Below are 286,171 nucleotides of genomic sequence, written 5' to 3' on the forward strand. Positions count from 1 at the left end.
ACAAGTCAAGGTTGAGCTGAAAAGCACAAATGTTCAGAGCAGCAGAAACCCATGAATTGTCAGCAAGTTCCTGTTCTTTGCATCCACAACAGCTGCTGCAGCTTTAAAGTGAAGCGAGGCACCGATACGCTTCTGACTCGGGGCTTCGGCCTCATTCCTCCAGTTTATTCACTGCACAATCAGTCTTTAATCTTCACATCCTCCAGAAAATCAGCATCTCCAGTAGCAGAGTTTAAAAGGGCTGCATTCAGCATTAGTACATCTTACAGGGGTCGAGACTAGTATTTTACTTTCCTTTAAGTCAAAAAAATCAGACTGCTTTAAATGCAAAGAATGATTCAGTACAAAATGCATGATAGACATTTATTACATTGCAAAGTGTGATTACCATCAGTTTCATCAACACAAAACAGGCATGAAATAAAGTATTGATACATCAAATGTGTTGCATCCAAGGTGCCATTAGTGCACCTGCATATATGATGGCAGTGGGCTGAAGGCACCCCCACACACAGGAACATGTGCTGATGTGTTTCAGGGCAGAGTTCAGATGATGTATTTGAAGCTGAATGTGCTGTCGCAGGAGAGACGCTTGCCTTTGCATCTGCCGCACAAGTCCTGTCTGTGGGGTCGTTTGGGGTCAACGTGCCGTTGTGTTATTGCACAGGAACAGCGGGCTTTGTTGCAAGTCTGAGGGGAGAAAAACAAAAAGTTTAGTAGCTACACGAGCTGTTTGAAATTGACAGAGCAAAGAAGAAAAGAGCTTACATGACAGGTGATGTCCTCAACACGGTATGGGTTGAATTCCTTTTGGCATTTCCTGCAGTACTGTTTGAAGTAAACCTGGAACACGCACCACTGCAGTCAGGACAAAGGTCTCTATTGGAGCTTAAAAATGTGTCGTGGCTCACTCAAATCTTAATTTTGCCAGCACAATAATTTAACAGAAGGCTCCCCATCCGAACACTATCGGCACACAAGTTTAGATTAGATCCTTCTGTACTGATCCAGGTGTTAACGTGTCAACTTGCTGCTCACCTTGTTGGTGCCCTGAACACACCACACGTAGGCACTTTCCCATCGCAGATTGCATTCTCTGCAGTGATAGTATCCATACTTCTGTTCCAGAAACTGATGGACGAAGAGGAAGAAAAAAAATGTGTGGGTTTGTTCCAGCCCATTCAGTGTTAATACCATTAAAAAAAAAAAAATTATATCTATCTATATATATATATATATAGAGAGAGAGAGAGAGAGAGAGAGAGAGAGAGAGAGTCTGAGGATACTTGTTGGCAGTGAATTACAGACTGAATTTATGACCAAGGTTTGTTTTTAGGACATTATGCACATACATTATCAATATTAAAGAGTTTAATTTTAGGCAGAGCTTTGAATCAAGACACTGTCCATATTCCATTTAATTCCACTTCACTCATGAAGCCTAAGAGTTTTTCCTGTATTATGCACTTCAGAGCAGCTTCAGGAATCAGCAGGACAATTTTAAAAGAGGTTATGTCAAATTTAAAGTATCCGATTTTATAAAATAGCTATTGTCGGAACAACAAATTAACGAGGCTTCTTTATAGGATCAAATTTACATTTGAATTTTTTTTCTTGACGTGGCTAGTACTCCGACAGTGAAAAACTGGCCTAACACAAATCCAGGTCACTTACTGAGGATTTATTTAGGCCTACATGTAGTTTTTGTGTTTAAAGATCTATAAGAAAATCCATTGCACCTTATTCTCATGAGGAGGGTGACTGAGCAGTAAAGGGCCGTTTCACTTAAAAACAAACGTCGGGTATTAAAAACAGAAATTTTTTTTTTTTTTAAAGAGTTTATAAATCAGCAGGAAGTGGGGGTTTGCCAACTTTCCACAGTCTTGGATCGGGACTCCGTGCGTGCGTGATTTAACTCACCTGGAAGCGCACGCGCGCCTTGCCCATTGGCTCCTCCGCAGCTGGCTGCGTGTCGTCACTCTTCACCTGCAGTTTGGACCTGGGCTTCTTGTTCTGCTCCGGCAGCTTCGCGGTCTTTCCGTCCTCAGCTGCCTGGCTGTCCACGCCCTTCTTCCTAACGGTGTCCCCCGCGGACTCAGGCGGGTCACCGGGCGGCTCCACACCACGCGAGTCTTCATTATTGTTGTTATCGTCAACCAGGAAGGAGGTGACGCTTCTGTACGCTATGGGTGAGTACACGGCGAGGGTGCGCGGGTAACGCACCCCGCCTGCCGCCAAGGTGCTGCCTGCGCCTCCGCCGGGCGTCGCGGGCTCCTGCCGCCTCTTGCGCTGGAAGTCCCGCCTCATAGCCAGGAGGGACCGCGGGCCGATGGAGCACTGCACCGCGGCGTCCTTCTTCCGGTTGACCTGCACCGCCACGTCTTTGGTGTTTGCCTTCCTGAGCCTCGGGGTGAGTTTGGGGTTGATCTGAGATAAGATGGACTTCAGCTGGGCGCGCTGGTGGTTGTTGAAGGCATCCGAAGAGTCTCCGTAGTGGGAGAGGTAACTTTTATATTTCCACCCAGCGTCTTTAGGCCGGTGGTATCTGCCCATGTAAGGGTTGTAAGACGAATAGAAATAGCTGTCGACTGGCTCCTCACCGTACGTTGCCATTTTGTTCATCCAACCAAGGCCGCTTGTTGTAACTATTTAAATAGATTGGACGACAGGAGCGCGCCATTAGGCCTAATTAAGGCCAGGTGTGGGACTTGTCCCATCAAAGGAAGCAGGCACGTGACGCAGGTGCAGCTCCAGGTTCAGGGGTTCTCCTCGGTGTCTGTGCGGCTTACGGGCTTGTGGTAGCGGTGGGTGCTCGTCGGCAGTTATTTGACTAAAATATGCATTTTCACATGATTTTTTTTTTTCACTGTTATGATAAAAAAAATATTTGTTTTGTTTGCCAGAAAAAAATAATAGCCTCCCAACCAAACAGGAAGCTACAGGAAGCTGAGGTGCTGCACTGAGTGTTATAATGGTAGGAAAACCCTGCACGTTTAGTTTCCTCTCATGCCTTTAATTTTCTTGATACGGTTGTTTATAATGTACACGTATGACACACTGTGTTCAGACAGGTTCTCCACAGGAAATCTGAATAATTCTGATATGTTTATTTGGTCTCTCTTACGCACTTTCACACACACACACATGCACACACATCTTAAAGCACTGATGCTGTGTTGATTTGATGCTGTGATTTGCTGTTTAATGTAACATGATGTTTTCACATGTTTTTTTTTTTAATGACTATATTAGACATTAGTGGTTATGTTGAATGAATGAAGCGGATGACATAAAGCAACTCTTTTTTTTTTTTAACACTCATGTCAGTGATAAACATTCTGTGTTCCCTTGTGTCTCAAAGTGTCCCTGTTTTCCTGGTGTTTCTTTTATGAATGACAGCAATGGAGATGATAAATCCACCTGCAGGTCTTAACCTGCTCCTCTACATCAGTGGTAGGGAGCTGCTTTTGTTTTTTATTTGTGTGTTAAACAGGTGTTGGATCAGGAGGACAGGGGTCCAGCATGATGGTGTTTGGGTCACTCACTGTCACCGCGCCATAAGACGAGTCAAAGTCCTCATCGTGAAACCTTTGATATGTTATGTCCTCGCCGTCCGTCGTGGGATCTGGTTTATGCAGGACCTGCTTCCTGTACATCCTGTAGGCCAGGATGAAGATTCCGGCCTCGGCTGCTTGAAACAGGGCGTACAGCAGGGGGAACATGTACATCCCTCCCATCAGCTGAGGGGGGAAGGCCAACTTCAGGATGGCAGTGCACAGCTGCACGTTCTGGCACCCGGTCTCCATGGAGACGGCCCTGCGGCTGTTGGGGGGCAAGTCGAAGAGCACGGCCAGGCCGTAACCTGCAGCGTAGCCGCACAGAGGCATCAGGATGGCCACCATGTAGACAGACGGCGGGATGGTGGACAGCAGCTCCGGCCCCAGCATCGCTCCGGTCAGGATGAAGAGCAGCACAAGGGTGACCAGCAGAGACCACAGAGACGCCTGCAGACACAAGTCTGGATGACTTTCTGCACTTATGGCAGCCATAGACCTTTACATGTATCATTGCTCTTACTCTGCCTAAGATGTATTTCCTGTTAAAGTTTTTTTATTTTTTTATCTAAATTCTTCCTAATCTGAATCATAAATCTATGGGGATAAAGGGTATCATAAATTCATTTTCACCCTCCTATTCAGTTCTGATTAAATCTGCCTTGACTTTTCAAACCGGGCTGCAGTCTGCATCAATACATCTCTGCTGCCCAACGTTACTGTCTACTCCAACTGATGTGGCCCTCCCTCATAAGTGGCTTTTATCATAAATGACAGGGGAGGAGCTCTTCCTGACACAGAGCCTCTGATGTCACTCTCCCTGTGGTCAGCATCCCCCTCCGCTAATGACAGCCACCGAAAATACGCAGTGCGCTTTTGCGCAAAGGTGGTCCCTATAACCAAAAGTACAGCATCCAGCAGACACATAACGACTGAACTAATTAACTTTGATAAATTGCTCTTACCTTTAAAACGATGTCGGCCACACGCGTGTAGCGGTACCTCAGCATAACTCCCAAACCAATGGGGATCAGAGTGCTGCACAGGGTCAGGATTATGGCCCCGAAGGGCATGAGGTTCACCACAGGTGTGTTGATCCAGGCCCGGCTGTAGATCCACAGACAGAGCGGCATCAACACGAGCGCCAGCAAGGTGGAGGAAATGGTCATGATGATACTGGGGAGAGGAGAGCAAAGACGCGCCGTTACAGGAGGCGGACCGGCTCTAACCATGCACGTACAACTTTACAGTCATGCTTAAATTTCACTTATCGGCTGTTATTTTCGTGCGTAAATGTCAGAATAATAGGCACACAGCACTGTTCAAATGTATGACACATTTAGCACGTAACTCATGTATATTAAGTACAGTAGATCTACCTCAGATTCATCTCCCCGTTCACCAGCAGAGACATGATATTTGATAAGTTCCCTCCCGGACAGCAGCCACAGAGGAGAACGGCCATCGCTGCCACATCATCCAGAGAGAAGGCTAAAGCCAACAGAAAGGCCACCAAGGGCATAATAACAAACTGACACACAAGAGCCAGCAGCACCCCGATGGGTCTGCGGATATGTTCTCCGAGCTGGCTCACCTCCACCGTGCAGCCCAGCCCCAGCATGGTGAAGCACAGGACCAGTCCCACAAACACATTGATTCCGTGGTTGAGCGGGGAATCCCAAAAGGCAGGCATCAGGTGAGGGGATTCCGTCGGGGGAACGGCCATGAACTCAGCTCCAGCGACAGTCCTGAAAGCGCTGCCGTCCAGAAAGACTGCACCGCGGGCCACTCTTAATCCATCCATAACCCCGTCCCCCGGAGAATCCACAACTTGTTTCAAAGTGTCCGACGTGAGAATCAAGCTGCCGCCCAGCAGGCTGGAGTTCTCCATGGTGCAACAGGAGGAGAGGATCTCCACAGTTGGTCTGTGCCTGTGTCGGTGCTCGTGCGTAAAATGAGTCCCCTAGCGGCGCGCAGCCACTAATAAGACACTGCGGAGGATCCAGTGGCCGGGGGAGATGATGGTGCCATGGTACTGGTCTTAAAGCGACTCACTGAGGCAGACTGGTGCCACGGATTGGCTCCGCGTTAGACTGCTGGAGGGGAGTCTGCACACGGTCTTTAGCTTCAGCGAAAGTGGCTGGACCAATCAATTCCGCCCAGGCTTCTCTTTTTAAATGCGTTCCGCTCCGTGGAGGAAGAAAAGGTCCCCGAAATATCAATCTAATCATTTCCTATCGACAGTTTTCCATTTAGAAAATTACACTCGTCCAACTGGTAATTTGTTTCTCACATGTTCTGAGGATGAACGAGATCATTCAGATGCATGAAAAAGAGAAGCTGTACTGAAGACAGCTGTTTGTGTTGGTTGAGTAAACACCGCCTGCATGAATGAAAACTGTGCTGATCTTTATACTCGTGCAGCAAACTGTGAAAATCCGCGTGCTCTCTTCTTTTGTTGGCCTTGCTGTTTATTTCAGGAAGAGGGCGCATAACGCACGAGTTCCCATCTCAAACTTTATGTTTGGTTTATTGCTGATTATTTGCGTGAGTATTTATGTTTGAATAGTCTCAACAACATCCCTAGCAAATACAGACTTTATTCAATGTTTATAAAATCAACCAGAAATGAACCAGTGACTGCTGGGATTGAAAGTGTTCACATCCTGCTGTCACCTCTCATGTAAAAACATCCATCTGTGTGAGAGATTAGATGGGGAACACTTTTATATGAAACTCAAATGCTGTTGAAATTATTCAGCCTACTACAGTATGGGCAGTAAAAGGACTTTCAGAGTCATTCAGAATATGCACACAGAAAGTACTGAGGCTGAAGAGTAAACGTTGGGTCGATTAAATTCCGGTGATATTTTATGATGGTAAAATAAAATAAAATTTTCAGCCATTAAGATAAAAAGTAAAACATTCTCCTTTAGTGAGGTTGTGGAGGAAATATATCAAGTTTCACCAAAAACAAAACCCCAACAAAGTCAGAGACTTCAAATTACAGTAAATACAGGAGACGGTCATATTTACTTTACTTTCCATGCCTCCTCTTAGACAGTTTCTATGTCTCATTGAACTGAAGTCCATCAGTTTCTCAGAGTAACACCACAATTTGTGTTAGTCTTGTAAAGTTCGAACAACATGAGCAGTGTTGGTGAAATATTGTGGTCTGCTGCTGTGACAGTTTTCTCCCCATTATAATGCACCAGCTCATCATATCCAGCGTCACCGATGTGAGCTGTCTGTGTCCTGTGTGTCTGCAGCCCACAGGACGTGATCCTGAGGGAAACTCAAACACTGAGATGAGCGTCTGGATGAATTCATTCACTGACGTCACGTGACTTCAGGGCACCGAGGCTGAGGACGGGACAGTCTGCAGCATCAGTGACTCAGGCTCTCTGTCTCCTCCCCTTCTCAGAGACACCCCCCCCCCCCTCCTCTCAACCAGTGGGGGACTTCAGGTATGTTACACTGTGTCACTTTCTCCTGAGCACGTGGCAGCTGGACATTTGACACTGAAACAGGTGCAGTCCAGTACAAACAAGACTGTCCTTTTACAAGAAGCTGAACCTTTCAGTAAAGATGATTTACATGCAGCCTGGTAATGACACAATGGTTTTCGCGACTGCACTTGAGGATACATTCAAAGTTCTTGAACTTTTCTGGATTGACTGACCTTCCTGTCTTAAAGTAATGATGGACTGTCGTTTCTCCTTACTTAGTTGCGTTGTTCTTGTCATAATATGGATTAGAACTGTAGTCGAATAGGCCTCTTCACTGTATAGAACTGTACACCAACCCTGCCTCTGCACAACACAACTGATGGTCTCAAACACATTAAGAAGGCAAGAAATTCCACAAATGAACTCTTGACAAGGCTCACCTGTTAATTGAAAACCATTCCAGGTGACGATCTCATGAAGCTGATTGAAAGAATGCCAAAGCTGTCATCAAAGCAAAAGGTGGCTACTTTGAAGAATCTAAAATATAAAGCATATGCTGGTTTGTTGAGCATTTTTTTGTTTATCACATAATTCCATATGTGTTCCTTTATAGTTTGGATGTCTTCAATATTAATCTAAAATGTAGAAAAAAAATAAAAAAAAATAAATAAAAACCATTGAATGAGAAGGTGTGTCCAAACTTTTGACTGGTACTGTATGTTTTCAGTTTTTTGTTGTTTGCAGCAGAAGTATATTGAGTTGTTGAGCTTTTTTTTTAAGCTGTTCACCAGTAAGAGTTTGAATAGAGATACATGATGTCTAGTGGTGGTTTAGTTACACAGCACTTCATAGCATAGTTCCACCTAGTTTATAGTAGAAATTTCATGTTGATGTTTTTATGACTAAGAAAAATGTGTGGGACATTTCAAGACCTTGGTTCGCCTTGGTGACTATTTTGTGGTGTTACGGAATTGATCATTTTAGGACATTTTTTGTTATGTTTTATTGTTGAATTGTATTTTTCCTTGTTCTAGGCTATTTTAAAATACTTATAAATTCAATTCTAATCAAATTCTGCCTTTGTTGAAGTCTTTTTTTCTAACTCTGAATTAAAACTTTTATATTCTTTTTTTTACATCGATTTGAATTGTTTGTCAATAGTGTAGCAGGTACCATCATCTTGTGAAGGTTCTTGTCAGGAGATTTCTGCTGGTTCAACAGTAAACATTTCACAGGTAGCAAATAGGCTTAATAGTTGTTTAGCTTTTGAAGTCATGCTAAAATCACATATAATATCACTATATATATATATATCCATGTACTTTCAGACCACAAACAAACCTCATCAGACTTTGTTTGATATGATTGTTAGTGCAGTACTGTATTATTATCCCTGAATCCTCTTTTTCATCTATTACCACACCTTAACTTTGAGTTCTCTCATTTCTGAGGGAGCAGATATATCAGCATACAGTATGTGCAGTGATTTAATTCATTGAAGGAGAACTACTTCCTGCCTTAAAACTGTTTTAATGCAGAACAATGAGCATCACAATACTGCACCGACAATAATGCAGTTGTCCAAAATTCACTGGAATATATTTAATTTGAAGAATAGAGGGTGATGTGGATCAGAGCCGATGGAACAATTACTAATTTACCTGAAGCATATATTTCTGCTTTATGTTGTGTAAAAACAGGTTTTGATTTCTTACCATCTCAGCCACTATTATTTACCAACAAAGAACGTTGCATTCAACTGAATGAAAGCCAGATCAGATGTTTACATGCAACAGTGTCTATTGGAGTATTACAGGTAGCAAACCCAGGTTTTACAAATCTGGGATGAAACCTTGCCACGGTTTTAAAATTAGGATAAAATGTTCACATGCGCAACACATAACCAGGCAGCATTCGCCAGCTCAAGCAACAGCGCTGCAAATATCCTGTCTGCAGGCTTCAGCGTGCAGCGACCGTATCATCCCATCGCGGTCTTCAGGCAGGAGATTGCTTCCTTGCAGACTGTATCAGGTTCGAATGTGCTACTTCCACAACTTGATGGACATTTATAAATTTAAAAGAAGAGAAAATACTTGTTAAAACATTGGTTTAGTTATTAGAGTTGTGTTGAGTGTTGATTTTTTACAGCCCAATTGTTGTTCCTGCTTTACCAGTGGCATTGTTATGAACAGGCTGATCATGTGTCCCGCTTTGTGTGGGACTGCGCAGCATTTTTATTCCTTTTTCTGCGCCCGACATATTGACATAATGTCCTGCATTTTTGTTGGCTTCTCTAAAATCGGACTTTTATCCGATGGCTGTGGAGATAGCAGGGAGGGCTGTCATCACGGGGCTGTGACTGATGTCAATCAAACTGTGCTCGTGGGTCAAGTGCAGGTTAGTCTGTCCCCGCTGCGCCCGACGTGGAAAATAGCAAATCCAAAAATCACAAGCTATGCTAATTTCGTCAGACTATGATGGAAACTACCTCGAAGAAGGAGATGCAACTACAACAAAGACTGGAAACCAACTAGGTGAAGCCGTTGGAAGGTGATTCTCAGAACCTTTTTTGCCTTTTTTGTCAAACTTAATGACAAACGCAGGAGAGAATAGGACCTAAAGCGACACTATATGTGAGTCTCACAAGAGACGTGTGGCTCAAAAAGAGATGCTTCCATCTATGTATACATCCCTACTGAAACCAAAAGGTGACTGGCAGACAGATAAGGTAACAGCAGATGAAATAACCAGTGTTTACCACACTGTGCACCACTCCCAGTTGTACAGGTCAGCAGACTGCTCGTAAGCTGGAACCCGTCATTTAGCACAGTGGTTCTTACCAGGCTTCCTGCACCAGAGCCTTCAGTCTTCTCAGGGATCCACGTAAGTTCTTGGAGTGGAGCACGAGTTTCAAGACATTAATAGAACGGCGATGCACAAATCCAGCAGACAGGTTTTTCTACCTGCAGAAGTTCATCAGTGGTGAGGCACGATATGTATTAGAAGGAAGCATCTATAGAAACGATGACGAGGCACTAAATGCCCGTTACGGCCACCCTTTTCGAAATCCTTCGTGCATTTAGAGAAAAACTGAATAACTGGCCAAAGACGAGCTGAAGAGAGTCGGTTAAACTGAGACAATTCAGTCATTTTCTGATAGCCTGCAGCAATGTCATGCCACACATCAGAGGGCTTCAGGTTTTACATGACTGTAAAGGGAATCAAAAAAAGACTCCCTGACTAGGTGACCTCCTGCTGGAATCGTCACATCACAAAGTAGTTGAGACAGTCAGAGGAATACCCTCATTTCAATGAGTTTGCAGGAATTGTATGCAATACTACAACTTCCATTCAAGCCTCGAAGGCTACTGAAGAAAAGCCGAATAAAAAGCACCTGAAAAGCTGATGCGTTCATCTCAAGTGTGAAAGCATCTGATAAAACGGAGGAAAACATAATGCTGCAGGAAAAGCTCAAAAGATTCAAGCAGATCTAAGAAAGTAAACTCCTCATCTTCAGACCTTGTCACATGCATGTGCTGTGGAGAAAGCCACTTCATCCACAAATGCCAGACGTTCACTAATAAGCCTTTAGAAGAAAAGAGAAGGTTCATATTTGACAATGACCTGTGCTTTGGCTGCCTGAGGAGAGGACACAATTCAAGAGACTGCAAGAACAAAGCAACTTATGGCATCTGTAAGAAACATCATCCAACACCACGTCATGAAGACCGTCCATCTGCTGCTGCAGACTCATCTCCTTCTCACGCTATACAAGCAGATGAAAACACATCTCTCTCTTGCAGTGTAGACAGAGGAGATGGGGGGAGGACATCCATGAAAGTGCCTGTATGGATTCCTTCAACCACCACACCTGAAACAGAGACCTTAGTGCGTGCTCCTCGACAAGTCCTTATAGGAGGTGATGGAGAGCCATATGCTGCCAAACCCGACCGAGGTTGGACCATTGTTGGCAGCTCGTCGCTGCTCGTAAAGTCAACAGAAGTGACAGGTCTGCGTCATCGTGTATCAGTCAAGAAACTTCCACGAGTGACATCGGCCACTTTCATCAGAGTCCTAGAAGCAGACTTAAAATCTAATCCAGGGGAAAAGAGCTTATCACAAGATGATATACAGTTTCAGCAATTTCTGAATGAACGAACGCATCAGAATACAGATGGACATCTAGAAATGCAATTCTCCATTAAGAAACACCAACAACTGCCAGAAGGTATGCGTCTGCTTCGGGTGACGCTGAAGCACATGATCTTGACAAAAATCCCAACTTCTTGTGGGAAAGAGACATTACCGTAACAAACTCAACTCCAGAGCTTCTGGTCGGTGATTCTGAAGTCATAATGACACAAGTACTACAGACAGAGGTAGTAAAAGAGGACCGTTTTTTGGAGGGCTTTAAGAGGATCTCGAAATGGCAAAAAGCACTGAATGTTGTGTTGGACTTGGGCTCCTGCTAGTACAAAGCCAATATGTGTCAGCCCCCAGTCCTGCGTGTTCTTTAATGAGGCAACAGGAGAAGATGTCAGGCTTCAAGATATTTGTTGAACAGCCGCAGAATAATCAGTTTACAGAGCTCTGGGTCCAGACTATGTTTCCCTGACCGCAACAGAGTATGTGTCAGTTCTCCTGACTTTCCCTGACCCAGTCTTCTTATAGTACAGACACCAAAAAGTAATGTGTGGTGACGTGTCCTTTGTTGATTGGTCGAGGTGGTGGTTGTCTTCCTTCACACCCTGGAGTCCTCCAGACAGCAGTTTGTTCCTGTTTATGACTCAAAGAACAACAGTATGTGACCCCAAAGGTCACAGACCTCCCCCTGTGACCTTTTGGTTTGGCCCAGCAGTATCACTCTCATTCACAAACACAGCCTTTTGTCTACACTTTAGGATTAATAGTTGATAATACGACTTTATATATAAGTAATATGATATGGCATACATATATGTTGTATTATTGTAAACATAGCCTAGCACAGAATAGTACAGTTGTTGCTCGGATCCAGCGACCTGCAAAGAGAGTCAAAATAACACAACCCATAAATGTCAAAGACAGAAGAAAGGCCAGCCTGGTGCTTGTGAAACTGGCACAAGAGGATGCTTTTAAAGAGGAAATACAAATACTGAGTCATGACAAATTGCCACATAGTTGTTGTCCTCAGGGTGGGAGAGCGATTAAAGAACGCTTCCTTACCCCTTGATTTGAAACATCCAGTAATCCTACCCAGAGATGGTGTAATCACACATGCCTCAAGCAATGTGTGACATATGCAGGAGAGCTCACAAGCCAAACGACACAAAGGATGGCAGATCTACTGGCGAACCGTGTTGATTCCTAGCCACCATTCTCTTACTATGGGATGGATTGCTTTGGACCATTTCACACTAAGCAAGCTTGTAGAGACTGTAAGAGACATGGTCTAATATTCACCTGTCTGTCCTCAAGGGCAATCCATGTGGATTGTTGGAAGATCTAACAACTGACGCTTTCATAAATGCTTTGAGATGTTTTATAGCAATCCAGGGAGCTGTACGATAAATCAAATCGATCGAGGGATGATGTTGGGGCAAAAAGTAAACTGACAAAAGCCTTGAAGGAAGTAGACAAAGACATTATCTGCTTACCTCGCTGAAAAACAATGTGACTTCACAATGAACGTAGAAAGCGGAGAAAGCCGGTAAGTAACAGATAAGTAGATAAGGCAATAAAAGTCGAATTTTCAGGTAACTTTCACCAACCAGCGCCTGCTAGAAGTCTCTCTTTTTTTTTTTAAACCGCTGACAGATTCAGATTGTAATTATAAGTGTCTGAATGGCTACAGTAATATTTCTGTGTTCAAAGCCACCAGAATCTATTCATAAAAGTACAAATTTTACCTGCAGAGTTTGGCAGTTTCGTTCTAGTCTGGTGGCTTTGAACAGAAATATTACGACTGTTTCTGATTTTACATGATGTTTGACCAATCCAAAACTTAAAGGAAACTTGATCAAGTTTATCTTTAGGGATTCTCTCCATAATGTTGTCAGTCACTGAAAATAAAAATCTGAGCCTGTCAGTGGAAAGAAAAACGCCATTTTCGTGGATGTACTTTTGAGGCTGTTTGGGAAAATTATAAAGAAGTATTCAATGTACAGAAGTAACAGTTACCTAAACCGTTTCTACTGCCTCATCTACTAAACTATATCTACTCAGGTATCTGTTGCTGTCTGACAAAATACATTGCAGTCATTGCAAAACAATCCAACACCAGCAGAATGTTCAGTATATATAGAATAAATGATTATCAAGGTCAGTTATGGAGCCTCGGAGTGGCAATAGAGAGAACAAAATTAAATCGTGCGCACAAAATACTTAATCGAAGGCCAGGAGATACTAAATCGTGCCCGCGAATTACTAAATGGAGCCACGAAATAGCATTTCATTCACATGTTTTAATTCATCGTTATTTCCTTTTACTGACAATAATTCTTTGCATCCCGTGGATTACAGCTGTCCTTAGTTAACCGAGTTGTTGTTAGCGTTGTTAGCGTTGTTAGTGTTGCCATCACAGCCAGTCTGACGAGGTCTCCATTTAGTAATTGGTGCGCCGTTTTAATTGATTTTCTCTGTATGGCCCCTCCGGGGCTCCGTAGTCAGTCACTGCTGTTCCAGTAAAAAAGTGAAGTATGATCACAAGATTTCAGACAAATCAACAAAACAACAAAGCTTTTTAGTCCTTTGGATGCCCCCAGTGTTTATTCCATGGTTATGACATTGGTTTCGCTATCACTTACACAGAAATGTGTGCAACTGGAGTGCTGATGTTTTTTCAACGTAACGAGGTTTACATACTAAGGAAGCTCTTAGCTTCCCCTGCTCCGTGCACGTTACCGCGCTGTTGGGACGCAGCGGGAGCACCAGCAACTTATAGCACAGCTGCAGCTGTGAAAGGAAGCTCTGTGAATCAGCTCCTTCTCAAAGACCCGATGTGGAGGAAACAAACTGAAATTGAATTTCATAAACTGAAATTGAAACGTGAGAACTGAATTTAGAGAGTTGAATTGTCCGTGACATCAAATTTCAGAGCAAATTAATTCAAATACAGGATTAAGCATTCAGTTTCAAGTTGATTAAAATTGGATTTCAAACTAAAAATTCAACTTTAAATGATGCTAATCAAGTTCAGTTTGAAGTCGTGGTTCGGCTGTGAAGAAGCGATGAGGGAGGTGACAGGTTCAGGGTTTAGATGGTTTAGTGCTGTTGTTCAGGTGCAGGATGAATGACGGAGGAGTGTTGCGTGTATCTTTTCCTTCTTTCATGGTTTTGTGGAGGGCAGGTTGTTTGTGGCTGATTTCAGGTATTTTAGTGCTAACGTGTGTCAGTGTTTGGATGCCGGTTATTGCGTGTGTGTAATGACCGCTGATGAAGGACGGGAGTCTGTGGGCCAGTTTCAGGGCTTTGTTCTGGATGGTTTGCGGGCGTTGTCGTTGGTTGTCGGAGATGGGGATCCAGGCGGGTGCGGGGCATTCAAACAGTGGTCGGATGTGTGCCAGGTAGACTTAGATGACTGCGGAGGTTGAGGCGCTGTGTGCTTTCTGCAGAGGGCTTCGAGGTGTTTGAGTCTGTCGTTAGCTCTTATTTCCAGGTTGTTGCTGTGTTTGGAGCTCATGTTGCTTTGGAAGGTGATGCCGAGGAACGTTGCTTGTTTGCTATTGCTGACTGTTTGGTTGTAGAGTGTGAGGTTGGTGTTGATGTTGTTGGGCTGCAGGTGTGTGTTCCTTGTGAAGAGGACGCATTGTGTTTTGGTGGGGGTTGAGTTTTATTCTCCACATGTTTGACCAGGTTTCCATTTCGGTGATGCATGTTTGTCATTTCTTGGCTGCTATTGTTGGGGATTTGGAGATGGACCAAGCAGGGGGTCGTCGGCAAACTGTGAAACTTTGGCTGTGGTGTTGGTGGTGGTGGTGGTGGTGGGGCGGGGGGGGTAATAGATGTCAGAGATATACAGAAGGAAGAGAGTGGACTGAGGACCCTCGGGGGACTCCGGCTTGGGGGGTGAAGGGTGTGGAGATGGTGGAGGCAACTTCTCCGGGTGCTTTGTTTTTCATCTTTTTCAGGTGCAGTTGTATTTCATGAGTGGTGACAGGTTTTGTGAGTGGGTGGTTTTCTGGTGCGGGATTGGTTGTGTAATGTTTTGCTATTTCTGTGTCTACCAGGTGTTTCCACGTGCTGTCAAAATGTGGATCATTTGTGCATGAGTGGACATTATTTTTACGTGGTTTCGGAAGAGTGTGGCTTTTTCTTTATTGTCGTTTATGAATTTGCCAGAGGATTTGAGTGGTGGTGCGGTATTCCCTGCTGGAGCTCCATTTATGGTTATTTTTTGCCAGAAGGTGCAGGAGTTGGTGTCCTGATCCAGTTTTCTGTAGAAGGTGTTCCAGGTTTTCTGTTTGTGGAGGTTGCGTTGTAATTTGATGGTGACCTGTGTTTTGACGTGGGGTGCTCTGAACCGAATGAATTTTCTCCGTAGTGTCCTTTTGCATTTGATAAGTTTGATGAGATCAGGTGGGAGTGTGTGAGTAGGTGATTTGATGGAGGTGAGGGGGGCACCGCCCTCAAACACATCCTGGATAACACACACCTCTCCATCATCTTCTTTCGCTTCGGCTTCGGAGGGAATTTGTGGGATATGTATGGGAGTGGATGGGTGCCCAAACTCACACCGCTCCTTAGATTTGTCCTCAGAGCTGGACTGGGTCTTCTTTAACGTGAGTTTCCTCAGTTCATAAGTCACTCTCTGATTTTCCTCCTGCAGGGTTTGGATTTTGTCCCAATATGCCCTACTGAATGCTTGTTCTGCCGTTACCTTTGGGGGAGTGATGTGGAGAAACGATGGAGTTTTTGGGCCAGGTTGGGGGAGCAGAGGATCTGATCCAGGATGTCTGTGCAGCCTGTAACCGGAGGTATGCATGTGGGTTCGTTTGTATTGATGATGGAGAGGTGTGTTGTCCAGGATGTGTTTGAGTGCGGCGCCATTTGGATTTGTTTTCTTCCATTGAAAGTCGGGGTGTTTTGCATTAAAATCCATGATAAGAGAGTGACTGGGGGTTGCAGCAGCTGTGATGAGGGTTTCCGAGGGTTTTATTCCGGGGGGGCCAATAGATGCTGGTGACTGTGATGGGGTGATGTTTTCCAGTTTTCAGTTGTATTTCAATGTATTCATGATGATTTTTTGAATTATGATGGAAAAAAAGGATTTGTCCCTTCCTCTTGTTTGCATTGTGGCTCCGGAAAGTTTCTTGTCAAGAAGGCTCCGAAAAGTTTCCTTTGTTTTCTGTCTTATTTACAAGTGATTCTTTCCGCATCTAATTGACGACTCCCCGGTGTTCTTATCTTGTGACCTACAACCAACTCTGGAGTACCGTACGAAAGCAGATACAAAGGGAATGGGGGTGACTGTCAACTGTTTGTCAACTGTATCAAAGCTGCCCTAAGGAGAGGACTGCAAGAGAAAAAGAGGACTGCGGAGGGACTGCTGGGGGAAACCAGGCTGGGTAGAGCCCGGCTGGGGCGAGGACTGTTGGGGAGGACTGCTGGAGAGCCATGCTGGAGAACTGTTGGGGGGAGCACTGCTGGACACCTCTCTTTGAGGGTGCATGTAGTTGCTCCTTCTTGCAAGAATAAATGTCCGATGTGTTTGATTTTGAACCAAGCCTCTGAGTAATTTTTTTTCCAACAAATTACCAAAGAGGTCTCTTAACGAGTGGAGGGATGCAGACAGGGTGTTTCTGTATTTATTTTTGTTTGGCCTTGGTGGGCACTAGAGGGCCTTTTAGCATACTGGAGACACGGGACCGATGTCGAGATGAGTGTGGCCAGATTTTTGGCATACAAGGGGGTCTCGCAACAATGGGAAGGGACGGGACGGACTTTTTCTCTTTCTCTTCAGCCTTGGTGGGGAATAATGGGAAATGTGTGGGGCTTAATTGGAATGAAATAGAGGGTCTCTTTAGCCAATGAGAGACTCGGGATGTCGAGTGTGGCCTGATATTTGATCTGCCGCAAGGGAATGTCCGGACGGTGCTGAATGGAGGTGGAGAGGAGTATGAGCTGATATTTGATGTATCCCGAGGTTGTTTCGGGACGACGGGAGAACGGTGGTAGGGGATGGATATTCCCTCTTTCACTTCGGCCTCAGTGGGGATTTGTGAGAGATGTATGGGACTTGATGGGGTTCCCAAAACGGGTTTCCTTAGCATAAGAGAGCGGCGGGATGGGGGTGGAGTCGGGTATGGCCTGATTTCTGATGGACCACGAGGTTGTTTCAAATCGATAGGAGGGGGGTGGAAGGGGACGGACTTTCTCTCTTTCACGTTGGCCTCTGTGGAGATTCGTGGCACATGTGTGGAACTTGATGCGGGTTCTAAAAGGGAGCTCTTTAGCATAACAAAGCGGCGGGATGGGGGTGGAGTCGGGTGTTGCCTGATTTCTGATGTACTACGAGACTGTTCCTGACCGACGTGAGGGAGGCGGATGGGGATGGACTTTCTCTCGTTCGCTTTGGCTTCAGAGGGAATTTGTGGGATAAATATGGGACTTGATTGGTGCCCAAACTCAGATTTACTTAACTTAGATTTGTCCTCAGAGCTGGACTGGGTCTTCCTTAACATGAGTTTCCTCTGTTTATAAATCACTCTGTGGTTTTCCTCCTGCAGGGTTTGGATTTTGGCCCAATATGCCCTACTGAATGCTTGTTCTGCTGATAACTTTGTTTTTAATTCTCTGATATCCCATTTACACGTGTTGAGTTTCTGAATTACGTCAACTGGTTGCAGAGCTAAAATTCTTTGCAGTTCCAAAATTTTATCATCTTTTTCCTTCAGCAGCTGTGTAATTTTCTCGGGGTCACTCAAAAGTTTTTTTTTATTTGGACTCAGAATTTCACCAAACCTCTCCGACTCCTCGTGTAACTTCTCAGCACACTGCCTGCAGAGGATCTCATAGTTGTCCTTGGTCACCCTTACATCACAGAATTTACAAGTTTTGTCTACACACAGTTTGCACTGTGATTTAAACTCTATTTTCAGTTTGAAGTTTGCCAAAGTTATCTCGTCCTGTAGTCTCCTTAGCTCCAGGAGGAGAGACTCGATTTCCTTGTCTTGTAGTTTTAGTTTCTCTTTATCTGCAATTTTTTCATTCTCCTGGAGGTTTAGTCTTCGCTGCTGCTCCATCACGTGCTCTTTGAAGTCTGCCAGCTCTTTTTCCAACAGTTCTCTCTCTGCTTTTGCTGCCTTGGCCAGTTGTAATTCTGCCATTTGGGCCTTTTTAACAGAGGTTAAATCAGGGGATTTTTCTGTTTCTGCTGGAACCCTCATCCACTGCGCCTCCTTTGTTGGAGAACGAGACTTAATCCTTAATTTGTCCAGGAGTGTGGTCGCGTCAGCAAGTTTACAGGCCAGGTTCATTCTATCGTTTTCCAGTGCTTTGTTAAGTTTATTCACCTCCATGAACTCCGCTTGAGCCTTGGAACAGTTTTGAATGGCGACTTCTCTTTCCTCAAGCATGCGGTCCATATACGTAGATTCTTTTTTTTGTTCGTTCTCAAAATCCACGATAAGACCCCTCAGATATATGATCTCACTGTCATTTTCTGAAGAGCACCTGATTATTTCCCTGTCCCTCTGGTGAAGTTTACGTTTCAGGACTACGCTAGTTTTAACATCCTTTGACATGTTCTTCATGTTATCTTTCTGGTGTTGAAACTCTTTTATCAGCTGTTCCATCCTCAATTCTGTGCTTTTAAAATGTTTTTTTAATTTGTCCATCTCTGTAGTCTTTAACTTTAGTAACTCTGACAATTCCTTGTTCTTATCTGTCAGCATATTTTCGGCAGTTTTCAGCTCGTCAATTTGTTTTTTATTGTCGTGAATTTGTTTATTGCAATTATTAATTTTCTCTATAAAAACAACCTTCTCTTTTTCTAGTATTTGACAAGACACTTCACAACTGATTAACTTATTGTTCCTGTCAGAAAGATGATAGCTGGTTGTTCTAAATTTCTTTAACTCATCCTGTGTATGATTGTGTTTCTTGCACTCCTCATTTAACAGATCTTCGAGTATTGCTATTCTTTTGTTGGCAATGTTTTGTTTCCCTGTCAGATTGTCCACCTCTTGTCTCAGCATACACTTCTCTGAATTCACCTTTTTATGTTCTACTTTAATGGCGTTAAAATGTTCCAGCTCTTTTTCTCTCTGGTTCAGGAGGTCTGATTTAATTTTGTCTGTGTTGAGGAGGTCTCTGTGTTCTTTCATGATCAAAGTCATTTCCTTCCCATAGTTTAGCTTTTCGAATTCACGTATTTTTTTCAATTCATCTTGCTCACCTTTGATTTTTTGCAAATTAGTTCTTAGATGTTCAATGTGAACATCTTTTTCTTTCATATTTTTTTGAAGTCTCGTAACCTCACTGTTCGCTCTTTCCCAATCAGCTTTAAAATTATTAAGGGCTGACAGCTGTGTTTGCAGCTCCTTGGTTTTGTCCATGAGCCGTTTCTCATTTTTCTTTCCCGTGAGGAGGAGGTTCTGCATAACCTGATCCTGGGCCATTTTGTTATTATGTGTTTAAAATTCAAATTAAAAAATATATAAATAAAATAAATATGAAATCAACTAAAAACGTATTCAGTGAGACTGTACAATAACTCACCTCTGGCCAAATCAATCTCACAACAATAACACCGTTGTTTGTTTGTTTTCTTGTTTGTTTAAATCCTTGCACTATTGTTGAGTTAGTTTTAATTTAATTTAATTATTCTATTTTATTGAATATACTGTGGATTTTTTTAATATTTAATATTTTCACTCTGTTGTTTTATTGCTTTCCTGCACCTATGCTGTAGCGAAAACAAACCCCCCTTGTTGGATGAATAAAGTAACTCTATCTGTCCATCTGTCTCATCCTGTTGTGACACGCGAACTATGACGTCACTTTGACATTCCACGCGCGTCACAGAGCGGCTGTCAGGTGCGCGCGCACGCTCCCTAACGTGTCACGTGTTAGCGCACGTGGACGTCAGTGTGCGCTGTCAGACGCAGGTTGCTGGAAACGCTCTCTCCCCCTTGATGGCTGTCTCTTCACTTTCTGTGACGTTTCCACTTTGAAGTGAGGGTATAAAACTGCGCTGAAACTTGTCGCTGATAGTTACAACACGACTGACTGACTGCAACAACAAGCACCGAGTAGTCAACTGCAGCAACAAAGGTTGTCCCGATTATTCACGGAGTGAAATCTGTCCCGCAACGTTACAACAAACACTCATTTGATAGGAGATCAAGGAAAAACAACGTCGGTAAAGTGGGAAAGATACTTCGTTTTGAACGTCCTCGTATCAATAAGTCGTTAATTGAACGTGAAACACGAATCACGTTTCATTCCTCCCGCAGGAAGCAAGACAAACGAGCTGCAACCTAATTTTCAGGAGTACAGTCATATTTCTGTGAAAACTTGGATGACATAAAGTTTATCTGTTGGGATTCTCTCCGTAAGTCACTTAAAATCAAAATCTTAGCCTGTCAGTGGAAAGAAAAATGCCCTTTTTCAGTATATATAGAATAAATGATCATCAAGGTCAGTTATGGAGCCTCTGAGTGGCAATAGAGAGAACAAAATGAAATCGTGAGCACAAAATACTTAATGGAGCCACGAAATAGCATTTCATTCACGTTTTAATTCATTTGTGAGCACGAAATAAGTTTGAATATACAGAGACAGCAAAGCACAACAGGCTTTCTCCTCTAAGTATGAAGTGCACTGCACCTGCTTCAACTGTCAGTTGACCGACTATAAAGTCGACAGTATCCTCAAAGTTAGCATATTTGCCAATAATATAATCTACGAGCTCTAAACTTCATCGTTATTTCCTTTTACTGACAATAATTCTTCCTGTTACTGAATGTCGTTATCTCTGAAAGTCTCCCCTCTGACTCAAAAGAGTCACTTTCAAACCTACACTCACATTTCCTCTCCCCCAGTTTAACCTGCCTCCTTCACTCACCGCCCGAGATTGACATAGTTCAACAGATAACTCCACACAATGATGACATATTTATTATAGCTACAGAAACATATTCTTGGTTGTTTCCTGGAACAATTGTTCCATCAAGGTCGATGAAAAGAATACTTTCCATCGTTTGTTTGTTTTTGAGCTCAGCGATCGTTACCAAATGACCAAAGTGACCTTTTGGCATTAGTTGTGTCACTGAAAGTTAAGTTCTCATCACGTCGTAAAGTTTCTTTATAAAAATGGAAATCCTAAAGTGAAGATTGAGAGCACGCCATGACAGATTTATGCAATATGAATATAACTTATGTTCCAGAGCAAGTTTTGAAAGGACAGAAGTGTCCTTTGTGATCCGACACGAACCGAGAGCTGCAGGTTTCCCCTTTCATTTCATTCCTCTCTTAAATACTTTGGATTTAATCGTGACGTAAAGTGTCGTATTATCGGCACTCATCTTACCAGCGACGCCGGGTTACGTTGTAGTTTACAGACATCCTGGTACTGCAAAATAATTGAACTCTTAATACGTCTGGGTTCTCCGTTTGTCAGTAATAGTTGGCGTTGACGCGCCGTTGGTCGCTCAAATGTTCTGCAGGCACGATCTGCTCAAACATCTCCGCTCACACGGTCATTAAAACTTGAATTTGCTTCGCTCTCACGTTGGGAGTTTGTAACGATGACTTTCGTTGTGTCAAAGTCGTCCAAAAAGTAACCAAGAAAAAAAAAAAGAAAAGAAAAGAGAGAGAGAGAGAGAGAGACAGCAACTTTTCAGCTTTTATTTGAAATGTGACTTTACACAGGGAAACCGAATGTCATGTTTGTGGATATAAAAAAAAGTTGAATAACAAAAAGTTTCACACAAAAGGTGTGGCATATCTTTTTGCAACATTCGTCCGAGCTTCCCGCTGAATCTGATCTTTGACAGAGGCACCTCTCTCTTTAATAAATAGTTTCATTTACAGAACGAGTAATTAGTTATAAATATGAAGGCGCATAATAATAGTTTTTTTTTTTTTTAAAGCAAATATAAATGTGTTGATTTTAGTTACAAAAACAACCAGGCAAGCAAATCAGTTGAGCGGAAATGCAAACGATGAAGGCAAAATCAGAGATTGGCACAAAATGATGATACAAATACAAACAAAAACATGATGTTCAAACTCAAGTGAAACGTTAAATTATAGGCACTAGTTTAATTAAGAACACCCACCACACCAATTACCAGAACACCTTCCTGAACACTGGCATGCCTTTAGATTCATGGTCATAGCACAAGAGGTAAAGCCAGTCACTGATTTAACTTGTCATCTTATTCAAGACATTGTTGTTGTTATTTTCACGGTATGACTGATACACACGGACTAATCTGTAATGGGAATTTAATAAACCACATCATTCGTTTTCTTGGTTTCGTCGGCTGAACGGGTGAACGGGTGAACAACGAGCTCAGGCTTCTTTGTAAATGAAGTTAGCTTCAGACATCAGACTGAACTCCGACCTCATGTCGACCCACTCAAAGCACTTCAATGGAAAAGTATCGTCTCGGCAAACTGTGGTCGAGTCAGAACTGAGGCTTCGGCCGAGGGGCCGTTCATCACGGTCCTGATCTTACGCTTTGAAAACAACAACAAAAAAAGGCTTTGGAGCGTTAGCTTGCAGTTGAGGTTCAAAAATGTACATTTTTAAACGACTGAAATTCCAAAATAAAATACTGATATGGATGTTTGGACATATACTTCTTAAATAATTTGAATAAATAATTTCCAAAACAAACTTGTGCATACATTCTGGCTGATCTTACAAGAGGAAAGATTCTTTAATGTCATACCCACACAGAGGTGCTTTTACTGTTGTAAGACACGGACAGTTCTCGAACATTACGGGACAGTTCACCTGCACAGCATCATCATAGAGATCGCTCACCGACATCTGTTAAACACAGAGCATAAAGAGAGAAATGCGTGGCAACATTTCAACCTGAGGGAGGTGAAAAAGGAGCAAGGGGGGGGGGGGGGGGGTGGAGAGGAAAGCTGGGCACGGAGACACGTGGACAGTCTCACGGATGATTGCAGTCGAACCAAAGGCAGGCGGCGTGTCCTCTGTTGGAGCTGGAGTCGGGTTGTTTTCTTTGGCATCTTGCGGGCTGTCTGCACTACATGCCTGATCCCTCCAGAGCCAGACCCTCAGAGAGACACCATGGGAGGTTCTCTTTGACACCATGTGGACACTGTCCTCTTTTTTAGATTCTCAATTCTCTAGATTTTTGGGACTCAGTGTCTCTCTCTCTCTCTCTCTCTCTAATGTAAAAGTCACCTAAGGTAGATAAAGTGCCATATTGTAAAGTCTGCCTCCTCGTGTTGATAGTTTGACTGGAGAGCCCCCTGCTGGGCCGCCTCAGTAACAACCTTCCCTCCAGTTGTCACCTGCGCCGCCGTAGGTCCGAGGAGCAGGAAGAGATCTGAGAGGGACACGAGGGCAGAAAAAGACAAAACAAAATGGAAAACATTTTTAAAACATGTACGGTAATATCAGCCTGCTGTGGATTTATGGAAGTTAAAGCCAGTTTGTCTGTAGATGTACGTACCTGCGCACAGGTTGGGCCAGTTTGCTGCGGGGCAGAGGGATTCCTCCTCCTCCTCCTCCTCCTCCTCCACCTCCTCCTCCTCCCGCAGAAGCACTGGGCCGGGGCAGGCCGCTGCGTGGAGCAGCCAGGGAGCGGGTGGGGGTGGAGGTGGCAGAGTTGGGGGTGGATGTGGCCTTCACCGGCTGCCTCAGGGCCAGCGGGGACGGGGTGGCGGGAGTCCGCAGCTTACTGGGAGACGGGACTGAAGACAGCAGAGCAGGAACACAGTCAGGAGGACCTGGATCACGTTCACATGTCTTAATACACATTCAGAGGATTCAACTCAACAATGAAGTCATGATCAAGATCACAATGGTGTGAGGGAGATCTAAATATGATGGCACGCACAGTAAGTAGGTCTTTACTGGCCACATCACACCAAATTCACAAATGAGGTCAAATCTGCCAAAGAACTAGAAAATGAAGTTAAAAACAAACAGAAAATAAACAGAAACGTTTATCTAACAGCTGGCTACTGTGATTCTTAATGTGTTGACAGAATGAGGTGAGAGACGCACACAGCATGAACTGTAGTGAAAACCAGCAGCACAACATCAATACGACCACGGCGAGGAACCACAATCACAATAGTGAAAGGTGGAAGCCCTCAGTGAATACTCACTGAAATCCCCTTCTTCTCCAAAGCAACAGGAGAGTGGGACTAGACAAAGACGAAGACAACAGAGACAGAGGAAGGTGCTGAGGACGGGCTTGCATGTGGTGCCTCGTGCTGCCTCTTTACTAACTGACATGGCTCTTGACCAACAGGTGCAACAATCCTATTTATCATGTGGCAGGTACGATTTACCATCAGCTCGCCTGAAATAGCGAGTGAGAGCGTAGAGTATCTGTGAGCAGCGCAGGGAGTCGAGGACAGACAAATGTAATGTAGCCTTGACCCAGACAGTATAGAAAGTGACGGAGGTCTTATCAAACACATCGGGCTCTGTTTGCAGGCGCTGCTGAGAACTACCGCAGGTGTGAGGAGGTTGGATGAAGCCTTCGGAGGAAGCTGCACGAATGTCTGATAAACTCTCGTCGGTTCGGTCTGAAGACTTAAATCTGTAAACGGAACCGATCTGGAGGTGAAGAGTTGGCGAGCAGTGAGCTCACCGGACCTCTGCAGCTCCTCCTCAGGCTCAACGCTACGTTAACCCCTAACAGCGTAACACACACAAATCTCAGACTCAATTGTTGGCAGCAGAGTTGCATTGTGGGTATTAAAAGGTGCCAGGTTACGATCAGAAGTACACATGTAAATAAATTTAAAAAAAGACCGTCTTCCTGCCGCGTCGATTTGAATACAGATTGTTCAAAGCAAAATGTTGATAAATGCGGACGCTTGTTTCCTTCTCATGCAAACGAGCGTCTCATCCCTGCGGGACACAGCTGACCTCATGTCTGACAATGAAAGCAGTTTGCACAAATACTTTATGCTCAGTTTGGTGAAAACAAAATGAAAACCTCTAGTTATTGAATTCATCTTAACATATCAACAAGAGAAGGGAGTTTGTACTTTTATATTATACATTTATAATCAACTTAACAATGACAAAAGTTGTTGTGATGTAGTAAAGACAACAATGAGTGTATGAGGTTCGGCTGTTTGTAATGCCAGAAAAACAGGATGGACAAAAAAAAACAACCCGTGTACCAACATCCAAGTTAAGATGGTCGTCAACGATGAACAGATAAGTGATGTTTGTTTTTATGTAGCCGGACATATTTGAAGGATGAGAATCTGCACAAATCACGGTTTTAACACAACTGAACTCTGATCATTTTGTTTTCTTTTTACAGAAACAACAACATGATCCTCAGATGAAACAACTCTCCCTTTAAAATGTGAACATTAAATCCTCTCTGTTTGGTGGCACATCTGTGGGAGGTATTTTAACATCATGCTCATCCCAGCCAACAACCATCCTACTCCACCTACTTCTTTCACACAAAGCAACAAAAAGCCAAAACTGCACTCGGAGTTACCTCACAGTCCCAGAGTTATCCGGTGGATGTGGTCAACCCTCGAGGAGAAGCATGTGATAACATAGGACGTGTTTGTTCCTGTTGCCAATAGGTGGCGCTGTGACTATGGGCCAATACTGGCACAGATGTGTTCAGGCTGGGGAGTTAGCTCACAGTCTCGGAGTCCGTCTGTACATAGGCGGCTGAGTGTAGTGTTTTACAGACTGTAGACGTGTCTGTGTGAGATCAGTCTCAGCCTCCAGCAGGATGAGGAACAGGTTGTTACCTCGCAGGGCAGTCGGGCTTTGGAGATGCTGTTTGGGTTTCGGGGAGGAGCGAGAAGGGGTCGAGTATCTCGGGAGCTGAGCTGCTGCTGGAAAACAGGGACATGTCAGAACGGGAGTCCGACTTCACTCTGCCTGAGACTCCCAGCATTACTACCTCAGGGGGAAAAGGGCTGTTGAGGCAGTGAAGGCCATTCGAGCCCGCAGTGCAGTTTTGAGGCCACCAGAGGGCGCTGCAGACAAACATCCTGAGGCGAAGGAGCAGCAGACAGTCAGAGCAAAGTGTCACCAGCCAATCCACCAGTCTCAGCACAGACAGAGAAAAGGAGGCCGGTGCGGGTTACACATGCTTTACAGGTAGAGAAGTCAGTGATAGAGGCTCACATGCTCGGTACGCCCGGAGCTCAGATAGAAGAACACGTACTGTCCAACCGTCAGTCACCACAGTAAAATAATCTACAAAGACTCATGTGGAAACATAATTTCTGCTCATGTATAAAGACAAAAAGCTCAGCTGATCCACAGAGGGCTGTTTAATACAGGATAAAGGCATTCACTACATGTTAAAGCAGCTCAAACCCGCCCTTTGACCCCTCTCCTATCTGCCTGTAGTAACGGAGAGGGATTACTGCCGCTGGGTTTAGGACAACACCATTACCTTTATCCCCCATTACAGGATTACGTCAAACGGATAGTCGTAACTCACAGAGGTACGATTCTGAGCTCTGACAGAAGAGGAAACCTTTGGACATGAAATGTGAAGCGGTGTTAGTGTCGCAGAGAGCACGAGTTGCTCTGGATTCTCGGTGTTGCCGGTGTCATGCTTTCAGTCTGCAGGAGGAGTGCGCTTCTTTAAAGGGAAAGTTACACCAAGACAATAATGTGAGTGAATAAAACAAATATTACAACTAAAAGTGATCAAAGAGGATCCCCAAACACTAAAGCCATGTCACTACAAAGCAGCACAGTCGCTCCACTGGAGGTGCAGCCACAATGACTCAGGAAAATACAGCCTGTCGTGTGGCTAAACTCACAGAGCAAAACGGATATTGACACGACGTCAGCAGACAACAAAGTGATTTCAGCGATGACAGTCTGAAAGATTCATGTGCAGTGTTTGTTTGTCTCGCAGTCAAATGAAACCACGTACAACGGTGCCGTTTGTTTCTGTCACAATACTCACTTGCAGACTGGTTCTGGTGTCGGGGCGAGCCTCCGTTTGGCACTTGCAGGTTGGACTCGCAGCTGCGGCTGTTCTTGACGGGCTCCGGTGTTTGAGCCGCCGCCGCCGCCGAGGAGCGAGTGAGGTTGGGAAGACTGCGACGCAGCTTTTCTACAAGAGCAGCACAGCAGGGAATGAGCTCGAGCTGAGCGACACGTGACGAACCACCGAGACGTCCGTTAAACATCTGCGCTCGCCCCGGTTACCTTCGTTCTTCACCACGTTGGTCTGCAGGTCGTGCCCGTGGCCCTGCAGCGAGTGGCGGGGCTGCTGCAGGCGGCTGATGATGGGCTGAGGCGAGCTGCGGCTGTGGCTGTAGTCGATGGAGCGGGCGGGGGAGCGCGAGCGGGGGGAGTTCCTGGGGGAGGCGCGGGGAGAGTGGCGAGGGGAGGGGCTGAAGCGGCTGGAGGGCAGGTGGAAGGCCGGGTGCACCGCCTCCTCCTCGTCCTCCAGACTGTGCGCGTCGAGCTCCTGGTCGCTGAAGGTGCTGCGGCGCAACGAGTGGCAGGACGAACCCGAGCTGCGTCTGGACGCTGTCGCTGCGTAGTCCTGTCTCAGACCTGTGGACAAACAGTTACACTGTAAAAAAAACAAAAAACAGGAAACTAAAGTACAGTGCTGGAGATGAAAGTGATCCAGGTACTTACTCTCTTCCTGCATGCGAGCCAGTATCTGGACATCAGTGACGTCATTGAGTTTGTAGGTAGTCGAGGAGCCCACCGAGTCCTCGTCCATTTCCGAGGTGCTCAGCTCACTGTCCACGGACGACTGCGGGCTGATCGCCGGAGGATTCCTCTCTGCAGCTGAGTTTCGCTGGTGTGCTGCTGAGGAAATCGTGTGTGAACACTCCAATGGGTTTAGAAACAGATATTCTGTAACAGACAGTGAACTTTAAAGAGAGCCAAACCTGCGTTGGTGGGCATCAGCTGCTGTCTGACGATGGGCACTCTGCCCGGGGTGGAGGAGGGCGAGTTGAAGCCGCTGCTGTACGGGCTGTTGGCTGCGTTTGTGCTGTACGGGCTTCCGTAGGCCTGCTGGTTGTACGGACTCCCATACAGGCTCCTGCGCTTGTTGGCTGCAGAGTCCAAAACCAAAACAGAAAGATATCAGCGCACATTACAGGAGAAACTCTGTCTTAAAGACAACAGTCCCAGATGTTCACATATTATCAGCCAGGTGATTCTACAGTTTTGTGTCCCGGACTGAAAATGTTCAATCTTTGACATTAGTTTCCTGAGAAAAGAGAAACATGTTGTATAGTGTGAAGCTCCACAGCCACCTTCACACAAAGAGAGTTACACACTCGCTAATAAACAGCTGATTTTACATCTTGTTTAACAAGTTAGAAACTAAGAAGAAGTACAAACTGGTGGTTAGGATCAGTTTTCGTTCTTCATATGAGCAGTCGTCGTGTAAAACGACCAATAGCTCAACAGAATATTTCAACAGCTCACAAGTAATTACGTTAAAAGAAGCCAGAATAATAAGCGTGTTACTGACTGATGAGCGTAATAAAAAGCTCAGAGAGTCTAAAATGTCACTGGTAGAAGACCAATCTTGACATTCGTTGTTCCTCTGGTTCGGTGAGGTCAGACATCACCGTCTCGACACTGGAACCTCTTTAAGGCTCTGATGAAGCCTGTTGGTCCGTCCGGTGTTAGACTACAAACACCAGCAGTGTCCTCTCTGAAAGCGCTGCGCTGCGCTGCCGGGCTGGTCGAGTCTCTCACACCGTATGCTGAGTGTGGGCCTGATGGAGAGCTCCCACATAATCAGCTGGGAGAAACGCTTTAACAATACACGGCATTCAATCCATACGCACACAGCACAATGCAATGCTCTGTGAAGGCCAGCGGAGCAGCAGTGTACGGTTCTGGTCTGGAGTCGCTGGTCTCGGTCACGAGACCCGACGGGCTGCCGTTAGGATGGTTGGTGTCTCCGAGCTAGTCCTCCACCCCGTCCCTCTGTTTCTGTCCGTCTCTCTCGGACCGCATGTCCGGACACAGCTCGGCTGTAACCGGAGAGCAGCCTTTTAAGATCTCTCCACATCTCTCCCTTCACTTTCTGCCTCCATGTCCTCCTGCTCTGCACTCTGTCCTCCTGCATTATTTAGGAAATACCATCCAGTCCACACGGATCAGCTGCTGAGGAATGTCAACAACACGGCAACATGTAGGTCTGGAACGCTGCACACATTTAACCAAACGGATGCTTTGTTTTACATAAAAGCAGGTCAGCAGATGAGAAGCAGGTAAAACTCAAGACGGGTAAACGGAAGTACTCGGCAACAAATCTGTGAGACCGACTGGGTCATCTCGTGTCCAAAACATGTGCTTGCACGCACACAGAGCACAGACAGGGCACTACGATGGCGTATGTCTGAGAGCTTACAGTGCAAACAGGAATTATCTGTGTTTGAAGCAGAAGCGTCACAGTAGCTATTATTGAGAAGTCTGAGCTACAAATCATGAGACCCAGCTTGGATTCGGTGTCAGAGGTGGTTTGGTGACGAGTCCCATCAGACACACTCGCGGCTCTGAAGGGATCTGTAGCACAGAGACCAACAAAAATAGAGCGTCCTCAAATCCTCATGTCCTGAAACAAGACACACAAAGGGACAGACGTGCTGCTGCTGCTGCTGCTGCTGCTTCCTGCCGTTGATGTCATATTGATGTGATATGAAATGGAACCAGAGGACTTTCTGTCTTGGCTTTTCAGCCGTGGAAACTTCAGGGTTGTTTCCACAGACACAAAAAAAAAAAAAAAAAAAATAGAGGCAGCACACAGCAGAGTGCTTAAAGGCCTGGTGGGGAGGAAATAGAATACAAAGCTTGGCATTGATGTGTACTTGAAAAGTAAATAAAGAGTTAAACCAGCTGCAGAGAGCTTTAAGCATATCACAAGAACAGCAAACAGAAGAGCTTTTATAAATGTGAGATAAATACGACAAAGGAGAGAAAGGGATAAGAGGGAGGTGAGCTGACTGTACAGTAGGAGGAGGTCCCGGAAAACAGGGCAGGTCAGTCATGTGACTGTGGCCGGGACCTCTGGGGTCTTGTACTTGCTCTGTGGGACAGCTGTCAAAGCAGCGTGGTGGAAAAGAGTTTAATTGCTGAACTAAATGTTTTCAGTGCTTCTCAGGATTGTCTGACATGAATCAAAGTTGTGGTGTCTGAGTAGCACAATCAACTCAAGGAACTATCTCAGCCGGTTCCTCCCTGGTGGTGGTTATATAACCGAGACACGTCATCTGGGGATGATTTTAACAGGGTGTGCACATTCAAAAGGCTCGGCCACTACTCTCACACAAGACTGAAGGTCATGTTTAAAATATGTGAGCGCTTTATATGAGTGTGCAGTGGCAGCAGAGCATGTTGGGACAGACACAAACACCTCAGATCAATGTCAAGATCACGTTTTAGGACTACAGGAAGTCTTCGCTTTGACAAATCTGCCCCAAGTGAAGAGATTTGTTTTCTTCTTTGCTGACACAAACGCACCAACACCATGGCAACAGGGTTTCCCTGCTCCTACTAGAGATCGGGGGGGGTGAAGGAGAGTCGCTGGGAGCCATTAACGTTTGTCTGCCGAGTCTCAGACACAAATCAGAGTGAAGCGCTTGAGCTGGAGACACAACAAGGATCTTCACACTTACACAAAATCTTCACCACCACCACCCTGAACTTAGTGGTTCATTTATTTGATTTAAATATTTTACAACACGGTCAGCGAATCACACGACTCCACAGAGGATTTTAGTTGTTCTTTCTAGAGCCTGACTGATATGTCGGCTGGACAATTGTATTGGCCGATATTGGCCCATCACAGATATATCTGTATCACCATATTTGTTAGCCGATGTGTGCAAAACTTTTCCTCCACAACATAATGCAGAAAAAGATGCTTGGGGTAAATTAGAAATTCATCTATTTGTGTTTTTGTTTTTTTTAATAGTCATTTATGATAATTAAATTCTCAGTAAAGTTGTGTAAACTGTGTCAGTGTGGACAATAAACTGTAAAGTATCCCGTCTCCATTACATATCTTTATCACAAGTGTTCAAAGTGTTTGATAACCACATTTGAGGGATCAATGCAAGAAATGTGTGTTTATAAATACTTTATATATGTAAAGAATATTGGCCAGTATATCAATATCATAATTGTTGGTATTGTCCCCAAAAATCCAGCATCAGTGGAGCTGTAGTTCTTTCTCTTTCCATCAGTGTCAGCGGGGGGGAGAGGGGTGGGTGGTATCAGTGACAGGGAGGGGGGCTATTTTCAGGCCAAAGTAGGATGACGTTATCCTGCTTCCACACCTACAGTGATGATATCACCACTAATAGGCACAATGCCCTCAACCGCACTCATACTCATGTGGCGGCTCGACCGACAGCGTGCTCTGTTCACCGATGGTCACAGAGTCCAGCACAAACTGAGTGTAATGATGAGAGCTGAACTACACGCGCACAAGCCCAAATTCAACACACCAGAAACGATAACTTAGATCAGCTCTGTGTAACAACGTCTGAGAAACATAACGGCCACGTTGGTCATATTTCAGGAGCCGCTCTGAACAAATGTCGGCCTGTCTGAGTGTCCGGGTGCTGCGCCGAGTCTGTTGCACAATAGAGCAGAGAGGATCACATCCAGCCCAGTCAACGGCCTTCAGCGGCCTTTTGCTCAACATGATCCAACTGTCACATGGACATACCGCTGTCAAAATGGAAGTGCCCCCTCTCAGTTTAGCTGCCAGGATATCAGGCCTGTCCTCCTCACAGAGGGACGGACTATAATTAGTGGAAGTCAAAAGCTCAGAAAAGAGACATCGCACGAACACAACGGAGGAAAGATGAGGGAGACTTTTGGTTCAAATCAATGTAATGTTGTCTTTATGTCACGTTTTACAGTCTTGAGTGGGTCACAACGAGATAAATCTGACTAGTTTACATCCATCCGGGTGCCACAGTGCGACAGGTCATCATGGACCAATGTACAACTGGAGCTGCTGATTGAGGTGAAAGTGACACACCAGCAACATGAAACACTTTCACAGATGTAAATATAAATAAATAAATACCTCACATGCTCTAAACAGGTGAAATCACAACACACAAGGTGATAAATAATCCTGCCCCCCCCCCCCCCCCCCCCGTGGCACATTATAAATTAGCCATTATTCCTCATACAAACTGCTGTTCCCGTTACCGTCCTGCACATTAAAACAATCAATGACGAGCACTTTCCATGTCTAACTTTTGTTTCACACTCAGATGCAAATCTGTAAATCGCTGATCCGTGTCTGACAACTGCTCATAAAACTAAAACCTCTACCTCATAAAAGAGTCAACAGACGGGTGACGTGTACACTTCAGTTTCCAATACCAGAGAACATACGGGTGAATCACACTTGTTTTTGTGTTTGGCTTTTAGGTGTGTGTATTAGTAGTTGTGGGTTCCAGAACTGTGTGAAATACACAGAGACGTCTTTTGTCTGTTCTTGTGCTTCACTGTCAATAAAATGAAAAGATTATTCCAAGAATTAAAATGAATTAGTAATAAGAACAATCATCACGTTGACACTACCCTCATATCAAGAGATAGGACAGTTCAAATAAGTAGATAGATGTGCAAACTAACAAGAGACTAACTGAATATTCACTCCTGGTATTATCATGCAATCTGTATCCACTGAACTGAACTTGGATGTAAATGTGGTGAAAACACGTTGGGATGAGAACGCTCCTTCGTTCTGGAGGTCCAGCTCACATTGTGATCAGATTTCAGCAGGTGTGAAAGCAATCTGTGCAATGTGACCTCAGTCTGAAGGGAAAAAAAAATCTGACCAGCAAGTTGAAAGGTCACCTAACTCCACCTCTTAATGTCAACGCAAGCAAGCCTCACAGAAAATAGAGGCAACTTTATCGACAGCGGCTTTGCTTGTCTTCACCTGTGATGTGCCAGGTTAGTTGATACGTCATCATTCAGATGCAGCTGACTTCTAACGTGCCAAAATCAGCGCATCACTGTTTTTAGCTGCTGCTAACAGAGTTAAGGCCACATGTTTGTGTTTACCTGACATGGTGAGGTCCAGTCGGTGGATGAGGGAGCGCTTGGCTGACTCCATGTCAGGACTGGGGTTGTCCAGAGCTTGGCGGCACCACACGATCGGACTCAAGGTGTTTTGCACGGGACTGTTCAGCTTGGACTTGTACAACCTGCAAAAATATGAAGAGCACACGTCATCTTCCTCCTCTAATGATGACCGACTGGTACAGCTCACCAGCTCATATAGGATGTGACTCGACAGCTCCGAGAGGAACTTTGATGAAGGTGATAACAAGTGTTTGGACCTGGTTTTATCACAGTGCTGCACTACAGTGGAGGATGTGGACGGGCAGGAAGACACTCACGTTGTTCTTTGTACAAATCAGAGGAGAAAAGTTGTTATATTTTAGATCTATTTCATACATTCCTGTCAGAAATCCTAAAGCCTACAAGCTATTTTAAAATTGTAAAGTTTAAAACTTACAAAGTGGTGACTCTTCACACATCTTCTAGGCTTCTCAGAACAACTATATATTTTCCTTTCTCACATGTTGCACGAGTTGATTTAGTAGCTGGTGTTCTCTGTCTCTGGAGTCTCCATTAGCAACGAGGACAGAGCAACTCCAAGTCCCTGCTGCATCAAACTTTAAGAATGAACAGCATTGGATGAAAAAGACACCGAGTTCAGTGCTGAGTCAGCTGCATTGATTTAAACTGTCAAACCCTCTTAATAGTGAGAGGGCGACTCATCAAGGTATAAAATAAGGCTGTAAACTCACTGAACTGACTACGACTGTCTGTTTGTAAGGTATGTACAAGTAATACAAACGTTTATCATAACCATCGGCGGAGAGGAGAGGAGAGGAGAGGAGAGGAGAGGAGAGGAGAGAAGGGAAGAAGAGAAAGGAGAAAAAGAAGAGGAGAAATGAGAGGAAGAGGAAAAGAAGAAGAAAAGAGATCAAGAAGAGAAGACGAGAGGAAGTAGAGAAGGAGAGGAGAGCAGAAAAAAGAGAAAGAGGAAAAAGAAAAGAAGAGCGGAAGAACAACAAAAGAAAAAGAAGATAGGAAGAGAAGAGCAGAAGAAGAGGAGAGTAAAAGAAGAGAAGAGGAGTTTGTAGTCAGAGCAGAACTCTGAGTCAGCAGCTGTCAGCAGTGTTGCAGGAAGTCTTTCATGGTGAAAGCAGAAACATTACAGCCAAAGAAAAGCCAGCTCACAGAAATAACAAGCCTGAAATCAGGACAGCACATTTCCATTGTTTACCAACACGACGACCGCCATCCACATGTGTCGGTGCACAAGGCAGTGACAGGAGTCACTTTGATAGGCAGAGAGCGCCGCAGGCCTGGCAGCATTTCATCCACTCTGATGCTAATTCATGGGATTACAGGAGTCTGTGACAGGAGCTGGCGAGAGCGAGGCACTACGGGGTAATCCCAGATATCAATCTGATCCAGAGGGCAGACAAACAAACAGCCGGGGAATAATGAGACGGGCTCTGCTGGGCAGCGAGTGAGCAATGTCTGAAAGCAGTCGAGGGCTCAGTAGCTGGCAAGAGCTCGCTGCTGCAGGAAAGACCCAGACAGACAAACAAGAGCCAGGAAACAAGAGACATGCAGGTCGACAAGCAGATATGAGTCTCTGTGCCTGTCCTCTTTATGGCAAACATTAGATTGAGGGCTGCAAATAATGATTATTTTCTAGATTAGTTATTAAGCTGTTTGGTCAGAAAATGGTGAAAAATGTCAAACGGTGTTTCCCAGAGCTGCAGCCGACAGTCCACAACCAAACGATGATCAGTTTACTGTCCTGGAGGACCAAAGCAAGCAGAAAATATTCACATTTAAGGGGCTGGGATCAAAGGCTTTTAGCATTATTTCATTGGAACATGGCTCAAAATGATTGATCGATTAACTTTCTGTCGATCAACTAATCGACGAACCACCGTTTGGTGACAACAGTGTCAGTATGAGGCCCATCTTCTCGCTTTTAAAGACCACCGACCACGTTTACAACTTAAGACACAAACTGATTGATCATTAAGCTGCATCAAGAGCTACTGTCTTATGTTGCCCGTTACAGCATCATTATCCTGGCAGACTGCGATCAAACAAACCCTTCCTAACAAGACAGATAACATGGAGCATCTCCCGAGGACGGCTCGTCCTTACGTTCATGTCCACTCAGGAAATGTTGTCTTACAACTAACAACTCCCTTTTCAATCCAAGCAGATCCTCTGAAAACTACATGTCTGACATCAGCTGTGTAATAACGGTGGGTGAGTTGGGACATGAGGTTTTAGGATTTTTAAATGTATCCTTGTAAAGCCCTCTAACCCTGGAAACAGCTCAGCAATACGTCTTTATTGTGATGAGACGAGACATCGTCCTTTTGGAAATCGTAATATCCTAACATGGCATAAGTGGTTTCTTCCTGGTTTTAAAGGCTGCATTAGTTAAGTGATGTCATTTTCCTGAACTCACTTTCTGACTGTTGCAGGTATGCTGTCATCATTTTATTCAATAAATTCACATTACTGATGATAATTTACCAAAACTAATTGTGTAAATATTTAGTGAAAGCATCAGTAGTTATTCCTATGATAATGCCACAATAGTGAAAGCAATGTATTTAGTCAAAAATATCACAATACTTGATTTTGTCCACGTCACCCAGGACTGGATGCACTACAATCACAATGCAGTAGGAGAAGATGATTAAAATATATCAGAATGGACCTCTTGGGCTGATGACAAGCAGAACAACATGATGCCACGTTTATGTTGTATTAATAGCCATTGTTTGTGATCCCTGCAAATGCAATCAGCTTTATGACACTGTCATAGCTTTTATTCCTGCAGGATGACTTGACTCTCCTATTTCAGGTCTCTTGCCTCTCTGCAGCAGAGCACTTGTAGCTGGTGCCAACTGCTGCACTAAAGACAACTTGGAGGAGGACTATAACCATGGCGACCTCTCCCACATGGCTGCTGGGCAGGAAAACAACTTTGATTCTTACTGTACACTCTGATCTCCTGCCACCACTGTCAGTCATGACGAGCCCAGCGATCTGCCACATCACAACACCAACAAAAAAACAACAACAACAAACCCGGTCCAACAGATGATGTTGGTGTTTCAGGGGAACCCTGACAGCTGAGAGCCTGGGAGCCTCAGGGGCCTAATGATCTGTCCGAGACAAATACACATAATGGACAGCGAGCTGACAATGACTGTGTGACAAAGGGTTGTCTGTTATAGCCAGTCAGTCATGGAAGTGGCTCGGCATCGCCAAACAACATCCTTCAGTCGGTGATCCACAATGAGGCTCCTTCAGAGAGGATGACTTCAGATTTCAAGCTACCGAGACGATTGTTTATGCCAAGCGTTTGTCATGGCAGCTAATGTGTGGAGCAGCTGTGGCCAAGGCAATTAAAGCTGTCGCCAAGAAGACGCAAACACGGCAGATACCTCCGAAGACAAGCCTGTCACTCACCAGCTGTCCTCGTCTTCGAGGAGACAATCCATGTCCTCGAGATCTAAGATGTCCACTTCATCCAGGATCGAGGCTTCCCCTCCGTCCGTGAAGCCCACGGTGCCGTCTGAATAAAGTGAGTTCATGCTGGACACGGAGGTGGCGCCGGATGCCCCGTCACATTCATACGCCCTCCTGAAGCTGATGCCGTCGTAAGACAGCCTGGGGCTCCGGCAGCGGTTGTTCTCCAGCAGCCCGCCGTAGCCGCCCGTACCGACGAACCCCACCCCAGTGAAGCCGGCCAGACCGGCTGCCATCCCCGCCGACTCGTATCCGGCGCTGAGGGGTCTGTGGTTGCCTGACATTGCTCCGGACGAAGACAATATCGTAGACCGACTCCTGAGCTGCTCATTTTGCAGTTCGAGTTTCTTCACCAAGTCCTGGAGCTTCCGCACCTCCAAGTCCGCGTTGATGTTGGAGTTGATATCCTCCATACTGGCTCCTCAGCCCCACGGAAATATGCGGCGCTCTGGGGTATTTTTTTTTTTTTTTTAGCCGCGTCTTTGCCGAGAGTCTCTTTGTTTTCGTTTACTTCACTTCTACCTACGTGTTCAAAGAAGACACTTTGGTGTTCTGCTGACTTATAAATCTCAACATCGTCATCTTCTCCAGTTGTTCGTGCTTACGGGCAGGGTCGAGGCCATTTTCATAATACTCGTCACCAACTGTTAAAGACCAACAGGCGGCGGAAAATTACGTCACCACGTCGGGTCTCGGGAGCGAGCTCGTAACCAACACCTATTTGCGCGCGCACTCATTACTACAAACAGAAACCTCGTATTTACCCATGAACGGTAGCCTGAGGTAATTATTTGATTTTTTTTTTTTTTAAGTGGAAGGATTTTTAATTATTTAGCAATTATAAACTAACCTTCTGTCTCTACAGCAAAATTTATGTAAAATATATTAAAAAAAAAACAACTTTAAGATAATGAGACAAAATCATCATATAAAACAAGCTTTAACACAAAAATCTTTATTTTCATACACTAACTTTATGTACTGTAACTATGTTTCAGAATACTGCAGAATAAGTTTCGTGAAACACAAAAGACGGAGGAGAGTCCTCTATGTCTGGAAGTTGTTTCTGTGTCTCAGTCTCAGCAGAGTTCCAGGGCTTCTTCTGACTCCAGACGCTCCTCAGCTTTTGGAAACGCATCCCCTGCCTGCTCTCCGGCTTCACCTTCAGCCTGTAAGCTCTCCTCTCCCTGCCCCTGGCTGGTCATGCTGGTTCCCAGCCCATCCTGATCGGCACTGGCATTCTGCGAGTCAGCTCCCTCGTCATCCTCGTCTTCTACGTCCATCTCAAAAACACGTATGTGCCTCAGATTGGCACTCAGCTGCCGGGGAATGAAAAAAATAAACATTTGTCCACGACATTCAGGCAGGGACTTGTGAGAAGGCTGAAAATAAATAATCTGATCTTATTGATCACTGAAACGAATAGAGAAACAGTACAGTGCAATTCACTCACACGTAATATCACATTTATAAAACCCCATACACTAAATATAACGTGAAGTGTTAAGTATACATTGAACATACCACGCAGGCTACTTTGCGAATTCCATTGACAGCTACAAACTGAGCCTTCATGTTTTCCATGTCACGCCACTGATTCCCCAACACCAGACATTGGCACGGGATGGTATTGCTCTGCTGCTCCAACCTGATGACACCGGTGACACGCACCAAGTTAAAGTTATGCTTCAGTTCCACTGCCTTTACACAATGTACAAAACTTCCTTTTATGATATTTAATAATCTGTTCATATTACCGAGTCATATAAAAGTGATATCTACACATTTAAAGGTGCAGCACCATAAAAGTCCTATTTCCTAGATTTATCATTTCTGCTCTTAGCTAAGGGAACAGACACTGTATTTGTACCTCTGATGATCATGAGTTTATTGTCATAAACCATAAAATGAGAGATCATATTACAATGCCTCCTTAAACTACCTCCTCTTTTTTTCCTGACTGTGAAACAAATGTTATGTTAATGTTCTATATATCAGAAAAAGACTTATTAAATGAATATCAAATAATCTAAATGACTTATAAATACACACCTCAGGTTCAGTTCCCAGCTGAATTCAGTCTCACAGCTGAGGGTGGAAGTGAGAGGGAGTTGAGCCAGGACTCGCCTACTGTTCTGTTCTTCGGATCCTTGCAGGACCACAGTTAACATTTCATCGTCATAGAAACGAGCATCCAGGCAGCTGTAAACATAATGAGACCTGAAAAGGAAACTCATGGTAAATCGTGGTTCTAGCAACACTTTTAACAGCTGAGGCATTTCTTTGTATTAATGTCTGTACAATATATTCAGGTGAAGTAACAAAGTGAGCGTCACTCACTGGGCTGCAGCACTGTCATCGTCTGCATTGTCAAGATGGTGCCTGAGGTCAATCGACATGACGCTGTTTGGGATATGTCTGCGCAAGCAAAACACGTGGTTATATAAACACAAATAAAATATTTTAAAAAAAACCTCACACATACACCTACAGTCCCAGACACGTACCTGTTTGGATCGGTTCCTTTCCGTAACAGGTAGAGCTTGCAGGGTGAAATCTCTGGCATGCAGAACACAACATAGTGCATTTTGGCCTTTTTGTCATTCCACCTGTGAAACCACCAAAAAGCATCATTAATCCAAAACCCTATTCTTGCGGTCACAAGCACAAAACTCTATAATGTTTGTGTTTTACGTACAGAGATGGGAGTTCAAAAAGTCGTGGGGTGTTTTCAGAGCTAGAGAAATAAATAAATACAACTTTAATCACATTAATGGCATCATATTTAAAATAATATAGATTATTAGCAGACAGATGAGATTATACCTCTCAGGCACGGTGTACAGGGGCAAAAAGACGGCCTGTTTTACTGACTTCCCAATTACTTCCTGCACACAAGTAAAAAAAATAAGTCAATGTAATAAAGTGATGTGACCAGACTTTAATTGCTAAAGCCCCTGTCATTTGTAATAAATGCTTATTTGTAATGATGAGGAGGACAAAATCCACAGCACACAAAACTCACCGCAGGTTTCTCCAGGCAGTGCTGAATCACATTCTCCATCATCCTTTTGACAAAGTGCAAAGACTTCTGGGGATATGAAGGGAACAGCAAAGGGCTCTCTAAGGACAACAAGCAAATATTTCATCAGTTAGTTATGGCAGATGTATTCAGAGTAAATCAACATTCAAATAAATTGACGGCAAGTAATTTCTCACTAAAACAAACCATTTAACTTTCTTCCATAACACACAAATTACCTCTAATATAAAAAAAAAAAAAAAAGTCAGCACTTTTGAAGTCAGGGTCAAAGTTCACCTTTCAGGTGTGTGCTCTCCTGTAAAAACTTAAGCCACTGGTTTCCCTTTGTGTTGGGCGGAGACACGAGGTCCTCGTCCTCGTCCTTCAGGTACTGTAAATGTCCATATGAAAGACAAATCAGCATGTTGTAAGACAGGACTTCCGTTCAAAAGCACTTGAAGCTGTTCAGCATAAAACCACTTACCTGACCAACTCGTTCTACGTTGAAGTACTTCCCTTTACGATCGAAGAGCTCCTCGTTCTATTAAAGCACAAAGCAATTTCACTAAATTTTTAAAAACATGATAACACAATTAGAAAATTATTAAAGTGTCATTATGATGATCTCACCTCACTAAAATGCTCCGACAAGAAGTCAGCAACAAAGGCAATGTCCTTCTGAGTCATCTAAGGGATTTAATACATATATTAAAACAATTTCAGAAACACACACAACAACAAAAAATTACACATCTCTGGTAAAACTCACCTTGTTGAGTTCTGGTGGTACATGCTCCTCGCACATTCTTAGCATAGCTGAGGGAAAACAACAGAGTGAGTGCTATCAGCGGTGCAGGACCCAGAGGCTGTCAGGGGCCCAGATAGGATTTTCAGAGGAGACTCTCTCACACAGTCTTCAAAGTAACCATTCAACAACAAGGCCCAAGAAAAATATTTGCATTGGTGCCAAATCACAACTGTGTGAGCATATAAGCAGAAATGAAACTTTATTCTTGGGAACTCAGACTACTGCATGTCAAAGACATACACACTAATGATAACAAGTCAAATATGGCAAAGTAATTTGAAATCTTACCTACATACAGCCACCGGAAAAAGGCTTTAAAGTTTTTCATACTCTTGTCAATCACCCTAAATGACAAAATGAAAGAAGTGACGAAGAGGAAAACAAAAGAACATTCACAGTTTACATAGAAATCTTTCATGTTTATGGTCATGAACTTACTGCAGAAGTTCGTTGGCTTTGAGAGAAAAGGAACCCACAGCTGTGATGGCTCCTGAAAACACAAAACACACATGTAGGTATTCATGAAAAAAAGCTTTATTTCAGTTATTGTACATGTTTGAAAAGGTACCTTCTATAGCTGCTGAATCCAAACCAAGGGGCTCGAACTTTTGCTTCCACAGAGACATTCCTTTCACCTCACTGAGGTGATACAACAGAGCCTCAGAGCCACTGCAGCGAGCAAAAGAGAGGGGCAGGTTTTTAATTTTAGTTCATTTTAAATGAGAAACATTCAGGCAGCTGAGAGCATTCACAAGAATTAAAAGACTGAAATACCTCTGCAGGTGGCTGATCACTAGCTTCTGGATGCTGGAGTAAGAAGACTCAATGGACTGGCCAAGCTTCTTCAGGCCCTATGATGGAAATGTAAAGAAAACCCCACAAATAACATGTGATTTAAAACTATACCACCAAATGCATCTGGACTACAACATCAGAATTCTTCTAAAGAGAAAAGTTATAAGAAGGGAATTATGTCTGAACTCCTCTTGCTCTCACCTTGACAGTCAGCTGGTTCATGAGAAGAGCCTGCAGTTCAGGGCTGCATGAAAATAAAGAGCCAAAAAACATTATAAATGTATGATTCACCACAAAGTGACACCAAATGAAATCCTCTAACATCCATTTCACTGGCTGAAGATACGTTGCTACCATCTACAGGACACGCCATACATTGCAACATGCAAAATCCAAACATTAGAAATGCCCTCCTCCCCCTCTCACCTCGACTGCCCCCACAGCAGCAGCTCCAGAAACTCATCTTGAACTTGAGTGCTTGTGTTCTTCTCCTGCAAAGAAAGGAAACAAGACGTGTTGATACTCACTTGTTTTAACCAATATTTAGACAACAAACAGCAACTACAAACCTGAACAAACTTGGTGAGTCGCAGGTCCATCTGCATGAGGATGTCCTCCCACGCCTCGCACATACAGGTAAGTGAGAGGTGCAGGTACTGCAGCAGGGTGGAGATGTGGGTGAACTTGCGGGCCATCCTGGTGACCTCAGGCAGACAGTCTGACAGCAGACCCGTGTCCAGCTGGAAGACGGATACGACAGTGAGAATATACAGAGAAAAATGCAGGTCAGAGCAGGGAGGAGGTGCAGAAGAGGGAAATGAAGCCCAATGTCACCTGAACGTAGCAGATCTCCGGGTTGTTGTCGGCAGACCTGACCTCTGTGATGACGGACAGAGACTTGAGATCACTGGAGAGACTCAGGCTGCGACACATTCCTGAAACCTGTGGAGGGTTAATCCGATCAAAGTAACATCAGCTTAAGCACAATGTATTGTTGCGCACTTCAGACATGAGTCTTCAGCATCTACTTTTTCCTCATTTTTGTTTTACAGGTACAATTCTTCTGTGTTTATTATCTAAAATCATGGAATCCATTACAGCTGATGTGTGATTAAGATGTTTTTTTGTCTTACTTAAAAGTTTAAAGGGGATCATGAGATCCAGTTCAAGTTGAATTTTGCTGTTTATTATGACACATTTCACCACTTCAGATACATTTTCTATTGAATATAAATGAAGCAGTGATTGTTAATAATTTCTCAGTATAAACTAAGAATATTTAGCAGCCAACTGTTATGAATGAAATAAACATCCGTACCCCTCCTAGAGTGGCGATCTTGTACATCCCGTAGGCATACAGCTCCACAAAGCCAGCGTCTCCTCCAAGAACAAGTATGTTCAGTCTGCGTGGAAACAACATGAGGTGGCAAAATCATCTCCCATCCAACTTAAAAAGCATTACAAAGACTTAAACAGATGCTTAAACAATAAGCTCATTTACCTGATTTCTCCCAGGAGGTTGAGTATTTCATCAGACTTTTCCTCACTGTGATAGACAGATAAAACACACTCAGCTGCTGCCAGAAACAAACATGAAATCCTTGATATAAAACTGATGAATTAGTCATTAAACTGCTGCCCCACCTGAAGATCTTTGACGTCGTGCTATAGCTGAGAAAAAACAAAAGGTTGGCCAAATGTTATTCAGTCAACCAAAGAGTTGTCTTTTTAAAATGTGATGTAAAATTAATGGGACTGGTACCTCTTGGGGAGAGTTGGTAATTTGGGAAGAAAAAGTTTGGATTCATCCTCTGAGTTGTAAAATGAGCTCAGCGCACTGAAACACATCGAGACAGTGACTCGCATTATTCTTCAGAATTAGACAGTTTCTCTCAACCTGACAACCACGGTGGTCTGTTACACTAAACCATCTGATACGTTGTCCTTGAAAACTGTTTGGAGGAAAGAAGGCACTTTCAAAAAAATTGAACCATCACAGGCGGACTTCAACGAACCACATCACTGTTGTTTTCAAATGAACACTTGCTTCTAACTGTCGTCGCCTGCAGCTGCCAGTAGATCCTCACGGTACGCTGACTGAGAAACAACCGCTGTGGTTTGGAAGCAGGCACATAACCTGAAGCCTGACGAGATGGATTCTCACATGATCTCGTGAATCCAGCCGCCTCACTGGTTAAACTCTCTCTACCCTCAGTGTGACTCCTGAGCCTCATGCATACCTGCTCTCCTCCATCACCTCCATCCAGTGCATGCAGGTAACAGGACTCTGCATCGGGAACACGTGGAGGATCTCAGCCTTCTCGACACCACACAGGACCACCTGCTTTGTGTCTCCGAGGCTGAAGGCCAATACTGGAGATTAAAAAGAAATTAAAAGTACAATATCCTCATGATTACAACGTGCAGATGACTAATAAATGTGAAAGATGTACACACAGTCACCCCTTACTTTTTCCATCTGGTCTCCAGGCGAGTGCAGTAATCTCCTTCCCAGTGTACTCACTGGGTGGTAAACTCCAAACACGCTGGAAACTAGCCAAGCGATGTAGCAGCAACTATGAACGGACATAAGCCATAAACTTACAAAATACACAGAAGATACCACATCATGTTGTTTAAGAATGAGTAACTGGGTTTAAAGTCTATACCTCTCCAGTTGTGTTGGCCAGAGCAATCAGATCCCTTTTCGGAGACCATGCCATACAAAGCACAGGGTTAGGAAGCTGCTTCTCTCCCACTTGCCTGAAGGCAGGCATGTTGAGGGCTGTGAAATGTGAAAAGTAGAAATAAAGTTTATTTTAAACAAGTTATCGGCGCTTAAGAAAGAGTGAATCGTTGATCCATTTTTGTGCAGCTCTGCCTGCGTCTAAAATGCGGAGCTGGTGAATCAGTTATTTTTACTGTTTTATTACCGTTTTACTTTTGTTTATTTTATAGCTAAAATAATTATTCTGTTCATTAATTAAAAGTCCAAAAGAGAATTATTTAGCAACTATTTTGACGATTAATTAATCATTTCAATGACAATGACTACGTGTTGTTTTTTTTTAAATGACAAACATTTGCACTCCAACCGATCGAGGCAGAGGACCAGACACCTCCGGTTCTGGTTCACCTGTGGTTCTGGTTCACCTCTGGTTCTGGTTCAACTGTTTCTGGTTCAACTGGTTCTGGTTCACCTCTGGTTCTGGTTCACCTGGTTCTGGTTCACCTCCAGTTCTGGTTCAACTCCGGTTCTGGTTCACCTGGTTCTGGTTCACCTCCGGTTCTGGTTCACCTCTGGTTCTGGTTCACCTATGGTTCTGGTTCAACTCCGGTTCTGGTGCCCCTGGTTCTGGTTCACCTCCGGTTCTGGTACACCTCTGGTTCTGGTTCACCTGGTTCTGGTTCACCTCTGGTTCTGGTTCACCTCTGGTTCTGGTTCACCTCTGGTTTTCACCTTGTTAGAAAGTTGTTTTCATTCCAGCTGTGGCTCATGTTGAATTGTTGGGTTACTCTATAATCTCGTGAGGTTTGTTGTAAGGACTTTATTGTGTTCGGTGCCTTCAGATAACTCGTGTTGTGATTTGGTAATTTATGTAAACAGCATTGAAATCAATGGAATTGATGAGGTTTCTATGTTAAGTATGATGTTTGTCTCATTTCTTTACATTTCTAGAAAAAAATTATTAACTTTTAAAGGACAAAATGACATGAATCAATGATCAAATTGTTTCATTATATTGATAACAACCTTTTAATTAATATAATAAGTAAAATTAGATGCAAAGCATTAATTGGAGCAGACTCGGTGACTAAATATTAGATCAAATATTTCAGACGAGCGGTCCATGAAGGAAACCAAGCGAGGACCCGAGTCGGAGGACTCGGGTCGGAGGGACTCTGCGTGTCTTACCGTGAGTTGACCGACGAGTCCTCCAGTCCAACCAGATATTATGCTAGCAGTCTGTTAGCAGTCAGATCAAAGTAACGGAGAGAGAATCCCATGAATATATATTTTTTTTTTTTATTACGAGCGGTAATATAAGAAGTACAACAGGCTACACTAACTGCTTCTCTGCGCCAATTAAGTCATAATTTAAAGTTTTCTTACGGATATTTTCACAACTCGGCGGACACCGCCATATTTCCCATCCAACCAATCACAGTGGAGCTACGGGAGGCGCCAAGGGACAAAATTGCTCAGGCAGAAAACGCAATTTGTAAACAAACGGGTAAATTGGAAATAACACCGCTGTATGAGTAACTGGAGTTTTAGGGGTTTGAAAATGCTTCCAAGCTAATGGTTTTATAATGGGTTATTGTTTGGAAACCTTTGACGCTCAAACTTGTGTCTTATCTGCTGGCCAAGTTTTAGCATTGCATTTGTCGAAGACAGCAAGATGTTGAAAAATGTTTTATTGTGTCACTCTGAATGTGTTCACCGGAAGTTTAATATTTATTTCTGCTTCATATCTCTCACATAGTTCTTTATAGATTAATGTGAATTGACTCAAATTAGAGCTGAGACTTGACACTTTAACGTCATATCCATTATATTATTTTAAATGTAATGTGCTACTGACACAAGAGCATAAAGTACAAAATGGTATACATGTATTCCCGAAAAAGCTGTGAACTATAAATATTCCAGCAAAGTTTTGCTCACATGAAAAATAAGCAGACAGCTTCTTTAAAGCCCTTACTCTGCAGAAATGCATCACATCGTTGACACGCTTGTGACGTAAACGTGCACTTTCCAATATTTGACGTTTCTGTTTTTTTGCTGCAGTTCTTGCAATCAAAGACAGTAAAACAACCTCCATCTTTATGACTCTTAGGCAAGACATACTGTTTTTTGAAAGTACAGCCAAGGCTTTTAGTGTAAAGTTAAATTTTCTCCAAAAAGGGGTACATCAGATGCAGATTAACAATATTTAGTATGTTAATTCTGCAGTTTTATATATCTAGTGACCATAAAACAACTCTTTTATGCAACATTTCCTAAAACTAGTTCTGTTTACTTAATGCACACGATGTCCAGAAGCCTCTGGTCTTCACTGCTGAAATGATACAGACTCTATAATTATAATGATTACAAAATGATTCCTATACCCAACCATTCAAGCAAAAACACTGTAAACATAACCTACGATGGAAAGACTGTGTCGTGTTGTGGTGTGCACATATGGTTTAAAGGAACTCTGGAAATCTTCCAGTACTATTCTTACATGGACCACAAATAGATACACGAGTCTGTAGGTTATATGTGGAAGTCACCACTGAATAATGCAGTTATTTTTGAATGATACCTTACACAGAGTTACTGCTAACTGGAGCAGAGTGACAAGCAAGTAGAAATAAAGATTACTCATTAGTTGTGTGTGTATATAAACTAGATAGTTATTACTGTGGAAATTCCTCCTGGACTTATCACCACCACTTAACTGTAATCAGTAGATTGATGAAGAACCAGAATAGCTTTGAGAGCACTGAATGTGATAGTGGATAGAAATAGACCGAGTGAGGCTACATGGCCCTCAACTGTCTGGGTCTAGTCGGAGCCATGTAATACTCAATAAGATACCAGAACATGAAGAATATTGGAGCTGTCAGTCTCTGGCTGGGTAGAGAGTTGAAAGTACTCAGCGTCCATGCCATCCTCAGACCTCTGCTGTTATGTGTGCAGCATTGACCTTTACCAAATTATTGCCGAACCTTGATCTCAACACCAGTTTTTGCTAAATGCTTCCAGCACCATTTTCAGTTACCATAGCTACAGGTATACCAGATGAGTGGGTGGTCTGGGGTCATCGGGTCAACTCAGCTGGACACAGTGGCAGCACTGACAAACTGCTGTCCCCCCACTCTCATAATATATGTCTTAGCTAGACAAACTGTGACCTAGCCTGGATCAGTAGGAGGCATGTTGTACTGTATATCTTTATTACACAGATCTGTGGTTATGAGTTTGACCTCCGCAGATTGAGAGACTCTGAATGTTGTGACTTGTACCAGCCTATAAAAGCATAAAGTGGCCGTGTGGTTTTAAATATTCCAACAGCGTTGTGTTAACTGTGTGTGTTAATTAACAAACAGTGGTTTAGTATAAAACGTCCCCGCCACCTTCTGTTCCCCAGGACTACCTCAACACTCTCTCCTCTTGCCAGTATTCCTGCTGTGAAACCTGAGCCCGGGGCCAAATATAGCCCCACACAGTGAGCAGTTAGGGACCGGGACAGATGGGACAGCAGGCCACTGCAGAGACAGTACGCCATTGGACCCTGAAACCGAGAGATCCTGCGGACCGTCTGACCAATAAGGCGGCTCTTCTGGGAAGAGAAGCTTCTTTTTGGCTCATTCGTAATTAAACGAGACAAACCTGGAATCGCAAAACCAGGAGAGAGCATTCGTACAAGCAGACCACTTGAAGGTACGTTTGGCTCTGTTTTCATTGATTTGTGTTTTATAGTTTAGTTTGTAATTGTTTATCAAGAGTATTTATACAGTAATACTTATATATCAGTCAAACACAAGCAATTCACAATTCCTTTATATTGATTTGGAATAAATATGACAAATAGATAGTATCAACGTACATCTGAACGTACAAAATACTGTAATTATTAATTGACACAGTTTTAATGTATGAAATCTTGGAACAATAAGGTTGAGGACAATTTGACAGCCCTGTCAGTTATTAACATTTGTTAAGTGTGAGACACTGAGACGGACTCAGTGTCTCACATTTTCTACATTCATATTTAATCACCACTATGCTGTTGTTATTGTTCCCTTCAGACAAAAGAATCTTTCTAGGTTTATACCTGTGTGTGCGTGTGTGTGTGCGTGTGTGTGTGCGTGTGTGTGTGTGTGTGCGCGTGTGCGTGTGTGTGCGTGCGTGTGCGTGTGTGTGCGTGTTCGCTACTGTGAAACATAGCCAGGGGATTAAAAATAACAACAGCTGGTCTTCAGGACGACATGAGGCGCTGAGTGTCTCGCTGCATCGTTCATGTATCCACACCAACAGTTTCACAACACACTGTATACATCTAGTTTCAACTTGTGGGGAGATCAGAGCTCAAACAACAAAACCCCTTTTAAACTGCACGTAAAGTGATCTGTTTTGAGTGAGACTCCTGTTATGTCAGTAACTCAAAGAGAAGGATGCATCAGGTGACATAAATTAACTCGTGGACTAATGGGTGCATCCTTATTTTGGATTGTGGTTTAGCAAGACTGTCTACTGCTTGTTTCATCACTTGTTTACAAAAATATTTTATTTAACAATCTTTATTTGAATAATTTATGGTATGAGAATATGGGTATTCAAAATCCATAGTTGAATTCATACTTTTTAAGAATTAACTGAAAAATATATAGTTATTGATTATTGTTTTCAATGGTATTTTAGGATAACTTCCCTTGATTGATGCACCTGTTGCCCTATTCCTCTGATGCAATACTAACATCAGGCACAAAAGGATCGGTTGATTAATTCATTAGTTTTGATCGGTGATGACCTTTTCATTTATGGTGAAAAAATATATAAAACATTTTCTGATTTCAGCTCACAACAACTTTAAACGTAAATGAAAAAAATATTTTTATTACACTATTCATCAGACAAAATAGAAACTTGGAAACTGATAATATTGGTATATATTTTACCAATTTTTGTCTATCTTAAAAATTCTTAAGAAAATGAACCTAGTTTGAACTAATTGTTGCACAACTTTCATCTAATTTTCTGTGGAGTAAATCACGTGTGAGGAAAGGAGAACAAAGAACAGAGGGATTGAGGTAAAATGTCCTGACAGAAACAAGGCGAGTGAGAAATGCCAATCATGTTCAGTATGACCTCAGCTAAAGCCTTTACTAATACCCACCAACTGTGTGGAGACAACAGAAGGCCTGAGTCATCCTGCCAGCTATGGCTGTGACAGCAAATGATGCAGTATTGTAAAGTCTCTATTTCAAGCTCGACATGTCTCCTGTGTGCCTGTCATTTCCCTTTTTACAGATGGGTGTCTCTGTTACAGTGTGAATTGTTCTGTGTGTAATTGTCTGGTTAATGAGGTCTGATGTGTACTACAGAATGCAGGACGGGAGTTGGAACCAGCCACTCCCCATCTCGCTGCTGCTGAAGGACCCAGCAGCAGGCGGGACCTTGGAGGGCGATGCGGGCGTGTTTTCTGAGGCATCCTCTGATGGGGAACTCTGCCCGGACTCTGTGATAGAGCTGGTTTCTGGAGATGGAGACTTTGCAGATCTTACTACCTTCTTGAACGCAGAGGAGATTAATCGTAGTCTGGACCTGGCCCGGGAGGCCTTTGGTGACACGCGTGAATCTGAAGATCCAGTCCCCTCTAATCGTTCACAACAGGAGCAGGCTCCTCTTCAATCTGCCTCCTCCCTACCTGTGTCCTCACCGACTACTGAAAACCTCATCACAAGCCCAAACCTGTACCACCAGACCAGAGCTCCCTGCCCAGAAGACAATGCAGAAGTTAAAGTTTCCCTCAGCCAGAGTGCCCCCCTCAACCAACCTGCACACATGTCCAGTGAGGATGCGTCCTATGCTGAGAAGCCTGTCCGTCACAAACCTGTCCAGCCCGTCTATAAGCAGGACAAACCCCGGCTGCTTCACGAAGGCCTGGAGCTGAACGATCGGGTGGCTTCAGCCACAGAGTTCTGCAGCCGCGCTGCCACCTTCATCGAAGAGCTGTCCTCCATCTTCAAAGGTGCTGCTCATTTGGAGCAGCAGGTGGAGGAGGACTCCTCCTCTCCTGACAGCGGCTATCTGTCTCCCAGGAGCCAGCGGCCGGTCCCTCAGGGCTCTGCCTCTGCTCCGTCTCTGCCTCCTGGCCAGCAAGAGGACGCACAGTACAGCCAGCCAGACGTGGGCCCTCAGCCCATGGGCCCGGTGGGAGTGGCAGCCTCTGCAAGGTACCAACACTCTGGAGCTCCAACATCATCCGGACCCTTGTTGCCTCCTTGCTTCCTCCAGAAGCTGAAGAGTCAGGAGGTGGCAGAGGGGAGCCCCATTCAACTGGAGTGCCGAGTCACGGGAAACCCGGTGCCGCTCGTCAGGTAGGGGATGACTTAATATGACTTTATTGTTCAAGTTGGATTTGACAGGTGCCTGCTGTTTGATTTTATTACATATAATGATTACATTTTTTTATGATGATTTTTTTTTAATGGATAAGAAATACATGTCATATTTCAAATTTGGAGTAGGGAGTGATTTTATAGTAGCCTATCGTTATTTTCCAGTTTGATTTCTTGATTTCTTCTCTTCCCTTTTATTTATAAAAAGAACATTTTACATTACATTTCATTTAGCTGAGGCTTTTATCCAAAGCGACTTACAACATACCGATGGTACACCATCGGGAGCAATTTTTAGGGTTCAGTGTCCTGCTCAAGGACACTTGGGCATGTGGGCAGGTGCATGTTTTTTGGATGGTGGGAGGAAGCCGGAGCACCTGGAGAGAACCCACGCAAGCACAGGGAGAACATGCAAACTCTGCACAGAAAGGCCCAGGACTGGATTCGAACCCCGAACCTTTTTGCTGTGAGGCGACAATGCTAACCACTGCACCACTGTGCCACCCCAACATTTGTCAAAATGTATTTAGTTGTAACTCGACGTGTTACCATGTTAGAAAAAGAGAATCAGAACTGTAAGCATCAATCACTTTGTTCTGTTTTCTATTTATTTATTTTAAATAATCAATCATTGAATTTATTATTTTTTTCAATTGATAGATTTTTTTTCATAATCAAATTGATGCTATTTTTTTTTCTCTTTATCCATTAATCTGCACATTTCTTGAATCATGATTATTGACTCAAACATCAGTTTATTAAGTGGTCTCTTGTATTGATTAACACAAACCGGGCCACATACATTCCCCATCTGCCGATTAATGGCTGAGAAATTTCTCACTAGAGGATGCGTATTCACAGGAACTGACTTGTTCAATTGTCGACATTTGCACCATTTAATTTCCCAGAGTTTTTTTTTTATTGAAGGGTATCATCTTATTAAAGGTCGGTTGCTTTTTGTTAAACAATGAACAAGCAGGGAAATCCCAACAAAACCTGTTGAATAATTGTTCTGTTTTTCCATGAGATTTTTTTATACTTTGATAGAGCTGTTAACTTGGTTAGGTGGAGATGGCTGTGTGGTGTCCTGATGTCCTGCTGTGTCTGGGTGTAATATGCTGTATTATGCTCAGGAGTTCTTCAGTCTGTCCTGATACTGAAAAGCATTTATAGTATTTCAGCTGATTGTTAAAAAGAAGACAGAACTCAGTACTCCATTAAAGGGTCAGTTCACTTTGTTTAAAAAAACAATATTTTCTCATTTTTGAAGGTATCCAGCTAAACAGTAAGCTTTAGTTAAATTTTTCCCACCACTCAATACAATGGAAGTTAATGGGATTTAAATTTCTGTGCTCAAATCGTTGCCAACGACATAAGAATCTCAAAGGTGAAGATCTGAACAACAAATAAACCAAAATTGTTGGCATGTCCAGGTATCACTGCCAGGAGTGTTTTGAATTGACCCTTTAAGAAAAGTGATTTTTGAGGTATAATATGATGTTGAATGAATGCAGTGACCCACACTACATGAGCAGACCTTTATATCTCTGTGTCAGTGATGCTGAGCAGACCAGGTTGTCAGGATTCAGCCTCGCTGGTCTGGCCATTACAGATAAGCTGGGTGAGATGGGAGGTGAGAGTGACCCGAGTGTTGACAAGCAGAGCACCTGGCTTTGAGTTTGGGGGGGACTTCCACTCTGTGTAAGCACATTTTACCTCTGGTACCTATGCCAGCAGAATCAGGGAGGCTGTGTAATTTATGCCTGGATGAGTTGTTCTTCCTTCGGAGACGACAGCACCGCCTGCCTCCTCTTATTCACACCAGTTCATGAGAAAACTAAAAATACACTCCTCTCTTGTTTCGAGATATGTCAACCTCACAGCTCAGTCAACATGCTCGCTGTTTACTACTCAGACATACCTGAACCAATTACAGTTTCAATCTGTTGTGAACTTTAACCTCCTCCTGATGGTTGAGCTTCTCAGGCTGAATGTTAATGATCCTGCTCCACTAATCACATTCACGCTGACTCTTATTTGAACAATTAAACTCCAGTTTCTTCAAACTTCTGTTGCAACTACAGAATACAACTTTATCTACTTCCTGTAGTACTCCATTCATTCATATTATGTGAAGTCGAAACACCATTAAAGGTGCAGTTTTGCATAAAATGTAGTTTGGACACCTTGTGCATCAGATTCAACACATTTCTCAATACTTAAGTTTGACTTGTTTGGTATCTTTTTTAACTTTATGATCTCATTTATTATTTAAATTAATGTGGGTTTAACAAGTCCTTGTATTGTCTGAGTTAATAGACCATCCAAAGGGTCCCATGTTGACTAAAGAGTTTTAGTTTCGGGGAGTTTTTTTCACAGGTGATTTGCGCAGGCTGTGTATCTCCCCAGTAGGCTGCGAGGGGCCTCTGCTGCTGCTGTATAAATAGTCTGCAGGCCAATAGGAGCCAGGCACAGGAATGCAGGCTATGCAATGACAAGGCATTTTCAGTCACCAGGCTCTACATCTCCCCACACCTTCTTGGGGAATATGAAGGTAGGTTGGAGAGAAGCAGGAGAGGCCGGACACTGTGGCGACGCTGACATTATACAACACAACGAATGAACGGAAAGCTGAGAGATGAGATATGGAAAAAGTATAATTTTTAACAAAGTGGTTTACTGTCTCTCCCTAAATGTCCCAGAAAGGTTATGATATTTACACTGTAGAAACGTAAATGAGGTGGAAAGATTTGGAGCTGAGTGCAGATGTGTGCAGCAGGTTTGGTTGATGAATTGACTGTTTTCTTTCCATAACCATCATTCTGTATTGTCTGCTACAGAGGTGCTGTCACTTCCTGTGTTTCTACTGTTTGTGGGCACTAGATGGCAGCAAATTATTTACTATTCAAAACGTAGTTGTGCACCTCCTGGATGCAGCTTCTTCTGAGAGTGTAAAGATTCAAAATAGTAACTTAGAAGGCAAAATTACAAAGCCAAAGCTTTTTCAGTTGAACCCTTATTTGAATGTGATGACGGTACAGTAGAGTGTAGGATCACAGCTGAAGAGTGCGTCCATCTGCTCAGCTAAACAACAACACGAAACTAACATCTTCATTAATCACAAACCCTTTCTAACAGTTGATCTCTGAATGTTTGCCTGCTGCTATTTGTTTGTGTGCGACTACCTGTTTCACTTTTTAAAAACACAATTTTTCAACAGCCTTCCTTTCATTCAGTGATCATTTCCCATGCGCTGCGCCTTTGATGCAGCTGCCAGCACGAGCAGGTGATGCACCTCCTCACCTCATCGGCTAATGAGTTGGTGCTGAGCTGATGCCAGCGTTTTGCACGGCCAGTGAAAGAGGCATTCCTGGGCGCTGGGTGCTGGGCGCGGTCTCCCGTGGTCAACCACAATTTGTCTCAGCTGGAGAGTCTTATGGTGCTAAGCGCCTCGTATTCTTCAGTACGCTCATCTCACACAATGTTTTATGTAATGCTCTGTTTATAATGATGCATTTCTGGTCTTGGGATGTATGTGAGCTCCATCCTTGTTGGAAACCTGTGGATGTTTTCAGCCTGAGGTCATTTCGGTCTGTTTTTACTTCTTCACGGGGGCTAGTTTTGGGTTAAGATTAACTTTTGGCATAAAGGAGTGGGAATGTGTTTAGTCCGTGTGATACCTGTGTGCGTCTCTGTGTGTGTGTGTGTGTGTGTGTGTGTGTGTGCGTGCGTGCGTGCGTGTGCGTGCGTGTGTGTGCGCGCGCGTGTGTGTGTGTGAGTGTGAGAGTGTTGTTAAAGAGAGCATTTCTAAACAAAATGGATCGTGTGAGGTCTCATTGTACTGAATGCCAAACACGCTGCAGGTGTCTGTTGGCTGATATCGCACTATTTCAGTGCACCTACAAGGCAGTCAGAGAAAATCCAGTTGTGCCGTACCATTCTGTCTGATGCTCGTCCATGTCATTACACCGACTGCCTGCTGTGCAAACAAGGCGTTTCAGAACTGAACTTGGAGTTGAATGATGAGAAATGGGCAGTTATGGCTTCTTGGTTTTTAACCAAATACACAAAAACCACAAGGGAAACTTTTGGAGGTTCAGAGGCTGCTGAAGAATTTTTCTACGTAAGGCGGCGTCTCCTACATGAAGAGGAGATGACATTCCAGATGCTGACGATGGAATCTGTTGTCAAATATAGAGAATGATTCTCCTACAAACTTCAACAAACCTTCCTGTTTGAGCCAAGATTGATAAACAGGATCTCAGACACGCAGACATAAAAGAGAATATACACCACACACACACACACACACACACACACACACACACACACACACACACACACACAATTTTTGAAGTATTTATTTGGTTTTGTATAGTGTCAGCATCTTTATCCTCACTGAATTATTCCATTTTCTTCTCCTCTGTGACGTATCTAACGTCCTCTCCCTCTAACAGACAGAGTTCAGTCCTGGAGTCCCAACCACTTGATCAAATTGTGGAATAATTCATCCCTCTGCAGCCAGAGAGACGATCACTATCTAATCATAATGTCTGAGGCCTCAAGAAGCACCAACTGTTACCTCTTGGTACTTTCTCACAATCAAAAAAATTCCCCATGCATTTATATTGTGGTTTTATTTGTTTTTCTGAAGAAGCACACTGGCCTTTACACAGCTTGCTATTGAATACTCAGTATTAACTTGTCACATTGGGTATCGTCTAAAATGTCATAAATGCTAACAAAGCAATTGGTTTGTTAGCTTGGTTTAAGTAGAAGTTGATGGCGCACTTCATGATAACTTTAGGCCAAAAACATCTGAACAAAAAGTAACCAAAACCATGAATAAGGGACAAAACCAAACCAAATGGATGATCAAAAGTATGAACATAAAACTGCAGACAAAATTACAGATTTGGTGTGGTCATTAAATCAGTTGCCTTGATGTTATTATGTGAAACAGTAATGGCACTCTGTCCCTTGCTGGCTTGTACATGTGGATGTTTTTCAGTTACTCTAAAGTGGAAGCAAAGTAATTAAAGTCAACCTGTATGAATTGTAAAATTATGAGTGTCAATGGGAAATGTTCCTGTCGAGGAAGTACAAAGACATGTGAAAAAGTGATTATTATAATCAGTAAAAGTGGGTTTGGTTTCTGGTTAGGTTATATAGCAATTTTTTTTCCGTGCAGACTATTTAGTTTCTACATAATGGAAAGACCACCTTTTGCCACAGCAGCATGTTGTAACAGAAGTAGTCACCAAACCAGTGGGCAGTTACAGTAGCCCTTCCTCCTAATTCTTGTGAAACACACTTGGTATGAGGTCATAGCAGGTGACCCACTGCTGACTCATGACGTACCCCAACTGTAATGCTTGGCCTGATTCAGGAAGGCCGTAATTTTAAATTCTCCCTCATGGACTCATTTGATCTCTGCAGGAGGAGTGGAAAGGGAAAAAGAACTGGTATTTTTATACCTGACTTCTTAAAAAAAAAAAAAAAAAAATGTTTGCAAGCATGAGGTCATTTCATATTTAAGCTCCAAATAATGAGAGCGCCTGTGGGGCTCTAATTTAATACTACGCGGGGACTATCTGACAGAAACTTCACATTCCTGAAACGTGAAAACATTTAAGATGCTGGTACTTTAACTACTGATACTGTCTGGAGATGTTGCAGGTTCATGTGAGACAGTCAGTTTGACGTATTACTTAGTTCTCACCACGCTGATAACTGAACTGTTTTCACCACTCTGTGTACATTTGAGCTTGTTCACTGCAGGCTGTCAGAGTTTTGTGAGCTAACCATAAATAGACACTTTCATGTAATCTATATCTCCACATAAGCAGACTATGCACAACTTCTCCAGCACTATGCTCTAGCCCCTCTCAAACCTGGCCTAGTACAGATTATGTACATGGACACATTAAGGTGTCGCCCATAAAACACTCAGCTGGACGTGCGTCAGTGGTATTCTTCACTGCTACGTTAATGGCAGTTGTGACTGACGGAGCTCCCCTGTGTGAGCCTCCGTGGTGGCCCCGGCCCTCCGCTGGGCCTCCGCTGGCCTGGAGGCAGAGTGTGAAGAAGAGGTGAGACTTTTCCTGCTCACCTTCCAGCCTCATAGTCCTGACCTTCACTGCTTTATGACATGCAGTCCCTAAATTCACACTCATCTTCTTATCCAGTTACACATGCTTGCAGTCCACATATCTTCTATTGTGACGAGCTCTTTCATGTTTCTAGATTTTATGTTTTGCAGTCAAACACATAATAGACGTCTCATGTAAAAGCAGGAAATTAAATTTTTAAATCCCGTGGTTAAACATCTAATAATCTTAGCTCTGTGCATGGATCACACACACAGCCAAGAGGATTCAGGGCTCATCACATTTAATGCTTAATGGATGAGTCTTATAACACCATGAAAAAGGATTTCCTTTTAGTCTAACACAGTATAATTCGGTTTATAATTTATAATGTAGTTTGCTGACTATGAGAGAGAAGGATTTTATTCTGCGCTCAGCATGTGAGCATCCTAGACAGGGTCAGTAAATCACTCCTGAACTAAACTATTAGCTTGAAAGGGTTAAGTAAGAAATAAGAGTGGAGGCAAATGAGATTTGTAAGGGAGTTATATAAGTGGATCAGTGACAGTTGAAGAAGTGGAATACCAGCTTTAATATGAAGCATGTCTTTTGTGGACAAAGGCAGCAGTCATGCACGGCAGAAGGACGGTAATCCAAGACAAGTTCAACAGGAGGATGGGCAGCGGATACTCCATAAATCTTTACTCTTTGCTGAAGCCTGTCCTCCTCCTGTGTTCGTCGGCCTGTTTGACCTCATGTGTAAACATGCGCACACTTAGCGTGGCCATTAACCAAGTCGATCAAGCCTAACATGGTCAGTGATACGAAGAACAGCCATCAGTGAGATCACAGCCGCTCAGATTACTTTAAGCCTCACAACAAATGCCTGGCCAGGTAACAGGTTCAGGATTGGTTAAGGTATCACTGGATCTTGGGTCTGTTGTCAATCCGGTATCACGGCAGACAGTGAAATAGACACGCCGGTCCACTACAGCAAAACGTGAAATAGTCACGCTTCGTGCTGTCTAAGTGTGAAAGTTTCACGTTTTCCTGGACTGGAGGAAAATGACACCTACTGCATGCGTAGAGCCATGTGATTTACAGGAAAATGAAATTAACAGCTAAATTACCTGGTTGGGGTTACTAAATAAGCACATGGTTGGGATTAGGAAAAAATATAAAACATGGTTGGGGTTAGGAAACAAAATGTCAACTCCTGGATTCGAACCTCATCGTCCCTCATCGTCTGTGACTGAACCCACCTTGACGCCCAAAAAATAATTTTGTTGCCGGACCTTGGTCACATGATCCCATGTCACATGACATTTCCGTGCGTGTAAATTTCACACTTACAAAATGTGTAACTTCCACACGTCGACAGCCCAAAATGTGTCTATTTCACATATTGTGGACCGGTGTGTCTATTTCACACTTTGCTGTGATACTGGGCTGCTGTCATACACTTTAGTTTTCCTCTGAGACACTCAACTCGTCTGTCTCTGTTCAGGTTCGTAGTCTTGAGTCATCGGGACCTCAGGATCTTCTCCACAGTGGGGCTGTGAACAGTAAGCACCGCGCTGCATTCCTCTGTTCACCTGTTAAATGACTCGCTGCTATTCATCATGCTTGATAAGGCATTGCCATTAGATCCAGCTTACAGTAATCTGCCTTTTGATGAGATATTTTAGGCTGTTATTTTTCCTGGATGTTGGAATCCTGTGCGGCTGCCAAAGAGCTGCGTTTGAAGTCGAGCCTGATTCAATTATGTATCTCTGACAATATTGAAGTGGTAGAATTTAGAGTGTGTTTGTGTGTTTTGGTCTTTAAAGGAGCAGCAGCACACACAGTTTGTGCTTTAAACTGTAAAGTATGTGTACACGTATTGTCCACTCGGCTGAGTATTGTGCGAAAATCTGTGTCTGCGCAGCGATACTTGTTTTACAAGCAGCCGAGAGGTCAAATGGGACTCATAAAAACAAGCTCAAGTCTTCCTTCCCATGTACATGTGACAGGATAACAGCTGTGCGAATGTTAAACTGTCTTCCACAGAAACTCAAGATATGCATCTTCTTTCCTTCGTCTCCTCATGTTTGTCTTTTGCCCATCACTGGAATAAAATACCTCTGCCTGTCCACCTTGTTCAGTTTAGAGCTGCGTCTCCTGGTATCATGGGAAGGGACAGATGGAGTGGGGGGTCTGCAGGATTCGGTTTCAAGAGAGGAAGATGTTTAATGTCTGGCTCACGTGGGTCTGATCGGAGCTCAGATATGAGTCCATAAATCCAGAGGGAGGAGAGGAGGTCACAGAGTTCAACCCCTTGACTACAGCAACGTCAGCCTGCTGCCTCTCCTGGCATCCATCTCCTCCAGTAGCGTTTTGTTGGCAGGAAATTTGCTGTAATTTCTCTACTTTTTCAGTTTTCATTGCAGCAGAATTACAGGGTTATACTTTAGTGCTGAGTAAACGGCATTCAGTTTGTGAAGGATCTTATCAGTGTTACTCCACCCTTAAAAGTCTCTTACTTTAGAGCTGAACATTTTCAGTTTTCACCAGTGCTGAGTTGCATCGCTCACCCACAGAGGAGAGGTGGTCTGATTGTCATGAAAGCAGATGTTTTTGTATGTTTGTGGCGAGGTCGTGGGCGGCTGGTAACAGAGGGGTCATGCACATTTAGTTTTTGTCTTGGCCAGAAGTCTGCTGCTTCCTCTGCATTTAAACTCCTGAGTCAGAAACTGCACCTGGTTAACTTCAACAGGGGACAAAAACTCATTATAATGATAATCCCTCTTTGAAAGCTCCCGCTGCAGAGTAAAGGTGACTCAGAGTGTAACCACACATGTGACCACAGATCTGCTCGGTGTGCTTCAGCTATTGCATTAACTATATCTAATTGTTGTTCCCATAAGTCATGATACATACCTAAAACTGCCTGACGCAGACTGCTGTGTGGTTAGTCTTTAGCTGAAATTACTCAGTGGCAGGAAGATCGATGGTTGTGGTTATGGAGGAACTTAGAAATGTGTAAATTGAGGACATTTGTTGAGGCACAGGATCCTAATGGAAACACTCCTATATAGGTATGAGGACGTAGTTCATGTGAAAGCCGGCTGTAACTTGAATGTTTGAGAGTTTTTTTTTTAATTTTTTATCCCAGAACCACAGCAGTCACAATTAAAGTCACTTGTACCCACAGCTAGTTGCACAAAAATGCCCAAGTTACCTCAAAAACAGTGGGGCGAATTACAGGAGACATCCGATCTTGTTAGCCAGCAGTCCACTTCCTTCTACTAGAGGCCTCACGCTGCTGTTTAAATATGTGGGCTCATTTATTTCATACAGCTGATATGTTTAATTTTTGGGCTCTTCTGAATGTTGCTTTTGTTGCTTTTCATGCCGGTTTTATTTGACAGTTCGCAAGATATATCGTCCTCACAGTATGACATCATGAGAGGACATAGCCTCTGTTTTTGTTAGTGTCATTCGGTCTCCTTGGAGCAAAAAAATGAGAGTTGTCATGACAGCATGCCCACATTTTTTTGTGATGTCAACTGAACCTTGAAAGACCTTTTTTTTTATGTGTGATTTAATGAGCATGCATGTTTTGTTGTTAGTAGTGGGACTGGGACATGATTATGCATTTGTGAGTGTGTGCATGAGTGTGCGAGTGCTTTACTTATGTTTGCATGTTAATAAATACAGCATGTAGCTTCGAGGGTAAATTGTTGACTGGATCGTGGTAAGTTGGTATCATCTGCACATTTTGTTTCTTTTTTTTTGAGAGCAGGAAGACAAAGCTTTAAGTCTGAGAAGGCCGCTATCAGTCGCTCAGTAATTAATGGTAACATCCAGATACAATAAAAACCCTTCCTCTTATTAACCCAAGTTTTATAGTCACTTAGGGGAAGCCTGGTGCTTCTCATGTTATTATCGCTACAAGTGGGAGCAAGTTCCAGGAGAATTTGAATAAAAGAGCCGCATGATGACAGACTGTGCAGCTGGGACAGGACATTGTTAGATGTGTGCGCTTGTCATCGTAGATTTTCATGTCACACAGAGAGAGCACGCCCTCTTAGTAACAAGCACCCCAAATAATCCCACCTGCCACGTCCCAGCATGGGACTCCCAGGGTCCTCACTAACAGCGACCAAAATATCACGAGTTCTGCCTGCGTTGAAGCCCGAGTGGAGCCCCCCGCAGAGAACGAAGCACACACCACCCTTTCATTCTGCTGTGCACTGTACATCAACCATCAAACCCTCACGCTCCACAGCATGTAGCTTCGAGGGTAAATTGTTGACTGGATCGTGGTAAATTGGTATCATCTGCACATTTTGTTTCTTTTTTTGAGAGCAGAAAGACAAAGCTTTAAGTCTCAGAAGGCCGCTGTCAGTTGCTCAGTAATTAATGGTAACATCCAGATACAATAAAAACCCTTCCTCTTATTAACCCAAGTTACCACAAATACCAGATTCATGCCTGCTGACCTTGGTGAATCTGAAGTTTTGGTCCCAGTTTGTGTGTCTGCAGCGTGTGTGTATGTGTATACGAAGCATAACATATGCACTCTTCATGCAGTAGCTGCAGCCATCTGTCTTGTGCTTGCCAGGTGCTGCCCACTCAAAGTGGTCTATTTAGATCTTGACTTATCCAAGCTATTTTTGCTCAGGGCCTAACTGGGCTTTTTAAGTGGCCTGCTTAGTTCTGGCATGCGGGATTTATTAAGTAAGGGCTGGAATATTTAGTGCCCTCTCTTTTTTTGGGGTCATGCTGTAGTGCGTACTGTAGCACTGTCATCTTTTATTTTCATGATCTGCCTCTTCCTGCAGTCACACATCAGAGCTGCAGAGGTTTCCATGGTGACAGGGTCATTTGGCTGGAGCTCAGGGCTCAGGGCTCAGGGCTCAGGGCTTTTGATGGTCAGCAGACTGTGGCCAGGACATGTATGGGAGCAGAAAAAGGTTTTTTTGTTATTTAGGAAACAGATTGTACAAACAGAAAAGACAGTGGGTTGTACTTGTTAAAATGTTTGTAGCCCACAAAATGTATCACACCAGAGGAAGTTTACCTGCTTCCAGCTCTGAGGGGTTTCGAATTGCAGTGAGTTTGACTCGAACGGGAAGGGCTTATCCTTGTTGTAAGCAAGAGAAAAACATGGAGACATTTCAGCCGACCGCTGGAATTACATGAATGAATTCAGTGTGGGCAGCTCTGAATTTTTTTTTTTTTGTCTTTTTAAATGAGTCTTAAATGCATTTTTCTCTGCTCCTCTGTCTCGTGTGGAATTTGGCAGCTCTGGTCTGCTCCCTCCCTCTGAGCCCTCTGCTCAGTCTGAGCGTTGTGTGCGTGACTCAGTGTCTGTCCTGTTGTGAGGGTGTCAGTGGCTCAGTGTGTGTCATGCTGTCAGGAGGAGAAGCCCTGTGTGCAACCAGGAGATCAAGGGAATCACAAGTGACTTTGGTTTATCTAATCCGGGAACAGCACAGCACCTCAAGTAAGTTCCAGTTTGAAAAACCTCTTGGTTTCTGTTATTTAAATCAAGTAGAAATCAAGCTTCGATTATCTCTTTTATTTCATCTTCAGCATTCAGTCATACATCATCAGAATAAGGGTTACTGTCAAACTCATACTCACACTGAATGAAAGGAAGATGGTTGACATCTCACTGAGCCTGGCTCAGGATTTGGATCTTCAAGGCGAATATTTATTCGATTTTTTTTTTTTTTTTTTTTTTTTATTAGGAAAAATTTAGCGTTGGTCTCTGGAGCAACACCTAATAAACTGTGTATTTTGTATTTGAACGAATGTACCGGTTGGTTTTATTGTTATTTGTGAACAAAAAGAAAAAACCTGTTAGCCTAGTGTTGATTATTCTGGGACCTCTCGCATAACTAAATTAGATTACCGTAAGTGGAATACGTGTGAAAATATGTGTGTGTGTGTGTGTGTGTGTGTGTGTGTGTGTGTGTGTGTGTGTGTGTGTGTGTGTGTGTGTGTGGATGGGGACATCCCCCTGAGTGCCGAGGCGTGTGCATTTGTAGCTCAGCTGCTACACATGTCTATCACTATTTCAGTTGTGTCTCTCTCTCACGCACGCACGCACACCTAATGCTAAAAAGCCTATTATACCCCTGGGACCTCAGTTTTTGTCCCTACAGTGACACATGTCCACAAGAGTTTGTGTTTATTCAGGTTAGTACACACCGGGATTATGAAAACATGTAAACACAAACACACACACACACACACGCACACACAATTCCTCGGAGAGAAAAATATCCTTGCGCTGCTTCCGGTAGAAGCTTCGACTGTCATCTGCAGCTGTCCGCTGTCCGGAATATTCCAGTGACCTCTGACCCCTGATCCTGTGCCACGATTAACTGGGCTCCATCATCAGAGGCCTTCTGTTACTTTATTGAGATGAATTCCTGCATTAATCATCTTGTTCAAGACATTTGTGTTTGCATGTCCTTTGGTCACATTTAAACTGAGCTCAGTTTCATATCAGTTAATCTTCACTCAAACTACAATATTTGTACATTTATGGCTTTATCTCAATCATAAATATTCAATAATGAAGAATTTATGAACAAATTTAAGTGTTATTTCAGAATATTTAGCCCATGGCAGCTCAGATTATCTACCATCACCTCCTTTCAGCATGAAAACTGAATAAGTACAAAATTATTAACTTTTAACTACCATCTGCTACAACCTACCTCTGCAAATGTTTACTAATAGATGATAGATTAAAGATCAGATTTGCAGGCAGAGCTCCACAATCAGCTGAACATTTGACATGTGATGGCCTTGGCTAATGTTTAAGCAAACGGTGAATTCACACATTCAACACACTTAGAGCATCATTAGCGTTGAACTGGAGTGTTGTTGTGGTGACTCAATGACTGAGATCGGTGTTGGTCTTCACCAGCTCCTGACGAATCAACTGTATCTTAAGTGTGCTACATGTGTTGCTATGGTAACCGGCTATGACCAAGTCAAGTCAGATTTATTTATATAGTGCATTTAAACACAACAGAGGGTGACCAAAGTTCTGCATATAATAAAACAGAGTTTAAATGGCCAAATACAGTTGATCATAAGGAGTAATAAACAATAAAAACAATTAAATGAAGAATCAAAAGCAAAAGGAAGCGAACAGGAAGCGCATAAGAATGTAGGAGCAGTAAATAAGAAATTATATGCAGGTTATTGTGGATAAGCTAGTGAAAATAAAAAGGTTTTTAAATGGGTTTTGATCACTGGTATCGAGGTTGTCGACCTGGTATGGAGGCCGATGTTTTTCCAAAGCTTGGGAGTTGCAACCAACTACCTTTAACTTTTTAACGTTTAGTCCTCAGATGGTACACCAGGTTTATCAGAGCACTTTAGCTTCAAACAGCTGACTGATACATCTGGAAAAGATCCTGATGAGAGTGGTTACATTTGTGAGCCTTAAAATCAAAACAATTAGCTGAAAGATGCTAAAATGCTCTGTATAGATAAGGGGAACCTCTTTTACGTTTCCCTTAATCAAAACAGTAGCTTTGAGTTTTTTATGCGTATCGAGCCATGCTCACCACTCTGTAAGGCTTTCAGTTAGTCTTACTTAACTTGAGTATGCTAACTTTCTCACAGTAAGAATACAAAGATGTAAAGCAGGTATAAGACATGAACATCTGTAGGTAAGGTCATCATCAATCCATCAAATTGTTGTTGATGTTTAGTTCAAAGCTGAAGCTGTGTTGGAGGAAAATTATGGGATCACTGAAGTTAGTTGGATTCGTCCTCTGTGGCCTTTCTGTGCAGTGTTTCATGGTGAGATGTTTCAGTCTGCAGCAAGGTGGTGGACCAACCAACACAGGCTGGTCAGATCAGATAAAAGGTAGGAAATCAAGTGGATGTTAAGTTGGTGCAATTATGGGGATATTCTGTTAGACAGTGACACATTCATTGTTTCAGAGCTGCATTCATTGCTGGTTTCAGTCTGCATTCGTGGGAAAGAGGAAACCAATTATGCTTTCTGTTTCGGCGTTTTCTCTGCCGTGGATGATAAAACCAACATTGCTCGCTATAAAGTTTGAGCAGTTTCAGTTGACCTCTATTGTAGTTTGTAATTAGGGATAAAGACAGCCTCGATGCTGTTCTCCTTGTCCAGTTGAACTTTGGTTTCACTTCTGCGGTCCATAGGCTTGAAACTCAACACTGAGAGACAACATGGGAAGAAAAGGAAAGACAAACATGTCTCAGGAAGTCGTCCAGCTGTGCCTTATAGCCCATATTGATTGGTAAATGACTTGTGGGTGTGTTTTTTTCCAGCTGGTTCCTCCTACATCTTGTCAAGGTCATTTTGTGTGTGTGTGTGTGTGTGTGTGTGCGTGTGATCGAACCTCTCCTCCTCTCTTTTTCTCTTCCCTCTGCGCTCTGGCCTCCACTCGTTTGGGTTTGTGGTGAAACTGAGCTTGGCTTCATAAAATTTTCCATCAACAGCAGCAAATAACAACAGGGTCAGATGAGGAGAGTGCGGCCCTCAGCACGCACTGTCGAGGCCGGGGCAACGGGCGCTGGTTTGTCCTGTCCCAAGGAATGCTCTCTTCTTCTGTGAGGGACGATGTTAGCGTAACGAGCACCCAGTCATATCTGAGGCATCATCTGGTCTCAATTGTCTCAACTCAAATGTGTATAATTGCTTTCTGACATCCTATTATTGTTCGAGAGAGCTTGGGACAAGCTGTTTGATGGTGATGGTGGGATGTTTAATCACCACCTTGGCTGGGTGCCTTTTGGGTGGGGGGATGAATGAAGAGGTGAGGTGTTTACTCATGAAGCAGTTTCAGCTATTTTGTATGCATGCTTCAAATAGTTGGGTTTTGTAATGGCATTGTGTTTAGAGGAAATGGGTGGTAAAGCTACAAACTGCCAAGAAATTTTCGGCCTTCACTTTCTCAGAGCTGTAAATTAGTGCTTTTCTAACACACCCTGCTTCCTCTTACAAATCAGACTACCGATGGTTGAATTCCCTTTGTGCCGGCTGCGCCGCATCTGACTCAACAAAGTCCTCGTTTCACCCGCCGGCCAAAACACTCGGTGCTGTTCAGGCCCATCACCATGTTCAGCACATTCCAGAGAAATAGATAGGGGATTAAATAAACATTACCGTCTGTCTCTAAATGAGTTTACTCAGTAATTATGCATAATGGTGGATCATTAAGTTTGATTAATAAGGTTTTTTTTTTTTATTGTTGTGCTTGTTGGGAATGGTTTGTGCTTCCGAGTTTATGCTCAGTCGACCCTCAGAGGAGCTGATGAGTCGTGTCTGTGTTTCGTCAAATTGGGTGCCCAAAGAAATTTCCATTCCTTTTACTTCTTCTCTGTGTTTTACGTTCAAGGAGAGCCTGGCAGACCTCTGTGCCATAACCGGAATGGAAATCTACTGAAAACATTTAATAAAAAAACACTGATGAATGCTTAAATTCCAATTCCTTTTTAGTTCCATATGTTGCTGCCCAAGCGGCAACCGGCAGTGACGTCAGCCATTGGTTTGTGAACGGCCGGTATGAAGCCTCGAGTTCGGAATTTGGCCGTCACCATCTTGCTATTTCGGAGCGGTTTGGCGCCAGTAGTGACCATATTTGGGCGAGCTGGGGGGGATCGAGCAGGGGATCTGACGGATCTGATTGGAAACCCGCCGATACTACGTCCCGCCCACTGATAGCCGTAACCTGACTGCACCACCAGCCGTGTGCCTGTCAATCAAACAAACACACCCCCAAAAACACAGCTCTCATATTCTTATCTTATTTTCAGATGGAAGTCCAGAAAACGTATAAACAGGAGTGAATTTAGTTAGCAAAACTATTTACACTATTTTTATTTTTATGGCAGTAGTTGAATGTGAGCCGGAGTCAGAGGATTTTTGGAACCAACTTCCAGCAGCACCCCGCAAGTTTAAGGCACTTCCGCATCGGACTAATTTTTCAGACTCAGAAGCTACGTCCAGTTTTATATACAGTCAATGGTTGCGGCATGGAAAGAGTTATTTTTCTTTTCTTTTGGGGGGTTGAGAGGTGTGTGTGGGGGGTCCTGGATAGATAAAGGCCAGCCTTTGGAAAACATATCCCCCTGCAGTTTGCTGGATTCTGTTTACTATGGCTGCACACATGCACAAAACACTGCACTTACAGTACCTCCAACACAAAAAACATAGTCATTAGTTTCATGATGTCATGTGTTACATCAAGCCCTTTCCTGCATGTGTTTCATTTAACGGCACTCAAAAAAGGTTCCAAATGGTTTCCCTATATTGAAAGGAGGATTTGTGTTGTGCAGTCTTTCATCAAACTTAGAGCACATGGCTGCAAAGTCCATTTTGATTTATGCAGTTAAAAGAAAGCAATGAGGTTTAACCAACAGAAGAAACCTGACTTTCCCAGCAGACATGGCAGACAACCCAAGCGGGTCGTGTTCCCATTTTCTTGGCTTTGGTTATAATCCGGAAAAATGGATTTCAAAACCACACAGACATATCGGTTTGCTCAAACAATCAGCTTTTTTGCTGGCGGTCGCCGGCTGCTGTTAATTTGGCTTGCGTAATTTATAACAAAATCATGTTCCTGTGTTGTCCCAGTTCTTCCTCTGTCTGCTTTTTGATGCAGACGCAGCTGCTGGACTGTCTGATGACTCGTGGTCTTTGTTGCTTTGAGGGCTGACACACCAGGGGGTAACATCTCCCTGCTCGTGCCATGAGCAGCTCTTCATTACTCTCGTGTCACGATCTGTTTCTTATCATTTAATGCTACGGCGTCTGGCTGCATGGTACAACCTGCTCAGCTTCCTTTGTTTCCCTCCAACAAACGATAAGACAGAGAAAAATACTCTGAGGAGTGTACAGCAGAGAAACAGAGACACTGCTCCACCTGTCACTGATACTGATGGATTGCTCAGTGTGGTCTGTCTCAGTCATGAAAAAAGCCAATCATTTTTCCTGTCTGACCCGGCCTGACTCATGCTCCTTCCCCTCCTGTTCATTCATTCATTCACTTTCTCCGCCTCGCTCCCACACCCCCTCTGTCAGGTGTAAATCCTCCGGTATGAAGTGTTGTCTGGATGTTTCTGCTGATTGATTGCTGCCTAGAAGAGCAGTCAGTCTGCTGTTTGACTGGCACGCCAGAGCGTATGAAATCCTATAATGGCCGTGCAGCCCGGATGTCGGGAATTTTTATGCTGAGCTCTGAGTTAGCAGGAATGTCCTCAGGTCAGGGCTCTGGATGGACACAACAGCTGTTCTTCTGGTGTTTTGGGAATTCCTGCCCCTCCTCCTGTCAATGCATGGGGTCGAGAGGGGACTGGGACATACATACCTTCTCTTTTAATAGGGTGTTGATGCAGTGTGGGGTGTCACTGGAGTGTGGATGGATGCGTTATAATGTACTTTCAAAAGAGGATTAGTGCTGATAAAAGCAACAGACTGGGGACTTTCAAAGCCAGGACTTGTGTGTGTTTGGAGGAAATGGGTGAATTGACCCCCGTCGTTTGATGTGGTAACATGGTGCTGGGGGTGGGGTCTGTTTTAATCATAACCCTGTGAAGAGAGATGAGACAGATCAAGCTGGCTTGTGTTGTAGACTCTCTCTCTCATCCCTCTTGGGTCCCAGATCAGGAAACAAACCCCAGGGAGGAGGGGCCGGGGCGCCTGCCCGACACACAGGCCTCTGATTGGAAGGAGGGAAAAGGAGGTCTCTGCTTCCCGTAATCCGGCGTCTCGTCAGTGCCTCAGGGTGGCTGACATTTGGGAGATATGGAAACTCAGACATTCCCTGAGGGAGGCTGTGAATGACTAGTTATTAATGCCTTGATTGGCAGGCGTCCATCATATTTTGCAGAGGTGTATTTAAGTTTATGTTTTTGTCAAGAAGAATGATGGCTTTTGCTCGTGAGATAAGACTTTATTGAAAAAAGATATAAATCTCAATCGTGATTCCTGTTACCAGAGGTCTGAGAAACTTAGTCTGAGACTGTGCTCAGTAGCATAAAGCAGTTTTTATTATCGTCATGACATGTTAAAGTATTATTTTTACCTTGTCTGTCAGGTGGTTCTGTGAAGGCCGCGAGCTGCACACCTCTCCCGACATCCAGATCTGGAGGGATGGTGACCTGCACACGCTGGTGATCACTGAAGCCTTCGAGGACGACACGGGACGTTACACCTGCGTGGCCTCCAACAGTCTCGGAGCAGACAACACCTCTGCTGAGGTTTACATCGAAGGTCAGACATGAAATGTGACAATTCAATTATTAAACTTCCAATGCAAAGACTGATGTGCCTACTGACTTATATATCTAGTTAATGTAGGCTCGCTTGGTGGCTAATGCTCTGTAATGCTTGTATGGTTTGTTCTTCAAGTGCAAGTGAGCTCTTGATGTTAGTGGATAAAACTGGATATGATAAAAGGACAAAATATTTTTTTGAATGTTTTCAGAGAATCCTATGTGACCAAAAAAATACTTCCCCCTGAAAACATTACTAAAACATTTCATTTTCTCAAAACATTTTTAGAACAAAGAAATCCAAGCTGGGGAGCTACTTTTGGTGTATTGGGTAGCACTTTTAAAACCAGCAGAGCAGTTCTCCGAGGAATCTGTTCTTCATCTGTCTTGACGAAAATGGCCTGTATCACATAGCAGTAACTGGTTTTGTTTTTGTCCGGTTTCAGGGGCTTCATCATCAGACTCAGAAGGAGAAGGAGCACCGTCAAAATCCAGATCGGGAGCCATGCCTCAGTACGTGTGTTTCTGCATGACATCTCATGACCCCATGACCCAGTGAACCGTGAACCCCTGAACAGGTTAACTGAGCCCTGCAGCAGCTAATCAGCTCTGCTGCCTGCTCCTATTTAACTTGCCCCTTAAAAGGCCCTTAAAGAGCCATAACCCGACCCAGTACATCTAACACACAACAAAAACACCCTGTCAAAGTTGTCCTCTGCACTTATTTCCTAATGTTAAACTTTCACGTCACTTCCACACACTTCATTTATTCCTCTTCCAACTCTGATTTTGTTCTGCTTCAAAAAAAAGTTGTGTAAACGTAAATTTAAAGACAAGTTGGACCATGATCTTCAACTTTGTATGATTAAAATAATACTGTTTTTCACTCAATCTAACAGTCACCGCACTAAGTGCTCTCTTCTCCTCTAAATGTTTTGGATTATTATCTTTTGTATAAATCTGCCTCCATCTGGACGACTTCCTGATTTATCTTTCTGTTTCTCTTTCTGTTTACATCTTGAAGCCAAGATCACCGATATCATCTTAATTGCTGGGCAGACAATTTTCTTTCAATTATCATATTTTGACTAAAAAGCATTTAGAGATGAGAAAGTCCTCCTTTTTCTTTCTGCAAAGTTTTTTTTTTGCTCGCGTGCTGATTTATTCTTTCCTTGTTTTAGAGTGCAGAAGAAGACCACTTCAATGTCCCTGACGATACGCTCGTCATCACCCAAAACCTCCGAGGTGCTTCCTCATCGCTCGACCCTGGTGCAGTCCTTGTCTCAGCCCCCACTGCGGGTAAACACCAACATCACACATGAACTTCTACACATGATCAAAGACATGAAAATGTTCTTTCGCTGTCTGAAATGTCTCCACCTGTCCACAAAGCAAAGTTTGTGTTCTCTTCTAGATGCAGAGCCCAGTGTCGTCACTGTATGGTGGTGATGTGTCCGGCCCTCCTTATTTCACTAAGGTAAGTCTGCATACAACATAATACACATGGAAAATTAACAAACATTGTGCATATATGTGATTGCTGCAAGTCATTCCGGTACTATGATCATAATTATGCTGCTATATCAGCCTCGAGTCTTACCTGGCTGCAGGGATTTGCTTCCATTCAGCCTTAAAAGCATCAACCAGTTGGCTTTTCACCTCATCCTAAAGGTCTTAGATCTTTCCTAAGTCTGGTGGAGCAGCGAGTGCCTTCCCCAAACTGCTGCCACAAATATAGAAACCTACTATTGTCTAAAGTATTTTGTACGTTATACCCTTAAATGGAGCTGCGGGACTGAAGCTCAAACCATGAAAAACAGCCACAGATACGCACATACTTACATACGCTACATCATGCATGCAGTACATGCACGCATACATGCCCAGAACCTGATACACATGTCCTCAGACTCTCCGCCTTCCCATAATAACAGCGTGCGTTGCTGTGGCTTTCAGCAGTGGGGGTCAGATAAAAAATAAGACTTTGATGGGAGCTCCTCCTCCTCCGGCTTCACAACACCCTGCTCCAGCTCCAACTCTTCAATATTTCCCCCGGCAGACCCCCGACTCGCTCTCCCTCGGCGCTGTGTGTCTTGTGATGGCAGGGCTGAGACGGGCTGAGGCAGAGCTTCAAACGGGCCTGCCAAACCCATGAGGGTCAGGTCTCTTTCACTCTCATTCATTCAGTCAGGCCCGAAATCATTTTCCACTTCATTACAAAAATACATTTGTTTTTCTTCACCCCTCTCTGCACACCCACCTCCTTTAAAAAAAAACATCGCAGGCTTTAATCATCTCAATGAGAGGATGTTCGCCTCGAGTGAAGTCAGCACCATGATGTCACCCGCCAACACACCCACACACACACATACACGCACACACAATGTACAGTCCACCCTTAGTCTCTCCAAAATATACCAAAAAACACCCAGCGAGTGGCGCATTTATCCACACTGACACTGAGTGCTTCCTGCTGATGGAGACACCAGTCTATGTCGCTCCTCCGTCAGCTCCCATGTAGATGTTTTTTTTTAGTTAGGCAACACTGTAAGCTGTCATGGATTGATTGGACATGGGAGTTAACTTTGTAAGGAGGAGGTCTCAGGTTAGAGGTGGAGAGGGTGCTCCCTAAAACCAATATCAATGCCTAAAATCACACACTGACAGGTGAATTAAGAACAGTAGATGAAGGTGTAAATGCTAACAATAACCATACTGCAGAGTTTAATATATTTAGTCCATTATATTAACAGCTATTTACTATTAAGTAAATGAGTGTCTTTTTTTTTTTTTTTTTTTTTTTTTAGCTTTACACAACTTTTCCAGTCTTTTGTTGACCTTGTCCCAACTTTTTTGAGACGTGTTGCTGGCATCAAATTCAAATTAAGCATATTTTTTCATAAAACAATACAATTTCTATGTTTCAACATTTGATATGTTATCTCCGGTCTATTTTCAATTAAATGTGGGCTAGGTTGTTGTTTTTTAGGCTTCCAGACATTCACATCTGTCAATGATAATAAACACATGTTGAAAAGCACGACTTAAATTTAACAACCTGTCAAATACAACATGCACTTTCAGTTCATCATTGTCTAAATATTTAAGAAACTAATTAATCGATTTCATTAATTCATCAAGGTTTTTTTTTAAGTGTCCACTTTGTAACGGCTGTTTGGAACAAAACAGATGTTCAGTTTCGGCTGAGGTTAAAATAAATGGACTAAGTAAGTGAGATGCACAAAACTAATGCGAAAGATAGATCCAATCAAACATCAGCGGATTTCAGGTTCTCAGAGGAAAGCATCTTTGCATTCTGTAAAATTATCTGTAAAGTTGTAAAGAATCATGTTAGCCAAAACAAAACCAGCAAAAATGTATTGTATGATCTAAAGTGTACAAATAGGATGGTGATTCCTGATTGGAGAGGACACTGGAAGACACTTCCTTCACTGAAAAATGGTTTAATTCAACATACTGTCCTGTTTCCTGTCATTAGTGTCCGCTAGTATGTCAGTTTTTCAAACCTTCACCCCTCACTCGGTCTCCATGTCACCTGTCTCAAGAGGATTTATCCTTTTCATTACTGGTTTCAGTCTCCTCTCATGTCCTCATCATCTGTCACCGACTCACTCCTTCTTCTCATTGCCTCTCTCTTATTTTTTTATCGGCTCTCTGGCTCCTCGATCCTCCCTGTGTGCAGCTCCTGCACAATGCCCAGGCCTCTGAGGGCCAGGTGGTGGTCCTGGAGTGCCGGGTCCGGGGGGGCCCTCCTCTGCAGGTCCGATGGTACCGACAGGGAAACGAGATCCTGGACTCGCCTGATTTTCGAATTCTCCAGAAAAGTGAGACACACTCAAAAACATGTTGTGGCTTAATGATTTTTAAATTTGAACACACATACATGCTAATAAACAAAATATCTCTACTTTTGTCTTCCTGTGTGTCTGTGAATCAGAGCCTCGATCTGCAGCTGAGCCAGGTATGTCGCCTTGGTTCCTCCCAGGTCTATCACAGTCTGACTCTGCTTTCATGTTTCTAACCGCAGTCAGCAGTTCAAAGTAGTAATGGATTACAAGCTTTGTCTGGAGACTCAAAGTGAGCTGCAGCTTTGGTCATGACTACATCAGATCACATGTTAATAAGTGTGTGTCTCACAGTACACTCATTATCACATCTACTCCAGTCAGAGGGAGTCCCTGAGAAAGTCTGAGAGAAACCCCAACACATAAACACACAAAGTCACAGATAAACAATGACACGCATGCTGATTTCTGTCCAATATTTCCCACCTGCGTGAGTCAGGGGTCATTTCAGGTGTTTCTTTTGAGGCCGTGAGTGACTCAGACGTCGCTGAACATCTGCGCTGCAGTGTGTCTGTTCCTTCAAGAATAGTTACATTCACTAGTTCGTCTTCTCTCTGCTATCTGTAGTGCTGCTCTAAATAGTGACTCACCAGTCGACGTGACATATCCATCATCAGGCCTCAGCGTTCATGACTTGTCTATCTGATGTCTCTATTGAATTTTATTACAAGTGTCAACATGTCACTTCGTTCCGTACTTACAACTGTCTTAACTGCACCGATCATCATGACCTACGTCTGTCAACATATCTAACTTCTAGCATCATAAACTGTTTGTAAAGGTGCACTGATGTTTTTTTTTTTTTTTTTTAGAGGAGATCTGCACCCTGGTGATCTCCGAGGCCTTTCCAGAGGACGGAGGTCTGTTCTGCTGCACAGCGTCCAACCCCTACGGGTCCGTCAACAGCACGGCCCAGCTCAGCGTCACTCCAGGTGAGTCCCACACAGACTGCGAGAGACGGTCAGGTCAGCGTGCTCGATTGGTACGAGGCAGCGTCTGAGCTGAATGTTGGGCGTGCCTTGAAATGTTCTTTTCTTTTCCGTTTACAAAGTCTCAATAACTAATTTGGCACATATGTCATGGCAATTTTGATAACTTCCTGACAAGACTTTTTCTAAACCTTATTATGTTAACAGTTTTTGTTTTCAAGCTTTAGTTACAGATGATGGAGGCGAACATGTTGATGATGGTGGATTTCCAACTAATATCACACTAAAGCATGTAATGCACCCGTCAGTCCACTAGACCAGTGGTTCTCAACTGGTTTAGAATCAGGACCCACATGTGTCCTAGTCATTAAGTCATCGCCCAAATTTTTTTTGAAAAATAGTGCGTAATACTCAACAACTTGATTTACTGTTAAAAACATGAAATAAAGAAAAAAAATAGAAATGAAAAGACAACTTACCTAAATCTTCAGATATAAGTTTTTCAAACCTCTTGTTCATCAAGTTTCAAGAATCTAAATTGAACTGTGTGAAATATGAAATAAAAAGGCAGACTTATTGAATCATAACCTTGTTTATAAATGCTCGTATGAGAGCTAACTACTTTAGCTTCGATTGTTACCGTCAAACAGGTCTTTCATAAGCTTTTATTTTGAAGTCTGAAGACTTCAAAATACGTTTGTCTTTATTTTCTCCAACTTTTTGTTTCCCAGCACACACTTAAAGACCCACTCAAAATAGCCTCACAACCCACTTTTGGGTCTAAGCCCACCAGTTGAGAAGCACTGCACGAGATGATACTGTGCCAGTCTCATGTTTTGCATCACCCAGGTGTGAAAAGTAAAATCCTTAAGATTTAGGCACCAAAACCACCTGGTTAGGTTTAGGAAAAGATCACCGTTTGGGTTCAAATAAGTAATTTCCACAAGTAATGTTACATAAAGTACGCAATGTAAGTTCAATATGTAATGTAAGTTACTTACTTATGTTAGTAAAAAGAAATCCACATTGACTTTTGTTTTCTTATGGACTTGAACACCGTTTGTCTCGGTGAAAGTCCTGCACTTGTTGAATCCAACCACCTCCAACCTCCTCACTATGCAGACTTAATCACTGTACTGACCTCATGACCTCATTCTTTGATGCTGGTCATACATGTGTGTATTTTTCTCGCTTGACTAAACTTGACACTGACATGATATTGTCCAGTGGACTGCCGATTTTATTAATACAAGCTTTGGCATGATACCAGCTTTGAATTTGATTGGAAATCCAGTGGTGATGGCCCAGACTCTCCACTATAAAATTAAACCATTTTTATTTTTCCAGAACCAAAGTAATCTGGCAGATGAATCAGAGCTTGTTCATTACACCAACATCTGATAGTTCAGTAGTTTACTGGAAGTCCTGAAGTTTGGGGTCATTTATCAAAGTTTGTACGGTTTGTTGTAACAAGATGACCATCTTTTGTTTTGTGTTTTATTGTGTAGTCTGTACAAGAGGAAGGTGAGAGGTGTGAGTGCAGCAGGACACATATTTCTGTGTAATCTCACACACAGTATGGCCTCTGCACAGTTCAGGACTCACTGCACTGTTTAAAGGAAAGGCTGAATAAACAGGAACTGCATCAGCCTGACTGGATCCAGCTGCTGCTTCAGATCTGATCATCATGATACAGTGTGTGTGTGTGTGTGTGTGTGTGTGTGTGTGTGTGTGTGTGTGTGTGTGTGTGTGTGTGTGTGTGTGTGTGTGTGTGTGTGTGTGTGTGTGTGTGTGTATGTGTGTGTGTCAAGGTATGCGGTGACTACAAGAAAAACTAAACATTTCCCTCTCTCCTCTTGTTTGTTTCCCTCAGCAGCCGAGGACTCCTCCAGTAATGGCATGTCTGGTGATAGCTCAGGGTTTGAGGATGCGGCGGCCTTCCCTCCTCCTCCCCCACCCACTGAGATCAGCCTCCTGGAGCTGCCACCCAAGATGCTGCCTCAGCCCGGCACCGAGGCTTTCCATCTGAATAAGCTGGAGATCTGGCCCAGTGTGTCGACTCTGCCTCCGGTGCAGATGAGCTCAGAGGTGGAGGGCAAAGAGAGAGGGTCTGTGTGGAACGGCCGACCCCCGAGTCCTCCGTCACCTCCGAGGCTTCCTAAAGAGACACTCCCGCCCCCACCTCCGCCCCCACCTCCGCCTCCACCGCTGCCACAGTCCTACCCTGCCACAAATGTCCCAGTCACAGTCCCAAGTCCAGCCAACGTGCCACCAGACTCACCTCCTACCATAGGCAAGCTGTCTCCATCCCCGGGGAAGGATGGTCCTCCGCTGCCTACCAAGCCCAAACCAAAGCTGTGAGTACTTGTCGTGTCCCTGTGTGTCTGTGTCCCCTGGGGGCAGGCCAGTCGCTGGGGAGGGCTCGTGGGAGGGAAACAGACTGGGAGTTGTGTCTGAGGTGTGGTGGAAATGATAGTGTTGTGTCTCAGCTGTGTGAAAGCGTTAAAAGGGGGGAATCCCAGGCCTTTTTCAGAACAAAAACATTCCCCTGCCTTTATGTCGGCATCAGCGTGGCATCGTGTGTGCCAGGGCGAGTCTGCCGGCTGCTGTGTATCTCCGGCTGTAAACAGATCTGTGTGGCTTTTGCTGGATGGCTCCTATTGTCTGCGGCTGACCTTGGACAGCATGCCCGGCCCCGGACAGAGCCGCTGTGATTTTTCCTGAGCACCTTTCTGACAGCTCTGTAGGGATCAGGTAGGATGTCACTGTTATTAGATAAGAGCTCGGCAGTGAATGGCTTCGTTTTCAATAGTCCTGTGATGAGATGTCTGCAGTGAACAAGCCATGTGTGCATGGAGTTTATCTCGCTCTCTTTTTGCATTTTTTGGGGGGGAAAGATATAGCAGAGAAGAAATTATTCTTCTAACAAAAGAAATCTCTTTGAAAAAAAAACTGCACATTCAGATTCAAATCAGGGATGTTGTGATTACGTGGTTATCATCTGAATCCCCCAGACTTCCAGGAGGCCCCACATGCTCAAATATTTGTAGCATATTGTTTCAATAGTTTATTTTTCTTGTCTTAGTTTCTCTTTTTAACCATGCTAGCTATGCGGTTTTAGAGATGTCAGTGTTGGTCTGTTTGTCCACCACTTTGGTCCAAACTGAAATATCTTAAGAACTGTCAGATGAACAGTCAATACATTTTGTACAGACATTCATGATTCCCAGAGGATGAATCAAACTGACTTTAGTGATTGCCTGGATTTTCTTATAGCACCCCTGTGGGGTTGACATAGAGTAAACTATCTCAAAAACTATGATTTGGATTGACATTTAAGGTGCTATAGAAATCTATTCATGTTCCCCTCTGGATGAACCGAAAAAATATGGTGATCTTCTTGCTTCTAGCAGGTCACACTACTGTAGCAGCCAAACTATCCTGTAGATGTTAAATTAGAACCAAACGTTGTACAAACATTCATGGTTTCCAGATGATGAATCCTAAACTGACTTAAATTATCCCTTAAATTAATTTCGCGCAACCATGAGGCTGCAATATTTGGAGAGATTGCTGTCAAACTTGGTGCACATTCATGGTAGCCAGAGGATGGTTACGAGAACTTGAATCTGATCTGGAACCATCATCATGTTTACATGTTGATTGTTGCTTTATTGTGGACTGAAACACGCTGTCCTGGGTTTGTTCTGTCCAACCACCTCTGACCTCCACCCTCCCTTTGTTCTATGTCACAAGATTTTTTTTCAACCCACGCTGCATAACGCAGAGGGTACCATGTGCGAATCTCTCTGACGCCAACTCTTGTGACAACTCAGCAGTATTTGACACCCTAGGAATGAAGACAGGCTGGATTTTAAGTCTTTTTTTTTTACACTCCTAATTTGACCTTTTAGTTTGGGAAAATCTGCTCAGATTGGAATTTTTTTTGCTGAAGTTTCTCGGCAGTATGATGACTTTCTCTAAACAGAATGATCCAGTCAGTGTCCGAGCAGAATCAGATTAGCCAAGATGTTGCTGTTGCTTATGTCAGGCTGCATGCAGACCAGAGTTTTGTTCAGTTTGGTTTCAGTGCAGTGAAGCTCGGCTCTTGCATCGCACAGTCCGGCATGTCTACTGGATTTGATTCCTGCTCGTGGGTGCTGCTGTTGCATATCTGTTCATATAAACGTTATGACTTGTTAATTCTGTGCTTCCAGAGCTGCGAATTTAATGAAAATGGAGACAGAAAATAACAGGTAAATATTTGGCTGTTAGGGTGACGCTCTGGATTTAGTTTGAGCCGCATGTACTTGACCCTTTATTCATTAAAGGACCTGTGTGTAGGATTTACAAGAATCTACGGGCAAGACTGGAATATAATATCATTATTATGTTTTCATTCATGTATGATCACCTGAAACTAAGATTTGTTTTACTTTCATTACATTAGAATAAGCCCTGTAAGTCTACACAGGGAGTGGGTCTTCTTCCACGGAGGCTGCCATGTTGTTCCGCCATGTTTCTACAGTAGTCCTGAAGGGTCAAACATAACACTAGTTACAGAGAGGAAATTCTGCAATTTTTATTTGGAGTTATTTGTATGGTTGAAATGGCAGATTGAGGGATGTTCAGTCAGTAGCAATCGGCCACCTCACCACTAGATGCAATTAAATCCTACACACCGCTCATGACAAAAATGACAAAATGACTTAAAAATAAAAACAGAATTACAACGCAGGTTCATAATTCAGCAACGACAAACTAATTTAATTGTTTGTTTGTCGAAAGGATGCATACTTTTAATGGAACAAATGAAACTTAGTTACTCTTATTGTAGTTCACATTTAGCATTTTTCAAGATAAATTAATGCAAAGGAGAAATTTATGAATACTTTTTCTTTGTGGCATTTTAAAATATCTTTAAACTAGCTTATGGATTTCTCAAACAGACATGAGATCAGTCTTATGATATGACAAAGGATAAAAATAAGTACTGACCTTAATTTTCAAATCAGATATGCACAATTCTGTGTACTGTAGCTTAATGTATGAGGAACTCTGGGTTTTATTTCTTGCTTACATTTGGGCTTTCTCCGAGTCACAGGATAACACGAGAGCAGCTTCTCTCTGAATTTTCCCACAATAACAACATGAATATGAGACAAGAGACAATCAGCTCCCCGCTGTGAAGCAATTAGGAAGCGTGCCCCTCCATCCCCCCCTTTAAATTCTGTAATTACACAGTAAAAACAGCAGCCCTGCCATTAGCCAAAGGTCATGTCTCTGCCAGACAAGTAGCCTGTACGAACGGAGGCCGACCTCTCCCAGCCTGAAGCCCCCCGAGCTTCTCGTTCAGTTCGTGGCATCCTGTTTGTCGCGTGGCACATCCCGCACAGCCTCATTTATCGTTTCTTGTCTGGTGGCCACATGCAGCTGTGAAACCCCAACAGAGCACTTTGAGAAGTAATCCCATGTTTTACAGGAGTTCTTTTTAATAAGACCTTCTAACAAACTAGTGTGTTAAACTGCTATAAATTCAATGAACAGAGTGGAAACTATGACCCTAATGTGTTGTTCGTTTAAAATAAGGCGATATTATAGCTTTTACTTAATTGCATTTGCATAAAGGCAGCAGGGATCAGTATGGATTAATTTTATTATCGGAGGGGGCAGTTCATTTAGCTGCAGGGATAAGTGTCTAGACTTTAATACCTCTTTCTAGTCTGAGGTTTTTTTGGAGTGGTGTGCGTTTAAGCTTTTACTCCCGAGTGAAAAAGTACAATTACAACCATAACACGGGTGTTTATATTGATTGGAGAGATGTGCTCATGTTCACAAATCTAGAATAAATGGTTGTAAGTCACAGGAATAACACCCCGGGAGCCCATGTTAGGGGTGATTCTTTGCTTCCATAACACAGAGCTGATGAGGTGGAGGAAGTCGTTGTGTGACTTGGCAGGCAGGAGGGAGGGTCTCCTGCAGTAGGAGACCTGAGCTGTGAAAACAGACCTGCTGTTTTTCTGTGCTGGAGGAAGAGAGAGCAGGGCCGGTAGGTATTTGGGTTTGATGCCCGGCGTTGATGCCAGACATCAGCATAAGAATCAAAGGAAATTCTCAGGGGAGAGGCTTGGGTTGGATCTCAACCAAGGTCCGGGTGTGGAGAGAAGCAAAGCCTTTTTCCACAAGGTAGTGAGAAGCAAGCTGGGAGCTTTATCCCATCCAATGTTCATCTGGAATTGGGCTTTTTCAAAGTGTTTCTACACACAGACACAAACAATATTTAAGTTCTGTGCTGTATTTGGTGACTGTGATAGACGTGTTATTTTCAGACTACTATAAGCAGGATAAAATTAACTATGAGCCTGTGTTTTGGTTGCCCTCTCATAAACTGCTTCAAGGATTAAACACACAAAGCAAAAATGTTTTGCTAAAATGACCTATTGCTTGGAGCAGATGTGTTATGTAAGGCAGCCAGAAGTTATCTTGGCGTTGGAGCCCATTTGATTGTGTGAGCCGGTCGGGAAAATAAACCCGTGTTCCTGTGGAAGGGTCTAAATAAAGATTTTAAAGCTACTGTGTGGCAGTGAGACATGCTCGGAGAGGATACTTTGAGACGAGCAGTAACTCATGTTGTATCTCAGCATTAGGACACGGCCATGTTGGACTGAGTTATGTTCTGTGTTCCCGATGACATACTTCCCTTTGTAAACAAACAAATAGTGCTCTTACATGTTTGGATTCTTACTTGTGTAGTGCTGGAATTTTTACAGCGCAGTGTTGTTTCAAATCGTTCAGCATTGACCGGAAATAACCTCAGTATGTGAACACATCACCCGCCAAAATAACTGCAGCTTTAATTATTTTACCCAGAAATGAACGTGTTTTCGTGCCCTTTGTTTAATACACTCAATAAACACACTGATTCTTTCACCCAGCAGCAGTTGTGAAAATTAAACACTTTTGTGTGGCGTACAGGAACAGCGGCCCCTTCTTAATACGCCTCAATTTAAAAAAAATTATTTATGTCAGTGGCCCCGCCCCTTCCCCCACGTAGCCATGATGGCGGCCGTTTATGGGAGAAAGTGTTACAGTATTTCACACTTATTTTTTGGACCCTTTTGAGTGCATCATCTTGGTACATTCCATGATTCTGTACTTGACAGTGTGAACGCACTTATACACTCAAAATAGTGACTGTTAGTATGTAAGTACACTGTTTGTAACACAACAATGGTCTCTTGTGATTCAACAACACAACTGCCCTCTGTTCAGGGCTCTCTGGGGTTTAACCGTATATACACATATCGTGACAGAGCGATAACACCTGGAGTTTGTAAATCTGTGTGTGTGCACTTATTCAAATGTTTCTGTGTTGATGAATGAGGTGTCAGAGCTGCTGGTGTTCAGTTTCAGTTTTTTTTTTTACATTGATAAAGGTTCATGGTGGCCTAATATGACGCTGTTGTGATGAGGGACAAAAATTGTGGTGATGATTGATGCAATAAATATGACACAGCAACTAAAGCACGGTAGAGAACAACCGAAACAAGACAGAGCAGAAGACACTGCAGCACGATGAAGGTGTGACCACCGTGATAATGAGGGAAAAGCGATCTATTATAGGTTTGTATGTGTGGGTGGGCGTCACACCGAGCACGACTACCAGACGCAACAATTATCCTCGAACCGTTCCACAGCACTAATCTCTCCCTCATAAGCCAGGAATCAACTTGACAGATGAAATTGTTCTCTTGCACGGATTTCATTCCACAAAGTGCTTCTTCTTCTTCTTCTCACTGGTAACGTTTCTGTGGGATGTTTTTTTTTCATGTAGCTACTCAGTATTTTACATTTTTACTCAGTATGATGAAAAACAGGCACTTAGCAGGACCTCAATTTAGCATTTTCCCACCACACTGATCTTGAAGCTGGTCAAGAAGGATTCAGGCTTAAGTTGTTTCTTCTGTTAGTTTGTTAAAGAGATGCTGAAATAACAACCGACTGACTGACTGACTGACTGGGTGATTTACAGCACATTGCATGAAGAAGGAGGGTAAAAAAAAAAGAGGGAGATAATAGTTGTGCGTGTGAATTTAAGCAGGCCAAAGACCTACTGAACATTCAGTAAGCAGTCCCTGCACTTAATTATAAATAGTTATTGGGAGCAGATATTTTAAGTGCGAGCAGAAGTAGCCGGGGTAAAGAAAGTAGATCTGCTTGTGTTAAGGGAGGAAGTGGAAAGTTTGGGGCTCCGAGGGAATTACACGGATGACAGCGTGGCAACAATTTTCTTTTCTGTAGTTATAGATGAGATAGTATACACACACACACACATGCACATGCACACGCACACGCACACGCACACACACACACACACACACACACACACAGAGGGACACACATAAACACACACAGGTGTTGGGCATTATTGCTGTAATCAATATCCGGACATAAGGCAAGGCAAGTTTATTTGTATAGCACGTTTCCACAACAAGGCAATTCAACATGCTTTACATAAAAACATTAAAAGCATCAACACATCATACAAAAGAAAAAAGACATAAAAAAATAATAAAAACAGTGATTAAAACCTTAAAATAAAAGAAACAAAAACAAGCTAAAATAGGATAAAGGTTACATTGCAGCGTAAGACATGAAATACTGAAATAAATTGCAGTCTTGTACAAGAAATTATTCAAGATCCTCAAATCTAGTTCAGTGAAAGCCCAAAGAAAAGTCTTCAGTCTTGATTTAAAGGAGCTCAGGGTTGCAGCCAACCTGCAGGTTTCTGGGAGTTTGTTCCAGATATGTGGAGCTTGAAAACTGAACACAGCTTCTCCGTGTTTAGTTTTGACTCTGGGGACAGAAAGCAGACGTGTCGACCTGAGGGGTCTGGATGGTTAATAAGGTAGCATCATCATTAATAAGAGTGAATCTGCAACAGGGTTCTGTGAAATGAATTGCACTAAAGGGTGAGTAACCCCAAACACACTCACAGCTGCTTATTGCAACAGTGTGTACGTGACACCATGCGTGTCACAACGTAAATGTTTCCAGGATCTACATGCTTACATACTGCAGTGATAAAGAGTGGCCTAATCCACGTTAATGCGGCCTGTATTGCCTGCAGCTTGGCCTTCTGCCCCTCTCAATCCACGTCCGCTGACATGACTGCCATACTGCTGGGATTAAAACCATTTCGGCTGCAGCTCCAAACCTCTTTAACCTCCGTGAGGTTGTTGTCAGGGGAGCAGCACACAAACTGAAGGCAACAAACGGCCATTCAGTCTCACACACACACTGAACTTCTGCTTGTGTGAAGCCGCAGCAGGTGACTGGTCATTGCTGTCAGTCACTTTGTATTTTTTCTGGCCTGTTGTATGGCATTTATTTAAAGCAGAATCTACTGTATGAGCTCTGTGTGTGTTGTATTGCTGAGCAAGGGGCCGAAGCTGCCAGCATTTGTCGCATATCTACTCTGTGACTCAGAGCTTCCTCTTTGCAGTGTGTTTGTGTTTACGAGGTGCAAGTCATGAACTCTCTAATGAAGTATTAACAATCACTTTCTTGTCGAGGTGTTGCTTGCGGTTTTATGGAAAGCAGGAAACATGCGCGTTAAAGAACCGCATATGGCTCCGGCTGCACACTGAGAGCTTCGCTTGTGGTTCGTTGTCATCAAACGTCTAATTACAAATGAAAGTAAAACACTGACTTGGATCAGTTCTCTAATGGATACCTTTGCTTTGGTGAATGTAGGCCACAGGGAGGGTTGGATTACAAGCAAATGAAGAAAAAAAAAAAAAGGGTAGAGACATGATGTTGAGAAAGAGATTTGTGCAACAGTATAAAAAGTGAAATGAAGTCAGTGGAGACACAAGAGAGAGCAGGAAAAGCAGATAATTTCACATCGGGCCCCGGAGTCAGAGATGGGCAGTCCTTAAAAGGACATGGGAGACACAGGATTGGCTGAGACGCGAGACCAACAAACCACTGGATTGGTCGGTGGGGCTAGAGTGACCTGCATGGAATGGAGAAACTTTCCAAATAAGGAAGAGAGTTGTGGGAGCTGACCTTCATCACGCAGAGAGAGAGGGAGCCAGGGAGTGGAGGGGGGGGGGGGGGGGGGGGGGGGGACGATGAAGAGACGCCCATGGGGGATGAGGGGAGACCACGGCTGTGTGATTGGGAGTTGACAGCATGGAAACTAACCGGCTTCAGTGGATCCAGCTCATAGAAAGCAGACTTGTGTTTCCCAGGAAAGAACAGCCTGGTATGTTAAACACTGAGAAACACACAGATAAATATACACACACACACACACACACACACACACACACACACACACACACACACACACACACACACACACTCAGAGAAAGACATTGTTTCCGGATGAGGTCAATCAACCTGTGATTAGATCCTCTCTAGTGGATGAGTGGTGAGTGTGGATGCACGTGTGGTATCTTAGACACACACTCTGTTCGACTCCCACTTGTGTATGTTGATTAGAGGGTGTAGTAATGTGTTTACGCTACTGACTGTAAATAAAAGTGGACGTAGCTTGAAATGAGCTATAAATGAGGGCGATGCGAAAGTGCCTTAAACCGCGATACCACTGGGCGCCACTAGAGGTTGACACCAAAGACTCCTGTTCAACTGGTCTCATGAAATTCTAAGTCAATAAAAATTTATCCAAGAGATATTTTCGTTAGCTAAAGTCACCCCTTGTTAGTTTTCTGGCGATCCATCTGAAAATAATCCCATCATTGATTATAAAATAAATTTGAAAAAGCAGTATTTTGGGGGCGTGTCTTTTTGATTGACAGGCCTGTGGTGCAGTCTGGTAATTTACGGCTATCGGTGGGCGGGACGTAGCATCATTGGGTTTTCCAATCAGATTGAGTCAGACTTTCTCCCTGGATGTCTGACCTTTCCCCAATAATCACACACTCACCAAACACACCCCACCAGACTGGATCCCTGACATCCCACCTCTCAACACACTCATAAATCACTCTGCAGCTCTAAAAATAGAGCCATTACACACAAAAATAGAATTTCCACAAAAAAGATTTGTTTCATGCCACAAAAATGAAGACGAAAATTATCTTGTTGAGAAATTGGATTCTTGTGACCATATTTGAGTGAATGAAAGTAGATCTTTTTGTGGTTGTGATGGCAGCGTTTGCACACACACAGCGACATTTGGAGTTTGTCCATTACTGAAATTATCCCAAAGGTCTAAAACAGCGCATGTTACATAAAACTATTATGTTCCATAAGCTTGGCGTGAAGATAATAGTTTCCCTCTGTGCTCCGTTAACATTTGAAGGGTAGATAGTGTTTCTGTGTGGCCCTATAAAGAATGTGGATTGTTATTTCCAGTCATGACCTGGTTTCAAATGTTACCTTTAACAATGGACAAATGTCATGATAGTGTTACCTGAAGCTTGTTCAGATGATTAATTTCTTCAATCTGTCTTTGACGCTCTCTCCTCAATCATTCTGTCGAACAGAAAGGCATTTAGATGTGGCCGTATTCTTTATCTTCAACTATTTTTGGTTCCTAACTGTCAAAGCGAAGTGCCTTGGTCAGCATACATGCCTCAGCTTTTATTCTGAAAGGGGCCTGTCTTTGGCAGGCTTTTATTGTGAATAGGAGGAGCTCGCAGACAGACTGACTCATGCAGGGAGAGGGAGAGAGGGAGAGCGGCTGCGTCTGTCACTGTCTGGCTGCTCAGCGCCTATATATGCTCCTCATACCTGGCAGCGCAGCACTGAGACACACTTCACTCCTGCAGGGAAAATATCTGCACCAAAGACCGCAGCGCTGAAGGTAAAACGTCTCTCTTATTCTCTTGTGTAGATCGACATTTAAATGAAGCAAACTTTTGAGCAGAAACCAGAAAGATGCTCCTCTTTAACTTTGAGCTGTCATAACGGAAACATTTTAAAAGTTATTTCTTTTAATTCATATTTTGAATGAAAAAAAGTTTTGGAGCTAAACTTTCTGAATCAGGGAGTAGAAGAAGAAAGAGAAGACAAATGACTGAGGTTGAATGAAGACTTTTTTTACATGTTCTCTTGCTGTACTGACTCGGCATGTTAATGTTTAAATCATATGTTTTCAGAGTGGGTGTGTGGTTTTTCTGCGAGTGTGATACCCATTCATTTGCCTGAGGCTCCAGAAAGGTAGCGAGTGTAGAGAGGAAGAGAAGAGAAGAAGGAGAGCGGCATCACTGTGAGCAAAGCAGGGAGTTTTCTTTTCCAGTCTGTGTTACAAACTGTGTTTATGTGTCGGGCTTGTCTTGTTTGCAGAGCTCCTTGGTGGAGTCACATGGATTAGTTAAGACAATACGGTCTGTTAGGTGAGAAAGCTTGTGTCTTACTCACATAGAACTCACTTTCTGCCTCGCTCTCTTTCCGTCTCTGGCTCTTCCTCCTCCTCCTCCTCCTCCTCTTCGTCCTCCTCTCCCTCAGCTCCTGCTGCTAATCCCATTTGATGGCGATGTCTTTCCCACTCCAATCCAGAGAAGAATGTCTTCAGCATTCCAGCTATAGAGAAAGAAAAAAGAAAAAAAAAAAAAAAACACTCCGCGTCTGACTCGGACAGGCGGAGGAGTGAGGGCGAAGAGGGATGGATGGAGGTGTGCAAAGAAAAAACTCACTGATTTTGGAGAGCTCTCTTCACCTCTTCCACTTGGATATGAAATATGAGCCCAGATTGGTGGGGTGGGGGGGATAATAGTGAAAGAAAGAAAGTAGGGCAGAGAGAAAGTGGCTGATCGGAGCAGGCCTCTGAGCTGCTGGTGTGGCTGGAATAAGAAAAACGCTCTGTGCTACGCTCTAAAGAGGTGGTGGGGGGGTGAAAGGAAAACAGTCTGGTTCTGTTTTATGTGGTGTGTGTGCAATTAGAGCCAAAGAGAAGGAAGGGGGGAGGGGTACCCGGGGAGGAGTGGGGTTGAAAATAAAGTGGAGGACATGAGGAGAACAAAGGCTGAGGGGACGATAGATCATGTTGACATGGAGGGATGTGAGTGATGGACAGCGGGGAGTGTGTGTTCCCTGGTTTCAGACAGGCCTGTGAGATTGTATTGACATGTTCCTGGAAAATTGGAGCGGTTCCTTCACTGGTCGGCTTGTGAAAGCGGAGCAGGCAGACGTGAACGGGAGAGAAAGTTCTTCAGCCGAAGCCTGAATTATTTTGCATGATGTTTAAGTGTGAGTTTGTCTTGTGGTTTCACAATAGAGGGGTGAGTCCTGCTGTCTGAAGCTTCTCAGAAACGTCCAGCGTGACACATGACATGAGCGATGACACAAAAAAAGCGAAGGGAAGTTTGAGAAGACACTTCTGAAACAGACAGACAGTCTTACTAATCGTCTTCACTCAGACATCAGCTCAGTCCTGATGTCAGATCGGTGGTGTGTTCCTGCCTGAGGGCAACCAGACAACTTCACGTTGACGCAGTAAAGTGATGATGCAACGCTGGTGAATGAACACAAAAACGCTGCAGCCGTGAACCAGGTGTGTGTGTGTGGGAGGCAGATAAACAACACACACCCTGCTTTTTGTTGATTTAATCTCACATTTCTGTTGCTGTGAACTTCAAGTTGAAGTCACGCTTTGGGTCAAGTGCTGTTTGTAAAGATCTCTGATTTGATTTCCAGGCTGTGTTTGTGCTGTATGTGTGATACTGGAGCTCAGTTTCAGTAGAAATCATTTACAAACAGCGAGGTCATGCTGCCACAGGTGTTTGCAGGAACAAATGTACAAGAGGTGCAATGCAAACACACACGGGGTGTACAGCCTGAAAGCTTTTTCCTTGTTCATCTTGCTGCATAGCTGAACAGGCCGGGCCTCAATCCTCCTCATGTTGTTGTTTACAGAAGGAAACCCCTCATTACTGACGATGTACACTCAACAACTTCCTGCTCTCCCCGCTCGTATGCTTCCTGTCATCAGCTGGCGGAGTCTAATAAAGCAGCTCGACCTTTTATAGCCAGCTGCAGAGCTAATGAGCCGGGTGGCAGATAAAGCTGGCGGATGGCTCCCATATTTGTTGAACAGTGGACGGGTTTCTCACGCACCCCGGGCTGCTATTGTTCAGGAAGCACGAACAAGCAACCCGGACTAAACATGGCCTTTTAAATATCTTCATTTATTAAAGCAACATGCTGCCGGTAAAGACCCACTGTGTCTGGCACGTCTCAGCAAGCTGATACATCACAGGGCTGTAAAACACTGCTCCAGTGAAGTTACTGTCAGGCTGCTCTGGGGTCTGTTTATTGAGCTTTTAGAAACTGGAGAGACAAAAATCCTCCACACCAGATTCCTCCAGAAGGAAAAAGAAAAAGAGGGATTTACAGACAGGATCCAGCCCAAGGAAAGTATTTTTCAGGATGAAAATGGGAAGTCTTGATGGGCTCTGCCTATTTATACCAGCTAGTCGGGTCAGAATAAAAGAGAGGCACATTAAGAGTAATGCTGTGTTACAGTTGGAATGACAGACAGGAGGAGAGTTGCAGCGTTTTTGCTCGGTGCTTTGTGGGCCAGTTGGCTCAGACCGGAGCAGCAAAACACAGGGCCGTTGGCATGGCGACAGAGGAACACTTCCCTCCTAATTCAGCCCCACTCCACCGCAAGGACAAAGAGTGAGAGAGAGAGGCCTGCTTCTCCTTCTTCTTGTAGAGAGCTGACTTCCACACAAGGTGGAGGTCAGGAGGGATGGAGGAGCAGGACGTAGCGAGCATGAAAAGCGTAGTGTCAGCTGTCGTGCGGGTCAGAGAGTCCAACGACCTCTAGTCCCGCTTCACTTGATGTGAGTCCATAAGTGGGACCATTAAACTGTTCATGCAGCTGCAAATAACACAAGCTGACCTTTTCATGCTTTTTAAGATATGAAGCAAAAGTCCAAACAGGACAATCTAATGTGGCAAATTTAGTAGCCTGTTATGTTGAATGGTGCCATGTCAGGGCATTTAACTTTGATTTCTTTGTTTTTATGTCTGAATCATGGATTTCTTGACCATACTAGGAGATATTATGTTATGATACAATTTGGCTTTGCAGTGAATGAAGGTGCTTGTGTAGTTGTAGAGGAAGTAAATACTATCTTTCACAGCTGAGGGGGTGATGTGAGTCACAGCTGGATAATATCGACTCTCAGACAAATAAGAAACTTCTCAGACTATAGAAATACAATATTCTACATAGGAGGGTGTCGAGAACAAACGCTGAGAAGGTCTTTGAGGTCTCTCCTGCTGAGGCAGTAAAGCAGTGTGTCAAGGAGAGAGGAGAGGAGAGGAGAGGAGAGGAGAGGAGAGGAGAGGAGAGGAGAGGAGAGGAGAGGAGAGGAGAGGAGAGGGAGGGGATGAGCATGCGAGGAAATTAAGTGCGTTTCCTCTCGGCTGGAGCAGACGGGCAGGGTGCTTCTGCCGGCCGCTCCGAGAACACAGCCAAAAAAGGAATCAAACCGCTGCGAGCTTTGCGAGCTGCCAAACTATTCCTGTAAAAGAGGTCTTTTGGTGGAGGCCTGAACGGGAGACCTTCGGAGGATGGAGGGAGGGGGGAGGAAAATGTATACAAAAGAAGAGAGAAAGTGTGGTGGGTGTGGGTGGGTGTGTGTGGGGGGTGGGGGTGGGGGGCGGCAGGTGGGGGCGGGCTGGAATGATCGCTATGGCCTCTTCTGAATTTATGACTATTTATTTGGGCTCCTCTGGAGGGGAAGCATTTGACCGAAATAACCGACTGAGACAGACCGATCGGTCACGTTGCTGTCGGCCTGCGCGGCGGGTTCGTTACACGACGCTGCAACTGTCAGGTTTGTCAAATATCCAGTGGTGTCGTTTGCAGATGTGTGCTGGTCAGAGCTTACAGAGAGACAGAGAGGGAGGGATGGAGGGATGGAGGGAGGGAGGAGAAGGAGGGTCTCTGCATTGTCTCAGATGAAAAATAGTGGAAACACTCCGCTGATTATTCGACATCTGGAACAGATTTGGGCACGTGAACTTGGTGGACTCCTGACAACAGGCACCGCTGGGATGTACAGTATATTCTGAACAGGCTGCCTGTGAGGAACTCATCAGGTTCACACACACAAAGCAAGACAGTCTCAAGGTTTTTATGTTTTCAGACCCACGAGAGGTCACTTCTGTCCTCTTTAAAAACCCCTCGTAGTGCGTGTGAAGTTTGTGTCGGTGGTGTAACCTTTAGAGCCGATGACATTACAACATTTCTAGCCGCCCTCTCCTCCTCCGTGACACTGCAGTTAATCAGCCGACACTGCACAACCACACCTCTGATAAAAACACAATACTTCATCATCCAATGTCAACATTACATTTTTGTTTTTCTTTCATCACACATCCATTCAAATAAAAGAAGCCACACCTTCACAGTGTGGTTCACTTTTTTACAGATAGAAAAACATCTGGACCAGAATAAAGTCCTTCAGGGTGAACCGCTGCACTGTTAAACACAACAGGAACAGAGCTGTTTTCCTCACTGTTACTTATCTTATGATTCCTGCGCCACACTTGATGTATTGTCAACAGTCTGGCTGTTTAACAGGTCTTTGTTAAAGGCTGAGAGAGGCTGATAAACTATCAGTCCGTGCTGCTCGTGCAGCGGTTTCCTTCCCAGAATTCACTGCCCGGCTCAAAAACCTCTGGCATGATGAGCTGTCACCTCCGGAGCAGAGGAAGAGCAGTTCACACAGTTCAACTCCTACTGACACATGACTGACTGGCTGCTGATGTCATTCTCATAATGAACATCATCACGTCTCTCAACCCCTCCCCCCACACACACACACACTTTGACTGGCATTTTAACTCCATTGATTCTGTTCACATCTGGCCTCCAACCGCGCTGCCAGTTCTGTTCTGACTACAGTTGGATGGAGACCACACTATTGTGTCATCCATAAACTGGAAACAGATGCAGGATTTTGTAATTTTTTTACTGTTATTTTGTTACAGACCCCCTCCCTCCAATAAAAAGTGGAAGATTAGTTTGAATGAGATTCATAAAATGACTTAATTTTCTGATCTGATCGTGGTTCTTCTTCACAGGAACCCGTTGCAGCTGAAGCAGCTGCAGGACCAGATTCTGTTGGAGCAGCAGGAAGCAGCCAACTGGCAGCAGCAGAACCAGGAAGTCCCGCCTCCACCACAGCAGCCACTTCAGGAAGTACCTCCACCTGCTCCGCCGTCTCCGTCTCCACCTCTGCCCCCTCCTCCCTCCTTCCAGGAGTTGGAGAGCAGCGCAGCCATGCAGGCCAGCACATTCAACTATGCCCGGCCCAAGCAGTTCATTGCTGCTCAGAGCCCCGGGGGGGCAGGCTACGTCACCCAGTCCTCCGGCTCCTCCGGCTCCAGCCTTTCCTCCCCGCTGTCTCCTCCCACCTCACACAAGCCTTTCGGCCGGGTCACCGTGCCCCCCTTCACCAAGGCCGGCAGCGTCGAGTCTCCCAGCTCGCCTTCCTTCCCGCCTCCACCTCCACCCTTCCTCAGCTCCAGCAACCTGTCCTCTCCATCAGGCACCGCCCAAGACTTCCCCCCTCCCCCGCCTCCTCCCCCTCCACCCGTCCCCATGTCTCCGGCTTACTCGGACATGTCCTCGCCGTTCTCGTCCGTCCCTCCGTCTCCGGCCTCTAGCTTCCTGTCCTCCATGTTGCCCTCCACACCCACCACGCCCGGCAGCCCCACCGTCAACGCCCTGGGCCTCCCGAAAGGCAACGGGACTGTGTGAGTGTCCACACACACACACACACACACACACACACACACACACACACACACACACACACACACACACACACACACACAACTTTCTCTCCACAGAGTCTGTCAGGTTACATAATCTCTTTATGCTCCGCATCAGGCCGGTCCAGTGTGTCTGAGTGCAGCTCTCCTTCAGATAAACCTGCTGGATTGAAGATGACATGTTTACATTTTTATGCAGCATGTTTACAGGGAAATGCTGACTAGAGAGCCCACACAGACCCACACGCACACACACACGCACACGCACACACACACGCACACGCACACACACACACACACACACACACACACACGCGCGCACAACAGTGCTCCGACGGTGCGAGAGCCTCAGCTCAAATATGGCAAGAAAATATACAGGAGGACCTCACAGTGAAAGGTGTGTCAGAGTCAAATAAACACTGAAACCAAACAAACCAGCTGATACGGAGTGCAGGGTTTCAGGATTGTTCACTTTGAGCTCTGCATATTGAGCTAGCTGATAAAAATCTGTTGTGCAGATAATCCTCTTCGGATGGTTGGCCCGGTGGGAGAAATCTACTTTTCTGTTTTCTCCCCTCCACCATCAAGGACATTCCACCTTCATCTCTCTGCCAGTAATTTTTCATCAACCCTTCACTCACTGCTGCACACCCCCCTCTCATACTGGCATTCCTGCTGAGAGATAAGAAGACACATAGAGGAATGCTATAGCTGGACACGTCCAGATAAGGCTGGAAGTCAGAGAGCCAGAGAAGGAGTGCTCAGATAATGTGTGTTGCAGAGCTGAGGGGAACCACAACTCTTAGTATTGACTGAAGGTTTTATTTTGTTCTTTCTTCCTTTCAGCAAAGCGTTCCCCAGGAAGTCCTCGGTCACCAGGACGCCGCGCGCCACCTCGGACTCAGACATCCAGGGATCCAAGGATGCCGTCATCCAGGATCTGGAGAGGAAGCTGCGCTTTAAAGAGGAGCGCATAAGCAATGGTCAACAGGTGTGTGTGTGTGTGTGTGTGTGTGTGTGTGTGTGTGTGTGTGTGTGTGTGTGTGTGTGTGTGTGTGTGTATGTGTGTGTGTGTGTGTGTGTGTGTGCGTGTGTGTGTTCTAGTCAATTACTGAAACTGTGTGTTTGGAGTCGTTTTCAGTCATTAACACAGATTAACGAGTGTCCCAATAAATCATACAATCCTTGAAAGGAAACAGATGAAACGTTAAAAAGTGTATTTTAACAGGTTTTTGTGTCATGCGCCCCGCAATAAAGTCAAAATGCTTTTTTGTTTTTACATCTCATATTAACACAAAGCTGAGATACAGCATTTATAGCGATGGTGTGTAGAAGTGTTGTGTTGTGCGACTCACACACTAACCCGCGCTGACCCCATTAATCCCTGCTTCCAGAGGTTAACCTATGAGGAGAAGATGGCTCGCAGACTGCTGGGTGCTGACAACGCTGCCACAGTCTTAAACACACAGGACTCAGAGGAGGAGCCGGTCACACAGGTACGCTGGCTCTTTATCAGGATCCACACACCTGGATGGGGAATTCTCACACACACACACACACACACACACACACACACACACACACACACACACACACACACACACACACACACACACACACACACGAAATCACACGGGCCTGGATACTAACATCTCTACACCAGCTGTGTGTTTTTTTACACCCTCTGTTGCACGTTTCTGTTTTTGTCCACCGATACTTCACCGGTGTCATCCCTGTCTCCTGATCACGGCCTCTCCTTTATATCCTGTTGGATCAGACTGCACCTCCACCTCCACGGTCACTGTAAACACTGTAAAGTCCTCCAGAGCTCCGCCATAAAAAGCTCTGTTTATGGAAACTGGTAGAAACCAGTGTTGCTGCAAACACGCTGTGGAGTAACACCGTTGAAGGCTTTGGTGGACATTTGTCTGACTGTGAACCACCAAACAGTTCAGTAGGAGAGTTGTGTATTTCACAGAGGAGCTTTTTTTTTTTTTCAGTTCAAGTCAAGATAAAGACTTCAGGTGTTTGTTTTTAATAAAGCTATTTCAAGCTGGTCCAGGTTTGTTATAAACCTGATAATGGTGAACAGGCTCTGAATGATGCAGTATCACCTTTTAAGAGAAAGTACAGATAGCTGAGTGAAGTCATAGTAGAGTGAGTTTGTGTGGGACAATGTGGGACACACAATGTTAAGAGTTAGTCTAAAACTTTGATATGTCCATCGAATTTAGAACTTTAGGTTACAGGTTAGCATGTGAAGGACTAAACCCATATATATGATTTGAATGCAACTTTTCAAACTCCCATGCTGAGTACAGGAACCTTAAAGGAAGCTAAAGTTTCATAGTAAAGTCACAAGTAACATCTTTGTTGTAGCTGCATTTGCAGATTATAGAAAAGTGCCTGTCCTGCAGTGTTGACCTTTGAAAACTAGAGCCAATCAAAATGTGGGGCATTAAATCAAAATGCAGATCAGTCCCACATAAGTGGACACACAGTCACCCTAAGTCACAGTGAAGATCACAAGTAAACATCACCAGAGCACAAGTTGTGTCCACACTGACAGATAAAACCGAGCTCACACTTTGCTGATGCCTCTTAACAACAGCCCTGCATGTCTCTGAGCAGTGCACTTACACCTGGGAATGCAGCAGCACCGATGCATCGTGCTACACTGTACCATCGAGAGCTGTGTTTCCCACCTTGTGTGACCCACCGCGGGAACACAACACACAAACAAAACCTGTGTTTTTTCTCAACAGGAAGACAAGTCCTCCCACAGAGAATCTTGCCCTCAAAAGGTTATTGGAACCTTCTCCTTCTGACATCTGCTCTGTCTTTTATCATTCACTCTGTGTGAAATGTCTCTGTGTGTAGCCGTGTAAACAAAGTCACACTAAGATTTTAGGTGTGTATCAAGCCAGCAGGGTCATGTCTGATGTGGAGACATCCACTGGTCACCTCGTGTTGATCATTCACAGGCAGATATAAAAAGTAATGTAAACAGTATGCGTGTCTAAATCTGCACCCTTTACTGTTCCTTGCTGTTCAGTATGTGCAATACGAACGTCACATACTGAAGCATGTTTACCAGCACGTTTGGTTTGACCAGGATTGTTGGTCGTCACTCTGCTGCTGTCACACGATGCATGCTGCAGCGTTGCTCTGCCTTTATAATCAAAGCAGGGATCCAACCATATCTTTACTGTTTTTAAAGCAGTGAGCGCAACCTTTACTTTGACAGACTGTAGACAGGAAGCAGCCGCCTCAGTGCTATTCCAGGATAAAACCGCAGCAGATCAGGATTTCTGTGATGGCTGTCGTTCGGAGCGGCAGAGTGAGTCCAGGAGGATAAACGCTGGCTCTGCAGCTGTGCCCCGAGGCCTGTCATTATCTGCGGGATGTGTCATCAGACCGGGCCGCTCTGCAGATGTTCCTCCGCAAAGCTGCGGTGATGAGAGATTGATGGAGGCGGTGGGAAGGAGGAGTGGCTCATCTGGGCAAAGAGGGTTAGGAAAATGGAGGAAAGTTGGTAGTTTGGGTGACAATGAAGACAGGTTAATGAGTGTGTAAAGAAACCTGAAATAGGGCAGGCTGGGTTTTACTGATTTCCCTCTGCACGCTTTTAAATGTGCCTGGCATCACTGTGATCATACAAACCACTCTCTTTCTCTCTAGTCTAGTGTTTCTTTCTCTGAATCTCCGTGTCTCTGTCTGGCATTTAGGAGTACAAAGTGTCCAGCTTTGAGCAGCGCCTCATCAGTGAGATTGAGTTCCGTCTGGAGCGCTCTCCGATGGAGGAGTCGGACGACGACGTGCAGCACGACGAGGACTCCGCCGGTCAGGGGGTGACGCCGTCCTTCGACCAGAAGCTCAAACACTACAAAGTCTTTGAGGGGATGCCGGTCACTTTCTCCTGCAAGGTCAACGGAGACCCCAAACCAAAGGTGGGACGCTGTCCGAATGTCAACACCCTGAGTGATTAAACATCACTGTGGTTTGTTGTTATTAGATATTCTAGCCTGTAATTTTGAAGCATTTATGATGGCTTGGCTTCCTGACTTGGGGAGTTGCTGATGTGTGATGTTGATGATGGAGGGTGTAGATATTGAACATGTGCTCTCTGCGTGTGATAAGAAGAGGCCCTGTGCAGGAACACACACACACTGGCCTGGGCTGGCTTCCTGGCTCTGTGAGCACTAATGACACGGTGATGACAGGCGTCACGATAAAAAAAAAGGAGAGCGACAGAGGCAAAAGAGTCAGAGGGCATCACATTAAACAGCTTAAACAGTAAAATGTTCCCGAAACTAAAGATGTATCTTGCTTGTACGCAGTTTTTACAGAGATAGAAAGTGCCCCCTGATTTAGGCATCTAAATCTGTTCAGTCATAATTTGTCTGGTGGTTTTAATGGGTTTTTTTTTTCCTTATCTCGTGCCGCAGGTCTACTGGTTTAAAGACGGCAAGCAGATCTCCAAGAGGAGCGAGCACTACAGGATCAGCCGAGACCCTGACGGGACCTGCTCTCTGCACACTGCTGCAGCCTCGCTGGATGATGACGGCAACTACACCATCTTGGCAGGCAACCCTGAGGTGAGCCGACGAGACAGGAAAACACAGCATGAAATATTATAGAACGCACACACACACACACACACACACACACACGCGCACACACGCACACACACACACACACACACACACACACACACACACGCACACGCACACGCACACGCACGTCTGGCTGCCTGTAGATGTCAGGGCACATTAACGGGAGAATAATGCCTATTAAGATAATGTTCTCCAGCCTGAAGCGGAAGAGGGCGTTGAATGAGACAGGAAATCACTAAAACGCTCCTCAGGGTCAAACGTTCATGTTGTACAGGCTTTCTAACACTCACATCTAATTTCCTCCTCTCAGTCTGACTGCTGCTGGTGGTGTGTCATCACCTAATAATCTCTCTCCGTCTCTTCCCCTCCCAGGGCCGGGTGAGCTGCACCGGCAGGATGATGGTGCAGGCGGTGAACCAGCGGGGCCGCAGCCAGCGCTCGGCGCCCGGACACATGCGCAGGTGAGGCTTCATCGACTGACAGGAGACGGAGAGAAGACAAACTACGCTGGTGTTTTTTATTCATGACCTCGAAGCTGCTGGCTGGCACATGTGTTGCAGGCTCGTTCACCATCTGCACGGCTTCTGTGCTCGCTCGCACACTTCCGCACAGTAAAACGTTCCAAGAAGCTCGAGCTGAATCGCACTTTGCTTTGCTTTGCTCAACTGCAGGAAAGAAAAAGCGCTGTGTTAATGAGCGGGAACACCTGTTTGCTCTGCTCTGTTTTTCATTGCTCTAATGACCTTGTATATACAGTGTGCCTTCATGCACGACCAGATATAGAAATATGTACAGATGATCACAGACGCTCACAGTGCAGTACAACCACCTGTGAGCTGCAGATGAAGCCTCCCTGATTAGATAAGAGCTGAGGGATGTTTGGAGAGAGAGATCCAGATAACAAGCAGTGTCTCCCGCTCTCTTTATTTCTCTGCTTCGCTGATGTGCAGGCACGGTGGTGATGTCACTGTTGTTACAGGGCAGAATCACAGAAACAACACCCGAGGGTCCTGACCTGCTGCACAGGGCTTAAAGAAAATTCTCATAGGTCACAACAGAGCAAGTTGAAGGTTGATATTATGTCTGTGAAAGGTGAAATAAGTAGAGAATTAGGCTTTAAAAGAGTATTGCACCATTTCCAAAAGGAGCCTTACTGCATATAAAATGATAGGCCTGTGTTATTATGTGATGTCATAAAAAGCATTTAAGTTTCATGCTTCAATGAAAGTTTAATGTCTTGCCCTTTTTTTTGACAAAAATTAAAATCCTACCATTTTATACAAATTTTAAATTCCAGGAAAAAAACAACAACACATGAATCCAGAGGTGGAATTTTAATCCCAGATACTCAGATTTGTGTATCTCCGTCAGGCCCAGGTCCAGGTCCAGAGACAGCGGCGACGAGAACGATAACATCCAGGAGCGTCACTTCCGCCCCCACTTCCTGCAGGCGCCCGGTGACCTCATCGTGCAGGAAGGCCGTCTGTGCCGGATGGACTGCAAGGTGAGCGCACACACACACACACACACACACACACACCTCTGAGTGCAACCTGCAGCAACACAGGCTGTATGTGGTGATAAAGGAGGGAAAGGGAGATGGATGCGTTGCTGCCTATGACTGTATATAAAAGTGGATGTAGCTTCCGGGTCTGAAAAATCAGGCTGAAAGTGCTTTAAGCTGCAATACCAATTTATGCCACTAGAGGTTGGCTCCATAGACTCCCATTCAACCACTCCCAGCAAATTCTAAATCAATACATTTTTTTACACTAGTTATTTCGGTGCTGTTAGCTAAAATTCCCTTTTTGGCCGTCCATCTGAAAATCTTCCCGTAAAATTAGAAAATGCACTCCAAAAAGCCGTGTTTTGGGGGGGGGGGGTCTGTTTGATTGACAGGCCTGGGGCTCCCGCTGTCTGTGGGCGGGACGTAGTATCGCCGGGTTTCCAATCAGATCAGATTTTTAATAAACAGTTGTGGATGAAGGAATTCTGAACGCGTTTTATTACACCAAGCAGCTTCCGCTGGTAATAGACCGATGTCGTGGTTTTGTTCAGCTCCAACGAGAGACAGTGATGCATCCTGAACGGCATTATTAAAAAAAGAAGAGACAAATTACAGACAGTTTTTTGATCTCATATGCTATCTCTAGCAATGAACTCGGCCAGTTTTCACTTCAACCCTGTGCCTGCTTACTTAAAGTTGAATCTATTGGAACAACAGTTTGAACACTAACCAAAACTCCTGCTTTGATTAAACCTCCTGTGTTTACCGTCTAGCCTTGGAGGTGAACACATTATCTCACCGTGCTGCTATTCTGTGATAGAGAGAGAGAAGAGAATGAGATGGTCTAAAATAACACGACTGGAAAGAAAAATGCCTGCACCAAAGAGAATATGTTAATCATAGTAATAGAGAAAGCCATTTCAGATCTGCCCTTTAATTCAGCGTCTGTATTGCTCTCTGGGAGGCTCCGTGTCATCGCTGCCAAAGAAACGTTTCCCTTTCCGTGCATTCCCGTTTCTTTCAGGAGATCTAAAAACACCAGCGGAGACGCAATGTTTCATCACTTCCTCGTGTTATGAATGGCTCGCAGAGCAGACAGGGAGAATACGGAGGTGTCGTTTTTCAGGGATTAAGTGGGATCAGGTTTTTCTACAATTATTTCCCCCTCGCGCCACTCCCACCGCCTGTGCTCGGTTATTTTTTTGTCTTCATCCGCTGTCTTCACCTTACCTTCCTGCAGCCTGGAGCACTTTGAAACTCTTTGAAAGCCGGTACACGTAATAGAATAAATCAGACCCACAATTAACCTGCTCTAAAAAGACTGTTGTTTTTTTTAAGCAACAAACGGAGAGTTTCCATTCCTGAATGTTAAGGATATTTACAGCAGATATTTATTTACAGGTCATTTAGAGTCTTGCTGGACTTTCCACTCTCAAAATGTCCCAACTTCTAAATGTGTATTGGGCCTCTTCCAGAACTACTTACTGCTTAGTCTACTCTCCTTTGTGATTTCTGTGATACTGCTGATCATATGGGTGTCCACAGTGGCTCATTTTCCAGGTGCGGTGGAGCAGGTGTTGGGTTTCTCTGGTCTTTTCTGGCTAGGGTTTATTCCCATGACAAAGCATGCAGGCGACCGGGCTCCTCCAGACCAACACAACACAGACACATTAAGCAAACACTGCTGTTTTTTCATACTCGCAGTAAACACACACAGACCACATGCAGCTAATATACTCATTTCCTCCAACAAAAACAAGCACGGAGAGCAGAAACTCAAAGCAACCCGTCGCTGCACAGTCCCACCAACAAGGACTCGCACACTCACCGAAGTGTAATGTTTCCTGTGCAGGTGAGCGGCCTCCCCACTCCCGACCTCATCTGGCAGCTGAACGGACAGACCATCCGCCCCGACTCGGCCCACAAGATGCTGGTGAGGGAGAACGGCGTGCACTCGCTGGTCATCGAGCCGGTGACGAGCCGCGACGCAGGCATCTACACCTGCATCGCCAGCAACAGAGCCGGCCAGAACTCCTTCAACCTGGAACTGATCGTGGCAGGTGAACAGGAAACACTGGCCTGCGCACAGAGCATACGGGATAGTTACAGAGCACCTCAGTGACACGACTCTCTCCACAGCCAAAGAGATGCACAAGGCCCCGTCGTTCTTCGAGAAGCTGCAGAACACGAGTGTTGCAGAGGGTCATCCTGTGAGACTGGAGTGCCGCGTCGCGGGCGTTCCCTACCCGCAGATCTTCTGGAAGAGGGAGAACGAGTCCTTCACTCACAACACCGACAGAATCAGGTAGATAATATATCAAATACACAAACTACAGAGAACATTTTTGTAATACTTTTTCATGCTTATATCAGACCGCTTTTGCACCGGATGGATGTAACGCCAAAAAAGGACAAGTCAATACTTAAAATACATGTCACTGCTCTTTCCCAGCATGCACCAGGACAACTGTGGCTACCTGTGTATGATCATCCAGCCCGCTATGAAAGAAGATGCCGGCTGGTACACCGTGTCAGCCAAGAATGACGCCGGCATCGTATCCAGCACGGCACGGCTTGATGTCCACAGTACGTTCAGACCGTAACGCACACGCTGCTCTCTGAATAAAACACTTCCTGTGTCGCTTTATATCAAATTTGATCTCTGCTGTCTCCTCAGCTCAGTGGCAGCAGCCTAACCTCCCCAAGCCCAAGAAGGTGCGTCCCTCCACCAGCCGCTACGCCGCGCTGACGGAGAGGGGGCTGGACGTGAAGGCGGCCTTCTTTCCCGACTCCAGCCCGCTGCCGCCCGGTGGCCTGGTGGAGAGCGACGACCTGTAGAGACCACAGGGAGGCACGAAGATCTGCGACGTCACCCCCAGGAAAAAAAACAAAACATGAAAAGCTGCCCTGGATCTCAGCACTCCTGAGACACCGGGGGAGGGCAGAGTGTAATGATGTCCACCACCACTGAACTGCAGATACAGGAGGAGAGCGTGGGAGGGCAGAGCGAGACGGTTTTCACACGTTTTTATACATTCACACAACCTGTTACATATTACAGAATTCATCAAGTTGCTTCCCCAAAGTTTAATTTGATCAACTGGACCTGGAAAATGATTGAAGACAAAAAAAAAAAAAAACTCCTTAAAGTGCCTCTCATTTCTGTGAAGACACAAAACAGGTGTAGAGATGAAACTGAGTTACTATGCATGTTCAAGTGGTGCCATTTGAAATATAAATACAGTATCTATAAATACTCACCAGCTTTGTGCGGAGGAGAAACGATGAGTTTGAAGAGACTGAATGATTCAAAGCAAACGTAGCTTTGACGAAGGAGATCACGAGACTTTTACTAAGTGGGCTTGTGTAGCACAGATATCTACAGTATCTGATTGTAGCCAGAGTGTCATTCAGTGTTGTCAGGTTGTAGATTAGCTAACAAGGTATTGGACGAGGCCGGGCCTTACAAACTGTATGTTATTTTTTTTTTAGCGGAAGAAATGAGGTTTGGTTAAAAGAAGGCTTGTGTGCGGCAGAACGTAAGAAAGGTTTGGAGTTAACGTGAGGAGACGACTACGGAGGGAGAAGAAGGTTGAATTAGAGACATGAGACTGACTGGTTGTAAAAGATTCATGACACTGACAAATGGAAAACATGAAAAAGTTCAGCGACGGCAGATCATTTTGGTGATTTTTCTTTCTTCTTTGATGGGTTTATTTTTAGAGGCGTGGATTGAAATGTTCTCACTGGAGAGAGGGTGCTGTGAAAGGTTTCAGTGTATTCGTCACACACACACACATCACAGATTGTCCATTTTATTTTTGTATGAAAAAAACGATTTACTTGCCCAAAAGATCTTGACATAAATTATATCTGCAGCCTTCCGTTCACTGATAAACCAACCTCTCTGTATCATGACATTTTATAAATATATTTACTGCCTTAAATCACTTAATGCAACTGCATGTTACTTTTTTGGACACTTGTACGGTGCCAAACAACTTTTACCAGGATGTATAAAAACACAACTTAGTTTTTTTTTTCTCCAGTGTTCAGGGGTAGAAAACACTCGAACATAAAAAAAAAAAATAATAATTAAAAATGAAACAAGGTATATTTATATCTTCTATGTACTTTACAAAATGGACATCTTCTGTGTCTGTTCAGAGCTTGCATTAGCTGACTGTTACTGTGTTTGCACATTTCTATGCCAATCAATGCCTGTATATGGATTGTTCTCCTGATATTATTTTAGATTATGAAAGTTAATAAAAATCAAACTCTTCAGAGACAGCGTGAAATGTTTTTACAGACTGGCAGACTCCTCCTAAAACAATGAGAGGAAGCCAAAAGACACATCAGCAGTCCCCATTGGAAATACCGTTCCTGCTAAGAAAGCTAATCGGGGTATTAAAGCGATGCAGAGCTTCAGTTGAACGTCAACACGATCGAGGTTGGTTCATGTAAAGTCCTGCTTTTGATTCTTATCAACGCTAACGGCTTGTTTTAGTCAAAGCTGCATAGCTTTTTAAATCTCATCATGATGGTCACCTCCAACCCAGGCCGTCCTCACTGCAGGTCCACAGCTGTAACCAGACACTCAAAACATTCCCACAGCTAAAAATACCCCAAAACACACACACACACACACACACACACACACACACACACACACACACACACACACACACACACACACACACACACCTCCACTACCTCTAATTTCCTCCAGCTGCAATATGCCGGGCCCCTCAGCAGATCCCTCCAGAGGTGGGCTCAGGGGCCGCTGGGGAGGGAGAGGGGCTGTGAGGGGGTCTCCCGGGGAGGTGTGTGTTTGTGTGTGCGTGGAGGGGGAGGGACAAAACACGAGCTTTAGGATCAGCTTCACAGTCATGGAAAAGAAAATAAAAAAAACCAAACAACAGCGTTAAATCTACTGATCACATTCAGGACCCCGGGGCATCGAGGTCTGGACCGGGCCAGACACTCTGGAGTCAGCAGCGTTAGTCATGATTGACTGTCACAAGCATCAGGCCACGCCCCCTGTAGCTGGACAAAGTGACTCAGCAGAAAGGCAGAGCTACAAGACAGTGATCTGAAGGCAGACGTGGGTTTGTCTCCTCTGTCACTGGCAAGAAAACTGCCTTTTAACGACATATTTTGTTTACTCTGAAGGCAGTCCTGTTGATACAGATAAGACAGTCTTGAGTTTAATGTGGCCACAGAAAAAAACATTTAACTTCAGCTGTGAAGCTTTAAGTGCAAGAGTTTTTTCTGATTACATCCATTTAGATGCTGCTCAGTCAGTGTCCCCGTCCCTTCATGCTCCTTTATGTCTCAAATCAGACATTCAATATTCCAAAAAGAGCAGAGCGCATCTTCCACCTGCCTTGCTGATATCGTTCTGAGTTCTGCGATAGAAGCCCCCGACTCCCTACATGGCCAGCTGCAGCCCTCCATCGACCACCAGCACCTGTCCTGTGATGTAGGGAGACTCCAGGAGGAAGAGGACAGCCTGGGCCACCTCCTCCGGCTCGCCGAATCTCCCCAGGGGGATGGAGCGCACCGTGTCCTCCTCCTTCAGCCCTGCCGTCATGTCGGTGCGGATGAAACCTGGAGAGGAGAGAGCAGTAAGATGACTGAAATCAGAAAAGTGCTGAGCGAGCAGAGAGAGAAAGGTGTTGTGCTGTACCTGGAGCCAGCAGGTTAACCCTGATATTGCGTGAAGCTACTTCTTTAGCCAAGGAGCGAGTGAAGCCTTCTAGACCTGCTTTAGTGGCACTGTAGACACACTGGCCGGCGTTCCCTTTCAGACCCACAACAGAGCCTGCAAGCACGAGACACAAGTCCATTAAGACTACGTAGTACTAGGAGCAGGACCCAACCGATATACCAGCCGGCTGAATTTATCGATTGATATTGGCCAGTCAAAGATACATTAGTGTCGGCGTATACGTAGGACGATATGAAACCTTTTTTTCAGAACATAAAGATGCTCGGGGTTCATTAGAAACTGTTCTACTTGTGTTATTTTTTAGTTATTTATAATTAATAAATTCACAGTGCACTAGTGTCAGTGTGGACAATAAACTGTGTTTATACTGTCAAATATATCAATATCCAATTTTTTTTTTTTTACTTCCTTACATCGGCCCCAAAAATCCTGTATCAGTCGGGGCCCATTAAGGGGTGTGCCATATTGTATTGTAATGATAATTTTGATCAAATTTTTAATAGGTTAAATTAATCTAATATCGGGATAATGGCAATATTCTGATATATTGACAGTACGTTACGTGTGCAACTTACACACAACAACAAGCCTGGCCTAAACTGTGGAAGGGATTTCTTTACAAAAGATCAGACGTACAAAAAAACATGTTTTTTTACTGAATATTTGAAGGTCAACTTTCACTTTTACACAGAAATATAAAACTATAAATAGAATTGCTTTTGAAATGAATAATAAAATGTTTTTCAGTATTTTGATCATATCTCAAGACTATTGTTATTAAAGAAATATTGTGAAATTATTTTAGGGCCACCCCTACCTGGTATGACAGAAATAAATGACTCCTTATCTGATGGATGAGTCTGACAAAGGTTTTAATATATGCCTAATGATACAGTTCACATACTTGACCCGTTTATGGTTTCACATCCCGGTGTGATTTTCCTGATATACACTGCCCCCTAGTGGCCATACTGGAGAAACACCGCTGTTCGTGCGCTGCAGCAGTCAGTACCTATGTTAACGATCGCTGCTCCCTGGGTGTGCAGCATGCTGCGCAGCGCTGCCCTGCAGGTCAACATGGAGCCCAGCAGGTTGGTGTGAAGCAGAGCCACCATGTCTTCTGGCCCGGTCCTCAGTAACAGAGCATCTCTGAGGACACAGACAGGCAGAGTCCTCTTATGATATGAACATGATATTCATTTATATAGAGGGTGAAATACTTCTGCAAACGGGGCGAAGCATCAGGAGAGGCTCACCTGTTGATGCCAGCTGCGTTCACAAGATACGAGATGTTTCCGCAGGTCTTCTGGATCCTTTCAAAGGTTTTCTGCACCTCCTGCTCTTTGGAGACGTCACAGCCGAAAGCCACGTGGTCGGCTAGAGCGCACGCGCACGCACGCGCACCCACAGTTGTTTTAAAAAGTGTTTTTTGTTTTGTTTTTTTGTTTTTTTCCCCATGTGGTACATTTAGTGAATGAATCCCTGAACACGGACTCCTCCCTCTTCTTGTCTGACATTTGAAGTCTGTTAAAACAACCGGAGGACCTGAAGGTGACGCGATTGCGCTTGAACGACGTGAGGGATTAAGATCATGGATTATCTCGTGCTTCTCCTCGAGGCAACATCATCCAGACTGAGTGTTCACCCTGACTCACAACACACCGACAGCTCAAATAAATCAACGACGTTGGGAAACGCAGAAAGTAAACAGGTGACTGCGCACTTTTCGTTTTATTTAGAGGTATATGCTGCACGTCTGTGTGTGCGTGTGTGTGTGCGTGCGTGTGTGTGTACATCTGAGTCTCTGCGTGTCCTTTACCTCCGTGTAGAGATGCCACGGCGGCCCGGGCAGCTTCTTCGTTCCTGGAAACAACAGCTAACCTGCAGCCGCGCCGAGCCAGCAGGCGGGACGCGGCGCCGCCGACGCCCCTGGAGCCCCCACACACCACCGCCAGCCGGGACATGACGTGCTGCTGCGCCGCAGGGACCAAATACAGATAAACAGTTCCCTTCAAATCAAACGACGCGGTCCGGTGACCTCACGCAGGACACGCAGGACACGCGTGCGTGTTGAAAAGGTTTGACTGAGTGGATCGAGAGCGAGCGTGAGAGCAGCGGGTGCTCGCGGGCGCGCCCCCGTGTTTTGTTGTCATTGTTATTGCGTCGCTCGTCTTCGGTCGGTAGGTGGCGCAGTGAGCACGCGGAACTTCACCCGCTCTGGTTTTTCGTCTCAAGGTTTGTCTTTGGGTTTTGTTGTTTGCGTAAAACACCTGTAGCAGGGATTTAATGCAAAACATGTCAATGATCAAAATTAAAAAAAAAAAAATAAAAAAAAAAGTTTTGTCATGATTTTATCGTAGTTTATTCGACTCCTGATTTTCCTACGACGTCTCATCAATATCGAGGCCGATATTTACAGAAATCTTCGTGTTAAAGTATGCTATTTCTTTTACAGGAATAATTACAGTTATCTCCAATTTGTACTAATATTTATCCATGCCGATGCATGTACTGTGAAATAACATTTCATTGCAGTCATTCCTTTTCCTCTGTGCTCCATACGTCATCGTTCCCTCTGGAAATATATTTCACCAAGAAAAGCAAAACTGTCACCGGTGCACACGCACACAATAAGAGTGATGTAGAGAGTGGGTGTCCTTGGCCTCCACCTGGACAGTCCATCACACTGAGACCTTCTGCCACATTAATTTGATGATGTTAAATCACACTGACAACCGCATCATACCCTCAGTGCAGCAGAAAAACAACCACTCACGGTGTGATCTGCTTTAAATCTGTTCACTGATTTCAGCATTGAGAGAGAAATTGAACTCGATTTGTATTCATATCACCTTCCTGAACACATTGTTTCCCTCTTTCACAGCTTAGTGATCTAATGATACTTACCGGCAGAGCTGCATTTGGCCCTCATACACACAAGATATGGCTCTGTGACCCCTGTACATCCACATCCACACACACACACACACACACATTCCTGCTTGTGCACATATTTACTATTCAGTACTGAGGATTGGTTCAGACCTGCATGACAAAAAAACCTTCATGTTTTTCTGGATTTCCTGGAACTATTTTCTTTTAATTTGGAGGTATACATGTCCTGTACAAATACACCTGGACTATTGTGACTTCGGTACATAGAAATCTATTCAAGGAAGCCCAACACGTGCCTCAAGTCTGTGTTCCTCACACAGTAAAGGGTTCAAGGAGGACTTGACTGACACTCCTTTCACTGAAGTGACTTGAAATGGCTCACCTGCCAAGAGCTTAGCCATTATCAACAATTCTTGACCTTGAGGCTCAATTCCTGAATTCAGCCCTCGGAGATATACATATTTGACCAACTCTCTGTAGCTCATGTCCTCTATTCAAACACTTCCTACTTGACCTGCAACTCGCAATTAAGTCTGATAGCAGTGTTCCTGCAACCAATTCTGCATGTGAATAATCTGCTAACAAAACAAGCCAGACAACATGAAACCAAGTCAGACAAAATCATTTTGAATACACATGTTCTTTGCGAACAAATGCACTTGTTTTCATTATTCCTACACAGCGCAGTCTCATTCTCATATATCGGAATAACTTATTTCCATGGTAACCCATCCTCTGCAGGGAACGGAGCACAGCACAATGACCTCTCTGGGTGCTTGTCAGTTCCTGTCAGTGTTTCCCAGCTGAACACACTGGGCAGGCTCACCTCTCCCCAAAACGCTCAGCTCTGTCACAGAGCCTCCTCTGCAGCGAGAACCTTTTATTCCCGCAGACACTAATGACCACATGTACCACGACTTCCCCCGAATACATTTAATTAGAAACAACCGTCTGTGCTGCCGATTGTTATGCCGATGTACACTTACTTACTTATAAAGGCAGAGCCTGTGCACTTGTAGGTTTACGAACACCATCCATTGCTTGTAATGGGCCATTTAGTAATTTCAGCAGCGCTTTAGTCAGACAGTTCTGCTCTGGCTGCAACACCAACATTTATTATTAATTTCAAAAACATATAATTCAAGAGAGTAATCCTGATAGTTTTATATTTCTGTGTAAACGTGATAGTTGACCTTCAAATATTCAGTAAAAAAACATGTTATTGTGGATTTTGTACATCTGATCTCTTGTAAAGAAACCCCTTCCACAGTTTAGGCCAGGCTTGTTGTTGTCGTGTGCAAGTTGCACACGTAAGGTACTGTCCCGATATTAAATTCATTTAACATACTAAAAAAGAAAAGGTCAGTGGAGGGAACACAAAATCACATTATTGTCACAAAATTACGACATCACCTTGAGGAAATTATGGAAACCATTAGCTTTTATTGTTATAGAGATTTTTACAAAATGTGCGATTCCCTCAAATACTTCAGAATGTTTTTCACATAATAGATTTGTGCCAAATAGGTTGATTTCAGTTTCACCATTTTCAGACATAAAACAGAATAACTACAGACAAAAAAAAAAAATTAAAAAAATCAAGTAAGTCACCTTGGCATATAGAAAATCTGTTAAACTGGATCGAGCAAACTTAAGTTGCCGTGTGTTCTGATAAATCAATAGACTAGTAATTATAAAAAAAAAGAAGAAAAAAAAAGCTTAATGTTTTGAGACTGTGCAGCGTATGCATGAAAAATCTGGAGAAGTCATTTGGATTAGAGATGGTGTGATAGTGCATGTCGGTACAAATGTGTGCATCTGTGTCGGAGGAAGTCTGACGTGGATTTTTAAACGCTTACCAGTGACATGAAAAGACACTCATGGGGAAGAGTTTTTTTTTTTTTTTATCAGAGCCTGAGGTTGGTGTGGTGACTGCCAAGACAACGAAGCAACATCAGGTGACGTCTAAGTACCAAATCAGAAAAAAAATAAAGAAAAAAATAAAAGGCCCCTAACAGTGATTTGTACCATCCTTTTCCACTCTCTCCAAATTTCAAACAAACTACAACATATTCCAGCAGTCAGTTACACAGTGGTCCCCTCGATTAACAACTAAACACTACAAAGAAACACGCACTTTAAACTCTGGGTCTAATTCAGTCAGTAAATTCATTCTCTAAAGCCAAATTTGGCACGATTCAGTGATTACCTCGACTCCCAACTTGTTTAAAATACCCCCGAGGACCTTGTAGGACTTCCTGAACATCAGATGAATAAGCCACAATATATTAAGTGTTGTGAGGTCCTCTAAGGCAGGAAGGGGGCCGGTCTGTAATGATTCCTAATAATACCTCTACTTTGTAGGATTTCCTTGATTTTATTCCAATAAAAAACAAAGGAGGAATTACTTGCCGACATATTTGTTTTGATGACGCACTTTTCATTTTCTTACATATTCGTCCAAAAACTACTCATTCTTTTCCTTTTATGTTTAACAAGCACCAAAACTACGAGCGAATCCCCTCCAATCACAAAGAACTCGTACAGTAATTCAAGTCAGTACAACACTTAACATTAAAAACACTTACCCACAAAAACAAAAAAATAAAAATAAACAAGGGCTCAAAGTGATTGATTTCAATACAAATTTGAGATTCAATAGAGTTACACTACACACCTCTTCCTGCGGAGTGATGCAATAAAATGCTACTTCAGGCAAACATTCTGTGCTTTAGCTCGCAGTGTTTTTATTGCCACAAGTCACATTAGGAATGAGTTATAGTGTCCAAAAAACTGAGAGCCCGCCAAAGGGTCGCTGTGTTGGGTTAGTGAAACGACACTCTCCGAGAGCAGCAGGTGTCGGCCTCTGAAATGTGTAACTAACGTAAATATACACCGAAAAGAATCTGCGCACTGTTACGGAAATGTTCTGTCGCTCCGGTGACGTAGAGCTCCGTCTGGGTTCGGCTGTTGCCGGGTGGAGGAGGGGTTAGGAGAGCAGCTACTCTGGTCAGTAAATATAAAGAAAAAATAAGGTACAAAGTATGCAATACTTGACGTCAAAGTCCATTTTGGAGTGTTTTTTTCTTCTTTTCTTCGCATATTAAAACAGTCCCCGGCATCTTTCACCGCTTCGGCTCCTGCTTTGCTAATCACTTGCAAATATTTGATGACTGCAGGTGAAAGCCCTGAACTCTGCGACCTCGACCACACCAGGAGAGAAACAAAGTGGACATCTGCCTGTGAATGGCACACAGAGACATCTCGTCAGTGTTCACCAGGCTGTGAACTGTAGCTACTGGGAGTACTCGAATGTGCAATACAGCAGATCTCTCTCACGATCCTCTGGTTCAGGTAATGTCTTCAGAGCAGGGGAAGCATCTTTCTTCCTACTATGCAGCACAAGTGATTTGTTCTGATCCGTTCCACCCGATACACCGTCTCCTGTCTGCTGACGGTTTGAAATATAACGGCAGAACTTTTATCAGCAGTCCGGTAGAGAAAAGTAGAACTGATGAGGGGGAATACGGCATAAGGCATGTGCTTTACTTAACCCCTTAATGTGTGGCACTACAAAAAGGTCAACCTATGAAATAAGTTAAAATGTGTAACATACTGATATCAACAGTTCATATTGGTTGTTTTAGGACTAATCATATTTGTGTCCTTATGTACAATAAAGTGAGGAACAGTACAAGGCACACATTTAACAGCTGAATTGTTACAAAGATATAAATAACCAACAACAAAAAAAGAGAAGTTCATGAGTAGTGTGCTCTCCTCTAACTGTCCTCTGTGCTTTCGTTGATGACATATCCTGGTTTTCTCGGCAGCTCTTCCTCACGTTCTCTCGCAGGAAATGTCGATACGATGGTGCCGCACCAGCAGCCTTGCGAGTGCTGACCCGTTTGGTTTCTACGGTGACAGTAAAACGAGGCCAGCAGCTCTCAGCGTAATGGCGGTTCACTGTAGAGTGTGTGTGTGTGTGTGTGTGTGTGTTAGATGCTGTCTACAAAGCTGCCGGGGAACAGTCCGGTCCTGCCGTTCCTCTGCAGTGTGCCTTTGAACCAGCCGTCCTCCCTCTTCCTGTGAACAAACACAATGTCGCCCTCCTTAAGTTCCAGCTCAGCATCGCTCTGGGGAGGATATGATACCACCACCCTGTACCTGGGGAGGACAGCCACAAACACAGTGAGTGACTGATACACACGGCAACAATGACAACCGATAAGTCCTGATACCTGTGATATGGTGTTACGCTTTCTGTGTACAGAACAGATAAGCGGGACGACCTGAAACAATGCTACGAAACTGCAGAGCCGCGTACCTCTCACATATGATGGGACGTGCGTCATGCTGTTGGGATAAAAGAGAGGAGCAGGGCTGGCGAGGAGGGGGGGCAATAGGAGCGCATCCATCAAGGGGACTGCTCTTCCGATGGGACTCTGGGAGTGAGGAGGATGAGGAGGATGAGGAGGCAGCAGCAACAGCAGCAGGTTCGGGCTCCAGGCAGCTGACTGAAGCGGAGGGGGGGGAGGTGTCCGGGCCCACGGCGCCCTGCAGAACCTCTCCAGCAGCAGCCTGCTCCGCCTCCAGGGTGGGAGAGGAAGGAGGCGAAGGACGAGACTTCTTCTTATTGGAGGACAACAGCTTCAGAAGACTTTTCTTTTCTCTCTGGAAGAAGAAGACGGCATCATTTTTTTATGTTGGAGAACTGGAGCGACTGCTGAGGCAATGAGAAGTAATTTTCACAGGCGGGTATATTTCTAGTGCCTGAAACACTGTTTCTCTACTGCTGACAGAAAAAACTAGTCGGATAAATTCCTATTCTTTGCAGAAAGGTTTGATGTGTGAAAAATCATGGGTGCTGTTTTCTAACAAAGACAGATCAAACGGAAAGAAAGAGAAACGCTGTGCATCGTCACAACCTCTCCTTGTTGCTGCCGACGGTGAATCCTGTCTGTGATTTGCATTTTAATGAGACACTCTGAAGGCATTTCAATTATCTTCTCTCCACCATGATAAAACATACAGACATCTACTAGAAATAGAAACAGCGACAGATAATTGGATTCATCGCAGAGATTCTGTGAATAACATTGAGAATATTTGGACATATCCCACCTTGACATCTTTGTCCAGTCGGCAGGCGAGAGCTGCGTTGTTAGACGTGGGATTGAGAGCTGAGCTGTTCCCGACAGGCACAGCGAGGACAGTTAAGGGTCTCAGGGCATCGCCCTCCAAAGATGCCGCGCTGACATTGGGGGGAGTCAGAGAGGTGGCAGCGCAGCCCATAGCCCGGGTGCAGCCCTGGGCGGGGCCGGAGCTGGGCTGCGAACACACTGCGAGGTGTGGCAGGTAGGTCACGGGAGTTGCAGACTGGATGGGTGTCACTGCTGCTGTGGGCCTGTCCTGACTGTGACATGCAGCTGCGAGTGGGACATAAAACAATATTAGACATTTAAATTCCCTTTCAGACAATGAGGCAACGTCCAGTAGCCGTTTTCCAGCGAGTGCACCTGTACCTGTCCGGACCGCGTTGCGAGCCTGATTCACCGTCATCTGGGAGCTGACGTGCAGCGGGACTTTGGGCTGTTGGCCTGTGGCTGTCTGAGCTGCCGGTACCACCGCTGCAGGGTGGGAGCTGGCAGGTACCGCGTTAGAGCACACGGTCAGGGGTTTGTTGAAATCAGGTCCGGGAACGATGGCCCCGAGGGGAGCAGAGGAGGGGCTGACGATGGTGACTCCTCTGCCGGCCTGAGTGCACAGACTCATGGGAACTTTGGGCTGGGTGCTCCCAGACGCTGTCCTGAGGGGAGAGCATGAGAAGACAGGGGAACATTACACATTTACTTTTTTTATATCATAAAATTATTCCCGCGTTCATGTTTAAAAAGGCTCAGTTGATCCTTCTACTTATTTCAACTTTAAAACAACATGGGAGCCTTGTTGGGCACTAACAAACTTATAGGATTTGCAAAAATGAATGAAATAAGTTTTGTTTTGATGGAAACCATCAATGCTGACAGATTCTGAGAGCTGAACTCTGAGCTGATTTTTTTTTTTTTTGCAAAGCTGGAATGTGTCTGAGCGCCAAAAACCTCCTCAGCTGAAACTATCTGTGTAAAAGAAAAGTAAACAAGCAGCTGTGGCTTTACCAATACAACATTACAGATATATTGTTTATTTTATACACACTCAAAACCAGCAAACTAGAGGAATGATGAAGTCATGACTATGCATGACAGTCACACGTACTGCCAGGTTTCACATCCATTTGTCTGAGTGTGCAGAATGTCGACAAGCATGAAAGGCTGACAGTGAATAAAGGACCGACCTGCTGACTGGGCTCATGTAGTTCCCGGGGAAGACTCCAATCTTGCCCGTGTGCATGGAGGTGCCCTTGAACCAGCCGTCCTGACAGCGTTCCAGCACCAGAAACATCTCTCCCTTCCTCAGCTCCAGCTCGTCCTCCTTACGAGGAGTATACGGGAACATTGCCACATAGCTAGATTTAAAAAAAAACAAACAACAACAACGGTAAACATAGATGAGATGTTTAACAAACACAAATACAGACACAACTGTCATGGCTGATTTCCCCCCCTGATGGAAGTATTTTGTACAGCGTGCCATTTGTTGTTTGCTGTCTAGCTGTACATCTGTCATCATCTCCTCAGAGACCCTCCAGCAGAGACGGCGCCCTCTGACCCAGAGAAAATCAGCACTGGAGGACAAAACAATTTGCAGGTCATCTCTCTACAGCAGCGCAAAAATAACAAACAGGCGTGGACGGGCAGGCAGCGACACCAGAGACTCAACTGGGATGTTTTCAGTCAGACTTCGGTGTTGTCAGGGGGGGAGGGAACACAGTCTGACCTGTGTGCACCGGCAGACCCAGATGACGGCGGGGAGGGCAGGCATGAGTGCATCTAATTCTTATCAGGTGTGTGGGGTTTCTTTGGGGGGGGAGTAATGAGGCTAAAGGTGAGGGGGTCAAAGGTCAGGGGGTGACAGAGAGGATCTTCCAATGGGACCCAGGAGACTGTCACACACAGGTTTTGACCCTTTCACCTGTGCACAAGCTCACACTCTGCAGGCTCACTTTGACAGCTGGGGGGAGGAGGCGGGTTGGGGGTTGGGAGGGGCGGGGTGGGTGGAGGGGGTGGGGGTGGGGGGGTGTCCTCCCTCTGAACTGAGCATGTGCGCTTCAAGGCCCCGGGCCATCGGTGTACAAACCGCTTGTGACATTTCACTGCACATTTAAGAAGACTGCATATTTTGGTGTGGGACTGTTTTTATAACTCACACTGTGGGTCTTTGTCTCCCACTTTGGTCGCTTATGCTGGGGGAGGGTCTCTGTCCGGCAGCCAGCGAGTACGCCGCTCCGCCGACGGAGGACTGCGGGGGAGGAGGAGGGGGCGGTGGGAGAACATCCTGTAAAACAAGAATGTAAAAAATAAAAATAAAATCAGATTTACGTTTAAGTACAATTTCGCCACAATTCATTACTTATTTCCTCTCGTTTAGGAAGTGGAGACAAAAAAGTAAAACGAGCCTTAAGAAAAACAGAGAACACGTTACGTAAGCAAAGAGACCAGTTTGTTTATGAGCAACAAAAGGAGAGAAGGAGAATGAGAGATCATCTGTCATTTGGGTTATTCCCTCCGGTTTGCTGACACCAGGGGAGAGCGGTTTGGCAGACACCATACAGCCTTGTCCCCGACTTCCCCTTCGCAGCGCAAGGATCTCCTATTCTGCTTGTTTGTTTGTTGCTAGGAGACCACATAGCAAGATGTCAAATCCATTGCAGTATTTAATTGGGACCATATGAAATGAAAAACATGTCTGTAGGCACACTTCAGAGCAACCCTCAAACCAACCACGAGTGGATTCATCTTGACTCACTTGTTTTCCCTTGTTGAACGTCTGCGAGGTCAAAAGAGACTCAGGTTTTTTGACTTGACGCTGATGATCGCAGCGTGTTTTTAGATTTTCTGTGTGCTTTTTGTGCTTCTAGGATTAAAATGGAAGTCCCCAACATGCTATGTCAACATAAGTCACATAATAACACCACTTTAAAATTATATATTTTTTTTAGAAAAAGCCCAAATGAGCTTTCAGTGTGTGGGAATGTCAGGACAACTCCTACCCAGGAGCGAGACGAGTCTTCCCAAGCTCAACATTGGCAGCGCGGAGCAGCAGAGTAATAGCTTCCATGACACACTTGGGGGGAGGAGAGTGGCACAGACGGTCCTGTGGTATGTGTACAGGCCTATGTGCATGTCTGTGGCAATGTGCGTCTCGGTTCGCTGCTGACGCTGGAGCTGAGATAATTAGGTTGCCCGCAGGCTAGAGAAATCATCTGTACAAAAACATCATGTTGGGTTTCCAAGTGAAGCGGAGAGCTCAACCTTTTGTGTACACATTCCTGCTCATTCAGAAACTCCACATGGCAGAGCATACACACAGACAGACGGGAAGTGTGCGTGCTGTTTTGTGTGGGCTGAAGGGAGTTCTTGACACTTTTTTAGTTGTACCGACTTTTTTTTTTTTCCCCCCTTCTGCACAAACGTGTCAAAAACTTGTTAGGAAGGGACTTTTTTTGCTAAAAAGATTTCTCGGTGATGCCGTCTTTATGGAGTCTGTTCACAAATTTGGGAATATTAAAACTCCTGTGTCTCATTTGACAAGAGAATCTAGATGAACACAGTTTCACATCCAAACAGCCTGATGCAAGTGTGAGATGAGGACGGTCTATTCCAGGCTAACATTACTGTGTGCGTTAGCTCAGTGCTTGCAGACAGAATGTACATTACAGTGTGTACATTTATCCCTTTTATGCACACATGTTCAACCTGCATAATGTTATCATGCAACCTTGAAGTGTATTAAATAGATACAAATAATACCACCAAATGCCACATAAACACACACACAGATAAAGTCAGCTGTTTAATCTGTTTGAATAAAACACTCCGACAATGATTCACTGTTTTGGTTGCTTAAGCCTCGTGTTTGCAAGATTTATAAAAACCTGCACATGATTCCACCTACCACAGGGATGGATGTGTAGCTGGTCTCCGAGGGAAATGTGAAGACCGTTGCTGTAGTAACAGGACTACTAGGGGGCGGGGTCACGATTAGTCCAGTTGTGCAAATATGTACCTGTCAACACAAAGGAAATGTGGACCATTAAATAGACCATACCGAATCCCAATGTAGTGGACATGCTTACCTCACACATGTAGGGTTCTAGCACATGACTGCAACCAGTCGTATTCTTATCAATTTGACCTACAGTATAAGACACTACATCATTATACAGGAAGTGTGATCACATGCAGTATTTTAAAGCACACTGTAGTTTCATATGAAACTCTTTCCTGTAACATAATGTACAAATGACTCTCTGAACAGTAATGCACACAAGAGGCTTTGTACCCTGCTCATAACCACAATGTGGACGCGGTGATCTGATTGGCCGATAGAAATCAGGTGACCACACAGCAGGACATTTCATTGGGCGTGTAAAGAAAGGTGGGTTCCCTAATAAGTCATCCCCGTGAGTCATAGCGGTGTCCTGGCAACGAGGCCAAACTGTTGGACACACAATATCTCCCTGTAGCCTGCAGGCTCGCCCTCCATGGATGAGTGCTCCAGGTGGAGCCGCCTCTTACAGGTGAACCTGACAGAAGGCAGGGCAACTCAAACGTAACCGTGTGCTCAGGAGTCACGCTGTCTGCCTGAGATAAATAACACCGAAGTACAGGGCAGGTATGACATGCCAAATTAAATTAATGCATCTCCTTTAGAGTTTACAGAGAATGCTATAAATGACAGCCTGTTTTGTTTTCCTGACAATCCTTCCTCATCATCTAGTTCTTTTGGAGACATGTTCATTTCCAAGACAGACTGCTCAGCCCTCCAGGCAACTGAGGCTTACCTTTGTTGTTTTTTTTTTGTCTGGGAATTGGAAAGAGAGAAGACGAGCAGAGTTGAAGCAGAGAGAAGAGACAACAGAGGCCGTGCATACAGCGCCTGGAGTCTTTTATTGTGTTTTTATTTAACAGTGATCAGTAAATCAAACATATTGTTAGCCCTGCTGCCACGGGGGAGGATCACTTTACAGGGGACAATACATGTTTCCTTTATTCTTGACGCATCCTGATAATGGTTAGTGGGCAAAAAAAACGTTTTCATTAAACCATGATTACACCCTCTGTGTGAATACAAGTCTTTGATGCATAACTCATATTTACATGAAACGGTTTTACTTAAAAAATAAATCAAAATAAGATGGCAGCTCTTCAAGATCCACTCTCCTTGTCTTTCACATAAACACACTATAGATAAACGATTGATGATAGAGCTTAATAGGGGGGTTTGGAGCAGAGCATCTCAGAAATTCTGCAGTAACCAGACGACACACAAAGTATTTTCAGGAGCAAAATAAAATTGCACAAAAAGGCAGACAGTGATAGAAAAACCGAGTTAGCTGCAATTTGGTTTATAACCACAAACTCTTAAAAACAAACTTTTACGTGGTTTTAATAACAAGCTCTCGTGAACATCTAAGTCGATGCTCATAATAAATAAGGCCAATCTTCTGAGGAGAATAAAACTCCTAAATAAAGTCTCTAGAATCGTCAACAAATGGTGAATGATGGATTCATTAATGTTTAATAGCTCTGATTTACCATATGATGGGCAACACCTATTTGACTATATTTCAGACTGTTTACTTGGCATTAGCTGCACATAGTTTGAGTCACAGAGAGCGTCAGACGAAGATAAATCAACAAGACTAGCACTGAGTCAAAGCTCGATCTCAAGCAGCTGGCAACCACAAAGCAGCTGTGAGCTGCTGTCATGTCGGGATTGGTGTGGAAACCTTTGGGGCTAAGCTGGAGTCGTTTTTGTGGATGACTGGAGTCACGCATCCATGATTTCAAACGCTTGGATGGAGCAATGGCCTGTTCGGTATGACAGGGGGGGGGAAGGGAAGGGAAGTCAGCCTAATTGCTGACAGAAGGAGAGCGAAGCCTTCGAAAAGCAACAAACATCTTGTGAAAACAGAAAGAGCTGAAGCTGGATGCCGTTTCCCAGATGCATGATTGTGTCTTTTTTTTTTTTTTTTACAGTTATGCAATCAGACACCGCTGAACAGGAAATTAACAAGTCAGCTGGTGAAGATAGTCACTTCAACCACAACGCTGGATTAAAGAGCTCCACTCATAATGTACATTTCACAGCTGTGTTAAAGGGCCACATCTGTCTAGATGCAGCTGTAAACTGTGGAAAACAAAAACATCAGGGCAAAGACAACATCTATAAATAGCTAAATGGCACCCTTTCGTATTGCTGTACTTTTTTTTTGCACACTTTTTGCGCTCTGTATTAAGTCGGCACACTGAGTACGAGAAAGGAACCCGAGATGCATCTGCCTGCCTGTGGAGAATCTTACCTGTGAAGGTGCGCTGCAGGAAAGCCCCCCGCTGATCTCTCCGATGCGAGCGGCTGCTGTGGGGTTGCTGGAGCTGATGAGGACCGGCCCGCTGATCTCCATGGAGTGGCGCTGGGGGGGAGGAGCTAGCACGGGTTTGTGGGACATGGTGAGAGAGGTGAAGGAATGTCGTTTCTTGCTGTTCTTCTTCTCCCCTGCCCGCTGGGCACCGTTGCTCTGGGGTCCTGAGGAGGCCCCCTCACCAGAGTCTCCACTGGAGTCTGATGGCTTGTCCAACTCTATAAGCTGCCGAGCTGCCGAATTGAACTACGAGAGGGGAGGAGAGGCACGGGGAGAGATGATGAGGAGAGGAGTTGGAAATGAGCGATAAAGATGAAGAAATGATGTTAAGAGAGAATTAAAATGATCAGGAAAACTGTCACGCTCTGTGATAAAGCTAATGTCATGGAAGAACTGGTGAGCAGAAGAATGGTCTATCATATCTTAAAGCTGAACATATTGCAGCGTGTTTACACGTTCCAGTTGCATTTCAATCATCTGACGGAACAAATATGTTCCTATTTTAATCAATTCAGCTGTCAGCACAGTCGGCATAACTCGTAGTCGCCCGTAAACACGAGCCAAAGCATATTTTTCACACTTAAAGTTCATTTCCTGCATTTTACGCTTGCAACCACATTGACTCTGAGGGCGTCTAAACCATGGCTGACCTGCAGCTCAGTGCTGCACAGACACAGATGGAGCTGCTGCTGCTCTGCCCAGGTGCTGCTCACGCTATGCCCGCCATGCAGACATGGGTTTAGTCTGGGGGACTTGATGGTTCTAAGCCAGCTACGACACTGCAGGCTTTGTAACCCCTTCAGGCACCGTAATGTGGGACTGACTGTAAGGTAAAAAAAAATAAAAAAAATCAAAGAGGTTCCAGTTAATCACAGGGTGCGCTTGCTTGCAGTCACACGTTGCCCCAAGCAGCTTCTACTTAGGACATAAAAGCGTTTCTCTCCAATCCAGCAGTGAAGCTGTGCAGGTTCATCGTCACATGTCAGCACATTAAGGTAGACATGCAGGATTAAGAGCAGGTGAGGGCCATTTACTTTAACAAATTAAAGACTGATTTTAAAGCAAAAGCAGTTTACTTTATATATACACACATGCAGCTAAAAAGGACACAATAGCTCCAAAGGCCACGAATACACTTTGACCTAGATATTCACTAGTGATGCAAACAAAAAGAACATTTTGGGTCATGCTATATGTTTGTGATGGTACTGCATTTGTTTATGAAATCTAAAGAAGTGACAGGACAACAAAATGTTCCATTCTTCCATTCGGTGGCTTTGGCTGTGCCAAAACAAAATGATGCATAGAAATATTCTGCATTCAGTTTCTGCAAAACCCTCACTCAGTGTAAACAAATCTGAATATAAAAAAGAAAATGCACAGGAAAAGGATCAAAGATGACTGTCACAGGTTTGAGTAAATATTCCTCCAGAGACAAACTTCAACACAGTCCTGCAATGCCTCACTGCTGTATCTTATTCAAGACAAACACTATTCAGAAACACTATTCTTGGCCAAATAGATTTTTTTTTTTTTTTTTTTTTTTTATATAATATTAATAACAATGCACACAGTCACTGACAGTGAAATGAGAATGATCTTTAAAGGGCAAAGATTTGCTTCTTTCTGTCTGGATTATTCCCAAAGCTTTTATGTGAGCCCTGCGGAGAGACTGTGGCTGTCTAAATCTTCAAAGACATGTTTAGGGGCTCTATGAAACATATAAGCATTTCAAAAGGAAGAGGAGCATCATACACACTCTGCGAGCTGTATAAGTCTAGTTCAAAAGTTCAAAAGATCCTGAGACTTTGCCAATCACTGTCAGGCACACTTGCTCCACCCATGATAGGTGACATTAAATAATCTATTTCATTTTCTTACCTCCACATATGAGATGGGAAAAATTCCAATTTTATCTCCCAGCATTCCCTCTGCCCAGTTTTCATCCACTCTTCGGATCACAGTCAGGATATCATCCTAAAATTCAAGACAGAGAGGGCAATGTGTGAGGAAAAACCTAATTAAGAATAGTGCTAACTAAGAGTGCTGTTCATCCTGGAGGAGCAAACACTGAACAGAACTAATGTTTTATTGAATGGAACAACATACCCAAGAGGAAAAACTCTGGGGTTTAAGGCATGGCATTTTGTTTGGAAAACTACTTCGTAAGCGCGTTTCTGTTTTTGCTCATGTGGCACATAAACTGATGACAGAATACAAAAACATCAAAGTATGACCCAACAGCTGGACAGACATAACAGCTTAATTATTGTAGTTAAGCAGTGTCTTGCTGTATGTGGCATTCATTCTCTCCAGCCTAATTACAGCTGTTCATCAAGAAAGCTGGCTCACAATACAAACGGTTTCTCTGGGCGTCTCGGTTCACAACCCTGACATTCTAACACACACATAACTTGAGAAAATGAATGCTTAGTGTCACTGTAATGAGAGGTATTTTTGTTTTACTACACTGACCATGTGGCAGAAGTGTGGATGTTGCAGTACTACCTTGGAAAAGGGCAGGCAGTCCTTGTCCGCCTCTTTGTCTTTGAGCTCAAAGTCGTACAGAGCCTTGCACTGAGGTGGCGGCTGCGGCAGCGACTTGATGACCTGGACAAAGTTGGTGGGGAAGAAGCCGTGGACTCCACCCATCTCCCCGTGGTACCAGTTCTCGTCCACTTGCCGGCGCAGGATGACAATGTCTCCCTTGCTGAACTTGAGGTCTCCTGGTTCCTTGCCATCGTAGTTGTAGAGCGCCTTGGCACAAGGGAGCTGGGGTACACCCTGAAAACAGAGATTAAGAGTAAACACAAATGTCAAGTCCAATGCTGCATCCCCATTCTGCAGATACTAATCTTCAAGTGGATATGCAGTGACAAAGTGGCACATTTTTCAAAAAGTAGTACGAGTTGTGTTAGTTTTGGTGTACATTGTGGGACTGGAACATGAGCTTATGTCAAAGCTGCAGGCTCCAAACCGAAGAACATTTTCAGAAAGGTACTGCGGCAGCGCCAGACAACAGTGCAATGGAAAATAGTCAAAAGAAGGCTCAGCACGCTAACAGGCTTGTCAGAAGTCCATATAAAAGTCGTAGCCATCAAATTTTAAAACGGTGTTCACAGTCAGGGTTGCCACTCTTGATTCAAAGAGAAACCAGGTCCCATTATGAAATGCAACAAGTATGTTTTTACACTATAAAATATACTATGTGTTCACAGTTGCAAGTAGCTGCCTAGCAGAAGCAGAAGGCCCAGGGTCCAATCCCTTTATCTTCCAGAGGAAGGTTTTGTATCTCAGCCTGCAAGCCTGAAGTCCTGAAAGGCTCATTCAGGGAGCCACAATCCAGGGAAAGAGGGACACCAAGTGAGGGGGGAGTAGCAGGATAGAGAGGCATCAATGTTCTCCATTCAGGGTGGGTGTCCATGAGGAAGGCTTCAGTCCAAACAACCCCCCACCATTTATCCCACTGCTGTTGGACACCGTTTGCAGTGATCAGAATCACAAACACCACTAACTGACGGGATATGAACACTGAAACTGCACAATCAATAAAGAATATAGAGTGTGATCAGGAAAACATCTACAACTGTAGTTGAAAGTGGCTGAGTGAGAGAGCGAGCCAGAGAGAGAGGGGTTAACGGCGAGTTTGGAACCGGCTCCGCAGTCTTGTTAAAGGCTAATGAACCGTTTAAAGGCTCAGAGGAGAATAAAAGTACAGAATGAGCCGTGATGGTGAGCCAGGGTGACATTACCCTGCTGCAGAGAATCACACAGCCTGAAGCACAGAGCCAATCGCTCTCTGGCTCTGCTGGTCTAGCCTGCGGGGAGGGGGGAGGGGGGGGGGGGAACCGCAGACCCCTGCTTGCACACTGCACTGGAACTGGGCCTCCTTTCAGTGGAAAACAGGGCTTTTGAGCCCACCCAGGCCTGGCAGGGAGTTTCGTGATGAAAATGCAAATCAAAGTGGAAGCGCTGCCATTTTTGTTTCCAATGACTGAACAGGTTCAAGCTACACAAAAGCAAGAGGATCTAATTACATGGTAAATATGAAATACTTGTCCCACTGAAACCGTGACATTTGGAAGCACTTGTTTGTACACTGAGGCCAAGACTTAATAAAACCTCTGGTAGTAGCACAGTGTTCAAAGTCAGCATTGTTACGCAATTACTTTAGCGTATGGGAAAAGGGATTAGAGCCATTAATTGTGTTGGTAAACAAAGTCTTTTATGTGCAAAATACTATACTAGAACAGTATGTCCTGTTTATTAGGTGGAGTGGAAAGGTGAGAGTGGTTTAAAGTCTAGATTTCCCTACTGACTCCTACTAAATTAGTTTAACAGTGAATGGTTGTTTTTTTTTTTTTTTATAAAGGGTTTTGTACTGGCCAACAAAGAACAAACTCACTCCTGACAGGGTTTTAGTCCCACCCTCCTACTGCCCATTTCTCAGCTGGTTTTTGATCTCCCTGTCCCAGCCTCATAAAAGAGAGGTTGTCAGCAATGTTACATTTCCATGTTTCACTCGGCGTAACGTAGTGAGAGAGTGAAAATCAAGAGCCTGACTGCAGGGGCCTCTGGATGCAGGAGCTGGTGAGGGTGTGTGTAGGACGGAGTAAAACTGGGGCTGGGTGATGGCTGTGGGGGGAGGAGGGGGTTTAATATCAGGTGTGAATCCATGGAGACAGGGCTGTTGTGTCTGCAGTGGACCTCCATAAAGGAGCACCATCAGTGCAGGCCAAACATCCCCCTGGAGAACATAGAAAGCCTCTAATAGGAACATACAGAGTAGAGCTAAAGAGCTCCTTTCACATGAATGCTATAAAAAAAAAAGTCCCCGCACACAAGTGCACACAGATTGTTTTTTTTTTTATCTTTATTGCTTTTAACCCGTCCCCAGGAGCAGGATGAGACTCCAATAGTGTCCATCTCTGGATGAATCTCTGCCACAGATAAAGCTCCACAGCCAGAGAGACACGAGAAAAGACAACACCATCAGATAGAATTTTTTATGTTCCAACACACGGCGAGCACGTTTTTTGTTTAGTTTTTTCGTCACCCCACCTTAATTGTTCTCAACATCTGCAGAGAAAGTTTATGGAAGTAATTATACAGCAGCATAAGCCACTGTTAGGTTGCCGTATCAGACCGTTGCTACCCTAATGAGCACATGCAGGCAGCATCTAATGACTTCTAGCCTCTTTAAAGATTTATAATACATGATTACCCACAGCGGCAACATCCCACTTCAACCCCAGGAAACCAAAACACAGACAAGAGGCTCATGGTTCTTGCATGAACATAAATCCTCTGACTGCAAAGTAACCTCTTTTTTTTTTTTTTTTTTACAAGGTGTTAAAAAAAACGCTTAAAGGCCATCAAATAGACAAATGTTGTCAAACTGATGTGAAGAATTAGACAAAATAACAATTTGTGTTTTGGTAAAATATGTGGCAACCAACAGAGACGTACCTATTGTTTTGTAAGATGTTTTAAAGCCTCGAGTTTGGATTTTGGCCGTCGCCAAGAAGCTACTTTGGAGCCAGACGTGACCATATTTGGACGAACTGGGGAGGAGTGAGCTGTGGCTCTGAACGGGAATCAGAGAACACTACACCCCGCCCACCGACAGCAGAAACCTGACTGCACTCAGGCCTGTCAATCAAACAAACAAGCCCCCCAAAAATGCAACTTTTTGAGGCCTAACATCTAATTAATGATGGGATTATATTCGGATGGACCACCAGAAAACATATAAGAAGGAGTGACTTTAGTCAGTGATGTCATAATGACTTCATGTATTAACTTTTTATTTCATGAGAGAAGTTGAATGCGGGTCTATGGAGCCTTTCTGGAGCCAACCCCTATTGGCACTCAGTGGTATTGCAGCTGAACGCTCTTCCACATTGGCCTGAATTCTTTAGACCAGGAAGCTATGTCCACTTTTATATACAGTCTATGAATAAGACACAACAAGTCAGCAGCACCAGAGAGCTGCTTTTACAACCACATCAGGCCACATTATGAGTTAATAGTTGTAGTAGCTGTAACAAGGCAAACCTAATAATAATTTATTTTTACCCAAGACATTTATATCTGATGACCAAAGTAAACTTGATTCGCCTTAACAAACCTTAGGTATTAAAGAAGATACGTTTTATTTACCACTGCAGCATTAGAATATAACAGGGAACAGAGTCACTATTCAAAAATTCCCTTTCATTATTACATTTTGACTCAGTCTTGAGCGTGAAAGATGTTAATTTACCTGCGTGTGTGTGCGTGCGTGTGCGTGCGTGTGTGTGTACGACAGTCCCAAACAGATAAACAAAGAGAGACTAGGCCCAATGTGTAGAGCATCAGCTGGTGTGAGCAATTACTCTTGTACAGCAGATAATGCAATTAGACCTGTGTGCTAAAGGGATTTAGCTGTTATAGTGTGCTCTTCCACAGCACTGGATTATAACAGAATTACCCAAGTGTTCAGCTCTACGGCACATCCGAATGTCAACAACCAGTGAGCAGACAGGCATAAACAAACAATGGACGCATGTATGTGGTGCTACGGAGGTAAGACGAGGTCAGATGGGGATAATTGCGCTAACAGCTTGCCTTAAAACATATCACGTTCGCAAAGAGACATTTTAAAGACAAAAAGGCCATATGTAGGGAGTGTTACACACATTTTCAACACTGCTAAACTGTTGTTCGGACAATTAACCAGCTCAACAAAGTCACATTAAGCTGTGAAGCTGCAGTGCACCAAACATTCACGTAATGTGAAGTAACTGCCTCCCTTGTACACCAGCTGGTCTTTACAGCTACATGGAGGATAAAGGTAACTTTTGCTCCATCAGCAGTTCAAGGGTTGTGTGCAACCACAGCAGACAGAAACCTTTACCCCCTGTGTGTAAGTGCCAGACAAGACTCCACTCCCATATGGACACCTCCACGTTGTCAGCAGGGGGTGGAGAATGAGCAGGGGGCACCACTGCCAAAACAGAGTGTGTGTGCGCGGGGGGGGGGGGGGGGGGGGGGGGGGGGGGGGGTGTTTAGTCCGTCTGGTTCGCCCTACAAACATTTCCAGGCCAAGACACGTCAGACATTCTACAAGAGGGAGCTGCATCTGCTACACAGACCAGGTGCTGGTCAGTGGACATTTGTTGTTCATTACCAAGTTTCTGCTCACAGAGGGTCTTGCCACCGACACTGTAGAACAACCAAGGACACATGATGGGAGTGAAAAACTCCCAGGACAGGGACCATCTTGAATCCATTAGCGCTGCATTACGTGAAATTGATTCCTAATGGCCTTTTTAATGACCACTGGAGAGAAGACTTCTTCTACCACTTCCCTGCACTGCCTACAAATCTGAGAGACTCCTGGTGGAAAATCCAACAAGGAGACAAAGAGTGGCAGAAAAAAAGGCAGTGATATCAAGCTTATGAAAGCCAGCAGCTTGATCGAGAACATTTTAAATGTCATCAGCAAAATTAACAAAGTATACCATATACAAAGTATACTATTGTAAAGAAAATGTTCCATTTCTGTAATAATTTTTGTGTTCCTCCAGTTCTTTTCCAAATATCACTGTAATTGTGTTATTGTTTTTTTTTTTTTTTTTTTACTACACTTCAAAACAAACAAGTCTATATATTCTGCAGAGGAAGATCTTTATATTGAGCTGGAATTTCCTCGTCGTCGGGGAAAATAGTGATCCTATCAGAACTAAATGGGATGCATTCAGTATAAAAGGCATAAACATTGGATCGTCAAGAATAAGACTGATCAAGGAAAAGGGGAAGTAGAAAGTAGGACATGCCAAACGTTCACGTTAGAATAATGCTGTCACACAGGGACCTTCAGATGAGCACTTGTCACAGCACAACCTCATGACGCAGATTACTCATTTGGAGCTGTTGTCTCCCTCTCAGTCTGAGACAAAAGAAAAACTTCCATTCTCTGGTTTCTATGGAAACTCCACACAGGAGCACTTTTTTTTTTTTGGCTATTTATGGGTCTCTTGACAGTGCAGTGAATCTTTTGAAAGGGAGTCATTTAAAATCCGGCCAGTGTCTGGGAGACTGGGCCCACAGAAATGGGGAAGGAAATCACCTCAAAGAAATACTTTGACAGTTTGGGAAAATGCACTTGTTTTGTTTTCTTGCCAAGATTTAAATGAAAAGATCAATGCCGCTCTCATATCTGTACACTAAATGCAAGACTACAGCCAGCAGCTGGTTATCTTAGCTTAACATAAAGACTGGAGACAGGAAAAAAAAAAAAAAAAAAGCTTGCCTGCCTCTGTAAGGAGGTAACACAAGCCATCTTCCACCACCACCTCTAAAGCTCACTAATCAGGCAGAAATCCTTCTGAAATGATGAAACCTTTGATGCAGAACTATACAGTAAGCAACACTAGTCATCGAGCTGTGTTTATCCACTGTGAGATTTTGCATATCAATGACAAGATTTTTTTTTTTTTTTTTTTTGTAGTGATACTAAATTCACAAGACTTATGAATCAGTGTGATACATGAAGGTAATTTTTCAGGTAGTGATTTCACTAAATTAGCCAAACAAGTAAACAAGCAGAAATCAGAATTCATTAAATTCAAGTGTTATTCAGCCTCCAGCGAAGTGGGAATCCTTCATCGGCTTGACTACATTTTCTAAAGCGGGAAAGAGGCAATAAACCATTCAAGCGTTCCAAAGCTTTACTCTATGACAACTCACTGTGCTGGTTTGTTTCCCTCGCTACATATCAAATGTGGTCCAACACATTAGTCTACAGGCACGAAAACACTCAGAGCAGTCTGGAGTCCAGATGGAAGCTCGGATCACATGTGAGAAGAACAGGAAGTATTTAAAAGCCCTTGAAACTCTCCTGCTGTTCCTCTATGTTCCTTCTCATGTTCCTCTATGTTCCTCTATGTTCCTTCTCATGTTCCTCTATGTTCCTTCTCATGTTCCTTCTCATGTTCCTCTATGTTCCTCTATGTTCTTCTATGTTCCTTCTCATGTTCCTTCTCATGTTCCTCTATGTTCCTTCTCATGTTCCTTCTCATGTTCCTCTATGTTCCTCTATGTTCCTCTATGTTCCTTCTCATGTTCCTTCTCATGTTCCTCTATGTTCCTCTATGTTCCTCTATGTTCCTTCTCATGTTCCTTCTCATGTTCCTCTATGTTCCTCTATGTTCTTCTATGTTCCTAGGTCAGGGAAGGCATCTGCCAGTTATCCTCATACGTGTTTATGGACAACGACGATGTCTCCTACTTCCCTGAGTGTAAGTTCCAAAACACATCTCAGGAGTAACCACCCATTGACCCCAACAATCTCCAGTTTACTGCCAGTTCCTGACCTTCAGCTGTACCCTGGGGCTTCAGGGAAATCTGGGCGATAAGCTATGATCAAAGTCACCCTTTCTGGAGGCGGGTTTCAGGCCCCATATGACCACCATGTGCAGAACCAGGAAGTAAATTGAGATTTCTGTATTATAGTGGTGATTGTGGCAGGGTCTATAAAAACATTCAGCACATGGACACACAATCAAGATGTTGCTGTGCCAAGTGCACTTTGTAAGCTATAGATTAGTCATCAGAGAGAAAGCATTTCAACAGGAAGGGAGTATGGATTTATGGGACAGCATATGCACACAGAGTAGAGCTGTCACGCATGCGGTTTTCATGAAGCTCTCGTGCGTTTGGGTGTGAGTGTAGACTCTACTGTGAAAACGCAATTACACGAAAACCACTGGCACGTCCCTTTGTGCTGCCTTATGTGTACGGGCCGCTTTCTTTACCTGGCTGGCCTCAGATGAGGGGTACCGGCTGGTTCTGGGTGGCCCGGGGATCACCCAGTCTGCTTGTCTGACGAAAAACCGAAAGAACAGAACTGTTTAACACTGCGCCAGTTCATACGCCGGGCTTAGCAGCTGCTCTCACAGGAACCCACTCACATTTCAGAGCACACTGAGCAAGTGAGGAAGCACAATGCACGCTAGAAAGAAATGTGCACAGAAACAGTGTGAGATCAAAGACTGAATAGAAAATTAGGCAGGGAGAGGAAGCAAGGCTTACCGTCCTGAACCTATAAGATGGTTCTGTGGCACAGACACACATTTGGTCAGTAGCCCTGGCTAATTTAGTAAAGCAAGAATAACTGGGAAAACAAAGTACTGCTGACAATCTGATAAGCATTTTAAATATAAAATGATTTATAGACCAGATCAAGAAATCAGTCAAACAATCGCTAAATTAATGAGCATGTTAGTGGATATTGTGCACATAATGTAATTAAGCAACCACTAATTACACTATCTAAATGCACTGCATTGAAAAACAGTTAACATTGCCTCATGTAAATGCAATGAAAACATCTTCAGGCACAAACAGCAGCAACAGCTGAGTAAACATTTCTCTAATCAATACAATACTTGGATAGAAAACATGAATTCGATCAGCAATGGGATTGTTAGCTCAGAGGCATCTTTTGTCATGTATTTAATGATCACAATTAATAATCTGGATTACCACGATCACATTTGTTGCACGCAGGAAGTTAATTTGTATCCAAGCTACGGAGGGATTAGTTCACAGATGTCACAGTATCTGTGTATTGGGTACAAGTCAATATGAGCTGAATACTAAGCATTTCCTCACATTACTCTCCACTGTGCTGGTGAAAGCATGCAGTGTCTGTGGCCTTTTGTTCCTCATACTCATTCAGGGCGAGCCACCTGCTCCGCTCCGCTATGCTCAGCCTGACTTCGATTTACGCAGGCGAGGAACTGGACAGCTACCTTCTCTGTAAGTCGCTGAATTTGAAGTCAAACCTGCTATCGCCGCAGCGATGTTCGCTCGCAGTTATCTTTGTTAAATGTTTCTGATTTGCCTGCTTATCTTCCAATTGTGCTGTCATATGTCAGACTAGTGGGCAACTGAAGTACATTTGTTTGCATTGGCTGGTATTTGAACGCCTCTTCAGTGGACAAACAAAGCCAGGATATTGACACTGTCCTGGCAAAAGGCCAAGGCACAAACACTGCATCTTTTCTCTGATTGAAGAAGCAGACCGGCGCTGACCATTTGTCACTTTCTTAAGAAAGTGTGTGAGTGTGTTTGTCCATTCCAGCCATGACTCAGTCCAGATGTAACATGTAACTGCTAGCTTTCTTTTAGCTCCACCGAATGCTATGTGAGGCGTCATATACTGAAGCACAGAGAGCAAATCTGAGGAACTCTAAAACAATTAAAAAAAACATTCAAAAAAATCCGTGGGGTCCTCACTAGTTGCTACACTGAGGCTTCAGACCTATGGATTTCCTTTTTGTTTGTACTTGAGAAATGTAAGCGGTCACATTATATTTTCAGCAGTACAGAAGGATATTAATTTGTGCTTTTCATGAGTATCTTCATATTTGACTCATTTTTGGCCATTAAGAGACTAAAACATTGGACACTTGACAGCGAGACAGTGCTGTTGGCACGGACTCACATTTCAAAACTCTCCCAGGTTGCTTTGGTAACTCAGCCCACATTAGTACCATGAAGCACTGAGACGAAAGGAGAGGCAGATGCTGGTACTTCTAAAACTAATCGGCATGTTCAGATATATGCGAGCGAATTGGCCTCCTTGAGAACCTCAGCATGGTCTACCATAAAGAACAGAAATGCAGGCAGGTTGGCTCAAACTCTTGCTGACATTTCAACACAGCGTTGTCACATGACTGCCAGTGTACTCACTACACACCTGTGTTTTTGTGGGTGTGCGCTGTATAATGGGCCCTCATGGATCTAAAATCAGTCTGTGACTCATTAAAACAAACATTGACCTGGTTTTGTCAGACCAAAGTCAGAGTGGAGGTGTGTGCGTGTCTGTGTAAAACAAATGGGCTCAAAGTGCATGTGTCTCCAATCAGAACAGTTATGATGAGATACGAGTGTGAATGCAGTTTTCTAGTCAGTGAATACATATCATGGCTGAAAGCTCCCTCACCACAACCCAAGTCTTTGTCTGTGCTCTGTCCTATTCAAGTGCCCTTTAATAATTAATCAGACGCTGTCAGAAGGAGAGACCTCACATGTGGAGCAACCGAGAACACACACTTCCAGTAGCACAGTTTTTAAGAGTATGTGACACATTCTTCCAAAATGTAAAAATGCAGATTTTTTTTTTAACTATCTGTATTAGAAAAGAGATATCTCTTCACAGCTCAAATAATTTATTGAGTATTCAATCGACTGAAGATTAATCAGCAACTATTCTGATTGTCAAATAATATACTCAGTAATTTTCTTCTACCAAAAATTTTGAAGTCCACATATTTTCTGCAATAATGAAGATGTGTCATTGTTAATCAAATCTCGTTGGCTTCTGGATTGTTGGTCGAACATTTTTAAGTTGTCACTTGGGGCTTTAGGCATCCACATTTTTTGTCATTTCATAGACCAAATACCTACTCGATTAGTGGATATTGAAAATATCTGTTTGATCCAGATCTATCAGGATGGAGTGACATGAAATGTTCACAAATCAATATTTCAGGATGAGGAATCTAGATTAAAAAAAGATTCTCTTCAAAATATTCCCAAACCTGCAATTCAGTTTCCCACATCAGTTCTGTTTTACTCTCACAACAAACAATAAACTAAAGAGTAGTCTTATAAGCCTTTTCTAATTACAACTACTGTTGTGGCAACAAATAAATGTGCTATGGCAATCAGTGGTGCACAAGATGTGGTTGGACAGTATTATTAATACCAACCTTCCTTTTGAGAGCTTAAAACAAATGAATCATCACTTTGAGTTGAAGGATGTAGCACTTCATCTTCTGGACTCAATACTGGACAGCTGTTTTACAGCTGAGACAAAGATGTCCCTCAGGGGACAAATGCAGATTAACTGTACCTCTGGGCCTCAAAGAAAAACACAAAACATTTTCAGCACAGAGCAGAACAGCAACTTACAGAAAGAAGGCCAGAGATGTGAAGAAAACTTTCATTCTTTTCCTCATCACAGAAGGAGGTCTGAGACCACACATCTGTCATGCAGCAGCAAGGTGAGCCACAGGTGGTCGCTGCTGCTTGAAGGTGTATCGAGATCCAGTATCCGGGTCAGAGGTCAAACAACTGAAAACGAAACTCGAACCAAATCATGATTTTGCCTCAGGGACGGGAACTAAACACTTAACATGCCAGCAGTGAAACGGTCCATGGATGACCAATCCTGGCCCACCAATCACAACACAGGGTGAGAGGTCAAACTGCTCTGTTAAGGCTAGGCAGGTATTAGAGGTACTTTGGGAATATGGGGGTGGTGGGGTGAGGAGGGGAGGGTGGGGCTGACTAAGGCTGTCAAACAGCTGACAAAACATCAAAAGGTTAAAATCTCCTGAAATTTTTTTTGTAAAACAACTTGGTGTAATTTGGCATGATGATATATTTAAGCACAACTTAAAGAGGTCTTTAAAACAAACAGTTGATAAGTTGTTGGTCCACAAAATATTTTTGTCAAGTAGCTTTGGCCAATGGACCACACACACATAACAGGATCTAAAGAAAGGCTTTTGTTGGCCCCCACAGGTGTGATAGGACTGTGGTCAGGAAGGTCATGGATGCTTCCCTCACTGTTGTCATGCTGACACACATGGCAGGAGATATGCCATGGAGGGGGGAGGGGATAGGGGATAGGGGGAAGGGGATTTGTGGCAAATGTGGCATTTGGTTGGTGGACCACCCAGAACTACTGTCCTGTTAAAACCACTGCAAAAAAGGCCATCTTATTTGTATTTTTTTTTTATAAAAACCTACACAATGAAGTTACATTTAATCTCCAGTTTACAGAGAGCTACAAACTGTCCAGAAAACGACGGGCAGTTGGCGAGCACTTTGTATGAATATGACATAGTGTCTAGCAACAAGATACAACTGTTACAGCCGAGCCTGCCTGGAGGCCTTACAGGTGCAGAGGCACATCACTGCATGCATGATTATGAGCAGAACTATATTTATTCATGTGGCAGACACACACCTGCAACCACAATCAACACATTAACCTTTAGTCAAAGACGTGCGTTCAATGTCTAACAGCAGCAACAGAAGACGCACATACATGTGTTGATGCGTAAAGCCTACTGAAGAGGGCGAGTGTGAGCAGGACGAGACTGGACAAGCCCAATGTTTAGAGGAGAAACGGTGACCTGCAACCGCTCCTGACATTCCTCTGACACACGTTCACAAAGCATCCTACTCTGTCTGGGAAATGACACTGAACAAAAGTGAGTTCCTCTATATGTCTGGGCTGGAAAATCTCCATAGCTCAAAAAGACATAAGCGGGAACACACCCTTCGCCAGGGGAGCCGTGAAACCCTACAATGAGGAGGCCACGGCTGCACCTTAATCACATGATTAGGTCTTTTGAACATCTCTTTGGGTATTACGTAAACCCATACGTGGAGAAGAGTTATTTCTCAGAGCGAAACCAACCACGTTCTTATTCACAGGATGTGCTCATTGTAAGCACGGTAAGGAATGTGAAAATGACAAATAGGTGTGAAAGTGAAGATGTGTTTGTCTATGATGTCAGTAATGTGATAAACTGGAAACCAGGCCAGGTGCACTGCCTCTTGCCCAATGCATGATGGGATAATCTTCATTCCTCTGTGAGTCTGTACAGGATGGATGATATAGAAAAGGAATAGATTTGCCACGCTCTGGGATCCACATTGTTACGTTCCATTTACAAGTTAGTAGGGTGAAAATCCCAGATTATCTACCTGCTTTCTAGACACCAGGCATTTAAGAAGGTTATTTACAATCTGGCACCAAAAGTCTGTGCTTGACAACAAGAAAAAAAAAACTAACTTAAGGTGTATTATATAACTTTGTGACGTCCAAAGTCGCCACCGGAGATGCAGACACACAGGTTGCTTCACTAAATAGCAAGTGTTTTGTTTCCTCTGAATGAGAGTCAGCAGCCAGTAGTAAGAGGAGAGCGGGGAGCAGTGCCGACTCACTGTCTAATAAACTCTAATCTCATTAGACCTTTAACAGGCTCCAGACTGGATTTAGACAGCAAGGAGGGAGGAGGTACATGGCAAGAAATATGAGGGGAAGAAAATACAGCTTGTGTCAGTGGCTCATAACAGAAAATTACAGGTGGCTCCAAAAATCCCTGCATGCACTGTCCGGAAGGTCTCCGTGGGAAACACAGAGGAGGCAGGAGAAAAGCGTGAGCGTGTTGAAAGAGCAGGAGTGAATAGACCAAAGCCCTGTTGAAAAATTCCCAGTGGAAAGCAGTAAGTATGTGTTTGCCAGTATGTGGGCAGCGTGAGGGTGTAATGACGGGGTTCTGTCGCTCAGGCAGAGGTCAGCCAGCCGGCCAGGAGGAAAGGCTTCGACAACAATATGATGTCATCAAAGAGGGCCAGCGTGACTCATCGACCTCAGACGAGGGAGGTGCACAGGAATTTTAATGACATATCGCAACATAAGGAAGCCATAAACGACATTCTTCTGCTCTGAAGAAATGTTTCAACTACAAAAGAGAAGGAAAGCAGAATAACCGGGGAACAAAAAACATTTCGATGTTTTGAGACAACTTCCTTCAATCAGTTACTATCAAATTAAAGGGCTGTATTTTACTTCCTTTCTGTTTCAAATCAATTCATGGGATTTAAAGATAATGAGTAATAATGTCAAGAGGACAGAGGCCTACAATAAGGTCTATAAAAAGGAACAGGAAAAAAACCTTCCTCGTATAAAGCTCTCATTACCAAAGTAGAGACAATGACCTAATTACATCCCCAAAGGTTAGGAAAGAATAGTGTTTCATGTCACATCAACTAAACATGCAATGACCTGTACCAACACTCTTAATACCACATAAGTATTATTGTACATGTCATAAATGAAACCTCAACTCTAACAATTAAAAATGAACACTGAAGTTTTTATGAGAAAGGACACATCACCATGAAAGAAAGTCTATTTCTGTCCTGTGGTGATACAAAAGCTCAACTCTCCAGAGAACCCCAAAGATAACTGAAGACATCCACTGAAATCTCTCTCTGATTCTTCTCCCCTCTCTCTCGTTGGCTCCGACCCCATGGCTGCCATGACTCTCGGACCCTGACCTTTGACTTCCAGACAGCTCCAATGGCTTTACTCGCTCTCACGCAAAAAAATACCACTGAGCTATCTGTTCTCAAGCCGCAGGAACAAAATACTATGTTATGAGTCAACAAGGGCAAGGGGAAGACAAAACATCCATGTAATGGAGCACCACGGAGGTGAGTCATCAACCTGACTGTGAAGGGCCAGACAACCACAGCGCGTTACGAGCCTTTTCAGCCCCCTCATCAAAGAAATGCCGGGGAGCTGTGTCAAACAACTGCTGCAACCCTGGAGATGCTGAGAGGAGGGGCCGAGAGCCGACTGTGTAAGGATACTCGCTAAACATTTGTCCCTTTTGGTCCCGACACCTTCACTTAACACCCATCAGTTTCTGTTACTAGAGGCCCTCCACACACACACACACACACACACACACACACACACACACACACACACACACCCCTCCCCCCCCCTCTCTCACACACACACACACACACACACACACACACACACACACACACACACACACACACACACACAATCTCTCTTGGCCACTCTACAAGTGTCCGTCAGTCTGTGGGATCAGAGGGGACCCGAAACAAAACCCTGTTGTGCATCTGTCAGGCCGTCCTCGCCGCTCTCCCCTCCCAGCCCATTCTCTGGGCATATAAGAATTGGAGGTGGAGCTCTCCTTGAACAGCAGAGGAGCTGCTTCAAGCCTTAAAGATACCCCAAAATTCGAAGGACAGATGACGAACAAAAAAAGAGAAGTGGGACTGAGGGCATCGCCCCGGGGGCAGTGAAGCGCTCAGTCTCTGTGGAGCACTGGCCAGAGATCAGGCAGGCCAATCAGTGGGAGCTTTGATCTCTGCCTTTTATGTTCTGAAAATGTTACACCTGCACAACCATGTCTTGTCTTGCTCTGTCATCAGCAGAATGCCTTAGGACAGCAGAGTAGACTTGAGAGACAGTATTAGTCACTGACACGACAGCCTGCAAAATAGCTGGACATGCAACACAGCTACACAGCTCATTGATACATGGGGGGGGGGGGGGGGGGGGGGGCAGTGAACTCTCCACTCCGACACCGAGCGATTATAATCAACTTTCAACATTACAAAACACAAGAGAGGTGAAATAATGTGATAGTTATAAATGACCGCCTTTGTATTTCCAACAATCAGGCTCTTTTCAGAGTGGAGGGGAATTCCAAAAAGCACCAACAGCTTTGAAATGAGCACAAATCCTGTGAAGTGATACTTCGGCAAATGAGGTGGGTCCCCCAGTAGCAATTTACAGCAAGGTCTCTGATCTTCATACCTGCATGGTGAGGCAGATACATTATCAGCGCTTTGACATTCCAGTGATTCTACACAAGACCTTGACATCTTTTCATCTATCTTATCCTCCCTTCGTGGAGACCTGAGACGCTCAAAGAGGGGCCCACGGGTCTTACAATTTTCTTTTCTCTTTGCTCTCTTACATTTTTTGGAGGTGGCTTAACTGTGATTGGGAAATATTTATAGCTCGAAATGTTAAGAGCCTTGTTATTTCAAGGGTAAATATGACATAATTTACTCAATTTTAACACAATGTACATATTTTCAAACCAAAAACACTGAGCAGGCTCAGAGAAAATAGTCCATTTATAAACAGGTGTGACTGAGTTTTATAACTAATACACAGCATGAATAATATACTGGGTTTTGGCTTTCATGTTGTGGAAATAGCAATTTGTGTTATTTAGTGGGGTTTTTTGTGTCATTTTGTGTTTCCCCATAACCATAAGAACAACAAATTATTATCAACCCATCTTTCTTTAGGCTCAGAGAGAAATAAGTCTTCAGTGTTATTGTCCCTATTTCAGTGTCATATCTGCCTCATCAGTGCTATCTGGAAAAAAAAGTACTAAAACCCTTGTTGACTCCTAGCTTATCACAATTTTCTTCAGTTCATCTCAATATACTTTAAACGTCCTCTTGCAGATAAAACAACTCTTGTGTAGCCCCATCCTGCATTTCTCAAATACAGTCACAAGCAGGACTCTCAGGTGAAAGACAGACTTTGTCACACAGCAACTAAGAAAGAACTGAGAGCCCTTCTTACACGGAAAAAAAGATTTGTCTACACTCGGCACCGAGAGCAGAACCCATTTCATTGCTCAACTATTAACTGCTCTCAATCACTGCCTTCAGTAATGTTGGGCGGCTAGTCAACTGGCTGGCTTTAGGATCACCATGATAACCGTTAATCTGCAGTGAAGATTAGAGAGCCAGTAATGTAACATGCTGCTTTTTAATCCACACAGATTTTCCCTGTTTTGTTTCAGCTTGACCCTAACAACGGGAAACACAGATTCATGCTCACTGATCCATGTGCAGTCAGTTAGTGTACTAACCCGGACAAGGGGGCTCTTAGCCTGAGCTCGCTGGGGTTGTGCTCCTGGAGTGCCCTGGTCCCTCGTCCCACTTCCATGTCCTCTGGCCACGGCTCCAGACGTACCATTTGTGCAGACCGGTGCCCCGGGGGCGGCCCTTCGAGGCCTCTGCTTGATGCCATCCAACAGGCGCACGAGGAGAATGTTGCTGGGAAGCTCGTCGACGGCACACTCCACCAACGTCCGGCACTCCGGGCAGCGCAATTCTCCCCGTGAGCCTAGGATGCTTTGGAGACATCGGCGGCAGAAGGTGTGCTGACAGGGAAGAACCTTTGCCGAGGCGTCCAGCCGCTCCAGACAAACAGGGCACTCGAGCAAATCCAGCAGTACTGACTCGTCCATTCTCCGTGTTCTGCCTCTCCTTCAGCAGAAAAACATGATGCTCACAAGGTTTTTGTTCAGAAGCAGATCAAGTACTGTCACGTCACTCCCATACCTCGGCTATTGCCATGGCATCTGCATCAGCTATGAAAAAAAGGTCAAGACATGCAAATTAATCAGCTGTGTACGCAAGAAATAGGTCATGGTGTCCATACAACAGATACCACATATCAGTTTACTGATACATCAGTTTTTATAGCAAAATTTAGTAAAAGTACTAAAGTAAAAGTTTTTGTTTGGTCCCTCTGACTGATTTATTATTACATATAACATCATGAGATAATTAGTGGCAAAGTACCAGTGTGCATGTTACTGTTGTTGCCGCTGCAGGTGGAGCTAGTTTGAACTACTTTATATGCAGTTTTACAAAAAGGTAAATCTGAGGGGTCGTTAAGATTATTACTGGGAGAGAAAAGAAGAAACTAATCTTTGATTTTTGCTGAAATCTTAAGTCATTTGACCATTTCTTGAAATGAAACCATGGGAGAAGTATCAAGGGAAAGATCACTGTTTAGTGGAGCTGTTAACACCTCATAGACATGGAAAATGTGACCCGACTACACACTGCTGTTTTGTACATCAGAAGCCAGTTAAATTATCCACCGTGTCAAATCTTCATTTTAAAAGTAACTGAAGCTGTCAAATAAATTTAGTGCAGTAAAAAGTACTCTGAAATGTGGAGTGGAAACATAAAGTAGCATCAATTCGAGATACTCAGGTAAAGTACAGTATTTAAGTAAATGTACACAGCTACTTTCCACAAAAAGTGATGAGTTGATGGCATTTGCATAGAAAAAAACAAACATAGAAATAGTGCCTAATAGTGTATCATTAGATTACCGAATAAGGGATTAAAAACAAAGTTAATCTCATTTCCTCGGCAGCGGATGATCACACCTGATAACTGTGATCTTGGATCCTCGGACCCTTTAAATTGACTGTACGGTCACACATGCCGTGAGATGGACATAAATAAAAATAAATAAAATAAATAAATAAATAAATAGAAACGTAGAGTAGCGGCGCGCGAGTGAAACACTGTGATTTGTCTTTTCAGGGCGAAAACATGGATGAATTAATCATCTGATGAACAACACATAACCACAACGAGCCTATTTTGTAGAGATGCTGACGTCACGAGAAGATATTTACAGCAATATCGCAAAAACGTTACTCGGGAAAAAAAAAAATGTCAATATTACGTAACACTTAGCGGCAAGAAAAACGTGTACCGATACTTTTCTTTACGACGGCGGGACTCAGCGGAGTAGTTTCCTCAGACAGGCGAGAAATTAAAACCAATAAAAGTAAGTTTTCTCGCACATATCGCCTCGCTTAGTGGAGGAGGAGGAGGTGGAGGAGGTGGAGGTGCAGGGTGGAGGGGGGGGGACACTTTAGTGTTCCCACCTTTTAAATAAACAACAAATAGTTGAGTTTTTACACAACTTGAAAACATTTTGTGCAACTTTTAGGACATAAACCATCGTATGTGCAACACTTGCCAGTACTTTGAAGACTAAACGTGATTCCGCTCACCTCTTTAAATCACGACTCCTCCTCTTGTTGACTCCAGCTCACTATTTCTTTCTTTTTTTTTTTTTTTTTTTTTTGTGCCTCCTTGCTAACGTTACTAGCCACTTGTCTGCGAGTGTTCAGCAGACGAGCACCGTCGCCTTCCCTAAATTATTACTGTTTACGTGGAAAATGTAAAATAAACACATCTCTGTCAGACACTAAAGCAAAAACGTAACGCGAAAAAGGGACGCAGCCTGGCGAGACAACGGAAGTCCGAGCGCACCGCGCGCCATGCTAGTACTTGTGTTCTGCTGGACTGTTGCTGGAACAAGCGGAGGGGGAGGGAGCGCGTGGGCTTCACGTGCAGTCGGGAAATAGGTCAACTGCGGTGAGTGGATAAAACATCAGCGACGTAAGTTACCTGAGCTGCAACGTTTGGAAGTACAAAGTTGTGCACATTACAACTTACTAGGTTAGAAGTGTTTTTTTTTTTTTTGTTTTTGTTTTTTTTAACAGGTTAGTCAAACAACAATTACATCCTTTCACACTGTCCTCTTTATCGTGACAAAACAAGACTGGACCAGGGCTGTCATTAGCTATTAGTTTTGTTGTAATGGAAACTGCTACAAGTAGTTACTTTATGCCATCATATGCATTTTTTTTTTATTTCATATTTTGTGTCAAAAGTAGACTACCACACTGTAAAGTTATAATTTCCGAGGCGCCTCTGAAGGCAGCATCCTAGCGTTGTCAAAAGGGCGTGAACTGGATCGTCTAATGAAATGTAATGATGTGTCAAAAAGCAGCATCTTTTCTCAGACACAGACGAACTTATTTTTCATTTCACCATTTTGGCCCGGCCTGTGGGCATGTTCTGAGAGACAGTGCTCCGGATACCATTAATGGCTTTCCCCCCCTCTCAAATTAGCTCTGAAATATGCTTTATTTTCTGTTGCATTTTGTTAGAGTACTCTGTTGTAGTTCAAATTTTCCAACCCTCAGACACAGAAGAGAGGTACTGTTCTGTCTTGTGGACAAAATAAATACCAATACGTGGTGGAAATCCACTTTTACTCCTATTTTTTTTTTTTTTTTTTTGCGAGATCTGTAGCTAAATGAGCACCGGAGAGGTAAATAGGGACACCTGCTGGTCACATTTTCTAGTATTTTCCTGTGAAAAAAAATAATCAGATTTTCTATACCTTTCACTTTTCCTTCATGAATAACATAGCTTAAATTTATACATACAGGATGTTGGTGCATGATACTGGGATGATCCTGTGTCTTTTCTTGAGGCAAAAGCAAAAGGATGAACCTGCCACTGGCTGATATAAAGGCAAAAGGGAGAGGGGAGAGCACTTTTCCAAAGCTGCTGCTGCTGCTGCTTTTATTGCAAAATATAGATTTAAAATGGACCTTTGACTTCCAATAACCTTCACTGCACAGGCTCAAGCTCAGAGCTACACGAGGGAGAGGAGGAGAGCGAGGGAGACACATGCAGGCAATAAACATGTGATTTATTTTTATCTCATTCGGAGGACACTGCATACTGAGCAGGAGGGAAAGATGAAGTAGAGGAAGAAAAGAGCAATAGAGACGGGGATTTATTCGGAGGTGGTCCTTCTCTGTCACATGTGATCCCATGGGTGCTGGCAGGAGCCCTCAGGTCATATTTCCTCACTGTGAAGAGGCAGCACTCCGCCCCCTCCACCTCCACTGAGACAATGGCCCCTGCCCTCCTTTTCAGCCTGACCCCTATATGTATTACCACACACTCAGGTCCTGCACACATTCAGCGCTGTGTCTGAATTAGCAGCAATGATTTGTACACTCTGAAAGGCAATAATCATTCATAATAACTGCACCTGAGGGCAACCAAACAGATCACTCACACACACACACACGCACACACGCACACACACACACACTGACAGACCTGCATATGATGGAGGTGACAGCTGCGTTACTGCTTATAAATGGGAATGAGGAAAGCAGGAGAGGACATGACAAGACATATGCCCCAATTTCCACAAAAAGATGGACCATAACAGAATTATGGCTCTCCCTCGTACGGTCCATTACTGTAAATAGATGTTCAGGATACAAGGCATTGAAATAGCGTGAATGTCAAACAGGAAAACTATTCTTATAAAAGCAAAGGGCAGATTACACAGCTATGATATATGTATAGTGTTGTTTACAAGTTGACACTTCACTTTGCAAAGACAATTATGTCTTAATCTTTCAGACTTAATGTTCTCCTCAGATCAAGACACTTACATCCACTGATCTTCAAATGTATTGCTTTGATAAGGCTCCTAAACGTACTAACTGAGCCTGAGGCAACCTGCTTTCAAATTAGATTAGGGACCAGGACTGAATGTCAATGAAGGCTGTCTGATAACGGTTGAGTGCATATATTTCTCTGTGGGGTGATTTTCCCCTCTGAGTGCTCAGATCAACAGAAACACAGTCCAACCAGAAGTAAATTCATTACATCCCCAGCATAATGTCAGACATTGTGTGGGAGTGTGAGAGACGGTATTCTGAACTGTCATTTTGTTTTCCTCATAGTTAAATTTAAGTGCAGTTTGATGCAATTTTAACAGAATTGATACTCAACTTCAAAGTGCCGTTGTAATATTATTCCATCCTATTACTCCAAACTAAGCCGATAACATGCTTTTCTGACTATGTTTAAAAGAAAACCCGAAGCGTTTTGTCAAAACCCCTCATGCGCTTGTCATGGTATTTATAGTGACAGCTGCACACCTTCCTGTGCTGTGTATATACCTCTTAACATGTAAAATGTAAATTACTACAGAGATAAAAACGACCCGCCATGCATAATGCAAGCCACATGTGCTACTTAAAACAGAATTACTAAATCAGAAATGGAACAACAAAACAACATAATGCCACCATGCAGCATGAATATCGAATGAGGGCATATGATAGCCTGTAGAGCTGTGGATTTCTGGCCTTGGATGAACAGCCTGAAAAAATTGAGAGGTTCGTATGGAAGGTTAAACCTGGCCAGAACCCATAAACTGTAGGAGGGTGTTTGTTTATGACCAGAAATCTAAATTGATTCCTGCTTATGTAAATCTATCTTTTTTTTTTAAATTTAAAAGCCTTAAAGTGTAATCCATTACTGTGCACAAGTGAAAAATCCTACATGAAATCCAATGTATATTTGTCATTTGCATATTCAATATGGCATTCAATGGGCACCGCAACTTGAAAATACATGCTGGGTGATGACAAAACACTTTGGCCAGTTTGCGGTTTCATTTCAATAATGGCAGATTTACACTCAGGTTGGCGTTGGAAATCAATGTTGTCATTCATTACCTCGTAGGCAAAATTTAATTGTGTGTTGTGAGCACAGCACCTCGTAGACTAACTCCACAGCTGACTAGTTCACACTTGATGCATGTTACTTTCTAACCAAAGAAAAATTTGAAAATAAAGCCAAAATTTGGATGAATAAATTAGAAGAAAAGAAATTAACACTAAGTGTCCAGTGTCTGGACTTTCATATAAAATTCAAAGTCATGAGAAGCTGCAAAGCTCCATGACCAAAGTGCTTTGTTTATTATTACTGGAAGGATGCTACTGCTATTACTGCTGCTGAAGTCAACTCAGAGGAAACACACGCATCTCTCCTGTCACGCTAAATCACACATGGTGTTAGAACACTGAAGGCTCGTGTTATATTATACCGCAGGGAGTGCAACTACAAATAAATCTTGCGAGCTGACAGATGGATGAGTGTTCTATGGAAGGGCTGCGGATGAAAATAGTCTCGTGTGCTCAACAGTGCACCGCAGTCTGATGACCTGGTCTTCTTCTAAACCTCTCTTGAAACCACATGTCTTATTTGAGGGTTTATTAAAAACTTTTTGGAGATTGTAGGCAGTGAAGCAGAAAGAAACAGCAAGTCTTCAGGTTTTTTTTGGGAAAAAAAAGTTTATTATATATAAAGAAATGTACAATATTTAATTTAGAATCAAATATGTATTAATGTTATCGTCTCTACCGCCGCTTACATCATCAGTACAACTCTGTGCACTGAACTTCAGTCTCACCTGGCCCACACATCGACCAGCCACAGCCTTTGCTACAGTACCATGGCAACATACAGCAGTCTCACTCACAAAAACCTTTATACTTGATTTGGGTTAACTGAAGCAGTAAGAAATGTGGAAAATGTATTAGATAATAGAGAACAGTAGTAAGAAAAAGGAGGTTTGACTGGTTTTGAAGGAATCCTGGTTCATCTGGGTTAAGGGTGACCCGGTTGGTGTGTGAGACAGGAAGAGAGCACCTGAGAGGACCAGATCTTTACCCGCCAAAATAAAATGCCACTGAAGACTCCAACTGAACCAACAACAAAGTGAAACTTAGCAGAGTTAACCCATGTGACGATACACGTGTCACAGACGTAGACTTTCATAAACATTTACTGAACCTTGGAGTTAACTTTGGTTGATAGGAACATGTATCTTCTAAGCACGGGTTAGAAAATGGTGTCAGGTGCTGATAGTCAAAGTATGAAATACAGTCTCCAGGGTACGAGTTATACATCATGCAAGTGTGCCTGAAACACTGTCAGATGTGTGGCTGCGACACGTCATGCATAGATCCTTCTGCCAATGATGTGCGTCATGGGAAGACATCAGATAGCCAGCAGATTGTCGTAGCCGCCAGCAGCTCCATTGCACAGAACATTATTCATCATTATCTAAAAGACAGAGAACATAAAGAGAATCATGTTGGGACAGATAATTCATTTGAGAACCAAAGGACTTTGGTTGGACTGTGTTCACCATAAATGAGAAGAGAAACAGACAAAATGTTATGAACCAGAAAAAAAGACACATGGTCCTTATTGGAACTAATGTGTTCCTCATAGTGGAGCCCTTGTGAGAGCACAGACAGAGAGGTTTCGCAACCGGGCACAGCCACATGTTGTGGCCTCTCTCCTCGATGGAACTGCTGCCAATAAACATCGCTGCGTTGTCACCCAGAACGGTCTCCTCTGCCTTCTTCCCCTCATCTCCACAATTTCCATCACAAAACTCAACTCTTGTTGTAGTGGACAGTTAATCACGCCAAGCCTTCCACCATACAGTTTAGCCATGCAAACAGCATGCCTCTACCGATGGTCAGTTCATCCACCACGTTGTAGACAATGTCATGGTAATCTATCAGATAGTAATTCATTAAGATATTTCAGTTTGGACCAGACATTTACCATATCTCTATCTATATTTAGTGGATAGGCACACAATTGATCCCATAGATGTGATAAGAACAACAGGATGCTGTGTTCAAAGATGGCAGCTGCACACACATATCTGTCTATGCTGCTAACTTTTTTTGCTGAAGGGCTTTTTGCTAGAAGGTTGAACTGCTGAGACAAAATTGTCCCGATGTCAATGCCAGTTATCACAAATGACAGTAGTGAGGTCATTGGCGAAACAAATTTCCCAGTATGCCTTCTTTTGAGAATAAAGCAACCAAATGAATTTTGTTTTGGGTAGAAATAACAACCTCTTCATTTTTAGTAAAACATTAAACAGTAGTTTTGGAATATTTCAAAAAGGACAAATAAATATACATAAATTAAGACTATGACTCAAAAACATGGTATCGATCAATCCACCTATCTATCGGTCTATGTACCACAATCAAATACTGGTCCAGTTATTACTGTGAAGACAGTGTTACATGGTTTATATGCGAGAAGGCCCGTCCTGAAATTCTTACAGGGACCCCCGACAGCTTCTGGGCCCCAGCGTGTTGCACCACTTGCGCTGTTACTAATTACATCATTGGATGGCACACCGTTTGTTTGGTGCATATGCTAAAAACATCTAGGTCAGCTTACTAATCCTTCTGTGTTTTAGGGATCTAAGTGTATGTGCATGTTATATGACTCCTCCAGTTGAGATGATCTGGCCGAGCTGGCTGACTTGCTGTCGCCCCCGAATAGGATGAATGAATTTAATCATACGGCTCCTCTGCACTTATCAAATACAACTGAACTGAATTCATGGTCCCCCTCTGGATGAAGTAAGATGGTATGCCAGTCAGCCTCAGCTGTACTGTGTGGTTAATCAGCAAATGTCAGCATGCTAAGATGCTAAATTAAGATGGTGAACATGGTAAACATTAGCAAACTATGCTGATTTTTAGCATTTAACTCACAACACAGCTGTACGTCACAAAGTCTTGTTAACCGTACAGGTTAACTGGAGTTTTAGTGAACCATCGACAGCCATCTAGAAAGAATTCAGTCTAAAAAAAATAAGATAGGATTCTTATCGGTTTTTATCTGTACTTTGGTAACTCAATGCCCCAAAACTAGAGCAGACATCAGAATTGACTTAAGTCTCACAGCAGTGTCTTCTCAAACTTGAATTTAAAGATTGAATGCGATGGATTATTAGTTGTGACAACACTCAATGGACTAAGCTGCATCACTACAGTACGCGTTTGTATTCTGATAGCCGCCTTAAAAATTACTTCCAAATACACCTGGTGGTGAATGGATAAGAGCCATCTTTCACAGATCTTTGAGACAAGTCCTCGAGGGAGAAATCTGACATTTGCATCCTCCATCTTCCCTTCAGAAGACAGTAAAAATAGAAAACAAAAGAACGGTGACATCGAGCTGTTCAGTGAGAAAATGTATCTGAAGGCTGCTCCTGTCCTGAGGGGACCTTTCAAGCTCAAAAGAACTACCCCCCTCCCTCCCCTCTCCTCCACCCCCGAACTTTCTATTTCTGCTGTGGCCCCGGTCTGACAACAGACTCGGCGCAGAGCAACGCCGAGCAGACAGACAGAGTTAAGGGTGCGTTTCACGTCTGCTTAGTTCCTTCCACGACTTGGTGAAGCTGCAGCGATGTGAGACAAGAGGGTTTTAGGGACGAGACGAAACACTCGCTGTGCTCTGACACAGATGATGCTGTTACTGACCAGAACGATGAAGAGAGATGCACATGTACTTCTGAACGAAAACTCAGGAAGAAAGACATTTGTTGTAAATAGAGATGAATAAAATAAAAGAGGAGACAAAAAAAAAAAAAAAAGACAGAATAAACAAAAGCATGTGCTTGCCCAGTCACTACAAACTACTGCCACTGACCTTCTTGATAAGCGCCGTCTGCCATCACTAGATGCAGGATGTTGGGATACAGATGCTGGTGCTCAGTTCCCAGAATGCTGAAGACCAAACTGGAGCCCAGGTCAATATTCTCATCTTCATCCTCATGTATAGCCTGGAGCACCAAAACAACGAACACGTCGTCGCTTGTTTTTAGCACTGTAACTGTGAGGTTGCACGGATGACTGCAGGGTTTTTGAGGGGAGAAATACTAAATATTTCATACCTTAATCTTATTATAGGCCTCAATGAACTTCTCAAAACCCATCTGCTGCTCCAGGTTGAAGCGAAGCTCTTCCAGCCGACTGAAGATGCTGTCGTGATGCTCAGCCTCTCCGCCCTGGTCCTCTCCGCTGCCATCTATAGAAGAGCAGAGCTTCTTATGTCTCATTACACTGTTACACGTCTTGGTTTTGATCACTGGGAAGCTGCTTGGTTTTCCCAAATACAACCTTTTTTTTTTTCACTTATTAAAAGCAGCTGACATAAAATATGAATTCAAGATGAACTCTTACAAGTTCAGTAGTCTTTTAAGTTTTCCTCCAAACTACAGTGAAGTAAGATTAAACAACCAAATAGAAAGTGTGAGCTGATGGTTGTTCTTGGATGAAAATAATGATCTATCATCATCAAAATAGTTTCATAAGTCTTGTAATTTCACCAACCTGTGACACTCCCTCCTACCTGAATGCCACTCTTCATTGAGCTGGCTGTTATTGCTGTGGTTCTCTTCTCCCACACCATTGGTCAACAACTCCCCTGCCTCCTCATCGCCAGGACTCCCATTAGAGCATTCCTCATTCTCGTCCTCCTCATCCTCGTCCTCCTCGCCTTCTTCTTCTTCTTCCTCCTCATCCTCCTCCTCCTCTTCTTCTTCTTCTTCTTCATCATCATCGTCCTCATCCACAGCCATCTGATTGTTGTCCTGCTCCATGTCAGCTGCCATCCTGTTGAAAAGCTCCTGGTCTCGGCCCTCCGGTGGGTTTCCATTAAAGTCTCCTGCTCCGACCTCCGGGGGTCCCCTCATTATGTCACCTTCTTCTTGGAGGAGTCTCTCCATGGAGGCCCTGATGTCCCGCAGATCTTCGTCCTCATATGCACTGAGGAACAGAACACAGTGTTATCACACACAGTATGCTTTTAACTCGCTGGATTTGTAAAGTTCTTTTTGGAGAAAAGAGACCGACATCCTTTTATAATGTGGGTCTGTCACACTGAGAATGATTGACAGAATGAGACTAAGGCAAAATATCTGTCACTATTAAATTACGTGTCTTTCATCACTGCAGAAACAGGATAAGAAGTAATAGAGATTTTACAATGAAAGTCTTTGTCAACTGACAAACAGTACAACAAAGAAGATAAAGCCTTCCCCGTTCCCACAGAGGAGGGCCTGAACATGTTTCTGCTTTAGAGACAACATTTGTGTTTGTCTTACTCCTCAGTCTCTGACTGGTCATCATCTTTAGCTGCCTCATCCAGGTCCTCGATTTCCAGGTTGTTTGGAACAGCGTTAGCGTCGCTTGTCACCGCAGTGTCCCGCTGAGAGCCGAAGAGTCGACTGAGGTCTGGCAGAGAGCACGTCCGCAGCATCTGACAGAACCAAGCAAACACGGCGACATTAGACAAGCACTGATTGACGTGGTGGAATATCTGACAGTGACTTTTCATTTGAAAAACAAACTTCAAACATTGTTCAATCATGTTTTTAGGAATCAAGGAGCATCAAAAAAATACAGGTCAGTTCTGTCACAGCCTGATCTCGGGAAGATCATCCACGCTTTTATTTCACCTGATTAGATGACTGTAATTCAGGGTTCAGCCAAAAAAACCTCTCACGCCTTCAGCTGGTACAAAACACAGATTAGCTTTTAACAAATACAAGAAGACAAGCTCACTGGTTGCCATTCAGTTTTAGAACTTATTTCAAGATCCTATAGAGCACATTAAAATCACTTCATGGATTAGCTCCCAGCTAGACTGCTGAGTTGCTGCTCTCCCTCTGAGCTTGAGGCACTGAGTGGAGCCTCAGATCGTCAGTCAGATCTCTGCTGGCTGTTCCCGAGTCCTGCATCAACACTAAAGGTGAACGAGCCCCTCAGCTGTGGAACCTCCTGCCTGAGGCTTTGATCAGTGACATCTTAAAATGAGCCCTTTATTAATTCCAGTACACCGTTATTTATTTCTAACATTTATTACCCGTTTTGTTATTAATGTTGTAGTTTTATATCATTGAGGATTTTCTTCATTCTACTTGTATTATTTTAGTTGCTGATTTTATTTGCAACAGTCTTTGAATTATCTTTTAATTGTGGTTCTTCCATGTAAATCACTTTCTAACTTTGTTTTGAAAAGGAATGTATAAACAGTTTAGAAGTTTATCATTATTAAGATTGGAAATATATTGAAAAAACACATCAATTTCACCATTGTAGGACCCGATGAGATAACTATCAATACAAAAGTAAAGGCGAAGGAGAGGTCGGTGGAAGGGGCAGTGGTATTGGGACACGTTCATTACACGTAGCTCTTTGTGTGTTCGTGTGTGTTGAGTTCGGCTCTGCGGATCTCGATGTCCCTGAAAGAGGTTATTATAGATATAGGTTGATGGATGGTCTTTGTGTCTTATCAGACCCCCTGCCGGCTCAGAGTGTGTGATTAATGGCTCTGGCTCCATTCCTGCCCTCCTCATTAATAAAGAAGTCTGAAGTCCGACCCAAAATACCACACAGGCCTCTACATCACCTGAAACACCTGATCACACTAACAGCTAAAAACATCCCGGACTCAATTCAGTCATTTCAAACTTTAGATAATTACTTTACTTATTATGCAAAGCAGTTTCCAGACAGAAGTGAAAATGTTCAATGGGTAATCACCTTGGGGTTGTTGGAATCAAACATGCCCGTGGAGAGTCCAATGAGGAGCGCATCCTGGTGCTTGGAGCGCAGAGGTGAGACGGAGCGTGAGCGAGAGGCCAAAGAGGACGACGAGTCATCCATGGACGACTGGGCTGAGAGGATTGCGAGGGCAGCGGTGCGTCGGTGGGCCGGGGAGCACAGCTTCATAAACAGTGGCTCCTCACATTGTGGTAAACCTGCACAGAGAGAAGGAAGGACAAATTTAATTAAGATAATAATTACACTGAACAAAAGTGGCTTTGGCTCACTGGGCATTAATCTAACCAGATGATTCAGTTGGTTTCTCTGCACTCTTCTCAACCTCCTTGGTGTCTGTTGGTCTTGTGATGCCCTCTGGTGGCCTGTAAGAGAAATACAAGGGTATTTAAATATGTACTTATAATTTAAATCACATTTTATTCATCTATTTGAAGAAAAAAATAACTTAACTATGGGCATAAATATACTTAAAAAGGAGTTTTAAATCATAATGGTGTGAGTAAAAAAAAAGATTTTAGTATGAAAGGGCAAATTTCAGATTTAATACAAATAGTTTAGAACAATAGATAGTCACATTTGCTGTTGAGCTTCCTGCTCCCACGCCTGCTGCACACCAGCTGGGGGATGTGAGGCCTGTTTGAGACCCTCATCCAAAACAATCGACTCCAAGTCTGCTGGATCTAAAAGGAATTCAGGCCAGAAAGGACGTACTGAAACTATTGAACTACCGAAAATATACTTTGACATAAAAAGCAAAATATGTGATCAATATCAGGCTGAGTGAAATCCTAACCCTGAGTCTCAGTGAGGTTTGGTGGCAGTGTCACTCTTTCAGCTGCTCCGGCTTCAGACGTTTCCTGACGTGAAGCCTCGTTTGAAGCAGCAGGTCTCTGAGCCACAGCAGAGGTCGACACGTCTTTAGGTGTCCTCACAATGTCAGCAGCTGCTGGTGCTGCCTGGTTAGGCTTATCTGGGGAGAATATGAGACCATATTAAATGAACATACAGCTAGTACATCAAATAAAAGTATGCATTCTTTAAACTGGCACAATAAGAAAACAGCTTAAACCATTTAAAAAGGGGCTTTAATGTGTCCGTGTGTCACACAGTAAATACAGAGTTTAAATTCAGACACACTTCATGTAGTACTCTGCCATTTGCAGCTGAACCCCAAAAAGAGTATCATTTTCAAGAAGTATCACATACTGGAAACATGATCCAGAGTGTCTCACTGTGACACAAAGAATCTTTTCCATCCCTTTCTTTGGTTGTTTAAATATAAAGGTGTACATTAGTGCAGAGAAGAATGACAAAATAATGACAAAATGATTAAACTCTCAACAAAAAATAATCACAATGATGAATACAATATTAAAACTAGAATTGCCGCCTCGCGGTTGTATAACTCCTCCAACTAGTAAAGTTGCAGTTTACATCCATGTCCGTCCAGAGTCATCTAATATATGTAGTGAAAACTTTGAAGGAATTTAATTAAAAGGTATTAAGTGTATTGTCTTGTTCGGCTGCATGTCTACTGTATTAGTGTGTAAATCAGTTGAGAGAAACAAAAAAACTGTCAAATTTCTTCTATGTATTCACACACATTTACCCAATAAAACTGATTCTGATAGAAGACAAAGTTGTTGCCGTGACAGTAGACGATGCTTCATATGTTGCTGCAAAGAAACTCCAAGTTCCAAATGCTTCTTACACATCTTCAATGCAACAGCAAAAAAGATCAATACAATCAGCACAGTTTCAAGGTGGACAGCCAAGATTAGTGCCACTAATTCAGCATCCGGCCAAATGTGGAATATGGTCACAATCTTCCCTTTCTGGATAGAAAATGTCCTCACTTAATGTTTTGTATCCTATTAAACATGAATACTTCAGTGCGGCTGCTGCAATGCAAGGTTTTATTTTGTGTAGACTACACAAATGCCCGTCTGGCTAAAATCAACCCAAATACGAATGACAGCTGCAGTAGGTGCAAACAGTCACCTGCCAACCATACCCATATGTTTTGGTCCTGCCAAAATTTTTACATTTTTTTGGGATCAAATATTCAATACACTTGGGACAGTACTGGGTATAAAACTTGACCCCGAACCCTTCACAGCACTATTTGGAACTCAACCACCTGAAAGACTCGATCTGCCGTCGACAGGGCTACGCATCCTTGCCTTTTAGCTACACACCTCATATTATTCAAGTGGAAACATGCCCTCCCGCCTTCACACAGCAGTTGGTTAAAAGAGATCTTAAATCATATAAAACTTGAAAAGATCAGATTCTCACTCAGAGACTCCAGTGACTCCTTCGACGACACCTGGAAACCTTTCATAAACTATTTGAACGATGCTGCAATCCAACCAGTGACAGTTTGTCACAGTTACACTACCTCCAAGCGACACACAGCTGCATGTAATGTTTTGTATATCCCAACTTCTTGGGGATAGTCCTGTTCTCCTTTTCTGTCTAAAGTATTTGCAAAATCAATAAAAAGATTTGAAAAGAAACACGAATTCTTCAGTTACTAACATGTTTTGTAAAAGTACAGTGACTTTGACCACCAAAACCTAATCAGTACATCTTTGAGTCCACGTGGACGTTCAGGACAAATTGTAAAAATAGGAACATCAAGACGAACGACTCTGAAACATAATGGCTTCCATAAAAAAAAACTTACAAAAGGCAGAGGTTAGAATATTTGAATAATGCATCAAGGTTTCCTCTGCTTCTCCTTCTGATTGCATAATAAAGAACAAGTAGATTGAATGAAGACTGACCAGGACTAGAAAACTCGTCCTCGCAAATGGTGACATTCTCCAGCTGCTGGGTGAGGGGCTGGAGCTCTGCCTCCTGAAGCACTCTCAGCACCTGAGAGACTGGACTCGCTCCCCACACCTTCCTGGGGGTTTCGTCCTGCAGCCTCGCCATCTGGATAACCTCCCCTGCTGTTTGCTCTGCGACCACACAAGCATACAAAGAGAGACACTGAGAGAGAAAGTGGACTCGCAACAAACCTCATCAACAATTTTCAGGAGCTCTGCACGATCACTCACCGATGGTTGTGATGCATGTCTCCTCTAGAGTTTGTTGGGCTACTGAGAGGATGAGTGGAATGCCAGCCTCCCACTTCTTCCTGTCAACACCAGAGGGCGGTCCATCTTGTGGAGACACTGGGGTGGCTAATGACATCTGTTCACTGCTTGTTGTGGCACATGACTGCTCTAAGGTTTGTTGGGCCACAGGAAGTACAGGCAGTTCCGCTGCTTCCCACTTCCTCCGGTCTCCGTTTGAGGAGGGGCGTCTCTCTGGGTCCGACTGGTCCTGCTGGGGAGCAGGACTCGGCTCTGCAAGGGCTGGAGGCGACGCCTCAACCTCCTCCACCGGGCTCTGGGATTTTAGGTTCTGGTTTAGTCTGCGCAGAATCTGCTTTTTCTCACTCTGTTAGACAAAAAGCATGAAATTACATCATCTTTTGAGGGTGGCGGTTTATCAATGAAAACTGCCTTCTTGTCTGCTCATTGTAACTTTATTAAATGATTCTCAACAACCAATCAGCTCACCTGGATCACTGTAGCAGTCTCTGGTTCAGGCAACTTTTCTTTGAGTGGAGTAATCTGCCAAAAAAATTTGAAAATGTATACATCCAGGGAATATACACTCAAACAGTCCCGTGATATGAGGTGTGATACACCGTATGAATGTATACTGACTGCTCCAACGTTCTTCAGTGCAGCAGTCATGGAAATAGCTGAGGTGGAGGGTTTGGATGCAGGTGGAACTGGAGCTTTGGCAGCATGGTCCGGCTGAGAGGTGCTGGGCTGTGGGAGAGGACTGTCAGATACTGCTACTGCTACCGGCGCCGCTACGCTTCCCGCCGACACGCCAACCTTCACCCCTCGAACCGCGAGCTTCAACAATACACGACAGCGCAGATTAGTCTACACCTAAACTGATGCAGCAGCTAAGGCCAGGTGATAGTGTGCCCTGAGGGATGTGAGCATGAGAGCTTACATGGTCCTCCCAGGCTCTCTTTTCTCTCTCGTGCGCTTCTCTCCTCTTCTTCTCCAGTTGCTCTTTCAGTACAGCAGCACGGGCGTTTGCTTGAGCCTGGCAGGTACATGCATACACAAAAGATATTAAACCAAGAACAAACACTGATGATCAAAATAAGCGTTTCAAACAAAAAGGATGTCTCAATAAAACAAGGTGTGATCAAAAAGTTCAGAGACTGTTCCTGTGCAGCGATGGAGCAGGGGGAAGCAATCACTTTTGTGAGTAAGTATACAAAGTTACGTCGCTGTGTTACCACGTTTTTGTGACCACTGGAATTTGTGCATCTGCGATTTCCCCGTGACTTCAGCAGAGGGCGACAGAGACCCTTGAAATGCTTCCGAAAATCGACAACAGTGAAGCAATGAGCCAGGTGAGGTGTTTTGAGGGGCACTTGCATATTCAAAAGGGTTTAAGGTAGGAGGGTGTCAGGTCAGGAGCACATCCAGGTGGGTTATCTTTAATAGTTGTGGGGTTGTAAATTTGTTCGTCAGGGTCAGACTGTCAATATAGAGTTCTATTGTGACGTTTTGAGGCGTCTGAGGGAAAACATTTGGTGTAAATGATGTGTGCTTCCTGCTCAAGTTTCAGGTCCATGGTGAAATCAAAAAATACCTATGGACACAAAATGTGTGGAATATAGGAGCTGATATTGATCAAGCGACGTGGAATACTTACTCATTAAACCTATTGCTTCCCCCTCTCCACAAAAGAAGTCTCTTTTTGATTGCACAGTAGTTTTTGATTGAAGTAGTCATGAAGAGTTCTGCTCACACTGACTGACATCATCTCTCTGTTGGGGTGTCATTTCATTCAGTGAAAAGAGCTCTATAAATAGGGTTATTAAATAAATGTGGCATATTTCAAAATGCAATTGCTCAGTGCTCGCCGTAGACTCACTTTTAAAGCTTCTATCTTCTTTCTCCTGAGCTCTGCCTCCTCGCTGGACTCCTGGCTGTCAGAACCATCACTGTCATACTGAAACACAAACACAAGCAGCAGACAGGAGACCAAATGTCAGAGAGACCTGAAAGCACTTTGATTACAGGAGCTCTCAGATTCAGAGATGAGAAGGGATGTACCTTCTCTCCTCTGAGTCGGGCTTTGATCTGCTGACGTTCATTGAAGTTCTGTAAGCGGATCTGCCTCAGTCTTCCCAAGTACTCCTGAGAACAAACGCAGAAATGTTACACACACTGAACGGTGAACTGCTGAACACACTGCTGCAGACAACACAGGGTCGACTGTGGCATTTATATTAGCAGTCATAGTCATACAAATAAATAACCACATGCTTAATTAGCATTAATAAAAATACATGGTTTTACATGACAAAACATAATATGATGCTGGTATTAACACATGAACACATCAGCCATTCAGACAGAGTAAAAATGACAACAGTGCCATGAAAAATCCATAGATAAATCTGAAACGCAACTCATAAAATGAGGTGGGACAACAGCCATTATTGGGATAAATAAACAGCTCACAGCAGAACAGCAAACATTATGCAAGGATGACTTGGAACTGCTGGGTTGAGTTGTGGGTGCGTCACGGGGGGGTTTATGCAGACGTGCCAAGCCAGACGTGCTATGAGTGAGGTGGAGTGTGAGGCTGGGCATTCAGGCCCGAGCTCCTACCTCCTCCTCTTTGTTGGCTTTCGGTCTCCTGCACCAAAGCGCACCCGCACGGCTTCCATAGTTTGCAGACAGGTTTTGCCGAGTGCCCTGTTCACGGTTCAATTGAACCAGACTTTAGAAGGACGCAGGCCCTAACATCTATAGCTGCCAGTGATCACCAGTTTGGGCCACGATATAATTAAAGGTGCAGTGATCAACATTTTTATATTAATCCAGAAACAATTGACACCATGTAAAGCCAAAAGGCGCCAATGTCAGATTGTCAGATCCAATTATTTTGTCTGATTAGATTTCTGCTCAGGCTGAAGGTGAGAAATACTATGAAAAGTTGTACACGAGGTCACCAGATTCATTGAACTGATCTGAATAATAAAAATATAATTTGTCCCCCATAAACAGCTGCCACACCCCTAACAGGAAAATGTTAATTAAACAGTCACAGAGCTGAGAGGAGGTCCAAGCTCCTTAAGTGCACTTCTACCCTAGAGTGCAGAAGAGCTCCAAAACAAACAGACAACAGTTTACTTGTCCTCTTTGATGGATGCATGTGTTAGCAAACGTCATTAAATTTGAACTGTCCAACGATCCAGCTAGTGGGTCCCAACCTCATAAACCAATAAACCAAAATGATAAGTTAAAGTGGCAGAAAGTTGGCTGATTTCAGCAGCTTTTGCAGTTAAAATTAAACATTTATTTCAGCATTAATATGAAATTAACCTACTGGAACTTTTAAGAATCAGAATATTTGAAATAAACCATTAGTGTCCCTTTTCACCTCAGTCAGTATTGAATTGCACCCGATATGCAAAGAGTCATAATTCAGTATTTCAATTAGAGCTCGACTTGTATTGGCCGGATCATTTTGTATGCTCATATTGGCATCTCACAGATATTCAGTATCAGTATGTATGTTGGCTGATATAAAAACACAACTTAATGCAGAAAAAGATGCTTTGAATAAATTTGAATAGTATATAAATATGAATAGTGAATTTTAAATAGTCATTTATAATTATTAAATTCCCTGTGAAGGTTACGTTTTTTTTTGTGTAAAATGTAACATATCCTGCTTCCATTACATCTTCAGTGTCCATATTTTTTGATAACCATATTTCAGGGATCATTATATAGCATGTATGCACAGTATAGATATATATAAAGAATATCAGCTGATATATCAATATTAGAATTTCTAACTTCTTACTTATTCTAATTTCTATTTAACATCAGTATTGGAATCAGCCCGGTACCAGTCGAGCTCTAATTTTAATAACAGGGCTAAATACTCGATAGATTAACCATAAAATTACATAAGTCATACAACGTACCAGCTGTCCTTCAGCACGGACTTTGTTGAGCATCGCTTCTCTCTTGCGCTGTAAAAACTCCTCAACCTGACAGGTCCGTCCAGCTGCCATGTGACTACGCTGCCTGAAAAGCAAACACAGTAACAAATATTTTACCAAAGCTTTTACATTATGAAAGGAGCTGGAATGCAGATTGTATCAGGTCGTGTCATTGACTGATCGACTGACCTACTAATGTGGGCTTGTTTTGAAACATGCTGCAGCCTCTGAATTTCTCTCTTGATTGCATCAGGGTTCAGGTGCCGGGCAGAGCCGTTGGGCAACACTGGGCCAGCAGCAGCTGGTACTCTTCTAACACACACAGCCAGTACAATTACAACAATCCTTTAACACACTCAAAGATCCAAAGAAAAGCCGACATCTGAACATACCGAATGGGACTGCCTGGTCTTGCTGAGGACGCCTCCCTGCTGACATCTTTAGGCTGTGGTTTAGCCATTTGGTCCAGAGTAGCTTGGTAGTGTTCATATGGGCTTCTGTTGGCTGAAGCCTGAGCAGCACCTGGAACAGGAGGGCGAACACCTGCCGCTCTCCACCCACCTCCTACAAAACACTGAGTTTAAAGAACAAAAGTTGTTGTGAGCCAGACTTTAGAGCTGAATAACAACTGATCATGTCAGTGTTTCCCATACATACACTTTATTTGGGTTGGCAGCCCGGGTATATAAACGGACGCCCAAGTATATTGGTGACGCATTTTTTTAATTTTTAATTTTTTGAAATCTGCCAGAGAACGACACCATCCACAATCCTTTAACTCGTGGACAATCTTCTCTCGCTCTGCCTCTCCTGTAGCTGTTTGTTCTGCTATTGTGTTGGATGTTTGAGGTTACCTTTCCCTCCTCTGCTCTGCGGTGAGGGCTGAACCCCGCCCTTCATGAATCACAGAGAGAAGAGAAAAACTAGAGCGACAGTCGGAGTCAGCAAAATGCAGCAGAGGCTCTCACACTGAGCAACAGCAGGGCCAGCTATAAATATTGACCTGAATGTGTGTCACAACAGATTCGGTCAGCTGCATGCTGTGACTTTCAAATTAAAAGCCCTCATTTCAACATTTAAGCATTTCACACACAGTCCAGCCAAATACTGGATTTTGATCTAGTCCTGTGTTTCTTTCAGGGGGCACCAGGAACCTAGTGATAGGGGAACCACTGGGTGTTTGCTTGGGTAAATCTTAGAACGGTAGAACGCTGCAGTAACTGAGTGGGGACCTTTTTATCAACAGTCTATGATTGGGACTAGAGGCTTCTCCGTGTACAGTTGCTTAGTTAGTGTCTACCAATAGTGTGCAAGAGAGGCGTTCAGGGGACAACTATAAATTGTTGCCACAGAAAATAGTCTGGGTTACACTCTCCCCCTCCAAAACGGATTAGTCTCTGCATGCATATTGACTACGGCCGCACCACCCACCACCATCAAGAATCTCAACCAGTGGGAAACACTGCATGTTAATGTAATCACAAAAGGTATTTACAATAAAATATTCCCTGAGTAGTGTCATAAAAAAGGAAGTCGGTATCAATTACCTTCCTCTCTGGGCTGCTACCTCCACTAGAACTCAACACATGCTTCCAGCCTTGTTCTCTGGCTTGGTTTATTCGATTGATCTGTAAGAGATTGCTATTAAGTTGTAGCTGGAGCTATGCAGAGTGTTTGAGTGGTGTTCGAGGCTCAGATAAATCATCTAGCAGAATATCAGGAGGTGAGGCACTTATGGAGGACAAGCCCATACAATTTCTCATAATTCAACACTAGACCGGCAGTAAAATGACCTTTTTAGTTCAAAAAAGAGGAACTATAACTTTACCCACAAGGTAGAAATTCACCACCCACCTTTTCCTTTTCATATCTCTTCATTTGCTCTGCTTTGAACAGGAACATCTGAAGGAGACACAGATCAGAAAACTATCAAGTGTAATAACTCTCATACGTTTTACAGAAACGTAACAATAAGCTCACCTGCTCTCTCTGTTTCCTTTCTTTCTCAATCAGCTCCATCCTTTTCTTTCTGAAGCCCTCCTGTAGAAAAAGACAAAAGCATCTTAAACACTGAAAAAGACATCTTAGAGAAACCCGCTTTGACGTAAGAGGAGCAGCAGGACTTCTCTGTCACAGGACAGGTAGGCGAGGAGGGAAAGGTTGGTTAAAATTGTAAGCTAAATCAGGCACAGACACTCCAAATGGGCCAGGAGCAGAAAACGGGTGAAGATAGGGATCAAGCGGAATGAGAAGATATAAAACTGAAAATGCTGGTAAGAAGGGACCGTCATGTGTGGGTGAATGTGGAGAGAAAACGGAGGGAAATCTAATAGGGTGCACAAGTTATATGGGGGCTCTCAGCTGTACCTCGTGTTTTTTCCTCTCTTCCTCCACTTGACTCACTCTTCTCTGGGGGGCTGCTGGGAGAGGGGCCTAAGCAACATATGACACTGGGGTTCAGGAGGTTGGCAACACAGTGTGATGCACACACACACACACACACACACACACACACACACACACACACACACACACACACACACACACACACACACACACACACACACACACACACACACACACACGAGAGAAGCTGCTGACATTCCAGACTAGGAGCTCAACACCAAACAGACTTTTTTTGACAAAAAAGGAAAAAAAAACCCACAGTTGAAGCTCAAAAATCATAACAATTTCTCATAAATATGAATAAGATCCTACTAACCGGTTTATGTTTCACAGCTGGTTTCCTCTCCACAGGCTTTTTGGCTCCGTCTGACACCTTCCTCGCAGTTAAAGGCACTCCGTATTTACTGGCTGGTTTTGTAATCTTCTGGGCTGTGGTGAGCGGTGTGGAACAATGAACATTTTCTTTGTCAATATATCACAGCAGAGACTACAGCTGGAAACTGCACAGGCTAACGATAAAGACTAGGATTGATGACAGTCCCGCCAGCATTGCAGAAGTTCAGGTTTCAATAATACTACTATCATATCCATACAAAAAATACAATATGGCTTGTGGTTCATAGCAGCTAGCAGAACATTACAGTAGAAGGTGTGTGTGGATGAAGTCCAATTACTTCTCCGTCATTCTACACCTCCTGATCTAACTATGTAGGTGAGGGAGGAGTGGGTGGAAGCCTCTTTACAGCTTTGTCACACTAATAAAAAGCATACTGCACATTAAAGAAATAATTCGTCACATTTTAGTGGCAGTCTTTTTTTATTTTCCCAACTTGAAGAACCCTTGGTCTGAAAGTTACCCAACACCGACGTAACTTTACAAAAAAGACAGTCTGTGAAGAATACGTAAACAACATCTGTAAAAAGAAGGGTTTTGAATGATTTTTAAATATTATTAATTCAACACATACCGTGTGTACAAAAACAAAGAGCAATCGCTAATGACTGTGTGTATAAAACTCATGTAATTTAACACACTGTATGACAACACTAGACAGGGAAGTCTCAGCTGGTGGCCAAATTTTCCCAATAAGACCAAATTTCCCATAAACTGCCAGTCCCTGTTTTCCAGTAACCAGCACATGGTTTGTTTTGATGATAGCAGAGGTTGACGAGCCAAACTGACTGTAAATGAGGAGTTATTTTTGTTGATAAAGCAGATTTTGTTTGCTGGATTACTTTATGTTTTAATGCCTTTAGCAGAGCAAATATTGGGCAAATCTCAAGAGATTGGATAATTTTGCATTCATTTTTGCAGTTGAAATTCACCTAGAGGGAATGCCTGGGGGTGGAAGCTAAAATGATGCTGTGGCAGACCGATATTGCACAAAGCTACAGAGTTTGCTCACCTGATGGCATCTGCGTCACGCCCACTTTAGGCTGCTTGTGAAGAAAAGTATGGCGGAATTCCTGAGCAATGATCTGGAAACGAGTAATGCAGGGATGTACACAGTCTGATTTATGCATGTTAAGTCTGTATCTAAGACAACTAACTGTTCGCCCTACCTGTGGTGTGAGAAACCTCTCTATCCTACAGGAGAGGAAAGGTTTGTCCAGTATGCTGTTGACTGAGGGCCTCTCCCGAGGGTTGCGTTTAAACAGCTGTGCCAGGAGAGAGCGCAGGTCTTGGGAGTAGTGAACGGACACTGGCGGGTATGAGCCGCGAATTATCTTCAGAACTAAGTTCTTCATGTTGCCAGCCTCAAACTGAGAAGAAACACATGCAGAGACACAGTTAGACCCACTGCATAGAAATGACTGCAGGCAAATCATACTGCAATGATGGAGCAAAGTAGGGAATATCAAAATGAGAGTGAATGAGTCTACACAGATTTGATTATAAGACACAAACTAAAATATTTTAGTTATAGTATATAGAGGCTATATCTGATTGTCAGAAAGGACGGCAATGCTGCATGAATGGCATTAAATATACATTATTTAGTAAACAGCTCAGACACAGAATACTTACTGCATGCTTAAGAGTGCACATTTCATATAGGACACACCCTAGGGCCCAAATATCACTGCAGAAGGAGGGAAAGTAGGGGAAATTAGAGGAGAGAGCATACAGACGGACAGGCAGGGATGAGTTCTGGGGTAAGTTTACATTCAATCGATAAGGTATCAACAGTCACTTGCAAGCCCTTTACTTTCTTTATTATAACCTGGAGGAAAAAAGGGACTTTATTACTGAAAGACTTCCACACCAAACAGATAAACTGCTAAATTTACTTCATTGGTTGTAACTAAAGTAGATTAGATAACATGCATACTTAAAATAGTTCAATAGGAAATCAATACTAGCTTCCGGTTGTACATATTCACAAGCAGGTTCAGTTAATAAAGATGAGACATGATATCCTTACATCACCCTGAAGCCACTACCGAATCCTGCATGGTGCACAATTCAATAGGGACTGAGCTTTCCCAAGGAATACTGTTGAAAGCTAATTTACATCAGTAATGAGACAAACAATAAAATCCTTGTAGTCAAGAGCATCAAGTACCTTTTGTTGTTGTATGGTTTGTTTTCGCAGATCTCTGGTGACAGGTAATATGGTGTTCCTATGCATGTTCTTGCAAGTTCTACAGTGCTGGAAAAGAGAAAGCAAATGTATTCGACTTTACAACGTCCAAATCCTGTCTTTTTAAAGATATACAGGTCTATTCAGACGATATTGCACATACCTGTTCAGTACCCTTGCAATTCCAAAGTCACCAAGCTGCACAGTCCCATCTTTTGTCAAAAATATGTTCTATGTAGACATGATGAGAAGACATGTAAATAAAGCAATACATGACAAATAAACAACCTGCCGTCACTCAAAGAAGGATCTTGTGGTATATGAAGCAGTACCTGGGATTTAATGTCCCTGTGGAGGATTTTCCGATCATGCACGTGCTTCAGTGCCAGGCAAATCTGCACAAACCAATCCATGATCTTGGAAAAGGAGAAGACAGTAAGTCGCATTACATGGTATCAACTTTTACACTGAACATTATTTGCAAGTCTAATGAAAGAGCAACTCAAGCAAAATATATCACAAAACACTACAAGAGGATAAATATGGTTCAACTAAAGGGTACAAAAAGAAGGAATCTGATCAGTTCAATCCACATGTTCTACACTGTTCCAGCCTGTCAACAGATTTATCCAAAACATTCATGATTGTCTCCAAGTGTTAGTGGCTCACTTGCTCTTCTGAGAACAGCAATCCTTTCTGAGAGTTGATCTTTTTGAACAAGTCTCCACCCTCACAGTAGTCCATCACAATATACAGGCACCCCCCCTCTGAAAAGAGAAGAAATGACAGTATGTGGTTAACAGTGTGTGTGGTGGAAATACTGTAATGAGCCACCTCCGGGATTCTTCATGTTGACTGTTAGGATGGTGTGAACACCTTCAAAAGACTCCTTATACTGGACAATGTTGGGATGACTCATGTTGGCAAGAACAGCAACTTCTTTTCCAGATTCTTGCCTCTCTTTGCTTGACATCTGTCAAAGTAACAAACAGGGAAAGTTGTAGAGCAAGGTGGGAAAACACTGACTGCGACATGTGAGGCTGGTGTGACATTATGCAGAGGATCTTACTCCTGATATGCCAATTTCCTTGATGACATATTGGTGTCCATCCGCAATGGATTTGACAAGGACGGCTTTTCCAAAAGAGCCTTCCCCGATTTTCTTCACCTTTTCGTACTTGTCCATGTTACTGGGATGGCTGGCTCCTCATGCAGGGTCTGCAAAGAAGAACACGGTGAGGCTGTGTTCACACCGACAAGGCTCTGATCAACGCTTCAGTGACGGCACTTGTGCAAATGGCATCAATTTGACCCGCCGTTGTTAACTCCAGGAGTCATAATTGCGTTGACGTCCTGTAAATATGCAGTAATGTCAGCTCTGTTGAGGACAACGATCCCTCGCTTCAGACGGGCTGTGATGCTGAGACACAACACGATTGGTAGCAAGACAGCTAACGTTACCGTTACATAGTAGGTAGACGAAGACGGGAGACCAAGCCCACCCTCCACAAAACGTATGCCCTGTGAACGCACGACACTAGTCATATAATTAATGTAGATCAATAGGTAGCTCGGTGTGGATGCTGTTAGGTGGCTGATACTTGGCTTACCATTAGTCTTTTTTCGCTGCTGTCTCAGAGGTTCTGGCACTTGCTACAGTCCTCGGGCTCTCTATCTAACTTCTGCTATCTTTTCCTGCAGTTTCATTGGTCACCTTGAAAATTCCGGGAGCGGATTGGTTTACACAGCTGTCGATCATCTTTTACACTGAATGACGGCCGAGTCTCCACCCCCAGCGTCACTGTTGCTGTGGACATTTTCCATAGCAACCATAACCCTACCACGGAAGTGTCGGGACCGTGGAGAGCTCGGCGCGCCGCGGTTTTTTTTTTATTGTTTTTTTCTGACCAACCAAAATTACTCCATAATATAATTTTAGCAAGTTTTTATTCTACAAATGTGTTTATAGTATTTTCTCAAAAAAAAAAACCCCAGGGCTTCGCTTTGTTTTGAATCTGAATCCCACTGTTCATCATCACATGCTTCTGGGATCTTGTTAAGTTACGTGTTAAACTGGTCTTAAAACTGAATTTACACACAAAGACAACTTTAATTTAATGCGGGAAAAATAGCGTAAGTACATAATATATGCACACACACACACACACACACACACACACACACACACAAATCTCATAGCACAATAACTCGTGTTTTTGAATTTCCATTTAAAATGCAGATATAATTGTCAGATATATTTTATGAATGAACGTTTGTAAAACTGAATTTCAGTTACATTTGCGGAAAGCTGTCACTCAAACACTTGAACGTCGGACACGCTCGGCCCGTATTTATAACCCGCGGTCACGTGAGTCCCTCGCGCCACGCCCCCTTGTCTCGCGGACAGTGCGCAGATGACGCAGTGAGGTCCAGTGAAGATGGCTCCCTTTCCGGACGAGGTGGATGTTTTTACCGGCCCGCACTGGCGAATGAAGCAGCTGGTGGGCCTCTACTGCGAAAAGGTGTGTACAAACACACGCCGGCGGTTCGTTTTGGAGGTTTTCAGGAGGTTCTCGGGTTTTGGCCGACGGGGGGGGTGGAGGGGGGAGTGAACGCCAGCTAGCACGCTAGTTAGCATGTAGCTAACGAGGATCGAGTCCGCCGAAGCAGATGTTGTAACGCACGAGTGTCTCGCGACTACATCTGGAGCGTTTGGTAGATCTGTGATTATACTTGCGAAGTTAACCTGACGTGGTGTTTGTTCGTTTTTTTTGAACAACTTGTCAGGTTGCTCTTGATAAAGTTAGAATAGCTCACCCTCGACCCAGCTAAGCCTAGCCTTCTGTTTGTTAGCTTCACTGACTTTGCCAGACAGCTTGTTATGCAACATGTTGAAGTGTCCCGACGCCGATTCTCATGTTCCTGCACACCGTGTTACAAACACTGTTGGGAATTAGGAGCAGGCTGTCGGTTCAACTTCTCCCTGCTGGACTTAATTGCCACATAAACTCATCCAGCGACTCCAGCTGCCCCACGGTGGGTGTGCTAACAAGCTCCACTCAGTTGTACTCTCTGCCATACTTTAGAGTACATTTACTCGAGTACTCTTATTTACGCTACAGATTTGAGGTCGTGTTACTTCACTCGTGTTTTTTTTTCTTCTATTTAATGCATCTGTACTTCTACTGCACATCGTCTGACATCTTTAATTACTTTTAAGATGAGATGTTTTTCTATTCCCTTTATGGTCATTAAAAACACTACATATCTCCAAAGTTGTTGATTTCGATTTTTTTTTTTAATTTTTTTTTTGGTGATAAATTGTAGAATTAGATGTTTCTTAACGTGCTGAGAAAATTCCCATTCTTTTTTAGGCAGATACTGTATTTTAAAACCCTCATTATTGGTTGAAAAATACATTGTTTTTCTGAGCTTGTTGATTTTTTATTTATTTTTTTATTTTTTTTATTTTATTCACTTTATTAATCCCCGAGGGGAAATTTCTTCACTACAGCAGGGGGCCTCTCAGGGGGGAGCTGCTGCAGCAGGCTGCCACTAGAGATACAGAAACAATACAAGCATATGAGGTTCTGGTATATATGATGTATTAATGTAGATTAAACCAACTGTATCTAAAGTAAGATAACCACAACCTTAAATAACTATAGCAGTAAAATACACATTAATGCAGCAGTAATATTGCACAGTGAATATAACAGTAAAACACTGACAGGGAGCGTTTACTGCACAGTGTGTACTTTTACTTTTGATAGTTCAAGTACATTTTGTGGGTAATACTTACATTTACTTAAGTAAGGTTTTGAGCACAGGACTTTTACTTGAATTGGAGTATAGTCACACTGTAGTATTAGTACATTTACTTAAGTAAAGGACCTGAACACTTGTTTCACAACTGGTGTTAAGTATGTGATCTAATGCTACCAGCAGAAGTACCAATGATTCCTTATATGACGTTTCGTAATTTGTGACTCACACTTTTTTTTCTTTTTTTTTTTTTACAGCTGTCAAAGACCAACTTCTCCAACAACAATGATTTCCGCTCATTTCTTCAGTCGCTCTGTGCCACCTTTAAAGAGTTCAAGATGCATGAACAAATTGAGAACGAGTACATAATCGGCTTGTTGCAACAGCGCTGCTGCACGGTGTACAACGTGCACTCGGACAACAAGCTCTCAGAGATGTTGTCGCTCTTTGAGAATGGGCTGCACAGCGTTAAGGTAACTATGCATAAACATTTTTAAGAACAGTTTTTTGTCATGTCATGGTCTTAAATTACACTTGTTGCACTTTTAAAAATACTAAGCTTTACTTGAGGGGGCATCAGATGAGCTCTGCAGAGCTCAGCTGATGCACGATGCTTGGTGGCGGGGTAACACTGTCATTACAATAACTATTATGTTAGGCACACAAAGATTGCAGTACCAGCAACCACATCAGAGTTGTTATGTTTCATGTATACAATTGTAAAGACAGGAAATTATAGTATTGCTTTTTAAATGTTAAGTAACTTCTATTAAAGCCATTCAATTTCATAAAAATATTTAAAGCTATTTTGTCACAATTGTATTGAGCTACAACTTCAGGTTTTAATTAATCAAGAAAAGGGCCAGATGCAGAAGTTAATAGGCAGGGCTGTTTTTGTGATCTGCTTAACAGGAGACAAAACGTATTGTTCTCTCAGACCATGAGCAAATTAAAAAAAACGGGCTTTCCAGAATGATGTGATTGTGTAAATCTGAGTTTCTGTTCCAACAGTTTGTAAAACAGAAAGAAACATTCTTTTGCTTTGGAGTGAGATCCTGCTTTCTGTCCGAGAGAAACGATGTTTCTTTTGAGATAAATAACATTGTCCTGGCATTGTTTTAATACTTGGATTACGTTGGATTCTCCACAGTTGTTAAAAACAATGTTCAGAATATTTTGTCAGTGAAGGTTAAAATCATAATAACAATCACTAATGATCCTGACCTGGCCTGGCCTGCAATACTGGCCTCTAAAATCCCCCAGTTAATAGAAGAAAGGCGTTTATTTATGTATAAAACTTTCCGCTAATAATTCCACAATGCATTGCACCACATTATAGATGCAAAAATGGCTGTTACACAACTCATCAGCTGTCAGTTATGATGCAAAATGAAACTGAGAAACCATTCAGTGTCCACTGTGTAGGGAGGAGTGAGTGAGTAAGGAAGAGGGCAAGTTAGAACGGACCATGAACTGATGATTGTTGTGTGTTTTTAGAGTGAATATGAGCAGCTTAACTATGCCCAGCAGTTGAAGGAGAGACTGGAAGCTTTCACACAGGATTTTCTGCCCCACATGAAGGAAGAAGAAGAGGTATAAGATGCTCAAGTTTCTTTTTGTTTTCAATGTAAACCATCTTGTAAATAGTTGATTTCCCAAAGAATGGGTAAGACAAAATTATGTTCATAAACAACTACAGTTAAAAAACGTGTCTGTTCATATCCCAGTAAATCATGCTGTTGCAAGCTGTTTGTAAACCAGACAGATTCGTTTCAGGTGTTTCAGCCTATGCTTATGCAGTACTTCACCTACGAGGAGCTCAAGGACATCAAGAAACAAGTGATCGCTCAACACTGCAGCCAGCAGCAATGGGACTGTGCTGCTGAGGTGCTGAAGGGCTTCAGTTTGTGGAGTCAGGCAGAGGAGCTGCAGAAAGCTTTTAAATATGCCGATCACGAGAAGACAGATTATGGTCAGTGGATATATTTACGAATGTTATAAGTCTTTTATGAGCTCAGATGAAGCGGATGAAGCATTTCCTTATGATAATAAGGAAATGCTTCATGCTCGTCATACTTGAACAGTGATCAGTACCACAGCTGGAGCTTGTTCACTGAACAGTACTGTGACAGTTACGCAACCTCTAAAATGTGAAGGTGTGTTGACTGACTGGAGATTTGTCAGAATTTGAGGATTTCACTTTGGGCTCTGGCTATTTGTGATGCGATCGGTAATATTATTTGGCATTTAAAAAATAATGCCAACAACTCACTGGAAATGTTTTTTTGCTGTTCGATTAAAATTGAAATATTCCCAACAGTTTCATCTAGAACTAATACTTTTCAGTAATGCTATGTTCAGATTGTCTACTATAGTGAATTATAAAACCAATAACACCAACAGTGACTCCTCTGTCCTATTCGGCTGTGACAGTGAGCCAGTGGAGCCCTGGAGCCTGAAACTGAAGCAGCTAAATGGAATAAAGCCAATGAACATCGATATTAATTCCTGTGACTTCCCTGCTGTTCAATGTCTGCCTTGATAAAGACCCATGTGTAAGCAGTGTAGTGTTGAACTATTTGACGTCATTAGCTTCATGAAATGCATTGTCTTGGGAAAGCGGATGACATTTGTAAAAGGTGTTTCACCATTTTGACATTTGAGTCACTTAATACTGAAGCTACTGTGTTTCCTCCTCAGAACTGGAAAAGAACAGGAATTCTTCCACCCACATCTCCCAGCTCCCCACAGAAATCATGCTGAGGCTGTTCCACTATTTGAGCCCTGAAGATCTGTGTCGCTGCAGTCAAGTGTGCAGCTCTTGGTCAGAGCTATCAAAGACGGGCTCTTTGTGGAGGCACCTCTACCCTGTGCGCTGGGCCCGAGGTAGGTTCACGCTTCAGCTGTAGACGACCTTAAAGAACAGTACTGTTACTCGGCTCAATTTTACCTGAAGACTTGCATTCATTCGCAGATTAGTGGTGGTGCGCTTCTATTAAATGTGCGTCTCCAATGTAGGTGATTATTACAGTGGCCCCCCGGAGGACATCGACCAGGAGCCAGCCGAGGAGTGGGTGAAGAGTCGGCAGAAGGAGGGTCGCGCCTATCAGGAATGGGACGAGGATGCTGATGTGGATGAGTCTGGTGAGCTTTTGTCTTTAGTACAGTGCTCACTAATGTAGTATTTGAAACACAAAAAGTCTTCATTAAGAAGTCGCAGTGTGTTTCAGACAGACTTTGGTACAAAGTAAACAGATCTGCAGTGTAGCAAGTGACTCGTCCTTCATTCTGTCAAGGTAATGATGAAAATGAGCTCTGACATATTGTGTCATCCATGTTCTTGTTCTTTGTCTCCTCAGATGTGTCGGGCCTCAAAGAGGGCTCCCTGGCAATCAGCACTGCTCAGCGGGAGAAGAGGCTCCTGAACGGGATCATCCAGAACCTTCTGCCAGCTGTGGGTCCGTCTGTCAAGTCCATTATTCTGGCATACAGTTCTACCGTCTCAAGTAAAATGGTAGGTTGCACTAAAGTCTTTTATTTTGACACTGTAAATGCATTTTTTTTTTTCCAATCACAAGTATTGTTTATTGATTGAATGTTTATTGTATTTTCGTCCTTTTCCAGGTCCGTCAAATCCTCAGTCTTTGCCCCAATATCACTCATCTGGACCTGACCCAGACTGATGTTACCGATTTTGCGTTTGACAGGTAAAATCATTACTGAAATGCGATAAACTGATTTCTGATTATGCACGTTGGCTATGGCACAAAGTTTAAGTACTGGATACACATTTAGTTGCTTGCTTTTAAATTTGCTTGGGAACAATCGTGTTCATTTTTTTCTTTGTGTACAGAAACATCAGTACTCACAGCTTCTGTCCTCTCTCTTCCAGCTGGTCCGCTCTCGGAGCTTGTCATCCTCTGGAGCACCTGGATTTGTCAGGCTGCGAGAAGATCACGGATCACACCCTGAAGAAACTGTCTGTCGGGCTGGGCGACCTCACGTCTTCTACCCGTGTTGACAAGCGCTCAGACCGGCGGGCCAAGCTTCTGAAAAGTTCCCCGGTACCCATCACGCTCATGGACGAGAGAAACCTGCATCCAGTGGGGCGGAACAAGCAGGCCATCATTTTCAAGCAGGGGACTGGCCGGTGGGGCGGCGCCCACATGCCCACGCAGGTGTGGGTCCTGGACTCTTCAGACCTCGCTGATATTGAAGATGCAGCAGAGTGGAGCCATCGTGGTGGGATGTCACTCCCTGACGCAGAAAGCTTTGTCGAGACTCCGATTGTTGAAGGCTCATGCTGCTGCAGGAGGAGCAGGAGGCGCGGGCACAGGACTGGCTCGGATACCTCCTATTTGCATCAGCAGTACGCCATGTCAGGGGAAATGCTCTGCGGCCACTCCACCTGCTGCACCACTGACATTGCCCTTAGGACTTTTACTGGGCCCCACTGTGCGTCAGGCACCACCAGAAACAGCACTGCTGAATTGCGGACTAAATGCTCCCCACTGGGGGGGCTGCAGTGTGACAACAGGACTGATTGCTCAAAAGCCAAACGCTCACTGAGGTTTCTCAGTTTCTCTGGATGTTATCAAGTCACTGATTTGGGATTGAGGTAATGATCATGCATTGCTGTTTTTTAAGAAAACAACAACAAAAAAAACCTTCTTTTACACTAAAAGTAGCATAATTTCCCACCTAACCTGTTTTTACATGGATTTATCAGGAGGTTCGTATCATCACAGACTAATGTGATGAAGTGAGATGAATGAGTTGTTGGGATCAGCTGTAAAATACCACATTTTGTCAGATTGTATTGTAGGATACAATTTGAAAGCATTCAATGATACATAGCAAGGTTTAGTTTAGGTTTTAGCTGTAAACTCCTCCAGTGTGGACTAGATCCAGTTTAAGAGTTAAATCAAATGGAAAAGTAGAAGCGCCGAAGTGCCTATTAGGTAATGTTTCCATCAGCTGTTAAATTCCTTCAGATTACTCGTGAAAGGTGCTGTACATCACCTTTGCTATAGTCAACAGTACTGGCCTTATTAGGCTAAGACTGGATTATCAGTGTTCCTCATGATGTTCCCAGTGTTGGCCGGCATGTTGTCGTACCTGTAACGAGGTCGCACTGCACCGTGTGTGTTTCAGGGCTCTGTCGCAGCGCGGAGGACTTCCTGTCCTGGAGCATCTCAACTTGTCTGGCTGCCTCTTCATCACTGAGGTGGGGCTGCAGGAGCTGGTGTCAGCCTGTCCTTCCCTCAATGATGAGCACTTCTATTACTGCGACAACATCAACGGTAACACAAGAGACACTTTCGGGGGCCTTTTATTTACCTCTGAAACACAAAGTCGTGCACGTTCATGGTGTTACAGGTGTTGAAACTGTAGGATGTCTTTGTGAGTAGAACTGTTACGGTGTGTGACAACTATAACAAACATTACTAACCCAACTAGCACAGCGTGTCCGAGTGTAAGTAACAGATGCTGCTGAGGTGGAAGGTAAGTCGGCATTACAGTAGCCACTACGATGCCTTCATTGAAACCAGCTGTATGCCACACAGTTTATTAATTAATCTGATATATATAACAATAAAGTGTTATAGATCTGGGGGTTGATAATGTACCTGTGGGCTGCAGGGCATCAGGTGACCCCTGTGTGGTGTTTCTCTCCAGGTCCTCATGCAGACACGGCCAGCGGCTGCCAGAACCTGCAGTGTGGTTTCAGAGCCTGCTGTCGCTCTGGAGAGTGAATCCCGCCGATCAACGCTCTCCTAAAACGTCACTTCTCCTTTTATTGCACTTTATCCTGGGAATACCATTTGCTGTATTTTGTGTCACTTAAAAATGTTTCTCGATGAAACTGTACTTTTTGCTCCTGTTATTTCCATCTATATTTACTGGAAATAATCCTTTAGGACAGGACAACATAAAGGGGTGAGAAAGGATTTGAAGTGTCTACAAATGTACTTTCTGGTTCCTTTTTTTTTTTTCTTTTCTTTTCTGGTTTTGAAAAAGTTAAAAACTAGAGAACGTGTACACGAGTACTTTCTGTAGTTGTACTGCGTTTCTTTTTGTCACCGAAACGATACAGACGTACTGAAGTCTGCTTCTCTCCCTGCTGTTAACTCAATTCAATCAGCGTAGTTTACCGACGGACTGAAGAAAGCTTAATCAGGCTTTGTCTTTTACGAGAGAGGGTGATGAGGAAAACTAAACGGATTCTCCCTTCAGATTGAAGCTGGCCGCTCTGAATGGCTGCCATGTTGGTGACGGTTACAGTACATTTTGTTGGCTGCCCTGTGCTACCACACCTCTGGCACAGAACCCATCTACGGTAGAGACAGTATGTACAGACACTGGATTTGGTACATGATGTTGCAGGATAGGTATTTCTTTGCTTTTCCTTTTCTTTATGCACTCCAACGGGCAAAGAAATGGACCAATGTTCACACACGAGAGAGTCGCTCACCACTGCAGAGCTTTTAGAAAAGCTGAAAGAGGAAGGAGTTAAACTACTCACCCTCATGTTGGGAGAGGTCTGCTTTGTACTTGGCCAACTACAGTAATCCATCGTTCATCACACTGCAGCAGGGTTTATTTTCTTGTTCAAAAGTCTTGCATGAGTTCTATTGGAAATGTTCAATTTATAACAACAATAAAAGTATCTTGGCGTTAGAAACTCTGCAGTTGGTTGATTTAATACTTGTGTAAATGCAAGTTGTAAAGCTTGAAAACGTGACATAGTTGGGTCTCAACAGGTTAAAAAAACATTGGGAAACATATGGGAAGAATCCAGTATACTGAGGTGTCAGTTATTTACATATATTTGTACATTTGATTGCAATCCAATAAAACATCCCTGCAATAAACCCTCTCTGTCATACAGTCAGAGGTGTTGACTCTTTAACTGTGGTATGCTTTGATGGGGTTTTTAGTAGCAATGTTGGATTGCTCAATGTTTCTACTGTATATACTTTTATAGTGTACGTGGACATGTATGTAAATGCAAATGGTTAAAAACATGAAAAACTGAATTACTGTCCAAAACAACAGTAACATACTAAAGTCTCAAAATAGCTCTTCTTTGATACAGTAATTAAAAAAAGAATACAAGGTTCAGAAAAGGTTGATAACGTACGGTTTGATAAATATGTATTATATGTACAACGACATAAAGCTGGAAGCAGCACAGTGTCAGACTGAGATGTGCTTCACTTGTATCACGTGCGGACGAGTGAGGCCAGGTACACCCACACAGACAGGACGTTGTTAGGATAAGGGTGCACATACACAGCCAGGGCGAACTCCACATTTGAAGCCTGAACATTGTGGACTCCGGTGCTGTACACGGCCTCAATGATGGGCCGGATCTCAGAGAAGGGCAGGTGAAGGGGGAATCCTGAAATCTAAACACAAACAAACGCTGCTTAGTGGTCATTTATTACAGGAGTGGATCAAACTGATCATGCAGTTGGTTTAACATTTAAAAGATAAACTGGACATATTGCAAATATCTGTAATTCAACTATTCAGAAATCCACCACATCATTCGTCCTGGGACAAATGACATCACATTTGCTATTAATTTGCGTGGGCTTTCTCATTACAGATTGACTAGTCATCATTCCAGTTGAATATATCTTTAATTTTCCTTAATTCAATTTATCTACATTGTTCTTTTTAGATATCTTCCAAGTTTCAAGTTGTCAGAATGATGAACTGAAATTACAATGATGTCAAAGTGATCTTGTACGTATCTCATTGGAATTAGGAATAGTCATAATTTAATTGTAGATATCTATTATTAAGTTAGAGATATCTTGAAAAGAATGTTGATTAGAGATATCAGTAACTTAAATTCTGCAGAGTCAGAATGTAATTACAGATATGTTAAAGTAAAACCTTTGACTTGGTGAAATGACGTTGCAGATACTTGAAGCCAGGGCAAGTTTGAGGCGGGAGTGGGTTCTGTTCAAACATCCTCTGGCACTGCTACCCAATGGGAAGCTGCTTCACTGCCGTGCCATGCTATTGACGGTTTTAACGCTGCAGCACGACACGAGCTGTTTGTGAGAAATGCAGATGATTTACTTTCTGCAACAAGACGATTATTTCATGACATTTTCTAATTCTCTCACTCACAACAGCAACCTCCACTGCTTCTGCTGGCGGCTGTTCAAATGCTTCGCCCGGTCAATATTCAATGCGAAGCATGAGCAATGTCATGCACGACTACCCAACCAGTCATAACGATGTTTGAGATATCTGCAACTAATATTTAGACGAGTCAAAACTGAATTACAGATATCTGCATTTAAGATGTGTGAGGAGTCGACCGTCATTTTCAGAGACATACATGCTAATATCTATCTGATCTCTGACTGCTGTTGTGACTGGTCAGAATGACGTTATCGATCTCTTGAATAAAACGTACGACTCATCACTATGTAATTACAATCAGTCAAAAATAACGTTGCAATGTTAATCCGGTACCGTCAAACTTGGCTATTAACTGTTACAACGTGATGTCAGAGGTCACGCGTTGTCTGCCAGCTCTTACAGAGTGGAGAATATTCTACAGTTGAGATGACAGCTAGATGAGTGATGACGTGACACAGTGACTCCGGTCCGACAGCCTTTTTCAGAGTCGCGCCCCCGTCAGACTGACCCTGTTGTCTCCCAGCAGGCTCTGCAGCTCGTGGCGGTGTCCCTCGGCCACGTCTTGTCCCCTGCTCTGCTCCAGCTTGGGCAGGAACTGTTTCAGGGTGGTGGTGCAGTAGCGGTTCCAGCGGGTCGGGTGACGTGGGCGCCACTCCATGATCTTCTCCTTCAGAATCTTCTCAATTCTGTAGAGAGTGAGACGGCACATGAGTTTCGTGTAGGCTGTGGTCGACGCGGAGAGAGAGAGAGAGAGAGAGAGAGAGAGAGAGAGGTGACTTCAGCTGCTGGTACTTGCCGTTCCTGAAGCTCTGCTGCAGCTGCTTTGTCTGTGCGGCGGTACACCAGCTCCTCCGGCTAAAGACGAACACACACAGCGGAGAATTGAATAAGATACCACAGGAAATATTCTATTTATATTATTGCTAAATGTTGAACACTCACCTGCACACTGGACAGCCCGGGGTGGGAGAAGGAGCGGGAGAAAAACGGTTTCCACAAATTGGCTGTCGTGGTGTCAAAACTCATCCTCATTGGTGATGTATATTGTTGAATGTTCAACCAAACCTAAACAATAAGTCATAAAAAACAAACCAAATATATAACTCAAACTATCTGAAAATATGAACTTCAAAGAGTAAGGAAACAGCACAGTAAGAAGAGGAATTTTGAATGTCTTTCTTCACTCACGTTGTCGGCGCTGACCAAGCAGCCGACTGTGTGCAGCGGACAGAAGGTGTCGTACTGGCTGTAGTACTGACCGCTGCTGGGATTCCACACAAGGTAGCGGCTCTGCTCCAACGTGAGGACGTACGCTGTGGGGCCCTGACAAGTCAACATTTCACAAAGCTTAGCGCTGCTGCAGAACACCTGGAAAACGGACAGACTTCTTGTTTCGTAAAATATTTTTAAAGCTGTTGAAGGGCGTTTTCAGGTTGAACAAATATATGTCAATCACCTCCGGTACAGCTGTGCCAATTATAAGCCAGGCTTTCTTGCCCATGGACAGGAAGTAGCTGCACAACAGCACAGCGTGTTCTTCTTCGTCTCCTGCTAGCAGGGTGAGGAATTGCTAAAAAACAGAACGGAGAAAACACATGGTGTTGCAAGATGGGAATTTCCCGACCTCATGTTAGGGTGATCAAAAAGTATGGAGACCGTTCCTGTTGCACGCAAACGGAGCGCAGCACAGTAGCAGCTTGTGCAAATTGTATTTCGCCGTGTACATTTTTATAGTGTACGTAGAGATGTTTAGATGTTAATCCCAGTTCAAATGGCTTTCAAGTTAAAAGAAATATACTTTTCTTTATTGCTTTATTATGAAGCAATAACCTTCATGAGTAAGTATTGCATCGTTTGTGATTTCGCCAGGACATGAAAGTTGAGCAGGAAGCGCACACAAGTTTTGAGAGAACAGAAAAAAGTTGCAGTGAGTCCAAATCTGGCGAGTAGGACTGGTGGGGAGCGACGATTGTGTTGTTGTGGGAGAGAAACTTGTGTGTTTCTCTCACGCCGTGAGCAGGCATGTTGTAATGCTGGCGAGTCCAAGCGGTCCGCTTTGATGTTCGCTCTCTGCTCAACTTCATGGTGAAATCGCAAACGCGCACATACCAGTGGTCACAAAAACACGTGTAACACGGGTGCTGCCGATCAAGCGGTATTTGTGCACAACGGCAACGATCTCTGAACCGTGTGATCGCCCCTCGTACAGATGCAGCATCTCTCAGAGGCTCCACTCACGTCGCAGGTGCTCCACAGGTCACAGACTCCAGAAAACGACACGCGGTCCGGCAGTGAAGGGATGAGCGAGACAAAGCGGGCAACCAGAGCCTGTGAGGGCACCGGGCAAGTGTGTCAGCACAGCAGATCCAATTACAGAAGAAATACAGACACGAGATTCAATACAATCCCCTCCTACCGTAGCTTCCTGTGGGTTGTTGGGGAACGCATCCAGGAACTCCTGCGGGGGGTTGAGCGGCCGGATATACCGAGTGATGAAGACCGTCTTCCCGCTGAGGTCTATGACTGTGGTGATGCAGGGCCGGTCCGGGTAGCCCTGCGCTGCATCCCTCTCAAAGCTCTCCGCAGCCTGCAGTAAACGCTCATCCTCCTGGCTGTCAAACTGCATCATGAGGTCAAAATGTTACTGCAGATGAACGCAGGTGAGCACGAGGTATATATATATATATATATCAAGAATAATGCAGTCATGAGTGGGTAAATTAAAAACGATGAATGTACTAATAGACAGTTACCTTCACTTCCTTTATCTAATACATGCAGCAGAGCAAAAGCAAATTAGTGACACAAGAGGACAACAAACAAAAGGAAAAAATTAATGCACACAACAGCTACAAAAACTATTTCAAAAATAAGCGAGAATAGATGATAAAATAAATACACTTGTTAAAATATGATGAGAGAATCTGAAAAATGAATAAACCAAGAGAAAGTAGCAGAGTGATGCAGCCTGGGAACTAAAAAGCAGACACATCCCTGAGGTTGGACCGACCTTTTCCCTGATCGTCTCTCCAGGCACCAGCTGAGGCTCCATGGTGATGAACAGAGTGATGAAGGCTCCCTCACTCGGGCTCCGCAAAATATCATAACCGGCAACACTGCCGTGGCTGCGCTCCTTGCTGTAGCCCAGCAGCACAGCTGGAGTATTCACTTTGAATGTTCCATCAATCTGCCGGATGGATAAAACAAATGTCAGCCTGAAGTCCAGGCAGTCATTTTGTATTTAATAAATAAGACAATAAAGACTCACCCTGGACTGAGAGTAAATGGTGCTGAAAGGGATCTTGACTGAACCCAACCAGTGCTTCTCTATGCGGGTGTGAATGGATTTGCCTTTGTCTTTGTCATTCTGAAGAGAGAAATGACAAATGATGCAGTTTAAAGAGCAGGTAGTGTGAGTGGGGTGAGACCAAAAAAAAGAACGAGTGTTTACTCACCGCTCCAGTTTCATATACAACTTCATCAAATATGTTGATGAAGACTTCGTCTTTGACTGACTGCAGGCTCGCCATGCTGTAGTCACCACTGGGGGCACTGTAGAGAGGACGTTTATCAGTTCAGCTGGTTTGTCAGAGTTAACTCAGGCAAGTCTCGTTTTTCCTGAAACCATTTACAGTAGTTTACTGTATACTCTTAATTTCTGATGTAGTGCATGAGCCGACTCATTTTTTTCAGATTAAAACAACCTCAGGTTAGCGTGCTATTACGAGGCCCCCATTTCACTGTGTGAATATATGGGTGTGGCTACTCTACATTAAGGATTGTCTCCAGTCGTTGCATCTTAATGGGTGTAGACTTTTGGAGCAGTCTCTAGCCAACCAGCATTGACCACCATATGATGTATGTACAGGGTTTTCCCCACCATTGTAACACTTAGTGCAGCCCCAGAGCGTTTTTCACATCACCGAAGGCCCCATAGCTCCACTAGCAGCTTTGTTTTACCAGTGTTTGGGGATTATCTTTTTATGGCAGACAGTGCATTTTTAAATAATTATTGTCATGATAATTGTCCAACATTGTGTGAAAATAGATAGTTTGTTGTCAAATAACTGCCCACCACCCCCCACCACTACCACAACATCCAAGCCCTCCAGCAACTTAAGGAAAACCCTGACTTATCCACCCTCATTGATTGCTGATTAGTCCGCCTTTCAGTGTCTAAATAAACCTCAATATGAACAGGGTTTCCAGACTATAATCATAGCAGAGACTGAAGCTATGAGCAGTAGGGGGCGGAGCCAAGATAATCCCAATTAGGTATAAATGCATAATAAACTATTTAATATAATGGATCTATCCTGTACATAAATGTTGAGTAAGTATTTTTTACAAAAGTTAAAAGACGAGTCATGAAATCACCTGAATGGCAGCTGCAGCTCCTCGTTCCAACATGGGTTTGGGCCTTCAGCTGTGGTTGTTTGAAGTTCTGTGCGCTGGAAAGACACCTCCACGAATGGCCTCACTTGTACCTACAACACACAAAAAAAACACATACTTAGCATAGATCAAGTAGATTACATTGCTAGCACATGTGAAGGTCCACCGTACCTGGCTGAGGAGCCAATCGCTGCCCTGGAGGGCACTCTGAGACGACTGTCCCGGTTTACTGAAATAAGAACCCATTGAGACAAAGTTCAGCGTCTTATCGGGTGTCTAAAAATAATTTGAGTGTTTCTGAGTGAAAATGAGACGTTTCCCTGCGTTCCCTCTGCACTCACTTGCTCAGGGGCCGGCGGACCGGGATGTTGTAGGCCCTGATGATGTTCACGAGCAGCTTGATGTCTCCGTCGGACAGATTCTGAGCCGTCACCTTCTTTCTCTCCTTTCTCTGAGGTTTCAGTGGCCGCTTGGGTTCAGCCAGCTTGAAAATGTTTAATCCCAGAATCCTGATTGTCGCAACAAACACACGTTATTATTTAGTCAGCAACCTACGAGGGACTGCAAAGTGTTCATTTGTGAACATAAACGAGCATTTTTCATTGAAACTGTGGGATGGGACTTTTACCACTTGCAGTGCTCAGTTCCTCCAGGTATTTACAGTTTCACAATCACAGTACTGATGTGTACCGTCCACCTCAACAAGTTACTGTCATGTGACCTTCGATGGCGTCGTAAGAGCTGTTCAAAGTGGCACTCGTGAGGTGAAAATCGGTCCATTCAACATTACATATCTAATGTGGAAATATGATGGATTATTTTTTGGTTACAGGAAAAACTGTCCCATGGTGCTTTGCAAACTCATTGAAAAATCAGTATAAGCACATTATTTATTCATATTGCGTTACAAAGAAGAAATACACGCTACAGTTTTTTTTTTTTAGATGTTGCAGTTAGCTTTTTCAGATAAATACAAATATTTCTCATTTGCTATAGTTCTGTGTCGTTGTAATTACATTATTTATAGTCTATAAATTGTAAATGATCATTGTTTTCGAAACACTGCATAGCAGAGTTTTTAGTTAGAAACACAATGATGCTGAAGGAGAAGTACTATCTTTAGATATCTCGTCCAAATATGTTTCTGCCTTTAGTGCAATTTTATTGATGTTAATCTTTCGAATTTTAAAGCAGAAAAAAACGTAAATTCATTTTCATTTTTTTAATTACTGTGCAACTCTTTCGTGCCATAATTCTGCAAAATCCTGAGAGGATCAAAAACTGCAAAGGTCTATTATCACCATTGTACTGGTACTCAGGGTTCAAACTAAATGGAAAAACAGAGACACAGAGGATAGGAGAGGAGAAAAAGAAAATATAGACTCTAAGAACATACCCCGGACCTGCACCACTGTATGTAAATGAATAGCAGAAGAATAGCAGAAAAATGGAACAGAAAAAAAATTATAACATTCAATTTAAATAATGAAAAAGATGTGCAGAGTAACACCCAACAGCATGACTGGCACTGATGCGTATTATTGTTATTATTATTATTATTATGTCTAAATCTGCTCAAATGTAAAAAGTAAACTCGAATGTTTCCTTGCATTCCTCGGGGTGCCAAGTCAGCACAATTATTACGCTGAATTTGTAGTGTCCTCATACTTCTGCCTCTTTGAATTAATGTGAGATTTTCTGTTGTCAAGTCCACATGTGGAGAAGCCTGCTCTGAAATATGACCTCGACCGCTTCCAGAGAAGAGAGTTACTCCACCAGCGGAATGAAGTGTTGATCTCAGGATCAAATAGACCGAAGCAGCACCAGGCCAAGAAACATACTGACATCAGCCGGGGATTTATGGAGACCATGTCACTTTTTATGATGGGCCGATTTGGCTGCTGAGGCTTCGATTCTAAAACGTTCCAAACTTTTACAATATAAGCAGGGAGTTCAGGTACTAGTAATTTTTCAGTCATTTTAGAGGAAGAAGAATAATATGCAGAAGATATATGGAAAGTAACAGTGTTTCGATTAGTTTTTAGTGACTGTAAAATAGAAATATTCCTACTTTAACACATAAACATGCACAAAGAGTAAAGACTGTCAACTCTGACAGATGGGAGTTAGACAGACTGTTGAGTTGATAAAGCAAGTGGAGAGTCTTTACCCAATGCTTGGTATCTCCTCTTCTATCACCAGGTCAGACAGGAGGAAGTGGTGTTTGGCAAGAACAAATCTGTTGATGACTGATTCTTGGATCTGTGGGAAGAGTCCACTACACTCAGGACCATCGTGTATCAAATACTGGAGAAAAACTGTGTGTACATTAGATGTTTCTGCTCACCTTCTGAAGGTATTTGGCCACTAAAGCTCTGTGTGAATCCAGATGTTCTTTGGTGTTGATTATCTCTCCCTCTTTCAGTCTTTTTTCATATTCCTGAAACCAAAGAAAACAAAAGAATTATTATACTAGTGCATCTTACCATAAACCATAACATTCTGCAATACAATCCATGTTTTAAAGACCGACCTGGAACACCTTATCCGTGACCTCCCTCTCCAAAGCAGGAACCCATTTGTAATTGCGAAACTCTGCAACTTCCTGGTTCCTCAGCCGGAGCAGGCGAAACCTTTTGGACCGCTCCAACTCTTCATCGCTCACAAAGTTGAACTCTTCCTGCAGATGTTCTAGACGGAAGTAGTCCGGAGCCGTTACTTCTCCACTACTGGCCACCTGTGAAACACACACACACACACACACACACACACACACACACACACACACACACACACACACACACACACACACACACAAAGAAAGAGTATTTAGCTGATATTTTTCAACTCCTTAAATTTCCTTCAAAAGTGCACAGTAATTTGTTAATACCCACTTTTAGCAGCTGCATGATGGAGGCGTTTTTTGGATCGTTGGGGTCCAGTCGTGACTGTGTGGCCCACTCGCCGATTTTTTTCATGTCATATAGACCGGAGGCTCCGATGTATGTGACAGCATCGAAACGGCCCAAGCCACTAAGACACAGAGACAGTGATTGATATCACTAACAGACAACTGCCATATAATCTTTGGGTAGTTTGTCGCACACTGTTAATTACCTACCAAGGTGAGAGACAAACTTAAAACACAACACACTCAAAAAATACTATACATGCGAAGTTTGTTAATATAATGTGATGCTCAACTTGCAGAGACTTGTGGGAATTAACTTATTCACGGGTGACGTTTTTAGAAAAGCTGAACACTGAGCAAAGATAGGTGATGTGAATATGCTGTTCCTTGTGTTAAAAAAGAAGCTACTCAGCACCTAAATAAACCCAACACAAAAAAAAAATGATGTTTTAGAAACTTTTCCTGCATAACATGAAAATAAAGCTGACAAGTGCATTCACATATACAAACAACACCCATGGTATGCTTAGGAAAATGTTCAGCAGTAATTTCCATCATGTAGTTCATGAACTAAATACATCTACCCACCTGTGTATGCCACCGGGTTGTTGAGAAACAGGAGGCGCGAGCGGTACGTCGTCTTCACCGACGCCCCAACAAACACAGCAGGATAGCTTCCCGGAGGTCAACAGGGTCTGTTTGTTACTGCCATCGGCCTCAAAGGAGAGCGGCACATCTGAGGAGACAGAAAGCATCACCACGGTGAAATTTAAATCGACGATTTAATGTCATACAAATTATTGTGATTAATGATTTAAGTGTCCTTTTCTGTTCATTGCATGGCACCGCTGTAGTTTAAAAATACTCAAACATCTTATGAAGAAAAGTCATTTATTGGCTGGGCTGTGTTCTTGCAGCTAAATAATGACGTTAATGTCAATTGATGCTCATCGTAATTCAAAAATATTAGAAGCTAAACACTGTGAGATCAACAGTTGAGGGCGCTAATTCTCCCCTCGTGCCAGTAAACCACAGCAGAAGAAGGGAGAGCAATGAAGGTGATGCCAGTCGAACCTCAAATAGTGGAAGACGGCGTGGAAGTAGTGATGGAAATATGACATTTCTGTTAGTTTCACCCAGCTGTTTTTATACAGATAAATGGAAACGATTATACAAAATAATTGTGGTCAGCTCAGATGATTGCGATCAGGTGTTTATGTAACAAGTCAAAGCGAGTGACAGACAGAAAGGAAGGGAAAGAAGTGAGTCAAATGACAAGAGGCTGTGAATCAAAAGGTCATGAAAGGAAAGGCACTTATTGTAAGTCGCTTTGGATAAAAGCGTCAGCTAAATGAAATGTAGTAATGTAGCAGAAAGGCACCACATTTTAGGGTGTGTCAGGTCTGAAGTCAAATGAAGCCATTTACCACTTCCAACTCCCTCGTGGTCACACATCACTCTCTGGTTGCTGCTGAACTCAAACTCCTCAAGAGGGACGTCGCCCGTCACGACTGAGGGCTCCGGCACCGGAATAAACACCTGAGTCAGGAGGGAGGACGAGGACCCAATCTCCTCAAACACCTACTCTCACACACACACACACACACACACACACACACACACATGGTGAGAAATGACTACATCAGTCCTCTATCAAGCAAATGTGTGAATAAAATGGCAGCAGGCTCAGCGTTTCTTTACTGCACCTGCAAATTGATGCTTTGGGGACAGTTGACTATCTTGAGATTGAAAATCTGACCAAAGTGCACCCTGAAGTCAGAGTTCAGGGAGCGGCTGTCGGTTCGGGACACTTCCTTGTCGTTGTAAAGGATCTTGATGAAAAGAGATCGCCTGGCAACATCTTCTCTTCGAGCTATTTCAGCCCTAAACATGGAGAAATAAACGGAATGAAAAACACAATTTCAAATCTATCAAATATTCTGACCTTAACTGGATTTATTATTCACACCTTAGTGGCTCACTCTCACTTGTTTTGAAGAAACCCAGCCTCCCCCTGATGTTCCTGCAAATACCTGGGGCAGAGTTCACTGGCAGTGATGTTTCCAGACGCAGACAGCTCGGGGATCAGGATGGCCTCTCCTGGTTTCCTGCGTGTCCTGGAGGCTTTCTCTCTCACCCACTGCTCTATGAAGTCAATGTCCGGCCTCTCAGGAAGCTCTGGCTTTGGAGGCCCTTCTTCAGCGGGCCCCTCTGATTCGCTCACTTCTTGATCTTCGTCATCTTCTTCTGTGTCATCCTGCGCCTGGCCTTTCTTCTTCTTCTTCTTCTTTTTCTTTTTGGCTTTCTAAAAAAACAGTAAATATGAGGATATGTGTGTCGGTAAATTTCAAACCAAAATGTGAACCATTTTGTTTGTATTTCCTGTTCAGGAGTTAGAAACGGTCTCAAGCTAAACAACAGCTGATAAATAGGTGGCACCTGTTTTTTTCTCCACAGCTTCCACTCCTCCAGTTGTTTCATGTACTCTGCCAGCTTTTTCTGGTAGTCCTCCTCACTCTCTGCCTCTAATTCCACAACCTCTGCCAAGATTTCCTCTTCATATTCTCGCTCATCTGACGCCCGATCCACATTCTCTCTGGATCAGTGATGGAAAACACAGCACATAAGTGACGTGGATACACAAACCTAATGGGCAGACATCACGTCATCCAGCAAATATTTGCTAGGGGTGAGTGCTTACAGCTGAGAATTTAAATGAGGAAAATGCATCATTAAATTATGAACATTTCATTTTCAATCCAAGAGCAAACTTTTAGAAATCACAGGAATAAAATTCAGTTCATGTTTCAGTAAATGTAGCGGTTACCTTCTGAGAGAGAGCTTATACGATGTGTTGCTAAACTTCTGAAACTCTCTCAGGGCCTTGAGCTCCTTCCACACTTTAATTATATTCTTCAGCAGAGTCCTGTCTTTCTCCTGCTCGCTGTCTCGCAGCTGCCGAGTGTTCCTGTAAGATTCAGGGGAGAAAAAAGACAGCAGGACTACTGTTGGTCAAGGTGCCGGCGGTGCTGTACACGTGGGGAATGAGAGACAATCTGACCGACTCACCTAACCTCCAGACTGTACTCAGAGATCCTCTGCTGCATGACCTGAGTGAGGCTCTCCCCGCCATGGATCTCCAGCATATTCCGCAGCGCATTCCTCAAACCATTCAACTAAAGCAGAAACACAAAACACACCAGACACTGTACATACTGTGTGTAACCTCCTATTTCTAAGTGCCTTTGGGAATTGTGATGTTTTACTGCACACAGGCAGTTGTCCGGAGGAGTTCACCTTGTCGGTGAGGTGCCCGGTGAGATTATTGTGCTGCCTGGTGAGGTATTGATCATACAGCTGAGCTATACGAGCCCCCAGGACATGCTCACGGCTGAAGAGTGGGTGATGGGAGAAGATCAGCCCGGAGACGTCAACGTCGAGTTGGTAGTCTCCCTCAGGGTCCGCTGCACTCGAAATGTACAGATTTGCATACTTGGACTTCAGCGCCTGGGGGGTAGAATAACATCATCCATCATGCATCGTCCTGGAAAAGGATGATGACTATTAACTAAACTAGGCGCTGGTGCTCTGTCCGCACGTATTGAAGTATGTGTGTGAGCTTAAAGGAAGCATGAAACAGTTGGTAAGATTAATAACATCATCAGGGAGTGCTGGAATGACAACAGTGTGCCAAAAACACCCGACTGAGCCATGAATGGAGGCTCTGTTGTCTGGATGATCACATATGACAGCTGTGTGTCTTTAGAATAACAACAATAAATCAAAACTTGTATATGGTTGGACTGTATATGAAGAGTAGAGGGCTTTTAATTTGTCCCTGATAAAATAAAATGTCACAACAATCCCCGGACCACTGGTGTAAGGCTGGAGCAAGATTGCATCAACAGTAGGGACGCTCTGCCTGTGATTATTTGTTACTCTGTAGGAGGGTTGACGTTAAAGATAGGAGCTTCTTGAAGTACGGTGAAACAACCAAATAACAGTAGTGTAGACTTGACAACTAGTCACAACACTGTAAAATGTGCGTCCCTCCAGCTGCTCCAATCTAGCACCAAGCATGGTGTATCTTTGATCGTGCAGTCACTCGGTCAGGCCCTGCCTGTCTGGCCAAAGAAAAACTGAATGTGAGGATAAGAGTTCTTTGATGATACTGAACACATTGAACAGAGACTCTCCTGAACAGTGAACCTGAACTCAACACTGCTTTGAATCCTTTTACATATTTGTCATTACAGACACAAGTTCAGTGTAAATAAAGTCTGGAATCAGCTGCTTCTAATAAAGAGGCAGATGAACATGAAGTATAAACACCAGGGAAAGATTAACACCTACATAGCCTTTATCAATGAACAGGTAAAAGAACCAGCAGTAACCAGAGATCTATTTAACATAATACTATTTTGACCCAGTAGGATGCAGCATTTGTATAAAACACATACAGTAATACCAAAGATAGCAAACTGTAATGAATTGAATTGAATTGAATAAAGTTTTTCTTTAGTGCTTGAAAAATAAGTTTAATAGTATAAAAACAATTTTTAAAAAAGATTTTTTTTTTTCAATTGAACTGACTTGCTGTATAACATTACCTACTTCTGCTTTCTCTGAATATCTTTTTTGATATTTTGAGCAAACTGAGGATCTTTTCACCAGTATTTGACAGGTTTAGCTGCAACACCACTCTTCCTTTTCTTTCTTGGAAAATCCAACATAAGGAGCAACAGAAACGTATTGAAAAGCTAAAATTCAAGTTTAATGCCAGCTCTTCTTCAAAGGTACCTGCACACAGCTTGCACGCATTTCTTTTCATGTTGCAGTTTTGATGTAGCTGTATATTGTCAGAAGAGATGATATAACAGACGTGTTGGCCTCCACCTCTGCTCTCTTCTCTGATAACAAACGGCCACCTCCTCCCTGCTCCTTTGTACCAAATGCCAAACAGCCCTTTTTCTTTTTCTTTTTTCTTAAAAAGGTAGAGGGGTTGGAGAACACTTAAATCTGAGGCCACCACAACACTTTCAATGTACGAATGTGCACTCTGGTTCAGAAGTGGCAAAAGAATGAGATGATGGAAGTGAGAGTCCCAGTGGGCGTGTGTGTCTGACCTTCCTGTACACAGTGTGCAGAGCAGGGTCCAGGTCCTCCTCCATGTGGAACAGAGGGGGTCGTATGGAGGATTCCTTTATGGGGTCAGGCAGAGCCATGATCCTGCCATCATCTCCAAACCACTTCTTTCCCTAACAAAACCAAAAACATACGTTCATAAAAAAAAAAATCACAGCTCGTGGCATTTTGTATGTGTTTAGCATATTAAGCTGAAGTTACCTCCTCCATTTTCAAAATGCGATTCTCCAGTATGTTCTCATTGGTCAGGGACACGGGGGGCCTCTCCCCTACATACAGACCCTCATCCTCCAGATAGCGAGGCTTCATGTTTTCAGGCAATTTAACGGACGTTGGAACTATGAACAATATATATGAAACCAGTTAGTGACAAATTTAAATGTTGTCCCAAATCAGGCAGTTTCACACATCATCATATTGTACCTGTTTGAAAGCTCGGCGTAAACAGGAGTTCGCTTTCTCGCTGAACAAGTTTTTGATACCCGATGTACTCTGCCTTCCTCACTTCCAGGAAGTCCTGAGGAGACTGGTCAATGAGGAATAAATCCTCCTCTGAGTTTCGTACAAGAGGAGTTTCTTCACTCTGAGAAAGGATGAAGAGTATCAGGTGTTTACTCAGTCTTGCGCAAGTGCAGCAGAAAAGGTGAAAAAAACAGACACAGTGCTATTCTTGCTGTGTTACCTGGTTTTCATCTTGATTATGTTCATCTACTTCAACCTCTTCCTGGTCTTCAGTTTCATCTCCATCCTCCTCAGCTGGTTTTCTCTGTTTTTCTCTCTTCCTGCTGATCTTCTCGGTCTCATCCAGTGGATCCGGCTCAAAGTTGAATGTGAAGAAATTGTATGCCTCCTCAGCAGTCGGTAGGCCTTTTGCTGCCTGTGTTTTCAAAGAATAAATGAGTAAATACAATGACATAACCATTATTTACGCAAAAGATTTCAATCAGGACTCAAGCCTCACTCGTCTTGCCGTTTCTCTGAACTTGACCCTGGAGCTGAGGGCTGGAGGAGCATCGAGTCTCCCGGCTCTGTCCGGATCAACCTGTGAAACACAGGGAGTTAACTGCTGAATTGGATTACTTGAGTCCAATCACGGGCAGATTGAGGGAGTCGCTCACCTCTCTGTCAAATCTTGTTACAGTGTCTCTGTCTCTGAGGCTTTGGAGGCGGCTGGCTGACTCGAGAGAGGCCTCCTGCTGCTGAAGGCTTTCACCTTTGGACTGGAACACAAGAGGCCACACATTACGGGTCAACACTTTTTCTCAAGGACTTATACTTTTGTACACCTGACTTTTGGGAAAAGGATATCTCTCAAATTCTCACGAAAAACTAGCTTGCGGTAAAAAAGAAACTGGGTTTACCCTGGCTGCTCTCAGCTTCTCCTCCAGGCGTCGCGTTAATAAGTCGTCTAAATGCTGAGAGCTGGACATACGCTGAGTTCTTGAGGAGAGACCTAGAAGCAAAGCTCATCGTGAGAACAATTATGGTCATTGCTCAGTATGTTTATGCTACTTACACCAACTATTTCATGCAAAATTACAGCAGTCTCTTAGTTTTGTATACTTATTCTCTGATACAAGGTTTAAGGATTTAAATCAGAATTTTAACTCATTTATGTTGGGAAAATGTGTGGCTTTATTTAGAAAATCATGCCTTAAAAAATGTCCAAACATGCTGCAAAATAAAGACCCATGCAGGACCTTTTTTGTACTGCTCTCACGTATAAACATTTTGAATGATGGGAGCATAAAAGCTGAGCAGCACATGTGGATCACAAACCTCTCTGAGAACCAGTCACACTTCCTGACAAAACCACTGAATCATCAGCCTTCTCAGCCGGACCTTCATCTTCACTGTGGTGCTGAACGGTGGAGATTTCCTCCACATCACCATCATCATGTGACTCCTGGACTGCAGACTGTTCGAGCAGCTGATAAATATCAAGAGTGATCGACAGTGTTAGATCTGATAAATGTAAAAAAAACAAAAAAACAGCTATTAAGAGGATGAGAACTGAGGATGCCAAAGATAATGTACCCTCTTCTTCCGCCTCTGTCTCTGAGCCCTGAACGTGCGTTTCAAAGTCTCTCCTGGGTCTTCGTCGCTGCCTTCAGGGTCCTGGTGTAACACGGGCAAAGAGTTTAGACAGAGGGCGACAACAGACCTGCAACCACACTGTCATTAGGCCCACTGAAGCTGGAAGAGAGCGGAGAGGAGGAGGAGGGTGGTGGTGTTGAGGGTGGTGTTGAGCAGCTGGCAGCAGACACAGCAGAGCGACTACAACCTACATTTGAAGCTGCAGGACACACACACACACACACACACACACACACACACACACACACACACACACACACACCAACCTTCATTGAAGTTTGTGGCTTCTCCTCACTCAACCTGGCCGACGGGACCAGAGCCTATCGAGTACAGTTAGATTTACTGAAGCGTCAGCAGCTGTTTTTACGTGTCTGACTAAGAGTGAGTGTAAGATGAGGCTGACTCTTTCACGGTCGTGTTGAGTCTTGTCAGGAATGACATCTGTTCATTTTGTGACGAGTGAACTGTCGGTCAGTCCGCAGTAACAACACACGATACGATGCTTATTTTAAACAAGAGTTTATCTGACAGTATAACTTTGGAGACTTTACCTGAATGTCGTCCTCGTTTTTGTTTTTCACCAAGGTCTCTTGCAAAGCCCGTCGTTTTTTTTTGCAGTTTTTCACGTATGGTGCTAAAAACAGAAACAGGTTTTGTTTTTTTAAAAACAGAGCTAATCTTAGCTTAGCATACCACGGACGTACCGCGGACACAACAATGTCGTTTTAGGGATAAACCGAGCACAGAACAACTACCTTGAGGAAGCCAGGGTGGTGACAATAGATGGTTGGAAGTTCAAATAAAACGCGACTTTACTGCAGTGTATGCGTCCTCGCTTGTGCTCACGTTGTAGTTTTCAATGCAAGATAGTTCTCCTCATATTGAGCAAACCAAGTCCGTTATTGCTGCCTAGTAACGACATAAACTACTCCTCAACCTACCTTGAAATGGAAGCGCTGATTCAACCAGTGCGGAAAGTTACCATGGATTTCCATTCGTCTTATGGACTGTCAATCAACTCAAAGAACCCGCCTTCTACGGAGTCCGCGGAGCTCCAACTGCGCAACACTAACCGGGCGTCCTCTGTTGCTGTTGCTTTTGGCAATATTTCTAACAAAGTCATAACAAAACGTTTTTGACTTTGGATATTTAGGGGTCCAAGCAGCATGGCTGTGTAGAACCCTCTTGTGTTTGTTCCAGTTATTATTATTCCGCTTCTGCTTATTTTTTCTCTAAAAGTGATTGTGCAACAAAACCCATATGCTGAAAACTCACCAAATTTGGCATGTAGGTTGCAAATTGCTCCCACTACTCAGGCTAAATTTTTTTTTTTTACTAAATGGTTAATGGTGGCGCTGTAACAATCAACTATACGTTTATGCAATTAACAGAAAACAGCTCGGGCTACAATCATAATTATTAAACTGTGATTTTTTTTTTTTCTAAATACTCTCTAAAACCTACATTTGTGAACTCAAAACTGACGCAGACATTCTTTCGAGACGAGATATGAAGTTGGGCCAATAGTCCCGAAACCTTAGCAGGATAATCTTTTGAACCTTCCTGATCTAAAGCTATTAAAAGAGAACCTCAGGTGAGATTCTAGTCAAACTCCAAGCAGGGCCTCAAACTCTAAATGCTTCTGCAGCTGATCTACTAATCTAACCACTGCACCACCAATTAGATAAAAACCAGCCACTATCACAGTAGTACATGTCCAGCCAATTCACCCCTGTGGGCTACAGAGCTGAATTTATTTCAAGACATCCTCTGCATTGTGTCAAAACTTTCGTTTACAGCAACATATAATCAATTCAGGAGCTGTATTTGTTAAAATATGCAAAATCCCTTAACATGTATAACTCCACAAATCTTTATTCAAATGCCACCAAAACTGACGCAGACATTCTTTCGAGACGAGATATGAAGTTGTGAAAAGTTGAATCACCATCAACAGGATAAGGTAAGATTTGAGCCATCAATCCCGACCTTGACGAAGGAAAATCTTTACCTGCAGTCAGATCCATCTTTTCCAGCAGGAAACAAACAGTTTGACTCTTTGTACCTGCGACTGTAGGTGAAGTGAATCTTCGTCATAACAAACCTCCGTCTGCCTCCACATCCTCCTCTGCACGACTGCAGTACTCTGTGTGAAGTCTGTTTCCCGTTCCACTTTCTCTGCCGCTGTTTGTCCTTCAGCACTGCAGATAGTCCAGTGGTCTACAAACAATGCTTCAGAGACGGAGGAGACTACAAGAGGAAATGGGTTCGAGTCCCGCTGAAGGTAAGAGGTGACTTCAAATTGAACCTAAAAAAGAAAATAATGGGAACACACTGATAGCCAACAGGAAACCAGCAAGGAATCTGAAACTTGAAGACCAAATTAAAAAAAACCAGTTGAACCTAAAAACAATACAATAAAAATATACAACCTAATTTTTTTTATTTTTTTATCTAAAAACTCAAAGATAAAAAACCAATACAACCAAATAAGGCAATGATAAAAAAAAATTAAAAAAAATGTCAACCTAAAAACCAGTAATATAAACTCCAAAACATGTCCAAAATGTTCCAAACACTAAAAATATCAATAAGGTTATAAAAAAATAAAGGAAACGTTATCTCAGCGAGAGAAGCTCAAATACAGCATAAAACTGCATCACAGCTCCACGGCTTAAACTAAGTGTTTACAAACTAGTTTCCGAGTGAGAACTATGGCAAATAGGATAAACTACATGGCCAAAGGAGTTTCAAGTCACTTTGTGTGGACAATTTCACAGGAAACACAATGTTTCAAAAACAGTGTTATCTCAGTGAGAAAAGCTCAAATACAGCATAAAACTGCAAAAAAAAAAAAAAGGAGCAAATTTTTTTTTTGCAGCTTTCAGAGACAGACCATTCACACACTAATGAGCTGCCATACAAGGTCCCCGCCATCAGGAGTACATCACACACATGGTACACCATCGGGAGCAACTTAGGGTTCGGTGTCTTGCCCAGGGACACACTTCAGCGTGTGGACAGGAGGAGCCGGGGATCGAACCACCAACCTTCCAATTAATGGTCCTACCAGCTGAGCCACAGCCTCCCATATAAAACAACAACCATAAAAGAAATAACTTCATTGATCCTAAAGTCACAGCCTCAAGGGACTGTCAGTAAGGCTCTTTCTCATGGTGCAAAATGTCAGAGGTTCATTTCCCACTTTAAACAAACATGCAGAATATTAAATGGTACTTTCTTAAGTCCATCCTTTCAATTAAATAAACTGTTTTTAGATGCTTAATTGTAAAAATGCTTATTAAAATCAGCTTTGTTGTTAATTTTATAAATAAAATCTCCAAACCAAGGTCTCCCTGTCAACAATGTTTATTTACAAATAAATCAAAAAACACATTCAAGTTTTCTCAAATAATGTAATATTAAATCAGTAGATACATTTTTATACTAATAATATAACTAGCAGTACAAACATTTGTATAAAAATATAGTTTGACTACACTATTCATATGTATAATAAAACACATCAAAACAACAGTGACTAGCAGTTTATGGTCTTGTTTTGTGTTTCACTGGTTCTATTCATAGTCCTCTGCCAGTGTGTCGAAGTAGTTTGTGTCAGCATATAGAAGGAAGCCAGAGAACAGGCTGTCAGCCCAGCCAGGGTCTGCAAATAATCCGTTCTGGTCATTGAAGAAGATCTCCATCCACACCTCATCTTCTGGGTTCAGGTACATGACAGTAGACCCAGACGCCACGTCATGGTTTCCCGTGTTGGCATCAAAGGTTTTGATGCGATACTGCCCGTTCTGCACCAGACCGATGGCCAGGTGTTTGTTGGCCAGCGTAATGTCATAAGAGAAATAATAGATGCCCGGGTACGCACAGATGAACTTGCCCGTCTGTGGGTTGTAGTGTCCACCTTCATTAAAGAGGACCTTGTTGAACTTGATGGGGGTCTTCTCGGCGGGGTAGCTGCTGGTGATCCCTACAGAGAAGGCAGATTTCGGCAGCAGGCTGCCACATTTGCAGGTTCCCGCGGTTCCACGTGGCCCTCGTTTGCCCTTGTCCCCTTTATCTCCGTTGCGGCCGAGAGAACCAGCGGGGCCCACATCACCGTTCTCTCCTTCAGGGCCTCGTTTCCCTGCAGGGCCACGGTCACCTCGTATTCCAATCTTACCTGTCGGACCTACCCTGCCCTTTAACCCTGAAACAGAAACAACATGTTCACATCATTACTTCTGCACTGTCATTGATTGAATAATTGCTTTTTTGTCAACCCACATAAATCATCTTCAGCTCTGCCCTTGTTAAACCAGACATTTAAAGGAACAGTCACTGGAAACACAACTCCCCACCCAATGCCATGTATTAGTCATCCTTGGACCACAGCCACATTGAACAGCACAGTTTTGGCTTGATTCATCCAAACTATCTTACATGCAGTCAGTAAATACCCTGGAGCGAGGAAACGCTGTAATCCACACACTGTATGTTTGTGCAAGAACGGAGGGCTTTTCTGAATAAGTACTTCAATGTTCACTTGAAGGTGTGTGTCTGAATTCCTGTTTCCACACATAATGGAAAACACAGGTGCATGAGGTTTATTTATCCCTGACAGATTTACTGCGGTTCAGGTGATATCAGAATAGTATTTTTAGATGGATACCGCTAACAGATGCAGCACTTCCAAAACATCTTTTGCAACATTGTGGCAGCTTTTCCAACATTAAATATTTACCTTCTGAAAAATCTTTCTATATATGAATACATATATAAAAGATACAAAATCTATACCAATGTCTGAGCAACCATGATAAAGTGTCTGTAGTGCAGAAGCTCAGATCTCATCATCCTGCTGAGTAGAACCTAATTTGATGGGATGGCTGTGATGCAAAGTCTAAAGGCACACACACACACACACACACACACACACACACACACACACACACACACACACACACACACACACACACACACACACACACACACACACACACACACACAAATCCCAATGGATTGAAACCATTTCCAGCTCTTATAAAGATTTCGGCTCAGCCATCTCTGCCTCTCCTAATAATAATGAGTGTGCAATGTAAAATTTGGTGGACCAGCAGCCTGATGGAAAATAAGTCAGTCCGCCCTAAAAACATTAAACAGCAGCGTGAACTGAATGCACCTCGCCTCACACTCCCCTCGATGCATGCAGAATCTACAGTGGCCATGAAACTTACAAAAGATCCTCTCTAGAGTCTGTGTTTGGTTTGTCCCTTTTGGGGTACTGTATAATTATGGTGGTGCAATCCTACACAGTGGTCCTTTAAACAAGTTTAATAGTTGTCTTACATGTCATTTAATAACTATTCTATTCATAGCATTGAAATATTCTCTGGAGCACATCAGTTCATCTTCTCCTGGCCGGCTGTCAGATAAGAAAACCTCTCTGTGCCAGCTTTTCTCTTCTTGGAAAGACTGGTAGTATTCCTTTATCAGCAAATGTAAACTATTGCCTTATCTGTTCATGCTTTATATTATACCTGGGTATCCCTTTTCTCCCTTTTCCCCCTTCCTGCCATCTCTGCCATCTCTTCCAGGGATACCCACATTCCCATCAGCTCCTGGGGGCCCGCTAGGGCCAGGTTTGCCTGGCAGGCCTGGTGACCCGGGGACACTGCAGATCAGACGCGGCGCTCCTTTGAGCTTGGTATCAAACAGCTGTCCAAAGACACAGTGGCACAGACAGACTGCTCCCATCAACGCCCACATCTTCAAATCTGTAGATGCAAAGAACATTTGAAGAGAACTTGAAACAGCAGCATTTCTCAGAAATAGATTTGTGTCTGTAGACATTCAAAGTAAAAGGGAAAGATATAAACTGAGCAATAAGAATTGTTCAGTTGAGGTGCCAGACTCTTAAACGTAGACCTTTATCAGTTTTCACAGTGCTATAAAACACTGACAGTGTCGCTGTCATGATCACAGAGCATTTCAATGAATGTAATTTGTGACCAGATGCAGCATGAGGCCAGATGTGATTCTCGTAATGAGAAGCAATAAGCTGTTTGACTCACTGATGCTCTCATCCAACAATAGAGCTGCATGTGAGAGGCCTCAAACAAAATCTCTGTCCCAGTTCCAGGTCCCGTCTTTTGTTTTTTAAGGCCAAAACATTCCCAACTTATGACATAACATGCACAACAATTTCTGTCAGGGGAACCTAACCATGAAGCAATCGCACTTTGGCCGACGTTATACATTTATGTTACACAAAGAGGAAGACAAACAGAGACACAATCGCAACTGGATAAGATGGCTGTGAAATCAAAAGTAATAACACAGATTATGATCCAGCAGCAGCTGTGATTTATCATTCTGGCAGCTCTTCAGACATCACACATTCCATAATAATGAAATCATATAGACACATAATGAAAGAAGGTGCTTTTCTGCTAGAAAATATTTAAGGAGTTTAATGAAATGCGTAAAGTTTAGCTGCAGGATTTGCAAATTTGAATGACACACACGCTTGTTCTTTGCAGATTTGCCCATGTGGGTGTGAGAATGTGAGTTTTGCATCTGCTGTTTGTCTCTGGTTTGTGAGGGCGTAGGAACATATGCGTCAGGTCAGGAGGATTATCCCCTCGTCGGTAGTCAAAGAAAGTTTGTCTTTTAATTGCAACATGTTTTTCTTTGCAGCTACACATTTGGTTTGTCTGTCAGTGCACCACGCCAGCACATCAAACAAATTATATATGTAGTCGTACGTAGCAATAAACATGACGAGATAAACAGAAAGGACACACAAACACTCCTGCATGCACACACACACACACACACACACACACACGACCTGAACAAGCTGCTTTACACAGCTCCTCCGTGTTGTTAGTGTTGCATGTTTCTGAGGGTATTGAACTGGTCACAGAGCCAGTGTGAGGTCCTGTGAGACAGAAACCCCGCCCGCCAGATCCACTCTGCAACAGCAGTGATGTCAGCATTAGTAAGAAAGGCTTTCTTAAGAACTGTTCCACTTTTTACACTCACTAGCGTGCGTGCACAAAGGCAGAGAATACATACACATAACAACACAGATCCAAGCTGCACTTTAAAAATGGAAAAAAATAATTACAAAACATCCCAAATTTTAAACTGTGACTGCAGCTCTGTTGTTAAAGACGGTAGTGGAAAGACTGTTATGTCCCATTCAGAACTCCATTTAAAAAAACTCATGATTTGAATTGCCTGGTGGAGCGAGGCAGATTCTGCAGATAAAGTTGGCTCTCCTTCACTGAAAATGTGTGTCCACTTTGAGCAATGGGCCCAAAGGTATTTCTAATTGATGTCAGACACACGTTTAACATTTCCTGATCATTTCATGTCCTCATGTGAAAAAAGTTCAAAGAACAAACAAGGCATTTTTAACCTCTTTTAATGGGCTTATTTACCACATAATAGTGGGAATGCAAAGGAACTGCTAATAGTAAGACGGCATGCATGCACACACGTGCAGACATGAGCACTAACGGATGTTCACAGAAGTATTCTGAATGAAAGCTGCTCTGTGAGAGTCACAAAGTGTTCTTACCCCACACTTGGCAGCTGTTCATCTCCAAATTTGATCAAAACTCTCACTGTTGAGTGCCTCCGTCCTCTTATCTGCTCAGATTTCAGTCTTCTTCACCATCGCAGTCCTCGCTGAGCATGTTACCTCTGACATCAGCGTGCAGAGCTCAGCTGCTTCGGTGCTGACAGCCTCTTGTAACGCAGCAGCAGCAGCAGCAGCAGCACCCTAGACTCCCTCCATCCAGCTCTGCCTCCTCCTCTTCCTCTGATCCAATCCCTTCTCTCTGCCTCATAAACTTCCCAAAGCAAACAACTATCATCCAGTCAAACACAGTATGTACTGGCTGAGTCAGCTCCATTATGTCACTGACGAAGACTCCTTTAGTGTGAGACTCCCAGTGTAAAAGTCTGCAGCTTGGATCTTGTACAATAAAGTTGTGCCTTGTTGACCTCAGAGTGGATTTTCATTGTATTTCTGACATTCACCTCTAGATGGCACCAAAAGTGATGTGTGAAGGTTTCCGGGCAACCTTTAGTATTATTTCTTAATCACATACGGTGAGGTTGAACACAACTTTAAAGATAAGACGTGAAAAATATCAACAACATCAAGATGACATTCTAAGATGTAAAATGATATTAATGAGAATATGAATTAAGCTAATTAAGGCAACAATTAAAATGATAATTTTCCTAAGTAGTAAATTTGCACAATATACTGCTCCAAAATTTTAATTGTTTCTCCTTTTAGCCATGGTAGTGTCACGGCTCTCAATCTTTAGGTCATGAACTATTCAAAGGATTGACATGAATTAGACGTTCCCGTGTCTTTTCCTGTTGCGCAGGCATGATGTTTTGGGTTTTTTGTGAAATATTCCAAACAACAACTGGATGGATTTCCATTCAAGTTTGTATAGATGTGTATGGTGCCCAGAGGATGAACCTTTAACTCTTCCTCTTATGTCATCATCCCTCCATCCATCATTTCCAATACCTGCTCTGTCCTCAACAGGGTCACAAGGGGGCTGGAGTCCATCCCAGCTGACTTTGGGTCGAGGTGGGATTTACCCTGGACGGATTGCCGGCTAACCACAAGGCCAACACAGACAGACTGATGATTTACAGCCAATTTAAAATCACCAATTAACCTAACATGCATGTCTTTGGTCAGTGGGAGGAAGAAAACATGCCAATTTGTTGTGTTGTAACATTGTTAACCGCTTCACCACGTCATTAGATCAAAATTCATATTTGTCCAATACTTTGATTTATGACCTGCAAAATCGATGACATTCACCTCAGCCTCGGCCGTGCTTTGTATTTAGTTCTAATTGGCTCAGGTTAGCATGCTAACCATAGATGCTAACACACTTAACCCAGATGGTGAACATTATAGCCGCTAAATATCAGCATGTAAACATTGTCCTAGTGAGGATGTTAGCATTCTCACCCTTTAACTTAAAGCACTGCCTTTGAACCATTATCCCATGTGAGTTTTAGAGCACAGTACTGGACATGCCATGTGTATGCATGAACCAGTCAGATGAAATGAAACACAGTATTTCCTTTTGGACTTTTAAAGTCTCCCTGCTTAGCACACAAAGAAGCTGCAGCTCAGTGAAGAAATAAAGCCAGTCAGATTGTGTCCAAACAGAATGGGTCTTTATTCAGGAAGTGAAAGAAAAAAAAAAAAAGATTGTAATCAACACCCCATTTAAATACAAAACCAACAAAAATAAAAATAAACATGATATTAATTTTGCATATCAAAGAACCATTCAGTGATAATTACAATCCAAACACCTCATAAACCACTTTTGTGAATCTATACACAAACTCTGATTTAGAAATTAGTCACTTTAACAATAAAATTACAAATATTTAGCTTTGAAAATAATTAAACTCAAAATAATATCTTAGCAATTAGCATCTTAAAATTATATATAGTGTATTTCCACATAAAAATACAAAATAATACCAATGACATTTAAATATGAAAAATTATTCCAAGAATTCTGCTACTATTAAAATTAAAATGTGGGATAAAACAAGATGAAATGAAATAGAAATATGCATGAAAAAGTCTCTCCTTTTGTTAGCAAAACACTATCCAAAATAACTACAATCATTTACATCAGTACAAAGATATCTGGATTTAAAAATACTTGCAATGAAAAAACAGGGGTTTATTTTTCTGACAGTAAAAAATGACACTGTGGATCAGAAATCTGCAAAATATGCAATGAAAAAAATAAATCTGCATTAAAAAGGTTTACACTGTAGTTCTTACTTTTATACAAACATTAGAAACAGTATTGCACATCACAACACAGATTCGAGGTTAGTCAGCCTTTCAAAATGTGTTATATTCAAGTTTCAGAGCATCTACGAGGACAGGCAGCTGGCGCCTCGATGCAACAGGGGAGAATCTCAAGTGTCTTCCCAGAATATAATAAAACCTTCATGTTTCCTTCCTTCAAATGAAACGTGTCATGTGTATCAAAAGAAGAATCAACTGTATATCAAAACCTTTGATGTTGTTACTAATGACAGGATTCTTTGTCTTTGAACAGAACTTTTGGACATAATTATAAGGAGGGGGGAAATAAATTGTAATATTAGTCCTATTTAAATAGAAAAATACAATCAAAATCAAATAGGTTTTTTTTTTGTCTACAAAAATAGTGAAATAAATAGAATTCTTTACAAAACCAAAGGACACATACAGAACAAAGTAACAGTGTTTAACATAGAAAATAGAACCTCACAAAAACAGCACGAATCAAGTGTTACAGGTGACAATATTCAAAACATCATCAGACGCCATGAGAACTAAAGCTACAAGGTGGTGGTGGTGGTGGGGGTGGAGGGGTGTAAGGTGGAGGGGTGGGGCGGGGGTGGGGGTGGGGTGGATGCGGCGGTAGCTCCTTCTTTAGCTTTTACGCCTATAATCACTCGGGAGTCCTCGCAACGTCCAGACTACGTTAGAATATATCCGATAAAATATCTGGGGTTCTCGCTCTACTCACAGAACACAGGTAACTTAAGACCACTGCTTCACGCTACATCTTAAATAAGTAATCATGAAAAAATAAAAATTTCATAAATCATCTGTAGAATTATAAATAGGTTTCAGAGTGTCAACATCTGCACTTAAGGGGGTGAAGAAGAAGAAAAAAAAGCAGGGATACAGAAAAGTAGTGCTTAATATATATCATAAAAAACATATTGAAGGGCCAGTGATGGGGGAGTAGTGGAAATTAAATTAGACGCTCAGCTATATAGTCTCAGTTTCTTGAAGTAACAGTACACACTTGACGCCTGAACACTGATACCGAGGAGCACACACCGGGGGGGCGTGAAACACTAAAACCATGACGACACGTGATTTGTACAGTACCGGACGGACAGCTGGGCCGCCGTCCTCACAGAGAGATTGTCCCTAAATTGTTTTTTTTGTTTTTTAAAGAGCCTTTCAAGGGTCGAGGTGGAAATTAAAGAAACAAAAGAGAAGAGAGTTTCATCTTTAACACGCCGACAGACCAAAGGGTCATCGTCCTCATTGTAAAAAGTGTGGCGAGGAGATGTGGAGATGCTTCATCTTCCAGTAACTGGGCCAGAGCTTCCTTGGATTTATGATGCTGCAGCCACACAGCACAAAAGCCTGACTGTTTCATTACAAAATCAGCAGTTCGGTGAAGTGATGCTTATTAATGTGACCCAGTTTAGTCTTTTGTTTGCATCTGGTCTGCAAGACCGACACAATGTCAGGTTCACCTTTGGAACCAACGGAGATACGGGACAGGAAAGGTGAAGGCAGAGAGTCGTTCTGATGGTGAACTCTCCTTTAGGGAGCCGGTCGGGAACTAAACTAGAGCCTCAGTCTACACTAAACGACACAGCACAGGGACGACACACAGACACAAACCACTGAACACCACTCTGCTTCTCAACAGGAGTTTTTTTTTCTTTTTTTAAGCCACACAAGCCACCATGTCACAAGATGATGGCGTCCACTAAGTCTACAGTAGAACCAATATCACTTTTTGTATTGTTAGTATGTAAACGGATCAAACAACAGAGAAACATCAATGCATGCAAGTTTAAATAGTTATTTATTTTTTTTTTTTTACTTATTCAGCTTCATCTGATTTTTTTTTTTTCCCTCTTCTGCATCTGTAATTGAGGATCATGCTACTCACTATAGAATTTTTTTACCTATTGTCTTTAATTATGGTTTCAGTGGTTGGTTTTTTTGTTGGTTTTTTTCCTCAGTGTTTTTTTTCTCTCATCTATCCTGCATGCTAGTAGTGTAGCTAAGCCTATTGTCATGACATGCACTCTTTCTATGGCAATGGGGGCCATAAGTGTTTGAGTGCATACTGCATTTCATTTTACATGATTTAGGTTTATAAATGGCATTAGATATAATACCTACACATCTATTCATATATATGTATATATATATAGCAGCAAAGCTTCTAAAATAGCTTGTTAAGTATAAATGTTGAATACAGTTAGCAGAAACCAGATTTCGTGTTTTGAGGTATCACTCTATGGGTCAGTATGAGCGCAAAAATAACCCTATTTTCTTCTTCTTCTTCTTCTTCTTTTCTGTTTTGTTTATAAATTCTCTAACAAGAAGAAAGAGCCCATGGCAACATTAAAAAACAACCGTTTTGTTTTGCGGCAGAAAACGTGTCAATTTGAAGCCTCCTATCATTTTGCTACCTTTGGTTAATGACCCGGGGCAGGCGTCAAACGTTAGAGAATCAAGGTTTTTTTTTTTCCCAGAAACAAGTGTGCACTGAACACACTGCGGGGTGGGTAGCAGCAGACAAACAGACAGACAAGCTGCCCCCATGCAAAAAACATTCCTGTATCTACTTTAAATCTCACATACAAAAATAATAATAATAAAAAAAGCTACAAAAATCAATCTCTTTTTAAATCTCCTCTTAGAAAAGATGAAAGTACCACAAAAGAGTTGTAGAGTTGTCAGAGCCTGAGATGTGAGGGGGGTTTTGGTGAAAAACTGAGGCTTGTGGTGTTTGGCTGCTACAAAAGATATATAGATATATATAGTATATACTGTATAGTGTTACGTACTCGATTATACTGATAGCTTAGGAGACCAGGAGAGGCAGAGCGATGCTCTTTTTTTTTTTTTCCTGTTAGCCAGTGTTTCATTTCCCTTTCCCTCCCCCCCCCCGACTGCGTCACCATGGATGTGGGGGGGCATCTCTAGTTCCAGCGGAAGTGAATCTGGCGGGGGCGGTCGGCGCCCTCTTTCACCAGGGGCTTGTGAAACTCTCGCCCGGCGCGGGAGTGGATGTTGGCCCAGCAGAACTCACAGTAGTACTGAAGACAGGTGACATTAGCGCAGAAAAAGGGAGCAAACTTGCCTCCACAGCGGGCACCCTGGCACTCATCACACAGCTGGTCATCCAGGACGTAGGGCTTCACCTCCACCTGTGTACACACATTTAGGTAGGAGACATTGAAGGGGCATCAATACAAACAGTTAATATGTTCATGAAAGGCTTAATGCAGCAGAGACAGCGGATTCAATCAACCCTAATAAGCTTTTGCTCACCATAGTAACAAGCTGCTGCTATTCTGTAGCGATGGCGCACACACACACACACGTTAAAAAATGGTGGATGACACATCCCAGTGATGACTGAGTCAGAGAAAAGTAGAGAGCGTGGGAGTTGGTAATAAAAACAAGGTGGCCGTACCCGCTTATCAATGTCGCCGTGCTGCAGCTGGACAAATCTCGCGCTGATGGCAGCGATGTAACTCTGCTGATTGGAGAAGGCCACTCGTCCCGCCCCCTTCGGGTACTTGAGCTCTGGATCTGTGTCGATTCCTGCGTAGCACACTCCACCATAGAGACGATCCATGATCATGGCCAGCTCGACTAGTCACAGGGGGAAAAGACAGGAAATAACAGGGTGAGACAGAGCGGAGGAGTCTCAGATCTCATGTCACACAATATGTTCCTGTCTGTCAAGATGTTACATTAGTTGTGAAAAAAACAAAGTGCGCGTAATTACTTGCTCTCAGGGGACGGGGGACACCTCCCACAAAGATGGTCTTGCGGGGATCGAGGGGCTGAGAGCCATCCATCACAAAATCACTGTCGCTCAGGTTCCAAGGGCGAATTTGCACCTGGAGTCAAAATCAAACTCAGGATTAGATCACTTCTCTTATTATTCAGGGTAAATGTGTCTTTTCTCTGCGAGCTGCTGCTGCTGAACTCACAGGTTTGTCCTTGATGGTGGGGCTGGAGACACACAGGTAGAGCTTCCCATCCTCCTCCATGCAGGCTTCAATCAGAGCCTGCACTGAGCTCTCCTCCTGGAACAGCAGGAAGGCGTATCCTAGGAAACACACACACATAGAGGGCATCAGTGTGTGCATCAAACACTTTGAAAAATACATTAATTCATCGGTTCTCAGCTGGGTGTTCAGTATTCAAATAATAGCTATTCGCATCATGGCTTCCCCCCCAAGCTCAATGGTGCCTGGTTTTAGTAGCCATAAAAACACGTATAATATAAGCAGCTTGCTGCTTTTGCTGATACCTTTAGGTGGAAAGTAGGATTTGCTCTCTGCTTTGTGAGGCCAGTCCACCACCAGGTGACCAAAACGACGGAAGCTGGAGGTTATTTCATCTGAGGGAATGTGAAAAAAATTAACAATAAATCGATAAAGAGAGAGACAGACAGTTGAGAACAGGGGAAAGGGAAAATAAATACTTGAAGTCGGTCTCACCTTCGTCTATGTCAGGAGGCAAACCTCCCACGAACACCTTACGGGAGAAGCGCTCGATGCGCTCCCCGTTCTGGTGAGGGTAACAGTTGGGGGAGCCGAGGACTCCAGGGACGCCCTGGTTGCCGTGGCCATCATCAAGGAGATTGTCATCAATAGGGAAGAGGGAGGAGCGGCCTGGTGGAGAAAAGAAGGCAGGTAAGACTACGGTAAATACCAAACATGCGTGAGCCAATCACACGACCTGCCTCTCCTTCAGGTTATCTTATATCTCCGCTATATGATAAGGACACATTCAAACAAGAGGCTGTCTATAAAATAATGTTTCTGCTTTTATGGCAGTTCATCGCTGAATGGTTAGGACACAAAGCACCAGCTTACAGTGAGGATTATGTACAATTTAGTTTTTACAGATCTGAGATCGGGACACGTCATCATGTGTGCTCCACTCTGAGCAGTGTGGCAGATAAAGCAGGTGCGGATCAGCAGGCTGACTGGAGCGAAGCTGTTAACGTAATGGCTGAGCAGTATGGAGCCCCAAAGTCTTCAATACTAAAATAATTACAAAAGTAATCATAAGATTATTACTCTTATATAAAGAAAGATAAATGATATTATTATTTTACACAACATGTTTTAGTTGGTAGATTCACAATATTTTGTATTGTTGTTACTCTAGCTAACAGAGGCTAACTGGCTAAATCTGGTAGCAGGTGTTGAGCTTGCTTGTTTCAAAAGCAGAGAGCATATAATTGGCTGAAAAAGGATATGAAATGAAATGGTTCATTTTTTTTAAATATAATGAAATAAAAACATACTTGTGAAAAATGCCATTTAGAAATATAAATGTCTAAAACAGACCAAAAAAAAAAAGATATCTAAAAACAGCGTTATCACGTAAATGAATGATGAAATAAACTTGTATAAATATTTGTACAGTTTCACAAAATAATAATAATGAATATTAATGTATTTACACTTTTGGGGTTCCATGTCAGAGGCACAGCCATATTTCAGATAAACGTGACCAAATCTGAAACCCTTGACATCATGTATGTCTGGATAATAGAGACATTACAGTTGTAAAGTATTTCTGGTATATTTTTTTGTGGCCAATTATAATTTACTGGGCAAAATGTTTATTTGATGTTAGCTAACAATGAAAAAAATTAATATGTTCTCAAATTTAAAAGCAGAGAGACAATGAAGTCTCACTCCACAATTAAGGCCTCAGTTTGGTATTCATTTAAAGAACAAAACATGCCACAAAGGAATATGCCGTATGGAAACAGACACATCGTAGAAAGCTGAATTTACCTCGACGCCTCCCATAGCTCCTGGCTGCATGTAGAAAAGTACAAGAGTGCAAGTTTCAGCTGTGCAGACATTTCTCAGAGGGTATTGGTAACTTTAGACTTTAATCTGCAGATATATCTCATGACCTCTTTGTCCAACCACGTATCAATTAGGTCTTTATCAAATTAATGACTCGGATACTTTAAATGGCTTAGAGATCCACAACAAGATTTGACTTTTTGTTTATAATAAATTTTTTTGGTACATTGCCTACATTATTTCTACATCTTTTTCCAAAAACACTTTGAGATAAGATGAAGATTATAGCACTAAAAACAGCCTTCTGCGTGTCCTTTGTTGAGGACACAAAGAAATAAAAATCTAAGGCTGTATTTGTATTCATTTTCTTGTTTCCGCAAAAGGTTCCAGATCTGCTAGAAGCTATTTGGAAAAGCAGAAAAATTAACTTGTTCAGAGTCAACTCCACGTGTTACATCACCGAAAAGCCCTGGACGTCCTCTATCGGAGACAACAAGTCTCGTCACACACGTGTACGGCCACAGAGGCGTGACCCAAAAACTGCCTCCAAAAGAGGACAAAAATTAATTTCTGATTGCTGGGTAATAGCAAACATCAGAAACGGTGAAAAAAATAAAAAAATAAAAATCACGCTTGTAATTATTTGGAAATGCTGTCTGACCCCGATTTATGTCCTGCTGAGACCGTTATAAAACGAGATTTTATTTTTGACACCAACATGATGTGTGTCCACATGTGCGGGTAAAAAAAAAATTATTCTCAGAGGCACGGAAAATGTAATGGGAGAACGAAACCAAGTACTGCTGGTGGTGCATTCAAAGACCTAATGTGACCTAGCATAACAATGGAAACAATACTAGTCATGTGAGCACTATTACGACTATGGTAGATCTTGGGTTTGAATCAAGAAAACTCATAAAAAAAAAGCCATCAATGGCAGCTTGAACCTTTAAAGATAACAAAGCACAACAAATCCAATGACGCTAATGGAGTCAAAGGGTGGCACCACAGAAATATTGATGACAGATGACACTTTATGCAAATATTCTGCGTTAATTGTTAAAAAAAAAAAAAGTGAAACTATTTTAACAAGTCCCGACAAATACTCGCATAGCCTTGTTGTAGCACTGTGAGTCCGGTGAGTGTCTAATGAGGCTAAACAGTAACAGTGGAAGCATCGTGAGAGCTGCAGACACAGAGGGAGATGGTGCTAAAAGATAATTACCATTGAGCATGAGTAGGCCGTCTGCCCCGGGGTTAGGGCATCCCACACGGCCTGACATGAGAAACACACACACACACGCGCGCACGCACACACACACGCACACACGCACACACACAGACAGACACAAATAGGGATGAGACACAGAGCAGATGGAGAGGACAGGGCGAGGCCAATGCGTGTACATGGGAATAAACGCACACAAACAAATGCACGCACACAAAAACCACTACAATGCCTGACTGTGAGTGTGTTACAGCAGCCGTGTCACATGTCTACAGAGAGAACTACGGCCGGCACAAGGAGGAACAAAAGCTCTTTCTATCCCCCCAAAAATGACCACTACTGTCAGAATTCACACCGACCCACGATTGTGGCTGAAATCATTTGTTGAGTAACGAATTGGCTTTTCGGTCGCTTGTACGCAAAAATGACAACAATTTTAGTTATGCTTCTCAGATGTCAATATTTGTTTTTGTTTTGTTGTTTTCTAAATAATATCCATCAGGTTTTCGACTGTTGGCCGAGTAAAACATTTATTTGTTTCCACTTTATGAAGTAAATGGTGGAGAAAATAGTCAGCACTGTAAACAATAAGCAAAAACAGCATCAGTGGTTGCACTGATTTCAATCATATTTTAGTCAGGTTATATTTTTTTGTCTATCAATTTTAAGTGGTTAAACAGGTAGAAACATTCTGACTTGTGTCCATAATTTGCTCACCATTACAAAAAAAAATCTGTTTCTGGAATTTTCTCATGATCTCTAATTTCTCAGTTTTTAAATTATTCTTTTATTACATCAGTATGTCATACCTATACAGACACAATTTTTTCTTTATGCTAAAATATGTGTGGATTTTGTATGTGATCATTTAAATCATTCTGATGGCATATAATTATGGTTTTGGTTGCTGTTAATGTTTCTCTGTTGGTGCTCTTGTTTGTCGGAGCCGTTAGCCTGGATGTTGTGTTAGCCGAGGCAGTGCTATAAATGGCAGAGCAGACCCTTGCAAACCCCCCCTCCCTCTCATCTGCTCACTTGGCTGTCATACACAGTGTGTGAAAGTGTGATCACGTCTAAAATTAGTCTTGACCCCCCCCACACCCCCGATCCCCCACACGCCCCTGCCCTCCCTCTCTGCTGTGCACACTGGCCCATGTCCTCTCCATCTGCTCCAGAAAGGGGAAATAACAAGAAACTCGCCCAAGGAAGGAGGGCACAGGTGGAGCCATAATTTTAGCAAACCTGCTTTGAGTACTTTGCAGCCTGATGCTTGTACATATATCCAAACCAATACCAAAGCGAGTGCACGGTCTGGTCGTTACCGGTGATGTTCTCTCTGTGATATTTGAAAGTGAGAGTGTATCTGACTCGCGAGGCTGTAAATGAGCTCCGAGCAGCCGTCAGTAGGAAAGGAGGGTAAAAACGGTGCAGTTATTTGACACTGCTCCTCTGATGTCCAGCAGCTGAGCACAGGAGGCCCGGACAGTGTCACGCTACAGCACAGTGTCTGCTGGCTGCTGCCGAGCCGACAGGAATATTTTCAAAAGAAAACCAGGATCATTTATATATCTTTAAGTTCAATAATGTGTGATGCACGCAGGCCTGATCTGTCAGAAAACATCTGTTAAGCTATTCACAGCAAAGATAAACACCCCGGCTTCTCTCCTCCTTGTCCTCCACGTCTTACTCAGATCGGTGTGCTGCTCAGGTTAAGTAGCAACAGGATCAGAGCTGGAAGGTCACGTACAGCAAATGTGCAGCTGGTGGAACAAGTATTAAGCTCTCAGCGGGGAGAAAATAAGCTGGTGTGTGGAAAAACAACACAGCCCTGGGAGCAGTGGGTCTGTCAGTCGCCTGCACCGAGTCACTCTGCACGCTGTCGGGTCACCTCCCCGAACACGATCACCCTCCCTCTGACCCCGCAAACGGAGACCGAAAGGGAAAGGCCATCTTACCTTTCATCGGATCCTGCTCGGCTCGCATGATGTCGATCAGGGAGCTCTCTAGGGAGTGCATGTTCAGACTGTCGTACATTCTGGATCGGTCCTGCAAAAACACAGATGTGAGGTTTTCTGTCATCCAGAGTGGAACCAAACAAACACACGTCACAGAGCACGTCTTCATCCTCACGTTTCTAACACACTTCCGGGATTTTGGCTTATGAACAATAAAGCCTCTGAAGCACGCATATTTGTCTTAACATGTAAGCGATTTAAGGGTGCGAGCGCCTCACGCTTGGATTAACATTCTTTCCGTATTTATTCGCTCCAGGAGGCTGAAGGTAAGTTTGTGGGCGGCCTTTACATCGGCTTCCCTGGGATCTTTGGCCCGGTGCCTAGAGGCAGACGGAGAGAGAATAGAAACCCAGGAGGGGCATTTAGCTGCAGAGCTGACATGTAAAGTAATGAGGTCATCAGCAGGTCACTGAGATAGTTCCTCTTTAATGACCTTCTATTACACACTCGTATGATAATATATGGTGACTAGCATACCACCGAGCTACGTTACCACACCCAACATAATGGCAGGTCAAAGGCCAACTGCTTATGCTTTCATAGTGACTGGTCAGATGTCGCCTCTGTGTTGTTTTCATGTTTATTTTGAATGAAACCGAACATAATTCAGAAAATGGAGAGTGAAGATAAAGCTGAAATGCTCTGATGATGGAGAGCTTTTAACTTGAAAGTAGTATAACAAATATCTTGATGGCAGAATGATTTATTAACAAACAGGCTGCCTGACACAGACTGGCTTCACTTTGTTAAAGAATTGTCATCTTTAAAGGGCGCGTTAACTAAAATCACAAACAGATTTAACCTATTAGGAATCGCACACTATTTTTTTTTTTACTGTTAGAAGCTACCTTTAAAAAGGATATGCTGTTGCATGTAGTATGTCTACAATTGGTACTTTTGGCATCCTGTATATTTTCTCATTCACCTCTCATACAATCTAACCATGCAGATTATTTTTGGTGGAATTATTCCATCTTTGGCGATAAAGTCGGACTAAATGGAATCTCATCTGTGGTGCACAGCAGCAACCTCTTTTTACACAACGTAAACAGGGGCAGTTTATTCCGTATAAACATCAATTCACCACCATTGTGATGGGATACCAGCATATGATGCATAAACCTACATATGTTTTGATATGCCCTTTGACGTCATTTGATTGAACTGATCCTTTAAACCAAGATCTAACTTTTCACAAAGGATTTGTGCTCACGAAAGGACTTTACTTGTCTGACTTAATGGATGAGGAAGAGCAACGAGAATTATGACGTTGGGTGGATGTTCTTTTTCACTTTGACAACATTGTGTTTTAGGACGATAGCACGCATTAACAGCAGGAAACCGCGGCCCATTTTTAAGAAATATCAAGTGAGCAGCCTGACACCAGATGTACTGACTCTCTGTGTGATGTTAAAACCATGACACAGCAGAGATACAGTCTGTCACTGACTGCCCAACATTAAACAGAAAGGAAGGAAGGAAGGAAAAGACTTGGAATCTGAAAAATTCCTGGTCTGACACTGTTTATGGAAATGAACAATCCTCGGAGTCAGGCCTGTTTCCTGGAATAGAAAGCGTTGTACTTCTTGGCACTGATACCACCAATAATTTGAGCTCATAGCAAGTCATACCATTTGGTGACACCATCATTTAGGTGATATCATTGGTTTAGTTTGAATGAGTCACATTCACAGTGTCATTGTGCTTAGATTTGATTTATGTATTTAATATAAGAAGCACATGCAGTCATTTATAACCCGAGTTTGCAATTTGATGGAGTATTAATTATGTGTAGAGGTCCTTAAGAGACACGCTGAACTATAAACTACTTTATTATGGTGCCTTTTAATCAAGAAATGTACTTTTCAGTGCAGTAATAGCCAATTAATGCAGTTTTCCTTATACGAGCCACTTACATTCAGCCTGTGTCTGGATGCTTTTAGAGGAAAATGAAACTATCAACATTGAGCTCTGAAGATAATATTGGAAATGATGCATTTTTAAGCTCTTGACAATATGTGTGGAGTTTCAGGGAACAATGCTGTCTTAGAAATGTGAGTCTAGAATCCAGTGAAATACAAGTAAAATACTGTTGTATTTGTATCTATACGTTTTACATGGTTGGCAAATGATGCATATTGAGTGTTACTTATAAAAATACATAAATGAATACATGCAGTTTTGTGTGCATTAAATGTTCATGTCAAAACAGTAAGTTACTGATATAATGATATAAGGCCTGAATCTGTAGATGCAATTAGAATTTAATAGAGTCCGACTGATACTGGATTTTTGGTGACGATACCGATACCAATAGTAGAGAGTAAAAAAAAAAAAAGTATATATACTGTATGCAATGAAACGGTGAATTTACCCCAAACATCTTTTCCTGAATTATGTCTTGAAAAAAGAAAAATCATATTGTTGCATATCATCCCAAATAAACACTGATCTGTGATAGACCAATTAAATCGTCCAGTCGCTATATCAGTATATCATAATATGAATAATAATAATCCAGTCAGATTAATACAAAACAAGCAAAATACAGTTCTTTGTAAGCATCTATGCTATACAATGTTTGCAGGTGTGGTGTATTGAGTGTAACTTTTTAAAATGAAATACATGTAATGTTGTTTGAATGTGCATTTCCAAACAGCAAGTTACTTATATATGATGAAGCAGTGATTCCGAAGATGTAAGGAACATTCAATACATGGAGTAAATATAAAATCGGCAAATAAACCAGTCGATGTCACCAGGGGCTATACATCAGATGTAATTTAAATCAAGGAAGAAAATCTGGCCTGAAAACAGATAATTATTCACTTGTCTCAGAAAACAAGTGGAAAATTTGATGTTAGCATAAAATCAGAGAGATCAGATGAAAATGTGACCAAAGACCCTCCTGCTGCACGAACAGAGCAGAGCAGAGGCAGAAATCACAGTCCCATCAGTCAGAATACAATGCAGCATTCAAATGGCCACCTCCGACAATTTTCTAAAACTGTGGTTCATTTAAACGTGCACACAATGAGCTATCACAGCCTCGGTACCTGAAATAGATCTCACCTACAGTACGTGATGCTAGTTTCCTGAACATGAGTGCAGCTGAGCCCCGACTCTGTTACACCTTTGGTGAAACCTGCAGAGCTCCAACTCTCCCCATCAGGCTGAAATGCAAAGCTGGCTGCTGGCTCCATTGTGCTCATTTATATCCACACACTGGTACATTTAAAGACTCCTTCACTTTAAGTTTCTCCGTCGATAAAAAGGATTCTCGTTCCCTTTTAGTTTCTTTTGCACACAGACTTTCATCGGCCCCTTTGTCTAACTGAGTATGAGTCTGTCACCAGTTCTTTCCCACCTTTGAAGTCACTGATTCTCACACTGTAAAATAAATCCCTCCTGTTATCCACACACACACACACACACACACACACACACACACACACACACACACACACAATAATCCTACAATATCACCTACATCAGCCAAATCCAACAACCACCCAGGACACGTACCTGCAGAGGCAGCAGGGTGTTGCTGTTGCTGTCTGTGCGGAACATGTTCTCCTCGATCCAGGATTTGGGCCCCAGTGATCCTCCGGAGCGTGGGAACTTGGGTGGGGCGATGATGTTGCTCGAGAAGGGCTTCTTCATGGGCGAGACGTGACTGACCGAGCCCGGCACGCCCATGCCGGTCCCTCTGCGGTGGTCCCGGCCCCAGGACATCCCACCAGACCCCCAGCCGTTCCCCTGGTGACTGCCCCACGGAGACGGCTTCACCATGGGCTGCACACACATTAAAGGGAAAAAAAAACACATCGGGGGTCAGACAGAGCACATTTTAGTACATTTCTCTTGTACAAACATATTCCATTTGATGCTCCCCTGTATTTCTAGCCTTTCTTTTCTCCCTGTCGGCCACAGCCAAGCTTGATCTGCTCCTGTAACGGGTGGGTAGATAAGAAGATTTAGGGCTTTAAGACTAATACTAAGTATCCCGTGCGCTGCAACACCACCACTGTAACTAATACACACACTCTCTCTCCACCTGGACCTTGTGTCGCCTCTTAAGCATCATACACTGAATCACATTGGGCTTAATCTCACGGGGAAATCAGACCGTTTCTTGTGCCGTCTCAAATCCTTTTCTCTTATACCAGACAGTACTGCACTTGAAGAGTAGTTTTTATAATCTCAAAAAAAAAAAAAGAAGGACGCAAGTGCTTTTAGAGAAAATAGAAATGCAGGAGGGATCGGTTTGTAGCCCTGATGGAAAAGAATGTCAAAACTGTAAAACTGTCTCTGGTACATTAGATCTATAGAAAAAAAAAAAAAGCATTTTAACAAACAACAAAACAGGAAGAAAAACAGGTATTTTTTGTTGTCAATGCTGTTTTTTCTTATTTTTTTTCTCCTTTAATGTGTTGATCCTTTGGTTGGTGAGATTACCTTTATGTTTTATATATTTACATGGGACTTATAATCAAACTCAGGGGTTAAAGGTCACTGAAACAGCAACCCTGCGGATGCACCATCGGCCCACCCAATCACGCACATGCTTCCGAGCACACACACACACACACACACACACACACACACACACACACACACACACACACACACACAAACACACTCTCTGCAAATCACATGAGAAACCTGAAGCCGAAGGCCACGAACACACACACAAGCCTTCCACTGCTGCATAACTGCCTGCCTCTGCTGTCGCTGTCTGTCCTCGGGGGTCCTTTGCTGTCTGCCATCACACCACCGAGACACACTGGAAGTTTTCATTTCACCACAACCACATTTAGGATACCATCAAAAAAACAGGCTTTTCATTCCCACTGAGCAAACCACAGGACAGGGATGGTCCGGTGGCATGTGACCACATCCCACTGCCAGCTTCCAGGACAGAACAACAGCTAGATTCAGAGATGCTCCCTCGTTCACCCCTCCCTCCCTTTTGCCTCAAGAGTAGTGACTTGAGTCCTTGCATAATGCATTATGCAGTTTTTTTTTTCCCCACAAAACTGTTTATCCGAGACACACCATGGCTGTAGATTATATATATATATATATATATATATATATATATATATATATATTTTTATATTTATATACACACACACACACACACACACACACACCTGTTGAGGCTGTCTCTGCAGTGCCACAAGGAGCACCTAAGGACATCCCAGTGTTGGCCTTTACATGTAATTATAACGACTCTATGCTGTTTCAAAAGCAACGTCTATTTTTGCTCACTAAAGATGAAGATATGAACACGATGGGAGAGCTGCCTACCAATCCGTGTTACCTTCACGTGACTCATGTCCTGCTGGCTCACCTGGTGTTGGTTGTAGTTGTTCCTCTGCTGCAGGAAGGCGCCCTGCTGGGGGTGCATCTGAGGACTGACCGGGGACCTGCGACTCTGCGGCTGATGCGGGACGTTTATCTGGGGCGAGAAAGGGCCGCTGAAGCCCTGCACATTAATCCCGGCGCACGGATTAGCGGACACCGGTGAAAAACCCTGGAAGAAGGCTGGGTTGATGGAGGAGGGGATGCCCGGGTAGAAGCTGTTGTCAGAGTCCGTGTTGGGCATCTGGTTAATGGCGTTCGCGTGGATGGGGTTGATGGAGTTGGGCGGGGGCGGGGGCGACGAGCTGGTCTGGACGGACCAAGGGGTGCCGAACCCCGGGAGGGAAGGTGATGACGAGCCCCCGCTGGCACTCTGCATCTCCTGGGTGGGGAGGTTCGGGAACGCGGCGCCGAGACCTCCGGACAACATGTTGCCGGTGCTGCTGCTGCCATTGCCGTTATTTATATGGTGGGCGATAGGGGAGTCCATTTGGATCTTGTTTAGATTTACGGAAGTGGGCGATGGCGACGCAGCATCGGCTTCAGCCTCTTCCACTGGAGAGGCGCTGGGGTCGGCTTTGGTGAAGGGCTGCCTCTGCGGCAGGTGACTGAAATGTCCCTGGGGTGGGGGCGACTCTGGGGGGCTAAACTCGGTGTGCTGACTTAACTGCTGATGTATTTTTCGGCTGTGCTGAAGGTCACAGACAGACTGCGGCGGGCAGAAAGGATCTCGGTCGAAATCGGGGAACGCTGGCTTCTGCTTCAGTCGGTGATAATCCGCCGTGAACGGGCTCAGCTGGCCGTCGTCGGCTTGGTTCGGCTGTTTTCCGGATTTGCTGACAGTGCTGCCGCTGCGGTCCTTTTCCTCGGTCAACGGGGGGAACTGCGTGGTTGTCACCCCCACAGGCTCATCCTGCATGTTTTGCTGATGCGCAGCAGCTGACAGGAACAGCGGGGACGCGGCGGCGCTGCTGAAGGGCGAACCGGGGAGCCGACTGGCCGCAGGAAACCGGCAGGACGAGGCGTCGTATCCGTGAGCCGACTAAAACCACCAAATTCAGGGTTTAAATGAAACAAATATGCGTTTTAAAGATATTCTAAATGAGGTCTATTGAACAGGCAAATGTCTGAGAGGAGGCTGCAGGCTAAAGCACAGAGAGGAGGGGGTCTGGCCTATGCAAATAGTCGGCTCGCTCCAGTCGCAGTCTCTTGTTTTTACTCGGTGATATTCTCGTCTACCTAAAGACCGAGCTATTTGGGCCTTGTACGCTAGCCTAGCCTGTGCGGTCCATTCCTATCCGACCGTGCTACCCCCTCCTCCGGTTACCGGCTGTGCTGCTGCGGCAGAGGATTAAAGATCCCCGACTGAACCTACGTCACGACCGCATCACGCCTCTGTTGCGCCCGCCTCGCGAGCCCGGAGCCCGAGCTGCAAAGAGGACCGCATTGTTTACGTCACCTCTTCATTATTCATAAAGTGCAGTAGGCCTACACCCTCAGCAGAGCCCGGAGAGCAGCCTACTGTGGGGTGAGTTACACCGAGGGCCTAATTACAGCGACAGGAGTTTGTATCGAGTCTGGAGCATCATGTGTCGACGTCTGGCCTATTGCAGCATCAATAGGCATCGCCATACTTATATGATAATGCCCATATAGTTTATGTAAAATATTTAATTCGAATTAAGTGACGTGACTCATCCATAAACCGAATCCCACAGACATATCTTTAATTAAATGTTTCATTCATCCTCAGACAATATCTACATCACTAAACTCGTAGTGAATTTAAGCTGCCGTGACGTATGAGGATGCTCATGCCACTTACGCCCCTCTGTTCCCTCTGTCTCCTCAAAAGTACCTTGACAAAAGCTCAAACATCACCAGACTACATTTGGTACAGTTTCCCTTCGACTCGTGCCCATCAGTATTCAGCCCACAATCATTGTGCGTGCGTCTGCGCCATGCGTCACTTTACGCACGGACGCCAAAAGCTAAATATAGTTTTCTATGTCAGCGCGTGTCAGGGGAGATGAATCTCTATCGCCTGTTCTGAGCGCAAAGCTGACAGGCAAGCCTACCGTAAGATCTGCCTCCTAAATGGCCAGCAGCAGCTGTAGCAGCAGCAGCAGCAGCAGCACTGTGTTGGCAAATAGTGGTTTTTTTTTGTACATGAAAGAGTGAGTGTGTGTGTTTGTGAATCCTGAGTATGTCACCATCTGACTGACTGCGTTTTAGGACTAAAAGAGAAAAAGAACAGAGAGTTCCAGGCTCACTCTCCCCTCAGCAGATTCCTTTTAGTTACTTTAAAATACAAAACTAATATCAGCTGGGAATTGGCGAGATGCAAATGAGTAACACTTCACTTTCTTGTTTTGACAGCAAGGCCCAGTTTTCCAGTCTTAGTCCAGAGCCTTTTCTGTGTGAACACAGCAGCTCATTTGTTTTACGACACCAGAGGATCATTTTTTTTTTTTCCAGATTGAGGCTGAATAAATCACTGCAGTATCTCTCTGTGAATGTGGTTTCTAATGAGGAGGACAGATACAGGAGTTGCAAAGCAATGTGCATGATCAACCCACCATCTGGTCCCTGCTAATGATCACAGCTTATCTCAGCACAAACTCAACGCAGCCTTCCGCCCTGCATTGTCACCTATACAATGTTTCTTATAAAATCAAAAGCACTTGATTACAAAAGCAATCACAATTTCATAACCTCACCTAAAAGTGTGGGAATATTTTTCGACAAAATGCCATAAAGTTTATTGTTATGGCTGCTGTAAGTCTGCCAAGTGTGTACACAGGAAGGTTTGGGATCACATGCATTATCATTAGCATTGTTGTGTTGTTATTCAGTGCTGCAGCAAAGCATTTCCTGAATGTACAAAAGTTTTAGCAATGGGAACTTTACAATCCCACAGTCTGAACACTTAAACGTCAGCCTCCAATCACTGATGTCTTGTTTTTCTTCTCACTGCACCTTGAGCTGTTTTGGGCAGTAAGAAGACACCCCCCTGGAAATAAATTCCCTATCATAAGGTCCCAGATGGGACAGTCCCACCAGTGAGGGGGCAGGTGTGATGGCCATGGTTGGTGCTGAGCACCAGTGATTAGCCAGGCCCGGTAAGTGCTAGAGGGAGTAAAATGGGGCAGGCTGCCAGCTGCTGGTGTCTGATGATGATGGGCTGGGGGAGGGGGTCAGCCAGGGTGGGTGGGGTGGAGCCAGGGGTGAGGAGGAGGGGCTCTGTGGGGGGGGTCCATTCGCTGACTCCCAGCTGCTCTGCCACATACAGACTTTGACACATCAAATAACTATATAGTTCTGCATATCTGTATCCACTTTTATATTTACCAGAATTTAACTACACCTGAGTATGCAGTATACATGGGGAACAAATATAAGCATTAGAACAGAAATATTACCATCTGATCATGAGGATGCATCATATGAAGTTGAGTAACTGATATTAAGCAGCTACACTGATTTGAACCAGTTTACTGGTCACGTCGTTGGTTATTAGGAAGCACCTGGCCTGCCAAACAATATCAGATTTCACCATGTTTGTAAAGCTAGGTCTATTTAGGTCTCTCCGTCAGAGTGGATGGCTGTCATGCTGCAGCTGCAGTCGTCATAGCAACAGGTAATCTGCATTTCCTTTTGTGTGCTTGATTAGTCTGTTTGACTCTGGGCTTGCTCTGTATGTTTTCAAGGGCTGTGCTGATGGCATTGATCAGCTCTTCCCGTCTGACAGACCTATCCATCAGCAGAGACGACTCTATTCTGGGATTGATGGGGTGTGTATGTTCTTATAATCCCGTCTCAGCACACAGGAAGTGTGCCACCTGTGTACCAATTGGAGTTGCTGATGGCAGAGGTGCCATCGACCTACTTTCTCAGTGGGAACCTTGAGATTCAAAATCCTCATTTAGCTTGAGTGGAATCTATAGTTTTGGTTTAATTTAACAAAGTTTTGAGATATCTGTCTCTGAGATTTGTTAATTAATCACAGTATTACACTTCAATAATAGAAAATTAAACAGCTACATCTCTTTCCAGGACAAGTACTTCCAATTATCTTGCTAATCAAAAGACCTTGCAGTGAGCAGTTTTCACTGGTACTACTCCACTGGTACAACCTTAGACAGAGAGGTTGGTGAATTATCCAAGCTAATGGGTTGCGCTGATTGTGTAAAGTAATGAGTTATTAAGTGTGATTTGTCAGCTGATATCTCCAAACAGCAATCACATCCCTGCATGGCTGGATCAATCAATAATTTTCTTTTAGAATTTTGGTGCACTGGCCCTTTAACTTGTCCCCTTTTTCCCCTATTTATCAAGACTTATGTACTCAGAGTCTTGTTCTACCTGTGGTTTTAATTTTGCGTTGTAGATTTCATTTTTAATGCACCCAGCATGGCCTCCAGGACGGAGGTGTCTTTGTTGCAGCAAAATGTCCCTATGGTGTGTCTCTCTGGGCACTGAATAGCTCTTTGTGTTTGCTGACTGATAAAGCTTCTGCAAACAGCCTCTCACTGACACACACACACACACACACACACACACACACACACACACACACGCAGAAACACTGACACACACACACACACACACACACACACACACACACACACACACACACACACACACACGCAGAAACAATGACACACACACGCACACACACTGACACACACACACGCAGAAACACTGACACACACACACACAGAAACACTGACACACACACACGCAGAAACACTGACACACACACACAGAAACACTGACACACACACACGCAGAAACACTGACACAGGGTCAGAGGTGTCGGTAATGATGTTACATCCACGTCAGATCACAAACTTGTGTTTGTGTGTGAGCGTAGATAAGATCATCTCAACCCCAACGATCACCCCGAGCCACTATTTCTTCAGAATTAATTAAAAAAAACCTCCCTATGTATGAATAGTAATATTCTCTGAGATTGAACGAGCAGGAGGTTGGTATTAGGAGTGGCACATATTTGCATTTTACGGCCCGTTTCAGGAGGCTTGTGAGACTGACGAGGTGGCTGGTTTCTCGGAGGCTGGAGGACTAAGACTTAGCAGGCACATCTGTCATGCTTTACAAAGCAGGATGAGATCCTGATTCATCAGACTGGGCTCGGGTGTACCAGCTAACAGCGATGCAGCGAACTCAAAAGATCAATCCCGCTCCGGTTTCATCATGTTTGATCAGCTTCATCCACTTTCCTTTGTCTTAGCGCTCTCTCGACTCTCGTCTCTAATCCTATTCCCAATATTCCCATGAGTGCTCTCCAGTGATTCACATCTGTACATCTGTGTGCGCTCTCTTGGCTTTCGCTCGTGTGTGTGTGTGTGTGTGTGTGTGTGTGTGTGTGTGTGTGTGTGTGTGTGTGTGTGTGTTTTATCTTAACGTCAGAGTACATTTCCCTTGGTTTGTTGCACAGAAGCCAGAGATCTGTTGTAACAGCAAACATTCACATGGACAGATAACAGCCTGCAGCCTTCTGCTTCCTATCGTCCGTTTATTTGCACACAAATACATGAATGGGGCGAGTAATGTCAGGTCTCAACAGGGAGCTCAGACATATGGGGATGACGGTAATTCTGTTTAAAGGAGAAACAAAGAGGACACACACAGAGGCAGTGTGTTTTCTGATTAAATCTATGAAAGCACCTGGTAGTCACTGTATTGCATTATTGCAGGTAATGCAATTAGGCGTGTGTATCTGTGTGTGTGTGTGTGTGTGTGTGTGTGTGTGTGTGTGTGTGTGTGTGTGTGTGTGTGTGTGTGTGTGTGTGTATGTGGCTGTTTGTGTGCGTGTCTGCATGTCCAGCATACATTGTAAAAGAGCATCTCAAGTGTCCCCGAAGCAGAGCTGCAGCTGGGGGTCAGAGGTCATGGACGACAGGTGTCTCCGGCCTCCAGATGCCTGGTGGAGAGCCAGCAGGTGTGGTGGAGGTCACTGAAAACAAGATGGTCACTTCTATTCTGTAAAATACCTGATTAAATTACATAACTGTTTATATGATTGTGTAATTCTTTTAGTTTAGCCTGCACATCAGATGCTTTTAAAATGGATTCAAATGAACAACAATATTTGAGTTAAATTTATAAGAAATTTTAATTTCAAAAAGACGTGTCAAATCCAGTTCCTTTTATTTTATATCATATGTAATATTATATCTATAGTATATCTTTTTTTTTTGTAATTAGTGGACAGAAAACCTAATTTCATTCCATCATTTTAAATACATCTGACAGTATTTTCTTTAATCAATTGTTCAATGTATGAAATATAAGAAAATGGTGGAAATGTTAACAAATTTAAATTGGGTTTTTTGTTTAGCTAAACAACAGTCACAAATATGTATAGTTTTTTATCACAGCAAAATGGGAATTCTGATCATGGATTAATCAGTAAGGGGCCAACAACAAATTTTAGCCCTTGAGACCCTGAGGAGCTCCACCTGAGTGTGTGAACACAGACTTCTGTGGAGCCCTCCACTCCACCTCTTTTACACCCAGGGGACAACACAACAGTGTCTTCCTTATTTGAGCTGCTGTGGAACAGAAAGTCTTGCACATTACTGCCCCTCAGTGGTGAAAGTGGCACCTGCACTTTAAATCAGAAGGTATTTAATCTTTCATTATTAAAGATGTAATGTCATGTAAAAAGGCTTCACAGTAAGTTTTAGCTCCAGCACATCTAATATATGATCACGTGCACATTGATACATTAATATGCTCTGAGGCAGCAGTCGTCCCTTTAAGAACACAAGATTCACTTGGAGACTAACGAGCTCTCTTGAATTTGATATATTTTTTAAGATGTCTAAAATTTCCAAAGCACCTGCACACCCATGAATATCCTCAGTGCAGGTGACAGTAATGAAAGAGTACATAAAAGTAACAGGCTTTATCTGATATATACCACTAAACAGCCCCTTCCCCCGACGACCCTCCTCTGGCTTTGTTGACTCGTCTGCGTCTCAGTTTGACAGTTTATTCACTGAGAGCTCAGAGGAGGTTGGGAAGGTGAATGGAGGAGAGCAGCTGGGACAGATGGTGTCCTGAGCAGGTCTGGATGAGATGCCTCGATAAAGTCAGTGAAAACTAGCAGCCATCACGTGGTGGGCAAATTATGTGGTTTTGAGGTTTGGCTATTGTGCAGACACAAACAGCAGATCCATCTCTCATAACACTGGTTTTTACTTTTGATCTGGTGTGATTTCGGCCATATGTTGAACCGGCAGGTAGTTAATGGTGATCACAGCCAGCTCTGGCTCAACGCCACATTGCAACTTTGATTTGAAAGATTATAAAACAAGAATAAACCTCTCAAACACAATAAAGCCTTTTAAACCAAGCTGCATCCATTGCAAGTAAGAAAGGTTAAGTGTGTTTTAAAACAATGTGCCTATAAAGAATATTTGGTCACTGTAATCCTTTTTTAACAACACTAGCTGTAAAAAGGAGAGCTCCTATAAGTGTTAATGCTACAAAGTATTTTTAGCACAATTTTTTCCCTCTTTTTGATGCTGCCCAGTGAAAAGAAAAAAAAAATTCACAGTAAAAAAAAAAAATCTCCATCTTTAGATTATGAGCCCTTGATTTGTCTGGTGCAGACTGTTAAAGTTGCTTTGGATGAACATTAGCAATCATTTTAAGACAGACAAGAATCCAGACAACTACATGCTGAAAGTGGACACTGCAATGGTGTGGATTGAGATGAGAGGATCAGTGAATACTGTGAAGTGAATGATGTGGGAAACAAAGTTTTTATTCTCTTCAGTCCTTAAATGATTATTTATTACAAACATTGTTTTAAAAAGCTCAAGTTCCAGATCAATCTGGTTAGAATTAAGCATCTTTTGGACAAAGTCCTTCATGTAGCATCAAATAGGAGGAGGAAAAAAGATGAATGTAAACGGATCAGATATACACAGCTTTGACTGTTTTTGTTAAACCACGAGGGCGTATGTATACAGTATATTCATCTAAATTCCATTACTGGATATCTCCTGGGACATGTCCTTTATATGGGGCTGTATGTTGGTGGTTACACACTGTTTTGGTTTGTGGATTCATTTAAATTTCTTAAAATAAAATCTATACATGAAACACTTTTTATCGTGCAGAAATAGCTGCAGTGTGTATCTCTGTCCAGCAGGGTTCAGTGTTTCCATTCCTAATGCTTCACACGTGAGAGTCACATATTGCCTGAACAGACGTGACACTTGGGAGTGAAGGACTAGATTTCCCAAACCTCACTAATCCCACTTCAGCTCCAAATGTGCCACACTTTCAAGTCAATGAAACATCTTTTTATAACCAATTTAATTTATATGTTTTTTACTCCAGTAATCTGGATTTTTCATGTCCATAAATTTCCCCCCAGGGCTGTAAACGTGAATGTGTGTGTGTGTTGGGTAAATTCGTTCATCTCTAGCAATTCATGTCAGAGCTATAAACTTGGCTTGCTCCAGCAGACTGTGATATTGTTGCAGGAATGTTCCCTGAAAGGATTTTATGGTCTTTTCCTGTGAAGTCTCTTCTGGGACCGACTGAAAATCCTCCTCAACAGAGTCAGGAGGTTCAGGATTTTTGGAGAAAGTCCCTCCTGACAACCACAGAACAAATCTAATAAAGTCTGAGCACCTCGCTGGGCTCTCTTAGGTCTCTGCGATGGCTGCTACATTCTCTCCCCGCACGATATAAACTCTAAATCTGTATGACACCGTGCTGTGTGCATTAACGGACCTTTTTTTTTTTTTGGCATCATCATAGTTATTTGCTCCACATATTGATGTGTTTATGGGGGCAAGTTGATGATTCGGCTCTGAATTATAGTACTTTTGTTATACTACGAATGTATGCACTCGTGCAACGCATGAGTTACATGTGATGTAAGTTTCCAGTTTGCTTTCTGTTTTTGCTGCACCACAAAATATGACAGTAAATCCTATGTCTTTGAACCCTTGGTGGAGAAATGAGAAACACAGGATCTACGCAGCAATGCCACAAAAGGGCTGTCTATTTGTTTGCCAGATTATCTGAGAAAATCAAAGTTGAAATGAAAAACCTGCAACCAATTCCTAATATTTGCACATGCATTTATATGTAAATAGTGCAACAACTTAATATGTGCATATAGGTGCACTGGTAAGTATTTCATGCCAGAGTTATGCTTTTACATACTCTACATGTGCATAAAAGTTGTAGTTTGGTGAATTACCTCAGACTTTTTTGTGTGTGTAAAATAAGGCCCTAGTTATGAGGACATTGTTTTTATAGAAAAAAAACCTGAAATGGAAGCAGGTCTAAATTATATTGTTTACTGTGTAATTTAAAAAAAAAAATATTATGCACAGGATGAGCCTTGTTATTATGAGGATTAGTCTGGTCCTTAGTGAATGGAAACATTTAAAAGCAACATAATTTACAACTTTAGATTTAGCAGTGTCATGTGTCATGTGATGTCATTACTGCAAAAATAAACTGAGAAAATGAGAATTATAATACTGCACTGGATTGTATGGACATAATTCACCATTATCTGTGGTTCAAAACAACTAGTTGTGTTATGTGCTTTTTACTATGTTGTTTTGTGTTGTTCACGCTGACAGTGACAGTTGTTAACGGCCCCTTAGCATCGCTGTGTTACTATGGCAATGTTATGTGTTGGAGTTTAGCTGTAAAACAATAAATGACATACACTTTGTGTAGTGACAGATAGAAGTTATTTTCTTTATATTCCTCTAACTTCTATTATACATGCAATAATGGAAAACAAATAATGTTACATCTGAAGGGAACATATTTAACTGAATTTACATGATAGATGTTAGACAGAGTGATGGATTATAATGTGGGTTGATAAATTGCAATCCGGCTACATTATAGAAAAAGTGGGTCCAGGAATGTTATCCCTTAATTCTCGAATTTTTTTGTACTGTTTGTATAATTTTATTAAATTGTGATGTGGGGACGTGATTTGAAAAAAATGATGATATTACTTCAAAATATCTGTAATAGAGTATGTGACCACATATCAGAATCAGTATGTTTGGACACAGTGGCTCTCAATGTCCTCACATTCAAATGTACAGGTCGGTGGAGCTAAAACCAGCCAACAGAGACAGATGGACATAAACATAAAGCTGCTGTGTTTAATACGGTGCTCTGTACGGACTTAACGGTTCACATGACATGAAAAGAGACTTTTTCCTTCAAGCTGTCGGAGGTTTTCTTCCTGTTAAAAGAGACTTTTTCCTTCCAGCTATTGGAGGTTTTCTTCCTGTTAAAAGAGAGTTTCTCCAGTTTTTGCCTCTAACATCAAAATCTACACTATAAAAAGTTAATTTAAATACACTGAGTGGCTAATGCAGCAAAATAATGACCATAAATGGTGTCAGAAATCTTAAAGATGATCAATTTAAATCTCTTTCTGCTTGCTAAACATGTGAATATCACTTGTGTAATCTGTTACACATGACGTAATGCCTCTTCTGGTTTGTCCTTCTTCCATCTGTAGACAGAAGACAGAGTGTGGAGAACAGAGCCTCCTCCACTTGTCTCTTCCTCCTCACGGCTGTGTTTACAATAGGCATACCATGCCTGGAGCTGCTGCGCTCTAGAGTTTCACTAAAAAGGCCCGAGACAGACTCCTGCTTGAATCTGCCTCAGTGAGTGAGTGATTGGGAGACTAAAACATTGCTCTTTGTTTATTTCTCCCCTGTCCCCTGAGTATTTCAGGCACTGCCGACATGCTGCTCCCTCATTGGGTAATAGGATGAAGTTGGATGCTGACAACTACTACCCTCTTATTGGATAATGAGAGGAAGTTAGACGCTGACACGACATGCGCTCTTCACTCGTGTCTTCTTTCATCTGGTTTCAATTGTGGCTTTTTAGCCTCTTTTTTTCTTCCTCCTATCAAGAGCCAAAAGAGCTTTTTGAAGAAGAAGAGAGGGAGAGTGAATGAGTGAGTAAGAGGATGGCCTATAGACTAATTTAGAAATGCTGAACCACTCATAAAACCTAAATACCCTCTGTGTTTATCTCTGCAACATCATGGATCTTTCAGCCAAACAAACTCAACAAAACAGCAAAATCCCTCCTCAAGTAATGAACCCTTCAGGCCTTATCAACTCCTCATTTAGTTTTGAGCTGATATCTGCTGAAGGCCAGGTGGGTACACGACCGGGTGAAGCTTGCACTGCCCAGTTTCCCGTCACCATCCCTCCCTCCCTTCATTCTTTCCCTTGAACTGTAACCTCCTGTCTCTCCTCCCACTCCATCTTGCTCTTCTCCACAGGGATGATGCCTTTAATATCACCCAGTGTGCACACAACCGCATGCTTCGTCCAGTGTAGCTATTAAATAAAAAGGCGAGATGTCTTACCGCCTTTAGTCAGGTCAGAGTTCACACGTTGTTTGTCCTCCCTGCACCCCTCAAGGAGAGATGAGAGGGAAAACATGATGGGGAGAGGTGTTTACAGAGAGGATGTTTGTCTGGAGAAGGCTCTCAGCTCTGTTGAGTTAATGATGAACTCAGTATTAAGTAGTGCTAAAAGGCAAGACTCAGTCCTCCTTTTTCTGCAGCTGTGACTGAAAGCCTCTCAGGCAACTTTAAACGGATGTGGGGGGGTTGAGTGATGCAGATTACAACATCCAGCCTCTGCTCAGCATCATATGAATGCATTTAAGTCCAATAAGATATTACTTTCCAACCTCCCTGCATTAATGGATTACCTGAGCCGCTGGGGAAGTGTAAGGAGATCAGTTAGGTGAAGCAGCAGTCAGTGACAGACTCATCCCCCAAAGCAAACAGACTGAGACCAGCGTGTCAGGACTCCCAACGTGCGTCTGTTGTTCAGGACTGACCTGTAAACATCTTGAAGCCACAACATACTGCAGACTTTCTCTTAAAGCATGAAATCATGACCATGGTTTTCATTTTAAATCCTCAGTCTGATATATTACCCTTAAATGTAGGAGAATCCTACTGCTGACCTTTTAATTGACACAATTGGGAAGGAAAACTATTTTGGTTCAATGGATGACTCGATATCCAAAAGCAAACAAGTTATACCAACAAGGTTTCACACTGATAATGAACCATTAATCATTGCTGAAGTTCACCAGGTTAAGCTTACTTTGATAAAGGGTTGGTTCAACCCAATTATTAAAAAAAAAAGCATGTTTATCACCTACCACCACCCGTGACAGAAGAAAGTATAAATCTTGACAAATTTTATTTGTCCAGGTTTTCAGATATCTAACATTTCTGCTGCCAACTGATAAAGGTAAATGATGATTATTTCATGGTACTGAAAAATGACATATCTTTCCAGAAACATTATTCCAGTTTCTCTGGATACTCCATGTGGCTTCAAAGATGGAAAAAAATGGCTTCTCACACGGTCACACCCTACTTGTTCTTAAAATATCTCCGTATTACACCAAAGTGTGTAATACACCCACCAGCCCACTACAGGATACCGTGTCAGTGTCATGTTTTGTCTTTCCAAAACATTACGATTTCCTTATTAGAGTAACTTACTTAAGAGAAATCCACATTGCTTTGTCACCTACTACTGACTTGGACCTATGGTCCCTCGGTGAACCTGGTCATACATGCGTGTACTTTTCATGCCTATAGGCGAGGGAAAGCGTGACACTGACACAGTTTCTCTTTGCTGTGAAACTGGGCTGAAAATATCTCAACAACTACTTGCTATGAAATTTTGTAAAGACATTCACAGTCCTCAGAGGATTAATCATTCTGACGTTGCTGACCCACTGTAGTTTCTCCTCTAACATCAACAGGCCAACATTCAAATTTGTCCAACACTTAGCTTTGCGATGACATACCTACGAAGCTGTACAAGTAAAAATAAAAAAAACCCTCATCTGTACTTTGTGTTTAGTGATAAACACAAAATGCACATGTCAGAATAAAACAGTGTGAACATAATTTACAGTGCATCAGCATGTTAGCATTAGCCTGGCTGTAGTCTCTTGGAAATCAGTTTCAAATATAACATGTGCAGATGAGATGTTAACTCCACCAGAGTTTCAGTGACCAAATGTGTATGAACTGTAGTTTATATGCTGTGTAAGCGTCAAACAGGGCGTCGTCACAACAGAGCATGAGCGGACGCAGTGGAATTCCTCCAAAAGAGTAAAAGGTCAAAAATGTGTGTTGTGTGCAAATTGTTTCAGTAAATCTGTTTAAATGATATTTTGAGTCTCTGAATCAGAGCGGTGCAGAGGGATTAGCATCACAGGAGCGTTTTCCACCTCCTCCCTCCCTTTGCACTAAACTGTCCCTGGTGTGGATACATTTTCAAGATTCTGGCATGTAGCTGGGTCAGCGCATGCATACATGTGTGTGTGTGTGTGTGTGTGTGTGTGTGTGTGTGTGTGTGTGTGTGTGTGTGTGTCTGGGTCATTGTGAATATACATGTCCCCAGAGTGGATTCGTTTTCACAGCTTGGTGGTGTGGCTAATAGCAGATTCAATTTGGCATCTATTTTAATCCCAAGGATGTGCAAGTCACAGCGGCACTAATCATAAACCCAGGCATGATAACACACACACACACACACACACACACACACACACACACACACACACACACGTGCATGTGTGTGTAGGTTACGTGTGCAAATATAAGCGCAGTCCCTGTTAATTATAGGCTACAGAAAAAATAAAAACAAAAAAGTTCATGAGTGCAACCGAACTGTTTGTAAGAACTGTTTGTAACACTGGACAGTGTATGTTATTGAAACTGCTGTTTTCTTTGCAGTCATTTGAGCCTCGTGTGTCATTTTTGTTAATTTTATAACAAAGAATAAAAATCTCCATTTCCCAAAGTGCTCCCTGCTGTCTCTGTCCTCTGTGGTCTTCCTCTAGCAAACGCTAGATGACGCTGTTGTACCAACACGTTGTCCATCTTCCCACTAGCAACAGTCTGCAACCTAACAGATCTATACTGGTGATGAATGGTCAATAATATATTTAGAAATACTTTTTTTGAGAGAGAGAGAAATTTACCATATTCAGAAACAATAGAGCTGAATGTGAGTCAGTATGTCTTTATTTTTTTCTTGTTTTACAAGTTCTACCCTGCAAACATGTCATGACTCGTTTTTTAATTGTGGATGTTCCCCACATGTTTATTATTCTCAGAACACAACTTGCTATTAGTGCCTCTGCAAACATAAAGTACAAAACAAGTGAGTCTGGTCTAACCTTTAGATGAACGTGTTATAAATGCTCCTGCAGGAAGCTCTATGCAACCCGAAAGCCGCTCATGCATAAAAATCTGCACCTCAACACAACACGAAAGACGGTCCTCCTGGGGAGGAAACAGCAGGAAACTGCAGCATCCTCAAAAATCTAGATTGCCTGCTCATCAGACACGGACCCCCATCAAGCCGTAAATTTGGGGGCAATTCAGTCAATGGCTCTTATCTTGGATAAATATTTGTTTCCCTGGTGCTTCAAATTGGGAACAGACAACAGCACTAATGCCTCTGTGGGAATGTCCACAGCTGATGAGTAAAACTTAGTATCGGTTGTGTGAGCCACATTCCACTTCAGGAGAAATTTCTTTCCACAACCAAATTTGCTCTGCAGATGAGCCTATCATGATCATGCTTTGCACACCCACCCAGGTATCAGGGCCCATGATAAAACTTGCCTGCACACTATAGCCCCAGGGGTTGCGTGACTTCGGCAGGGCGCTATTGCCCAAACTAATAATTTCCGGGGAGCATCAGAGTAAACAGCATGGAAATAAAAAGTATGAGGGGGAACCCCGCTCTCCAGAAACCACGAGGTGTTAGATTTATGTGACATCTGACTGTCTGCTTTCAGGAATACACTCTGCTCCTATTTTACTTATTTTACTTTTATTTTGACAGCCGTGAGGAGTTTAAATGTGCCTACAAAAAAATAGGCACATTTAAAGTCTTTGAGGGCCAGTGAAATCTGGGAGTATCGCTCTTACTGGTCCCTGTTGGTTTTTCTGTGGCGCGCTGCTGAAGGAGTGGGGTGGTTCTGTGGAGTCTAGAGCGCAAGAAAGAAGAAGGAGAAGAAGAAGAAGTTCGCACCAGTTTTGCCTCCAATCCAGTGGAGGTTTCAATAGCAGCGGCGCGGCAGGGGAGGGACGCACTGCCAGCACTCGGGATACCCACTGACACACACTCTCACACACACACACACACACTCCTGCCCACTAGAGACCAGTTAAATCCGCAAGAAAACTGCAAACACGCACCAGAGCAGTCGCCTAATCCGATTGATAGGCACCAACAATAGAGGTGAAAACTGAAGGAACTAACTGGACACTGCAGAGGACAACGTGGTTTTTTTTTCTTCTTTTAAATCGCTTTAGTTTAAAGGCACTTTTTTCAAACAAAACAAAAAAAAATCAGTGGTTTTAGGAACAAGAGGCACTATCCTTCACACAACTTCTTCGTTTCATATTCCGAGAGGTAAGACTTGTCTCCTGTAAAGATTTATTTTTTTTTTAAATTTTTTTTCGCATGATTTGCTTCTGGCGTGTAGCGGTGCGTCTGGTCCGGAGCTTCTAGGAAATTACGAGAGCAGAAAAAAAAACTTCTTTGCTGTCTTTAACTTTTCTGAGGCTTTTATTATTATTTAAAAATGTGCATAAAAGCTCCAAATAAATTCAGAGCCGGACTCTCCATGTAAAGTAGTGCCTTTGAAATGTCTGCCAGAGACAGAGAGACAGAGAGAGAGAGAGAGAGAGAGGGGACTGAGAGGTTTTGCGGTTAAAACTCCGGGAAGTTAAAAGTTTCAAACACGTTTCAATCAAGCCACAACTGCATGCTTTTATAAAAAATTTCAGCTCATTTTGTTTTGGGCTGTATATCACTGTTCTTCAGCAACTTTAGAAAATCCTCCTGCTTTTGTGCCTCGCGACAGTTCCCATGCTCCCAGGGGTGACACAGCACCCAATAAAGGCGATTTATCAATACGCGCAGTATTTCTAGCTGCCTGTGCGCAATGTGTGTTATTCTCTTCACACACACTTTAACTCACAAAGTGTTGTTTTTTTTTATACACCGAGTACATATTTTCATAAATATTAGTTTGACTGTGTCACCCATGGGTGCTTTTACGCACCTGTACGAGCCTAACAGACTGTAAAGGAGCGTTTTCACGAAGATTTACCTTTTTAATATAAGTAAAAATTGGGATAAATTGAACTTGCCGTGGTCTCTGTTGTTTTAATTAAATCGGTTGGAGGTAGATTAATGGCAGTTTAGCTCGAGTTGGAAGTTGTTTTCCTCATCCGGTCCATGTGAGAGCCTCTCAGTCGGTGTTTAATGGGAGACATACCCGGAGTGGGGATTTGAATAACTGTATTTAGCAGCAGGGTGAAGCCACACTGCCTCCCTTCTATTTTCTCAGGAGAATGAATCATGAACAAAAAAAAAAGTCTTAAAATGGGAAGGTCTGCGTCGCATACCGTAACTAAACCGTGATTTGCATATGAAAACTCTCCGGCTGAAAGAATTCCGCCAGTGTTGCTATAGCCGTGTGCGTCCAGAGAAGTGACAGGCTTCAGCGGTGTATATACAGTCTCCTCCGCGATGCCTTTTGTCACCCATCCAGAGTCAGTGGTGGAAGATTAAGGGCGCAAGTTTTTATTTCCTTGTTACATTATTCATCATATCCCACACCCCGTGCGCTCCCGCTCTCCCCCTCCGGGTACACTCGCTTTGCAAAGCCCCTCATTATGCTCCCTCAGATGGACACAAGAAGAGGCAGAGCCTGCTCGCACTAGCTGCTGAACAGGCTTTCTGTGTTGTGCTTGGAGAAGCACAACACAACGGATCATGATTGACTCATTTCCCACGACGCGGCCAGCCCCGTCCGAGTGTGCCCCGGATGATGGGCAAGTGGGTGGATGACTTTCCCATTGGGGGGGCATTTTCTCTTGTAATCTATAATCACCGTCGAAGCCACAATGCCAGCACATCAGTCAGAGCCACCACCGCCACTCCCCCCACCCTCACTGCTATCTGAATGTTTTTTTACGCAGAGCGCGGCCCTGCGACCTCCTCACGGAGGCATTCCTGGATGCAATACTAAACGCGAGCTCCGGAGATGAACTATAAAGAAGCAATGAGGGGAGGGGAGGGGAGGAGGAGAGGGGAAGGAAACTGGGCTCCCCTTTCCATGATGCTTTTGTGCCATGCCTTCGTGGTTCTGATGATGTGGAGAGCTCAGAAAATCAAAACTGTGAGTGATGTTGTGGATGGCGAGCAGACAGAACCTGAGTGATGATTTAGACTCATACACAGAGTGGAACAGAGGAATGTGAGGGTTTGGACACGCGCGCGCACACACACACACACACACACACACACACACACACACACACACACACACACACACACAGATATAAGTCTCCGTTCTTGGACCTGAGCCCTTACCACAGTCTCTACCAATTCATTAATGAGCTGTTTAACTGTCCAAGAGCACCAGACCTGATTTGGTTTGGCCTGCCTATAGAACAGGTCCAGGTCCTGTGTGGTTCCATCCCTGGCTCCCAGCCCCCCTCCCATTACCCCCCCTCCATATTCTCCACTCACTCCAATCCCCACGTTGGCCCTGAAGTGACAGCGGTGATGGAGCTCGCTACCGAGGACCCACCATAAATCTGCCTCCAGACTCCCCTAAAGAAAACACACAGAGGCTTCAGGTCCTGCGAGCCCATGCCAGGCGTCTTGTTGGGTGGAATCCGAAATGTCTCTTTATTTGTGTTGAAATTAAACTGTCTTTTATTCCCTCCCGTTCTGTTAATGAGCTCCATGTGGCAGCAGGCAGGAGGCTTATCCATCTTGACAAGGAGCTGGAGGGAAGGAGCGAGGGCGAGAGAGAGAGAGAGAGAGAGAGAGAGAGAGAGAGAGAGAGAGAGAGAGAGAGGGGCTGGTTAAACAAAGTGAGGGGAGGTCAGGGGCAGTTTGGTGCTCGAGCACATACGTGTGCGAACGCATGACAGGCCTGGGGATGCAAGGATGTAGTCTGTCTTGTGGCCAGAAAAACCCCCATACATGGAAATCGTGTGCTTATAGTCAGTGTTCTCCCGCTGGAAGTACACACACGTGCACGCAGAGTCGATCAGGTGGATGAAAGTTGTTGCATGTAATGGATATTTTCCTGCTTTCATCTTCAGTGGATCGTGAATGATTTTCATTTTGCAGTGGATTGGCTGATTGCATGCATCTGGAAGATGTAAATACAAAGTGTGAACATTGTGTTTTGGCTTTGCACATGATTTTCTTGTAATGGCCCCAAATTAGAGCTGGGTCAAAGCTGTTAGAGTAGAAATTCAGCTGATGGGATGCCATTCCTGAGATTACACAGGAATGGAAAGGAGGTGGGGGTCATTTTTCTTCAGTTTTCTCCTCAAAACTGACACTGTAGATGTGTCAAAGACAGCCATGGGAAAGAGGATCATGACTATTTCCACCTATTGTAAACTGCTGCATTTGTCCTTTAATCCCATTACACAGCTTTCTAGATTCCACAGCCTGCCAATTAGAACATATACAATGTTTTTCACCCTAAAATACTCCGCAAATTCCACAAAAAGTGAAACAAAAACCTATAAATAGATGAATAAACAGATAAAATGCAACAGCAAAACAAAGTCGACACGACATGACCTTGCCATAAAATTATCCTTTCCTCAAATTGCGATCATACATTCTTCCCCGTTCTAATTAAACATGTGACTTCATTTGTTCCAGATGCAGCTTTTTTTGTGTGTTATTTTGGTAAGGGAACTCTGTGGCATGAGAGTGGTACAGGCCTGCATGTAGAAGCAGATTCAGCGCGGGCTGTGCGACCATGTTGACTCTGTGCTGGTTCGTGAAACCGCAGTGACCCGACACAACTGCTGTGATATTCAGATGTCATCTCTGCAGCATGCAGTGTGCTGTGAGGGACTGAGTGCTTCAGTGCGTGTGGGAAAAGTAGAGAGCTCATAGGGTTTAAATCAGAAGTGTCACATGTGAGGAACGCATTGAAGGCAAACTTCAAATGTGCTAATGACGGTGGTGATAAAACCCTGACTGTATGAGTGCGAGCTGGCATTATGTGTAATGACATCAGTGTGGTGGACGGAGCTGGCCGGGGGGACGGGGCCCTCGTTGTGTCTGCGATGTGTTTGGGGATGTAGGTATGAAAGACAGCTCTGAGCAGCTCTGTACATGCCACCTCAGCGCTGTCTTGAGTATTAATAGACATGTCTTTGTTCCGACTGACACGTTTCTGAAGTGGAATGAGACAAGCTGAGGCGATAAGGATCTCCACTCTCTGTGTGAGTCAAACCTCAAAGTACCACTTAGGCGGCTTTCCTTTTGCTCTCTGAAGTCTGGCGGCACGACGGGAGGCTGCATGGGCTCACACAACAGCAGAGACACTGACAGGAGCTGTCAAGGGCCTTTTCCCGCTTCTTGTGTTTTTAAACGACCGTAATACAGAAATGAAGCCACATTTGTGGTGTGGAGGTCCGGCCGGGCCTGAGCCCTCTGGTTTTACTTATCCGCCTCTGTTTAAGGATCAGGTTAGAGAGGAGACATTGTAAAGAAGAACCAAAAGAGAAGAATATGTGAGCACAAGTGTGAATGAGATTATTTGGTTGATGAAAAAACTGTGATCAAGGGGAAGAGACAGACAAGGGAGGGTGAGCAGAGAAAGGGAGAGGGAGAGGGGTCATTAAAAGGACACCATCTCGCTTGCAGTAAATGGCAGTTAAGTATCTAGCTAATCTGCCATCATTACACTGATTAAATCACCAGGGATTTGGCATTCCCATCAGCTGCAATCAATGGGGCAAAATCAATAGACAGGGGATACGTGAGAGGCTCTGAGCCACAGTCAGCTGCACCTCGTCCTGAGCCACAGCTCTAACTGTGGCCTGCACCACCAAACATTTTTATATTAGCATCAATAAAAGTTGAACGACATGGATTTGTGGATTTTCATATTAAGAGTTTTATGAAACTGTGTGGTTCCCCGGGGCGCCAGGCAATGTCTTTTCCTTCACACATTCCTGTTAAAATCTAATCCCCCGTTGCTCTCTGCGACCTGGGGTGCTCATTCACTCTCTTTGTCTCCTACTCTCTTATTCACTCACAGATGGAGACTGTGTTGTCATCAGGACTTTATGTTTAATGGTAATTAAAGATAAAACTAAAAGGAAAAAATAGTTATACATTTTTTCAGGAACAAATACAATATGTTGTGGAAAGAAATTAAAGCAGAACCGAGCTAAAACAACGTAAGCATGGTGCCAAAACCGTGTGATGCCAAATAGCTGTCACTTATTAGGACGAGTTTACTGTTTTTAGCCGACGCCAGAATGATGAAGAGAAAGGAAAATTCACAACGTCCATGACAAAAATAGACATTTTGTAGACATTGTAATTGAAATGAGTCACCAATATAAAGGAGCAGTGTGCAGGATGTGGTGGCATATATCTATTGCAACCAACTGAATACCCCTCGCCTCATCCCTCTGTGTGAAACCTATGGTGGCCACGAAACCCACAAATAATGCAAAAAAAACAACCTGGAGCCAGTGTTTGGTCAATTTTGATATTCAATATATTTCTAAGACGATAGGAGGCTTGAGATGTCTCTCATGAAAGTGTGCTGAATATCAAGCTTCAACTAGTTGTTTAACTTAGCTTAGCATAACAAGACAGCAAACAAAAGCAGGCAGCCTGGCAATGTTCGCAAGGGAAAAAAACAAAAAATGTGCCCACCACCACCTCTTAAATGATTTTTTTCTATCTCAGAGCCGTGTTTGGTTTTGGTGAGAGATCGCTGAGAAAATTACAACCACTCTCATGTCAGTACACAAAATATTAAGCTACAACTAGTGACACACGATATATCGGTACGCCGTTGGTATCGGCCGATAAAGGTTTTAAAATGAAATATTGGCATCAGACTCTTTCTGCTGAAGCTGGTAAAATGACACATTGATTTTGTCTAAATGCTCAATGCTTGACTGAACGGCAGATGTCAAGTCCCCCGTATGAGGGTGTACATGCAGTGCGAAAACATTATGTGTCTTGCTTGCAACGGTGCAACAGCGTGTCCGCGATGTTAAAGTTTCTGTGGCTTTTAAAGTGTCACATCATTCAAGCCTTTCAAGGAGGATGAATTTTTCAGATTTGGTTGAAAGAAAACGTTCCATGAAAATAAATATGACGTATGGTCCTATTTAGCCGATAGTTGAAGTAGTTTTCTTACTTTGCGGAATGAATGTGTACATTTTGGAAGGCATTGTATTCTGCTTGTGGGCATAATAATATAGCTATTAATTCCACTAGAGGAGAGACTTGATGGTCTCTGCAATTAGATGGCAAAATACGTGCATATATCGGTAACAGCAATCAGATAAAAAGTTAGAAAATATCAGCATCAAGGATATTGGCAAAAAAAAAATCCAACATAGTTCATCTGTTGCTACTTCCAAAAGTATCAATAGTTGTGTTTTGTTGTATTATCAGACCTTTTAGGGTTTTAATTTATTGAGAATTAGCTGAGAAAATTGACACTGCTCTCATATCTGCATGCTATAAACTACAAGCAGGAGTTGATCAGCTTAGCTCTCATACCATAAGCACTGGAAACAAGGGATAACAGCTAGCCTTGTTGAGTCCAATTGTAAAAAAAAACAACCAAGTATTTTCTTTTCTGGTGATATGTTTAGCTAATATCTTTGAGTAGACTCAGGTTACCCACTTGGTCTTCCTAGCTAACTGGCTGCTGGCTGGAGCTTCATAGTTACTGCAAAGACATGAGAGGGGTATCAATCTTTTCAGCAAGAAAATAACTTGTAAAAAAAAAAACCTATTCCTTTACAGCATTTATAAATGTAACTCTACGATGAAACATTTTGCTTGTGTTTGTAGGACATACTGCACATGCCACTCTGAATTAACCTGAAGTCATTTCTCCGTGTCTTTCAGAATGAGACAGTGTAAAGGTTGGAGCGCGGTGCTGCTGGTGCTCTTGGGGTTGGGATCTGTGGCCCAGAAGCTGCCGACGAGAGATGAAGGGCTCTTTCAGATGCAGATCAGAGACAAGTCGCTGTTCCACGACTCGTCCGTCATACCAGACGGCGCTGAGATCAGTGGCTACCTTTTCAGGGACACGCCCAAAAGGTATGAATGACATAATCCCGGAGATCAAAGCTGTCTACATGCTGTCAAGATTGCAAAAAACAAACCAATTCCACCTTTTGCTGCTCATAACAATCGTTGAGGAAAGCATTAAACTTGTGGATGGCCGTTTACTGTAAATAGAGAGGAAACCTCAGAAGTTGCTCTGTAACATGATCTATTATGTTGATGCAAAAACTAAATAATAGATGAGAAAGTCTGTCAGCTCAGAAGGAGAGAGACCAAGGTCAGTGGTACAATAACGTGCTTAAGCATTACAGTCTCTGTCTGCTCCTGCATTTACTCTGACACATTATTTAGGATAATGTCAAATTATGATGAATGCTGGTGCTCATATCAGGACTATTATTTTCACAGGTACTACTTTGTGGTGGAAGAAGACAACACACCCCTGTCTGTGACCGTGACACCTTGTGATGCTCCTCTGGAGTGGAAACTCACGCTGCAGGAGCTACCAGAAGAGGCCAGCGGAGAGGGATCAGGTATAATTGACATCAGGCTGCAGTGGAATAGGTTAATGAGACGTTACGTGGAAATATCACTACCCACCCACACACAATTAACCTACATAGTGATGTTAGACTTTGTGTTTTGGTGGGTTTTAATTAAGTCCCAGTCGTGGTGTCTAGTCTGACCACTTATGAGGTCTGACTCGGCCCAAGCTGACGTCTATAATTTCAGAGCAGGGCTCTACTCCAGTCAGCCCACTGAATCAAAGCCATTACATCCCTTTACTTAAGATGCCTTGGTCTTCTTAAGGTAAATCCTGCTGCACTCTGTCTGTCTGTCTTCCTTCCTCTTTTACTTTGCTTTTTTCCCCCTCCTGCCTCACATTAAAACTTTCTCCATCTGGAGGGTGTCCTTTCAGCACAGGGGATCTTGCCAGATGACTAAAGCAGCGGTTTAGAGCATAGATGTGTGATGTGAGCATATATTTGAATGTCAATATCATGAGCACCTGTGTGTGTGTCTATGCGCTTGTCAGATCAAATATACCAAAATGATTTATTGGGTAGTTGAAGACTTGTACCTTGCCTCAAGAGAAAATAATTTATCCTGAATGGGTAGAAAAATGACAAACTTGGTAGAAGTCTGACTTCACAAGAAGTGGTGCAGCAACAGGCCAGCCGAAGAACTTCTTCCTGTCTTTGCAGACCTTTTTTTGTCAAATGTCTCTAATGGGAGTAGATCTTTGAGCATAAATTTTTAGTACACCACTGAGCACACTCTCTGGTTGACAAACATAATATTATGGTTCCTTGCTCAAACCGGAGTAAGAGCTCCGACTGTCTCTCTCCTACATAAAAGCTACAAGGAGTCTCTTTGTAGCCCAGCTTCCACTGAAAAGGCCGAGTGAATGCTGGCCTGTGATCTTTGGGGATGTTTGGAGTGAAAACATGTGAGGCAGCTAATCGTCCATGTGGCTTGCAGAGCTTCATCATGACCTCATAACATTAAACATCTTTAGTTTGGGGTGGAAATTTTCTTACATCAAAGACAAAAAAGACAAATGTTTTAAAGGTCATGACTGCTAAATGGCTAATACTAGCTTGGAGCTAGTATCAAGCAAAAAGGCTCATGTTGTGCGTGTTTGCTTTATTTCTCCAGGGCAGCCCGAACCTCTGGACCAGCAGAAACAGCAGGTGACAGTAGATGAGGGGACGGAGCTCTTCACCTACAAGGGTAACGATGTGGAGTCTTACGTGGCCACCAGCACGCCCTCTGGCCTCTATCAGCTGGAGCTGCTGTCCACTGAGAAAGACAGCAACTTCAAGGTGTACGCCACCACGACTCCAGAATCTGACCAGCCCTACCCGGAGCTGCCCTACGACCCCCGCGTGGACGTGACCGCACTGGGCCGCACCACCATCACACTGGCTTGGAAGCCGACACCGACAGGCTCTCTGATGGGGCAGCCTGTCCAGTACTGCGTGGTGATCAACAAGGAGCACAACTTTAAGAGTATGTGTGCTGCTGAGGCTAAAATGAGCACCGATGACGCCTTCATGATGGCTCCAAAGCCCGGCAGAGACTTTAGCCCGTTTGACTTTGTGCACTTTGGCTTTGTTCCCTCTGACAATGGTTTTGGCAAAGACCGAGGCCTAACAAGCAACAAGATCTCACGGGCGTACACGGCCAAGCCCAAAGTATCAGACATTCAGAAGGTGTGCATCGGCAATAAAAACATTTTTACTGTGTCAGACCTGAAACCAGACACACAGTACTACTTTGATGTGTTTGCTGTGAATTCTGCGACCAACACCAGCACAGCGTACGTTGGAACTTTCGCCCGCACTAAAGAGGAGGCTCGTCAGAAGACAGTGGAGCTGAAGGACGGCAAAGTATCGGATGTTTTCATCAAGAGAAAGGGCAGCAAGTTTCTGCGTTTCGCTCCCGTGTCTTCCCACCAGAGGGTCACTCTGTTTGTCCACACTTGTCTGGATGCCGTGCAGGTGCAGGTGAGGCGCGATGGCAAGCTGCTGCTCTCCCAGAACGTGGAGGGCGTACGGCAGTTCCAGCTGCGGGGAAAGCCAAAAGCCAAGTACCTGATCCGCCTGCGAGGCAGCAGGAAAGGAGCCTCCACTCTGAAGGTGCTCGCCACCACACGACCCAGCAGCAAGCAGCCCTTCCCTTCGCTTCCGGAGGACACACGCATCAAGGCCTTCGACAAGCTGCGCACCTGCTCCTCCGTCACCGTGGCCTGGCTGGGAACACAGGACCGCAACAAATTCTGCATTTACCGCAAGGAGGTGGCCGACAATTATGGCGAGGAGCAGCGACGCAGGGAACAGAATCAGTGTGCCGGGCCAGAGACCCGCAGGAAGTCAGAAAAGGTCCTGTGCAAGTACTTCCACAGCCCGAACCTGCAGAAAGCTGTGACTACAGAGACCATCATGGGTCTGGAGCAAGGCAAGACCTACCTGCTGGACGTTTACGTGGTGGGACACAGCGGTCACTCAGTGAAATACCAGAGCAAACTGGTGAAAACAAGGAAATACTGCTAAATGACTCTGCAAAGAAGAAATCTATTATAAATATATATATATATTAAATAAGTTTATTTAACTCTAAGTGATATTCTACTAAGGAGTGTATACAGACTGACTACTCACACAGCTGATGGGCCTGTGGCAGTGACCGAACTGTTTGTAGAGAGAGATATCAACCTGTATATTTATGTTTACATTTCATTGTGGCACGTCTGGGTGGCCCATAGTGTGAGGTGCTTCGTTTCCAGGCTTGTTGTCTCGACATCATGTTGCTACTGGGGAGGCAGAACTTCAAAGAAGATCATCTTTCATCTTGTTGCTGCATGACATTTGCTTTTGTCTGTCATATTTGTCTCATCCTGCAGTTTCTAAATCACGTTGACCTGGTGGAAACACAGTAGCTGCCTGCTTTGTATAGATCTCTCACTGCATATTCACTACATGTTTTAGGAGCAATTTAAATTATTTTATACTTTTTGTCTCTCTTTTTGATTGTCTGGTTTTCTATTTTTTTTTTTTTTTTTTTTTTTGATGACAATAATAACTGTTGCAAGAAAATTCCAGTTTTATGAGGAAGTTGTCGTAGTTCAGACATTCCCTGATGTATCTCAGCCAGTGTTTGCTCTAGAGCCCATCTTGTAAATGTGTTCTGTGCTGGAGATCTGTGTTATTATCACTGTATCGCTGTGTGTGTGTGTGTGTGTGTGTCACATGTACAGAGCTGTCCTGCCAATATTCATGTACATAAAGACTAAATATAGAACAAGTAATCCCTGTGTCACCCTGGGTGTCATATTCTTTTGCCAAGCAGTTAACCTCACAATCATGGCTCCGAGATGACAGACCACACTGCGTATTGTGTTTATAGACTGAGACACCTAAGTTACGGTTGCGTAGGCAGAACTTGATGCGCAGAGGGATTTTAAAATAACTTGATCCCATAAATGATTAGTGACTAGAAAAGACCGACAGGAGATGGATTATCCGCTGGAAATAAGTTTAATTAAGAAGTGGTGCCTGCAGCTCCACTAGAAAAATATTAACTCGTGGTGCCATCATTTGCAATAAAATCTGTGTCTCATCAACGTACACTCTGATAGATTTCCAGGAAGGACGTCTTTGCGTACTTTTGAGTTCTCTCTTTGTTTTTCCCAACGAGCCATTCATGTTTCATATGCTGATGATCTACAAAAACCTAATTATTACGGTTCAATGCTCCAGAAAGTCCAGAAAGCTTGTTTTTAGCTCTGGGAGAACTGACCATCTTGTTTCACATGGTCCCCTCTCTAATCTGTGTTTTTGTATAAAAGCAGTCACACAGTGTTACCGCTGTGTAAACCTGCACAGATTTCTTCAATGAAGATTAAATATGCTACTTTGGCTGCATATTATTGATCAGGAAAGTTGGGCATTTCACACATAAAATGATGGATGATGTCAGTTTCATAATGGATGGAGGAACAGGTCTGAGAAAAGTCAGTTGTGTTTGATTTAGGATACAGATATTAACAATACTGATATACATTTTTGCCAAAATCTGTTGTCAAACATAACAAATAATGTTGCTGTTTTTTTTTTTTTTATCATCTTTATGATTGTTAAAGAGTCGTGTTACACTGTAAGAGGCACATTTCAGACCATGGACCAAATCTGGGCCTTACACAGAAATATTTGGCTTCAGCTGTTTTCCTGCAGTTACCATCAAAACATTTACACGGTTTCTTATAAATCTAAAGACTTGTGAAAATCCCAACATTTATGACCTTGTCACTTCTAATAGTTAATCATTTGCATCTCAAACAAATGGGTGGCAGTCTGACACCGGCATTAACAACAGCATGTTCAGTCAACCACAAATGACGCTAACCTCTGTTATTTTTGAGTCTTTTTTTTACCAAATGAGAGTTAAATAACTTACTTATTACTCCTACTTAATAAGTACTGTTGCTCTGTTAGCACATTAACATACTGTCCTAAAACCAGTTTGAATGAAATATAGTACAAATAAATGAATTACTAAAACAAAACATAAATAATGCATTTAGTAAATTAAATAAAACAAAGTAAAAAGAGGAAAACATAACGGAACCCGCTTTTCACAAATTAAACGTTTAAGCAGTAAAACCTACTATTGTTTAAGTCAGTTCAGTCCGACTACATTTATGCAAGCAAACAGTTGTTGCTAGCTGTGTAACTGACACGACTGCTGTTTTAGGATGTCACAATAAACACAATGTTAAGAATATTTGAAAGGAAACTCAAGAGTAATAAAGTCAATAACCGATCCAGTAAAATCAGCACCACTTATGCCTAAAGTTTGCTAACATTAGTCACTAAACCAAGTATCGAAATGAGAAAGAAAGACGTTTTTTTTTCTCGATGGTTTAATTTTTTGTTGTTGATTTAAATTTTTTTTTATTGAAAAACAAAACAAGAAAAGGTGAGACTGAACAGGCCATCGTCTGTGATACAGTCTTTCTTCACCCACACTTATTTTTTGAAGTTCCTCACTTTATAAAACAGGCTCTAAATTTGGGAGAATTGGTTAACTTGCAATACTATTTAGCCATTAGACACATGTAACCACAAACAAGCAAAGAGAAAAGCCAGACGCACATCAGTGCACATGTCCACACGTACTGAGCAGTCTCAGGTGGATGGAAATACTCTCTCTGTTGTGGCCGAGAAAAGCAGCTGTTGCTCGAGAATTGCCATGTTTCCATCCCGACCCTGATTCTGGGGAGCCGCGCTCCAATTCATCGGCACAACTCGCTGTCAATCAAGCGCTCCTGCTCGGAGGAAATGCAGGAAGGCTCAACCTGGCTCCCATTAACCTGCTGTTCCCCTGGAACAACGTGGAGGAGCTTCCACGGAGCTGTGGAAGAGTCATGGATGTCCCCGTAAACAGCCACTTATAAAGCTGGGCTGCTCTGCTCAAATGTAATCCTGCACGCGTGAATTATATCTGCTGTGAAGCTTTAAAGAACATCCTGCTCTCTGGTCAGCTCAAGAGGTGAAGGATGGAAAACATGTACAGACTTGGATTTTTCTAACATGCTTCAGGAGATCTCTTCACAAACACTCCTGCAAACATGAACGGACAGAGAGACCTCTATCCGAGAGCTAACCATCTGCAGGGCTCTCCGTGTTTATCTTCTGCGTGGAAATGAGTGGAGGCCTTTGATGTATGAGTTTTGTATATATGTGTGTACATGGAGCAGGGAAAGGAGTGGAGACAGACATGTAGGGCCCGGGTAAGTGGTGGAGTAATCACAGCAGTGCACGGAGGAGCTCTGATTCCTGCTTTGGTTCTTTTTATTCGACACCAGATTAGTTTTGGGCGGATGTGAACTGGTGAGCGAACGTAATGAAACAAACGTAAGCTGTTTATAACTCCTCAATTCAACTGATGTTGTTAATGTTGTTGTTGACTGACTTAACAAGTCCAAAAATAAGTTGTGATTTATACACATAATAAACCCTCTATTGTGGAGTACCAGATGTCTGAGCTCAAATCCTTCGTCGACATTAAGCACTTTAAAGAACTACTTTGTCACTTTGAGGAAAAACACTTACTCGCTGCTTAACTGAGGATAGAAACGGAAACAAATCGACTGGTTGTATCCAAAGGTAACAAAAGCTGCAAAACATAACTTTTAAAGCTGTTTAAAAAACTGTTTTTATTGACTGCTTTTGTACAGATTTAACAAACAAGATACACATTTCAATGAGTTACCTTTAGAGATGCTTATAGCTGAATTTTGCTACCTTGGATAGAGTCCTGCTAGCCCTTCTGCTCCTAGTCTGGCGTACATGTCTCCACCAAGCTGGTGTTACCAGACTAATTCACTGTGTAAACATTTAGATCTGGTCATACGCCATACAGAATTGTTTCCAGTCATTGCATCCAATTGGGCGTGGAGCAAATTTTAAACTCTTGGAGCAGCCTTTAATCAATTGGCATTAACCATCCTATGTGCCAAAACGCAACCACGGCTGTTACATTTAGAAAAAAAAAAGTTTGACTTCAACATCTCTGCTCTTAACCACCAACACTGGTTGTTGATTTGTTCGCCCTTTAGAGTGGCTGTGCAAACGTTAATGCGAACAGAATATCCAGACTGTAATCACAGCGGAGAAACTAAAGGTGTGATAGTGTGGTGGAGCAGGTTACTGCACTGAGCCGGCACTGGAGAATTCTATTGCTCGCCTTTCTGCCAAGCTACAGTTTAACTGCACTCTTTTATTTGATTCACTTGTCATGTAATTCTTCATTTGGAAATCCCTTTTTATCATATCATTATTGAACTAGAGTTCAACATTTTGGGAAATAAGTTTATTTATTAGTTTATATAAGTTTATTTGCCTTCTTGCAGACAGTTTTGTAAAAAGATTGATACCATGTCTGTGAGCTAAATACTACGGACCTTTTTCACAGCAGACATTTTCATTGCACAAAAAGCATAGGAGACATTTATAACATTAAAAAGAGCCTTTTAATTATGGAGTCTGGCTCACTTTCATGGCTTATTGGGACGATTCATGGAAATGAGCCATCGTAAACATAATTTGCCTCGTTTATTCGCCAGCTGTTAGCCAAGCTCGGCATGCATAGTAGAAACTGAGGGTGAAAGCCTGGCTCAGTCCAAACTCTGTCTACCAGCTCTTCTACAGCTCACCAATTAACATGTTATCTCGTTTTATCTTAAGCTTAGCCAGACTGTTTCTCTTTGCGTCCAGTCCTTATGCTAAGCTAAAAGCACTGTGTCCCAGCTGTAGCTTCATATTTAACGGGCAGATATGAGAACAATAATGTTTCTCAACAAGCAAAGGAAAATAGGGAATTTCCCAAAATGTTGAATTATTATTAATGCATTTAAGTAGACAGGAAAAAAAAGTGAAACAGAACAAGCTTTACAGAAACTATGTAATGTCACAGATGTGCTTCATAGACTTATAGCAGTTCATTTGTAGCAGGAGTTTCACCACCACCCTCTCTTTACGGAGGGCTTTAGGAGTTGGCATTTGTGAGCGTGTTTTGTGTATGTGTGCGTCAATGCACTTGCTGCTCAACTTAGAACTGAGTGACACTTTTGGACGGAGATGGTGAAGAGAGAGCGGAGGCTCAAATAGAATCCAAACAGAGACAGACAGCAAACAGACGGACGCGCTGGGAGGGCTTTGAGTGGGACTCCTGTGGCAGAGAAAAGCAGGGAAACACTGTTGCGTGTAAAAGGCTCAGTGCTGAATGAAGGGCTCCTGCCATCTCTGGGGTTGGTGCTACACTCAAGGGCGGTGAAATTAAATGATTCAGCCCCACACTGGTGCAGTGTGTTAGAAATCTCCAAAGTAAACAGTGTGAAATGAAATTATGACACTTTGAAATCTCACACATGCACACGGGGAGGAAGCCCCGACTGGGAAGCGAAGAGGAGTAGACCATGATGAAAATGATTCCACTTCAGCGGCTCTGGGGATAGATCATTATTAGGGCTCAGGTCCAAACCAGCTCTACATAGCTGTGATTTAGCAGAGGGCCAGGCAAAAAGTTGGAGGCTTCCTTCCAAAGCCATCCTGTCCAAGAACCCATTCCCAGGAAGGGTGGAGAGGGACTAGTGGCCCCAGGGCATTGGTCGTCTCAGCCGATCTCCATTAGGATAACTCCAGCAGTGAAAAAAAACAACGACTGGCTCCTGAATATTTTATTTAATTCTGCTGTATATTTAAGTGTAAGGTCATTTTTTATTATCATACAACAATCCTGTACACATGATACACATTTGAGGATATAGATGTTGCTGATGGGTCTGCACTTGATTTCTGTGTGTGGTGGTTGTTAATGTGTGCACAGTATCTAGCATGTCAGCCGTATGCACATGCAGGGCCGTGCGTGTTTGTGTGTTTGTGTACTCACTGCCATCGCTCCCTCTGACCCGAGCTGCATAGGGGTGGTCCCTTCTGCTCTCTTGCGATCATGAAATCACTTCTAAGTGCCTGTAATTTCTCAAGCTTCATCAGTACTGTAATTTCAAAAGGCTCCCTCTGAAGACCCTCCTTTAGTGGCGACCCGGGGTTGTCAAATGAAAACATCATTTATCCAGTGACCTCGGCGCTTCAGGAAATGGTTTGCTGGCTATTCAGCGACAGCCTTGAAATAGGGAGCTGTGGTGAGGGACTGCGGGGGTTTGTGAAACATGAAACAAAAGGTGGTCTGGCCCCTCAATCTACAGTATCAGGTTTGGGAGATTTCAGAAAAATGCACACATCCATTTGGAAAATCTTGTATGGAACCATTTGTATGTTTGCCAAACTGAGGTTTTCCCCCAGTGAAAATATTTACTTAGAAAAAAAGAAACTCCGAACGTATTTATTTCAATGCAATCCTTTCCTTCACCATGTCCTAAATGTGGTTTCTGTAGTCTTTGGCCCACAGAGACTCAACTGGCAGTTCAGTTCCAGGACCCAGTGGGTTCGGGTTGAAAGTCTTGGTCCTGTGGGGATGATCATCCAAATGTCTTTGTTTGGTTCAAAAAATCATGTCAGATTTTTAAGTCCTGATTGTTGCATCATGTCTGCTGGTTTTGCTTTGACTTTGTGTATGCAAGGCCAAGTTGATTGTTTGGTCCAATACTGAAATCCAGACTGGATCATTGGATGGATTATAAAAGCATGTAAAGTCTGTGATGGTGCCCAGAGGAGGAATCTTACTAGGTTTGATCTTACTGACACCATAAAGTTCACATTTGTAGTTTTGTGCAAATTATCTCTATTATAGAGCGTTTGTCCTGGGTTTTGATTCAGACATTCATGCTACCCTCAGGACGCAACCCTCAGTTTGTTCTAATTAGCAACTAATTGGCACTCTAACATGCTAAATTGAGATGGTGAATATTTCCATCATCATAAAAACATTATCAACAGCTAGAATCATAATCATGAGGTTTACTGATGTTAGCGTTCAGCTCCAATCACTACTGTAACCAAGTAAAGCATTTCAGAGCTGCTAGCATGTCTGTAGACTCTTAGTGTTGTTTGAATTTGATCCAAATCAAAATATTTTCTATCAAAAAGCTAACTTTCTCAGTTTCCAGCTCAAACAAAGGATTGTTCCGGTCATGTGATGTTCCAAATTTATCTAAACTCAACCCAGGTCTCAACAACACCAGAGAACGTGAATTATTTGGACAGACCAGCAAAGAGTCTCCATGATTTTAAAATGACTAAATTTGGATGATTATCTTTTCCTGTAATAGCCTGGTGTTACCAAGGTTTCCAGACTATAATAAGAGTAAAGAAAACTGAAGCTGTGAGCAATAATCTGTCAGAGCTTGGCTAGTATTGTGATGGGTTCCCTGCTTTAAGAGAAGACCTCAGTGTGTGTTTCTGTGTGTCTTTTATGCAGGTGTCGGAGATCAGAGCTGGTGGGGATAACCCGGAAATCTGAGTGAAAGTTAATGGGTCGGAGGGTCCTCGGAGGGCACAGGAAAAAAGGGGTCATGACATTTAATCGCTCTGCCCCGACAGGCCAAGGCACTGACAGAGAGGTCATGCGGGGCAGGAATGGACCAAGAAGGACGTGGGTGCGGCAGATACACACAAAGACCCTCTCAGTGCAGTAATCAGGCCTGTCACCCAAGTGTAACCCTCTCCTGTGGCTTAACTCCCTAAAAAACACACCAGGAATATGACTCCAGGCCACTGATGACAACATCTCAACTACAACAGTGAGAAAAAAAAATCCCCATTGACGGACATGTTTACCTCCATTTTGAACCGTAAACCCTTTAAAAAACAGCATTTGGGACACTCGAGCCCACCAGCTCGTTGACTCTGATGTAAACATGTACATCATGATGCAGTCTAATTGTCAACCAACGCTCGTCGTTTGGACCAATCACGCAGCAGTTGGGCATAGAGCCATAACACAACAGGAAGCCATTGGCATAAACACGAGCTATAAACACAGTAAACAAAACCCGTAGAACACTGACACACCACTGATTAAAGGGGTCAGACGTTTGCTAAAGAGGTGTACAAAAACAGAATATACACAGTCAGTGATTAGAGATGATGCTAATCTCTCTGCAGGGTGAAAGTCAACAAATCAAGGTGAGTGGAGATAAAAATAAGATAATGGACATGATGTGAGGTCTGTTTGTGGCCTGATAGTTTCAGCATTTTTACACCAGAATATTCATAAGTTGTGGTTGTTGTGAAACCACATCCACTGCTGAGTGTTTGGAGTAAACAGAAAGTCACCTCAAAAAAACAGAAATCATCTGGCATTACTTTATACGCTTTTAATTTTAAATGTCATGTTTTCTCTTTCAAGACAATCTCATTTGGACTCTTGGAACCTTCTGATATAAAAATAAAAATTCAATAATGTTCCTTTTTTTAAATGAATATGTAGTTTTTTACAAATTAGCATTTCTCAAGTTGTGCAGTTAAACTACTTGAATAACACACTAATATAATAACTAATAACTAATATAAAAATATGTCCATGTTTACCCGTTAGAAATAAAATTCTCAACATGTCAATTTTATATTGAAAAGACAAGCTATAAATTAAAGAGACTAAATACTATTTAAAGGTGGACTCAGCAATGCTTTTGTAATATTGTTGATATTTGAACTCAACAGCCAAACATGTCGAAGCTGGACCTCTCAAATTCAAGGAAACATATTGCCAAGAGTAACACCTGAGAGAGAAAGATTTTTCAGCCTTCCAGCGTAAAAGTTGGTGTCTCTTTCTCCTAGCTGAAGCAAATTAAACATTATAATATAAAACGTCGTCACATCTCTTTCTCACAAGCAAGCACACAAACACAGCATCCAAAACAAAACGGAATAAAACACGAGTCAGTTGTTTAAATTGTTTTCACAAAACTACTGTGCCCGAAGACTAGACCGTAGGTTTGTAGCTAAGGAGGGGAACAATACCAAGCATAGCATTTCAAAATATGCATTAATCCAAATAATAATAGAAACTCGGGTTCTTTAGGTCTTCATCGCCATAAAACCCTTCGAAATGGTGTACAGATGAATACCGTGACTTATTGAGCTGGAAATTGGGAAATATCCCATTTGCCGCTTCACAAATAGACAATATAGAAGCCCCCAGAAAATGTGTTTTATATTTCTGCTATCAGAATACAAAAAAGTGACAAAAAAAAAAATCCTGTCACCATCCATATAAACCAACACGGGGATGAAATGTAGCTCAGGATGTCAATATTATTTGTACTCTACATTTCTACACGTTTTCATGAACTGCTGTTTAACACAGTTGGCAAACTAGGCATACCAAGACGGGCTATTTCTCCTTCCTTTCACCACCAGTGCTGCCGTGTCATGTGATGTCAAACCTAGTCGGAGCTCTCAAAAAGCTAACACTCCCCTTGTGGGATCCTCTGAGCTCAACCGGGGTTCAACTGTATTTCCCACTTGAAAGGTCCAAACTTTCACAACTCCATGTTGCTCATAAAGGCACCATTAAAGTGAACAATGACACAGCAAGCAATGTAACTAATGTTGAATCGGTTGTAGGTGAACAACCTGTTGCTACAGTCTCTACTGCAAAACATCAGCTCCAGACAGCGAGCTGGGATTAGCTACACAGACATTAGCAAATAGGACAAAACATTACTGATCTATTCGTTCTGCAAATTTTGGCAAAAAAATGTCACCCAACTGTCAAGCAGAAACAGCAGCCTCTGCATCCGTCTTCATGCCTTTCAACTCTCAGCGGTCGCTTTATCGTTGGGAAGCCTTTGATTTAGATTTGAAGAGTTTGAGACTGTAAAATATTGACATTTTTTTTAAATTTTTACTACCATCGTGAAAGTATTAACAAACAAAAAAAAATCAACAAGCTAATAGTCATGTGACAATTATCATTACTGGAATGATGCCATCTACTTCCTTTTTTTTTATTTGCAAGTCACGGTTTATGTATCATCTGGCAGGGTTTGTTTCACGTGGTTGCTGCTTCAGGCCAGAAGATCCATCTGGCCCAGCAGCCTCTGATTGTTGGTAAATTGTGGTTTCTGGCCTGCTGAGAGGACCGTTTCAGGCTGAAAGGGTCTGTCAGACCTCTGGTCTGTTGCTTGTTGATACAGTGTGGCTTCTGAATTATAAAGCAGATGAATTCAAGCCAAAACACACAGAACATCACATTGTTCTGAGGTTTTGAGGTTAATGATGAATGAGGAAATTGATGCTGAGTGTTTTTCCTGACTTATCTGAAATGCATGCGTGTAGTGTAGTGCAACAATTTCCTGTGTAATAACTTGCAGCTAGTAATGGGTCAGTATCTGCAATGATAATCAATCTGGCCTACCATTTTATACACTCTACACAGAGCTGCATGAGAGCTTCTGCAATGGAAATTTTACAGCAACACGTATTCTCATAGGACTCAATGGGAATAACTTTCCCAAATATTATTTAGTAATTTCAATATTACTGAAGTGGACAGTCAGTGTTTAATTTCGCCATGTTTAACCAATTCAAACCAGTTTGTCACACAATGACTACTGCATTGAATGGGTGAAGATAACAATTTCACAGAATCATTTCCACCCACGAAAACAAATCTAAAGACGACTATAAGATACAGTGTTTGTGTACACAGTATATAGGGAAAACTTAGTAGTGTAATGCAACTAGGTGCATTTACTCAAGTATTGTAACCTGGTAAAGTACAATTCAGAGGTACTTGCACATTACTTTCCATTTTCTGTTGCTTTATTTTTCTACTCCACTCATTTTAGGTGTAAAATATTGTATGTCTTTACCCCTCGACGATAATCTGACTGAAGTTAATTTGACAAATACGATTTTACATAAAAAGATAGATAGATAGATAGATAGATAGATAGATAGATAGATAGATAGATAGATAGATAGATAGATACTTTATTAATCCCTCAGAGGGACATTTTTATGTTACTGTACTTTTTATGTTAAAAAATATGATACGGTAGACTAACAGTATGTCACCTCAGTGAGCTACAATTTCAGAACATTTTAAAATTCACCCTATTGCATACATTATGAACAATAATCTACTGATATAAAGTAAGACTGCGATTTCGTCATCTATAAGTACTTTCATTGTTGAGATTTTAAGTAGCTACATGCTGCTAATGGTAAATCTATGAAGGCAGGACTTTCACTATGGCGTTTTGTAAGTAATGTTTAAGATCTGAATCCTCGACAAGTAAAAGTGATTGTGTTTTACCTACAGGACAACCATCCTCCTCCTGAGCAGGCTGGTGCAGCTGCAGCGTGTGTGTGCACGACAGCAAAGGTAGCTTCTGGTTACAAACTTTGGACCAATCAGGACGCCGCTTTGCTTTCTCGCAGCAGGAGCAGCAGAAGTTCAACCTGGACCTCTTCACGAAGAAACTATCTGCTTTAAATTAGAACCGACAATGCTTTTTCACTTACGCCGACATATCTTATAGCCAACTAATTGTCACTGAAGGAAACATTTCCGAGTGATGACAATGTTGGGTATGTACGTGCCTGACAGATTTTCTCTGAAATCGTCAAAGGTCCAGGATGGAATCGGTCTTTACACGGCGAGGCGAGTCAAAAAGGTTTGTTGTTTCTGACTGGGGCAACTTTGTAACCGAGGTTACACGCAGGAAGCGTTTTGTGTTGTGTTTTTTTTTTTTTTTTTTAAAGACTCAGCGTTGTAGTTGCATTTTTTGTTTTGTTTTTTTTGTTCGCCTTGTTCCTTATAGTCGCTGTCAAAATCTCAGCTCAGCCCATGGCTCCTCTGACGTGAAGTGCCACGTAGCTACAGTAACTCCAGTTGTTTCTCGGAGCTCACTTCAAGTGATCATGTCGGCACAGAAGGGTCGCGCGGCGGAGGTCTCGTGGAGCTTCATTAACGTTTGAAAGCATTTTTCACGCCGTTTTTACACAATTGTACACTTTTCCACGCAACGTTGTCAGACATGTCGAGAAGGCGCGTGAGGCTGCGGAATGTTACAGAGGATGAGTGGTTTTGTGTGTCAGGAGTGATGTTACGTCATTGTCGTGTAAATGTGTGATAAAAACAAGCTGAGGATGAACATGAATATACTCCATGTAGAACACATCTTTGACCACGCCCCCTGGAAGGTCAGAAGGAAAAATGTCCAGATGTGTCCAGATGTGTCACATTAAACAACAGACATTTATTACAAGTGTAGAAATCACATCTTTGACTTTGTTATTATGTTTTAATTCATATTGGCTGCCACTGTGTTTTATAAAGCCATCCTGTTTGACAAGTGATCCCTGTGTTTGTTTTAAAGGGGGAAAAGTTTGGCCCTTTTGCAGGTGAGAAAAAGCTGCCTAGCGAGCTGGATGAAAGCTCGGACACCAGGCTGATGTGGGAGGTGATTGCGCACATTATGTTTACACATTTCAAGGCACACATTAAAATACATAGCAATGTTGATTTTCGAGTCAGCTTGGCAGGCACAATATGACACAAGGCAAAATATGACTTTAAATAGCCTTTAGTTGAGAGTTTTCCTTATAGCAGTGCAACATCACACCTGTAAAAGCTGCATCAAACATGTGAAGTGATATTTTAATCAGTACTAAGTACATCTGCCTCTAGTCCACTACATTTAAAAGGGAAATGTTAAGTCCACTACATTTCTATACCTGACAGCTGTAGTTACAAGATGCTTTTCAGATTAAGACCTTACACAATTTGTTTTTGATGAGATTATAAAATACACAGTCCAAGATGAAGTCAGTGTTTTACAACATTTGTGACCTCTTAAAAAAAAAAAATCAGTGTGTAGTTGTTGGGTTTCAGATATCTGAGTTGTTAGCAGTTCCTCCAAAGAGACATTTCCCCTCTTAAATTCTCTCATGCTTTCATTTAAATTGCTGTTTGAACCCTGAAGTGATCAATCTAACCACAATTTAACCGCCTCAAAAAAGGATCACATATTAAAGTCCAGAAAATGAAGTATGAAATGCAGTGAGACTTTGATTAGACTTCCTCTCTTGCTCATTAATAATCTCAGGACCCTCTAGATTTATCCTGTGAGGCATCTGACCCCGACTTGAGGTTGGAAACCACTGTACTAAACTAACTCACTGGAGAAGGTGGTTAAAACAAACTCCAACGTGAACAGGTACAACAGATGATGCATGAACATTAACGACGTCTACAATCAGAAACCAGTTACAAGCAATGTTGTACCGTAAAATGAGTCTTGAAGCACATTGTACTTATGAACTTTTATCAAAATAGTAACTATAAATAGGAGAGTAAACACAGTAAATAGTCTCATTGGAACTTGTATCAGTACCAAACACATCCTTTATCACATGACACAGGAGGTCTGTTCAAACATGTTCTTCGTTTTTGTTTATGTTGCAGATCAATTGAGTGTGTTGGTCAATTTAAACTGACTCTCATCTCACATTGTGGAGGAGCCACTGATGATAAACACCAAAATAAACGCTGTGATGTATTTATCTGTAGCTGCCACATTGTGAAATACACAGCTGTGCACGCTAGTACGTCTTCATCTGTTCGGCCAACACACTCCGATGTACACAACACAAACCATCAAAGCAACGAGAGAAGAAGAAGAATCAGTTGTACACTTCTGACGACTCATGCAGTTGCTGTTTTTTTTGTTTTTTTTCTCAGGTCCGTGGCAGTAAAGGAGACGTGCTGTATATTCTGGATGCGAGTAATCCTCGCCATGCCAACTGGCTGCGGTTTGTCCATCAGGCGCCTTCACAGGAGCAGAAGAACTTGGCAGCCATTCAGGTACATTTCTACTCAGTGGACAATGAATCCCTCAGACTTACATACAAGAAAGAAAATGATAAATATTACAGGCATCTGTTAGGACAGACAAATAGAGAGACCTCAAAGAGATACAGCTTTTGACTACGGGCAGAGTATTTGACAGGCATTAGTAAAATTCTTTAAATTCTAAATTCAGAAAATAAAGACGTTTATTTTTTTTAGCCTGAAAGACCTCCCAAACATTTTTTCCCCCTAGAAGTGTAAGTCAGGAAAACAAACAATTTTTCATTGTGTTTGTTCTGTAAAACTTCCCAAATGACCTTGTGAGTTTAAGTAAACACAGTGTGTATAGCATTCAGTCTACAAATTTTGGTTCGCCATTTGCTTCCACAAAATGGTCACTCGTCTTCCTGGGGTCCACACAAAAACAACGAACAAACAAAACTGAACACTGTATCAGTAAAACTGAAAATATAAATAAATAACCAAGACTCAGAATATGAGTAAAAAATGACTGCATAGTAACCTTCACTAAAAACAAAGATTAAATTGTCACATATACACAGTAACTATCAAAAGTTCAAAGACAACAAAAACCACAGGATGTGAGATTCATCAGATTTTGTTTTAGGGGCTTTTTGAAAGAAAATCTACTTTTGATGTCACGTTCCATTATCTACCTAAACAATCAGTAATCTACTCGAGAAATATCCCACCTATAAACAAGCTGAGTGCAGTGGAGTTAGTTAGTTACATTTAGTATTGGTAACGCAGAACTAGTTCGTTCATTTTTACAAATTCAGCAATGTTTTGCAACTCAACACTCACTGAACTCTGCTTAAGCTTGTGACGCTCAAAACGAAGCTAAGTCATCAACATACATAACATCAGCATTTCTAACAGCGAGAGAGCTTTTAATTTGAAATTAAAGCATTCGTTGGACCAATGGTGTCAGTGAGTCAGTGACACATTATATTTTTTGTGTCCCTGCTTTTGTTTTCCAGTTAAAATGCATTCAATAAAATTGCATGTCAAAGGATATATCACTTTGTAGCCAGACGCCTTTTATAAACTATTAAAAATGGGTGTAAATTGGATGTAGAATTGGAGGAGTAGAGAAACATATTTGATTCGGTTCTCTCTTTTTGTCTTTTTTTTTTAGGATTCATAAATTTATCAGGATTTTGTAGAGGGAATATTTTTGTGAATAGCCACCAAATTTCTTTCCTCAATTTGTTATTTCCAAAAGACCCAAGAATTTTTTTTTTTTAAGTTATTATATTGACAAATAAAGTGTCAACAACAGTAGCCAGGCCCATGACTACCTAATAATCTGAAGAATTTTCAAAACACAAACTCTTAAAGCAAAGAAACACACACTCATACACACTTGTGAACACAGCACACTGGATCTGGGTAATTTCACCTCCTGCACTTCTGTGTGAAAGCTAAAACCTACGTTGTTCTCTCAGGGTGGAAGAAAAATAGAAGTGGAAGGAAGAGAAGATGAACATTTCAGGTCTTGGGGCCAAGTTCCTGCCATTAATACTCGAATGCCCGAAGTGATTGGTCGTTTAAAGGTCATGCGTGTGCGTTAAATCTCTGTGTTTCATCAACAATGACATTTATTGCGCGGCTTTCCTCTTCTTAATCAGTATTTATGTATATTTCGAATCCCATAGTTAAAACAAAATGACGGTTTGATTTTATTAACGTGACCTTTAAGAACAGGGGAGTTAATGACAACATTTCTGAGGGTTTGAGCCTTTGACCTGTGGCCTCAATCAGCCCTTAACAGACTGCTGTCTGGGTGTAATGAGTTCAGCCCTCACCAGGCCTCAATAGTTACTCAGTGTGCATTACCATAAAAAGATAAAACTGATTTAGCAACCAATGGGAGTGTTTTGTCTTTACGCTCCTCTCAGATATGTCGAGCCATGTTCTGTCATTGTTATTATTGTGTGATTACTCAACAATAAGCGTGTTTTTGTTCGTTAGGATGGAGAGAACATCTTCTACCTGGCTGTGGATGACATAGAGACGGACACGGAGCTCCTCATTGGCTACCTGGACAGTGATATGGAGGAGGAGGAGGAGGAAGAGGAAGAAGTCATTAAAGATGAAGAGGAGAACAGTAAAGACGCCAAGCATCTTGTAGAAATGGGTACTATTTAATTTCCTTATTTGTTTTATTTTAAATATTCTCAAGCGTAGCAAATCAATTTATGATACACACATGAAATAAAACTCACTGGGTATATTTACGTCTTGGATTTCTGCAGTTTGATTTACCCTGTTCATTGTGTGTGTACCACATCTCCACAGAGCTGGTAATAAAGAAGGAGGACCACCCCTGCTTGCTGTGTGAGAGCAGCTTTCCCAGTGAGGAGATCCTGGCCGCCCACCTCCAGAGTCTGCACCAGAGGCCCAGCACGGAGGAGAAGGAGTTCAAATGCAGGAACTGTGGCAAGAAGTTCCCCATCAAACAGGCTCTGCAGCGCCAGTGGGTTTACTGCTCCATCACTTAACCAGCTGTACTGTAGCTTTATTTAACATTCAGATTTTCTCAGATAACACAGAACCGTTGAGAAGTGGTGTCATTGTGCACAGCCAAGAGATAGTCCTGCACATAAACCCCCATAAAAACAGACACAGCAGTTTTAACATTTAGTTTTTGTACAATTAAAAAAAGAAGATCAAATGTATTAATTAGGGGACTTTTAATGGTGATTGTAGGAATTTATTTTACACACTGTTTTCCCCTTTTTCAAGTATTAATGCTAAACTGAGATAACTTGCTCTAAGATGTAGTTGTATATAGACCTCAAAAGGTGTATCTTCTCATCTAACTATACATTTTTTTTCTGTACAAAATTGGTTAATAATCTCACGATAAGTTAAAATAAGTAAATAAGAAGAATTCAAATAAATTTATGTTGTATTTTTGTTCTGGACAATTTATTTTCTCAACCTTATGTGATTCACGTCCTATTTGCCACCTAATTTGTTTTTGTTTTTTGCATCCTTCCACAGTGTTTTGCATTGTTCTGAGTCACTGGATCCATCAGCTGACTCTAAAGCTCACCAGTGCTCCCTCTGCCACAACACATTCAGCTCAGAGTCCAGGTAACACATTGTCCAAACATGCACACAGAAAAATGTACAATCACACAGGGAATTCATTTCTTAAGGCACAGGGTCATAGTATTTAATAAATATCTATTATTCTGTAAGTGGTAATGCTGTTTCTTCCTCCGGTGTGCACAGTTTTGAACAGCATAAGGAAGCCTGTAAAGGAGATGCCAGGTTTATATGTAAAGCAGAGAGCTGCGGCAAAAGATTCAAGAGCAAGGACGCTCTGAAGAAGCACAAAGGAAATGTTCACACAGGTTGGCGTCTCTTTCTTTCCTTCTGTTTCTCTGTGATGTTGTTCCCTTTCTCGCTGTTGCACACATGCATTCACATGCATAGCTATTTCTCCCCAAGATGGAATGACGATAATTGTCCATTAGCAGCCTCAGCTCTCAAGGATCTGCATTAACAGTTGATGACCTCGATCAGTTCAGATCTCTGCGATGTTGAGACACATCTCTAATTACTTGCGCTCCATAATTGCTGACCTGTGTGTTCTGGGGCGGCTGGCGCTTTCAGATAATTGGACTTCCATAGCTATTTATGATGGGATGTAGGGCAGCGGGAATCTCTTATAGTCTTACATGTGAATCAAGTATCAACCCGAAATTAAGACATTCATCTGAGAGGCTGATGGAGCTCAGATCTGAGCCTTTATGTTTTTTTTTTTTTTTTTCTTTTCCCCAATGTGGTCAGGACATTGGGTGTGTGAGTGTGTGAGATAGTGTGGGCGAAGGGGGGAAGTGGATCAGACGCAACAGATGTGGGTCATGTAATTCAGAGGGGGATAAAGGGAGGGTGTCACTGGGCCCAAAACGTCGGGATCACTGACCTATGATTAAGAGTTTGGTGTTTTCCCTTTAATGTGTAATGATGTGTCATGAAGTTCTTGCTTGATGTTATCAGTTCTGTAGATGGAGATTTGTAATGCTTTTATTTTTTTAGGGAGTTCACGACGGAAACTCACATGCACCATATGCAACAGGAAATGCTCCTCCTCTCTGAATCTGCAGGAACACAGAAAGGTGAGACTCTGTAACATCCAAACAGCTCAGTTCATCCCAACCAGATACTTTGCATTGGATCTGAGAGGATTTTCTCAGCTTACTTAGTTTTGCATGATCCATTTTTACAGTGATGGGTCTTTGGTGGTGTCTCTTTCTGTACAGTGGTATCCATCCCACTCCACTGTCTTCTCTACAACCCAGTCTAACCTCTTAATCTCACATTTGCTTCTCATGCTGCTGAGTTCACTCATTCCCTCTTTATGATCAAGTTGTTGCAATTTTATTCCGGGTGACACTGAGCAGAGGGAAGGATTGTTTTTCACGAGCTCATCCCACAGGTCTTGTGAAATTTAAGAGGCTCTATTGGCAGACTATAAGGTTTTAACCTCGGCGTCAGGATTCTCTCTCGCTCTTATTGATGGATTACAGATTTGAACACGGCTGTTAAAATGTTTCCATTCAGATATAAATGTGTTTTTATACTTTGTGTATCCTCCTATTTTCAGTTCATACTTTAGATGTTATAGGCACTTATGATTAGGTGGTTCTTTGCAGGCCACATTCTTCCATTTAAAGATTTTATTTCACTGCAATTACATGCTATTAATTTAATTGCATTAAATTATTATTATTAATGTAGCTGACATGCATGATTGGTGATACAACTTGTGCTATGATGATCATGGGGCAAACAGCAGAAAGAGGCCGTTTGTGTCTCAAAGGAAAGGCTGCATTACGCTTTGCAACAGCTCGCTTCAGTTCCCATCATACTGAAGCTCGAGGGCTGCGATCCTCAGGTGCGTCTGGCAGGTTCACAGGTCAGAGTTGACCCTTGTTTAACTTTGATTGGCGGATGTGCTCCTTCAGTCATTAGAAACAGGGAGCCTAAATGTAGATGCTAATATTTCATGTGTCTAAATGACTATATTTAGTACATTATCACAAGCGGGGCTCCGTCAGATTGCTGTGATCCGCTGTGATTACAGTCTGGAAACCCCGTTCGCATTAACATTCGCTCAGTCAGTCTCTGCATATTTACACAGTAAATCTGTGTAAATATATGTTTCTCAGAAACATGACACATCATGTCTTGTTCAGGTCAGTTTCAATAGAAACATAAAGGGATCATTCCTCAAACCACCAGGACTGTATCTGATTTTCCAACTCTGCTCTGGTGATGAGCTTGTTTTTGGCCGGACGACTCTGCACTGTTTTCCTGGACCCCCCTGCGTTGGGGCCCTCGGTGTCCATGCGCCATTCAAATGAATGAAAGGGAAGCCATGTTTCTCACACGGGCATCCAATCAGTATGTAACTGGTTTAGAAAAGTCCAGAGACAAAAACGTGGTCTTTACTACTGTCAACAATTTAAAGCTGCTTCAATACTTTCCGTTGACCAAACTGTGTTTCTTTATGTAAACATAAAAATGTGTTGATTAGACACTCTCTATGATCCATATCAAATGCATTTAATATGTAGCACCGAACCAAGGGTCTCTCCATTCTTGCTGCTTTTTGTTTGGTCCTGCTGATTCCTTGTGTGCGGCGATAATTTAGTGTACTTTCAGCTGTTTTAACCTTCAGGTCATGACTTCACTTTCAAGCATACTATGGCGTTAGATTAGTACACCAGTTCCCTACATTTTTAAAAAAATTTTTGGTAATCATTCATTAACCACCATTCCTTCATCAATTATCTCAGCTGGTAATTTAATTTTGTGCTGTCAACATATATCATCCAGATTAATCAGCAGACATTAATTTATCGCTGTCAGCTTATTCATCATCAGGCCACTTGGAAACATTTAAAGTCACCTGGAAGTTGTGTCTGAGCCCTGCAGAGAATCTTCTAACCTACTTCCCCTGACTCCGAGTCAGTGCTCTCCAGTTTCAGATCTCTGGGGTGGTTTAAAATAGGAGTATGTGATATTCCTCTGAGGCCTCCTAATGTGTCTGTGTGCCACTTTTTACTGTTATATGGCTCATGATAATAGAAGTGTTGTCACTAATCACACACTCTTGTTGGAAAATACAGATCAGAAAGGCAGAATGTCATTCTATAAATTTAGGTCAGCATCACATCAGGTTTTGATAAATGACTTTTTTCCAGTAAAAACATCCGATGAAGATGTTCAGAAACACTAAGTGTTATTAATAATATGTCAGATTTCTGCCGTGTCCTTATAGATTCCATCAAAACCATTGGGGCGTTAAGTATTATTCTTGCAGAAGAGCAATCAAACTTTCCATAATGACAATTTAGCTCCAAAGCAGATTAAAACTGCCATTGTCATCATTTAGCTGAACAAGCTTTTGCAGGAGCAGCCGTGACAAGAGGAGCCTTGTGGCATTAGCATATGCTTTTGTAGCTGTTCACTGGGGAACTATTGAATGTGCAATTATTGGAACTATGCTCTGAAGCAGAACAGGGATTGAAACTTTTCATCATTTTAATTGCTTTTCTGTCTGTAGACATCAGTTTAATGAAAACGGACAAGATTTTGCTTCAGCTGACCATCGCAGGCCGTGATTCTTGAACCTTTACGGGCCCTTCACCCTGAGTCTTTAAAAATGACCAGCAAGACCAAAACTTAAACTCTTTTTTTTTTTTGCTCTTGTGTTGAAGGTACATGAAATATTTGAATGTCACGCCTGCGACAAAAAGTTCATCTCCACCAATCAGCTGAAGCGCCACATGATCACACACTCAGGTAAGAAAAAGCTGCAGTAAACAGGTGAGTTATTTACTTTGTGTAACATCTCCGTTTACCTGAAAGAATCTGTGTTAATGTGTCACTGAACAGAGAAGCGACCGTACACCTGTGAGATCTGCAGTCGGTCCTTCAAGCGTTTGGACCAGGTGACGGCTCATAAGATCATCCACAGCGAGGACAAACCCTACAAATGTAAGCTGTGTGGGAAAGAGTTTGCTCACCGCAACGTCTACAAGAATCACAAGAAGGTGAGGAAATAATCCATTACTTTTTTTTTTTTTTACTGTAATTAGGTAGGTATAGTTATTAATTTCTTTATAGCACAATATCCAGCTGATTATTCCGACAGATTTTATTTGAAAGGCAGAGTTACTTCAAAGCTAGAATTATTAGTGAGGCTGTAATCCATCAGGGTCTCGTTGGTGGCTGTTATCTGTGGGGTCTCTGGCACTCCCCGCCCCGTGTTCCCCATGTTTACTTTTGGGATTGAGGTGTCACTCAGATAGATAGGCTGGCGGACAGACAGGTGGAGGAGGAGGGCGGCAGAAAAACAGAAGCACTTTGAAATCAAAGCCCCTCAAGCTGCTTGTCTTCATCAAGTCAACAAACCAAATTGGCCACGGAGCCTCGCACATGATCCTCTCACATTAATTTAAGAAGCGTCCTCGACGTCCACGCTGTGAGGAAGGAGGCCTCTCGACTCGCACTTTACAAACATGCTGCTCGCTTCTCTCTACAGACGCACTCGGAGGAAAGACCTTTTCAGTGTGAGGAGTGTAAAGCGCTGTTTCGAACCCCCTTCTCTCTACAGCGCCACCTACTCATCCACAATAGTAAGTATGGACTTGTGATTTTCTGTCATTTATATATTGTTAAAATGTTAGCATATACAACTTGAGGTTAACTTGTAAAAATGCTTTGAACACCTCGTTTGCAATGTTACCTTGATTTTCATATGCCCACAAACAACCATCCACTCTTTAGCCTTTGTTGCTAAGGTTTCGCTAATGTTGTTCTGTTGATTGTTGGTGTTTTCTACTCACATATTGTGTATTTTGTAAATCTATCTGAGAGGCTGACACTTTGAGGAAAAGTATGAGAAAAAGAAATGAAATTTGACCGCTATCAATTTAGATCTATTGATTTATCAGTTGTCTGATTTTATTGGCCACTGATCTCGACATATTGGTGTTGGTGTATATGTTGTTCAATATGGAAACTTGTTCTCAGAACATAATGAATAATTTTTTTTTTTTTTTTTTTAATGATTTTATCGTCCAAAATGGAATTTAATGATGTCATTTTGGTACATAAAGGTTATTAGTAAACCGTAAAATATATATTTTTTTCTTTATTAATCCCACAGTGGGGAAATTCGGTCGTCACAGCAGCACAGAAAAAACTAAAAGGTGCACCTAATATGAAAAACTTTACAAATACATATATGATATAAGAAATAAGATAGATACAAAATAATTATTATAGAAAAAAAAATAAGAGGAACACACACAGAGACTATATACACAAAAACAAAACAAATAAAATTAAATAAAAATAAATAAATAAATACAGTTTGGGATGAATGGAAAAAAGTGTCAGGTGCTATGGAATGAAAATTAAATGAAACTAATAGCCTGCCTCCATTACTTGTATTAAAAAAACCTAATTGCACACAAAAATATTTATCGTTGTATATAAATGTAAAAATAATCCACAAATACAATAGGAAATATAAAAGTATGGAAAAGTCAGCATTTTAAATGTATTTCTAGTTTTAAATATATGTAACAGAAATCCACAGATATATGTATTTGGAGTTTTCATCAAAAACATATTTAGTTGTATTTACAAACTGCTTGTCATTTGTTAACTTCTTTGCTCTTACTCTCTTCACAAATGCATCTGTTTCAACAGGGAAATATTTGTATCCAATCAGGTGTCTCCTCCCTTTTCGACCAATCATATGAGTGTAGATTTAAGGTTAAAATTGACTGTAATCTTAGTGTTACATCTGCAGTCTGCAGTAACAAGGGGATCTGTCGCTGCCAGAGGTCACTGCACAAACTGACTCAACTATGAATGCGAGCATTAACGGTTTACAACGCTATAATGTTTAAGCTAAACATGATGGTACACACACACACAATCATGCAATCGTGCTTAAAATTAAGCCATGTTTTGCCAGCATTAGCCTCCATTAGCCTCCATGTGCTACTGGTCATACCAGACCAAGTAAAGCTGTAGCTGCAAAGCTCCTGACTGTACTTAAAGGAGAAATGATGTGTGCAGTTGCTTTGAATTTAAATGTTCACTTGTAAGATGAAGAATGTGGCACATCTCTTAAAATTTACGTCGTCTCAATTCCAGCGCTTCTAAGCTTCTCTGATGTGGAAGAAATTTGATAAAACAAAAGTGTTATTCTAATAATTTGTACATAAAGTGCAACAACAAAGTAAACCCAGTTCCTTGGTGTAAAGCATTGTGTCCCTGTACTTAGATGAAATTATCTAGAAGGGTAACCTTTAAAACCAGCCTAGCGAGTTTCATTGCTGATAGTCCTATATTTTTATTAGCTGTCATCTCATCCTTACCCCTGTGGCTATTTCCATTAGCACCAGATGTCGTGACCCCATCAGATGTCTCCCTGCAAAGACATCAGTTTTCTGATTGTCTGGTCTCGTCTGACAGAAAACCTTCTCCCTGGACAGTTGAGCTGCAGTAGAGCCTTGGCAGGATGCAGCGTTGGTCCTCTAACTGAGCCAGATAACAAAGAGATTGTAAAGCTCAAGGCATTTCCTGCTGCTGTCTCAGGCGGCAGGCAACTTAATACCATGACTTGTATTATGTATCAAGTTCTGGGGAGTATGTAGGGCTGGAGGATCGAGTGTGTGATTTCACTGTACTGTAGGTGAAAGAAGAAGAGTGACATTGAATAAATTTGTCTGTCTTCATGGGTTAAAACTAAAGCAGCACTTGGCCCACAGTGAGAAAATGAAGCACAGCTGTCGTAGCATTTTCAGATGAAACTCAACGGGCGTCATTGTCATACACTTATACTAAACTTTGGACTTTTTTCTGGGCGGTGTGTTTGCGCAGATGCAGGTGGGATTCAACACGTTGCTGGTTGGAATTTGATGAAAACCACCCTTTCATGGTTGGAATTGAAATTTCTGTATAAAGCTACCAGTCCTGTTCTATTTATGTGCAAATATCATGCACAAAAACAGTAAAAAAGCAGTAAAAATAATAATTTTACACTGCAGAGTTTCTGGTCTTGCTGTTGGAATCAACAGATGAAAAGTTATATGTCACCGTGTCAGTTTGAATACCTGAAACAAGTGGAAAATATTCTTCCGCTGGCCAAAGACGTGTCATTAGAGCAGCGCTGTGCAGTGACAGAAATAAAGAAGGAATGGTGTAACACTGAAGAATATTATACAGTCCATGATGTTTCACTGTCAGGTGTTACAATGACGATAATCCCTGGAAAGTGACCTGCGTGTCGACCCTCAGGCAGCTGAGAAAGTGATTCAGAATTGTGCTCACGATTGCTGAACTGCTGGGTCAAGTGTGCCCAAAAAAAAAGTTACCCGTCAGGTTGATATTATTAGGGTCAGAAAAATTGTTTTGAATGAAATTTCCTGTAATTATCTTTGTTGATTTTTTGCTGGCACATTTAAATTTTAAATCCACTCACGTCATAATTCTCACTGTCAGTGTTTTAATACTTTTGTGTGCACGACTTTCTAAATTCTAAATATGAGAAAACTATTGAATGGGACAAGTTGCGACGTAAGTGCAGCTTAAACACAAACCGGTCGATGTGGTTCTTGTACGAGGCTCAGCACATTTATGTGTCGGTTGTTTTTAAGACGCTGAAAATAATCCTGTGTGTGTTTAAATTACTGTTTGTGTAGTATTACGAGTAGTTTAATGTCAGACTGAGGCCCCGCTCTGTGTATTAATGGAATTTTTATGTGAGGGTGTCGTTGACATTCATTATTACCCAGTGAATGTTTGGGTCTGATTAAAAACACAGTGAAGCTCAGCTTCTGCTGTTGTTCCTTTTTATTGAGCTGACCATCATCCGCCTCAGTAATAGGAGAAAGAGCACAAGCTTGTAACCACTCGCTCCCTCCAATCTGTGCTACTCTGTGGAAATTGAATGATCTCCATATAATGGAAACATCTACTCTCCAACAATAGAGGCTGTTGTGTGGAGGCAGAGAGCAGAGGCGTGAAGGAAAACATCAGGCAACAGCTGAGATTGTAACCCAACGTCTGATTGCGGACTGTCTAGTTTTAAAGCTGTTCTGTGGAATTAATAAAGTAGGGCATGTTTTTTACACATAAAAAAAAAAAAAACAGCCTTTTGACATTCGGACCAAACATATGGCAGAGCAGTTTGTTTTACTGTTTCCCTTTCAGCTACAATAAAAGAGGACTTTTATAGAAAATAAAAAAAATAAAGCTGGACCAGACAGTTCTAAAGAGCATTGTTTGGAGTTGTCTGGTGCAATGAAACACCCTCTCTTTGTGGTTTTCTTCCCACACAATCGCCCCGGTGAAATTGGGTCCCCTCTTGCTGTGCGTGATGACTGTGTGTTTACAAAGCCCAACAATAGCCCCGCTGGAAATGGCTCTCACAAACGTTCCCGTGTGCTCTGCAGGTGAGAGGACATTCAAGTGTGACCAGTGCGACGCCACCTTCAAGAGGAAGGACACGCTCAACGTCCACATCCAGGTGGTGCACGACGGCCACAAGAAGTACAAGTGCGACCTGTGCGAGAAGGCCTTTGTCACTCCGTCTGTCCTCAAGAGCCACAAGAAGGTGAGCGAGAGGCGCTCGAAGCAGACGGCCTCAATCACACGCCGTGATTGAAGCCGTGGAGCCGCCACTTTGTCCTGAAATTCAGTTCAAACTAAATTGTGTTTGTATTTATTTGAAACGCACAGAGAAAATAACTTATGTAACCTTCAAAAAAATTCTAAGATTAGACTCTATCTTCAGTTAAAGCAAAAGCAGTGGAAGAATTTTCCATCATCAGTCTCATAACAAAATTTACAAAAGTAAGAAATGACAGACCAACCATCTACTTTACCGAGTTGTTTCCATTGTGTTGCATCTCACTCTTCATCTCATGAAAGTGATGTGACTGTACTAATGTCTCGGACGATCAAACCTGCTGGAGACATCTATCTTGACCGTTGCTGCCCATGAAGGCTCGGAAATCAATTCCTGCGTTGATTAGAAATGGCAGTTAGTCCATTAGCTCCGCAGGGTTTCAAAACCCCGAACAGATCTCGCTGCAGATTATGAGCCCCGAACCTGACAACGTCCGGTGTGGTTATGGATCAAGATTGAAACCAAACAGCTTCTTGGCACACGGCAAAAGGAAATGTCTCGGAGGTTGTCTCGGAACAGTAGGGCTGAAGACAGGCATGTTGAACTGTCTCGGTGTCTCACGGTGTCTGGAGGCTGCTGAGAGATCTGGCCTTGATCAAAGTCAGGTTGCCGGGGAGAGGACAACTCGCTGGCTGTGTGTACATGTGTGGAGGAGCCCGGCTTTCTGCCACACTGTTGTTCTTTAAATCTTACTTCATGTGCACTTTGATACTCTGCAACCGCTATCCCAAATAATCCCAAGTAATTATCACGGCCTTGTTCTAACCGGAGCTCAGGGCTGCATGTCTGATTTTACACATTTGTTATGAAAAGCAGAAGTCAATGGTGAAGTATCTTTTTTTAACATCATAAAACATCTGAGTCAGGTTCTTATGATCACAGTGAGTTCACCTCCACTATTAACTTACAAACGTATGATGCTTTCACACAGGGCTGCATCTAAACACTATTTTAATAACCGACTAATCTGCTGATACATTTTTAATGATACTCAAAATTTTTTAAAAGATTCTAAGTTGACTATTTTAAATTGTTTTTCTGTGCAAAAATCTTAAACACAAACTATATAAAAGTGGGAAATTCTCACATTTTAGAAGCTGTAAACACAAATTTGGGTCACTTGCTCAAAACATTTATAAATTAATTGGTTCATTCTTTACAATAAATTGCCAGTTTATATTTATGTCAGCCAACTAATTGTTTCAGCTTTGAATTACCAGTTGGCTCCTCTGAGCAAAACCAGATGCAGCTACTGAGCTTGAATACCGAGTTATTTCAACATGTTAATACGTCTATATACTCTTTATATGATTTAAAGTTCAATTGCTTTAAGAGTTGTTTTCAGCTCTTTGTAATGGCCACAGTTTTAATGTTACTGCTACTTCAACTCAACTTTCATCACAGTTTAAACTATTTGAATATGTGCTGCTGTGATGCCACATGATATTATTAATAGGTTTAAGTTTGTAGCATTTAATATTCATTTTTCAACATAGAAAAACATGTTGGTGTGTTTGGTTTCTTCACGCCTGCAGCCGAAGGCCTCAGGTAACAAACAGAAGTATCAAGTGAGTGTTTTAGAAACCTCAGAGGGTTAATCACATGTTTATTTAGTGAGCACAGTGGTTGTAATGGAAATATTTTGTTTTGGCAAAAGCAATTATCGTCCCTGAACCTGGATTTAAAAGTATTAAGAAAAAGAAAAACAGATTTATAGGTTGAAGATGAAACAGACTTTTACTCTACAATCAGCTTTCCTTCCTCTCGTGCTCAGAACAGAACAGAACAGAGTGGATGTTAAATTTTGTGAGTCGTGTGTGGATGTGCGGCGTAGCAGCAGTTTGCTTGTGTAAATGAACAGTAACGCTGCACATATCTGGCAGAACAGGCCCGAGTTATTCATGGAGCGCTCTTGTGTTACAGTAAATGCTTTCTCCTCTGTGAGCCTGGATTCATGATATACGAGAGGGTGTGTGTGTGTGTGTGTGTGTGTGTGTGTGTGTGTGTGTGTGTGTGTGTGTGTGTGTGTGTGTGTGCGCAGCATGTATGTGCATGCATTGTAATGCTTCGTGCAAGACAGTCTCACTTCTTGTCAGAGCTCGGCTGGAAGAATGCACATATGAAAGAAAATTTCCGGGTTGGTCACAGACATACAGAACATTTATACACATAAAAAGCTTTGATAATAACACACAACGAACAGTAGAGTCCACTCTAGTGGTTTAAAATGTGACGTTCCCATGTGGATCTGCCAGTGTTGTTGCAGTGTTTGTGAAGGTATGATAACAGTGATGTTTTCTGTGTTGTACAAACAACATACTAAATAACGCATCATTTCTCCATCTGGGACACATGTGTTCATAGAAGTGGATTTGTTTGTGTGCGATTGTGTGTGTTTGTAAATGTGTGTGTGTGTGTTTCTGTGCAAGTGTGTGAGTGTGGATGGAGCCCTTTGTAACGAAACACCCGAGGTGTCAGAGGGACACAGTGGGGTGATGGAGGGCAGGACGGGGGCCCGGAGAGGAGGTGTTCCTGTATTGTTGTACTGCTGTTGAAACTGTCGCTCCGAGTTTGAGCCTTTCATACTCACGATTATGCTCGGGGAATTTACAACAGGCCAGGAGGAGGAATTCAGAGCGCACTTTTCAACAAGGAGAGGAGCGGTGTTTGGAGGGGGGGGGGGTGAAGGTAGAGGAGGCAGTACACTCTTTCCACATGTTCCTCTTCCTTGTTGGCATGTGCAGCCCGTATGGGTCCGCACAGCTCAACACCGAGGACTGCAGGGAGGTGAAGGGAGAGGAAGAAGAGGGAGGAGGAGGAGGAGGAGATGAATACATACGTGCACCCTGGCCTTTTAGGTTCCCTCGGGGCTTTGGACCCTGGCAAATCTGCATGGTCTGCTTGCTTTGATCCCGCCTCCAGGGCAGCTCACAAAATCCACTGTCATGTGAACATGTGCATCTCCATTCACTGAGTCTACCACTAGTTAGTTATTGCATTATGGGGGCTGAAATGTTGTTTGTCCTTGACCTAAACTCATAGTTCAGTTAACAGCATGACATTTAAAGCGGAGTGTAGATTCTGTGGTTCGTGTTTGGATGAGTGCTTGTTTGAAGATACAGTTTGAAAAAGCTTAATTTTCTCTCTTTCTGATGTATCTGTCAAGTACATGTTGTGACATTGAAATCCAGCTATCACAGTACATCACTTTTTACTTCGTAATGTAGGACGGATGTGAGGATGAATGTTACAAGTGCTTTTCTTAACATCCTCAATATGTCCGTTTTATCGTTGATCTGACAGACACACACGGGGGAGAAGGAGAAGATCTGCCCGTACTGCGGACAAAAGTTTGCCAGCAACGGCACGCTGAGGGTCCACATCCGCAGCCATACAGGTCAGTGACCTACACAGGTCAGAGTTGGTTTTATTTTTTAAATCGGCTGCTGTTAGCGTCACCTGCAGCAGTAAAGCGAAAGATGTGGAGTATCATAACAGCAAATGTCCTTCGAGCGATGACACTTGAATCCTCTGATCAGTCCAAAGTGGCATTCTTGCTTTAATCAAATTCAGCTTTACTTCGAACTTTATTTATGACATGATTCAAAATGTGTTTATTATTGATTTCAACTTTTTGCCCTTGTCAACCTTTGGTAAATAATTGCTTCCTACACGAGAAGATCAATACCACTCTCATGTCTCATGTCCGTATCGTAATGTGAATCTACAGCCGGCAGCTTGTTAGCTTAGCTTAGCATAAAAACTAGAAGGGAAATAGCTGGCTGGGCTTTTTTTTTTTTTTTTTACATAGACTGTATATTAAGTGGACTTAGCTTTCGGGTATGTGAGATGAGGCTGGTGTGAAAGAGCCTTAAACTGCAATACCCCCGAAGGCCACTGGGGGCTGCCTTCCAAAGGCGCCGGCTGCTTCGACTCACATTCAACTTCTCTCATGAAATACAAAGTCAATACATTTTTTCTACAAGTCATAATGGTGTCTTTTGCTAAAGTCACTCCTTCTTATTAGTTTTCTGGCAGTCCATCTGAAAAGAATCCCGTCATTAATGAGATGTAAGGCCTCAAGAAGCTGTATTTTATGGGGTGTGTCTGTTTGATTGGCAGACCTGTGGTCAGTTTCCCGCTATGGGTTGGTGGGCGTAGTGTCCTCGGGTTTCCAATCAGATTGAGTCGGATTCACGCTCGCTCCTCCCCAGCTCATCCACACACTCACTTCGTGCTTCAGAATAGCAAGATGGCGATGACCGAAATGCCGAACTTGAGGCTTCAGAATGGCGGTGGACAAACCAGTGGGTGACATCATGGTTGATTGCCTCTTGGTCTAAAAGTAACAAAGTCTGCCCGCCAGCACCTGCAAAGCTCCCTGATGGAAGATGTTATATCCGGTTATATCATCTATGTTTGCATCCAAGAAACAGTCCAGCACATCATAAAACCACACCTTTTTTTTGTGTGTGTGCAAATTATACAAAGGAAATATAGCTCTGCTGAGCTAATCATCTGCTCGCTGTAGCTTTTTCAAACAGACATGAGAGAGGCATCTATCTTCTCAAATAAGTGTTTTTACTAAGCAACATGGTGAACGATCACATCAGCTTGATGTTGCATCACAAACAGACCTGATACTACACCTATCTGAGTGCACCTCTCCTTCCACCTTCACACTCTGCACAGATGAAGACTATCCCCAAAACATGGATGAAGCACATTTTAACTTTAGAAAATTGCAACACCGCTTGCGCCAGCCTTTCCGCCGCCACAGAAATAGAGCCCTGGATGTTCATTAAACAGCCTTAAACTGGAAAGCTACACATTCCTGTGCGTTTCCTTACCAACAGACTGGTGCAGAGACCTGGCACGGCCACACACACACTCCTTGGCCTCACTCCCTCTTCTTTTTCTCTCTCTGTCTGTCTCCAGGCTGCTCCTGGCTATCTCCAATCTTTTCATCACTCCCACTTAAACATCATCGCTCCTTTCTGTCCTTTTCTCTGTCATGTTCTCTTTTTGTTGTCCAGTTGTTTTTTGGAGATTTATCACGACACTCTCACCTGCTGTAAGTCTGTTAAACTCATGTAGCTTATTATACAGCCCACCTAATATAGTCGGTATTAAAGTCATCGGTCAGTTGTCACTCCATCCTCTGTGTATCTTTGGATCTAAAGGTACACATTGATATAGAAATGAGTTCAGCAGTGTTTACGAAAGCCTATCAAACCTTCTCTCCAGCTGTTTAAAAGCAGTGTTGGAGAGTGACCACTTACATGTAACTGACATGTTACCTCATTAAATTGAATTTAATCTAATTTTTTTTTTAATTACAGTTACAATTCAAAACGTTGGTGATTACAACGGTGTTACTTCCAATATATTATTTTTGGTAAAAACTTATATGTAGAATATGACATTCATTCTGTTGCTTTGCGTATTTTTGCTGCAGAGGAAGTCATTCTGTCTACGTCCAGACAGGCTTCAGTTTTTCGATGGTATTCGTGCAAATATTGAGCCTGGTTTTTGATTGGTTCTCTTGTTTGAGTTCACGCCACCTTTCGTCTGCCAATCAGATCAATGTGCATTGCTCTCATCAACCACGCAGCCATGTCATCAAACAAGGACGTCTTTAACTGCTGGAAATTTGATAATATTTTTATTCTGAAATCAGAAAAAGGCTCTAACATTACTGTACAGTGTAAAGCTGGTTTACCAGCCATGAAAATTATGTCACGATCGAAGTGCTCGATGTCAAATCTTTGTAAACAAGTAAGTTCATGTAACCGCACTCAGTCACCTAAAATAAAGTCCCGCCCCACTATGTTATTTATGTGTTCAGGATGTAATTTAGCTCTTTATTTTCTGCCCATCCAGTAAGATATATATTTAAGTAACATAAATACAAGTTGACATAACCGAGTTTAATTTATTTTTTAGGACTTTTTAGCTTTATTGCCCAGTTGAAAACTTTTGTTAGAACATTACTAAATTGTAATAAGTTACATTACTTTGATGAAGTAATTAAAATAGTTATTACATTTTGAAAAGGGAAACTAGTAGTCTGTAACCTATTACGTTATAAAAGTAGCCTTTCCAACACTGTTTATAGGAGCAGTGTGTCAAAATGTGTGTGTATGTTTGAGTGGTGGTCCACTGACAAGCCGACCACACTTTGTCAACAGCTCCCTTTGTATCCCTGTGTGTGGAGCATGTGTGTGTGTGTGTGTGTGTGTGTGTGTGTGTGTGTGTGTGTGTGTGTGTGTGTGTGTGTGTGTGTGTGTGTGTGTGTGTGTGTGTGTGTGTGTGTGTGTGTTTTCGTACATGCATATGTGTGAAGGACAAACCAACAGAAAGAGAGAATGTATACCAGTGTGGTCCACGGCCTGGTCTGATTGTATTTATATAGAATAAACAAAAGAGAGGAATGCTGGGGGAGGGGTGGGAGCTGAGGGGACACCTCAAAGAAAGAAAGGAGCAAAGAGAGAAAAGACCACTCCAAGAAAGCATCCAGCCGGATGACCCTTGACCCTGACTGGCTGTAAATCTGTCCCCTCATTCTATAGACTTGGGCTTTTTTTTCCCCTGTTTGTTGTGTTTTTGTGTGAGGGGGAAAAAAATAAGCGGTGATGAACAGTGTGAGTTGTTCCCTGTGCCACAAGAATCATCTTTTTCTCACACACACACTGCTCATGTAACCCATCTGTTGATATGTAGATTCTCCAAAATCATAAAAAGAGCCCGTTAATGTAAGTAAAATCTCAAAGCCGTCTTGTTTTCCAGCCGATGATCTCTTAAAGAAGCCCACCAGCTGAGGCAGAGGCCTTTAAATCGGCAGCTCCGCTGGTTGGCAGACAGGAAAGCTTGATCTTGTTTGTCTTCCTGCTTCACAGGAACAAGTCAGCATTGATTATTTACCTGTTAAACACAGAAGACTTTGTAAGGATTCCTCAGAGATTTCCTTCCCCTCTCATTTCACCCTCCAACACTGTGGTGTATTATGAGAGAAACGGGCGAGAAAGGTGTGAAACAGCTTAAAGAGAAATTTGAAAGAAAATCAACCTGATGGTATTAAGCAGTTGAGAAGACGTGCTGTATATTTGGCTTGGGTTTAGTTTAAATTGAATTTGGTTCGAACACCATGTTGAGCTCAAGCAAATTAGTTGAGGTGCCACAGAGGCAGGCGTCTTCTTGGAGAGCAGCCTTTATGAGATCACCGACAACCCATAAAATGTGAGCTGTCAAATCACTGGACGTGAACGGCGTGGAACTCAGTAGTCATGATGAATGTTTCTATCATTTTCTAAATGATTCTTTTTGGCCCCGTGATGGAGCTAATATGTTCTTCTCTACATCACAGCTCAGTGAGAGCAAATTTTCCCACCATGCGTGCCATGATGTGGCGAACAACCGTCGTGGGGTCATGAAAATTATTTACGCCAGGGGAAACATTGACAGGTCCCAGTGACTGGCTGTCATGCTGACATCATAGGACATGTCATGCTGGCAACAATGATCAGTGTGAGCCCATGAGCTGCGTTACAACAGACTGCTGTGTGCATTTAAGCCCTTCAAAAATGAACTTTTTTTTTTCACATGCGGGTCTCCAGTGAGTCTGCACATGTTCAGTCCAAAAAGGAACACTTGTTATTAATTGAAGTTCATAATCAACCTCATAACCAACAAATGAAGTCATTGTTTCCTGTAAATTTAACAAGCAGAAACATCAGACCGAAGAAAGTGAAACAATGATGCGTCAACTCTTAACAGCTGTCTGGGATGAGATGTATCAAAGACACTTTGTGGCACCAAGTACGAACGGGTTGAGCCTCAACACAGCAGATATTTGATACGAATGATTCATGTAAAGGTTAAATACACAGAAATTAGAGAGAAGATTACTGTCATCAAATTTTTAGTTTCATCTTGTATTCTTGATGAAAATAAAATCTGTATAATAAACTATGAAACTTTGTAAATGAGCCCCTTTTTAGAGAGATTGAGAGGGATATATTTTAGAACACTATAAAATCATTCTCGCCTTGCGGTGTGATCGGGTCGAGAGACGTGAAAAAAACATCAGATGATCTCAATCATTGCCTCACCGATTCTCTCCCTCCTTTCAGCTTTGGCCTATGACAACTGCAGTGAATGAATATGTGAATATCCAGTGATACATTTTTAGTACTTGAACAAGGTGCAACCAAAACGTTTCGAGACTGTTCCTGTTGCGCACGAATGCAGCACAGCAGTGACACACATGGAGCAGAGGGAAGCAGGAACTTCCTTCAGTAATGAATCCAAGATACATCGCTTGATTAATATCAGCTGACATGTTTTTGTGACCACTGGCATGTGTGCACCATGGACCCAATAGCAATGAACCTGTGAGCTGAGCAATGTGTTTTGAGTTGCATTTGCGTTTGGGACGTTCAGAACGTTGCTGTCCAAGACCAAGAAAGGTGTTTCAGGTCAGGAGCAACCAGGTGGATATTCACGTTTTTTGTGCACCATGAATTTCTCCCACAGTGTCAGACTCTCAACACACAGTTCTACTGTGACTCTCTGTCTCTCTCTGAGGAAAACATTCGGTGCAAATGGCTTAACCTGTGGCGGGATGGCACTTCAGTTCTTGAACATGACAACATGCCCGCTCACAGCGTGTTGAAAAGAGGCGAGTTTCTTTCCCACAACAACACAATCGTAGCTTCCCACCACCCCGACTCACCAGAGGGCTCACCATGTCTTCTTTCTGTTTTCCAAAAATTTGAGACAAAATTTGATGTGCGCTCTCTGCTTATGTTTCAGCATGGTGAAATCACAACTGCTCACATAAACATGTGTATCACAGGTACTGATGTTGATCAAGTGACATAATTTAGACTACTACTAACTGGCAATACTACTCATTACTCACAACAGTTATTGTCTCCCTCTGCTGCAAGGACATCACTGTGCTGCGCTCTATTCGTGTGCAACAGGAACAATCTTCTAAACTTTTCGATCACACCTCGAACTGTCGGACTTCATGCATTAGGCAGCAGAATTCACTGTCAAATAGACGATGAAACTAATGAGAAAATGAACAATAATTCACTTGACGAACATGAGATCCAGCATCCTGCGCTCACGACGCTCATTAAATGAAGCCTCAATGATAAATTGAATTTCAGAATCCAGCAGTGATCGTTCAAATCTTTCATCTTCCTGCTGTGTTTCTGCAGCACCACCACCACAAGTGTCTCTTACCTTAAAGGTCCTGTCGTATCTAATAAAGCTCCGACGCGCATTCACATAAAAATAACCTGCAGTAGGTCTGAATGAGGGACACAGTGAGATGAACCAGGCTGTGTTACTTAATGTAAACATTACATTTATGTTAGGTCGTGTATGGTTTACACACACTGACAGGTAGAGTTCTCACTGGTCCAGATCTCGAAGTAATCATTCTTGTCAAAGCCTATATTCTGTTTTTAACAGGTTGTATACTGTAGATAATAAACTTACAGGCCAGACTCCAGTGTCTGCTTCTTCTCTGAGATCTGCTTCAACAAGCTAAAGGCTTTCCAATTTTATGCAAGAGTGAAGATTTATAACTTCATTAGATGACTGTCCTCTTAACTTTGAAACATTTGTATGATTTTACAAAGGACTTTGCCAGCAAATTTATATTTAATCTGCATTTTCTGTTGTTAATTTTACACGGTACACTGTAAGATAAATAGCTCTGTGGCACAAGCTGTTCTCTGTGTAAGTACGAGTTTCTCAACCAGACAACAAATTATATTAAAAACAATACAAAGTACAAGATTCTGAGTTTGAATCCACAATAGCCATTCAGCTGACACAGCACAGAGGATCCTGATCAATTTGGTAAATGTTATTATAATTATATTCAGCCATATTTTGCTGTTACATAAAGCAACACGTTGCAGCTTTAAGGGATCTCACGACAGACCAGCTGTCCTCCAAACTCACATCTGGCAGAACTTGGAAATCAATGAACCTATTTACGTACAGACAACTTTGTTTGTCTTGACTGTGGTCATGGTTACAATCTCGTAAAGCAAAATCACAGTGTACTGAATTATTGTCTGTTGCTATAGAGCGGTGTTATTGCAGACTTTGTGAGATGCTTGATTGGGATTGAGGACCGGGCTTTGAGACACGTGTCAGGTTCAGATCTGCTGCATGTGTGGCGAGGCTCGGCCACGATCTCGTCTGATGGAGGAACCTTCACACGGGGCGACTTTGAGCGAATTGTTTGAGGAAGTGGAGAAATCTACTGAGATCTACTATAATGGAAAGGTCAAGTGTAAAAGTTGTTGGGCGTTCCTACGGCTCATCAAAGGCGATCTCTTATCATCATTAACACACTGATATCACATTACCTCCGTGGCCCCTGTCGGCATGTGGCACCGGGCTCAGGGAAGGACAGTGGAGGTCCACTGTCTGCCTGAACTGGAGGAAACCGGGAATTAATTTCTGACGGACAGCACTAATGTCTTTCAGACCGGAGCCCCGAAGCTACAAAGCGCTCTCCATAACACGAACGCCGCGCGGCCCGCAAAAACGACAAAGCCGACCATCTGCTAACCAGACACGCGGGCCGTACGTGCACACATACACAACACACAAGGGGTGCCAAACGGATCGATTAGCAGACGAGGAGTGTGAGGGCCACAGCGGGGGGCGGGTTGAGACACCCAGGGTCAAAGAGATGGTGTACTGTTTCAGCACATGCTAAATCAGTTACCATCTCCACACACATAAAGCCCCGGCTCAGTGCTACAGCCACCCCTCATAATCCCCAAACAATCTGGCCCAATCTGGAGAATAAGTGGAGGGTTTCTAGTTACAGTAACACTCAGTAGAACAGACACGGAGCCTCTCGCACGAATAACAGAGACCGATGTTGCAAGACTGTTACCACTTAGGTTTCCAAGTAGCATTTGTTTATTTCCTGTTTCGCTACGGGATCCAGTTGCTCGTTTTAGTCCAAGCGGGCTGAAAAAAAAGCCACGACTGGTGAACAAAAGTAGCTTTGAGTGGGACACATGAAGTCTTAGTAACCATATTTATGAATGACCTCTTTAGAATATCGAACACCATCATTTTCTCTGTTTGCCTTTTCCAGATGAGACACACATGTTGGAGAGTGTATAGGTTAAGTAGGTGAATTGGTGTGCACTTAGTGCGAGGCTCGGTGTTAGCAGGGTGGGGCTGTCTGTGCTGTGTACGGACCGACAATAGCCAGCTCCTGGGAGGGACGCGGTCCAAGCCGCAGAGTACACTAGCACACTGTGCCCCGGCGCTATTAGCACACTAATGCCTTCCCCAGGACTCCCCAAGGCCAGCGTTGGGCCTGAACCCGATACCACACATGCTACATAAGACATAGGATTTGCTCTCCGCTGTCTCAAAACACATCTGGGATTCAGCTTTTCCTGTTTGTCAACAAAAGCCCTCCTAGAGGCTGAAATTGCACAGGAGGGGGATTTTGGGCCCGAGCTGCCCTCGTGCACATGTTTCACTAAGTATAATCAGTCCACATATGTCACGTTAACCCTTTCCACACTGACCTGAGGGTACATGTTTTATAACTTTGTGTCACAGCGCTCCTCTGAAGCCCTCTTGTGGGGGCTTTATGGCAACTTGTCGACCTGCTACATGACAGCTGTCGTAGCTTTTCTGCCGAGAGACACAAGCTTCATGTGATGCAAACCATTTCAGTGCAGAATATTCAAACATCTCCACAAAAAGCCTTCACATCTTGGCTGTTCTGCAGACTAAGGCTTAATGTGAGAAACAGATCGGAAGTATTCCTCCAACACAGTCGTGTTTATAGCAGCAGGATAATATTACCCTTCTCATATATTCCCTGAATGGATTTTCTGATTTAATAAGCATCTTTGCATTTTGAATCCCAAGGAAACACAGCTAATTAACCTTATTACTTAAAGGGGCAAAACATCTCCCCCATCAATAAAATTCCTTGCTTGCCTGCTCAACAATTAGTCACTGAAGAGAGATTAGGCTACTGTGAGGCGGATAAGAAATTAGATAGTTGTACTGAAGGAATGAACAACAAATGTGTAGCTGTAGGTGTCTATTTCTGGCAGTGTTTCATTAAATCTTACTGAGTACACTTGCAGGCATACTGTATGTATAAATTCAGCAGGAAGGAGAAAGAAAATATAGATCCAGTTTGCTGGGCACACAAGTGAATTTAGTTTCCACCGTATGAAATAAAAGAGGCCATTATTGGTTTTCTACTTTACTTTCCTGTCTGAATCTTTAATTCCAGCTTCTATAAATTACCTCACATCCCGTCTATAGATTAGTAATCAACCGGGTGGCTCTTATCTGGCCAGCAGATCAGCGCACTGTAAGCAGATCCATGTGTCAGTGGGGCGTTTGACTGACAGCCTGTCACTTTCTCTTTGTCATCACTGCTGTGTGCTCAGATAGGATCTGTAGGAGTTTCGCTGGACTGCTTTTGATCCAACCGGGAGAAGCCACATTGCCTCTCATGTGCTCCTAAGCTGTTGGCCAGTTGAAGCTCAGATAGCGAGCCATGAAGTGGAGCCAACACAAGCTTTCTCTCTGCAGCAGAAAGTCAGTGTGCATCAGAAATGAGCTGCTCCGACTGAATGATTCGTGCTTCTCCAGTAGTCAGATCTGAGTTTGGAGCAGGTCAGAGACACCTCTTACAGGAGGGGACAGAGGGAGCAGCATGTACAGGATAGGTGATGATACACAAATACACATATGTGTGTGGCACACATGTTGTTTGGATGGGCTTCTGTATGGATTAAAGGAAGATCTTCATTTGAGTTTCAACAGTAGTTCACACCTGTATGGTCCAGCATGGCTTTCATACATGAACAATGTCTAATGCACACTGATGTTTTTCCTTCCCTAGGTGAGCGCCCGTACCAGTGCCCCTACTGCGACAAAGCATTCAGCAAGAACGATGGGCTTAAAATGCACATCCGCACACACACCCGGGTGAGTCCTCCCGTTTCTTATATTGTTATTATTGTCTGTGTATAAATTATTTTGTATTTTCCATTTGTACAAACCACCATTCTGCTCTGTTCACATAGTTACTTTTTTCATATTGCAGTTTATCGGCTCAGTCACAATTTAATCGGTTAGTCTTGATCGGATTATGAATGGTTTTGATGTAAAGAGTAAAATCCACTGTACATCTGTAATGTTTTTTTTCTCTGTGGATGAATCCTTTTTATTTTGGTAACTGGTTGTGGTGGTATTATACAAGGTGCGATCAAATAGATCCAAGTGCACAAACAGAGCGCAGGACAGTAATGCGCCTGGAGCGGAGGGAAGCAGTAACCTCAGTGAGTATTCCAAGTTACATTGCTTGAACAAAATCAGCACCTTTATTAAAGAGATTTTTGTGCCCACTCGTACGTGTGCATTTGCTATTTCACCAAGGACCTGAAACATGAGCAGAGAGTGCACATTAAATGTTATGTCAAACCACAAAAAGAGACCCTTGAAATGCTTCAGACAGACTATGACAATGAAGCCATGAGCTAAGCGAGGTGTTCTGAGTTGCATTCACGTTTCAAGGCAGAATGTCACTGTCCAAGATGGAGGAAGGTGCGTCAGGTCCGAAGCAACCAGGTGGGGTTTCTTTCACATTTGCAGGGTTGTGCACCGTGAATTCATCCCTCAGGGTCAGACCGTCAACACTGAGTTCTACTGTGACGTTAAGAGACGTTTGAGGGAAAACATTCACCGCAAACGATCTGTACTGTGGCGCGATGGCATTTGGTTAATTGAAAATGCAGAAGTTTCAACACAATTGTCACCACCAACCCTAATCACCATATATGGCTCCCTGCGACTTCTTTCTGTTCCTCAAAATTTTAACATAAAATTTGACGTGCGCCCTTTTTTCACATTTTAGTTCCACTGTGAAATAACAGATACGTACCAGTGGTCACAAAAAAGTCTGTGCTGATGTTGATCAGACGATGTAATCTGAAATACTTACTCATGAAAGTTATTTGTTTCCCCTGCTCCGAGCACAGTACGTGTTTGTTTCTGTGCAGCAGGGACAGTCTCTGAACTTTTTGTACCGCACCTGATGTAGTAAAGTGATGAAGGCAATGATCCTGCTAAAGAAACAGAGGATATTTTTTACACATAATGGTTGGAAAAGCGAAGATGTAAAAAATACAATAAATGTTGGTCTGATTCTATTTTCCGGCTTCAGTCTCTGTTAAGAACATCTCTGCTCTTCTTCCTCTAATTGGCCCTCTGAAGGGGATCTTTGGTCTATGCCATGCAAGCCATCTTTGCTTGATTCAGATTTGAATCAGTGACTAGAACCTTCCATGTGCAGGATTGACAGTGAGGAAGAGGAGAAGGAGGAGGAGGAGAAGGAGGAGTAGTGACTGACATTATTAACGAGCCAACCAGCCGGCCTTTATAAAATTCTCTTTGACCTCAAAAACTAAATAGAGCAGCAGCCCGGATGTCTGTTTAACAGTTATATGAGCTTCCATGTAAAATTAGATAAAAACTGATAAGACAGTGAATAGGAAGAGACAGAGAAAGAGTGAAAGGGATGCCAACACAGTCCCAGATGTCCCACTGATTTTTATCATACAGTCTGAAGTGCTACGCTTCAGGTTTTGTTTTGCCATTGTTTGAAATGCAGAGTGTGCATAAAGAAAAAATTTAGTTGGCCAAGTGAAAAAAAAGTCTGACTTCTCTGTGGCTAACATATGCGACACTCCCTTCACATTTATTTCTGAGGGCACTCCCACACTTGCAGAATATTCATAGCTAACTCTGTTTTGTTGGCCTGAACATGTAAACATAAAGTAAAGCAGCGTTCGGGGTGGAGAAAGGAAAAGGTAGGTTTCTCACCGGACGTCATGAGGTCGTTTCCTGAGCTGCGTCATTTCTCGACTCACTGTAGCCATAGTGACATTTTCCATGTCTGGACGCGTGTTTGTGTCACTTATGACGAATGAGACTTAATAAGTGTTTCATCATAGATGTCCATCATCAGTTTCTACAGCTATGACTGTGACAGTCGGGTCTGTCGACATAGTTCACTTTTGTGATTTGTTGTGTTTTAATGCTGTCCAGAGCTCGGCGCTCTGCTGGTACAGTGTGTCCATAACAGAGGTATCCTGCCCAGTTGGCTCAGTAGAAACTGGCAGGTATCATTTTCTGGCTGATTAAACTGACTGATGTTTTGGTCCTAATGTTCCCAGACCTGCCTTTACTCACAGCCCTGAAATATGGGCTGAACAGTTACAAACAGCAGAGCCAGATGAAGTCAGTGCTGAGAAAAACTAATGTCATTTGGCCGAATGAGCCGCAGCTCACTGTTAATGTACAGGCGATTTGAGATGGAGGCGATTGGAGTTTGTGCCTCAAACCACATCATCATCAAAACAAAATGGGAAACATTTGATGTAGATATGAACTGCTGACCATTTGGATATTAAAGGATATTTTGATAATGTTCTCCATTGTAAACGGGTGTGCCTTTATGTTCTCAGATTACAAACGCTCTTGATTGTCATCTTTGCTTCTTGGACCATAAGGTTGGTACATATTTTGGGCTTTCGGACAGTGATTCCCATGAATTGGTTCTTGCACTTCAGTGGGTACTTTTGGGGTTTTCTAAGGGATACATGAAGACACGGGCTCAACAGATTTGACAAAAAAACAACAACAACAACACAAATTCCAATTTAATTAAAAAGAAAAAGCTGTGATGATTAAGAATGCATGGAAACTCTGTAGCACATTAGCAAAGAAGGCCAAACACATTAACTTAAAGTCATGAATGGTTGAAATGAATTAATCCTGCTGACAAATGGACACCGAAAACATAATATCCTTTGCGGAGGTAATAACAGGTGGTGTTGATGAAGTACTGGAGCTCATCTGACAGGCCTGTTGGGGGTATGTCTGGCAATAAAGGTTGGGAATCATCAAGCCAGACCACTTTAAAACCATAGAATTAACAATCAACACTTCAATCCTAAACTAATATGTAATAATAATGTACCCTTCTACATAAGGGTGCATTTTCTGATCAGGTGACCAGCTAACAGCTGACAGCTAGACTCAGATGTGTTGTTGTGGTAATGCTATGGTAATACATTGGCATTTTCAAAAGAGTGCGAACAGTCTGACTTTTATCTGCAACATATGTGGTGTCAAATCCACTGAATTATTCATTCAGCCCTGATTTATAGTATCAAAGAGAACAATAATAGTCGTGTTCTGATAGCAATCTCCATTTTAGCATGTTGGCATGCTAACAATTGCTAATTAACACTAAACACAAAGTAGTGCTGATGTTGATGGGTGTGTCAGTAGCTCTGCAAGAATTTGGTCATAAATCAAAGTATTGAATAAACTAATATTTTGACATGTGGTGCTGGATGAAAAGTCAGAGGAGCACTGAAGGGGGCCATAAGTGCCCGAGCCAAATTTCTTGTTGTTGAGACATTTCCCTTTGAACTAGTATAGTCTGCACCATGGCAGTCCATCCAGTAGTTGTTGAGATCTTGTGGTCTCGATCAAAGCGGAGAAGCAGACAGACTGACACGGCCTAGAGCCATGCTGCCAGCTCGTCTAAAAAACCATCCAAACCCACTACAAGCTGTTTGTTGATTTCTAACTGCAGCCTGAGGCCTAATGGAGCCAAATGACTTCCTGTTAGCATGCTGCTTTACATATGTCATACGAGAAGATAGTCTCTGCAGGAGAAAGTAAACACGACTCCGTCCTCACATTTATAGATGAGAGTGGTCGGATTCAGAGGAAAGGTCAGGTCAAAGGTCAGAGGCTGAACAGCTGCCGAGGAGTGAAGGTCGCCAGGTACAGATGTTCGATGTTACCGGGGTCACAATGATGCATTCTGGGTACATCACCTAAGTCCATCCATGTGTTTCTGGACCTTTGAACTTTGACCCCATCATAGTTTTTTCTTTCTTTCATATTAGAACCATCCTCCCTGATGGAAAAAGATCCTTGTTAAAGCTGAAATCTGCATTACACTGATCAAAGTGTGTTTCCTCGAGGCGGGTTTCTCTCTCTCTCTCTCCCTCTCTCTCTCACACACACACACACACACACACACACACACACACACACACACACACACACACACACACAGCGCTTTCTCTCCATTGTTTCCCTGTATTCTGTCACATGCACACACAGTTGAATACTTTCAAGGCGCACATGCGGTGAACCTGATCTTTACCTCCTTTTGTATCCGGTGTCACTGGGCACTCCTTGCCCCGCCCACATGATAGCGCCTTTCCCAGGACCCTTACTTCCTGCATTCACCCTGTTCCCATGACAACTAACCTTTAAATGGGTAGAGCCTTCGCTATCAGCCAGACCTGTCAAAAACAGCTTCCCAAAGGAGTGACACTGGGAACCAGGACCTCGCTATCTCCACGCTTCTCATTTCTCCTCCAGTCTTTTAGGTGTCACCACCGTTTCCTCTCCGACCGGGCAGCACACGCCTACTGTCCACCCTCTTCAACACTGTACATGCAAACGAACACACATGCGTACTCTGTGCTAACACACCCACAGTGAGATAGCTTGCTTTGACTGACACAGAGACTGGCCTCCACAAGGCGCAGAGGAAATGTTCTTTGGTAAACTGATGAAGTGTGGAGACAGAAGAGTGATATTCTACAGCCCCACAGTGCCAGCGCACTGATACACGTTCAAAGGGATTTTCTGCTCCGTGTTTTTCTTACTCTTTTGAGGAATCCATGTGTTTTTGATGGCCCCTATGCCGGTCATTTCCTCCCTACTGCAGGGGCTGCACAATCTTTCATTTAATATCTTCATAGACTCACAGGGAGAACACCGGGGTGAGAAGGGAGTGTGTGAAGGTGAATGTGTGTTACAGGGATATTTCCACATCTTCTTGTATTTTCCACTCTGCCTGTTTGTTTTTCTGTGTGTGTGTGTGTGTGTGTGTGTGTGTGTGTGTGTGTGTGTGTGTGTGTGTGTGTGCGTGCGTGCGTGCGTGTGTGTGTGTGTGTGTGTGTGTGTGCGCATGCGCACATGTGTCGTCACACTTTGTTCCTCCAGGTTTTGTCCATATGTGAGCAAAACTGGGGGAATTATTGTTTTATATATCGTTCTGCTGCACACTGCCAGATGAAGTGCCCTCTTTAAATCTGGTCTATGTGTGTGTGTGTGTGTGTGTGTATGTGTGTGTGTGTGTGTGTGTGTGTGTGTCGCCACAGGAGAAGCCGTATAAATGCAGCGAGTGCAACAAGGCCTTCAGCCAGAAAAGAGGACTGGACGAGCACATGAGGACCCACACAGGAGAGAAGCCTTTCCAATGTGATGTGAGTGTCCCTCTACACCAGCCAATGTCCTTCACCGATTCTTGTTTTTGTCTGTGTGTGTCTGTATGTGTGTGCGTGCGTGTGTGTGTGTGTGTGTGTGAGATGGTGCTCTGGCACCAGACCAGATGTGTGGAAGAGTTGGGGCTCAGTCAGAGGCAGATAGTGATCTGGGTTCTCTGGAGGGGCCGAGCGGGCTGATCTCACGTAAACACATTGAGAAGATCACAGGCAGAAATTACCCTCTGCTTATAATACTGAAGGGGTAATAATTATTCTCAGCGACTGGGGAGGGAACATGCAACACAATTTGCTGTCAGTGTTCAGAACAAACTTTTTTTTAATGCTGTGCTTATATTTCCATTCGTAGAAATTGGAAACATGGTGCAACTGATTCTATATTTTCTGTTTTTAATTAAGAAAGCCACAACTCTTTCATGGGGAACTATTAAACTGAAAATCTAATGAAATTCTGTCAAACTCACAAAACCTTTTAATAAGATGGATAAATATAAATTCTTTACAAGCTACTACAAAGGATCCAGAGATGTGACACCTTTCAAACACAATTAACATGATATTTTTTGTATTATACAAAAATAGAGGTTTTCAAACTCTGCAGGGGAGCATTGACGGAGTTGAAGGGGGGACAGCGATGGGGGACAGCAACAGGAACTTAATTATTGCAGTCCCCCTGATCTAGTCTGGTCAACAGCACAGTCATGCAAGTAAAGTACTTCATCTTGGAGTCATAATACAGTAAAATCTGAGCAACACTGACTTGATTCACATATTTTTAGATTCAGTGTGATTAACACTTCCCAACAATCTTATTATCTCTGACATATATCATGATCTAACGTACAGAAGTCCACCTTGAAATCATAGAAGAAAGATGCTCCTTATAACTCCAGAAGTTGCCTAAGAATTATCAGGTTTTTAGGTTTTCTGCAGGACTAAACATGTTGGTGACAGTGTGTGGATTCATCGCAAACGGGAGCTGCTATTGGCTGATTAAGCATATTTTTACCAAATTGTAAACAAATGCAGGCTAAACAAATGGGGCTCAAGTTGTAGTCTTTGCTGTGGCTATCCCACGGCAGCTTTACAAACTTAAAGCACAATTATTAAGTAAGTCAGATAATTTGATGGCAATAAACTGTCGCAAATTTCATTATTTCGCCCAACATTACTAAGGCTCATATATTTGCCCTGTGTTGAAAATATGTGGATATTCAGGCAAAAAACATTTGAAACTGCTTGAGTTGTCTTGATTTTGCTGTGCGGTGACCAACAGTGTCAGACTTCGAAAAACTTTAGCTTCTTTGTTTGTTTACAATACTCCTAGTTTGTAACTCTAGAACACAAATATCTCGTAATTCTTGGATGACAATTAAAAACAACCAGAGTCTGGATTCTCAAATTATCGTTTGAGCCTTTAACATCTAGTGAGCCTCAATCCTCGGCGTCGTGTTGAGTTGTAAACCGGAGAATGCACCCATATCGCTGGGGAATCGTCCCTAGTTATCGTTTAATGCCACAAAATCAGAATCCCATCTATCGTCAGTGAAGCATCATCGGACAGTGTCCCGTCCAACATTTATCTGGATTCTCTTCCCCGACTTTGGAACAGACATTTTCATGTAAATAATTCGACGCGAAACGATTAGAGATAATAGAAATAACATGTGGATTTTATTTTCGGGTGGATTTTGAGTCAGACAAAAGGATCGCACGCTTCCAGGAACATTTTCCAGACGAGCTGGAGGGGCTCTGGACGCTGCGTCTGTCATAACAGCATTAAAATGTTGTCGAAGCATCCAGTAACATCTGGGTTAGGACGGGACGCGGAGGCCCCTCTCTCTCGTCAGCTCCTGTCACCGTTTCACTTTGCAAAATTGAAAATATTTTGCTGACACTGGATCTGATTTGTGGATTGCCGGAGCCATATACAACAACAACATGATCGCACATCAATGCAGACGTCCACCTGAAAGACTATTGATGTGGTATCGTATGATCGCTCTGCTGCTTTCATTCATAGCTTCGATTTTTTTGCCGCTCGGCCGCAGATGTAAGCTGTCTGTAAGATTTTCTGAATGTAATTCATAGCGCTGAGGTTCTTCACAGATGGAGCGAGGAGGGACACACGCTGCGATTCTCCAAGCTGTATGTTAAACTGCAGCTGAACGCCAGCCATCGGCGGATTATCCTGATTGATCGAGAGCCGTGGAGTCATTTGTAGAGTGTAAAATGGCTCATTTAGGATGGATGTTAAGTTGCGTGCATTCCCTGCTGCTACTGGTGAGAAAAAAAAGGGGGGATTTCTGTCGCCAAGTATGCGACTTCCAAATGAGTCTGGCTGTGTCTGTGATAAGCCTAAAGTCTACAGCGGGCAGAGGAATATGGTAAACAAGATCAGAGGTCACCAGATTTAAATAAAGTGTTTCTTTGCTGCAATTATGACCATTAAAAGCCTTTACTTGTGTTTTGTAGGTGTGCGACCTGTCGTTCAGCTTGAAGAAGATGCTCAGCAGACACAAGCTGACGCACAACCCTAACCGGCCCATGGCGGAGTGCCAGCTGTGCCATAAGAAGTTCACCAGGAACGACTACCTCAAAGTACATATGGAGAACGTCCACGGGGAGACGGAGAGCTAGGAGCCAATTATGGAAGCACAGGCTGCGAATGAGATCTGATTCCCCAGATAAAGTTCAGTCTCGTGCTTCGTGCTGCCAGTACGACTTATACATACATACTGTATACACAGATGGATAGATAGCTGAAATGTTGCTATTAACCATACATGCATGTAGAATATGGAAAACATTAAGGCGAGATGTTTAGAATTGAAACGGAGACTCTACATTTGTCATTTTTTTCCTGTCTTGTTTTGGATATTTGAACAAACACGATCCCAGATATGTTTGATCTGCCTCCGGAGCCGCTGTGTCTGCTCACAGAACGGCTTCATGACATCTAACCAGTGTTACTGTCAGAGCCTGACCTCCTCCACTGTGGTCTGAAAACATTACTGTACATTTGTGGCCTGTTGCCAAGTGTTGAAGAACCAAAGACCTTTCAGCGCACTTTTTCTTAGTTTTACCTGGACGCTCTCAACATGTTTACATCTTTCTGTAACAACTTACATGTGTTATTTGGTGTGTCTGAACTGTATTATACTCTTGTTTGAGAGCGTACTATATATGTACTACAATAGCATTATTAAACAGTCAACCCGGCATCACGCTGAAGTTTGGAATACACCTGTCAAGTCCACTAGAGGATACCGTGTCAGAGTCACGTTTTGCCTCATAGGCGTGAAAAGTACACACGTATATAACTGTTGAAGAAGGAGGTCATGTGACGAAGTACACTAAGGGATAAAATCTTATTAATGAAGAGGTTGAGGGTGTTTGGACTGAACAAACACTGGACTTTCATCCAGGAGACTAGTGTTTGAGTCAACAATGTGGATTTATTTTAAGTAACATAAATAAGATACTTACATAACACAACGTATTTAAACTATGTTACGTAAATTTAAGTAACATATAACGTATACGTATAATCACTTATTTTTTATACCATAGAGTGCATATACAAGTGGACGTAGCTTCTGGGTCTGAAAAATGAGGCCAATATCACCGAGGGCCACTAGGGTTTGGCCCCGAAAACACTCTTTCTCAATAGACTCCTGTTGAACTTCTCATGAAATACAAAGTGAATTTTTTTTTTTACACAAGTCATAATGGTGTCCTTAGCTAAAGTCACTTCTTCTTATTAGGTTTCGGATGGTCAATCTGAAAATAATCCCATCGTTTATTAGATGTTCGGCCTCAAAAAGCGGTATATTTGGGGTCGTGTCTGTTTGATTGACAGACCTTTACAGTGCAGTCTATAGGTGGGCGGGGCGTAGTGTCCTCGGGTTCCCAATCAGATCCAGTTTGTCCAAATATGGTCACTTCTGGCTCCAAAATATCAAGATGGCGACGACCTGGATCTGAACTCGAGGCTTCAGAACTACGGTTCACAAACAAATGGATGATTTCGCTGTTGGTTGCTGCTTGATTTGAACACAAACCGTGATCTTTTCCTACCTAAACCTTAAACACTTTACTTTTCATGCCAAGGCACTGACACGGTATCCTCTAGTGGACTGACGGGTGTAGTAACATGCTTTGTTGTGATACCAGGTTGGATCAGCAGACAGAGAACTGAAGTTCTGATAACAGAAACCAAATCAGCTACAAAATCTTAAACAGCTCATAAAATATAAGTTTGTGTTTACATGATAGCCTCAGAGTATAAACATCCAGTACTTAGTATTTCTTCATCTATTTCTTGAACTACATGGATGAAAGGTTCTTTAATTGGACCAAACTTCACATGTTCTCATTCTGTTTTGAAAAGGGATTTTTTTTTTTGGATAGCTGTTGGACATATATCACAGCTACATCATTAGCTTAAGATGAATGAGTTCAGCTGTTCTGTCCTTTCCTATGACCAGTTGTGTTGAAACCGGTGGTGCTTAAGGTTCCTGTTTCACAAATTTGTGAACAAATGTGTCCCAAATTAGGGACAAAAATCCACAGTACTGTTTCTGTTGACGTTCGTAATGAATCGTTGAGTATGTTTTCATATGAATGGCCCGGGGCTGTTGTGCCTTATTACAGTATGTGTTTACGTTGTTCCTTATTAATCATCGTTCAATACAGACTTACATGTATTTCAATAGAGGCGCAGTTCTGTCCTGTTTTCCGTCCGCTTCCATTCGCGTCCTCATTTACTGCCTGTTTGATTGATGCCCGTTTTCTAGCTGTTTATTGTGCATCTGGAGGCTGCAAATTGTCACTTCACACTTTAGTATTTTGAAATGTATAAAGCCTGATCAGCTACCAAACATCCATTTCCTCCACTCGCTCTAATTATGTGTTTGTGAACTGTTGACACTGGATAGAGGAGGGTAACGAGAGAGAAAAAAAAGGCTTTGAGAGTTGATTAAAAGCATTCAGTTCTCGTTGTTAATCTAACCCCTATTCTTAGGTTGGCAGTCTGCTGGGAGCGAAGGCTAATTAAGGCTTTTTTTTTTTTCCTTTTTCTGAGGCTATAGTCACCACTCGCCTGATCTGTAAAGCCACACACCAAAGAGTGCCTCTGATGGTTTCTCTCTGTGGATGCGGGGACTCTTTCTCACGTCCGTCCCCCGCAGAGGCTCTCTGGTATCTCCGGATTGAACTCTGTGAGAATCTCTCAAGCGGCGGACTGAAGTGGGAGAGCTGCGAGTTATTCCTATCACTCGGGCTGCTGCTCAAACTCAATAAATCTTGCCACGCGTGGTTTTGGCTTCCTAAAGAACACCTAACTATTACAGCATGTCTGTCTTCACGTCTTCGAGCGTGTGCTGTTTGTTCAACAATTAACTAATTACTGGTGCTCATGTTGGGTTACTTTTCGGCTCCGTTGCTCACGGTGGGGAAATCAGAAACTGCAGGACGTCTGTGGGCTCCTGTCAGGCTTCCCGAAGAGCTCTGGTTAGCGACGACGCTCACACGACTCCCTCTGGAGCTCGGTTCACCGCATGGCCGTGCAGGGCGCGGCCCGAGTAACGCGGCCCCGCCGAGGCCCACGTACGCTGCCCGCTGAGCTCGTGCTACCCGCCGCCTGCTCTTTAGTGGTGAGGCCTCCAGGCCATACTGACGCACTCTCAAGTACGCTGGCATTTATACTGCATCTTGTAAACAGTAGTGGGACCAGTAGGGATTTGCAACAGTTGAATATTATTGTCTGTCACATATCAAACTGAAGTGGCTGACAGGTCAGACTGGGTGTCGAGATGGTCCTGCGTTTCATTATTGCTCTGCTGTCTAAAGCCCGTGTGTCCATTGTGTGTAAACAATGTGTCCTGCATGTCACCGTCCACGTCTCTGCTTTTCCATTTTAGTCTCTCAACACTGGATTTTCTCGTGGGACT

At 43.1% G+C, this 286,171-nt stretch overlaps 14 protein-coding genes across 38 annotated transcripts; 4 read left to right on the forward strand and 10 right to left on the reverse strand.

Moving 5' to 3' along the window:
- Positions 1–452: 452 nt before the first annotated feature.
- zar1 (zygote arrest 1) lies at positions 453–2,613 on the reverse strand. The gene is made up of 4 exons (XM_069150719.1): positions 1,921–2,613; positions 1,039–1,131; positions 769–843; positions 453–690 (listed from the first exon to the last, which is right to left on the reverse strand). The coding sequence occupies exons 1-4, from the start codon at positions 2,611–2,613 to the stop codon at positions 547–549; spliced, it is 1,005 nt and encodes a 334-aa protein (XP_069006820.1). The 3' UTR covers positions 453–546.
- Positions 2,614–3,013: 400 nt separating this feature from the next.
- Positions 3,014–5,511, reverse strand: slc10a4 (solute carrier family 10 member 4). The gene is made up of 3 exons (XM_069150718.1): positions 4,934–5,511; positions 4,520–4,730; positions 3,014–4,004 (listed from the first exon to the last, which is right to left on the reverse strand). The coding sequence occupies exons 1-3, from the start codon at positions 5,443–5,445 to the stop codon at positions 3,486–3,488; spliced, it is 1,242 nt and encodes a 413-aa protein (XP_069006819.1). The 5' UTR covers positions 5,446–5,511; the 3' UTR covers positions 3,014–3,485.
- A 16,307-nt stretch (positions 5,512–21,818) lies between these two features.
- slain2 (SLAIN motif family, member 2) lies at positions 21,819–37,397 on the reverse strand. 5 transcript variants are annotated; one of them, XM_069150735.1, is made up of 9 exons: positions 36,693–37,397; positions 33,225–33,367; positions 28,058–28,225; positions 27,798–27,971; positions 27,357–27,710; positions 27,112–27,261; positions 25,931–26,017; positions 23,641–23,881; positions 21,819–23,514 (listed from the first exon to the last, which is right to left on the reverse strand). In XM_069150735.1, exons 1-9 carry the CDS (start codon positions 37,163–37,165, stop codon positions 23,451–23,453), a joined length of 1,854 nt encoding a protein of 617 aa, XP_069006836.1. In that variant the 5' UTR covers positions 37,166–37,397; the 3' UTR covers positions 21,819–23,450. The 5 variants fall into 5 exon arrangements, with proteins under 5 accessions (XP_069006836.1, XP_069006837.1, XP_069006835.1 ...); XM_069150736.1 differs by lacking the exon at positions 25,931–26,017 and adding an exon at positions 24,302–24,340 and having other exon boundaries at positions 27,798–27,974; XM_069150734.1 differs by having other exon boundaries at positions 27,798–27,974.
- Positions 37,398–37,691: 294 nt separating this feature from the next.
- Positions 37,692–45,540, reverse strand: anapc4 (anaphase promoting complex subunit 4). 5 transcript variants are annotated; one of them, XM_069150732.1, is made up of 29 exons: positions 45,294–45,540; positions 44,644–44,837; positions 44,047–44,162; positions 43,848–43,953; positions 43,618–43,750; positions 43,140–43,214; positions 43,022–43,048; positions 42,879–42,923; positions 42,696–42,780; positions 42,212–42,319; positions 41,947–42,117; positions 41,804–41,868; positions 41,579–41,621; positions 41,357–41,433; positions 41,151–41,251; positions 41,021–41,072; positions 40,871–40,926; positions 40,544–40,590; positions 40,405–40,461; positions 40,259–40,315; positions 40,072–40,165; positions 39,778–39,875; positions 39,579–39,640; positions 39,451–39,489; positions 39,260–39,361; positions 39,093–39,170; positions 38,805–38,972; positions 38,277–38,400; positions 37,692–38,071 (listed from the first exon to the last, which is right to left on the reverse strand). In XM_069150732.1, the coding sequence occupies exons 3-29, from the start codon at positions 44,152–44,154 to the stop codon at positions 37,832–37,834; spliced, it is 2,418 nt and encodes an 805-aa protein (XP_069006833.1). In that variant the 5' UTR covers positions 44,155–44,162; positions 44,644–44,837; positions 45,294–45,540; the 3' UTR covers positions 37,692–37,831. The 5 variants fall into 5 exon arrangements, with proteins under 5 accessions (XP_069006833.1, XP_069006832.1, XP_069006829.1 ...); XM_069150731.1 differs by having other exon boundaries at positions 44,595–44,837; XM_069150728.1 differs by having other exon boundaries at positions 44,514–44,837.
- A 2,116-nt stretch (positions 45,541–47,656) lies between these two features.
- On the forward strand, positions 47,657–101,817 carry palld (palladin, cytoskeletal associated protein). Of its 7 annotated transcripts, none has more exons than XM_069150721.1 (23): positions 47,657–47,810; positions 49,475–50,470; positions 68,667–68,842; positions 69,291–69,357; positions 70,026–70,143; positions 70,259–70,321; positions 72,548–72,689; positions 72,803–72,826; positions 73,523–73,642; positions 75,513–75,996; positions 77,857–77,895; positions 90,713–91,387; positions 92,252–92,396; positions 92,800–92,901; positions 94,171–94,209; positions 95,134–95,355; positions 95,854–96,003; positions 96,394–96,482; positions 97,393–97,525; positions 99,381–99,588; positions 99,668–99,833; positions 99,981–100,114; positions 100,206–101,817. In XM_069150721.1, the coding sequence occupies exons 2-23, from the start codon at positions 49,476–49,478 to the stop codon at positions 100,364–100,366; spliced, it is 4,452 nt and encodes a 1,483-aa protein (XP_069006822.1). In that variant the 5' UTR covers positions 47,657–47,810; position 49,475; the 3' UTR covers positions 100,367–101,817. The 7 variants fall into 7 exon arrangements, with proteins under 7 accessions (XP_069006822.1, XP_069006823.1, XP_069006824.1 ...); XM_069150722.1 differs by having other exon boundaries at positions 75,516–75,996; XM_069150723.1 differs by lacking the exon at positions 94,171–94,209.
- Positions 101,330–105,226, reverse strand: cbr4 (carbonyl reductase 4). The gene is made up of 5 exons (XM_069150739.1): positions 105,082–105,226; positions 104,519–104,639; positions 104,275–104,411; positions 103,221–103,355; positions 101,330–103,141 (listed from the first exon to the last, which is right to left on the reverse strand). The coding sequence occupies exons 1-5, from the start codon at positions 105,224–105,226 to the stop codon at positions 102,963–102,965; spliced, it is 717 nt and encodes a 238-aa protein (XP_069006840.1). The 3' UTR covers positions 101,330–102,962.
- A 2,354-nt stretch (positions 105,227–107,580) lies between these two features.
- Positions 107,581–138,448, reverse strand: sh3rf1 (SH3 domain containing ring finger 1). Its single transcript, XM_069150740.1, has 12 exons — positions 138,153–138,448; positions 136,197–136,700; positions 120,193–120,468; positions 119,566–119,661; positions 117,625–117,930; positions 115,215–115,325; positions 113,467–113,594; positions 112,495–112,665; positions 111,683–111,966; positions 111,282–111,586; positions 110,485–110,831; positions 107,581–110,324 (listed from the first exon to the last, which is right to left on the reverse strand). Exons 2-12 carry the CDS (start codon positions 136,575–136,577, stop codon positions 110,156–110,158), a joined length of 2,574 nt encoding a protein of 857 aa, XP_069006841.1. The 5' UTR covers positions 136,578–136,700; positions 138,153–138,448; the 3' UTR covers positions 107,581–110,155.
- A 3,641-nt stretch (positions 138,449–142,089) lies between these two features.
- On the reverse strand, positions 142,090–161,917 carry nek1 (NIMA-related kinase 1). Of its 6 annotated transcripts, none has more exons than XM_069150743.1 (35): positions 161,858–161,917; positions 161,317–161,465; positions 161,124–161,220; positions 160,917–161,014; positions 160,580–160,663; positions 160,411–160,478; positions 160,230–160,316; positions 159,692–159,746; positions 159,226–159,426; positions 159,069–159,099; positions 157,979–158,091; positions 157,624–157,689; positions 157,237–157,296; positions 157,111–157,158; positions 156,804–156,884; positions 155,649–155,830; positions 155,446–155,568; positions 155,239–155,341; positions 153,911–153,997; positions 153,350–153,433; positions 153,168–153,245; positions 152,229–152,324; positions 151,928–152,125; positions 151,778–151,831; positions 151,271–151,655; positions 150,995–151,171; positions 148,999–149,175; positions 148,780–148,885; positions 148,491–148,567; positions 148,185–148,402; positions 146,744–146,898; positions 145,990–146,405; positions 145,532–145,665; positions 145,288–145,420; positions 142,090–142,878 (listed from the first exon to the last, which is right to left on the reverse strand). In XM_069150743.1, exons 2-35 carry the CDS (start codon positions 161,431–161,433, stop codon positions 142,865–142,867), a joined length of 4,203 nt encoding a protein of 1,400 aa, XP_069006844.1. In that variant the 5' UTR covers positions 161,434–161,465; positions 161,858–161,917; the 3' UTR covers positions 142,090–142,864. The 6 variants fall into 6 exon arrangements, with proteins under 6 accessions (XP_069006844.1, XP_069006843.1, XP_069006842.1 ...); XM_069150742.1 differs by having other exon boundaries at positions 155,446–155,565; positions 159,069–159,141; XM_069150741.1 differs by having other exon boundaries at positions 159,069–159,141.
- A 734-nt stretch (positions 161,918–162,651) lies between these two features.
- fbxl5 (F-box and leucine-rich repeat protein 5) lies at positions 162,652–170,903 on the forward strand. Its single transcript, XM_069150749.1, has 11 exons — positions 162,652–162,769; positions 164,270–164,485; positions 165,510–165,605; positions 165,789–165,984; positions 166,713–166,898; positions 167,031–167,156; positions 167,372–167,526; positions 167,637–167,719; positions 167,905–168,630; positions 169,167–169,315; positions 169,692–170,903. Exons 1-11 carry the CDS (start codon positions 162,686–162,688, stop codon positions 169,766–169,768), a joined length of 2,094 nt encoding a protein of 697 aa, XP_069006850.1. The 5' UTR covers positions 162,652–162,685; the 3' UTR covers positions 169,769–170,903.
- cc2d2a (coiled-coil and C2 domain containing 2A) lies at positions 170,825–187,633 on the reverse strand. The gene is made up of 38 exons (XM_069150748.1): positions 187,482–187,633; positions 187,278–187,360; positions 186,993–187,046; positions 186,667–186,747; positions 186,409–186,559; positions 185,991–186,082; positions 185,748–185,849; positions 185,591–185,671; positions 185,312–185,506; positions 185,053–185,212; positions 184,831–184,967; positions 184,611–184,742; positions 182,782–182,991; positions 182,554–182,660; positions 182,312–182,452; positions 181,924–182,080; positions 181,518–181,789; positions 181,191–181,368; positions 180,912–181,065; positions 180,073–180,220; positions 179,468–179,606; positions 179,107–179,310; positions 178,921–179,013; positions 178,744–178,835; positions 176,915–177,082; positions 176,745–176,802; positions 176,556–176,665; positions 175,634–175,730; positions 175,447–175,545; positions 175,189–175,365; positions 174,595–174,798; positions 174,417–174,506; positions 173,635–173,748; positions 173,367–173,501; positions 173,121–173,243; positions 172,975–173,033; positions 172,687–172,864; positions 170,825–171,424 (listed from the first exon to the last, which is right to left on the reverse strand). Exons 3-38 carry the CDS (start codon positions 186,996–186,998, stop codon positions 171,239–171,241), a joined length of 4,830 nt encoding a protein of 1,609 aa, XP_069006849.1. The 5' UTR covers positions 186,999–187,046; positions 187,278–187,360; positions 187,482–187,633; the 3' UTR covers positions 170,825–171,238.
- A 2,568-nt stretch (positions 187,634–190,201) lies between these two features.
- LOC138198513 (complement C1q tumor necrosis factor-related protein 7) lies at positions 190,202–194,469 on the reverse strand. 2 transcript variants are annotated; one of them, XM_069149954.1, is made up of 3 exons: positions 194,359–194,469; positions 192,264–192,500; positions 190,202–190,933 (listed from the first exon to the last, which is right to left on the reverse strand). In XM_069149954.1, the coding sequence occupies exons 2-3, from the start codon at positions 192,490–192,492 to the stop codon at positions 190,305–190,307; spliced, it is 858 nt and encodes a 285-aa protein (XP_069006055.1). In that variant the 5' UTR covers positions 192,493–192,500; positions 194,359–194,469; the 3' UTR covers positions 190,202–190,304. The 2 variants fall into 2 exon arrangements, with proteins under 2 accessions (XP_069006055.1, XP_069006054.1); XM_069149953.1 differs by having other exon boundaries at positions 194,312–194,469.
- A 1,460-nt stretch (positions 194,470–195,929) lies between these two features.
- Positions 195,930–212,426, reverse strand: cpeb2 (cytoplasmic polyadenylation element binding protein 2). 4 transcript variants are annotated; one of them, XM_069150750.1, is made up of 11 exons: positions 211,001–212,426; positions 209,170–209,439; positions 205,585–205,675; positions 203,627–203,677; positions 202,384–202,407; positions 201,070–201,243; positions 200,880–200,969; positions 200,557–200,675; positions 200,349–200,463; positions 200,031–200,212; positions 195,930–199,761 (listed from the first exon to the last, which is right to left on the reverse strand). In XM_069150750.1, the coding sequence occupies exons 1-11, from the start codon at positions 211,928–211,930 to the stop codon at positions 199,534–199,536; spliced, it is 2,274 nt and encodes a 757-aa protein (XP_069006851.1). In that variant the 5' UTR covers positions 211,931–212,426; the 3' UTR covers positions 195,930–199,533. The 4 variants fall into 4 exon arrangements, with proteins under 4 accessions (XP_069006851.1, XP_069006852.1, XP_069006853.1 ...); XM_069150751.1 differs by lacking the exon at positions 202,384–202,407; XM_069150752.1 differs by lacking the exon at positions 203,627–203,677 and having other exon boundaries at positions 211,001–212,425.
- Positions 212,427–225,957: 13,531 nt separating this feature from the next.
- ndnf (neuron-derived neurotrophic factor) lies at positions 225,958–237,036 on the forward strand. Its single transcript, XM_069150754.1, has 4 exons — positions 225,958–226,535; positions 233,064–233,258; positions 233,634–233,758; positions 234,885–237,036. Exons 2-4 carry the CDS (start codon positions 233,065–233,067, stop codon positions 236,279–236,281), a joined length of 1,716 nt encoding a protein of 571 aa, XP_069006855.1. The 5' UTR covers positions 225,958–226,535; position 233,064; the 3' UTR covers positions 236,282–237,036.
- Positions 237,037–247,680: 10,644 nt separating this feature from the next.
- Positions 247,681–284,926, forward strand: prdm5 (PR domain containing 5). Of its 2 annotated transcripts, XM_069150756.1 has the most exons (16): positions 247,681–247,875; positions 248,581–248,664; positions 249,945–250,067; positions 252,048–252,213; positions 252,375–252,552; positions 253,083–253,175; positions 253,317–253,438; positions 254,127–254,206; positions 256,814–256,898; positions 256,992–257,149; positions 257,641–257,734; positions 261,572–261,732; positions 265,111–265,204; positions 274,739–274,824; positions 280,095–280,199; positions 282,693–284,926. In XM_069150756.1, exons 1-16 carry the CDS (start codon positions 247,777–247,779, stop codon positions 282,855–282,857), a joined length of 1,893 nt encoding a protein of 630 aa, XP_069006857.1. In that variant the 5' UTR covers positions 247,681–247,776; the 3' UTR covers positions 282,858–284,926. The 2 variants fall into 2 exon arrangements, with proteins under 2 accessions (XP_069006857.1, XP_069006856.1); XM_069150755.1 differs by having other exon boundaries at positions 280,095–282,779.
- The last annotated feature ends 1,245 nt before the right edge of the window (positions 284,927–286,171 follow it).

This window comes from Embiotoca jacksoni, unplaced genomic scaffold (assembly GCF_022577435.1).
Source record: "Embiotoca jacksoni isolate LCO1_2020_lvr unplaced genomic scaffold, fEmbJac1.0.p SCAF_16, whole genome shotgun sequence".
NCBI classification, from domain to species: Eukaryota; Metazoa; Chordata; class Actinopteri; family Embiotocidae; genus Embiotoca; species Embiotoca jacksoni.

Coding starts and splice junctions, on each gene's coding strand:
- fbxl5 (XM_069150749.1), top strand. CDS start 162,686: ATGGCTCCCTTTCCGGACGAGGTGGATGTTTTTACCGGCCCGCACTGG. Junction 162,770..164,269: donor TGGGCCTCTACTGCGAAAAG/GTGTGTACAAAC, acceptor TTTTTTTTACAG/CTGTCAAAGACCAACTTCTC. Junction 164,486..165,509: donor ATGGGCTGCACAGCGTTAAG/GTAACTATGCAT, acceptor GTGTGTTTTTAG/AGTGAATATGAGCAGCTTAA.
- palld (XM_069150721.1), top strand. CDS start 49,476: ATGCAGGACGGGAGTTGGAACCAGCCACTCCCCATCTCGCTGCTGCTG. Junction 73,643..75,512: donor CCAGCTCAGCGTCACTCCAG/GTGAGTCCCACA, acceptor TGTTTCCCTCAG/CAGCCGAGGACTCCTCCAGT. Junction 77,896..90,712: donor ATGGAGACAGAAAATAACAG/GTAAATATTTGG, acceptor TCTTCTTCACAG/GAACCCGTTGCAGCTGAAGC.
- zar1 (XM_069150719.1), bottom strand. CDS start 2,613: ATGGCAACGTACGGTGAGGAGCCAGTCGACAGCTATTTCTATTCGTCT. Junction 844..1,038: donor GTGTTCAGGGCACCAACAAG/GTGAGCAGCAAG, acceptor TGCGTGTTCCAG/GTTTACTTCAAACAGTACTG. Junction 691..768: donor TTGAGGACATCACCTGTCAT/GTAAGCTCTTTT, acceptor TTCTCCCCTCAG/ACTTGCAACAAAGCCCGCTG.
- cc2d2a (XM_069150748.1), bottom strand. Junction 180,221..180,911: donor CCACGAGGGAGTTGGAAGTG/GTAAATGGCTTC, acceptor CTGTCTCCTCAG/ATGTGCCGCTCTCCTTTGAG. Junction 176,666..176,744: donor GCGATTGGCTCCTCAGCCAG/GTACGGTGGACC, acceptor TGTGTGTTGTAG/GTACAAGTGAGGCCATTCGT.
- LOC138198513 (XM_069149953.1), bottom strand. CDS start 194,333: ATGAACAGCTGCCAAGTGTGGG. Junction 192,501..194,311: donor GAACAGCTGCCAAGTGTGGG/GTAAGAACACTT, acceptor TTGCATCTACAG/ATTTGAAGATGTGGGCGTTG. Junction 190,934..192,263: donor GGGAGAAAAGGGATACCCAG/GTATAATATAAA, acceptor TTTCTGTTTCAG/GGTTAAAGGGCAGGGTAGGT.
- anapc4 (XM_069150732.1), bottom strand. CDS start 44,154: ATGCCTGCCTTCAGGCAAGTGGGAGAGAAGCAGCTTCCTAACCCTGTG. Junction 42,320..42,695: donor AGATCGCCACTCTAGGAGGG/GTACGGATGTTT, acceptor AACCCTCCACAG/GTTTCAGGAATGTGTCGCAG. Junction 39,490..39,578: donor CTGTACACCGTGCCTGAGAG/GTATAATCTCAT, acceptor TTATTTCTCTAG/CTCTGAAAACACCCCACGAC.
- prdm5 (XM_069150755.1), top strand. CDS start 247,777: ATGACAATGTTGGGTATGTACGTGCCTGACAGATTTTCTCTGAAATCG. Junction 253,176..253,316: donor ACATTCAGCTCAGAGTCCAG/GTAACACATTGT, acceptor CGGTGTGCACAG/TTTTGAACAGCATAAGGAAG. Junction 274,825..280,094: donor ACATCCGCACACACACCCGG/GTGAGTCCTCCC, acceptor GTGTCGCCACAG/GAGAAGCCGTATAAATGCAG.
- sh3rf1 (XM_069150740.1), bottom strand. CDS start 136,577: ATGGACGAGTCAGTACTGCTGGATTTGCTCGAGTGCCCTGTTTGTCTG. Junction 111,967..112,494: donor TACATGAGCCCAGTCAGCAG/GTCGGTCCTTTA, acceptor CTCTCCCCTCAG/GACAGCGTCTGGGAGCACCC. Junction 111,587..111,682: donor TCGCAACGCGGTCCGGACAG/GTACAGGTGCAC, acceptor TCCCACTCGCAG/CTGCATGTCACAGTCAGGAC.
- slain2 (XM_069150734.1), bottom strand. CDS start 37,165: ATGGAGGATATCAACTCCAACATCAACGCGGACTTGGAGGTGCGGAAG. Junction 27,975..28,057: donor GCTGATGCCCACCAACGCAG/GTTTGGCTCTCT, acceptor CGATTTCCTCAG/CAGCACACCAGCGAAACTCA. Junction 26,018..27,111: donor ACACCAGAACCAGTCTGCAA/GTGAGTATTGTG, acceptor CCTGTTTTCCAG/CAGCAGCTCAGCTCCCGAGA.
- ndnf (XM_069150754.1), top strand. CDS start 233,065: ATGAGACAGTGTAAAGGTTGGAGCGCGGTGCTGCTGGTGCTCTTGGGG. Junction 233,259..233,633: donor TTCAGGGACACGCCCAAAAG/GTATGAATGACA, acceptor TTATTTTCACAG/GTACTACTTTGTGGTGGAAG. Junction 233,759..234,884: donor GGCCAGCGGAGAGGGATCAG/GTATAATTGACA, acceptor TTATTTCTCCAG/GGCAGCCCGAACCTCTGGAC.
- nek1 (XM_069150741.1), bottom strand. CDS start 161,433: ATGGACAAGTACGAAAAGGTGAAGAAAATCGGGGAAGGCTCTTTTGGA. Junction 159,747..160,229: donor AAACCATACAACAACAAAAG/GTACTTGATGCT, acceptor CTCCTTCTGCAG/TGATATTTGGGCCCTAGGGT. Junction 151,656..151,777: donor AGACTGCTACAGTGATCCAG/GTGAGCTGATTG, acceptor TTTGTCTAACAG/AGTGAGAAAAAGCAGATTCT.
- cbr4 (XM_069150739.1), bottom strand. CDS start 105,226: ATGTCCCGGCTGGCGGTGGTGTGTGGGGGCTCCAGGGGCGTCGGCGGC. Junction 104,640..105,081: donor CGTGGCATCTCTACACGGAG/GTAAAGGACACG, acceptor CGTGCGCTCTAG/CCGACCACGTGGCTTTCGGC. Junction 103,356..104,274: donor AGCAGCGATCGTTAACATAG/GTACTGACTGCT, acceptor TCGTGCTTGCAG/GCTCTGTTGTGGGTCTGAAA.
- cpeb2 (XM_069150750.1), bottom strand. CDS start 211,930: ATGCAGGATGAGCCTGTGGGGGTGACAACCACGCAGTTCCCCCCGTTG. Junction 202,408..203,626: donor CGGCCTACTCATGCTCAATG/GTAATTATCTTT, acceptor TTCTACATGCAG/CCAGGAGCTATGGGAGGCGT. Junction 199,762..200,030: donor ACGGCGACATTGATAAGCGG/GTACGGCCACCT, acceptor GTGTGTACACAG/GTGGAGGTGAAGCCCTACGT.
- slc10a4 (XM_069150718.1), bottom strand. CDS start 5,445: ATGGAGAACTCCAGCCTGCTGGGCGGCAGCTTGATTCTCACGTCGGAC. Junction 4,731..4,933: donor AACGGGGAGATGAATCTGAG/GTAGATCTACTG, acceptor TCCTCTCCCCAG/TATCATCATGACCATTTCCT. Junction 4,005..4,519: donor TGGCCGACATCGTTTTAAAG/GTAAGAGCAATT, acceptor TTGTGTCTGCAG/GCGTCTCTGTGGTCTCTGCT.